The sequence below is a fragment of the Plectropomus leopardus genome, chromosome 2 (genome assembly GCF_026936395.1).
Source record: "Plectropomus leopardus strain MGB_pleo_1.0 chromosome 2, ASM2693639v1, whole genome shotgun sequence".
NCBI classification, from domain to species: Eukaryota; Metazoa; Chordata; class Actinopteri; order Perciformes; family Serranidae; genus Plectropomus; species Plectropomus leopardus.
The window spans coordinates 11,247,120-11,535,477 of record NC_142177.1 but is presented as its reverse complement, the minus strand read 5'-3'; the positions used below and the strand labels follow the sequence as shown (position 1 = coordinate 11,535,477).

At 41.6% G+C, this 288,358-nt stretch overlaps 5 protein-coding genes across 11 annotated transcripts; 4 read left to right on the top strand and 1 right to left on the bottom strand.

Moving 5' to 3' along the window:
* Positions 1–139,856: 139,856 nt before the first annotated feature.
* Positions 139,857–145,949, bottom strand: LOC121961216 (protein FAM72A). Its single transcript, XM_042511123.2, has 4 exons — positions 144,335–145,949; positions 144,024–144,101; positions 143,220–143,344; positions 139,857–143,116 (listed from the first exon to the last, which is right to left on the bottom strand). The coding sequence occupies exons 1-4, from the start codon at positions 144,484–144,486 to the stop codon at positions 143,022–143,024; spliced, it is 450 nt and encodes a 149-aa protein (XP_042367057.1). The 5' UTR covers positions 144,487–145,949; the 3' UTR covers positions 139,857–143,021.
* A 257-nt stretch (positions 145,950–146,206) lies between these two features.
* On the top strand, positions 146,207–215,943 carry srgap2 (SLIT-ROBO Rho GTPase activating protein 2). 4 transcript variants are annotated; one of them, XM_088085115.1, is made up of 24 exons: positions 146,219–146,320; positions 146,589–146,751; positions 186,271–186,463; positions 192,332–192,494; positions 198,436–198,498; positions 201,099–201,314; positions 201,695–201,823; positions 202,061–202,282; positions 203,053–203,154; positions 203,250–203,447; positions 203,561–203,645; positions 204,313–204,340; positions 204,580–204,610; positions 205,307–205,367; positions 205,618–205,695; positions 205,817–205,951; positions 206,050–206,155; positions 208,433–208,657; positions 209,772–209,851; positions 210,252–210,450; positions 211,182–211,319; positions 212,138–212,372; positions 212,771–212,881; positions 212,976–215,943. In XM_088085115.1, exons 2-24 carry the CDS (start codon positions 146,685–146,687, stop codon positions 213,522–213,524), a joined length of 3,414 nt encoding a protein of 1,137 aa, XP_087941241.1. In that variant the 5' UTR covers positions 146,219–146,320; positions 146,589–146,684; the 3' UTR covers positions 213,525–215,943. The 4 variants fall into 4 exon arrangements, with proteins under 4 accessions (XP_087941244.1, XP_042356830.2, XP_087941241.1 ...); XM_088085118.1 differs by having other exon boundaries at positions 146,207–146,751; positions 210,270–210,450; XM_042500896.2 differs by having other exon boundaries at positions 146,207–146,751.
* A 3,017-nt stretch (positions 215,944–218,960) lies between these two features.
* Positions 218,961–231,754, top strand: ikbke (inhibitor of nuclear factor kappa B kinase subunit epsilon). Of its 2 annotated transcripts, XM_042500877.2 has the most exons (21): positions 218,966–219,399; positions 219,888–219,987; positions 220,268–220,405; positions 221,206–221,335; positions 221,440–221,621; positions 223,530–223,690; positions 224,037–224,147; positions 224,278–224,457; positions 225,693–225,889; positions 226,241–226,299; positions 226,428–226,519; positions 226,667–226,768; positions 227,109–227,166; positions 228,301–228,413; positions 228,501–228,577; positions 228,662–228,701; positions 228,790–228,891; positions 229,910–230,006; positions 230,218–230,309; positions 230,402–230,473; positions 230,574–231,754. In XM_042500877.2, the coding sequence occupies exons 2-21, from the start codon at positions 219,889–219,891 to the stop codon at positions 230,635–230,637; spliced, it is 2,166 nt and encodes a 721-aa protein (XP_042356811.1). In that variant the 5' UTR covers positions 218,966–219,399; position 219,888; the 3' UTR covers positions 230,638–231,754. The 2 variants fall into 2 exon arrangements, with proteins under 2 accessions (XP_042356803.1, XP_042356811.1); XM_042500869.2 differs by having other exon boundaries at positions 218,961–219,399; positions 228,501–228,701.
* Positions 231,755–233,176: 1,422 nt separating this feature from the next.
* Positions 233,177–270,085, top strand: rassf5 (Ras association domain family member 5). 2 transcript variants are annotated; one of them, XM_088085082.1, is made up of 6 exons: positions 233,177–234,121; positions 251,926–252,053; positions 264,720–264,830; positions 266,010–266,343; positions 266,433–266,548; positions 266,721–270,085. In XM_088085082.1, the coding sequence occupies exons 1-6, from the start codon at positions 233,284–233,286 to the stop codon at positions 266,862–266,864; spliced, it is 1,671 nt and encodes a 556-aa protein (XP_087941208.1). In that variant the 5' UTR covers positions 233,177–233,283; the 3' UTR covers positions 266,865–270,085. The 2 variants fall into 2 exon arrangements, with proteins under 2 accessions (XP_087941208.1, XP_042356790.2); XM_042500856.2 differs by having other exon boundaries at positions 233,179–234,121; positions 264,717–264,830.
* A 5,042-nt stretch (positions 270,086–275,127) lies between these two features.
* dyrk3 (dual specificity tyrosine phosphorylation regulated kinase 3) lies at positions 275,128–287,921 on the top strand. 2 transcript variants are annotated; one of them, XM_088085068.1, is made up of 6 exons: positions 275,128–275,246; positions 278,076–278,185; positions 282,619–282,824; positions 282,929–283,232; positions 283,937–284,353; positions 285,201–287,921. In XM_088085068.1, the coding sequence occupies exons 2-6, from the start codon at positions 278,108–278,110 to the stop codon at positions 285,930–285,932; spliced, it is 1,737 nt and encodes a 578-aa protein (XP_087941194.1). In that variant the 5' UTR covers positions 275,128–275,246; positions 278,076–278,107; the 3' UTR covers positions 285,933–287,921. The 2 variants fall into 2 exon arrangements, with proteins under 2 accessions (XP_087941194.1, XP_042356777.1); XM_042500843.2 differs by having other exon boundaries at positions 275,129–276,028.
* The last annotated feature ends 437 nt before the right edge of the window (positions 287,922–288,358 follow it).

Genomic DNA, 288,358 nt, shown 5'->3' with positions numbered 1-288,358 from the left:
TGTCAGACTCTGAGATATGACTAAATGACAACTAGTCTCCACTGCATCGCTGGATAGAGGCTTACAGGATTTACCCCCACAAGACCACAAACACATGCTTGTGAAACAAATCATGCAATACCTGAAAAAAATGTGTGAGTGTGTGTGTTCATAGTGGGGTACAAACAGATTCCAAAGGAAGTGTGTGCCATAGCAGGGTTGAGTAATCTGTCATATGCCAAGCCAGATAAGGCCCACCGTAGACGCTTTGTAACATAAGGTACAACAGTATGTAATGGATATTGTGGATTGTTTTTCGTGTGCATGTGTACATGCGTGAGTGCATGTGTCTGTGCATGTTTGGTGTTAGTGTGTGGGTGTGTACATCATTTTGGAGATAGGGTGAAAACCAAGCAGCAGCCTCTGGGGGCTGAAAAATTAAGGTAATGTAATGTGCCAAAATCCGCAGTTCCTCTACTGGCCACTTGAGGCTGGCTCTAGAAGTGAGTCAACCCCCACTGACACCCTTATGAAAATGCCAAACTTTTCAGAAATAAATACGTTTACAGCCCGGTACAAAAATGCTTTTTGTCTCTATAGCTAATTTTAACATTAATGATAACTGTAAGGGGGATGAATGTCTATATAGCACACCCCTTTAAATGTCATTATGCCTTCAAGTTATAATCAAGGTGCGGCCACTTTCAGTGACAGGTGGCTACCAACAAGTCGCTACCATGGCAACAAGGTTGGTTAGGCACTGAGTCATGGCATAATCCCCAATGACTTTATACAGTTTTTGGTTGTATTAAAGGGCCCTCAAAGGAGTTGGACGTTCAGTTTTTCAGCAAGTACACTTTGTTTTAATATACTTTTTCACTACTGCCAAAAAAAAAAAATTGGTATTATCACAGTAAATGTACTGCACTAACCAAGCTAGCAGCTAACATACTGATTAGCTTCACCCTCACATCCAAATATGGTCATTCAGGCTTCAAAGATGCAAGGTGGCAACAGTCAAAATGCCAAATTTGAGGCTTCAAACCAATGGTCAAATTGGCTACATCCATCTTTTTTTTTTTTTTTTTTACATTTCAGATGTAAACAAAAAGTGTGCCAGCAGAAGTAGATCATGCTAGGTGAAGAGAAATGAATCAGTTGAAGCTTGTCGTCTAGATCTCTGTAAGAACTGGTCTCATTTCACATCACACTCTCTTTCACTCACTGTATCCTCTCACCTCTCTATCCTCCCATAACAAAACCCCCCCTTTTATCCTCACTCACCCCCACCTCTCTTTCATCCCCAACTGTCTCCCTGTCCCTCCCTCCCTCTCTCTCTCTGCCTACTGCTGAGTGTGCCCCTTAAATCACACAGTCCCTAAACTGCCCCATAAAAGATGGCAGGTTCTCCCCTGCCTCCCCCCTCCTCTTCCCCTCTCCTCCCCCCTGTCTCCACACATTACTGCTTTAATTAAGGTAATTACTTTCAGAGTAGTACTAATCGGATCCTCTTCTCTCCTGGCGCACACGCACGCTCATGCACGCACACATACACACACTCACATAAGCAAGAACACAATTTACTCATACACACTTTACTCTCTTGGCGTCATATATACACTTCCATGGCCAGCGATGCCTGTGTAAACTGAACCCTGACCTCATTTTAAGTCTAAAGCTGAACCATAACTAATGACAAAAGTCTTCAAAGATGCATGTCTCAACACCTGTGCTAAGCAGAAACACACCAATCATAAAATGTTCCATTGTAGTTGAAAATTAAGCAAAAACAAGCCAACCTCAAGGTCTGCTGATCAACTGCACTCCTTAAATATTATGAATTATTAAACACCTATTAGCTCCTTCATACTGTACATCTAATTAAACTAGACCATTCCTTTCATATAATATTATTTGACTCGAATGCTCTCAGAGCTCTCCTTCCCTGCTTCATTTCTTTTAGCCGTCAGACACTGTCACTTCACCAGAAGTCTTGTAACATTTTTGTGTGTTGTGATTTGTGCAGCAGATTTTTGTTTAAATTGTCATTAACTTCAACAAGTGGAACCAGCTGAAATGTGGTAATGTAATCACGCAGAACAAAAACACTGAATCAAAACGCTACTCATTCTGACAAAAACACAACAGTCAAAGGGAAATTTGAGCAACAGTGATTGTGTCGCTTGTCAGTAGACCTTGGTTGATAACTAATGTTTTGACAGCTTCATAAAAGGGAGAAAAAAAAGAGGCTGGATTCTACAAACTGAACCAGTTGGAATATCTGTGTTTATTGCTGTGTCAACATCAGACGGGAAATATAATTTCTTGGGATCTTGAGGTGTCATTCATGATCCAGCTTCCACAATGTGAGCAGCGTTTTTCAAATGATTAAGAGGAACTGAGACGAATGCATTCCCAAATAACTGTAAGTTGAAGTAATTCTCATGCACCTGATCTTGGTCACATTTAAGTTGGGGTGACAGACTGATGGGAGAGGGAGGCCTCTCTACTATCAACCCCAGTACTCAACACGTACAGCTTCATAGATCCACATGTTTTGCTCCAGGCATCTTTTTTTCCCCAGTGGAAGAAGAAGCAGACACCAACTGGCTGCTAAGTTTAATTCAGTCAGATCTGTGGATGTACACCTGGCCTGTCACAGGAGACTTAGGAGTTCTCTCTTTCTGCCACCATCCCCCTCTCTTCTTCCCCCAAAGGCACCTTGACTGATAATGAGAGAGGAAATGCAGGTACGGCTCGGACTCAGGGGGGTTTCAATTAACGCCCTGCAGATTAATAAAGAGTAATAAGGTGTACTGCGTTTATGTGTGCGTGTGTGCAAGCATTTTTTTGCATGTGTTCATGTGTATGTGCGTCCATGTGTGGTGAAAAGACCGCTGTCGCTCAACGTGGTGGAGAGAAGGAAAAGGGAAAAGGGCTGTGAAAAAGCAGCGGCAGACTGTGGCGTGGAAGACCCTCAGAGCACGGCTCTGATTGGGTATCTGCCCAAGGATTTTTAATTGGTCATCTGCTTCGTGTCACCGTGGAATGATTAACAGCAGGTGATCTCAGGGTCATTTTAATTGTATGAACACAAAGACACAAACACAAATGCATGCCCATATCTAAAAAAGCGGCGGACTAAAATCTTAAGAAATAAAAAAAAAAATCAAAACCATGTTTTATTTTCAAAAAGTTATAATCCTTAGGATCAAAACCCAATTTTAGATACTATTTATGATAGACATTTTCTTGGTAATAGCAATTCAATGTATTTACATTCAATAATTACCTCTAGTTTTCATTGTTATTGGCGGGGTCCGCCATTCGCACTGGATTCAAATTGCCTACTTAAGCAAGAGGGAATGATGCATGCATGTAATCGAGCGTTGCTGTTTCTAATTCTTCCTTATTGATGTCAGCCTCGCTGTTTACTGTTCACTCTTCCATATCAGAGCCGTATTAAGTTACTGCTAATGCAAGCATTCAATTGGTAAAAACAGTGTGGGGTTTTTTTTTTTTTTAAGAAATACAATGCATTTGTCACAGATGTTAGAGCTGACTGTAATCATTTATCAAAAATGTGTCTACAAAACAAGAAAAAGGTCGTTATCGGATTTAATTTTTTTTCCAGTGCATTACTCAAAATATTGCACAAAATGAGATGAAACAGCAAGTTGCAGGTGACAGACTGTACACCCAAAACGAAGCAAGGTAACAACCACTGGACTGTTTGGCTGCTTTTAGTATTAAGATGTACTTGCTGTTACCACCAGTAACCATGAGAATTACGTCTCTGGACTTTTTATTCTCTTTTTGGATCTATATACTGAAAAATGCTCAAGTGTAAATCACATTGTTGAAGATGTGTACGTTTTCATAAATAAAAATATCTAGCTTTCTTCTGGTGGCTCACATGATAAATTACCAAAATCTCCACCTCAGCAATGTAAATATCCACAAACTTGAAGACAAAAAGTTGTTTCCATCAAGGTCTGGGGACTGTCCTCAGTAACAGACATTGTTTTTCAGAAGACACATTTTTGTTAACTTTTTCAAACTCTGCAGTGCTTTAAGCAAAGTCTGTCCGCCTCCCTTGCATTGGGTTGGGGTGGTAGACGTTATCTCAAAAACCTCTGCAAATAATAGCAAAACTCTCTGCATGGTTTAACACTATTACAGAAATATGTTTTTTTTAGGTAATTAGTGTGAACTGACCCTTTAAATCGAGAGGCCTTTCTGAGTGTTTGGTTATGATGTTTGTCTGGTGGCACTCCCTGTTGCATTTCCCATGGTGCCTCATAGAGCCTAAATAAACATCCACACAAACAAACCCACACACACCCTGGAGCCTGTCACTAAAAAACTATTTGTACTAAAGAGTTGATTCATCTGAGCTCAACCAGTTACACACCGGCCTCTGCTTGCCTTGTTCTATCTCCTCTCTTTCTCTTTGTCACCATGTCTCTGTACAGTGCAGTAAAGGAATGCACCTACAGCGTTCTCTGTCTGTATGAACCTCTGCATGTTGGATACATTACTGATTTACACAGGCTGAAAGTTAAGACACCCTGGCTTTTCAGCATTTTTCGCAATCCCTGATTGTATTTGTGGTGTTTGCAAAAGCAAAGTTGCAGGTTTCATTCATTCATTCATTGTTCACCTAGATAATATGCACCATCAAACCTGAAAGCTTTTGTCTCAACCACGTAGCATGCCCTGAATATCTCAAGCATGCAGGATAAATATTTACATTAGCGAGAACTGGATTTGAGGTATGTTGTTGTTCCTCCAATGAAGAGGTATTTGTTGTATTTACTGTATGCGGCTGGGTGTGAGCATTTCTGTGTGTGTGTGTGTGTGTGTGTAGTTCTCAGAAGCTATACTGTACACAGTATACAGGCCTGCAGATCTGAAGCACAGATAACAACTGACGTGTGGTGTGTGCGTGAGAAGGGCTTGTCTGTGTATGACTTTGGCGTGTTCTAACCTTGATTTATGGTGTAGTGTGTTTTCTGCTCTGCTGTGCGCCTGTGAGTGAGTGTTTAGGGGTGAAAAGGACGCTTTCAGGTACCCTGCGGCTTGTACATGTATGTGAAAACAAAGTCCTGGGCCCCTGAGACAAGCAGCTGCAGGAATGATTGAGTGACATATGGCTCCACCCTGATGCATTTCACACTGGCATATATAGGAATGAGGAATGTATTGAGGGCTGTTTAAATGTCAACAAATACTGTAAAGCATTTGATCAAGAAAAGCTGCGAGGGAGATTAAAATAATAAAGTGTGACGCTTGGTGAGGAGGTGTCTTTTATGTACAGCAAGTCGGTGCAGATGCATGCAAGAGGCAGCACCTGACAGACAGGAGGACAGTTGGAATCAGTCAGAGACCAGACGGCCCACACAGAGACCCAATGCAGCAGTATGAAATGCACCATTCAGCGGCTGTTTGTAACACAGCTGCTCACTACCATACTACAAAGAGCAAGAGAGAGCATACAAGGCAGGTGGTAGGGGAGGTGGATGGGTCAAACAAACTCAGGACTTTAACCCAGAAGCCTGCTTCGTTTCCAGTGTGAAACCTATAAAGTCAATAGAGTTATTTTAATAACAACGTAGTGTAGGGATGTTCTGATCAAGTTTTTTTGTCCCCAAGCCCGATCTGAGTCATTTGAAACTGAGTATCTGCCGATACCAAGACCTGATCTCATGGATAGTACAGCTGCACGATGCACACTTAAGGTACTTTAAAGTTAATCAAATAAACCCTGTGTATATGCTTGACAGTTTAATAGCTCTGCAATGCAAAAGAAAAAAGGTCTGCTTCCAAACAGTTCCTTAAGGGTTTTTTTTTATTTAATTTTCCCCCAAAAAATTCATTAATGAAGCATAATTCATTAATGAAGCATAATCCACCCAAAAGATGTGCAGATGACATAAATTAACACTCAACACAACACAGTTCATTCAGGCTACTGTGACACAGGCTACACCAAAGCAACAAACACTGGAGAATACTCTCCTAAAGGGACGTAGATATTCCCTTCCAGACAGTGACAAGGCCAAATAGATTCAGACTAATCAATGAAAAATCAAGGAACAGCTTGGATGCAGGTTTGTTTACACCTGTTTAAGCCTACTTTAAGTGTACACTGTGCAGCTGTATTATCTAGGAAAGTAGAAGTATCAGATCAGGCGTCTGTATCGGCAGATAATCAATATTAAATCACTCAGATCAGAAAAAAAATGTTATCAGGACATCCCTACTAAAAATGAAGTGTTTTAATGTGCATGCTGTCCCTGAATGCCTAAAACTGATGCAAAAAATGTCATAGCGCCATATGCTGATGTGTAGGTCTACTGAGAAAACTATGGCATTTGACTAATTCCGATGAGAACAGTTTGGACCAGATAACAGAGAGGATGGAACTTCGTGGTGATGTCTAAATCATCATACTCACAGCAATGTGGGATAGAAAGAAATAGAGACAGTCAAAGAGAGATGAAAAAAAAGTGGTGAAAAACAGAGGATGTGACAACGCGGCGGACGAAGCATGATAGGCCACAGCGTGGAGGAGAGCAAATCAATCAGTCTTCAAGGGCCTGTTGATTAGACATTCTACAGCCTTCTCCATCTTCGTTAGGCTTTAATTAATTCATAATACTGAAACAAATTACCTTTGCATGGATGAAAATTACACCTAAATGTGGCGTGGCAGTTTGGCATTTGGTGATTAAATTATCTCTGGAGATTGTGGGAGTTTGATAGAGCAGCGTTGTCTTGATGGAGTCGTGTAACATTATTAAGTTTGAAATAACAATCCTCTCATTTCCAATGTGGGGCCATTTGTAAGAGAGACGAGGAGAGGTATACTGAAGAGAGGAAAGGAGAGGAGTCTGGCCCTCCAAACAACACAGAGATTGTGTCTATTGAGTTTCTACAAAAAAAGTCTGTTTCATTTAAACTTGTTGGCTTTAGATAATAAAGGGAAACCCTTTATTTTACTTTTTAAAGACTTTATGGTATTTGGCCTTTATTCTGCTGTCTGCAATGCCTTGAGGCTGAATAGATTGTGGCACATACAGTCTTTTTTTTAAAATCCACTTTTTACTGAAAACTGACTTATCACACAGAAAGGGCAGATAGTGCCTCATCAAACTCAAAACGTGTGTCTTTATCAAACCCACCTCATTGGCTTTGTTCACCAGACCACCAGTGAGGGGAATTCTCCACAGACAATGAAATATAGTAATAGAAAAATACATACAATAAGAATACTTTCTCATGACAATACAATAAAACAGCCTTGGAACGAGAAAGAAAGCAGGAGAGCTCAGCTTTGAAGAATGATAACAGAGTTAAGGAATAGAATGGCCAGGAGACTTTTCTCCTCTTTTTATAGGTTATAGATTATGGTAAGCAGATAGCCGTGCAGCTTTATCTTTGTCTGAGCTACTCTGTTGCTACTCGAGTTGGAGGCTTAAGAGAAGAAACGCAACAGCTCCTGTATAGTTTCATCCTGCCTTTGTCCACACCTGGGTGCTGAGGAAATGATATTTATCATGTGTAGATGCAGCCCATGCAACCCGACGCCGTGTTCACAGGTTAGATTTTTTACATACATGATGATGCATCGAATATGAGACAGTGACTTCATTAGTGACAGCTTAAGAAGTGAATTTCTAAAATAAAAATGAAATTACTTCATATTTGGCCAGCTTTTTATAACCTCCTTTGCGGAGGTTTGGTTTGTTTGTTAGTCTGCTTGACTGTTGTTTGTTTGTTAGCAGTATTACGGAAAAACAACTAGTGTCATTTTCACGAAACCAAGGATGAACCTGTTAAATTATGAAGCACATCCGAGTCATGGGGTGGAAATAAGGGTTGGGTAAAAACTGATACAACATAGTATGGCAATATTTTGTGTGGCAATACTGTATTTAAACACAAACACCATGTATCAATATTTTATTATACAAACTATTAATATTGCAAACACAAATTAAACTTTTGGTAACCTAATAGAACATTAAATCAATTGCTTTTTCAGTCCACTAGATATATTTTGCTTTGAAAAAATGACTGAAGTGAGATGAACAGACGAAAAACTTTACGCGATTAGAGAAAAACAGATGTTGACAAAAAGTTTTTTTCTGAATTTGCAGTTCAAAAAAGCAATAAATGTTATCGCAGTATTCAGCATATAACAAAATAATCACAATATTATTGCATCTTGAACCAAGTATTGTGATAAAATTGTATCTGGGGGGCCTTTGGTGATTCCCATCCCTTGCGGATACACATACAGTATTTATCTTTCGTCAACATTGCGAGACAGGGCATTAGGCCTTGGTAGAGGTCATAATTGCCTGATAACCTTAAGAACTAAAAAGCGAAAAATTTCAAACCAAAGCGGGGGTTCTGGTGGACAAAAATTTGTTTCTGAGACTTTGTTTCTTGCACTCTGATAATTAAAAAAAAAGAAAAGAAAAGAACAAAATAATAAGTACGCTGCAACCACATTTTTAGGTTAAAACTTTAAATTTTACTTTAAATTCTAATTACAGAATACAGAAAAATCCAGCCCTCTGATATAAACTTGCATGAATCTCTGAGTTAAACTAAAATTCATCAGTTTTCTTTCATATATTCATTTATTCATTTATTTCAAGGTGAAACCTGCCTGCTCGATGGGGAAAACTGAAAAGGCAGTTTTACAAAATACATGCCCCTTTCCTTTAAAACTCTCCATAAGAAACAGGTATCCTTCTTACCAGGAAATCTGAAAATTTGCTTGAGTATTTCTTTCTCTTATTACTCTCTATTTCTCCCTGTGCTCTCACTCACTGAGGAGGACGTGAACATCTGTCATAAATTGGGGGAATTATGGGAGAACTGAGACTATGGGAGGCTGCCCTTCTGGCATTTTTATTGTTTTACATTGTTTATTATAAACTAATTTTAGCATATCATGTTCCGTTTCTTATCTTGCTCCCCTGCATTTGTTTTGTTCAACTTTGATGCTTTAAAACTGCAATTTTCCAGTACTTGGTCTAAAATCTATCATATATCATATATATATATATGATCAAGCAAAGGTAAAATAAAACTGGGCATCACTGAGCTCACTAGCTTGGATGTAAAGCATCAGTTTCATATATGAGGCCTCAGGCTTTAAGTTTAACAAACAGTGCGATCAAGTAAATCACACTGCAGCACACAAACAGAACAGTAAACTGTTTGTTCACATACTGCATGTGTGCATGCATGTACTGTACATGTGTTTGTGCACACGTGTGTGTGTGTGTGTGTGTGTGTGTGTGTGTGTTGGCGCGCAATATCTTGTTTGCTCTCTCACTAAAGGCATCGTAGAGAAAAAAAATCCTCCTCCGCAGGCAATGGGAGCCTCCGTGTCAATTATCCTGCCCTGAACCTGCGATCTCCTCTCTTTTCTCCCTCTCTCCTCCCTGCCTCCCATCATCCTCAGCTCCTCTAATAGGCCCTCTCTCAGGATGATGAGAGGACATGCTCTCCTCTGATGGCAGCGCAGCACAGCTCACAATGCTCTGTGTCAGGGCAAGATTAAGACAGGGCAGAGAGAAAAACATTCCCATCAGACGTGGAGGGCTGCGTGTGTGTGTGTGTGTACTGACAGGTATTAGACTATCAGGTATTGTTGCTTCCTCAAAGAGAACATGCCAAACACGGGGGTGAGATACTAATAAACACAGACATGAATACAAGCCTCTTTACTACAAAGTGAGCACGCACACACAGGAGGGATGAGCAGAGGAAGCGAGGGAACACTGGAGAGGGAGAGACATAGAAAAAGAGAGAGAAAGAGGGAGAGAGATGTATAAACTGTCAACACTGTCACGGAAAATGGCCCTCAAATTAAGCCGAGCGTGTGGTTCTACAAGGGACTCTGGGAAATTGCCTTTTATCGCTTCCCAAACAATGGGCCGTCTGACAGCGTTGCATACGATAAAACACACACACACACACACACACACACACACACACACACACACACACACACACACGCATGCATGCGCACACGTCTGACAGTGCTATGCCCGATAACTCAGCCAGCCGCTATTTACATTATTCCTCCAGCGAGCCTCCCCTCTCTCGCACCCTCCCTCTGTCTTCTTCAGCGACTTTTACTGTCCTCGGCAGCCGCACGCTTTCATGTGGTTAATATCATGCAAAATAACAGCTTCTTATTTTCCTGCAAGACCCCGCCCACCCACCCTCCGCATCCCATCTTTAATGGGGGCTAAGCGCTGTAAGCTGGCTGAGCGCGAGGGCCTCTTATACACACACTACTGTGGTTATCTCTCCTCTCTGTTTATCATTGTTATTATTATTAATGCTCTGCCGTAACCGCAGAGCCTGAGACGAGAGCGGAGGAGAGGAGAGAGGGATGAAGGGGAGGAAGAAGAGGAGACGGGGCGGCGGAGGGTGGAAGCGCTCTCTGTGATGTGATGCTTGTTAAATAAACTGCTATTTACCACCGTGACAGAGAGATTATTTACAAACACGCGCCATTACGCCGCCGCACCCCCCCTCCTCTCCTCTCCTCCTCGTCTCCCTGGCTCCCTCATCCTTCTCTCCTCTGTTTCAGAGTCATCTGTTTGATGCTCCATGAGGGCCACACTGGTCGGAGGATTATGACTGGTGACAGTGTAATGAAATGCTCTTCCGCTGTACTGTATAAGGATGATAGAGGCCTGCAACATGTTGTTATCTGAGGGGATTTGTAATGCACTGAAGTTAGGGATAATGAGGGAAGTGCTCATCAGAGCCAAAAAGCCACTGTAAACTGTAATCTCATACAAGCACTATTCCAATAAAGCAATTTCTTGACGCAGTCCTCTTGATTTCTCAATCACAACTGTGCTAGTGACATAGGCAGTGGGCCAGACACAAAGCCCACTGAAGCCTGATCAGCTTTTCACAGGATTCCTTTAATGACATATATAAACAGATTCCTTTTCTATAAAAATATAAATGAACCATTAAATAATCTTAGAGGGTTGACTGGTTAAATGAGCAGCTTGACACCGGCACAAAAGAGAGACAGGTTATCCCAGGTAGAGTGAATGTAAATGAAAGCGTACTGCTGAGTATAGCTTTTTCAGCTTCAAGCTGAAATTCAGTTTGAAGACCGCAAAAGCAAAGTACAGCAGCATAATGTTTCTACAGTGGCTCAAAATATCTGTCTTTTATAGGATTTTTTTTGTTGAGAATGTCCCTGTTGATACGGTGTTGAAATGTGCAAATTACCATAATGGAGTGTCTCTAATAATAGATCAGCCTAGAGTCAGGCTTGGGTGGTATCACGGTATTACGGTATACCAGGATATTTAGATATCCTGGAGGTACGTTTTTCAATATCATCATAAATACTGGCACTCTACGTTCTATTAAACTCATTGTATGTAGTGCACAGCACGCACCACCAAAGCTCAGTCTCAGGTCTCTAGTGGAACAAGCAGCTAAGCTAAAAGACATCCACCCAGTGGTGGAGGGATAAGTTACTGAACTGTAAACAGATGGCAGCTAGCAACGGCAGAGAGAGACTGTGAGGAATAACGTTTTTTACATCTAACTTGATGAAGACTTACTTTTCTTAAGATTTTGTGGGTTTCTGTTATGTATTTATTAGTCAGAAAAGCTGAAAGTAAGTGCACTCGTCGTCAGTGGGGTGGAGATGAGGTGGGGGGTGTTAACGGCGCACACTTGTACTGTCATGTACCGTATACCACAGTGAAATTGTGGTATACGTTATGGAAATATGGAAAGGTATGGAATATACATACTGCCAGAGCCTACCTAGAGTCGATTAAAATAAATGTATTTAAAGGAACTAAGCAGCCGCACATAAGTGCTGTTCTCAGGCACCTCCAAAACACAGCAAAATAAGGAGAAACTAAGAAAATCCAGGCAGAGGGCAGGGTCTCTGCAGAAAAATACACCACCACAGACTTGGAGTGGGTCATAAGTGATGACTGAGAGCGATAACCTCTTAAATGAGTCTATACATTGTTTTTTAGGAAAATCCTGCATAGTACAACTTTAACTTCGAAAATTCATTGACAGTGTACTTGAATGCAAGACTTGGACTTGTACGGTCCAGATGGTCACTGATGCAAGACCCTGCATTCTACCATGTGCTGTTGTTTTTTCTGAACATGGCCTTAGCAAGCTGGAATTATGTGATCTTCAGAAAAAAGCTTTTCTATATTTTTCTGTTTTCTGTAAGGACATGTCAATGGCAACACCTGCGCCATGTCATATGCTATATCAGAACACAAAATAAGCGATCAGCGAGCCAGAGGAGAAGCTGGTTTATGCAAGAAAACATTGTCAGATTTCTGAAAAGCCTGTGTGTCAAAAGAAGAAAGAAAAGAAAATCACTACAACTTATCAATAAGCTAAACAACTCTTTTCTTAATCACATGCTGTGTCCCAAGATATCTGACTCCTTTACAAACATTACAGCCCCAAAAGTTCACCATGAAAACAGTATTCATTGACTGAGTAATTTTACTTTACACTAAAAACACAGACACACGCACACAATTTCCAGTTTATAACACTGCATCTAAGCTGCTCCGTTTGCAAAAAAGGAAAACTCTCCAGGGACCACTGCAATGTGCAACAAGATGTTCCCCAGATAGAGAAAGTTTGCCAAGTACTACCAAGTTACAGTTTACACTTTTTCCTACCAAAATTAATATATATATGCAGTTTTGTGTGAAAACACACTAAAAACCAGCATAGTGGACTCCATTTCCATTGCCAGTAGACCAAACCTGTGTACACGGCTCTGCAGTAGACGAGTATGCCTTTCTGTGCCTTGCTGCATCACATTCGGCTTTAGAACATGCTAGAAAACAGGTTAGGAGAAAATGTGTGAATGGTTACTTCTTTTTCAGTCCATCATTCAAACTTGGTGCAGAGTAATTTTGAACAATGTTTTGAGCACAGCGTGGATAGAAATTAACAGAATTTATGGCATTGTGTCATTACATCAAAATGCAAAAAGGGCCAAAATTGGCAAGTTAAACCGGGCCCATTGTAAACTTTGCCATTCAAAGCCAAATGTTATGTGTGTAATGTTGTGTGTTTGTTTGTTTTGTTTGTTTGTTTTTTGGCCTGTGATATAGGGCCTTAATAAACCACCTCTAGCTTTTCAATGTTTAATTACATGATCACTAAAAATAAGCTCTGTTGATTGCAGAAATAACGTATATGTGCTGCACCTCGCTGGTTATCAAGCACTGCTCCAGCAAGGCATTTTAAACAGGTGGTCTAAGCTTTGATGGCAAGCACACATATTAAAAACTCTGATGAAAAAATGTTACCAAAAGAGTATTGTAGAATGAAAGTAACCTGAATAAATGCTCAAATAAATCAGTTTCATTCTAAACCTGATTAGGAGAGGGATTAAATTTTCATGAGCATAGATTAAATTCCGTATTTTGATGGGAGTAGCTACCTTAGCCTTTATTGGCCCCATATTGTTTCTGTTACATTCATAATCATTTCATAATCTTTTGAAAGTTTTGCACTGATATTACACCCAAAAATTACAGAAATAAAATATTGCTTTGTTAGACTGAATGAAGGTTAAAGACTGAGGAACATTTTTAAGATACATGCAGTTTGTTTCTGTCACTTTCATCTCATAAAAGTGAACATTTCCATTTTAAAAATGATTATATAAGAGTTCAAGTAGCATTGGGCTGCCTCCATCAGTCATGCAACCCTTGTCTCACATCTCACAGCGATCCCTCGGGTCTTCTGGGGAGGAGGAGAGGTGGGTGTCGGCCATTAGACCTTACTTAATATTCATCACCCCCTTCACTCACACCCATCCGCCCATTCAGAGGACGGTGAGAGGCTCCATTGAGATGTTCCTGTTTGAAAACTCCACCCCTAACAATATGCCTCCCATCCCTGCAAACTGCTCTGATGGTCTTATCCCTTTGGGGTCCTTTAGAGAGGATGTATATGTATGCGTACGTGTGTGTGTGTGTGTGTGTGTGTGTGTGTGTGTGTGTGTGTGTGTGTGTGTGTGTGCGTGTGTGTGCGTGTGTATTGCCTAGACAGAGAGAGCAATACAGCCTCAAGGGCCTTTTCTTGACACTGGAGGGGATGAAATGAAGAGAGAGAAAGAAAGAGAGTGCAAGGGAGTGAAGGGAGGGGGTAAAGGGCAATATGAAAAAAAATGGGTGATTGGATGATGCTGACAGTTTTATGTGACCTCCGGGGTTTTGTGGCACATATACACACTCACGCATACACACATATTATTACTATGATACGTGATAAAAGCATCAGATATAATCCAAAGCGCTTGCTGCTTGGAGAAGCCTTTTTTTTTTTCCAAAGGAATCAAAAGCGTGTGTGTTTGTGTGAGTGTGTGTGTGTTTGCAATAGAAATCCTTGGCTAACAGGACTATTCATATAGCCAGTGGCTTGTAACCTACACCTTGTGTGCAACCTGACCCTGAAGGGGTAAGGTGAAAGGCGAGAAGTCTGATCTCGAAATCACTACACCCAAACCTCTGCAAAAGGCACACACACACTCACACAAAGGCTCATTATCTTATGCGTGTGTCACCGTGGTTTTATGAGCTCCATAGAGGTCGGATTCAGAGTATTGACAGAAAAGCCTAAAGCAGACTGGTGTACAGTTCTTTACACTCCTTTGCGCCCCCCTCCCTCATCCTCCTCCCTCCTCCCTCCCCTGCTGAGTCCATTAAAGACCTGCAAGTTTATCAGACTTAATGTAGCGTTAGCATATACAGCTTTCGCCTGTACCACACTCTATTCTCCCTATCTCCACCACTCACTGTGCATAAACCTCACTAATACTATCTCTGCCATTCACAGCGGATGGGCCCCGCTAACGATGCTAATTAGCAAGCGAACACAATGCACGCTTCATCTCCCCTCCCACCTGTCAGAAGTACATGCGGCACAGCCTCAAAAACCAGAGAAAATAACTTCCCTCTCTTCTCTCCCCCCTCCTCCTCCCCCTCACCCTCCTCCTCCTCGCCACCCTCACTCTTTTACGTTAGTGCCGTTTTATGTTTTGTTTGGTTTTGCTGAGAAAACTCCAGGAGAAACTTTGCTACCTGTGTCTTTGTGTGTGTGTGCGTGTGTGCTCCCTTCAGTGCTATTGTGTTTGATAAGAAAATGGAGAGTAGGGGGGCGTAGAGGGTAGAGGAGAGAAACAAGAAGAGACCAAACAAACCAGGGACATGACAGACACAAGGAGAGAGGGAGACGGAGAATATGAAAAGATCCCCTACTGTTTACAGTTGTAACCTCTGTTCTCTGCCTCATGTGAGTCTTTGACAGAGGGCGGAAAGATTTACTGTAGAAGAGAGGGAAGAGAAATGGGGAGAGCGAGAAACACAACACCAAAGGTAGAGACCGTTGTCGCCCTAAACCCTACACCACACCCCTGGAACCATCTTTATCCCTCGGTCCACACCTTGAGGGCATTCCTCAGTTCACCTCTCAGATGAAAAGAGTGAATGTAGCCTTTCTGATGCTAAATAGAGTGGTGTGTTTCTGCTCCCCAGAGGATGCAGCGTCCCGTTCCATCAATTCAGCCAGCTGCCCACACACACAAGTGCTTGTTGAGTGTATGTACGTGGGCTAATGCGTGTGTGCGTGAGTGAGTGTGTGTATGAGCACAACGTATTGTGTAAGTGGTAGTTAGAATGCGACAGCAAAAGCTGCTCTCTAAAATGGTACTCATATTCTGAAGGGCCTACAGGGTTTCAGTGGCGCTTGCTAACGAGGCATTCATACTGATCCATTACAGAGTACCACGTGCACACGCACGTACGCACGTGCGTGCGCACACACACACACACACATATTAAACCCACCCATGAATGATGTCCTTACAGCCATACCAATGCAAGAACTCCATCTAATGTGCGCTAATTTCAAACATTGCCACAAGTTGTCAAAACAGTCACAGCCATTAATGGAAAGATCCAATTTAAGACTTCTAAACTTCTGTGGACTATAAAAAATTTCCAAAAATGTGTGACTTTTAGATGCAGAGCACATCATCTGTATAGAGTGTAAAAAGCCTCAAAATCCTTTATTTTTAGATCATTTATTCACTCACTCACAATCAGGCACTCTGCCCCTCGTGTCCAGCAGGAAGCTTCATGCCGGGTTCACACCGAACATGATGAAAATGTTTGCGTCACATTACTCGTACATATACGGCCACTGCAGTATTTTTGAGGCGTTTTGCAACCTGTGAAAACTTGTCCTCAACAGTTGTGGTTGTGCTAGCTGGGAGATGCAGCCAACAGCTAACGTGGTTTGCAGTGAAGCACAACAGATAGCTGGATGTAAACACGGAGTCTCAGAGCCCTGAAGCCGAGTGAACCAAGAAGGCAACACTCTTACTCTTGCACTCTTACACGCCCTCCGTTGTTTCCTTTGCAAAATAAAAGTCCATGGCGTTGCGTCCATCGTCCCCCCTGTAGGGAATTCACGTCTATTCACATCTTTGCATTGACTTTGTATGTAAATGTGCAGCATAAAATGCTTGCATCATGTTGGGTGTGAACACACCATTACAATGTCTGCAGACATCACAGTTAACCAGGAACACGTGCTTGCTTCTTCTCTGTAATATTGCTGAACTATGTTGGGTGTTTTACAACTTGTTTTTGTTTCAACAAAAAGAACAACCTTCAAGTCAGTCTCTGCAGCAAGTTCGGATGTCTTCTGGTGTGTTTGTCAACAATTTTCTCTCTCCAGTTATAGATATTATTCAGCCAGAATGAAAAGTGGATTATTAGAAGATCTTTCTGTAGACTCAACAAGTAAGAGCCAGAGATAGCGCTCTTTCACAATCTGCTGTAGTATTAGAGCTCTTTATGCCTCCCTCCTGCTCTAAACATAGATGTTTTCTTAACTGCATACAAACAAACAAATAAAAAACATTAAGAGGAGCAAAGTGCTACACATTAGATTGGAAAAAGCTTGTATGTGGCTGATCCAAAAAGATATTTTTCCCACTCAGTGAATTATAGCTATTATGGCATAAAAGCCATTGCATGAAGGCATCAGTTAACACTGGACAAAAAAACCCACCAACACCCACTAACATCTGACTTTTGTCATTAATGGAAAGGTTACGGCATTCATTTCCAGGACAAATGAATCTCTAGCAGTCACGGGTATTTATCAGCACACTACCTGGGTTGATGCACTCATTTTTGCACCTTTCCTGACATGATGCAATGAGGCAAGACTACAAATATTATGTCTCCGTCCAAGCAGCTTTCAAACATCATTCCAAATCAACCAGCACCGAATTTGAAAGAGAAACCAAATAAGTAACAAAACTGGTCTTGAGATTCATGATATTACCAGCTGTGCTCTGCCTATATATTCCATTCTAAGTGCACATATGTGCCGAAATAGTTCAGTTGGGAGAGCGTTAGACTGAAGATCTAAAGGTCCCTGGCTAATCCCAGGTTTCAGCAGCAAATGTGGGTCCTTTTGGGATGGCAGTAGCTCAGCCCATAGGGTCTTGGCTTAGGAACTGGAGGATGGCAGAGCTGTAGAGGTGCCAGTTCCTCTTGTGGGCCCTTGTGCTAAGCTCTGGATCCCAAACTGCGCAGGACACCAGACTATGCAGCAGTCCCATCATTCTGACATCCCTTAACAACATATAATCTATGTCTTTAGGACACGTGTGTGTGTTCCTGGCCCACTATATATGTATATTTAATGATTATTTAAAAATAAAACAAATAAAAATAGAGTGTAAAAACAGAAAAAGAATTTCCCAAAGAGGGATTGAAAAAGTACTCCCTCTTCTATCTTTTATAAACCTGGGTCTCATTCCTACATGACAGTGGAGATACAAACAGCTGTATTTATAACTGTACAGCTGATAATAGCAATTGTCTGCTTTTTACGTTTGATTTTAATGTCACTATCACTTCTGAAAGCATTTCTGGTCAGCAGCCGGCCAGGGTCACACTTCCACCGCATTACGCCAGCACTCAAACGCAACACACACAGGCATGCTGACATAAAGCCACCTACATTCCAGTATTTGTTTTTCCCCTTTGAGTTCAACTTTTTTCATGAGCACTAGGGGCCTGGCTTCTGGACACAGAGCCCGACCAGAATATGATATACTCTGTTCAGCTGGAAGAGCAGCTTGTTGATACAGAGGCATTTTCTAACATTCGTCCAATTACACTTTTTCTGTGATTTTTTTTTTTTTAATTAGGCACAAAACAAGTGAAGGACATTACAAAGATAATACTAAGTGGGAGAAAATATAAGGTCAAAAAGAACAATTGACACAACAGACAAACAATGTACGGTATATTGAGGGTGTTGTATGTGTGTGTGTGTGTCACTGTGTGTGTAAGTCAGTAAGGAAGGAAGTTGGAATGGATTACATCAAGTGGAGCGGACAAAAGGGAAAGAGTCAAGGGTATAAACAGATTTAATAAAATAAAATAAGGAAAAGAAAGAGAGAAAAATAAATAAATAAATAGAATTTTTCTCTACCTCCCTTCTTCCTCCTTTCTGCGATGTTTAATATTCTAAATTGATTGAAACTGTTGAAATATTTTTATGATGAGATTTTTTAAAAATTCAATAACAGTCGGACTATGAAAATGTATAGAATATACAGTAATATCTGTATTTTTTTTTTCATAGAATAGCTTATGGTTGTTTTTTTTCAATTGATGGTGAGCGTTTGGCAGCTGTTGTAGCGTTCTTTAGCCCTGAGAAAATATAAGCTAGCAGGAACAGTCCTTCAAAAATGTTTGTGAATCAGAGAGATTAAAGGATTCTTCAATGCCAGCTATTGTTTGCAGGTATCCAATGTTTTTCAGTATGTTCTTAACTTTCTATGCTCCTTAATTATGGATTGAGCATTGTATGATTATTGTGATGAAACCATCTATAAATTGTACATGTCTGCTTTTCATGATCATGTAAATGTGCAGAAATATGTAGTCCAAGTGTTGACTCAGTTTGAACAAAAAAAAAAAAAGACAAAAATGTATCCCACCCCTCCTACAGTAAACGCTAATCCTCTGATTGTAAGGAATGGTAGGTGTACTTCATTCACAGAAAATTAACATAATATGCAACTTAGGTTTGGTAAAATGGTCTAATAACCACCAGTAACTATGCACTAGATGTACAGGGGAGCTGCATTCACAACGAATCTAGCATTGCAGTAAAAACGCCTGTCCTGCCACTCATTTGAATGTGGGTAGTGCGTCTGGAGTGGTGGGCCGCAGCCGGGACCAGAAAAAAACAACAAAACAGCAGATTCAACCTTTAGAGAAACACAACCTCAATGTCACACTGCGGTGGCCAATCAGGTAACCTGTGATCAGACCAGAAAGACACCCGCAGCCCACAGGAACAAGTATTATAATACTCCCACAATAGATAACACTCGCTCTGTTTGCGTGTACATGCATGTGTGTCTTTGTGGCAAAAAAGATATGACAGTAATGATAACCAAAAGGATTTATACAGATCTTTAGAGCCAACATAAAAACAAAAAAAAAGCTTACCAAAGACAAATATGATGGGGATGGGGACACTGACTTTCTCTCCACCCTTGACTCCCTCACAAATGGGCCGTTTAAGTGACAACCCTCTGGCTAGTTGCTGCAACGCCAAATTTGGTGTGAATGAAGCCAAAAACATGCAAAACACACGGCAGAGTTCAAGCCTGCGCACACACACACATTCAAAAGTGCTGTTCATGAGAATATCTGAGTTTTGACCTACAATTTTGAGTTCGATATGGATAACCTAAAAAACAGTCCATTCCTAATACATTAATATCCATGTGTATCAGTGATGATATAAATCAAACAGACTGTGTTTTAGTTATGTGTTAGGAATCTGGACACGGTGCCAGAGGAGACAAAACAGACACTAAACCCTACAGATCAGTTGTATACTGCAGCTGTTGTCTTTACTGTTGCCAAAGGACAAATGAGCTTCTTTTTTTAAGTTTGGCAGAGACCTATCCTCCAACCCAGTGGATGTCATCATCCCATTCTCACTCCCTGACCGTACAATACTGATGTTTTGTCATGCCCCTCGGCATCTCATTGGGACACAGCGGGCACCCTACAGCGTATCTATGTGACACACAGTAGAAAGAGTCACGGTTTGGTTTAGGCAACAACACCTCTGGGAAATTTTTGGAAGAAAAATAAAAAAGATCAAGTCTTGGCTTAAACTATGTGCTTCATGTTACATTACATCACAGTTACATGTGAGTGATGTCAGCGCGGGAATATCATACGTAAAATGTGCAACTTGCATTAAAACAACACTGACTTTTAGTTTCAAATGGGATATGAACTGTAGTCTACTGGATGGAAGTCTGGTTTTGCTTGGCCCATCCACCTCCTGACCAACACAGACTTTCTCACTCTTTAAACTGTCAGTTGTTTTCAGCTTCAAGTATTGCTGCAACTAGGTTTACATTGGAGTTAGTTGAGAGCAAATATGTCTCATAAAGATGCCAAAGGGTGCCTTTTCTGTTGATATCACCCGCCAAGGGGTGTGACGAAACATTGCTGTTTGAGGACCTATGAGAAAGAACAGGCGAATAATGCTGTTATTTTCAGCGTCAAGTATTGCTGCTATTGGGCTTACATCGTGGTTAGTTGAAAGCCCAGTATAACCCATTAAGACGAAAAAGGATGCCTTTTGCGTCTATATCACACATTGAGGGGCGTGATGAAGAATTGCTATTTGATGACCTCAGAATGAGAACAGGCTTTTATAATGCAGCTTGTCGATTACAGTTACTTGGGGGGATTCATTTCCCTAGTTTGTACATTTTGTCTTCAACCAAACAAACAATATGCAAACATAATGCATTCCAAATGACTAATGACGTAATTAACTATTCGCCATCAGTTGCACTGTAGATTGCAAGGAAATCAAACACTGCGTGGGTGAACATTACTCAGCACTTCTGCCACAAACATGGACCTGACCAACCACAAGCACATGCAAAAGATTGTTTGGGCCAATCTTACTTGTACAGTATGGCACGCACATAAAAGATCCAGGACCCAGTTGCCCTATTAATGATCGCAAACAAGAAAAATATAAAAATGCTCACCAGCAGTTATTGTATTCTGGTAGCAATATACCTTAATTGTATGAAATATGCCGAGACTTTTACCATCAAAGCAATAACATCAGACCTTCCTGACCTGCCTCGCGCTGACGATTGCTAACAATCATCCCTCAAGGAGCTGATGCTGTTTCTGAGGCACAAAGTAGAACACAGAGCTAAAGCAGGCTAATATAACCACATAATTAAATTGCAGTAATTTTACATTATGTATACAGCTTGATCATTTAGAGAAAATGTTTCAAAGAAACTCAAGTCATAAACAACTTTCAGTGGGTGCAGTAAGACAAGCCCATTTTTTTGAGTCTCTAAATGCAGCACTGCAAAATTGTTCCACTCCTTTCATCACAAGGTCAAGTAGTTTGAGCGCAAACAATGGCTACAGCCTCACAGCAAACTCATAAAGTAGCGCTGCGCACAGATTCCCTCTCTTTGTACTTCGTTATAGCAGAGTGTGTGTGCGTGCTTGTGTGTCTGTGAGAGAGACTGTGCTCTTTGTGTCTGTATCTTTGTGTCTCTCTCTATCCTTTTAAGACATTGATTTCTCCTTACGAAGGACAGAAGGCGCTAAAAGGGGACAAAGATGGAGTGATGAATGGCTGCTGTCCTCAAGAGGGATGCTTGTTTTCTCATCTCTCTTTGATGAGGTCACAGACAAGACACCAGGTCACAGGTCATGGAGCTACATAGACTGACATCAAAAAAATCACACAAAAAAATCACTTTACTCTCTTCAATAGGTCTCCTGCTGCAATTACCTATAAATTGTTGCCACTAACCATGTCAACCCTCACATAAACTCCAATTTACTCACATATAAAGTCTAACACACATACAGTATAGACAGGCACACACTGTACGCATGCACATACAAAGCTTATCGGGAAAGATAAAGCTGGAATCGAGCATCATTCCACATCACAATGTACTGAGTGAATGTGCACACTGTTGTATACTGTATATCCTAGAAATCCCCACATATCAATGTGTCTGCATGTGTTTGTGTGTGTGCATCTCGGGGTCAGAGGTCGGTGAGTGAGGGGCTGGGGAATGCTCATGGAGCACAACCAAATTCCAGCCAAACAAAGCTCTATCTGTGTTTTCTACAACAAGGAGGCTTTGGGACACACTGAAAGGTGGAAACACTGGCCTCTGTCTGCATGACTGCATGTCAGATGCATGCTCTTCTCTCTTGTCTCTCGTTTTAACTTCCAAAGCACTGTCCTTTTCCTCATTGTTAAATCTGTGCCCACTTTTCTGCATCAACTTTTTAAAAATGTCCCTTCATCTCAGTCTAAGTGCCTGCCCCACTGCAAGCTTGTTAGGGCAGGAGGGTGTTTATGGGCTGGGACACTGTGTCTGTGTGTTCATGCATTTGCACATGCATGTGTGTGCAGTGTGTGAAGTGTTTGGGTGCGTGTGTGTGTGTGTGTGTGTGTGTGTGTGTGTGTGTGTGTGTGTGTGTGTGTGTGTGTGTGTGTGTGTGTGTGTGTGTGTGTGTGTGTGTGGCCCTGCTGTGGAACGCAGAGGTCAAGAGGAGCTGACCTCGCCTGAGGCCTAAATCTGGTGTGAAGGGGGAGGAGAGAGGTGAGACCGTTTGACATACAGACACAAACAAACACACATACACACAAGCATTATAAGATTTTTTTTCTACATACGGGTTATATTTTGTTGTTTTTAATTAGTTACTGACATTGCTCTCACCAGGATAAGTAGTGTAGATACAGAGTCACTGTATTTCTTTATGTTCACATTATTCTGATGAGGGCAGCAGTCGAGCTGATTTGGCATCTTTAAAGGTTCAGTATGTAACATTTGTAAGAATAAGTTATTGTCATATTTGCTGAAACTGTCACTATATCCTGACAGTAGTACATGAGACAGATAATCCGTGAAAAAAAAAATTGGTTCCTCATAGCGCTCATAATGGCATTTTTCGCGAATCCACCGTGCCTGTGTGAAACAACCAATCAGAGCCAGGAGAAGTCTCTCACACAGCTGTCAATCACTGTTGGTATGCACACTGCTCTGCACCCCTCCACTGTGCATCATCTCACTCAGTCAAGCTCAACATCTTCAGCGCGTGGCTTCAGGAGGAACTTTTACTGAGACACAACCACCAGTTATCAAAAGAACATCCCTTTCCTCATCAACCAACAACAGCGTACATAGCAAGGAGAACTATTAGAAGACCAATGACAGAGTCTGTCTTTTTCTAAGTTAATGGACATGGCATGAGAGACTTACAAATGCCATGAGGAGCACTGGGAGGAGCCAGAGGAACCCATACCTACACATGATGTTAAAAAAAGTCAGAAATTCTTTGTCAGTGCAACTAAAACTGGACTTAAAATACATGAAAACATGTTAGTCCAACTGAAATCGTACTAAGTTGAATTTCTTGAAGTCCTACATTATGTGGTTGGGGGTTAACTTACTCTTTTAGGGGTACGCTGATGAAAACAAAAGAAGGGTAACAAAGGTATCAACAAAAAGTAGTACAAAACAGCGCCAAAAAGTGATCTATGTTGTCGGCATTTGACATTGCAACCCTTTGCTGCTTGCTAACTTGTTCAATATGTGACGTAATACATTAACCCAAGGAAGGTCCAATAGCAATTAACTGAAAGCTGAACGGGAGCATATCCCCACCTACCGTGGCGGAATCGGACATATTTCTTTCAATAAATTGATTTGATTCTCCCCTGATGCTTGTATACTGGGAATAGACAGTAGATAATATAAATGGCCTGGTCGTGCTATAACCTTAGCTCGACTTAATTGTGCATATAAAAATACAGACAGATTACCTGTCTCATGTACACCTGTCAGGATATGGTGACAATTTCAACAAAAAAGTTACAAAAAGTTATTTAAAAATGCTCACTATTAACCCTTTGACCATAATGGGTTGTTTTTGTTTGTTTTTTTGTTTTTTTAAAAAACTTGCCTCATGAAATCATTAACCATATTTTTAGGATTTGATCATCTCTGCTAGTAACATCCAAATGAGTTTTTCTGGATAACAGTTATAAATGGGGGATTGTTTAAAGTCTGTCTGATTGTGCAACCTGTTGCTTGTCCTACAGTAAACACAGTTTTAAAGCTGTGTCCAGAGGCGGTCACTATATCTTCAGATTTTAGCAGTAAAATAGGAAATTAACATGATATCATAACTGATCAGGCTGATAGTCAGACTACAAAAAAAGACAAACACAACCCTTTAAACACATAGAGCCATGCAGCACTTAGGCATGTTATCCAGGCACACACACACACACACACACACACACATAAACTCACACCTGCTCTCCCCTTCTTCTCCCTGTTATTGAACTGCTTTTATTCTCTTGGTCTTACATTTTTTCTGGCCCCTCTGCTCCCCTACACTCTTGTCTTTCAGACTAAACAAATGTAACTTGGCTGGGAAACAGCTCTGAATCCAGATGCTGTCTCTCTCTCACTCCCTCATCCTTCACTACCCGTCCTGCTCACCCACCCGCCCCCTTTCCCCCCTTTGCTGACCTTTGCCCCGCCACCCTCCCACCCTCTCTGGCAGACTAGGAGTGCCGCAGCACCTCTCCCCTCTCTCATTCAACAACACTCATTCATCCCCCTCCCCACCATGAAAGTTGAGAGTTGCTCTTCTTCTTTGGTCAATACACTCTTCTCTTTTAGGGGCTGGCTATTGCTTAACCACTGCACAATTTTGATAACTCTGTTGTCCTAACTTTTACAAAAAACCCTGGAAAAGAAAGCAGGACAATGGATAAGGGAGTAACCTAAGCTAAGAGGGACCCTATCATTCTGTCTTTTATCATTTCAATGAAATACTTCACGTCACTTGAGGATTCAGAGAAGCTATTGTGTGTTTTTAAAATACAGATTATGACCCGAGTATATCATTTTGGATCCCATATCGACAAATCATGCTTGACAGAGTCCGTACATACATACTGTTCTGCACACGCATGCAGGATTAGTGATGACAGGGCCCACCATGAGGGTAGATGTGAGGGTGCATTTCTGACTGGGAAGTGTGGCTTTTCAAACAGGAGCAGGCCCACCACAGGACAGAGAAAGAGAGAGACACGCACACACACATACACACAGACAGACAGAAACTTTTTAAGCCCTGTGGTTATATTTCCCTGGAGCCTACCCCAGCTTTACAACTCCATTAACTGCTCTAGTGCAGATTTTAGCCCGCTTCGGCCCAGATTTGTTCTGAAATAAATCAGAAACGGAGGAAAGGAAAAGTCCAAAATGTGGGTCCCTGAGCACCTTTGGTATAATTCCTTCCACTGGCCAGGTTGCGGGAGCCAAATATTAGTACACGTCCCGCTCCCCACAGCCAAAGCAGGGCCACCCCAAGAGCGCAGGCCTGCCCGACTGACCTTCCCATTTAAGACCTTAACTTCTTCCTCTTTATCCACTCCTTGAATTTAGCACCAGCAGCTTGCGTGTATGGTTTTCCTCCACGTGTGTGTGTGTTCAGTGTGCGTAGGGGTCTCCAGTGATCCCCCGAACCCCGCAGCCAGTCTCTTTTCAGCGCTTTTCTAAACATCACCTCTCAAAGCTCATTCCCGAATAAAAGACAACATGGAAAGAAAAACAGGACAGCAGCAGAAAAAGGAGGAAATGTTATTTAAAAGGTACCAGACCGCAGCATTTTCCACTGATATTATATACTCCCTGCCCAATCCAAAATATATACGGGCTGCAGGCCAAGAATGTAAAAATAAAACACATAGACTCAACATCTGGAGCAAAGTGAACAAAACCCTCATTTAATCTGCCCTGAATACTGCATTCTACCATTCTACCTCTGGCCTGTCTCACTCACTGACACACACGCTCACTCATATCCACGCACATACACACACTCTGTGTCACATGTGCGCGCAGACTGTCCACAGGCCTGTAGACATGCATGAATATGGAGTTTTATGGATTTTATATGTACACACAAGACAAGCCACCCGCGGAACGTCTAACAGCTGATCATCTTTCATCACGGTTTTGTAAAAAAACACACTTTTCCATCATAATTCGCCTGAATATTTATAAGCATTTGGAGAGGAGAAAGTGAGAGAGAGGGAAAGTTTAAACCAACCTGTTTTTATGCAAAATGTGACTTTAAGTCTTGAACGAGTGCAGAAAAAAATACAGAAATATGCCAGAACTGTTTCTACACTTAGTTGAGGTGAAACAATAGTCAGTCCTAAAACAAAGGATGCAACAAATGCTGATGAAAACTGATTTATCAAGTAAACAACAATTTCTTACATAATTCCCAGGAATGGCATAAATGTATTGCTGCAAGTATGGGTGGAAGAAAAAAAATCAATACTGCATAGTATCATGATTTTTTGTGTTGCAATATTGTATTAATACACATACCATCAAGTGTCATTTTTATTATTATATAAATTATTAATACTGCAAATAAAATCAAACTAGAATAAAAAGATAATTACCTTTTTAGTCCAATAGATACAATTTACTGTAGTAAAAAAAAAAATAAATAAATAAAAAGTGAGAAACTTTATCTTTAAAATGTTAGATAAAACAGTTACTGGCAAAGCTTTCCATTGGGGACAAAATTTACAGCTGAAAAAAGGAATCAAATTGCAAAGTTCTGCAATAAATGTCATTGCAAAACTCATCAAAACACAAAGTGTTTAAATTGCAGTGATATTGTATTGTGAATAAAGTATCGTGATAATATCGTATCATGGGGCTCCTGCCGATTTCAATGCTAGCTGACGCTGGGGCTGGACCTAATGTTCGGCTATTTGAATATTCATTAACTGACTAGGTATTTGGTTTTCACTTTAGGGATTATGATATTCTGTTTTTATTGTTGTTTGTTTGTTTTGTTTTATTGCAGAGGATGAATGTAATTTCAATGTTTGTGCAACAAAATAAAAAATAAAAATAAATACATCTTAAATCTTTGAGATGTATTTGTTGGAGTTAATGTGCTCTGCTTCTGTTTCACAGGGCTTTGTCAGGTCATTATGAGTAATTTGTAGATCTACAATAATTTGTCCATGAAATAAAAATTGCCACAACCTGTGTAATGTCACAAAAAGTGCACAGAAAGGCCATTGAACCCAATACCTCAGGAGTTTGGAATGCTTTTAATCGGTCCCTCCAGGATTTCGCAATGTTGCAATAGCAACAGTTCATGCAAAATCAGGAAATCCCCTTGAATTCTGCATGGCCTTGCAATTTTGTCAAATCACTGAAACTTTACCGCAAGCTACCCAGCACTACCCTTTGCTCCAAGAGAAAGCTATGAAAAAAATGAATAAAAATAGTGGCACAAGGAACAAATTAATTCATAAAAACAACATAAATGCCATATTAGGTGGCAATGCCATTCCCGTCATTCCAGCAGTACAAAAGTGCTTGTGATGCTCTTTTAATTATGTGCCCTTGTTAGATCCTCTTGAGAATATTTAAACAGCACTAGTTGATAGATTTTTTGTGAATATGCTTAAAATTTGCAAAACATTTGGTTGGAAACATACCTAGAGAGAAGGAGAGGAAAAAAGCAAGACAGAGAAAAGAGAAACAGAGTGCACGCGTGTTCGCCTTTGCTTATTTTTCTCTGCTCCTAAGGATCAGATGTCCTCACGGTAATATTTGGCCACTCCTTATTAATTTGGGGTTTGGATTTCAGTTTAGTGTTAAGACAAAGATTAGTTTAGGGTTCGGTTTATGGAGTGAATGCAGTCAGTGAAGCCATTCGTAAGTGTGAACGTGTATTTATATGTGTGTGGGTCCGCATCCTCTCAGGAGTTCCGACTGCCGGCTGGGCTGGCAGTAGCTGACTGAGCTGAAGAGTGGGCTAAGAGCTGTGTAAGTTGTGGGTTTGATTCCTGCCCAGGCCAGGTGGAGGGTGCCAGGCACAGCAAACCACTGGGTACTGCACCTCTGCCAAGACCATGGCCCCCTCTCATAAAATGCATTAACCTCTTCAGCTCCTCGGGGTCTTTCCATCCAGTTTACAAATGCATCTTGTGCAGTCAAGCTTTAGCAAAAACCCACAGAGGCTCTTTTTATATTCTTTTCAAGCTTAAAAAGTTGCTGGAGATACTTGATAAGTCAAACACTGTCGGGGGTATAAAATGATGCAACAAGGAAAAGAACATTTCAATGCAGCTGCATTTAAAAAAAGAAAAAAAGTTTCACTACATAAATGTTCTTTAAATTCAATGGAGCCCTTACAGGATATACAAGTGGCAGCAGTGTCCACTGTGATAAAATATATTTCTAAACGTCAAATATGTATATGTCAATAAACCTTTGATTTTTTTTTTTTAGTTAGATGTTCGATCAGGGGAGAAAATTTAAAATGAAATTGGCGTCAGGTTTGACTTCCCGGCCGGGCCGAACACCAGAAAACAGCGTAGGAAACAACAGAAGCAGCACTGATCAGTCTCTCAAACTTGGTGCCAACTAGATTTTGCATGATGTCCAAGTGCTTCCTGGAGGGAGGTGGACAGTATTTTATGGCAGCCCATCACTGCATCCTGCGGGCAAAGGGGCTAAAATCATCGCATCTGCCCAGGTGTTGTAATTCCATCAATACCGATCAGAACTGATCAGAGCTGGAACCTTTAAATACTTGTGAGTACTGTAGAGTCATTTGTCCTGGGAGTGAATGCAGAATGTAACCTCACCATTAAATACCAAAGCCAGACGTTAGTGTTTTTTTTGTCCAGTGGGAAAGGAGCTTTTGATTACAAACCTGGAGCTCGACAACTCGATGGCTAATCTTTTTGTTACCTTAAACACTATCTGTTTAACCTAGTTGTCCCGACACAGGACAGCATGCGGAATAAGGCAGCACAATGAGTGGTAAAGACGACAGTGATCCTACCATTCATGTCAAACTTCACAAATGCACACGCAAACATTAAGGTACTCTGCAGGGAGAACAAGAGGGACGATAGTGAGAGAGCCCGGGAGTCTGCTCACACAGATAGAACTGTCAAGCTTGGTCAAGTTTACAAGCACAGAGACGTGTGTGCGTATGTGCATATGAACGTGTGTGTGTGTGTGTGTGTGTGTGTGTGTGTGTGTGTGTGTGTGTTTTGTTTCTGTGAGCATCCGATAACCTATAACCTGCAAACTCAATGGAGCTCTGCAGTGACAGCAGAACACAGCAGCACATCAAAACCAACCCTCAATGACAGCTGTTCTTATGCACCACGGGCCACACACACACACACACACACACACACACACACACACACACACACACACACACACACACACACACACACACACACACACAGGATTAGAGTGTGAATATCAATACCCTTAACCAGTGATCACACCACAAAGAACTACAGCTGCAGCTGATTCAACCCCGATTCACCAAACCTGAAACAATAAATTTCACTCCCGACTTCCTCTCTTCTAATCATTCCTCTTCGATGAGCAGAGCTCCATCTGTGAGTGGACAGCATGTACCGTATCACATTTTTCTGATCCATGCAAAACTCTGTCTCTTAGCAGCACACTATGCGCCTGCAGTCATCATCACATAAGGGATTCACAAATGTTTGATCATGACAATGAATGACGAATGTTTTGCATTGCTTTGTATGTTATCAATGTTAAGTAATGCTGTTTGTTTTATATGATATTTTTAAGTCCCGTGAAACCTCAATGAGAAATTAAGCAGCATAACATTTGCTCCGGGAATAAATGTCATAATCTGTTATGGAGGAGAAGCAAAGGTTGGCTGTACAGCTGCAATTCTGATTGACAATTCATATCTTTAATTAATTTGCCTGTTGCTTGTGTGTGAATTTTTTATACTGTTTGTTTTAACTTCTGCTGTTGTGTTTTTAGTTTGTTTGTTCTTTTATGTAAAAGGACTCCCTTGAAAAAGAGATCTTGAATCTCAATGGAACTATTTCTGATTACATCGATAAATAAAATATTTTATTGACAATGACATAAAAAATTACAAACACACACACTACACATTTACAAAACCAAGAATATATTCACTGCTACTCTAACACAGAGCAGGCAGGAGGAGTGGCTGATGGGTCTAACAAACTGGATCCTAACCCAAAGGGCTGCCGTTCATCTTTTAAGACAAACCATGATTTTTTACTAAACTACCAAATACTTTTGTTACCTAAATTTTATGACATAAACCTAAAAGCCAAGGTTTTTTTTCTTCATTGTAAGTTTATTTATAAAAGTGTCTTAATGCATGTAACAAGCAGAAAATATGTTTTCTTTTAATATGGAAGATTATTTTGAAAAAACACAATGCATGTAGAGAGCATAAATTGACACACTGACTGTCCATAAGGGTCCAAAACTTACTCCTTTTTGACGTACGGTGCCACTGACCAAGCAAAGGTACTTGACGAGATGGAAAATGCGTTGATGTATCATGTTTGTACCCAGTTTGATTAATTATGTTTTATCTTTTTTAATTCACAAGTAATTCACAATGGGCCGAGCTTATAACTAACACTGCTAAAAGACTCCCTGTCTTTCTGTTCCATACCCCACTGCTTTACCTCTTTCTCTTCCTACATATCTCATTCAAGTTGAATCTTCACCATCTCTCTCGCTCTCTCTCCTGTCCACCCCTCCTCCTCCGGCTTCAGCTAATTCATGAAGAGCATCATGATTGAATATTAATAATTCACATCAGCTCTCCCTGATGACTCATTACAACCCTTCAAATGGAAAGGGAGGGAGAGGGAGACGGGCATACACAGATGAAAATATCAAGGCCAGACACACACACACACACACACACACACACACACACACACACACACACACTAAAGGTATCATCAAAACTTTTATATTTATATTTTATATTTTTATATAAACTTTTTTATTCATTTATCTCACTAACTTTCATTTAAAAGTCTGATATTCGGACCCCAGACAACTATGTACACACACATACGTTTACACAAAATTCTTGCTTAATTGAACCAGCTAAGGTTGGGGTGTAGGTGTAAGGACCATGTCACAGTGAAACGGGGAGAAATACAAAACTGACTGGAGCACAATTATTAAAAGGAACGCATTATGCTTTCCTTTGTTTCTACCATATGCGCTATATACTGCAATGTTACTATGTGACATGTTTATGTTAATGTGGCTGAAGGTTAAAGTAATGAGGTAAATGTAGGAAAAGATCATATCTGTGAGCAAAAACTTCAGACTGTTCTGACTTCTCTGTTTCCCATGTTTGTTTGGGTTTTTGGGTTGTTTTTTTTTTTACTTTTGTGACAAGCTGATGTCAGCTCCTGAAGGATTTCTTTATATGTTCATCGACTCCTGCACACTAACATGAGTGTATCCATTACACAGCCTACACCGCTACTTTTCCTTAAAAAAAAAAAAGGACCATGGAAAACAGAAAAAAAACAAGAAAAAAAATCATTATAATTCTAACATAAGTATAAAAATGTAATTATGATCATTATTAATACAGTTTTGTTTTGTTTTTTCTCTAGACTTTTTTCAATTTGTGGAGCATTTTTTACTAAGTTGCTAACTGCCCTTCATTGCATTTTTCAAAGAAATTGTAGCAATTGCTCAGGATTGAAAGGTTTAATTACGTGTGAAAGTGATGTCGCTCCAGGTTTCAAAGAGTTATCTGGCTAACATACTCACTTTGCAACTTTGCCTAAGAAAATGTTAACATAGGCTCTTCCAGTCCGCGTGCCGTAAACTGTTTTGTCTGATTTCGCAGGGAACCGGACCCGGTGACAGGCACTAAGGATAACTTTGTAGAAATAACCAATTTTCATGCTGCTGGTCTCATTTGCCTATGTAGGTCATACGCACGTAGTGGCAACATTATTAAATTGCAACTGTTTTATAACCAGTTAAAAACTCCTTGTAGTTGCTTTAAAGGTCTTTAAAGTAATGCTTTGACAGTTTAACAAAAAGTGGAAGAGAAGTGCATAAAATGTAACCTTCCCCTTCAGAGTGAAAACAAAAAAAAATAAAAATCGACTTCATTGTATCTGCGTGTCTGTGGGAGTAGGTGCAGGCTTGTATGTGCAAGGACAATATTCACTTTAAATCAAGCGACCTCCAAGACCTTGCAAAATTGTCATAGCAGTGACAGTCTGAAGAGGACTCAACAGAAAAAAAATAAGAATTTTCATGTTCTCCTTGAGTGGAGGGGGAAATGACCGCTGCTGTGCGTGTGTTTGTGTAACACACTAACATACAATACCTGATGTAATGACAACAATCAAATCAATCAAATAATCCCTTTACTTAATAAAAACGTCATTTTTATCGTTCCCTAAAGGAAAACCATGCAGGGGAGGCCATGCTTCGAAACACACACACACTCACACACACTGTTGCACAACCATTTAGCCCCATTAGTGCAAAGCAGAGTTGAACACCTTGCAGACTGCGAGGTGTGTGTCGATCGATGGAGGTTAAACCCAGGGTTCAAATATAAACAGCAGGATAAGTCACAATCAATAGCTTCTATCCCCTGGCAACTGGTCAATACTTCCACACCCAGACCCAGTCAAAGAAGAGGAGACACACACACTGACTTTCTATGTGCCTGTTTAGCGATAAGGATGTTAATTAATATATATGCAGTCACACACACATACACACACACACTGCCCTGAGTTGATAACCTGTTAGCAGAGCTGTGGTAACTCAATAGACAGCCGCTCTGATGAAGAAAAAACACAACGGTTCCTATTGATTTTCCTGCCGTGCTGGAATACCTTATGCTGCTTACTCACTTTAACAAACGTCTATTCTCACCCACACTACAAGAGAATATGAGTCACACGCATGTATTGGCCTACGTCTAGGGTTATTCAATCGAGGCAATTCCTGCTTGTGATATGAATCCTTTCCATGTCACTGAAAGTATTTCTTCTTCTACACTCCTCATCTTTCTACCTTCAAGTTACTTTTTCTTTTCTTTTTTTTTTTGCACCATACCAAGCCAGAAACCACACCTCTACGGTAGCGGGCCCAAAGTGCAAGAAAAAGCATATTATTCCTTGTGTGAGCGTGCATGTGTTGACGCAGCGTGTGTGTTTCACTGCTAAGCCATAGAGGAGATGGACTCCATATGCAGAGTGTTTTCACAGCCCTGAAGGAAATCATGACCATAGCAGAAAACCCACCAGCTATTTCACTGAGGTCTCATTTGTCTGCGTCTTTGTGTGCGTGCATCATGTGCGAGGGCACGATGTGCGTGTGTGTGGGCGCATGTGCATTATTTGTGTAAGTCTGTGTGTGTTCCTTGTGTGATTTTTTTTTCCTGTATTTGCTCGCACAGTGTATCATGCCCACCTCTCTGCGACCAGCACAAGATACAAAATTATTATTATTATACTGTCCAAGGTTTAGGATGTGTGTGTGAGTATGTGTGTGTTGTGTATACGTTTGTGTCCACTCGAGAAAAATGCTAATAGGAGTTTTTGTGGGCTCAAATACAGCCACATACACACTTACAATTACTAAACTGTGTTTATATTTTTGTAAGGCTTAATTCAATGAGTTATAGTGATGTGAATTAGAGTTTAATCTAAATCTGATCCTAAGATGACATATTAAAGGAGCAGTGTGTAAGATTTCGGGGGATTTAGTGACATCTAGAGGTGAGGATTGCAGATTGTAACTACCTAAAACTTCTCCTGTTTAGAATTCCCTCAGTTCTGGAGATTTTTACTGGAAGCCAAATTATCCACAGAGGTTTTTTCCTCTGATTAAAACCAGTAAAAACAGTGAATAAAGCAGTCTCATGTTCAGTGTAGTTTCAAGAAATCAGTGTATGGTGTCCAGTAGCTCACCTGGTAGAGCAGGCATCCGATGTACAAAGGCTGCGTCCTTGCCACAGCAGCTGCACACAAAAACTAATCTTTAAAAAAAAAAATTATAAGGAATGGATACACCATTGGTGGTGGGGCCCTGTGCACTCCTGTGCCCTGTGCACTCCTTTAAAAGTTGCTTATTGAAGCCAAAATGGTTTAACTTACTATTTAACTATTTGAACAGTCAGGTGCTGCTTCCATGTGGCCCATAGAGCAGGCAGACTTCTGCCAGCTGAGCTGGCTTCTTCCAGTTTAGTGCACCACTAACTTAAATGTGGATAAATAATTAAATTGTGCCGCTCTTCTAGACTTTCCAAAGGTTATTGGACTGAATGGATTAAATCCCAATAGCAAATTCCACTGTTTGTCCACAACAAAAATTGGCTTTTTTAAAAAAAAAAAAACTTATCATATTCCATTTTTGCCGATATATCCCCCTAAATCCTCCATGCTGGACCTTTAAGTGTTATTGGGCTACTGAAACACTCATCAGAAAATGAATAAGATCACTTGTTTATGAGCTATTCTTTTACTTTGGACCTTTAGATAGCAGTTTCAGAGTCACACTCAGAGTTTCTCACCTACCTTTTATTCTTTGTACAACTTGCCCCAGCTATCAGAAGCAGGCATCGTGGGACAGCGTCCTCGTCTGGTTCTCAGTCTTGCCTCAGCGTTCTGCCATTCACTACCTAGACACACGACCAAAAGAGATTGGTTGATTGTTTCTAATGCAGGCTCAAGCGGGGCTTTATCACTGCAATAAAGTTGGGAGCCGGGAGTTATCAGTGATGGCAGACCAGCTAATACAGCTCAGCCTGAGCCGGGGCTAATCATTTACAGCAGCGGTCTAAGCAGGGCACACCGCTCTTTTAGCCCGCTAGCATCATAAGCCTGATTAGCGAGTACTTCCTCGTTTGTCGCCTGTCTGTCTGTTTGCTTGTCAGTCTATCTGTGAACAATGAAGCTTTGGGGAAGGAGGGTTCTGAGCGATGTATAGATGGGCAAGTATGAGAAAGAAGCCAAGAAAAGAGAGCGGCTGAAGTGCTGAGGATGAGATGCAAGAGGAGATGGGGCAGAGTGCCAGAGTTGGGCAAATTGGACAAGAATTTAAGGTGCAGGTCCGTTGGGGTGTGATGAGTGTAAGAAGTGTACAGATGTGGAGGACAGGTGTGAGATATGAACTTGTCGGAGTGCCAGAAGGGGGAAAAAAACAGGCATCAGTGATTACCTAAAGAGCCATAGACTCAAGAGACAGCCGGTCTTTATGATAGAATCAATAACCATTCATGGTCGGCTGCTCTGGCACCGGCAGTTTCTCCTCTAACGCACACAGATCAATACAGGTGATTATCAGAGTTAACCCTTCACTCTCTGACTCTGATCTTTAGTCTCCGGACAGAGAGACATTTAGCTCGATATCTTCAGATAACGAGCTGAAGATTCAAACACATACAGCCGGGGAAAGTATCGACATTACAGCCAAAAGATGTAGGTTACTGTACTCATAAAGTGTGGAATGGCAGAATCAAATTGAAAATACTTTTCCCACTGACACCAAGTGCCACAATGATTCTCACCAAAATTGATTTCAGCTCAGCTCAGCTGCGTTTTTATTTTCTTCTTTCTAAATGTAATAATAATGAATAATTCTTTGCCATTTTTGGGCCTGCCCTCCAACATTTGTGGGAGGTATTGTGTGTTTTGTATGACGATGCCCTTCTTGCCCTAGTACGACTCCATGTCTAAGGTCGACCCCTCTCTCTCATTAGTCCTGACCCTGCACAACCTCCTCTCATCTCCGGTGACACATGGGTCAAACCAAACACACTAATTATGGAGAATTGGAGGTGGAAAGCGTCAATGTTTATGGGCTGAAAAGAGGAAAACAATAATTAAAGCTGGGGTAAACAGTAAGCTGTGACACTGTCTCACAATTCAGCTTTTCTCACCTAATATTTACCATAAGGGGCTGTGTCCACTGAAGTGTTTTCCTTGGCCAGTGCAAATTTTTAATTCTTTGTAATTTAAGTGCCGCATATTTAGGCTACGTTACAAATACCAGCAGCATGATGCGGTGCTGATCGTCTATTCTGTGCTGAGCACTGCACATTTGGCTTTTTTTTCCCTAAGTGCTGGGAATTGAAGAGACTGTATATAAAGATGGAAGACATGACAGCTTTCAAAAAAATGAAGCCACCTATGAAAAAACCACTATGGGCCATAAGCCCCGCCCCCTCCATTTTGGTGAATGGGACAAGGACTGAACTAAAATTAGTACGTCAAATACATTTTCTGATAAGTTTGGTTTTTATTAATTATTTTGTGCTATTAAACGGGGGATTGACATCATGACTGACAGCTCTATGTGCCAGTGTGCTCATGATCAATGGCGCTGCACAAAAATGTTCAGAGAGGTGTACGGGCGGCAACTCCACACCACAGAGATCGCTACTGTGCAGACTTTGGCTCCAAATGACATCATCAGAGCAAGATGGCAGATATTTTGGCTTACTTTTGCGTAGTGGGACTCAGTGATGACGATGTCTTCCATCTTTATTTACAGTCTATGCTTTTTAGCCAGCAATTCAATCAAAGTCAATCATTTTTACTTCAGTGGATAGTCCGTATAATAGCAACCAGAAGCAACCAAATGTCTCAGTTGAAAAAATGTTCCAACTCCATTCGCTCTCAAATGCTCCCAGCTGGACGTTCTTCTGAGGAGACCTGACTTTATACTTGGGAAAACTATCATTTCCGTCTTGCGGTTGTATACCTCTGTGAACCAGTCAATTTGCAGTTACAGTTTACATCCATGTCTGTCCAGACTCATATGTTGCCATGACAGCTGATAATGCTTCAAATATGGATGTTGCTGCAAGGAAACTACAAATTCAAAAACATGGATGCTTCACATACATCTTCAACCCAACAGCACAGAAGCTCTTTACAATTCAGTAGCTGACCAAATGTCTCCCCCTCTGTTCTTGAGTTAATACTTTGACTGATGGCCAGAAAAATATTTTTGCTAAAAACTACTATGTCACGGCTGAGTTGACCTTTAACCTTTTGGATATAAAATGTCATCACTTCATTAAACCTTTAAGACATATGCGTAAAATGTTGTCATAATTAGCATATGAATTCTTGAGTTATGGCCAAATGTGTTGAAGAAACTCTGGATACTTTGGCTGGCTAACAACAGGTGGGAGGGGTGTGAAGCTTAGATTATCTTTATTGCTGCCAAATGCCCATGCATGCACACAAACAGACACTTGCAGACCTGCATGAACAAGCCGCTGCCCTGTCAAATATTTAATTCCCCGCACAAACTGTTTGCCTTGTGTTTGCCTTATGGACATTTATACGTCTCCACTGCCAGAAACACACACACAAAGTCCAACAGTGCACATCAGAAAACATCTGATTCTCTTTATCACCACTGCTTCTATTTCACACTGATCCAAAATAGACATACTTGGGAGAAACACAAACAGATACACACAAGCATGCACACACATCCACCTCTGATCCAAAATACCTCCAGAACAAACACAAAACAATTCCAAGCTTTTTTTTTCCTGTCAGCGAGAGCTCAGCCGCCAGCCAGGCAGAATGGGCTACATGGCAGAGTGGAGCGAAAGTAATAGCAATAGGCCTTACCTTATAATACAACCCCACAGAACACACACACAGTACATGTGTGTGCACAAATATGGACATTCATGCCTACTCAATAAGCCTCCTAAAGCCCTGATGGCATACTATTGAGTGACACGCGGAGAAAGCGAAATATGAGGGGAAAAATAATAGAGAATGACAGAAGTTTTTTTGCAATTCAAAGTCACTTAAAAACAATGTATATTCTGACACAGTATGGTGCCACTAAACAAAAGCGTATGGTTGGCGGCGGAAAGAGAAAAAAGAGGTGAGGAGGGAGAGGAAGACAGAGAGGGGCTAAGATAACGAACCATTAAACTTGGCACCGCTGTCCAAAATCCTGAGGAGAGAGAGATAGAGCATCTTTAAACACTGTCATTTGACTTTGAACAAAGTGACTTTTGAAGTGAAAGAAGCCGTTTCCCCCTTTTCCTTTTTTCTTTTTTTTCCCTTCCCTCCACATTTTAATGCTCCCTGCTCTATCATGTAAATCCCCATTCAAATTAGTTGGGCATTAGAGCCCTCAGCAGTAATGTCAGAGAGACTGAATGAGATGGGGGACTTAAGCACCTAACGAACAATGAAATTCCCAAGCCTTGGGACAGGACAATTAAGAAGCAGGCTTAGCCAATGATGAAAATTTATTGCTATCTAATACATATTTCTATTTTCTGAACACTAACCAATTTGAATGTGATTAAGGGGGGTGGGGCGCTTCATTAAAGAGACGCTGGCTCTCAGAGGTCGCTGGGAGAGGAGCCTTTTGATGTTAAATTACAAATACGGAGGAGAAAGGCACCGGCATTGTCTTTTTGGGGTCCAAGTATTGTTTTCTGTGGTTCCCCTTAAACGGGTTAGTTAACCCCTCGCTGTCCAGGAGAGATGCTAATACGACGGGCCTGGGGGAGCAAGAGGAGGGGGCGCAGGAATGGAGAGGGCTTTTTAGCGGGATAATAGACAAAATAAATGCCTTAGCGTTTATTCCTTTCATCAGAATGAAAGCATCCGTCCATTCATTGTTTCCTCTTTTTTCCTTGTGCGTCAGTCTGTTGGCCGTGCTCACAGTGGGTGTCTTTGGCTCCGTTAGAGCCGCTTGCACGGGAAGCGCGAGTGAAAGGAAAAGAACAGAAGGAGTAAAACTAACAAGCCCATTAGAAAACAATTCAATTCGTAGCAGATTCACAGTTATGCTGCCAATAAATTCTAAGTGTTATTCAAACTTGCCAAGATGTATTTTTATTTCACAGCCTCAGATGTGATACGGAGTGACAGATATTTTAGTTATTTTTGCCAGAATTCATCGTGTGAAGTCTAAATGACACATCAGTCAAGTTGAGTTTATGGGCTTGTAATTGTCGGTACTGTGCGTCGTTGGTTCTACAGACACCTGTCTGTTACAACAACCACATGATGTTTCACAGATAATAAAATACTCTGGCCCTCACTGCACACAGTGTTTTCTGTCCAAACCGGTGACAGGAGGGGTGCTGGTGGTCCACACACGGGCCAGCAGGAGTAAGAGGAGAACTCCAGGACAAAAACCTCAGAGCCGAGAGCCAAGGCATCAGCGTCACTTTGTTTTTAGCCAGATATCAAGCTCTGGGAATGGCTTACTCAGAACAGGGAGAACAACACATCTTTTGTTATTTAACTGTCCTGCTCAGAGAGGAGGACCATAATTCGGGTCATAGAGGAGAGCAGCAAACTGTGCATATATCTTCTCCCCTGCAACACGCACCAGGGCCAGATTAATTTGCGTTAATGGATGCGTTCTCAGGCCTAGTTTGGAGGGGATAAAGGACATTTTCATTAACTTTCTTTATATTTAATGTTCAATTAGTTGCGGGTATAACCGGACCATAATCAGATGGAAATATGGGCAGGAATTAATGCCCCGGCAGGAAGAAAGAAAGACCAAGGGATTGGTATGCACCCAATGCGAGCTGTGTGCGGATGTGTGTGTCTGTGTGAGGGTATGTGTGTGCGCTTGTCTTCATGAGGGGTGTAAAACCCGATGCTCAGCATGCATAGTATTACAGTACAAAGGTATTAAATCTCATAAATATATTTATAGAGATTAGTTGAGATATTTACATGAATACACAAATATGTGCTGTTGTGTCAGGAGTGATGCCGGCGGGGGAAAGAGGGAGAGAGAGAGAACGGAGGAGGTTTACAACAGCATAAAGAGAAAATGAATGACACGGAAAATAGAAAAATCAAACGCTTTATTGTGTGGGTGAGGCATGCTTTTATCATCCTGATAGGCAGTGTTTAGTGTCGTCTGTGTGTGTGTGTGTGTGTGTGTATCTGTGACTGATGCGGCGTGTTGTGTTGCATGTCACGCTGAATGATAGGATTACTCATTTTCCCCTTAGCAGAACACAAATCACTCTTTTATCCGCCATCATTGAATCTTTCCAGGGTTAAGTGTTTATGTTCACAGCTTCTCACCGCGCTGTGTGTGCATGTGTGTGTCTCTTTTGCGCATTTTGTTTGTGTGTTCAGCAGAATATTTTTCCAGCCTTCAACAGCAAAGTGAAATGGCAGAAACTAAATGACTGCTCAAAAATAAAACAGTGACGTCTTGTCTTGCTTGTCTGCAGAGCTGAGGTGTGTGTGGGTGCAGGTCTTTCGATCTCTCTCTCTCTCTCTCTCTCTCTCTCTCTCTCTCTCTCTCTCTCTCACACACACACACACACACACACCCACCCCAGAACGAAGCAGTTTACAGACTGAGATTTGGAAGAAAACAGAAAAGATGAAGAGGAAAAAAAGGAGTGCATACATTTGCGCGGGTGAGGGGGTGTGACTATTAGTGTGTGTGTTCAGAGGTTGTGGGGTGAGATATGAGGTCACTGTCTGGGGATTTATGGCCTGGAGTCCTGCATAACACACTATGACGACAACTTATTCTTCTCAAGAGAACATCACGCAAAGGATTTCAGTCTCATTGCTTCTCGCTGCACGCTGGTGGCCTGAATCGGCAAAATCTTGACATGCGGATTTTTTTTTTTCCACCTTGTGAACTTAAACACTCTAATTCCAGTGTAGAGGTGCTTTTAAGAAAAGGTTGCGACAGAGACATCCCTTTTTTCTGTCCACTGCTATCTGTCCCGATCCCCTTTGTTGCAGTCTCCCTCTCCTGCTCCCACAAACATGAATTTACTGAATATGACACACAATATAGTCAACAGCAAGCACGTCATTATTCTACCAGAAACTTTCAGCTCCAGTTTGCGGTTCGGAATTAACACATATGTGGGGCGAGACGGGGCGGGGCAAATTGGCTCTCATAACGAGCCAGGTTGGTGCTGCCTTTAAAAAAACCCTGATCCATACATCGCCAGTGCACTTCTACACGTCTATCCTCAGACATCCGTCCTCATCTCCTCCATCACCACCTATTACACTGTTGCCACTGTCAAGGACAACAGCAGACTGCAGCGTATCATACGCTCTGCTGAGAAGGCGACTGGCTGCAATATGCCATCCCTCCAGGACATGTACACCTCTAAGAGCCTGAGGCAGGCAGGAAAAATTGTGCTCAATTCCTCCCACCCCGGACACAAACTCTTGGAAACACTCCCCTCCAGCAGGGGGCTGCCACTTTAAAAACTGCAGTGGGCATTGTAAAAAACCAGCGACCCCACTGTCATGGAGTCTTAAAAGTACATTTTTAAAGTATCTCGTCCAATTTTTAGAGTAACTTCTCTATTTTATATTTATGTTCCTGAGTGTTACTGTACTTACTGTTATTCCTCTTAAAATGTTTAACTTATGTTTAATGTATGCACCAAAAACCAGAGCAAATTCTTTTTAAGTGGAAAACTACTTGGTAATATATTTCATAGATTCCAATTCTGATTGATTGTGAACTCACACAAATACATGTCAGACATAATGCGTAACCACAGAAAGCAAAGCAATTGTGAGACTCTGTACACAGTGAGAAAAGATGGAGAGAAAACAGTCTGCAGTCAGAGGGGTCACGAGGACATCACGGGATCATCTGTCAAGGTAATGCTTGATCGTGTTTTTTTTTTTTCCTGTCAGATCTGAGATGTACAAATGTTATTTCATGAATAATAACAGCCACAGTTGAGAATTATACTTTGTCTGCCACGTCCTCAGAATTTCATACTCAAAAATACACAGCTTCAAGACATCAACCACATTCTATTAATTTATTTTCTAAACCCATTCAGTGAGTGGAATACTTTCTAGTTTGACAAGGACAGCAGTGGGATGACTTATCTTCTAAAGAGAGAGAGAGAGAGAGAGAGAGAGAGAGATAGGGGAACACCAACAGGCTGCACCCACAAACTGCTTGAATGCAACGTGCTCCACTTTTGAATTAATTGAATCAACATATGAAAAAAAAATTCTGATAACGGTATGTGTATTTCATTAGTCCTTCATGTCTGTGCCACAGTAAACTAGTTATAGCTTCAAATAATCTTTAGTCATAGTCAATGAAATTTCTTGCTGTAGTGAATGAAAAGTGGATTTACAAATCCAATGTCCCCCCTCTGCTTGTATTGGCTTCAGTGTTTGTGCACTCCATCCGAGTGAATTCCTTTCCTACTTTCAAACAATTTCATGCTCCAATTCCAAAGCCTACTGCTTCAAAGATAACGAGGGGGAACATGGAGGAAATTCTGATCATTTGGCTAAGATTCCCTCTGAGTTCATTAGCCGCCCGCATTAATTAAAAACAAACAGGATAAATTGACCACAAATGGAATTTTGGGTGAAATCTTGTCAGCAATCCAATAATGGCATGAAAAAAAAATATCATTTCAATTACAGTGTAAGCTGTCTAAAGCTGGGGTCAGATCTGCCCCTCTCCATTGAACTTCAGGGCTTCCCAGGCTCTGTCTTGGTGAGAGCATCCAGGGACTTGAACACAGACGATTACTGAGGTAATTTGGCTGAAAGCCCACTTGAATTGGCCCAGACCCTCGATACTATCAGCTTCACAATTAACCAACAAAAACAGATAACCTCCAAATCTCTGCAAGCCTTTGCAGCTATAATAGCTCACCGGTCCTGTGCACAGGCACACGCGCACATAATGTACATATACAGATACTGTACAGAGGCGCACACTCATAAAGTTACACACAAATGCTCAAAACCCAAATACACTGCAGGGATTTCTGTCCAATTAACATGCATGCAAAGCAATTTAGAACCCAACAAGATGTTTTTGTCTGACTGCTCCGGGGTAATTTAGCACTTCTGTTTCCACACAAGCCTGCCATGAAGGGAGGGGAGCAAGAAGCGAAGAGGGGTTAGAAAAGTGGAATGGATTTCTTGATTAAAACTGGCCTTTTTCCCCCCTCTCTCTGCGTACAGAGGCACGAGGCTCTGGCTACACACACGCAGCAAACATGCAGCGAATCCATATGCCCTAATACAGAGGCAGCATCATTGTTAATTTCCTTTGTTAGCTGTCTGCTCCCATGGCCGATTTAATTTGTGGTGGTGTTTTAGCGAGCGGTGGGTCGGAATTGAATTAACAGACATTCGTCCGCTCGTACATCCCTCTGTCTCCGTCCCGATGTGTGTGTCAGTTTTACATATTGTTCAATAATTGGACTTAGATTACTGTTGATGCGAATGCATGATCACACTGATGCCTCTCTACAACAGCCAGCCGGAGAAGGTTGGCTGCATGACGTGGTCTCTAGCATTTATAGCTAAATTATTTCTCAGAAACATGCAGGGCACAAGAAATGTTTATGACAATAACAAGCGCCAGTGTTGAATGCTTTATCTTTCTTTTGGCCTCACTGTCACTTACTCAAACACCCCTGTCATCTCATACACACATCAGGCAGTTTTAGGGTAACTCACTTTCTTCTCTGAAAGGTAATTGCTAACAAACTAGATATATCACCACTCAGTTGTATGCCTGCACACCGGTCAAGCTGCACTTATCTTTTTAATTCATGTCTGTGAAGAAATGAATGCTTGAATGAACGCCGACAGCAAAGAAGATCTATATAATCAGCACAGTTTCAAGTGCAGAGTTTTGGACAAAATATAGATTTTGGTGGTTAAAGGCCATGGTCCCTGTGATCTTGCATCCATCTCATTTTCATAAATGCAATATCTGAAGATGGCCTTCAGGGAGTTTCCTCAAATTTGGCACAAACGTCCACTTGGACTCAAGAATGAACTGATTAGAATCTGGTGGTTGAAGGTCAAAGGTCAAGGTCCTCATAAAACTAATAAATTCATCCTTGAGTGTACTCAAATGTTTGTGCCAAATTTGAAAAAAAATCCCTCAATGTTTTCTTGAGATATTACATTCACAAAATGAGACAGACAAGGTCACTGGGAACTTGAGCTTTGACTACCAAAATCTTATCAGCTCATCGTTGAGTTCAATCAACGTTTGTGCCAAATTCGAAGAAATTTCTTCAAGGTGTTCCTGAGATATCACATTCAAAAGAATGACACTGATGAGGTCACAGTGACCTTTGACCACCAAAATCAAATGAGTTCATCCTCGAGTCCAAGTGAATGTTTCTGCCAAATTTGAAAAATTCCCTCATTGTTTTCTTGAGATATTTTGTTCACAAGAATGAGACAGACATGGTCACGGGAACCTTGACCTTTGAACTGTGACCACCAAAATATAATCAGCTCACTGTTGAGTCCAAGTGATTTTTTTGTGTCAAAATTTAAGAAATTTCCTTGAGGCCTTCTTGCAATATTGAGTTCACAAGAATGTGCCAGATGGAGGGTGAATAGACAGACGGACAAACCGAACACAAAATGCCTCTGGCCTCGGCTATCGCTGCCGGGAAGCATAAGAAGCAGTAAACACATGGAAGTAACAAGGCAAGATGTAAAGATCAGAATGAAGACACAATAAGGGTGAGAGAGAAAACATATAAGACAAATGCTGTGGAAAAAGAGCAACATATCAGGGCCTCCCACCTTCACAGCTCCCTCCCTCCTCACCCTTTCTTCACGTAATTAAACCTATAGTCACTTTCAATTAGCTAGCCTTTCTCCCCGTGCACGCCTTTATGCAAAAATTAATTAGTCAATTAGCCAATTAACATGTGAGCAGGTCTTTGTGTTAACGAGGCTTTTACAAGCTGTGGCAACCCTGCAGTAATGGCAGACAGGCAATAGACGCCATGGGACTAGTTTACACCACACAGATTCTACACGGCCCGACTGCTGGCTGGCACACGATCCTGAAGCACATGCACGCGCTTCAATTTACTCCGCTGCAAACCCTAAACTCCACACAGCAGATGGACTTGCTTGCTTATTTTACCCCAGTCCGGTGATGAGATGTCTTTCATTAGGTGAATCAAGTATGTTGGGACTGGACTGGAGTGAAGCCAGCAGTCCCTGTAGGCCCCTAACATTGCTGCACTGAGGCCCCACCGCTGCACACAGTTCCCTCTAAAACTGCTGGCCCTTCCTCTATTAGGCCCAGACCACAAATCACCGCAGTTTATTTTCACAGTGCATTGTACACAGACGCACATCTCCCTCCCCAGTCACATAATACGCATGCCCTTTCTTTCTTACTCTCAAGCGCACGGACAGAAACTCACAGTCCGGTTGCATCGGCGTGCGTCTGTTCTGTGTCTGTGTATAAATACGGTGCAGAGACAGCAGTAATGGCTCCCGCTTCAAATAAACAGAGAGCAGAGAAGCCTCCCATCCCTCCTTCCCTCTGACCTAAATCACGGCTGGACGGACACCCCACTTCCTCACACTGGACGTTCTCAAGGAGACCTGTGCTCCGCTACCAGATCTGTGTGCTCATGTGTGTGTTTGTGTGTGCGTGTGAGTAAGTGAGAGGGAGAGCAAGACAGAGACACAGCAAGGGTTTTGATATATTCCACATGTTGCTTGCAATTCCAGACACAACAACTCCTCTGCATATGGAGGAGTGTTATGAAAAAGAGAGGAGACGGAGAAAAGATTCTGCTGCTGAGGAGAGGGAGTTATGGTGGGTATGAAGTGGTGGGGGTGGGGTAGAAATAACATGCTTTTAGGAGAGAGACAGAAAAAAGAGGAAAAGTGTGAGCTGCTGAGAGTGTGCTGAGGTAGAGGGTAGATCAGGAGGGCACAGAAGAAAAAGAAGAAGAGGTCATGAAGGGTTCGTGTAAAAAGAGCCCTCTGATCACCAAAACAGCTCCCAAAAAAAGAACCTGTCATTTTAGGCTCAACTCACACAAATACACACCTACCCACCCGCACACACGCACACATTTTGTGCTGGTAGCGGAGATCTCTCCGTCAGTAAAGAGCGCCTGGCCTCCTTGAGAACGTTTATTTTCCCGTTCCGTCAATCTAAACAATCCCTTAAAAGGGATCGCAGATGTTTATAGGCCTTCACAGAACAAATGCTGCCTTTCTGACCTGCACATACACACACACAAGCATGCAAATATAAACACACTCACACAGACACACACACCCCAGCGGAAGAAACAGAGGCAAGTGCTTGTAATGAAGACACTCGCTATGAAGGAGAAAGGGGGGAGAGGATGGGACCAAAGTAAGCAGCAGTCACAGCTTAGTGTCACTGACATAACAAACACTCCACATGGCTCTGTCACATGTCCTATTTTGGGACACACAGTGTTTGTGTAACATACAGGTGATGATTCATGCTTACAGGCAAAAGATGTACAAATTACCACTTACTGAATTGCAACCTGATCACAGAAACCAGCAAACAGAGAAGACTTCACAGAGGAAAAAGAAGAAGAAAAAAGGAAGGCTGTGTGTGTCTGTTTGCCTGTTTTTTTAAAAGCTTGTTAAAAAGGCTGCCCGCTCTGCCTGGGCTCTAAAGCCACTCAGACAAGCAGTGTTTTAGTGTAAACACACACAGTGGTTTTCCCCTTACATGGCCATGTGCTGCCAAACTGTGTTTGTGTATGTGTATGTGTGTTGGGGATGGGTGATTATGGTCATTATTAACCTGCGAGATGTTCCCTTTGTGTGTGTGTGTGTGTGTGTGTGTGTGTGTGTACTGGACTGAGCTCATGTTCAAGAACAAAGTTGTTTATACAGTGCCAGGTATTTTATGTCACAGACACTGCACCAATCTACAGGGCATAATCTTTCTTCTCACACACACCACTGTGAGCTCTCTGTGGTTAAGGTTTTTTCGCAATTGAATTATCTATTTAGCAAAAGACGGAGAGACTGAAAGCTCAATCCATTTTTAAAAAATATTTTGTCCCTATGCCTCATTTTTGAGTGCCAACATGCCCCTTGGGGCACTGTAACAAGGGGTAGTGGTTGAAATCTTCCCGAAAGGAAAAGGAGCAACCCTTCAAGACCCTGATATTTCATCTTCATTGATGCTGGTGTTTACATGAACAGATGAAATGAGTGTTGCTAACCATGCAAATATGCTATCTTCAGCTGTGGTAATTTCTGTTGTGAGGGCTACAAGCATCCTTTAAAGGTTGTCAGGATTGCGAAATAACATGATTTTTATTCTAACATTTAAATTTTTATTAACAAAGAAAATACACTTGTGGGTTTTCGATTGTTGTTTGTGCAACCATCTTGCAGATGTTTTCAGTGCGCCTCTCTATGTAGGTCCATGTTGCCCTTACACTTCACCCTACTCCTCTATCCCCACAAGGATCAGGACACCGTACCCCTAAACATGAGCATGCAAAACGAAGGGCTAAGGGTTAAGTGGCAGGGACAAGGGGTGTATAAATGGTATGTTTTGAATGCAACAATTTTCAAGTGGCAGAGAAGCTTCGGCAACTTCTTCAGCTTGGTCTCTTTTGGCTCTCACACACTTTGCGCCAGTGGTCAAATCATTTCCAAATTGGCGACTTGAAAAAAAAAAGTTTATCCGGGATTCTTTGTGATTGCTCTGACACTTTCCCCGTTAGTTCATTAGTTCTATCTTGGGCCATATATGGCAAATAAATGAAGTTTGAGTGTTTTTATAGCCTTAAGACTAGTGCAGTCTCCTATCAGGGGATAATGTGTCTTTATGATAGTGACTATTATAACTTTGGGCAGTCAGGCAGGGACACAGGGGAGTGTGAGGGGTTGGGGTGGGAGGGGGGGTCCCTTAAGTCTTGGTAATGAAGCTCTATCCATCTCTCCTCCTTCACACACATGCACACACACACATATGCATATGCACACTCTCAAATTGGCCAACTCTAAAGGCTCTGAGGGCACCGAACACTGTGATTAGGACCGGCTGGCCATGAAAAATTAACAGGTTTATCTCTTTCTCTCTCTCCTCAGTGTCTCTCTGCCCCTCTCTTTATGGTAGTTACTCTTCGTACACCCCATCCCCCTGTTCTGTCCATCTCCACTCGTCTCTACCTCCAGCCCAGAGATACTTTTCCAATTTTCCTTCAGTGTCTCCCACTGAGCCCAGGGGAGGACTGGGGGAGAATAGAGCTGTGATTAAGTTGATACATTCTAGATAATAAAGGCAGAATGGCTATCACTCTCTCCTCTCTCTTGTACGCAAGAGCGCCTTAGCCCCTTCCACCACACCCCCCACGCCCCTTTTCTGTCTCTGCTCTGGGCAGTTTGGACACTGATAGACGAACCATACATAAGGACAATGGATAGGAGACGGAGTGAATCGCTGCAGATACATGCAGACGGTTCCCTTCTTGTCTCATTGCTTGATATCATGCATTACTGCAGCACCGTTCCACTTTGGCGGCGTCACACATGTTAGAGTCAGGAGATACGCTCAAGTTTTGCTATCAGCTGCAACTTCTGTCTGTTTTATTCTCTGCTTTGAGTCCTTGCTATGCTTCACAATCTCTGTCTGTCTGTGTCTGCACTGCAATATTCTGTGTATATGCATGTTTGTCATAAGTTCCCACATTGTTGACACTGTTAACCTGTCTAATGGCAGCAGTCAGTGGCGTTTATTCCAGCACCTCAGTGCGAATAAGTGCCTTGTTGACACCGTACTGACTGTGTGCTCAAACAGGCTTTTAAGGATGAAAAAAGTGTAAATTAGGACAATAACACTTGTAATGATGTTGCATGTTAAATTACAGAGCAAGTCTTGCACATTTCTGTCACTGTCTCACACCTTCCTGCTTTCAATAGCAGTAGAAATGTTTTTGATAGTTTTGGTGATGTGGAATCTACAGCCCCTTTCCTAAGGATGCAGAGTAATATCGGCACATCATCTGTATCAGCAGATGACTGCTTTAAAATTAAATATCAGCATCAGCCCAAAATTAACATTTCTGTCAATATGATAGGTGGGAAGATGAAACTTAGATTATGACTTTAATTAGTTAAAAAAAGGTCCCATTTTTCCCTGGTTTGGCTATTGTCAATAGGATGAATTAAAAAAAAATATGGCATGTTACATGTAAAGTAGTAGTAGGAGAGACTTAATGTTCTTTGCAATTAGGTGAATAAACATACGTGCATATATCGGTATTGTCATCAGGTCATAATGAGTTAGAAAATATCGGCATAAATGCAATATTGTGCATCCCTACGGGTCAAGTTTAAATAGGCATTCACTCCCGCATCAAGTAACTCTACTGTTGTCATGGGTATTAAGTGGCATCAGCTCCTATCTGCTTCCATCAGCAGTGATGGAAAGGCAACACCTTTGCAAGCACAATGCACTGACAGGCTGCCAGAAAATATTGTCCATTTCCACCCAAGTGGCACTTAACCAACAAACTTTCAAATTAGTCTGCTCCGAGTCTGCAAAAGAGACCGAAGTAAGTAACTAAAAAATCTAAAAAAAAAATATCTAAAAAAGAAGTAATCGCCATGGCATTTTCACTGGCCTCCATGCTGCTTTCAACTGTTAACTAACCTGTTTTTCAGCCTGTTTGTGACACTAATTGTGCCACACCTGTATAAAAAAAAAAAAAAGCCACACACACAGAAAAGCATGCTTGTCTACTGCAGAGCCATGTACAAGGCGTTTCTCTACTGGCAATGGGTAATCCATCACCTATTTTGAGCAGGTTATCCCATGTTTAAAAAAAAACCTGCTTACAAGCGCTAATTTTTGTGGTAAAATTGTGTCAGTAACAATGCAAAACACACAACTTATTTTAAAACCTTGTTTCTATTATGTTTTTCTCTACAAAACCTGTTTCTACAAAAGTCCTTATCAGTGTTTAAACACTGCTTAAAAAGCCTCAGTATTTACACCATTACATTTAGATGAACACTGTTTAAGTGTGCTTTTATATAATATATACAGACATCTAACACCAACAGAAAGCACGAGGACCTCTTCAATTTCACCCAGACTATCAACAAACCTCCAGAATATACAGTAAATATTTATATATATACACTGCACAAGCATGAAGGGTTTTTATTATATTTCTGTCTTTCTGGCACACACACACAAACACCTACCTTCACTCACAAATACTAAGGCCTACAATTACACCATGGTGAAAGAAAAACTGTATGTCACATTATAATCAGTCACTGACCTTGTCATTAATGGTGGTTTCAGTCTGCGGAGACAGAAACCATAGTGATATTTTTCTGTTAATACCTTCATTTCACTGTCAATGAGACGTAATATGGATGTACTCGTCTTACTGTCTGCAAAGGGAAAATCCCCAAAATATTAAGACTTTAATGGCACAAAACTGGCCTTGACGCTGCCACAGAACGCACATGCACTCACACACATATGAAAAGGTCCGGTAAAAACAGTCTGAGGGGAAACGGACAGTCGAGTGCTCTTCTGCCAACGGAACACTTTGTTCCTCCAGAACGTAAACATACTGATTTATCTCAACAGCTCTCTTCAAACACGGCCGCCTCTCTTCCTCTCCTCCTCTCTTTTGCAACCTCTCTTTCTCTCCAGCTCAACGCCCTGCTGCACCCTGCTGCCCTCTCTCACTTTGGGAACTTGTGATGTCTGTGTTAACGCTTACAAACACCGGCGGCCCTGATCGCCTCCCTCTCTCTCTCTCTCTTTCCCTTTTTCTCTCTCTTTCTCTCTCTCTCTCTCTCTGCACCTCACTTCAGTGCCGTTCCCATGCAAAAAAGGAGCTTGCCCTCTCACACACTCAAACCCATCACACCAGCCCCTGCACGGGGTGGAGAGATGCTGAGAGCAGCTTTGGAATAAAATAACAAATCAAGCCCTACAAACTAAGGATGACCAGCCTCTTTAGCTAGCGTGCTCTCGTGTTGCCCTTTTCCCTCCCCTTCGTTCCTTTTACAGTTTGGCAAAACGCACGCTACCTTCTTTCTCTGTTTTCTTTTTTCTCTTTCTTCTCTCTCTCTCAGGATAGAAGTTTGATGGCTTACACTGATTCCAACATCACAGCCAGACTGACAGTTGACATTCTCTCTTCTTTAAAAACCTGTCCTTCTCCTTTATTTCCCTCGCTCTGCTCAGATTGCCAGACTATTGTCAGAGGTATAGCACTGGGGGGGTGAGGGAGGGGATGGAGGGAGAGATAGCAGCTTTCATAGTCTTCTGATTGTGTGATTTCCGGGTGTTGGGGTGAGTGGAAGGGAGGGAGAGCAAAAGTGGAGCCGGAAAGTGTATGCAGTGAATAAAAGGGACAAGAAGTAAGCAAGAATAGAGATGGATAATAGGTGTCACTTGATCCAAGTCATCTTCCCATTCAGGGCCGCTACACTAACAAACGCAGGCACCAAACACTGGTGAAATAACAGCATGATCAGAAAAAATGATTAAGCAGAAAATCAGAGAACCAGAAATACTTTACAGCAGGGATGCTCCACTTGCTTTGCTTGAGTGCCACTTTTACAAAATGACAGGAGGCCAGGGGCTAGTCCCAGCAGCCCCATACACGATTCTAGGATTTGAGAACATTTCTTGGACTTTAGGACTTTAAAATATTATTAGGATTTTAGGATATGTGTAGGATTTTTGACATTTCTAGGATTTTAAGATGTTTCTAGGATTTTAGGAAGTCTCTCAGATTTTAGAACATGTCCTGGATGTTACTGACATTTCTAGGATTTCAGGATATTTCTAGGATTTTAAGATGTTTCTAGGATTAAAGGATGTCTCTATGATTTTATGACATTTCTAGGATTTCAGGATATTTTTAGGATTTGAGGCCAGTTTCCATATTTTAGAAATTTTTTAGGATTTTAGGATATTTCTAGGATTCTGGGAAGTTTCTCGGATTTTAGGACATTTCTGGGATTTCAGGACAATTTGATGAATTTAGGACATTTCTAGGATTTTAGGACATTAAAGGCTTAACTAGGACCTCTGTCTGGGGGTGTGGGGAGAGATCCTCCACTGGCACTTCTGTTAATAAAAAAGCTCTATTTCTATGCGGATTTAAGCACTCTGGCACCTCAAGTATAAAAACAATTCCCATTGCGAGTCACGTGACAGTAATACTAAAGCTAACCAATAAAGTAAATATTTTGAGATTTGACATTTTTTCCTCACCAACAGCTACCTTCTGTGTACATTGTTTACATCCCTGATCACTCCCTCTGCTCTTTATTTTTTTGTCTCCCACCTCTCACATGGAAAGACATGGCTCTTGTAATTGAGTTTGTCCATGTGGAAAAACAATACAAGCCAGAAAAATACTTAATGCCTGGTATTTTGTATACATGTCACATCGCATAAATGTAAGTTTAAATTGGGACCGTTTGTGCATTGTGTGTGAAAAAGAGGGAGAAGAGCTGAGGAGAGAGGAGGCAACGGAAAAAAAGAAGAGGCAGAGATGAAGGTTTTCTGGTCCATGTGTAGAGCATTTAAGCCGCTTCTTCAGTTTTATCTTCAGAAAGTGATACAGAAAGATGTGAGACTGTGTTAACACCAAACAGATGACAGACTATATGACTGTATTGGCTATATAATCTTATATGCAGTGCTTGAAAGCACATTTATTCAAGTACTTGAGTAGTTATTTCTTCTTTTTACGTCAAGACAACAACTTTTTAGATGACAGTTTTATTCTTTTTACTCTAATAATAATATTTGACAGCTCTACTTACTAGTTTTTTTTACAGATCAAGATTTTCCATTCCAACATATTAGTCTTAAAAAAATATGACACATCATTATGGGTTAAAATACCCAACAGCACAGATGGGTAAAAGGGACAGCACATCCCACAATCAAAAACACATGTTTTTCCTCTTACCTGTAGCAGTTATATGCAGGAGCTATACTTTCTTTCTACCAAACTACACCCAGCAACCACATCATGGATCAAAAGTAAGGGTGTTACTTAGTTGATGGTACACTTTAGGACTTCAAATTTGATTAATTGCAAATGTAACGAAATTGCATTTATTCTTACAACATACATTAAAACCAGATTTCAAACAATGAACATGGGGCGGTTGGGGTCTGCAGCATCAGGTCAGATGATCCCTTTGCCTAATTGGCAATCCAGCAGTGCCCAAAAGTATGAAATGTATATGAGCAGCGGCGAAGTGGAGGGTGCACACAGGTATATAGGGTATACCCATCCATTTTTCCGTCCGTTTACAGTATACCCTCCTATCAGCCAAAAAGTAATTAGATAATAAAAGAGAGTATACCCCCCCTCCTCCTACACAACCTATCCCTCTACCAACCACAAACATAAAGTAGGTTACTTTAAATTAGCTTGACTGCCTACGACATTAAAATCTTGCTCATATGTAAATGTATCAGTAGTAACTATCCAATAATATAATGCATTTAAAGCACTTTTAATTCATGTATATTTTGCATTTATGTACTTTAACATCAGTAGATTTTAGAATGCAGTCATTCTTTCCCCACTGTCTCCTTAATGTTTCATTTACCTGCTTCCTTAATGTCCGTGGATATAATGCAGAATTAATATCAACGTGGAAAAGATTTAATTCTTTTTGAGCTTCAGGAATCGGTTAATATGCTGTGTTATAATGTGTTTGTAGTTTTTGGTCATATATGTCAATGTTTAGATTCCCAGTGTAATTTGTAATATAATATTGCATAACTTCAATGTCATCCAAATCATGATAATTATCTTTTGAATTTCTTTTTTCTCTTTCATTGTCTTTTTATGTGTTTCATATGTTGTTCTCTTCTTAATGAGGTTTTTAAATTATTTTTGTTTTCTCTTTTTTGTGCTCATGTTATGGGATGGAGGGTGGTTGTGGAAAGTAGGGCTTTGGTAGGCAGAGAAATCTTGTCTATCCTTGTTAAACTAAATAAAACACCAAAAAAGACACACACAAAAAGATAATAGTAACTCATACAGTAACCCTTCACCACACATGAAGTAACTTATTTTATGCCTCTACTAAAAGCCCAATTTTAAATACATTAAATAAAACAATACATAAAATGTCCAAACATGTCACAATCATCAAGCAACAACTTGAAGCTCATAATGCTTTATGTAATAAAACAGGCAACATCAGTGTTTGAGACTAATAATGTAAAATGAGTGAAATTAATTCATAGTTATACAAATAAAGACCTGTCCACCACTTTTTTTTGTCATTTAGTTGCTAATCAAATTTAACCCTCAAAAGAGGACACTGTATGGTAAGTATCTGAGACAGTTGGAAAAGATGAGTATTATTTTTGCTGAATAAAAACAGGCACAGTGGAGGGTGAAGGTTCAAATCAATGGCAGCGGAAACCCTTTTTTTTTCTGAAGAGGCGTCTCCTCTCTCAAGCCCTCGCCTCCCCCCCTTTTCCTCTCTCTGCCACTCGTCCGTCTGTGTGATGTGTTTAAGCCAATCCCATAATAAAGGATGCGGCCATACATATTCATGATAGAAATCTAGTAATTAGTAAACCCCCCCATGCACACACATACACACACGCACACACACGGCCTTCATGCATATGTATGTCCTTGGCAAACAAAGGCAGTGGCAGCATGGGGCATTCTCTATTAACACACACATCCACGTGTGATGGCACAGATAGCAGCCCTGCCACTCACACGCACATGTGCAAAACACATCTATGTGCATGTACACAGGCATACATGCTCTTACTAACACATACACATACACACACACACACACACACAGAGAGAGAGAGACAGAGAGATTGCAAGAGGTTGAGAAGGGAGGGGTTTCCCTCTCTCATCAATGGAGAACCAATAATTTCCTCCAGCTTGAAAAATAGCCTTAAACACAGACTCAGATCTGCGCTGACTCCCAGCTACTCACTCATTCATTGTCTAATACACACACTCACACACACTGACAGCCCTGCATCACTATTGCATCACATTTAACAAAAGCAAGGGAGGCATATTTAAGAATCTGAACCCTAGTGGGATGCAGCCTCCTCAACTCCCATCTCTCTGCAAACACACACGCGCACAATCACCCGCTCCCTCAATGTTATCTCTCACCGAACAAAAACAGCTGAATGCAAGTGAGAATTGGAACAATCAATGCAAAATGATTGCGTCATGTGAAGTGCGTCTGTTGCTTTGAACCTAAAGGGGTTGGGGGGGTTTAGCTTTTGTGGAACGGGGGTTTTATGCCATCTGACATCCTGAGCCTTCCAGCAGAGAAGTTTCGATCCAGTTTTTGCTGAATTAGATGATACAAAGACGAGCGAGACAGGCGAGGTGAGGAATGAGTTATAGGTGACAACGAGCTCAGGGAGAGGATTTGACAAACTGACAGTGAGAGAGAGAAAGAGGGGTGGGGAGAGCGAAGTGATACTTAATGCAACATTTCTCCTTAACAAAACTCTTTTTTCTTAAACTATTTATTTCACTCACATACCAAGGTAACAGTTTGACTTCAAGTTATACTTGACGCTGTCAATAGACCCGCTCTAGTGCACTTCACTGTATGTATGTCTAACTCTCATCACCATACAAAACCAAGAGACATACGGAAAATACCAGCAAATTTTACTGATAATCAAAAAAAGGAAGGAATGGTTTGTCTCTGTTAGAAATTAAATCAGCAGCTTTCACAGAAAAATCATTAATCTAAAGTGAACATTTTTTTTTTAAATGTGTGTATTTTTTACTAGGCAAGATAGGGAATTATTATATTTATTTTATATATGTAATAATGTATCATGACATTCATTCATTAAGCTCACAAAAATAATATAATATTGCTGATCAAAAAAAAGCTTTGGGTCCTCGGTGTCATTCAAGTAGCACGTGTGATTGTGTGCACATAGCATGAGAGAGCGAAACGGTTATGACTTTAATGTTGCTGGTAAAGGTGAAGCTCATTTTACATACTTCATACACAGTTAGGTAGTTTGTAACAGTACTTGGGTTGCAGCAATAAAGCAGTTCTAGGGTATAAACTGGTACAAAAATTGACACTGATCACACTAACTACATGCGGTATTGAATAAAAAGCAACTGGATAAAGAATCTCACCTATATTTTAAGTTATTTTCAACAGGGAGACTTTTTACACATACTTTTATTTAAAGCATGTTTTCAATAATAGAAATAAAACATTTGTGCAACTACAAAAAGCCCTCTGTTTTCATTCCTTTATGGGTCATTGTAACTGATAGTAATAATAATTCTGTAACCAGAAAAATTTCAGAGACGGTTATTTTACATTGAAAATGTTATACCATTGCAACCCTAATAATGACACATAATCTTTCAGTTGATTATATTTTGTAAAGTAAAATTATTAAAATGGAGATACTGAAGTACAAGTACCTCAAACTCTCTAAATTTAATAACAGAGCACAACTACTAATATTTTTACCATCACAATTTATAATTAATCTGGCAAGTTAAGGGTGATTAAATGCTGGAATGCATGAAAAATCATCCAAATATAACTTGTTTGTAAAATCAAAAAAATTTAAATCTCCTCCTAAAGATGTCCAGGCTAGGCCCCCAAAGTCCTCAAATCCTAGACACACCCCTGGTTACCTGATCGACACAGTTTTTTTTTGTTTTGTTTTTTTTACGGTGGAAACGCATTCATGGCCACAGCTGAGGTAAATATAAACTCAAGTTAAATATACACAGTTTGATTCAGTTTCACCGAACTGGTGAAAGAGAGGCCACGGAGCAAAAACAATGCCAAACTTATTCCATCATCGCCTAAGAAAGAAGATGGCAGCAGGGAGCGGAAAAAGAAAAGGAAAGTAGGTCAGAAGGACTGCAGTGCTGCACACCAGAGACAAATGGATTATTTCTTCACTGTGTGGAGGAAAAAAAGCCAGGACAGTGATGAATGAATTACAGTAAATTAATTAAAACATCTGGCATGGACTCTTCTCTAAATTTTTTGAAATGTGACTTTTTTTTTCTCTGTAGGAGTACAAAGACGTTCCTGGCTCTCATTCTTTTTTTTTTCTTTTTTTTTTACTTTATGGAGCACTGCGTAGTATACGTGGAATTAATGCAGAGCAAGAACCTGAAAATACAAACTGATATCACCAAGAGAGTGTCTGTCACTCATAATGCTTATTTTATTCAGAGAAAAATGTGCCACGTATAATTTCTACATCTATAACTTTTTGCAATTTTAATTTCCTTACCCTGAAGGTCATAAAATCTGCTCTCCTCAGGAGGGACAAAGCTGTCACTAAGATTATAAAACATAAAAAGGCAAATTTTGCCGGGGCCACAGACAATAGAACTATCTGCGCTCAGGTAGCCACAGTCCAGTGAAACAGTTTGAACAGCACCACCAGCTGAGAGTACTCTCTGTCCTTATTATCACATCCTCAAACGTACACACACATGCACGCATACACACACAGAAAACGGCCTAACGCTTCCTGAGCAGGCTCATCTGAAGTTGTAATGGGTCAGGTATAAAGGGCTTTTTTGTGCGCGTGTCAATCAGAGAAGTATGAAAGCCTACGAGCATGCAGAGAAAATGAGAGGTTTGCCACAAAGAAACATTCAGCCGCCTAAAATAATACCGCTCAACAGCCATTCAGAGACTCTCTCACTTTAGCATATGAATCATAGTGAATAATCAAGTTTCTAGCAGGGGAAAGGCCTTTAAATTAGATGGAAGCAGCATTGAGAGGTACGAAAACAGAATAAATAAGTAGCGATAAAGATCTGATGTTGCCGTGTTCAGGTCTTTGCTGGGTTTTTATTATGTCCAATGTGCTTCACAAAATGTGAAAACACCTGCAGCACGTTCACCGCTGTGATTGATCCCAGACAAATTTAGAAGAAGTCTTGAATGTCTGATCCGTCTCTTTATATAAGTAGAGGTCAGAAAGCCCCACACCTGACACGATGGCACACCTGCGTTGGGCAAACTTTTGGGTTGGTGAGGTAAATAACGCCGGAAGAAGACAGAGCAGGAGAGAAAAAGATGTGAGAGAGGAAGAGGAGGAGGAGCAGGAAATGAACTAAACTCTGGTAAACTGCACCTGCAGGGATCTCCTCCTGTGTATAATGAGAGTGTTTAATGAGTGCACACTGCTTAACGCCTCCGTGTGTCAGCGTGCGCGCGTGTGTGTGCGTCTGCATGTGTGTGTGCGTGCGTGCGCCAGTGTGATAATTGAATAGAGACACAGTCTTCATTCCAGCCTCCAGCGCCCGCACGGGGAAAATAACTCATGAATACATTTTGTGTGTCCGTTGCACATTTTCTGTTGTTCGAGTTGCTCGCTCCTGTTCCTGGCGATGGGTGTATAGAGTGCCCATTGACAAACGGGGGGAATAATATTGCAGTTAAGTGGTCTAATAAAAACGAGAAATATGAATAATTAAAACATATTACTTAATCTGAATGCAGGTGGAGTATAGCTCTGTGGCACAGAGGCCTAAATAAGCCACTCAGGCTGAGTGAGAATAAGCTGGTACGTTCTGGGAGTATGACAGGGCTTCCTGTAGGCTTAAGCACACAACAATATGTGTGTGTGTGTGTGTGTGTGCATGCGTGCGTGCGTGCGTGCATGTGCAATGATGTAAACAAAACGTGCGCTGACAGATGATGCAAAACAGGAAAACACCAGACAATGAACAAATACAATTAATAGTGGGACAATGTAATGAGATGTTTATTGCAAAGAAGAGACCAGGACATGAAAAAAGGGGATGTGAGAGAGGGATATAAACGGTGAGGGGGGGAGACAGAAAGAGGGACGGGGGTGGGGGGCTGGAAGAGATGAGCAGCTCAATTTATCAAACCCCTTTGCTGGGGGAGACTAATTAATTTGTTTGTGTGATTGCTTTTCCACACAGTGCGCACACATACACACACACACACCACTGTCGCCTAACCAACCTGACAGACCTCAGCACACACACTGACCATCTCCACAGCTCTCTCTCTCTCTCTCTCTTTCTTTATCTTTCGCCATCTCTCTTTTAATATCTGGTTTCCCCTCACTATCTCCCTCTTCACTTCCTTGTCTTTTGTTTGGTTTTCCTCTTGTTAATACCCATGTTTCCACGCCGAATTAAGCCTTCAAATGGTCTTTCTCCCTGTACTCTCCCTCGCCGTGCTCCAAAAGTTTGTTGAGTAAACTGCACTGAGGTGATTTTTAGCGTGCCGATCAAAACGGAAACCTTGGACTCTTCCCTCATTAAAAAAAAAGCCAAGACAGAAGAGGCACAAGGGGGAAGACGAGTGAGTCTTTTGTTTGGTTTATTGCTGAACATGGTTTTCACAGAATTAAATGAATAAACTGAGTGACTGAATATTAAACACCTAAAAATCCCAGATAGAGATAGACATGACAATCAGTGACACCGGCCAGTTTTTACATGCACAAAAATAACCCAATTTCTGTGAATGACTAGAAATGCAATTATTATAGTTCACCTTTGGATTATCTATATATAATCTAATAACTGGAATAAGATGGCCTGTTCCCTACTCTTAACAAACATAGCACAAACAGTATGCGTGAAATTCCCAATTTTGTGGCCGCAGGCCTTCAAAGAGCAGTTTGCAGGGTGACGCATGTTCTCCTCAGCCATTTCAGCTGTATCAGATAGAATCCATTAGTTCTTTGCCTGCAGGGACACCTATCACGATTTACACACTAGCCTTATATTAAATACTTAAGCTAAGTGTAAAATCATTACAAACTCAAGTTTTTAAATAGGGGACTGTACCATTGGTGAATGCTCATGAAAACATATTCTAGCTTTACTTGCTGAAACAGCTCTTTAAGCTACCTTCTCACTGCAAACCAAATGCAACTCAGGACCTTTTAGCAAGCAATAAGCTAGACGCTAACATTGGCTTTTACCTCGCAAACATAATCTTTTAGCTAGCTTTAAGCTAGTGTTTTGAGCTTTACAAGCTTATTGTTGACATTTTTAAGCTACCAGTAGCTCAGCTAACTTTGAGCAATAATGTTACAACAATGTTTTCAATGTTTTTCAGTGCTGTTTTCTTGGTAACTGGTTTGCTTTTGAAGGAACAGTTTAGCCCCAACTCAAAGATTCATATTTTTCCACTTACCTGTAGTGCTGTTTATCAGTCTAGGTTATTTTGGAGTGAGCTTCAGAGTGTCGGCCATAGAGATGTCTGCCCTCACTCCAGTATAATGGAATCAGAAAGCACTCGGCTTGTGGTGCTCAAAGCACGATAAAATACATTTGAAAAACTCAACAGCAATGTCTCTTTCCAGAAATCATGACCCAGTTACTAAAGGTAGTCCACAGACCTTGTTGTGAGCTGTTTCAGGTAGGAACTATTTTCCTTCTACTAAATTAAACCCGCTAACTGTATTTCTGTGCATTAGGAAGCGTGCATCTACTGCTAGCTCACCTAGCATCACTGAGCTAGCTACAAGTCGCAATATAGTCAGAGGGTGTAGTTCAGTAGAAAGAAAACAGCTCCTACATAAAATTGCTCAAAACAAGGTCTGTGTATTATCTTTTGTAACTGGGTCACGGTTTCCAGATATAGACATTGCTGCTAATTTTTTCAAATGTATGTTTTTTGGTGATTTGACCACTACAAGCCCAGTGCCATCAAGTTCCATTATAATGGAGAGAAGGCAGAGTTTTCTTTAGTCAATATCTCTAACACTCTGCAACTCACACCAAAAATAATCTAGCCCGATAAATATCAATAAAGGTAAGAGCAAAAATATGTATTTTCAATTTTGGGGTGAACTGTCCCTTTAAGCTAATATTTCTTGACTTGCAAAAACTACTATTAAATATATGGCTGGGTCAGTCATATATGGATACTGACACTTTGACTGATACTTGGCTGACAAAATCATAATTTACTTACCAAGATTATCATTACTTCATTGAAGTAACATCCCGTTCGTGATGGTAATGGATAGCTTTGTGGGATGGCGTGTCCAATCAGGTTGTAGGCAGGCCATTTATCACTCTTCAGACCTGTCTGGAGGCACACAAACACAGGAATGTCATTAAAAGCAGTAACTTTGGAGGGGGCATAGAGGGGGCATTTGAAAGCACCTGTTCAGATCAGGATGTGCCTCATATGTGTTTATCTCATAGAGGGCACATATATGTAGTTCTTTATGGCATATATTTTCACTTGTCAGAGTAAAAAAGGCACAGGTGTTACTAATAACATAAATGATGGCTCTGTTCTATTCAAATGTCCCGTTAATTCATATTAGTGTGACAGTGAGCCAACATGCACAATACCAGGACAATGAAATTGAAGCACTTAAATTGAATTTAGCCATCATTTATTGTATTAACATATGTGCTTTTCCTAAGTTGCCATCACAAACTGTCCTCTGAAAAATGTGTGTAGAGAGCGCATTTAGGAACAAACAAATGGATTTCTACATGCAAATTCTTTTGTTTTTGAAGCACTGCATGGACTCACACCTTGTTATATCACTGAACTGCTCACCCCCATTCAGTTTACTTAATGACCTCTGTGACCTCTGTGTGGTAAACAAATGAAAGAAACCACATGATGTTGTATGTGTTCTATAGAAAATGTAATTTGAAACACCAAAATGTACTCTGATAATTACAAGCAAGAAACCTTAAGTCAGAATTGCAAAAAATGAAAGAAAAAAACAAGATTTGTCCTACTCAAAATAAATTTTTAGAGTGCATGTGAACCAACCTTTTCTATATCAAACTAAAGAATCCCTTTTTATTTCTGAGGTAGGATATAAATGCTAAACACAAACTATGCAATGAATGCATTTCTAAACATTCACATGTCCCCTGCTGTTAAAAAAAACAAAACCTTTCACTTGGGACGGAGGTGTCTGGTGTGGAACGGTATGCTTTTGCTAGAAGAGAAAGAGGGCAAGTTTGAAGAACTATGTTGGCCATTTATCACTTGTGGGTGATAAACTGGGCACTCTATTTGGCTCTTGTATTCATCTGGGCGAGTGGGGTTGCAAATGCGCTTGTGAGAGTGGTTTGGCGATGTAGTTGTCGTTAATGTGAGTAGGCGGGACTGACTGGAGCTCTTCACAATGATGCCAGCTCATATGCTGCATCATGTTAGTTGTACTCTTTATGTGGTTCAACACCCTCTTGCAATATTTACAGACTGTTTTTGTTTTTTCTGTTTTCTTCTCACCTTTATTATTTTCTGACTTAAGGAAGCTCAAGTGCCGCCACACTTCTGATTTGAAACTGGAGGTGCATCTTATATTTTAATAGCGCCTGTCGCAGAGCCTTTGGTTCGTCTTATTTGCGTTGGTGAGCTGTCTCTAAGTCTCGGACATGATGTAGGACGTTGAACAAGTAGGACGCTGATAACGCAGGACGTTGAACGCGTAGTGACGCGGCATATCGAGCAAGCAAAGATTACGCCCTCTGCTGTTCAAAAACAGTATTGCGATTCATTTTTCATCTCACCGATTTGAAACTCATTTATATTTTTTTTCATTTTTAACTGCCTTGCAATTGCATCGCTACATCCCTAGTGTCCTGGCTTCTTTTGCCAAAGTGAAGCATAGCTCTCTACCACATGAAGACCTAAAACCAACTAGTCTGACCGAGAGAGAGAGAGAGAGAGAGAGATTCACCAATATATCAGAGTCAGCCAGGCCATGGTTTCAATAGAGACTAACTATGAAGGTCGCTGAACACCCACCAGACTCTGAACCACCCGCCAAGCATGCACACACACACACACACACACACACACACACACACACACACACACAAACAACCATAACACACACAATAACCAGCTACCCTCCACCTCCACACCCCCTTAATCCTTTGCAGGTGACTGCTGTGTCTGCTGGTTAGGGAGGAAGAGCCATAGGGAGGAAGCTCATTTGAAACATGAGAGGGTGAGAAAGCGTTTTTAGGGAAAAATGTATGTGCAGACGCTGATCCGTAGATTTCAGTTTTTTAGTTTCTAAGAATGTTTTTAGATTCTGTTTCTCGGTGCTATGATAAAGATAAATAACGATCACCATGTGGTGACATACCAACATGGTGACACAGTATCATACCAATGAAAGGTACTGAGCGATTGTACTGACATGTGGTTTAATATTCTTGGTGTTTAAATATTTTTGTATGACTTGCAGCTGAGCAAGTGGGTGTTTGTGATGTGTGAAGAACTGAGTTGGCTGTGGGCAAACACTGTGAAGCTCCACCGTGGGTTCACTGTCAAGTTAGGTATAAAAACACTGTGCTTTGGCAGGTGTGCCAAATGTGTTGCTCATCGTGATAGGTGTTGGTGATTAAATCCATGACATGCACCAATAGTGAAATATTGGGCTGATACCAATACCAATGTTTAAAATAACAATTCACCCCATAATATATACAGATCTTTTTTTGTTGTTGTTTACTTTGGTTTACCCTTTTGTGCCCTTAATTACACTGTCTTTCTCTTTAGACTTGCCAACCCCCCATCCCCATTTTTTATTTCCTAGACATCAATCTATAATCACTTTATCCTTTTGTCTTTATTAAAGAATTCACTGCTTTTCAACACTTACACCCTTCCTTCCACGTGTAGCATCTTTGAGGACTTTAAAAATCCTACAAAAGTTTGAATGTGCTGTTTTTTGGTTGTTGTCTTAATTTGCACAAATTCAGTCATATAAAGGTATGACTTTTTCCTATTTCTATATTGTCGTACAGTATAGAAATAATAATATCTATCTAATTTGCTAAATGGCGGATGGCAGCCAACAGGGTGAGTATCAGCTGATACTGATGTTTGACTGATAAATTGGTATATCCCCAGTTTCCTTTTCCCTTACTCAATCAGGCCTTAATGTATTTAAATAAAGTGCTTGTTGTAGTAAAGGGCATACATACAACAGAAAGATGAGAATCCCTAAAGAGAGAGAAATTTTCCTGTGTACTCTAATGAAATACTGGGAATTTAAAGCAGTTAAAAACAGAGTTAGAAACAGTGTTGGTTGGTCTGAATCCATCTTTAACACTGTTACACGTGTTTGAGTGAAGATTGAGTGTTAAAACACACAAGCCTGGGCAACGTTGCAAAAAAGACGTAGAGGAAAGACACAAATATGCACATATGCTTGCACCTGTCTGAACAAACCTGGTGGGTTGATGTGCTTTGGCCTCTGGTCACAGTTTAATTAAACTGCACATCACTATGTTGCATGTACTGTGTAATATTTCAAAGACAAATTGTGTTTCTCTCTAGTTATTCGACTCTCTGTGTAACAAAGAAAACTTTTTTGTTCTTCTATGGATGTTGTCTTTCTCTGTCTCTCACACACACACACACACACACATGTATGGGAGTAAAATGCTAAATCATGCAACCTAAACTGCAAGGTGCAGAAGTTTCTCCTCTCTCTTCGGTGTTATTAGGATTTCCTGCAGAGCAGAGCAGTGTGTCTTCCACTGCTGGGTTGGAACTGCAGGGTCACACTGGAAAGCTAAAGCCCCCAGCCTGCCTCCACTTCACTTTACTCTTTAGATGGGCCACTTTTTATCCTGACCTTCAGGATGTTCAGCAAGGGATAGGTCACAGCTCACAGAGAGCTGAGAACTAGTCAGTGAGAAACAAGTCACTGTATGTATGTATTTACGATGCCAAAAAGGACAGTGCCAAGACTGCAGTGGCCATCAGATGTGTGAGAAGTGTGGTTTTATTGAAAGCAGAGGCTTTATCTCACATCATACAAACATACACCCACACAACTCGCTATCTTTTAACAGGTAGGACAAGGAAAAAGGTGTCTCGATCACTTGGCTCACAGCCACAAACAAACTGAGCGTTAACACACACAATCAACATCACACACCTCTGGCCAATGGTGCCTGGGTGAACCGGAGGGGCAATAATTGAAAGTTGGCTCGCTTCAAAGAGCATGACACAAAACCAAGAGGGGAACCAAGAGCATTTTCGCACTGTTTTTATGCGGGAGTTCGTAGGTACTTGGGATAGGTCAGAGGGGGTGTTTGGCCCTGCCCAGTGGCCGGGCTCAGGGGTGGGGTGAAGGCAGAGAGGGGGGCAGGGAGAGGGTTAAGTCCTGGCTGCCATGGCTAATGCCTCAATCTTCTTGCCCCCCTCGCTACAACAACACAGGATCAACAAAGACAGGATCAACAAAGCTCCAGCCAAAATCCTCCGACGCACTGACACAGAAAATTCCCAGTCCTCCCCAGGCCGCACAGGGAACAGCAAACACACACTTGCACACACACACACATACACATATCTCCGACTGCTTAGGGAACAACAAACAAAGGCGGTAAATACAGCTGCAGACGGCTGGGCAGATAACAGCCAATCCCTATCCCCAACTTGTTCCGTGGCTCAGTGGCTACTGACTGCCCTCTGCAGCTCGCTGCCTTGGCCATGCCTTCTACACAGCACAAACACCTGCTGCTTAATGCTTCAACTCACTCAATTACAGCATCCGTCGTCAAACAGCAAAGTTTCTCCTTTCCTGGTTGTGTGGAACTTTTCTCAATTTGTAGCTTTTTTTTTTAGTTTTGAGTGCAGTTTCCCATTTGTGTGCAGCTGTATCATTTCATATCATGTCACTGTCATGAATCCAGTTTGGAATAACATAATAATACATCACTGCTACAAATGTTCCTGTTAAATTACAGTAAACTGCTGGCAGCTACAGTTGCCAGCATGGTGCTTATTTGATATATTTTACGCCATTTTCTTTTTTTATGTTGACTGTGCTGTATGATGAGGTGGGAAGACCCTCAAATTATGTGTGTACTCAAGCAACAGAGTCAGAATTAAACTCAATACTGCCTCACTGATGTATGCCTACACGTACCTGTCAAGTTACAGCCTACATCCATGTTTGTGAAAACATGCTTATCAAACATCTTCCCTCCAGCAGAACTGAAAAGCTATACAATCAGGACAGTTTCAAGTTGGGCGCCCAAGTTTAGTGTCACCAATTCAGTATTTGAGTGTTTTTGCAGAACATTATGATGTCATTGTGGAGCTGACCTTTACCTGTTTGAATATAAAACATAATCACTTCATTTTATCCTTTGAGACATTGGCGTCAAATTATGTTATAGTTGGTGTAAGAGTTTTGTGAGGTCACAGTGACCTTTGACCACCAAATTGCAATAAGTTCATTCTTGAGTCCAGGTGGATGTTTGTGCTAATTTTCGGAAAATTACCTTGAGAAATCTCTTTTACTAAATGAAATGGACACAAGGTCACAGTGACCACTGACCAACAAAATCTAATCAGTTCCTCGTTGAGTTTGAGTAGATGTTTGTGCCAAATTTAAAGAAATGCACACAAGGCATTCTTGAGATATCACGTTCAAAAGAATAGGACAGACAGACAGACAGACTAAACTGACAGTCTGACGGTCAGATGGACAGATGGACAGACAGACAACCTGAAAACATAATGCTTCTGGCAGCAGCTATCGCTGGCGTGGGGGCATTGGAAGAAAAACACTGTATCATACTATAAGATCGTAGGCCTACATACTTTGCTTCTCAAAGGCCCCATCAACATTTGCAGTATTCAACTGTATTTACAATGAAATATAAACATTACTGTGGAAAGCTGTCTTTATTTTTACAAGTGCTGTCAAATGATTCCTTTTTTAAAATCGCCATTAATCAAAAAATGCAATAGTCAGAAGTGAATAATCACATTTTTTAATGACTTGTCGGCCAGCACTTTTTTTTTTACATAACGCATTACATATGGACTCAATTAATGTATGACAGCCCTAGTTTTTACAGCAATTTGTTACAGAGTAATTTAAAATTCATCTTTTTTGTTGACAGACAGCATAGACAAATACACATTTGCACTGAAAAATACATGAATTTACATTCAGTATAGTCAAACTGTTATACATTCACACCGACCTACACCTGAGCACAAAGGGAGCAGAAAAAGGCCATCCAGGCCTGTTTCAGTGAAGTAGACAGAGCACAAACACAGCAACGTCTGGGTGGAAAGATGGAGAGATAGACACCCTGCAAAGGAAGAGATAGCGAGAAAGAGAGAGGCCGAGAGTGATAGAGAGAGACCCAGACGGAGGAGGTGGGAGGTTCGGCAGCCCTGCATGCAGAGGGGTGTTTGATGTAATCCAGGAAGTTAGTTCAGTAACTCCATCCCTTCGTCCCTCCGTCTAAGTGAAGGACAGGAGAAGGAGGGATGAAGGAGGCCCTTGTCTGGAGAGCCAGGGGTTTTCCACATCTGTCCTCCGCATTGTAGCCAGCCTCTCTAAACAGCCCAGGAGTCTGTTATGGCTGGGGGAGGCGCACGCACACACACACACACACACACACACACACACACACACACACACACACACACACACACACACACACACACACACACACACACACAGCAGCTATGTCTGAGTGAGCCTTGTGGAACGCTTTAACACTGATTGCAGTTAAGCGTTAAATCATCCATACTAAAGTTACCAGTGAGAGAAAACACATCAGGACACAATTCATAGCTGGGCGATGTCTGTGTTTGGTGCATGTATGTGTGTGTGTTTATGAAACGCCAGTCACGCAACACTGCCCTGCCTGCTGAAGGGATCCTTGTCTTTCCTTTTTCTCCCTTTCCTCTTTTTTTCCTCTGGAATGCTCTCTAACACACACTCACTTTTTCTTTCTTCAGGATATATGACAGGTTGCCCCCCCAAAAACCAGATTCCACACCATAGCACCAGTAACCCACTACCTACCCACTCCCAAATCCTCAGCTGTGTAACCTGGCAACTCTTTCAAACTTTCAAAGAGTAGGTTCCACATAAACAGAGATGAAGACATCCTCCAGAATATATTATGCATTGCACTGGCAGAGCTCTACAGTCTGACCTGAGACATGAGCTGCAGGAAAGGAGGCCTCATTCATATCTGCTCATTTGTGCCTCCTGTGGTTAAAGAGGAGTAAGACTATAAATACTGTGAATTTAAATAGGATTAATTTGAGTCGAGATCTTCTCTGAATTCTCACCATTCAAAGTGTCTTTAAAAATGTCATGTGCATGTCACCACTGAAAAAAATGTATGAAACAAGGCTGAAAGAAAAAGGGCTGTGGCATTCACTTTTGCTTTAGAGTCAGGAAGCCTACAACTACCAGAATGCACTGCACCACACTGGACCAATAAACACTCTCCTTAGTGGGTGGTATAATGTAAACTCGTCTATTTGAAACAATGGCGGCCGGCTAGTAACAAACAATCTCATTTCACAGTTAAACGGTAAACTGAAACACGTTTCTGAAAACATTTGAAGCAAGAAACAGGCTAAGCAGTAACAGAATCTTGTCTTTTTTTCAGCCTCAATTTTTACTATGCAGGAAACAGTATAGCACCTACTTCATGTTCACAAGTTGTTGTATTACAACTAAACGAGAAACCAAAAATATGTTTCTGAAAACAATTTAGGCAAGCATCAGGCAGTGCAGGGACATAATCTTGGTATATATCAGGTCAGCACTGCCAAGTTTTACCATTTGCTCTCCGTTTTGGTCGCCTCCAATTTCACTGTGCAGGAAGCAGTATGGTATTCCTGTTCAAACATTCTTGTAGTACAGCTAAACAGAATACTAAAAATATGTCTCTGAAAACCTTTTTGGCAATAACTAGGTAGTGCAGTGACATTGCCTTGGTTTATAATCGACAAGCTTTAATGTTAGATCGCAGTCTGGTATGAATTTAAGACTGAGAGAGACAGAGAGACCTGCCTCTCTTTCTCTCTCTCAAACATGTCTATACTCGTTGTGTCCATGGTAGCAGCATAGATCGCGGGCAACATAAAAATTTGGAAGTACAACCTGTAGCTCAAGCAACAGCCCGAGAGCCAGTGATACTGTGCCAAATAATGCTAAACTAGAAAGATGGAGGGAAGTATACCACAGTGCATAGGCACACACTACCCACACTGTTATGACATAAAGGTGGTTCAAAATATGCAAAGTATTTCTTTAAAGAGACTAATGGGCAGTCAAAGAAAGTAATGAGAAAGCAGGTCCAACTTCTGCAATTTTAAAGTTACACATTACAAGTTACAAGTAAGCCTTATTTTAGGCTGTCAAAACCTAAAAAGGTTATTAAATGGTCAAGTACCTCGCATACCACAGGGTCTTTTTATTTCTTGCCGAGAATATCCTCCGAGTTGGTTTCTTAGCAAAGCGGTCACTCAATATTATTTCTTTCATTCTCTCCATTTCAACCATTTTATGCTCATCTCAGCAGGCTGACATGTCATTGTAGTGGGCGTTTGACAGTCAAACACATTTCAATGTAATTGCCACCTCATAACGTCATAATTACCATAGACGCTACAGCACTCACTTCTGAGAGGCTTGACAATAATGGGAAAGCTGTAATGATAGGTGTGTGTCATGGAGCACACACACACTCACGCGCAGGCCAAAACAGCATTGTTCCCACATGTCTACTGTGGCCCTGGCCCTTTTTTTTGTGCCATTTCTCTTCATGTAGATATCTCCCATTTAATTCAATTAAAACTTTTAAACAACCTAATTGGAAACAACTGCCTGGAAAAATTAAATTACATAAACAAAACTATTCTGACAGATTACGTCTAATATTAGGCATCTGGGCCTTATTAGGCTCCAGCAATAACAGCACCAGCACACGGGGAGGACAGGGGAGCAAGCCATTTTCTGCTGTATTAGCTTTGACTGGCTACGCAACCAGAAGGTGGGTTGTGTGTGTGTCTGTGCATGTGTGTGTCTATGGGAGCTCTGCACCCCACAACAGAGCAGTGTTTATTTATCCTCTATTAGAGCAGGAGCAGACTTTAAACCCAAACAGGCCCTGAGTAGTGCCACCCCCCCAGCCCCCCCCCACCCCTCCCCGTCAATTCTTTCTTCCCTCCCTCCGGCCCGATTAAGAACATATGGAAATGGGGCACGCTAAAGGTGAAAGAGAGGGGAGGAGAACTCTTGTGAAGAAGTGTCAGCGACTATGTATACGCCTTCCTTGAGGCTCTAAAGTAGAGCTTTGCAAAAAAAAATCTGCGTTTCTTCTCTCTCATAGCTGTCATGGAATGTATTCGCTAAAAGACTAATGCTCTTACACGGTGCACCTGTACATCATCAGTTTTGTCTGCAACCCTGCCATACAAGGTGTTCCTGTGTGCTGACTTTCAGTGAGCAATGGGTGGGCTGAGAGCTTTACAGTGGCAGGTAGTGACTTGTATGTTGGGCTGGAGACGCGGTCCAACACCGGCCCCACACTTTTAAGAGCTGCTGCTGCAGCTGTTGTCAAGGTCAACACTCTCTCTTAAACCCTCACTCTCAAACTTTCTCTCTGATCTCCGACTGACCCTCAAACTGCCTCTTGCTGTCTGTCTCTCTCCCTCTCTCACCCTCAGTCTCTCTCACTCCCCTGCTGTGGTTTCAGCCCATGTCATCACATCAGAGTCGACAGCTCTAATCACTGTGCAGAGCGGACGGGCTGTAAAACATGGCAGGGACTGACAGCAGGGCTCAACACACGCACCTTTCATCTTCCTCCAACAGCACACTCTCACATAGACATACACATATAACAAACACACACGTGCTTGTATACACAGCGCTCATTTTGCGCTGAGACGTGCACGCACAAACACACGCGGTGCGCAGATTCAAGGAGACCTTGTGTTTCAGCGGTCCCTCTCGGGTGTGTTGTAGTCATGGTTTCCCGCCTGTGTTCTTCCGTAACCCCAAACACAGCGTTGCTCGAGGAGGAGGCAGGAGGGGGAGGAGGAAAGAGGAGGATCTGTCAATCAATGTCTGATCCACCTAATCCTCAGGTAAGACGGGAGCTTTACGACGGAAGACTGTCGCAGGCCAGACAGAGAAAAAACACACACGAACATCTGACCCTAGGTGCCTCACATCTTCTTTACGATCTGAATTAATTTCATGTGTCACTGGCGAAGACAGGTATAGCTGTTTGGACTTATTCAAGGTCTTATCAGAGAGAAAATCTGAGGACCATAGCAGCCAAACTAAATGTAATATGACCACCTTAAATGAATGATAAAAGGTGCACAAACATGTACACACGCTAATAAAGACAAACAGGAAAAAACCTTTAACTCTGACTTTTTGTAGACATTTTGGATCTTCAAAAAGAGCAGATGTTAGGCTGTATGCATGCACACACACATCCACAGCGAGTCCTTTGTTATGTTGCACAATTGGTTCCTTCAAGAGGATGGTTTAAACAGCCTCAATTTGTGCCATAAAATAAGTCAAAGCTAAAATTCAGGAAAAAAAAAACCTTTTTTCAGTGTTTATCTTTAGAGACAAGGTTTAAAAGGAGTGCTATCGAAAATGTTTGGGTATTTATGAGTTGTTCCATTCAAAGCAAGCAAATTTCAGAGTTATATAGGTATTCAAATTATTTTTTAAGCTTGGGGGGAAGAGAAAGGACCTGTGCCTCTCAAGGTTGGTCTGATTGTAGTTGAAGTGGATTGGCGTCCTTGCACTGTCCAGTCCTTGTGTTCTCTTTAATGTTTGTGAAGCTGTATGCGAATGTGTGTGCACATGCCCATGCATGTGCTTGCATGGATTTACACATTATTATAAATAAATTTTTTTTTTTTTTTATTGACAGCTACTGTGGCCCCGATACAAAAGAAGTCTGAATTCAGAGTCTGCAATTCATTAAGGCCACTTTAGCATTCAGCAAAACAACAAGATCTTATACTGAATACAGGTTGAATGCTTGAAAGTTTAAACAGTTTTACTCAGCACCGTGCATATTAAAATGTTCAAGCTGACACAAATAGCTCCTCATTAAAAGAGGCTGTTATTATCTGGTCACAAGCACAAATAGTGACTGCATACAGATACTGAAAGATAACAGTTGACAAAAAATAGTTGGTTAAAGAAAAAACTTCCATTGTTTGTCCTTGAGCATTATTTGTGTACAGAATAACATCGATACATTCCCTCAAAAATATAGCCATGAGGACAAGATTGAGATCTTTAAACCACCTGAGCACCAAACAGAATTTCACCAGCCTTTTAGTCACTGAAAATACATCACAAACCTCTATTCAATGACTACAATGTTGACGGTGTGTTTGGTGCTCAGAGATGAGGAGCAAGGCTATGTTCCTCACTGTTTAAACGACATTAACTGACAGCAACAACATGTTTTACTTCACCGAGAGCGGCCATAATCCAATTTAAACCTATTGATTAAGAGGGAAAGAGAGGCAAGAGTGAGTTTTATACATCTAGAAAAAAAATTGAATATTACTCCAGTAAGTCAGAACCATAACATCTCTCCTGCAATACAGTGCACATAGGGGACAGTTTAAGTGATGCACGTATCCTTTTCAATGTCGCCCTAAGGGTTCAGTGGGTGAGAGGGAGTGAGAGGGTCGAGTCGTGTGCGTGTGCGTGTGTGTGTGTGTGCGCGTGTGTGTGTGTGTCAGGAAACAGGATGGCTTCAGAAGATTTATCACTGCTTGATCAGGTTGTGAGTGAGTTACTGCTGTCCCCCCCCCCCTCTTCTGCCCAGGGGCCAGGGTGGTATATCAGCCTCTATATGACATATGCACACACACATGCTCAATAACACGCACACATACACATGCATGTGAACACACATAGCGGGGCAGTATATCAGCTTGTCTGTGACAGGCTCTGTGTGTGTCTCTCCCATCATCTGGCCATTAGACAGTAATGGCTGGGAGAGGAGAGTAGGGTTTCCCTGTGGGCTCAATACAACAGCATTTATTACACACAACAGAAGCACCATCCTGGCCCTGCCACTCACTGAAGAGACAGAGGAGAAGGAGGGAGGGGGGAAAAAACAGGCAGCGATACAGGGGGGAGTGTAGGGGATAGGTAGTGTGACAGGAGTTCAGGGGAACTTTGTGAACTCGCTTGTTTAGGTGTTTATCCACATCTGGATGCTTCTTGTGTTAGTAAAGACTGTGTAGCTTTTTGGCTTTGAAGTGACTCAATAGCCAAACACAATACCTGTGCTCACTAGACTTCGGACTATCGGTACTCAAAAAATTTAAGATACTGCCCAAAATAACGAAAAAAAAAAAATTAGTTGTATGGTTTTGCTTGCTGCTAATCGCCAAAAGCATTCTCTGATTTAATTCAATACGGGGCCAATTAGTGCAACAGCTGTTGAAAAAAAAAAGAAATTAAAAAAAATGCAGTCTGGGTTTTGGTGAAATTGTATTTTTTGTATTTGATGGAGTTGGTAGTTCAGTGTCCCAAGATGCCACTAAAACATTTGGCTATATTAAACACCTATGACATTTTTCGCAACTGAGTGCTTTTATTCACATGATACTGTATCACAATGAGGAGAAGAAAAAAGGTATCGGTATCACTAAAAGGGTATTGGTATTTACAGCTGGGTATCATTTAAAAAATGACGATATCAGTACCAGTACCAAGTGATGTCAATACCAATAGGTTACTTAATTTGATACTTTTTTGCTTACTACTTTCTAAGGTTTTGGTGGCATCTCAGTACGCTAAACTGCCAACTATGTCCAATGCACCGCAGGCTGTATGGGCTGTAGCTGCAGCAGTAGCGGGCCAATCACACATGGCATTAAATAAAACTATGCCTGCAGTGGTTGGCTGCCAGCAAACCATACAAATAGCAATTTTTTTTCGGGACCTGGTTACAAAAAGGATCTCGTGAGTATTGTTATTGTTAGCCAAGCTTTACTTGCACCACTTTATATCCTATGTCCTTACATCTAGATTGTCTTTTGTTACAATTTGTGTGATTTTATTATAATTATTATTAGTAGTAGTAGTAGTAGTATTAGTAGTAGTAGTAGTAGTAGTAGTAGCAGTAGTAGTGGCAGTAGTAGTAGTACTTTTTTAGCTACAAATTTGAATTGCATTGTTTTTCAATGGCAATGATCCCTCTTGTCATTGTTCATTTGACACTAAATAATGCAGGACCTTGAACTTTTGCCTACAAAATGGAGGCAGGAAAAACAGCTAGCCTGGGTCTGTTTAAACTTCAAACACAGCTACTAATTACTATACAGGTATTTCATTTACACAGTGTATCATGGTATCCTGTCCCCTCTGTCAATATATTATTTGGTCAACTTTGGAGGTGTTGGTAATTATACTTTTTAGCCATTTCCTAGGCTAACATCATTCTGTCTGTGAATTTGTGTCTCCCATAATAGCAAAATCGTGACCCTCTCTACTCTCTCTGATTGGCTAGCACTGTTTGTCTTTGTTGGCTAGGTTGGTTAGGCTTAGGCAAAAGGAGTGCGATTGGTTGGGGTTCAGGCAAGAGTGTCAAGCGAATTGGAGGCTGAGTAAGGCAAAGTAGGACAGGTCATGCCGTCGCTATCCTAGGAATTCAAATTCATGTCCTGTCTCCAGTTTGATAACATTTCCCCAAAATGTTTAACTATTCAGTAAAAGCAAGTAGACTGAAGACATTCTGGGGAGATTAAGGAAAATTCAAAATGCCATTATGCTGCTGTGGCCACACTGGCCACTGCACAGAAAGGTTGCATAGTTCAGCAAGGGAAATGTGGGTGAGCACTGAAGATGAACAGGTACACAAAAGGAAAAAGCATGAAACTAAACTATTTGATATAATGGAACATGGCAAATTCAATGACAGATAATAAATGCCTTCCTGTGCTCTTGATACCGCTCAGGTTCCCTTGAGCGAGCCTCTTCTGTAACCCCCACAGCAGGATTAAGAGGCGTGAAAAAGAAGGGTTTCACATGCGGGACACAGGGATGTACATCATGTTAGCGTTGTACAAAACATGTGCGAATGGGCTGTAATTCCCCAGTTTAAGTCCCTTATTTCCATTTTGTCATGTCTGAGCGCCTGTCATGCTTTTGAACAAACATTGACATAATTAAAATGCAAATGCAGTTTGGTGGTGGAGGAGACAGAGAGAGAGAGAGAGATCTCTAAGCTGATATGCACACAGATACAGAAGCACAGAAGAAGAAACACACTTGCACGCAAACACACACAAACCCTTACAGACAACGCACACAAGCGGGAACTCTGCGTGACGATTGTAGCAAACGTTGATAAAGGTTTGGAACAAATTTGCTGTTTGAGCAGAAAACTATTGAAGACCGTGTAAGTGGGTTTTTGTGCTGATCCTCTGAGTGCATTGTTGTGTAAGTCTGTATGTGTATGTAACTGCACACACACACACACACACACACACACACACACACACACACACACACACACACACACACACAGGGCTCGTTGGGCTTCAGGCTCCCCAGCCCCTGGCCTTTATTAAGAGCAGTTGTTTGATGAGAAAAGGAGCCGGCCTTCACTCCAGGGCCTGGCTGAAGCCTGGGGAGTGGGTAAGTGGGTTAACCCAGAGGCCCAGACAAAGCCTGAGGAATGGATAAGTGGGTCGCCCGCCCTCAACTGAACACTCAAAGGATCCACTCTGACTCCTCTCTCTTTTATTATTAGAGCTGGTCTAATGTGTGAAGGGACCTCAGGAAGGAACACAGCACTCATCTCTGCATGAGCGACTGAGCTCGTGTGTATGGGTATGCGCATACATGTGTGTATGTGTTCTTGCAACTAAAGCACCGAAAACGCAGTGGTCATTGACAACACTGAGAAAATAGAAGTACAAAGTTCAAGGCTTCTACATGCGAACGTGGTGCTGCTATCGTGTGAACAACACAGGAGAAACTGATACAGAAGAAAAGTAGCATCTTGTGTGAAGGATCCTCATACCTTTGCTCCCCGTGGGGCAAGGCATGTTGAAAAAATGTGATGCAGAGAGCCCATTATGATGCTTTCATTCAGTTTCCAGACATCGCTGAAAAGCTTCTAATATTTGTTTGAGCAAAGTAATTCTTTAAGTCATTTTACAGTCTCCCAAAAATGTCATTTTTTTTATTAATTACATCAGGCTTTTTCCTTGAATAAGTCTCCTTGACCAAAACACTGTCATTTATGTGAGCTGTTTTTTGATTGAGATCAGTTTAACACATTTAATGGATCTCAGATACTCAGAGAGCCTCTGCAGTTCCTCAGGGAAACAGTTTCAAGCTCTTAATAAATGTGAAAAGTTGGCTTTTTGTGTTGATGTACTGAGCTGCAAATAAATACTGTTTATGTGGTTGCTGATACCTCTTATCTCAACTACTATGGTGTTGTGCATGAATAATTTCTGTTAGGCATCCTGGGGCCTGATGGTTGGGGTGACTGCCCGGGTTTAATTCTGACTAGTTACTTTTGTTGCATGTCTTTGTTGTCTCACTCTCTCCCAGTGTTTGCTACTGTATCTCTACAACCAGCTGTCAACAGAAACAAAAGATGCCAGATCAGTGAAACTAATAATATGTGTTAGAGCAAGGGAACTGTGTACAGATTTGATTGATCCCAAAAAGTTACAGATAAGGTTGAGAACGTAGGTCTGGAAAAATGATGGAGAAAATTATTCTGTACACTGTAATACTGTATACTGCTGTCCCTCCAGGATTTCAGGGGCTGTATTAGGGATTGTTGGGGACTGAAAGGCCTGATGTCACTGCAGCTTTTACAAAAATTTGCAATGCAAGTTGCAATGTTTGCAGGCAGTTTTTAGTTGCAAACTGCAAAAGTAGATGGGACTCTACCACAGATCCTGAGATTATTATTATCAGCATTCAGTGATTCCCACAAAACTAGAACCTAAAGTGTGTGTAGTGACTGGACAAAATCATAATGCCATGCAGAATTTACAGGGCTTGTCTGAATTTGCGTTAGTTGTTGCAATTGCAACACCCCAAACTCCTGGAGGGACAGACATTTTCTTAATGCCGAGTTTAGTTCAGTTAAGTTTAATTATACTGACCCATGTCAAAAATCACAACTTGCCTCATGGGGCCATGAACCCTCACAGCAGATGAGGAAAAACTTCAACCAAAACACACTTAAATGGGGAAAAAAAAGGATGAAACCATGCAACCTGATACATATAATGACTAGATTATAACGCCAGTTTTCTAATGAGAAATGCTGCCTTGTTTGGAAGGATTAAGTTGAGTTTAGTAATAAATCTAATTCGAAATTTATATTTATTTCAATTTGCGCTTTAAAACTAGAACAGCTATGGTAATAATTTGAATTTATCCCTCTTCTCTGAATTTTTTTTCCAGTCATAACTGTCCTCATGATGGGGCTGTGGCTCAGGAGGTGAAGTAGTTGTCGACTAATCCAAAGGTCAGTGGTTCTATCCCTGAAATGTCGAAGTGTCCCTGGGCAAAATACTGAATCGCCGTGCTGTTGGTGTGTGAGAATGTTCATGTGATGAGCAGGTGGCATCTTGTATGATAGCCTCGGCCACCTGCGTATGAATGTGTGTGTGTAAATGGTTGTGCTGAAAATCGCTTTGAGTGGCATAGAAAATAGAATCGAAAAGTGCAATATAAAGTCAGTCTGTTTCCCATAACTTTATGACAACAGTTGTTTTTTTTTATATTTTACTTTTTTTACGTACGAATATTTTGGGCAAAAGCTTCAAGATACAGTAATTTATCAAAAATGTACTGTCAGGATCTTACCCAATAGGTTTAAGCGCCACCTATGGGTGGCTCATGACCACTGCTGCTACTATCCGATTGCTCAGTGCCTTATCTCAAAAGCAGTGGACACCAGTGCCAGTATTGTGCTATGTTTAACACATCCAGGAAGTAAAGCTTAACTACTAACAGTGCAAAGACTTTACCACAACATGGTGTAGCATGGTGCACAATACACACACACATACATACATACACACACACACACACACACACACACACACTTACACTTCAGTGGGGAGATCAGCAGGAGGATCAAGTGTAAAGTCTCTTGTGTCATGGAAAGGCCTTTGATGAAGAAGAACACAAACAGAGAAACCACACCAATATAAAACACACACACACACACACACACACACACACATACACCAATTTACTAATTTCCTTCCAACTGTAATTATGTTCTCACCACAGTCTCAGTAAGATTTACTTTTATTCATCTGGTAGCATCTAGTTTCCTGTCATTTGTTAGGCGTTGCAAGATTAATGAACGACTTTTACTCCGCTAATTTTGAGTGACGTCCAACGTGCACACACGCACAGACATGGTTCCCACATAAACAAACAGAGTGGGTCTTTGTATTCCGCTGCACATCACCACAACACAGATCAACAGTCCCTGAGGTAACGGCCAAAATAAAGATCTCATTACTTTGCTCTCTCTCTCTCGCTCTCTCTCCATGGCTTGTCAGCTGCCAGACCCTGACGTCTCCTTTCATGTTGGCCAGGCCTCTGAGAGGAGCTGAGAGATGCTGAGAGGCGCAGAGAGCCTCCCAGGGCTTTGAGCAGCGTTTGATTCCTGCTAGATAATAGCTGGTTCACTGTCAGCCCCAGGATGATCAGTTAAATCCTTAATCACTGCCTGTCCACTTGCATGACAGTTATTTTAGGGCTCTTTTCTGGACCTTCTCTTCTCTCTTTCCAGCTCTCCACCTCTCCCTCCCTCCTGTGAAAAGTAATCCCACAACAGAAGCAACAGAAAACAGCATGCCGCGGACAGGTTTAGGGATGGAGTGTTGGGAGGACAGAGGGGGTTGGGGGCAGCTTCATTTCTGCAGGGAGTGTATAGGTGGTGCTCCTAGTATGTTGTGTGACTACAAATCATTCTTTCTGCACGAAGAGGGTAAAAGAAGAGCGGAGACAGGTGAAGGCAGACACGGTTGGCACCAAAGAGGGAAAAGGAGTAAAGACAAGTGCAGAGACCAAACTGAGAGGAACTTGTCTTTGACCTGTCAGCTTGAAGACAAAAAGAAGGAGGACCTGCTCTCCTTCCCCTCTGCTTTTCTGTACCTGCCTGTTTTTAAAGGACATTCAAAGCCAGGCAGAGAGACAGTTATGGCATTGTCTGTCAGCCTGTCCTGTAACGGTGTCACGGGCTGAGCGGTACAGAGAGACAAGCGTTCGATGTTCATGTCCAATCCAGGGCCTTGATCAAGGCTACTCCGCAGCCAGGTGCTGCCACTGCTGACAGCCTCACCTCCACCCCCACCCACCCCTCTGTCTGGAGGATGGAGGGCATTTCACTTTGACAAAGACAGAAGTTTGGGGGTCGGACTAGAGTTGGTGGGGGATACTTGAAGTGCAGTTTGACTACAGAGGAATCACAGAAAGTTTTGGACAGCCTGGACATTGACGCCGCTGAGTGCGTGCTAAAGTATCAGATCTCTGAAGTTCCCAAACCCTCAAAGGCGGAGCTTTGGGGTTACAGTTATGCTGCTCTGGAAGTTCAGAGGTGTAGGATGAAATGACGAGTCAAGAACAAAGTACATCATTTTATTTGTCAGTGATGACTGATTTATAAAGAGAATTGGTTCAGACAAATCCGCTAATCATTCAAATCCAAATTGGAAAATTAAAAAACAATTTTTTATTTCATTATTTGTTTATGAATTGGATAACAAAGGACAAATAATGGTTTGTTTTTCATAATATGGATTTTATGCTCAGATAAAAAATAGTAAATGAAAAAAAGAAAAACAGGCCACAGGCTGTTCTGATAATTAATTTGTCTGATTTGTTGTGACCCGTGAGTTGATTCTACGAGCAAGCTGCTAGGCTGCGGTTTCTCTCTGACTTGCTCCTGGCTTAATATGAGAAAACTTTTGCTGTGGACTTACTGTAGCAACTCAAATTCAGCCAGAGCTAACCCGCTAGCTGAGATTTGCGCTGGCTGTATTCAAGCTGCTGCTGCCGCTTACTGAAGGAACGTCTCCACAGCTGCTGTCTGCTCTCCTCCCATCTAACTCGCCTCGGTGAGACAGAGGGACCATGGGCTGCAGCACAGGAGACGGACCAGAGCAAAGCCTGGGTCGGTATGGCTTCACTATCAGCTGGCTCATAGGGGCAAAGATTTTAACATTTTAAGCAGATTCCTTTATTTTTTTTTAAAAAATTGGTGAATTCAAACCATAAAGTAGTTCCTGCACCATACAGAAATGTGTAAGAAATTTTGACTACTGTCAGATATTAAAATGCCACCCGTTCTGACTTGATACAAATGGTGTGGATTAGATTTGACCTTCACTTGGTGTTGCACATTTGATTCATCCTTGTGATCTGTGTAATTAACAGTAATTCCATTTTCTTACAACTGCAATCATTTTTATCACTTGTTATATTGCACTAGGGGTGGGCAGTATTGCCAAAATATTCTATCACAGCACATGCTATTTTATATCACAGTGACAGTACATATCAGAATACAGTAATTGTTTTGTAAATTTAGTTGACAATAGTTTAAAATAACCATAGCATATTTCATTACATTTTCTTCTTTTATTTGGAACTTCCATACAAACAAAAAACTGCTTCCTCTCAACACTTAAGATAAGCAAAAGAGTAAAACCGTAAAACTAAAACTCTTTTAAACTGGCGGCTTTAAAGTTCCTGAGAACAATAATTTCAAGTGTTGCAGGGTTCTGCATTTACAACTGAACTCTTTTCCTCCATGTCACCCAGATCACATTACCTTGTTAGCCAGCTGGATTCACGAAAAGCACAAGATTATGCAAAATTGAAGTCCTGATTTGCACCATAGCCTGCTTTAAATACTTCCCGCTGTAGAAATGATTCAAGAAAATTTCTACCAGAGGACACATTTTTCAAAAGAGAGGAAACGAAGACAAACTAAAACATTTTCTAAAACAAGACAGCAGGCTTCGTCCTATTTCACAGTTATTTCCTTGTCTCCTGTCTCATTGTGCAAAAAACTGCAGTCTAATACAACAGTTTCATGTTTTCTGTTTCCCTTAAATTCTCTCGTATATCACTCATTCTCCTTGTCTTTTTCTCATGTGCACCACTGTGTGTACAGAATGATGGTATTGTGGCTATATGCTGTAAAAGGCAAACCACACTCCATTGCCTCATTTCCACGAGTCTCGACCTTTGACCCCCTTGATTCTGACTGGCGGCACTTTGCTGTAAGTCACAGGGAGCCTTTCAGCCAATAGAATCAGAGCACAACTAAAGGTCGGAGGGTCACAGACGCACCATGTATGGAATTCCATAGAGCCAGAGAGGTCAGAGTTCAAGCTCAATCGCAGTCAACACAGAGCAACGAAGCAGGAGGCTTCTACTGCCACAACATGACAACAACAGACAGAAAGAGACATGGAGAAGAACAAATGAAACAGAGGGATGATGAGGATATTAATGATTCTGATTATTCAGAAATTTGAGTTGTGTTATTGTTGTTATGGGGACATTGATAAGGAGTAGTATCAGCCCAATGTATGTAGACATATGCTTCTGTGGGTGCAGGATATGATTCAAAATTTAAACGTCTAAATATTTTGTAAACACCAGTATACACCATTTTTCATGTGTATGTTGCTTGTGAATGCTACAATAGGGCCGAAAGCCAATGTCATCATCCATCGCAGATGGCTGTCTGTCACTGACCACTGAGCCTGACAACGTGATTTAAAAGTCCCTCCATATTCTGGTTTGCGGGTGGGACAACGACGATGGTAGCAAATTTTTCTTTTATTTTTCCTTTAAATACGTGTCAGTGCGTTCCTTTGTATCATTCTGTGTCTCCTCTCTAAATTCTGAGGTTTTTGTAAGTCCCTGAGCACAGCGTGTGTTCACCGCAAGTTCCTTTTTTCCTCAGCAGCAGTTTGTGACTCGCAGGGTGGATCTGTCGATCCGTTCACAGCTGATCAGATCAGTTATGTTTCACTTTCATTGAGTGGGAAACCCTGGTATTTGATATAAATGACCTTGTTTGCAGTTCTGTGTCGTGTCCTGTCAACAATTTACAAAAGTCTTATGCAATGGTGGTCTATGGAGAAAATCTCTTTTTGGGCTGCAATGGATTTTTTAGCTGAAATACTGTCAGTGGCCACTGAGAAAAATCGGAAGCACACACGGACTACATTGTCCATTGCATGTTTCCGTAGTTATCACCTAACCCTTTTCTAGGTAGTTAAAATAAAATGTTGCCAATATTTTAGCATATTATTATTTATGAGTTGTCACCACATCTTTTTTTTATATTTCCTTCTTTCACAATAATCTTTCTTATTACTACAAGACCTGTGGCTGAGCAAGTGGCCGTTTTTGCTCCACAGTGAAATAACCACAGTTAATGAGATCTTAGGCCCATTAACAGGTGTGCTCAACATTGCATTGTTTATAATGATTGCATCAAAGACTAGTATATGTTTCGCTGTGAGTTTGATGTGTTATGTAACTTTGTTTCTCACCACTGACCCATCAGGTTGGTACGAGTTGGTGTGTTTGTGTGTGTGTGTGTGTGTGTGTGTGTGTGTGTGTGTGTGTGTGTGTGTGTGTGTGTGTGTGTGTGTGTGTGTGTGTGTGTGGTGTCTAAGTCTGTGAAGGGTCCCAGAGGTGCCCTAGCTGCCTAAGCCACTTCTGCAGATCTGTTGAAAGATCATCAAGAGACTTTTTCTCAATCTATGGGTGTGAGAGTGTGTGTGTGTGTGTATGTGTGTGTTGTCTCTGTGGGAGCATGCTGGCTGCGTCTGCTGCTTAACACTCACTTTCATCACGCACACGCTCAGAAGTGACAGTCCCTGTCTCTACAAAGGGATTTAGAATATCACCAGGAGACCTGCCATCTCTTTCTCACTCATAGACGCACACACACAAACACATTCGCGCGCACACACACACACAAACATGTAGAAATACCAGCACAAAGCTTGCTACAAAGGGATTCATGATGTCACCCAGAGACGTAACTTAGTTCCACATAATTTCCCATTATTCCTCCTAATGAATCTTAAAACAAGATAGTGGCTGTTAAATTACTCTCTTTTTCCATCTTCTCCTCTCTCCTCACCTCTCCTCATCTTAACTTCCTGTCATCCCTGGCAAATCTCCCCTACATCCCACTCCCTACTGACACGTATCCCCAGAACGCACATGCAAACACCAGGCCCACAAAGGCCTAAGCGCCTAAGCTAACAACCGATACACAAAAACACAACAACAAAGCAGTTGTTGTCAGGTTGTTAAGTCCCTGCCACTGTTTCCAAGGGTCGGGGAGACGGCAAGCAGACAGAAAGAGGGAGAACAGGATGAGATGGGCTTTGGAGAATAAAAGACGGCTAATCCCTGCATTTGGATATGAGAAACGCAGGCCCACAGGAGAACGCATCAAAGCCAGCGCTAAATTAGCCTACATACAGAGACTGAGAGGAGGAGAGAAGAGACGGAGTGAGAGAGAGGCCGCTGATTTGAGACAGTGTGAGAGGAGCAGGGAGAGGTAGTCTCCTAGGGCCCAGATTAGCAACACACATTCATTATTCTCCAGCATTGCAGTTGCACACAAACACACATGCACACCCACAGCAATGCACACAGATTAGAAACATACACTCATTATTCTGTCTCAGTGGGACGCTAAACCCTAAAATCCAGCACGCTTGCTGGGAGCACTTGCACAGAGACTGGCTAACGGGAGTAACAGGGCCCAACGCTGCCTTTGTAGCTGTGCATCGTTAGCCACGCTGGGCGCTAGCACCTCACAGAGGTTGTGTGAGTGCACTGGGGGTTGTATAGATGTGTGTGTGAGAGTGTGTGTGTGTGTGTGTGTGTGTGTCAGGAAAGGACTGACGAAAGCAGGCAATTAGGACCAGAGGAGTGTGCTGGTTCATTCAGCTCCACAAGTGGAACCATCCAAAGCACATTAAATAAGGAAGTTAGGCAGAGAGACGGTGTAGGTTAAGACGCCTCTTTGTGTGTGTGTGTGTATGTGGGAGAGAGAGAGGGGTTGAGAGAAAGGGAGGGAGGGAGGGAGGGACAGAAAAGCTTGTCAGGAGCATAAAGAATGAGCACAGAGAAAGATGCAGAGAGCAAAAGGAGTAGAAAAATTTTGAGATCAATTATGCATGGACACAAACTTTCAAGTTCTTGATTAGGCTGATCAGCGATGGGAAGCTCTTCTCTATGTAAGGGGTTCAAAATAACATTCAACAGATACAGCTAACTAGAGAATATAGCAATATCTGAATGCACAAGTTCCAAGTTTTCCAACACATTTCTATTTTTGAAGATGGTACATTAATTCAGGGTACTTTGTTACATATATAGCTTTGTTATTCAGAGCACCACATTCCCAGAGTACAGAGCATACTGTGGGCACACACGGAGCAGCAGACCGCCAGGTGCAGTGAAAGTGAAACTCAATAGAACGCTGTATTTCTTAGAACAGCACTCTATTTTTCTACTCATTTATCAAACTACTTAACATAAAACTGCTGCGTTCCTATGGAAATCACACACCCTTTGGTCAAGCACTGGGTCTAAAAGTTTGCTCTCACTGGCCTCTGCGGCAGCTGCTCATCTATTGTATTCCACTGATTTGATCAGCTCAATATTATCTGCTCACTAAGTGATTGAACAAACTGAACAAACTGCTGCTGAGGGGAAATGAACTAAAGATAAGCTCTGCCTGCGTTGCATTCACAAACCCGCAAAAATTTCCAAATTCAGATATGGAACACCAAATGGCCACAAAAGGACAAACACACAGGAGAACTTTTTTTTGCTTATCTGTCACTCTCCCACCTCCTCTCATCTATCGATCTGATCAGCAGTAAACGTATCAACAGATCAATTATCCACCCCACGAGTGATTTTCTGCTGCAAAACGCACTCTTTGTGCGCCAAGTTTTGTCTTGTTTGTTTAGACATGTATTGTACATATGTTATAGCAATTTTCAACTATTTTCATATTTTCATTGTAAAGTTTCTTTTTCATATTTCTGTTCTTGACTGTTGCAGTATTTTGCCTTTTTTTAATTTTCCCTAATATGTTTATTACATGTTTAATGTATGCACCAAAGCAAAGTCCTCATAAGCGAACACCTATTTGTAATAAGTCTCATTCTGATTCTGCGTCTGATTCTATAGAGAAACATAATTATCAGGCGGAAAGAGCATGCACTGTCTAACTTCAAGCTCTCTCCTACAATGATATGCAACAGGGCTTAGAGGTCGTAACTGTGTGCACACAACAGCTGCTTCCATCAATACCCAATTACATCAGTCTCGAAAAGCTCTGTGCAGAAATTATTTTGCTGTAGAGTACAACTTGATGTAGCCGATTTCAATTTAATGAGCGAGCTAGCCTTGGGGTTTATTAGCATTAATGTGTGACTGGCAATAATGTTTTTGTCGTGATTACTTTTCTGTCTGAATTCTTATAGCTCCTCTCCAAGAGAAGCGGGATGCTCTTTTTACTTTTAACTAAGCATAAGAATGGAATGTACTTAATTAATTAGCAGTATGTGGTATCATTGTGCTGTGGCATGGCTCTGAAGGATGCCGTTCAGCAAAGTGTGACATGCTTAAAGCATCTGATCTATTTTTTTGAAATTTTAAGAGACATTTTTGATGCCATAGTTAAGCAGCTAACAAACATATTTAGCATTATTAGGTTTATACAACACTTGATGAATCTTTGCTTGTATCAGAGTACACTCAGTTTCCTCCAAAATATGCCCACGTAGGGCCTTTTAAAAGCAGGAGTTATCATACATACTTACATTTTATGTTAGAAAGCATTCTCTAGTGGCCAAAGTAATTATTATGCGAGCAGAGGAGGAAGTCCGGCAACATAGTATAAAGCACATTAAATTCTGCTGAAGTAGCTGGGTCAAACATACACCGTACACCTATGTCATGCAACATATGTCACATTAAGATATGCTATGTTACCTTAGTAACAAATGTACTTACTTTAGCCCCAAACATGATGCTTTCTCTGAAACTAACCACGTAGTTTTGCGATTGTGATGTTACCCTTGTCTTTAAAACTGTGCCTGTTGACTGTCATAAAAGCTATTCTGTCGTCCACCAGTAACAACTGCGGCCACAAATTGTTTAGCTGGGGTGTTCATTGGAAACATGATTGGATTACATCCTGTTTGGTTGTTCATTTCACCAAATTTTCAGAGTGCAGACTGTACTGTGGGCTCACAGAGGCAAACTCCTCAAACTACTGCTGCCTAAAAGAAAGAACTCATGATGAGTTTCACTTGTGTTGCATTCATTGACCTGCTAAAGCATCCGAATTTAGAGAAGGGACACAGAATGTTAAGAAAGGGAAACACACAGACACAGACACACACACACACACACACACACACACACACACACACACACACACACACACACACAAAGATTCGATAAAAACTGTGAGTTTGCCACTTGTGTGGCGATTAGGTTTTCAGGTGATTATAAACTAATGAAAACATAGCTATCTATGAATATCATATAGGCTATCATTTTTGCTAGTAGATGCCTCTAAATCCTACACACTGACTGGACCTTTAAAATGCCTATTGCCTTTTCTTAACTTATTTTTCATGGTTGAATCATAGCCCATTTGTTTGAATGCCTCAAATGTCAACTCACAGCTTCTAAAGTTACAAAGTGCTGGAGATTCAGTGAACGTATCTGCTGTGATATTCCAAAACATCTTGTTTATTTGAGAAAAGCATGGATTTCTCTTCAATCATAATTTACACACGTGAAAAATAAACTGTCAAGTGAGTTTTCATTGTTTATCATGAATTTCTGTGTAATTCTTGACCATGATAATTTTAATCCCCTGCTTTATCTTTCTCCTTCTCCTTCCTCATCTCTTTTATCTTCTTCTCCTCAGAGGGTAGTGGTCCATGCTGAAAGCTGCCATATTACCTAGCAGGTTGTTCAGCCTTTCTCTCTCCGTCAGCCATGTGGCATGCACACACACGCACACACACACACACACACAGTAGCAATTATGGCAATCAGCAAGCCGACCCAATTAGTGTTTCCTGCTTGTTAAGCCCTAGGGGTTGGCTGCCCGACCACCTCACTTTGCATAACTTAATCTGCAATGACAGGGTGTGACACCCAGACTTCTGACCCTACCAGCAGCTTGTGTGTGTGTGTGTGTGTGTGTGTGTGTGTGTGTGTGTGTGCGTGCGTGCGTGCGTGCGTGCGTGCGTGCGTGCGTGCGTGCGTGTGTGTGTGTATACGTGTGTGTGTTCATCCACGAGTGTATGTGTGAGACCCTACTAGATGTCCAACCCATGTGTGGTTACAATTTACATTCACCAAATTGCTCCCAGGCTGAACCAGCCTGAGCCTGGCCTGTGAGTTCTGGATCCAGGGGAGGAGCACTCTATCTGATTCTGGAGCTGCCTCCCTTCTCCTGTGGGTTTCTCCTCTGTCTGAGCTGGTTAAAGGCTGATGGACAACTCTGTTAATATGCAGCTTGTGAGGAGAGGCAAAACACAGTCTTTACTGAGGTCCATAATACACATCAGCTGTGCCTGCGTGCGCACACACACACACACATCGTACTCACATTCATCCATTAGGTGTAGGTAGAGGGTGAAAAAAACCAGAATTACCACCTTAGGGTTGTATGCTTCTGCCATCCAGTCATGTTGCAGTTTATATGTCGGCCCAGTCTTATTTGATATATGTAGTGAACACTTAAAAGGAATTAAATTAAAAGTATTAAAAGTATTTTTGGTCTAATGGAAGCTATCAAAATATTGGCATGTATGATTTCAGTGAACAATTTCCAATGAGAAACATGCTGTCTTCACTTATTTTTAAAAAGGGTTACAGGAGAGCTTTGTCACAGGGTTCAACAAAAACTTGACACTCAATATTAGCAAAACCAATGAGCTTGTAGTGGGCTAATCTCTATAAACAGACTCTGCTTACCGGCCAGTTTTGTCAAAATTAGCATTTGAATTCTTGCATCATGGCCAAAAACATGTTTTGTGAGGTGACCTTTGATCTTTGACCACCAAAATCTACTCAGTGTAGAGGTTTGTGCCAAATTTGAAGAAATTCTCGCAATTTGTTCTTGAGATATCACGTGCACAAGACTGCAATGAATGCATGACTGTTTTGGGTGTACAGATGTTTGGACGTACAGACAACCCCGAAAACATGATTTCTCCGGCCACAGCTGTTGCAGGCACAGAGGCATAAAAAAAACTAACTCCTACTGCTGTGTTCAAACTCAGCTCCTCTAAGCAAGTGCCACGATAGTAAAATTTGTTTCATGGTCAAACACTTGTGCTGTTATGAAGTGTACCAGAGGCCCTTCCCTTCTCAGTGAGTGGTTGCCCCGTGACACATGTTGCTAGGCATTAAACCTGACAGAAACCATGGTTACTGAACACAAAAGAACTATTGTGGAGGTGTGTTTGATCTCAGTTTGTGTGTGCGTGTGTATGTGTGTGTGTTTGAACTCAGTGTGAACTGCATGGAGTCTGCGGAAGCTTTCTGCGAGGGGAACAAAAGCACAGCGGAGTGTGCGAGTGTGGCCATCACCCTGATTGCCGAGAGAAGGAAGCAAAACAACAACTTATATCTCCTTCAGCTCTCCGAGTTTCTCTCCTCTCCCTCTTTTTTAATTCTCTGTTTTGCTTTCTTTCGTGCCTTGACTAATTGTTTTTTGTTGTTTTTTTTCTTCTTCTTCTTGAGTTCAAAACTGGCAGAAGCGGGGAAAGCGTAGCGGGGTGTGTTTTGTACGAGTATCTCTCTGGTGCCTATTCCATTAAAGGCAGACTGATAAACAGGCTAGGATAATTAAAGGGGAGTGATAAATAGTGCTGCCTTAATTAAAGGGGAGTGATGAGGACACGTGTCGAAATGTTTTGTTAGCGGGCCGACGGACAGATGAAGGAGGAGAGTAATTGCTTTGGATTAATTATTTGGATACGGGCGGCGAGAGGGTACACACATCTCTTGAGGGCTCTTTCAGGATGGAGGGATGGAGAGGAGGGGGAGATGAGGAAGAGTGGAGAGCAGAAGGCTGGTTTCAAGGAAAGATTCAGTGGCATCCATCTCTCTTCAAGCTAAGACCAGCACACACATGAACATAATCCATGAGGGAGAGCAAATAATCAGAATTTAAATCATGTTTGCTTTGGTGTTTTCATCTTAATTCAACTAGGTAAAGTTGTCTGACTGAGTCTTTTCCATCAACGCCATACTTTACATTTATAGAAGGTCACACTTTCACATTGGAAGCTGCCCAGTACAACCACATGCTTCAACTGGTGTCTACCAAGCAGCAGTCACAGATTCATTGCCTCATCAGAAGTTACTGATGGAGTTAGGGCATTATTCTTTTACTTTTCCCTTTCTATGTTTTCTCTGGATTTAGAAAACTCTCATAATTTATTATTATTATTATTATTATTATTATTATTATTATTATTATTATTAGTAGTAGTAGTAGTAGTAGTAGTAGTAGTAGTAGTAGTAGTAGTAGTAGTAGTAGTATTAAGTGAGTATATGTTATATTATTTGAGTTTAAAGTTATCCTAAGGATTTTCCTTCAAAACAATGTATGGACTCATACAAAAGCAATCCCTCTGAAGCATCACTTAAAACCCACTGAAAGTGTGTGCTGCAGAGACTTTGCCCTCTGCCTGTATTTTCATATTTGGGACGTTCTTGGCCACAGCACACAGGTAAGGTAAAAAGGAAAGCGGTTAGGTGCCCGACCAAGAGCAGAATGCATCCAAGGAGAAACTGCAGAAACTGCAGACACAGAACTGAAAAAATGCAAATACAGCAAGGCACAACACCAAATGGACAAAGATTGTTCCAAAATGAGGGTCAATCTGGGGTTGGCTTTGGTTTTTACTTTAGCTGCCGAGCACAGAAATAAAGCAGGACGTATGAAGAGTGGTGGCCTGTTTCCTGTTGGCCGTCTAGGTGCCAGTGGTAGGCTTATGCCTACCATATTTAAGAAGACTTTGAAAAGATTTTGAAAAGACAAAGTCCCAGACTAATGGTATATGGATGGACCTGCACTTTTATATATTTTACTAGTCATTCGACTGCTCAAGCACTTTTACACTACACTGTCAAATTCACCCAGTCACACACACATTCATACACTGGTGGCGGAGGATAGCGGACCAGCTGCCACCAGCTACTCAACATGCACACATACTCATACAATGATGGATGACATGCTCTACCTCCTGAGCCACAACCGCCACCGATAAGATTTTGCAAAGACTGGGGATCTTGCAGAGTCACTATTTGCAAGAGTACAACTAGATTCCTATTGAGAGTATCTCCCATCTTGCTTCTGGTATAGAAAACTCCCTTTAAGAATTTAGACATATCAACAATTCCTTACATTCCTATCAAAGATTAAAGGCATCAAATGTTACATGTTTGACAGTATGATTGTCAATTCTGCATCAATCTAATCTTTAAAGACAAACTGTATTTGCATACAAACATCTTGGATTTTGTCGCCTCAACTTGCTACCAGCCTCCTTTGGATAGCTGTGTTTTTTTTCCAGGGGCGCAGACTATGAGAAACAGAGGCAACCCATTTCAAAAATGAAGATTTCTCTCGAAAGATTTCTCTCGAAAATAATTGCTGGTTGGTGGATCATATACATACCAGAAACGAGATATGTTCACATTCACGCGTCCTCTTTATATTAACTGTCTACAGGGTTTGCTGCTTCCTGTCTGGTGCTGGAGTGATTGCAGCTTTTTGTTGTTGACAATGTTTACATATGACAACGTTTCCAGTGTTTGCATGAGCCAAGACTAAAACCGTATGACAGTATTAAACATGGAATATCTTTTATCTATCGAAACATTTTGATAAGGTTCACTTCCTTTTTGTCTAAAAATCAAGAGAAGTATTGAACATTTTAAAGTTGAAAAAAAAACTTGATTGTTTTAGAACATATCTTTGTTATTTCTGAATGTCAGTTTCACATTGTGTCACATTGTTAAATGTACATTACATACGAGATCCATCTCATTACCAGTATATGAATGTGCTTGTAAATGCAAAACATAGTGCTTTTGTACTTCTGTATTCTCTATGAGGTTCATAATTTATTTTATCTGTTATTAAATCTTTTATTACTGCAATATTTAATTTTATTATCTATAACTGGATAAAGAGATTATTATGTTAAATAATAGATAGATAGATAGATAGATAGATAGATAGATAGATAGATAGATAGATAGATAGATAGATAGATAGATAGATAGATAGATTAAAGTAAGTATGCTGGCATTATCTGTTCTTAGTTCCTATATGGATAAATCTTGACTGCATTTTATTTGCACCCTCTCTTAAAGTCATACTGTTTATATTTATCATAGCTGCAAAGTTTCAGAGGCAGGTATTACTATGGGGCAAACATCAGCAACTGCATTGATTAAGTGGCATCAGTTATTGCCCTCTTGGCCAGGTTTAAATCTCAATGAGTCTTTTTCCCGGTTTAATTAGGGATATATACTGAATAAGCAGCAATGATGACACAAACAATGATAAAGACGATGATGATAAAGATGATTCACGTTCAGACACATGGTCTGGTCTTGTTTTAAGCTTAGATCATAGTGGATGGAAATCAGAAATATTATCAGGAAACTTCTATTAAGGGAATTATCTTTGCCTCCTGTGATTACAATTTTGGGAACTTGAATCTGAATCTTCTCTAGTGAGCATGAGGAGTTCAGTTTGCCTCACTTTTACATCTGCCAGAAGATGCATCATATCTAAGTTTAATCATGAGGACCCTGTAGGATCACTGAGGTAAATGTATGTGTTCATTTGGATGACTTGCATAGAATCTATTTAATCCATATTTTTATTTATTTAGTTAGTTATTTATTTATTATCATTATTATTATTGTGCTGTTATTGTTATTGTTTTATTTATTTATTCATTCATTTATATTCCTACTTAAAACAGGAGAACCTCTTTCTGTGTGGAAGGAAAAATGAACTGAGAAACTGAGAAAAAAAGATGATGGAAGCGACAGTACTGCATTCCCTCATAATGATGGTGATGGTGGCAATATAATCCTCCATGCACAATATAGAACAACAAATTGGTCAGCTTTTCATGTCAGGAAATCTCAAGACAAACACTCAGATCTAAAGTAGTCACCTGTACATCATAAACTGTGACACCCCACTGACAAAGGCTTAACTGAAAACATATTTCTTCTTTCTTCTGCTTACAGATGACAATAAAGATATACATAAATTATTAAAATTTGCAGCAAATCATTCACACAGCAATATGAATGGTTTGGGGAAATTATGTTTAGGTCTAATGTTGTGACAAATAGGGAGGTATCTGTTAATATTCATTTCACGTACTGTTCTTAACATCCTTTTTCCTATGTTTTTTTCTCATTTTCTTTGGGAAGAAGATATACTCCATAAAACACAATCTCTGAAAGGTTATTTCTAAAATCTGGTGTTGTTTTTTCTGTGTCTAATTTGTCCATGTGCACACTCAAAGCTCTGGTTCTCCTAACCAAGCCCAGAAGTCAAGCATGCGTGACCCTTTCTCTCAGCAATGTGTGCGTGCATCCCATTGAAAGGCTTGACTTCACCATTTCCTTTTTAGCAGCGGCAGTAGGGGCACTAACGCCTAAAACGTACAGCACATACACACACACACACACACAGTTCAACGCACACATGCTCACACACAAAACTCCTCCCTCACCTCTCCACCTCCAGACTCTGTGTGTGTTTTGTGTGTGTAAAGCTAGTGTGTGAGCAGGTAGAACCATCTGTGGTGTAGATCACAGCCAGATGTCCTGGGCTCCGCCACCAGCCAGATCACCTTACATAAATACTTTACCATGTGAGGGAATCATTTAGCCATATTAATTGACGGTAAACTTGCCCTGGAAAGAAGGCCCCCAGACTCCTGCACACACACACACACACACACACACACACACACACACACACAAAAACACACAGTTCTGCATCACAGGTGGGTTCCTTCACTCACAGGAGCAGCGAGTGGGTAACCGGTGGTAACCGGACTCTGATCAAAAGGAAGATTGACATAAATAAAGAGCCTGCAGGAATGCATTGTGCAAACAAAATATGAGCTGGGCCCCAAAACATTCCCTGGAGGGGAGGGCTGAGGAGGAGGAGGAGGTCGGGGAAGAGAGGAAGGGGGGGCAGCTGAGAGGGTTTTTTTTTTATTTTTATTCCCTCTTGCACTCAACTCTCCTGTCTTTCATTCTGGTACATGTGTCTCAGGATTCAAAGACAGATTCAAAACAAGAGCAAGCCAAGTGAAAATCATTGGAAAAAATGAGAGAAGAAGATAGACAGGAGCATGCCCATCAAATTTAAACTAGAGAGATTAAGACCCGTGTACTTCAGGGCATAGCGGACTGGGTTTCGCCCCTCTAGTGACAGTCTTGTGTTTTGCCACCTATTGTTATCACTTCTAAACATGACCAAACCTCCTTTAGCGGGGGAGTGATATTTAATCCCTGTGCACTGAACCTTTGATATGATAGCCTTCACCCACGGGCCTCTAAGGTTTGTGTGTATACACACCCGCACACACACACACACACACACACACACACACACACACACACACACACACACACTTATATGCACACAAAACAAAAACCTGTCTGGGGAACTTCCATGTAGCTTCTAGTGTGTGTTTGTATCCATGTAAGGCTTTAAATCCGGAGGGGAAAACAAAGTGGCATAGCCCACGTAGACATACACACACAGTACTGTACACATGGCCGTAACACTACCATAAGAGGAGTTTACAGCGGGCACTGCGGGGTCACTTCAACCAGCACTGGGACATTTTTAGGTTTTCTTTCCAAAACAGAACCAGAGACTGTGTCACTAAAAAGAGTGTTGCTAAAATCAGCCGCCTACGCACACAAACAGAAACATACACACACACAGAGACATTACCGTTTTCTTTAAACAAAACTTTGTGCAAGTGTTCCCTCCTGGGTCACGAGATAATGAGTATTAAAATAAACTTTTTGGTTTACAATTGCTACTTGTATGGTTTGGTGAGCACTATAAGTGTGTGTGTGTGTTTTTGTGTGTGTGTGTGTGTGTGTGTGTGTGTGTGTGTGTGTGTGTGTGTGTGTGTGTGTGTGTTTTCACATTGCAAGCATCCGGAACCAGTTGACGAGGAGAGCAGAGACATAATGGAAGGGATAAAAGGCAAAACAACAATAGCAAGATCACAACATCTCCCCTGACAGTAGGTTGCAACCTCGGCTCTGTGGGGAAAACACACACTAACACACTCGCTTTCAACTGCGCTGCAGAGACACTGCACGCTCAGTAGGGACTGAGAGGGACCCATTGAATACCTGTTCAGCCTGAAATGTATCTCTGTGTTTGTGTTTGGGGGATTTGTGTGAGTGTGCGCCCCACAGCAAGGTATCCCATCCCTCCAGGTAGGGTGAGGGTGCTAAGGGGCAGGGAGGAGACAGTGGATCCCGCTGGCAATGCTCTGGGAGGAACCGCAGGGTGCTGCTGTTCTCATGGAAATCAAGGAGGCAGAGGGCAGGTGACAGAGTCAGAGGAGGAAAAAGGGGGAGGAAAATGAGGGATGAGATGTAAAGCAAAGAGAAGACGTGGAGCTGAGACCCTCTTCTCCTTCTTTACTTCACTCCTTCCCTCGGCGCAGGCCGCTCGTGGAAGAAAAACAACTTTGATGGAGAGAGAGAAAGCAAAGGGCAGGAAAGGGCCGAATGAAAGGAAAGAAAAACAAGGAAAGGTAAATCTAATTACAGAGGCCAGATATGGCAGCAACGTTAGTTAACACTGAGACAATAAACACCGCTCCCATGCAACCACACTGTGTCTGTGCGCGTATGTGTGCGTGTGTGTGTCTGTGTGCATGTGTGTGTGTGTTTTCATGTGAGTGATAGGGACCAGAGGAGGGCAACAGGGAAAGACGAGCCTATGTTTGTTTGTACATGGCTGTTTCTCAGGCCCTTGACACTGGCATTCCACAGCCACACATACACACACACACACATACACACACACTGACACACACTCTGACACACACACACATTGACTTTTCATAACCAGTGGAGGTCAGATCCCAGCACACACCCATGGCTAACTTAAGCCCCTGCACATAGGCCCCAAACAGACATATAAAAAAACACACCCACAGAAGCATTTCACACACAGTTTTCACACAACGTTATTTTTTGAATGACTTTTACCTGAAGGATTTGTAGCTTATAGTGACAGTGAGAAATCTCTGAGATGGCTCCTGCTGACATGCCGGCCTTGACATGCAGCATCAGTGGAGAAGGTCTGAAGGGTCTGAATTGAAGCGACACTTTGTAGGTTGGAATTACAGAGCTTAAGTGAGAAAAGGAGCAAATGCTGTCTTCATTTCTTTACCATTTGTAGCACACATTTCTCTATACGGAGTTCACTTTTTGAGACCTGTTCAGACAGTTCTCTTTACTAGCATGCAGCTCAGTAAGATGGTGAATACAATGTTCAATACGAATAAAAGAACCGATAGCACCGGAGCCCGTTTAATACAAGCGAGATTAACATGGTTAAAGCTTCAAGTCTGTAGGAAAAGGTCCAAATAGAAAGATCGATCTCAGATTTTATGAATCAATATTGGATCATTTAAATGAACATCATTTTGAATCGGACTGATTATTTCAACCAAGCCCTATGTCTCATGTTAGGTGGTTTGTTAGGTCAACAGTTCATTAACTTTGAAATATGTTGTCATTAAATGAATAATTCCACCGCAAGAAAACCATTCATATATCACATACCGTGTAATACAGTGAATTCATGAAGAAAACTTTGTTTTTCTCTCCTGCCTCTGCATTAAACAAAAAATCCAAAAAAGGCAAACGTTCTTAATGAATTGAAGTTGCCGGTGTCCACATTTAACAACAGTAAAACAATATCAAGACATCTGTTTACAAACTCTCAAACAACTTGTGCCTGTATAATTCAAGACTCATTCATCCAGTCCTATGTTCAGTACTTCCACAACACATACATTTTTATTAAAACATGATTTAAAACATGTCAGTCCAACAGTCTCATACACTGCTGAACAGCATGCCCAGGCACGCACGTGCATTTGAACTCTGCTCAAGGGGAGCTTATACGCATGTGTGCTCGTACTGTAACGTAACAAGACTTGAGAGTTTGTGAATTCATTTTTTCATTTAGTTTTGCTGTCTTTAAACTCAGCCCCTGTTTACTTCAATGCATGAAAAATGTTCTCAGGTTTTGGATTCTCCATTCACGGTAGAGAAACACAAATTCTTCAAAAATTCAACGTAACGCAGAGAGTAACTGACAACCTGATGGACACTTAGCAGGTGAAGTTATTTCAGATCAATGGAAAGTAATCCAGTCTGATGCACACTGACCTCTGTTGCGCTCACCGTGTGAAGTGAATTCAGTATTGATAAATGTGTGTTGCTAATTAAAGCATAAAACTGTAATTAACATTGCTTTGAAAAATGACATTTCACGTCTGCGCCCACTATGCCTGCACAATGCCATATGTCATCTGTTTCCCTCCTTGCTCACACTCGCTCCTCCCTTGAATGCTTGGATGTGTTAACAGCAGGTCTTACTCAATAACACCTGCCTGCTTTGTGAGTGTGCGTGCATGCATGCATGCATGTGTAAAGACATAGGGACCCCCGGTCTAACCTAAACACTTGTGAGAGGAGCTTTTTATACAGCCAGACATTCAAAACAAACCTCTGCCTCAGCCACTATCTGTCTATGTGGACGAGTGAGACATTTTAAAAAGGTGCTTTTACCGCACATCAGAAACTGAACGCTCCACAGACTCGGTGATCCAGTGTGCACACACACAAACACACACACACACACACACACACACACACACACACACACACACACACACACACACACACACACACACACACACACACACACAAACACACACACACACACACACACACACACACACACACATCGTCTACCAAACCATGGTACCCTATCCGGGAGGTCAGAATAAGGAGGGGGAGGTGGGTAACATACCGTTGTATTAGTGCACTTTTACCGTGGATGAGGAATGGCCATAAAAGGTAAAACCATCCTGCTCGGACCTGCTTACTGTAAACAAGCAGAGAGGAAAGTGGAGCGGGTGAGAGATGCCGTCTGGAGAGGTGCAGAAAATGAAAAAAGCAGCATGGAGAGGAGGAGAGGGAGAGGGAGGGTGAAGGGTGGCAGAGGACTGGGGAGGCCACAGTTTTCAGTTTTGTTTGCTTCCCATATTGTTTAAGTGGTTACTAAGGCCACATTTCCAGAATACACGAGGTTTTCACAAAATGTGCTAATTTTAGCAAACAATCAATTAACGTTACATTTTACATTGTATATGTATGCTATTTTCCACCACAAATCTTCAATCAGCCAATAAGCAGCAAAATGTAGCAAGCTCCATCCCTCCCATCTTTTCCTTGACTTTTATCTCCTATTACATACAATATACATGATTAATTTTAAACTATTACACAATGTGCCAAAAACATCGACATCTGGAGACACAAAAAAACAAGAAACAAATCAACCCAAAAGAAGAAAGGAAAGCATATACCATTTAACTCTCACAAGGCATACTATTATTTTTATTTAGACATGATTCAGGTCTTAATGTAAGACAAGATTCCCTGTATTACTGTAAATTAGATAAGTGGTTACTAATAGGCTCATGTGTACACTTTTTTTTTCATTTCCATCAGTTTGTCATTTTTTTTCTGTCTGGGCAACAATTTTATTCGTTTCTATTATTTTCCCAATTCAAGGCAGCTGTGGCTCAGGAGGTAGAGCAAGTCGTCAACTAATCGGAGGATTGGCATGTCGATCCCCAGTTTCTCCAGTCTGCATGCAAAAGTATCCTTGGGCAAGACACTGAACTACAAATGGCTTCCGATGGGGTGTAAGTGTGTGAGAATGATTACTGAGTAGCAGGTGGCACCTCGTATGGTAGCCTTGGCTACAATGTGTGTGTGAAGGTGTGTGTGAGTGGGTGAATGTGACATGTAGTGTAAAAGCGCTTTGAGCGGTTGAAAGACTAGAAAGGGGCTATACAAGTTCAAGTCCATCTATTTACCAAGGTATAAAGAGGCTTTGCTTGTGATACACACATATCAATAAAACTATTTTGCAACTTAGGTTGAAAACTTACAGAAAAGTTAAAAAATCAGGCAGAGTGTGATATTAATACATTTGTTTGACATTAGGTTGTCCGTGGTCCCCCGCACGGTTAAAAATGTTGCATACAGCATGTTTAGCTATGGTTATCAATTACTGTAATCTACCAATTTTTCTGTTGCAAATTTTCAACAAGGTCTGTGTCACCTCAGTGTGGGGAGTGTGTGCGGAAGAATGGTGGCAAGGCGCCCCCTTGCAGCCAAAATGTACTGGATGATGCAAAAGATGTCATCCATAATGGTAAAATGACACGTTTCATGTCCATCTACACACACCTTACACATCGCAGTGAAACAGACCTGGTTAAAAATTAAATGAAAAAAAATTATAACAAATTAAATAATTTAAAACCTGCCTCTCCCCAATCACACAGCTCACACAAAGTTTTTTCCTTCTCATTATTTCTGAATCTGCCAACCTCAGTGGCCAAAAAATACAATTTCTTAGCAGTGAAGTAGTCACAATACGGGAGTTTCTAACTTCAATACAATACCTTGAAAAATATCAAAACTAGATACCTTTTTTTTTATAAAAAAAAAAAAGGCCGTAAAATTACAATGCCACCTTTTCTTTTCTTGGTTAGCGGTAGAGAACAGCAGAATGAATACAGAAAGCATTTCAGAATCAATATCTATAAATATTTTTAAGTATTTTTGATAACAATACTGTGAAGTAAAGATCTTTGACTCCTAGATAAGCAAGATTTACATACATATTTGCTTTATATTTACTTTGAGACAGACTGACAGATTTTGTATTAAATAATATGTTTATGTAAAATTAACATTTCTCATCATTAACCTTTAGAAGTCCTACAAATTCTAATTTTAATGCCAGCAGTCTCTCTGGGAAAACATGACTTTGGTGTCTCAGTACTTTATGCACCAAAAGATCCTCTTCCAAACATTCCTCAAAATTGCTTATTTCTCTGCAGGTTGAGTGTGTCTGTGTGTGTGCATTTGAGTGTTGATTAAATGTGTCTGCCTTGCAGGGCGTTAGCTGCAGCTTCATGTTACTATAACAACATCTTTCAGTTACTGACCGGAGCACTTGGCCGAAGCCATGAAAAATAAAAACTAAAGATGTGTTCATCTTTAATTTAATCTTTTTCTCTTATAATATATATATATATATAACAAAATATTTGAATATCAGGGGACCTTTCTGACAGACACTCAGCATCATTCAGCAAAGCACTAATTCCTTTACATTTTGTGTTTGCCCCTGCATCTCCTTCTTACCTTTTTCCTAAAACCACACAGAAAAACGTTGTGACAAGAAGTCTATCAACGCCTGATAAAGATTCTTCCTCAAAATATGTTTTTACATCTGTAGAAAAACAGAGAGACAGGTTGACTCAGGGTGAGGTGGGTGTGTGGGGTGTAAATTTGTGCCTTTGTTCAGTCTCCCAATTCACTTCACAGGCACAATTTCACCAATTTCCCCTCTTTGAATACAAATGAATAGATAGAAAGATAAATAAATAACTCACCCTTCTAATAGTTAAATTGCATTGACCAAAAGCATTAGATTTTAGAGTAGTAATAGCTTTTAGGGTTTGTTTTTTTGCAGTTGAAAAGGCCTAGACAAGAAATTTGTATATACGCACACACACACACACACTCACATACACACACACAGGTTGGCCGGGGGCAACGTAACAATGCAAAGTGGAAAAACATGAGTCGGGCTGTTGAGTAAGAAAAAAAAGATGTCTTCAAATGAATAGAGTAAACCACAGCAAATGAAGAGATGCATCAAGGTGGAGGAGGATGAATGAGAGATGAATGGAAGCAAAAGGGCGAAACAGGGAGAGGCTGATTTGCGTAATCCCATCGTGGAAATTGACTTTTAAATGCAATATTCAATTTCCGCACTCCTAGAAGCGAGAGAGGGAGAGAGCCCTGGCTTTTTTGGTTAATAATAATAACAAAATAATGTACTTGAGACATAAAAGCAAATAGAGAAATGAGAATAGGTGAGCCATGGTGGGTAGAGACACATTTCTGCGGCACACAAACAAAGTGCGACAGCCTTTGCTAACAAGGCTGACAGAATTAGTTCCACCTTGGCCTTTCAGGTTTCAAAATCAGAGACAGAAAAACACTCTGAATTTCAAAAGGAGTACAACAGTCAGCACAGATATGCAGAATGGATGATGGTCTATGAATATAACCAATTCCTACATAGTTGTGTTTGGCTGGCCATCTCAAAGCTCTGCCAACATCAGCGAACAGGAAGCTGTGTGGAATAAATCTATTCAAGGTGGTATAAAAGGTTGGGTGAAAAAGTCTGAATGTCTCCGAGTTGACCAATAATTGTTTATAAAACATAATCAGCTACTGAAAGTTGAACATAATCAGTCTCAGATTACTAATGTACCTTTCTAAACATTTGGTGAGCACAGAACATTGTTTAAATTGTGTGTGTGTGTGTGTGTGTGTGTGTGTGTGTGTGTGTGTGTGTGTGTGTGTGTGTGTGTAGTACAGTATTCTCCCTGGTGTTGGACAGCCGTTATAGTTTAATAATTCAGTTTGTTAATGTTTATTTACACAATCTGTCATAGCTAAAGACCATAAAAATATCTTACTTAATGTAGTAATGATGGGATGTCTGTGGTGATGTCCACAGCTCACAGATCAGTAGAATTAAACTGAACAGATTGGAATGGAAGTAAATTCAACTCTACAAAATGCTATGAATTATAGAAAAGGTATGCACATACAAGGCACCCATTACACCTATGTAAAACTGACCTTGTCTGCTTAGTTTTTTTTTTAATCCAAATTCATGTAAACAGAGCAATGAAGAAATTCAATTGCATATTAAGTGGTTAATGGAGTTGAAGTATCCATCATCAGTATGCCTGCTGAGGACAAAAAGAAAAAAAATCTATATATTTATGGGGGCAAGGTAAAGGTAATGGGGTCAGAGATGCTAAAAGAGGTTAGCAAGCTATTGTCCCTTTAGGGCTCAATTCAGATGGAGGCACTTCACTGCTTCTCTAGTACATGACTTTTACTTATAATAATAATGAATTGAATTGAACTATTCCCACATAGTGTGAATAAATGTGCAGTTACAGAATAGTGATTCAATCTAAGGCCAGTCCATAAAAGCTTTAACAACGGTTATTAATATATGGTGTGGCATGAGTGGAAAAGTCTACCACACAGGTGATGACGTTTTATATTTCCAGCAGCAACAAAAGCAGTTTGTATGCAATTTACAGAATAACACCTGGGTTGGTTGTTTAGTTTGACAAGATCAGGAAAGACAAAAAATGCCTACAGAGACAGAAAAAGCAAACATGAAAGCCTCTGAAACTCACATCCACAAATAACCAAACCATACTGAAACATTTCTTTTTCTATCAAAAAGTGCAGTGCCAAAAAAAAAACGCCACAGCAAAGACTGCTTTGCAACAAAGATGTCATCAAAAGCAAACTAGCAAGGAGCTCTTTAGATGTGTTCAGACTGAACACGAACAAATTTTTGTCTTTTTTTTTTTAGTATTGAGCAACACGCCGAATATTTGCCCTTAACAGCTGTGCAAAAAGTTTTGCAAACAAACTTGGTTCGTGGTGAAGAAAAACAAATAGCTGGAGTCAAGTGTAAGCTCTTTTGTTGCGGAACACAGCATGAACCAAAACGGCAACCATTTTTTACATATTACACAGAAGTACATTAACCCCTTTCTCCTTCTGTTTTTTTTTTTTTATGTTTCACAAAACAGCTTAACCTAAATCACTCAGAGGTCTTTGCTTAAAGGCAACTCAATAGAATAGCCTGCACAAGTTAAAAAAAAAAAAACTAATGTTTTGTTCTGTCAGTGTGCAGTACTGACAATGAGTGGCAAACTCTGGGTGCCAACAGACAGCAACAATATGTTTGTCCTCCATTTAGGGCTAAGTAATACGGAGAAAATCAAAAAATATTTTTGACCAAAATACCTCAATATCAATATTGCAATGATAGGGTTGACTATTGGTGCTTTCACAAAATACTTATACATTTAGATTTGTCATAAATTGTCTCATCAGGAATATGAACATAATGATTAAGGGCTTAAAGGTAAACAGCAGAACAGTCATTTCTGGTAAATTTAGGTTATTACATCACTTTAATATAATGCCACCTTTAAAACTAGGATGAGACAGCACTTCTCCAAAATCTTAGACAATATCTAGCTTCTTATCATGATATAGTATAGTATATAGTATCAATATATTTCCCAGCCCCATATCCATTTATTATTCCTGGTGACATCAGAGGAATGTCAACAGTGTTTGGGTTTTGCTTCACAGCATCATGACATTTTTTTCGCTTACTGTAACTTGCGCTGATGTGCACTCACGAATATTTGCATTCTGCAGCACAAATTAAGTCTGCCTTTGGTCTGAATACACCTTTAAAGTACTACTTAAAACCGCAAGCACACACAATTTCAAAATGTCAACTACCCAAATGCAAAAGAGTAAATCTGTACAGTAAAAACATATAATAAACAATAAGCAATGACTGGCACATTAAAATCTAAACAGAAATGTGTTAAGGTAAGTGTCCTGGTGAAAGATTTGTGGAAAAAGTTCTGCCAGAAGTAGCTGAGGTGAAAAGATTAAACAAATATATAAAATAAATGTTTTGGGGTTTTTTTTAATACTTTTTTCATAACTTCTATGAGTAATTATACTGTTTATCATGCCTACATGCATATTTGCTTTTGTAAATATTTACTTATTACACTGACTAAGGCTTGACAAACACTTGTTCTGTGTTTACTGGTGTATCAGTGAACACAAAAATCAGGTTTCCCTACTTTTGGAAAGACTCTGCTTTGCCAATGAAATCACAGCAACACTAAGCTACTTTCAGCTGCTCCATTTTATTTCTGTGTAAAACACACACTGGTAACAACAAACACAACATGTGATTGCTGGGTCAGGGCACCTGTCCACTAGAGAGGAGATAATATTAACCTCTGCCTCTCTGCGCTTTAGGGGGGAAGGTAACTGACCGCTCTCAGGCTGTTAGCTTTACTGAGGCTAGCCAAAGGTTAAGAGCCTGCCCAGAATAACAGCATATTTAACTGTGGTACAAATATGAATTTGGCAATGACTAAATTTAGGAGACAAGGTATATTGCTTTATTGAATAGCATTGTTACCATCCAGTGAAATTCAGGTCTCTCCAAGTATGGTGATTCTTGTGTTTTCAATAAACTTGAAGGATTACATGCTCTTTTATGTCATCAGAAATTCCCCTACCACTAAGGCTCATAGAAATCCTTTCAAAACAAAATGGATTATCACAAAAAATGCCTTATTAAGTTTGAAACAAGCCTGTTTCCTTAGCTCCTAAAAAGTTGATGTGTGATATACAGGGTTACAGGGTTTTTTCGTACATACAAGGGCCTCGATCGCCGAGGCGTCCTTTATTTGCAACAATCATTTGCAATGTGCGGTCGACAGTGTCAAGAACCTTGGCAGCAAACATTCCTGCGGTTTGCCTTCATTATTTGATGAATTCATGTTAGTTGAAAGAATTTGCAAGCATGCACAGATTCACTTCAAAGGACAGAACATGTGACCATCAGAGTCTAAAGAAATATCATTTGAAAGGCGATTTGTATTTGATGCATCATGCAGGTATGGACGTACAGTATGTTCAGTGATGTTTTTTGTGATATGGCCCTACTTGTATGAACTGTAAGTTACTTGAGTGGGTCTGTGTTCCATAATTAATCATGTTAAGATAAAGTCCTCAGCACAGTATTTATTTTCTTAAAGCAGATATTTGATTCAATAGTTGTGATTCATTTGAAAGAAAGTTTCATTCCGGAGTTATCCAATAAACATCCCAAGGGCATGTTGTCAATTCAGTCTTGACAGTAATGGATATCAAAGGGTGGTGGGTGTATTTTATGCATTTCTCCAAGTTAATTAGACATTCTTGGAATTTAACTTGGAAAAAAAAGGTGTATCTCTGTACACAACCTGTTTAGAAAAAAATGAAATTTGAATAGATGGCCCGCTGAAAGATGTTGCTGTGGAGTGGAACACTTAAACACAGGTGCACATGAGACATCAGTCACACACACACACACACACACACACACACACACACACACACACACACACACACACACACAGGTCCCATAGCTCTAGCTGTAATCAGCGTGTTTATACAGAGTGTCAAGAAACCTAGGTTGCGCTGACAAAAAGCATTGGGTGAAAAGAGGAAAGCCAAGACAATGCACTAAATGGCGTGGACCTCATCATTCGTCTCTGAACTACGCGCGCTTGCAGTTGTCCGCCGCCGACTGCTGACGAGGACTGATAGAGTGAACGGAGACGGGGACAGAGGAGTCAAACAAAGGAGTGAAATATGAAGACAGGAGGAAACAGAGAGCCAAAATAAGAGAGGAGGAAGCAGAGGGATGGAGCACAGGATGAAGCTGACAGATATTAAAACAGCCAGGACACACCGAGAGAGCTTTCCCTTCCTGAGAGCTAATATACAGAGATTAGTGGGGGGTGGGGGAGCGAGAGACGGAGAGAGTGCCTTTCTTTAAACTTGAAAAAAAAAAAAATTAAAACTACAAAAAAGAAAAAAAAATCTTTAAACCTAAACCTGCCTTATCAGCCAGCCTTCCTCCTTCTCTCTTTCAAATTTTCAAAACGAATTCTGATATTAAAAACTTCTACCTTTTAAAGTGGCATTCAACAGTGAAGGCATATGATTTACTCACTGTTTTAGTACATTTTAGGATGATACTGCTCCTATAAAAATAGGCAAAAATATAAATCATTGCGCCGCCATTGCAGTAAAATCCCTTTTTAAGCTGCTGTGAAAATAAGGCCTCTTTCACCCTACCTCCAGCCAACAAATAAAGGTGTAATTGATGTGCAGTGAGTTGCCAGTTAGAGGTTGTTTTATGTCTCGGCGGGACGGTCATGGCAGTGGAATCTCACCGTCTATTTTTCGCCAGTTGTGTAAGCCTCGTGGGGGACTGGAGGTAAATTTGAGACAAGCTGAAAATGTATCTTTTTTCCACTGTCTAGCTCACTGCGCACTGTCACACACATGCACGGACACACACACTCAAGCGCAGGCCCCAAAAACACATACAAAACCCCGGCCTCCTCCACTATGTGTGGGTGGGGGGAAGGAAGGTGGGGGAAACTAATATTTCTCCTGAGAGAGATTGATGTGATCTGTTCAGCACTTCATTGTTTGAGGACGATTTGAGCGAACAGCCTGTTCTCAGCAGACCTGGCCGTCTGCGTGTGTGTGTGTGTGTGTGTGTGTGTGTGTGTGTGTGTGTGTGTGTGTGTGTGTACACTCAAGTGTCTGTGTGAGTCAACAGCAGACCATGAGCATTAAGGAAAGAAATTGCTCTATTATTTTAGCGACTGCAACAAATCAGTTGGTTCACCTTTGTCCCTCTCAATTGTTGGAGCGAACATGGACAAACTCAGGCAGCACACGCGGGACTGGCTGCTTGTTCGTGCACTGCATAAGCCCAGCCGAGTGAATAGACCCTTTCACATCCAAAGATAAAGGGATGAAGGGTAATAAAATGTGTATACTTTATTCGCTAATACACTTGAGCTGTCCTTTCATGCGATTCACCCGAGCCATCTCTAAGGGAAACAGCAACATGCTCACGCTCACAATGTCTTATCAGACTGACGGCCTAAATACAACAGAAAAACTTTACTCTTGAGTGTTGCTTGAAATGTTTACCTGAAGTGCTGCCATTATGTAATCATAACAGACATCCTTTGTCTAATCAGAATTGGCCATTCACCCAAGGTTTGAAAACATCAGATAGCTTTTTTTTTTGGCAACGTGAGATGGCAGCTGAAAACAAATTAGTAAAATGCAATGTCTAGAGATCTGGTGCACTAATGGTATAGTAGGTGCAAAAAAAAAAAGGTGCTTGAATTATGATGATTAACATGATTACTGAAGCTCAGGGTGCAGAGCCTGCTGTGGCAGATTGCTGTGTGCAGATGTTGTACTGCAAGGCTACAGTTGTACTGCAACAACACACAGATCAGTCAACACATGACATGAGAGAAGTCTTAAAGGAAAGGGAGCAAAATGCATAACACTAACAAAGCAGGTAGTTAGTAAAGAACCGATGATCGGTTCAGCAGTAAATGACACACTGAAAGCAAAGCTAGACTATGAGGCACAATGCAACACTGTTTGTAAGTAGGGCGATAAGATTCTAACAATAATTATCTCAATCTAATTTTCCTTGATAGTTTTATAATAAATGTTTGATAAATTCACCATATGATTAAAGCAGCCACACACCTGTAGAGGGGGCGGTAATGCATCTTAAACGCCAGTTACCACCCGCCATTAACCAGAAGAAGATGAAGCAGCAAACAGAATAAAAAGAAGACTGTGACAGACAGATGGACCAACCTAATAAAACTTTCATATATTAACACATCTGTAAACATGATTATTGCCTCAGTCATGTCATTGCTACTTCACAATGTCATCACACTCCTTCTTTTGTTATTATTTTGTTTAAGAAATGGCAGAAATGATAAATTGTGGTTTTAAAACTTGCACAGAAAGTACTGAAAACATCTGAGTTTTCTGTTTTGTCTATTTATTCTGTTTCCATTGTCACTAAAATACTTAAAAAATGGTTTAAGCCGTCTGTACTGAGCTTGACATGCTGCTGACCAGAATAAAAATTTCTGTTTATTATTATATTTCATATTATTTTGATTATAATTGTTTTACTGTACCTCAGATTTGTGAAATACTCTGCTGCTTGGCAAATGTTTGTCATGTTATATAAATAAATAAATAACAGTTTAAAGCACAATTAACCAAATGGTTTCTTCAACTTTCACTTGGGAGCAAAAAGCAGCCATTAGATCTAAAAGAAACAATGATTTGACTTCTTTGGTATATATTTATTGATAGTCCAATGTTATTTAAAAATGCATATCTTGATAAAAATTTTTAGCAATATCGCCCAGCCCTATTTGTATAAGTATTGATCTACGGACGTAAATAGGGAATGGGTTTAATATGCTGAGCTTTCGCTGCTACTGCAAGAGGAAGAGGTCTTCACCGAGGGCCCGCTGGCACTAATCGGCAGGTTCAGCTCTTAATTTCTTACAGAAAACTACGAAGCACCCTGGCTAATCACCTCGCTCCTGTGTCATTGAGGTGGCATTGTTCAAAAATGACAGCATCTTGATTAATAGGTATCATGGGAGTAGAGGCGAGAGCTGGAGAGGAGAGAGAGAGGGAGCACACATCCCTGGTGATACGGTGTACCTGTATTTGAGACGTCAATTTTTGCGCCATGACAAAGGCCAAAAAAGTGGCCTGCAAGATTAAGTAAGGCTTGTTTTTAGCCTAGCAGATTCCAGGAAATGCCTTTTGCTATGTGATTTTGTTTATCACTTGTGACCCCTACCAGCTGGTTCAAACAGCAGTCAATAAAAAAGACTTTTCAAAAATTGTGAATCACTGCAACCACGAGGGATTCTTGAGCATACATTTATAATTGTGCACAAATATTAGGCTGAAGGGTCCAGTTGTGCAAGATTAGCTGCGGACAAATACACACACACACATTATCAAATGCTTATATCCAGCAGAGATAACAAATGCTTCTTAATGAGTAACTTTGTGTTAGTATAGCATTGCACCATCCTCCTGTTTTATACAGGTTAAGACATCAGTGGTGAACTAGAAAATGCAGCATAAAAGCCCAGCAGTCTGATTTACAGTTTGGAGATCTTATTTAAAAAATCACAAGATTAATGATTTTATCTTTTAAAGTAAAAATAATGTATGCAGCTTCTTGCTGTATCACACAACACCTTGGCTAAATCCTTCAAAGACACTACATCTGTTTGGCTATGAACAAAGTTAGCTGGACTGAATTTGAATGAGACAGATGTTCAGGCAGAGTCGAACATGATTCTGGCTTTTGCAATCAAGTGTTTTGATGTTCAAAGATAAGTGGAGATAAAGTGTAAGGCCTTGCTTATGTGCACTGCATAATCCACTGATAGATTGGATGCAACTGCATGATGTTTACTGAGATATATTTTATAATAGCACCTTTTCCTGTTGATTTTATGTGCTAGTTTAAGAGATATTGTAAATTCTCCCAGTGGTATTCATGTGCAAGAAAAGACAGCACAAATGCAGGGTTTCACACGCAATGACTTATATGTGGTGGCCTGCCACAATTAAAACATCTGACGCCATGTATTGATTTTATATTTTTAGAGCTGGACTGTTCATTAGGTGAAGGGATGCAAGATAATATCAGCACATGAACGGAATCAGCTAACACACTGATTTCTGTCGATTTCACAAACCAACATTTTCTTATTATTATTAACAAAGTGAGAATGTAAAAAACATCAACTCTAAATTATCTAAATCTAAATTTAAACTAAAGTATTTTTCTTATTTTGTTCAGTTAATGAATATTACACACAAATTCCACAAACTGCTGCTGAGGAAACAAAGCTAATCACAAGTTCCCCATGCACTGCATTCACAGATGCTACACTGATAAAAAAAAAAAAGAAAAAGGGAACACACACATACAAGACCCCATCTCCCAACCCTGTTGCCAGCTACTGCCACATGTAGATTCTAATTCTCTGCTTACCATTGCAAATGCAAGAAGTAAATCAAAAAAATATAACAAACTTTACAGGAAAAAATACATAGATAAAACATAGTTAACGTCCCCAAGTTAAAAATGAGAACAGCTTTGCATAAGGAATGTATTTAGTTTGTTGTTTCTTTTGTCCCCTTTCATTTCTTCTCCTCATGTAACAATAGGATGTCTTTATCTTCGTCTTTTATTTTATCACTGCTCATTGTGTGTGATCACAGCGGCACAGCAGTCAAATCTTCTGCTGCAGTGCGTTCGGAACAAAAACCTGCTGGTTCTCGGGTCTCTGTGGCACAACAACCACTTGATGGGACAACAACATATCAGAGCTTTATTAATTAACAACAAAGAATACAACAGAGCACTGTGGTTTTTACAAATCAGTAAGCAAGATGTGTGAGCTGAATCAAAGAGTCATCTTCAAGGTGGTATGCAACGAAAAGAAGCAAGTCAAAGCTGTTGGGATGTGTCTGTGACCAATCAGATTGTGTTATAAAAGCAGTGGGTCCAATTCTGGCAAACAGCAGCACCAGCTTTTCCAATACTAGTCAAGATATTTCTCTATGAGGAGCAGAGGAGTAATTGTTTTTTCTCTTTGTTTTGACATTGAGACAAGTGGTTGGTGATTTATTTCTTCTTTAATACGTCTGTTGTCCAATACCACTTATAAATCAACAACGTACATTTTAACTGGTCTCTTTTGCTTTGATCTAAGTACCTGGTGACACTGTTTTGATAGTCAAATCTAAATGAAATGCATTATTCTGTCATTATCATTTCACTCTGCTTAAGTACTTTAACATCCCAAGAGCAAATTGCAACAGAAACGTCATTTATCTGCACTAAACAGAACTGACATCAGATTTGTTAGCACTTTGAAAGAATTTTAAAATGTGATGTGTCACTTTCTGTCAATGCCTTCACAGACTGTACTTACGACGCCTCACAATGCCTCATGAGCCGCACTTCAGGCGAAGTGTTGCTACTTTGTTCTTCTTTCAGACGCGTCACGATAATGAGAAGCGTCAGGTTCCATCAAGCAGAAGAGGACAGGTCCACATTACAGATGCATACATCACTGCTCTCATTTCAATGTAATAACACCTGTCGGGCCTGATGAGGGGGTAGCCATGATGGCTTAGTCTGAGTGCAGCGGACACACACTCACATACGTACATCGCCACACACATGTGTACGCACACACACAAAATAATCAAATCAACAAAACACATGTAACAAGCATTAGGAGCCACTGAACAGCAAACCTACATTTTCTGTTTAAGCTGTGCACCAGTGTACACACACACACACACACACACACACACACACACACACACACACATAAACACAAACTAGATCAGGTATGAGAAAATGAGCGTCGTCCATCTCCATTATGCTTGTGTGTGTGCAGTGTGTGGCGGTGTCAAGTCTGAGAAGACATGGATATTTAGTATGTGCTTCTCTTTTATCAGGAGGAAATGTACTCTCACGTCTCTCTCTCACGTTTTATTTTATCCTGCAACAACTAGCAGTTTCTCATATACAGCCAGGTAAAACTAATGCAGTTTAATGCAACAGCCGTTAACCCTCTGAAGCCCAGATCGACATCACTTTTCTTGTGCTGCATTCGGACACCTTTCACAAGTCTTTTAACCTCTGAATGTTGAGTAAATTTATTTGATTTCTTTCAAAAACATGACAAAAAAAGGCAATGAGCAATGGCAAGAAATGCCCTCAAATTGTATGAAATTAGTAGATTTATAATATTTTTTCAAAAGGCTAGGGGATTACACTTCTGATGATTATAATTACAAATCTAAAATTCTTTTACAGAATCATTTTAATTTTAGACTAGTTTGGATTTGTTTTTGTTTTTTTCAGATTTATTTTACAACTACTTTTTTTTCACTTTCCTGATTATTTGTTTGTTTGTTTATGGTTGTTTTTTGTTTAGGGGCAGGGGTGTTTTCTGGCTAATTTCCAGTTACCTTTCACTAATTTCTTGCTTATTTGAGGGTCATTCCTTTTTTAGTTGCTCTTGTCTACTCCCCATGTTTTTGAAAAAACACAAACCAATTTTCTCAGGTTCTAAAGTGCTTAATAAATCCATCCTTCATAAAAATTATAATATTCAGTTCTTACTGTTAAAGTGAGGTATTGGATCAGCTTTTGGGCCATTTTCGAAGCTGTTGTTTGGGATCCTTAGTGGATTGCATTGTAACACATAAAAGGTCACATCTCTCTGAAACAGGTGCAAACAAAAACCTGAAAATTATGACTTTCGGGGCAAGAAGTTTTACTGTAAGACTGTTGTATTGATAAAATTTGCTTTCTCTAAATGTACAAAATAAACCAAAAACTTTTTTTTAAAAAAACAATGCACATATCATAGATACGTGACTTACGCATGTTTCCTGCGTATTCTCTTTAAATAGGTAAATATATTATACAGGAAAAACGTGCAGGGCTCCACTTCCATTAAGACTGAAAAGTGAAAACAATCACCAAGGCCTACATCAACTGCATGTATTAGATACATGACTTGCACACTTTATCCATACTGATGACATATAAAAAAGAAAAGCCTGCGAGGCTTTCAGTATATTTACTTTCAGCTCACTGCTCAGTTTAGCCTACAGCACATCTTAAAACAAACAAGAAGGAAGAAGTTCTTACAAGCAACTTAGCTGACAGCAGTTTCTACAAAGCCTCATTAACAAATCATACACCATCAACAGGTAACTGAACAACCAATAAATGCAGCAAAACTGCCAGAAGACAATCCTGCAGGCTGTGTACACGACACACTTTAACACAACAGTTTCAGTGTCAAGGCAAACGATATAAAGTAGGCTACAGCGTGTCCTCTGGGTGTTTCCTTAAGAGTTAGACACACAGAAAGTCACGGAAAGGCACTTAAACAGCGAGCTGAGAGACAAACACACACGTAGTGTCCGAAATCTCGTTTGGTTATTCCCTATATAGTGCACTATTTAATACAGACTACATAGTGAATAGTTAGTGAGTGAATGAGGGGACGGTTTCAAACACAGCTACAGACAGACAGACAGACAGACGTGGGTGTGGGGTATATTTGACTCACGTTATTTGACGTCGAACTTTATAATCCTTTCTTTCATGGAGATGAATTATCCATAATGTCCCACTGCGCGTGTTAGCCTGTTGGAAATCCAGCGCTGCTAGCTAACACCGGTGCTAATGTCATTAGCAGCACTGCAGACAACTGCTAACTTTTCCGGTTGTTAACTTTGTTATAAGACCACAGACTTCACGGTTCACTTCAGTTTCTTTTCCAACGATGTGTCTCTTCACAGTTTCACGGTGACATGACGGTGACTGAATTTTCCTGTTAAATACTTCTGAACCAAAGGATGCCACTTAACCTTTCCGCCCTCAGAGCGACCTCACTATGACATCATATCCGACCTTTGACCTGACATTTACCTGGGACACGTTCAAGCTCAAAACGATGCGCACCGTTTTGCAACAGTTTCCAGGTCGAACGTGGTGTTTCTTTAAAACGGTGCGAAATGGCCTTAAAGTATGTTTTCTCCTGTTTGGTGGGTGTGTCTGAGGTGTACCAAAACAGTAGCGACGTTAATATAGGCTTAATCTTTTTTTTCTTTCATTCCACACTTGCTTTGTAGATAAAACTCTTGCCACAGCAATAAAGCCCCTCTGAGTTAAATTGAATAAACTATTTAAAAGCAGCGCGTCTGCATAACACAACAGAGTGCTCAACACATCACCCTTCCTGTTTAGAAATAAAGGTTTAGTTTAATAGTTTGTTGGGGCTGAACGCAGCCCTGCTGTGAAAACCGGAAGGGGCGCCGTTTCACTCACTTGATTAATCTATGAAAACTCGATTAAACTCGATGAAAAATAGTTACAACTGTCTAGATGAGGGTACTTTGAGTTAGGTTATTGCAGAGGGTAATTTTTTTTTTAACATTTAAACGAATTTGGACAACTTTTCACCACTTTCTTGGGCTACAATTGCAGATCTTTATATAGGCAATTTAGGACATGGAGGCCCTCTGGAATAATAGCAATAATTATTATTATTATCATTATTATTATTATCAGTGGTAGTAGTAATATTGTTGTTGATGATGATGTTGTCGATGTTGTTGTAAATAATTTTAGGGGGAAGGGGAAGCTTGCCTAGGGCGCTGAATGTGCTTGGTACACCACTGCTGGGCTACATACAGTCAAAGTATAGATGCTTCATTATATTTACGAGACTTAATAGACAGTGTTTCAATTAATTTTGGTGGCAACATTTTTTCACATAATCTGAAAATCAAAACTATATTTAATTCAAACTGTATTTCCAACTGCAGTGTTAACGTAAAAACATCAGTTTAAGCTGGAACACTTAGTCACAGCTGCATTTCAAAATGCAGCATAACAGACTGAATCACATTGTGAAAAGCAAATAAAAAGCAGTCCAGTCACCACCACTTATCCAGTGACTAATACTTTGGTTCCAGCACTGGATATTAAGTTTAATGTCTGTATTTTTTTTTTTTTTTTTTTTTCACAAATAAGGAAATGTGGTGAAATCAGACTCCAACAAGTTAATGGCAAGTTTAATAATGTGTGCACATTTACAGTGGCAGCAGCCGTCTCCGCCATGTATTTAAAAAATCATCAAAGTCAAAATCAATGGAACAAACTCCTACAAGAACATAACGCAAATACTTCATTATTAAGAGATCAGATCTTGCTGTGGTGAGTTGAAGTGAGGTAAATGGAGTATAACCGAGTTGGTTTGCTAATGGACTTCGCACTGAGGCACGTTGGTTCATATCAGTCAGTCACTGCTTGCTGCTGTGACAAGTTTGAAGCTTTTAACCAGGCTGTACTCACTGGGAAATAAAAAAAAACTCTTCAGAAACATCAGAAACCAGTAAAATGTGTGCAGTACTCTTTAGCAGTAATAAATGCACACTCCCAACTTACACACGTAAGCACACACACATACACAGTCATACAAAGCAGAAGCAGTCGAACAAGGCATTACCATAAATTCATTAGAGTGGTCGGGCAGTATTTATAAACATGTAGAGATGTTGTTTACAGTGTCTGACTGGATGGATTACACTCCTACACAGACAAGTGAAGGAAACACTCCCGATATACACACTGTTTACACTGGGAGAGAGAGACGACAGAGAGAGAGGGAGAGAGGGAGAAAGGGGTTTGAGTGCATCGCTCCACGAGGTCCCTGAGTGGCATGTTTTACAAAGCGAAATAAACATCCAATAAAATAAACACCACTCGGCTGTGCTCGGCTGAGCTCTCCTGCCATGTTCTGCACCAGGACAGCACAGAGAGACTTCTGTGAGTGTCCGCCAACACTACATGTGTACATGTGTCCACAGGTGTACGAAAGGAGAGAGGAGAGGGGAGGAGAGGAGAGGAGAGGAGAGGGGAGGAGAGGAGAGGAGAGGGGAGGAGAGGAGAGGGGAGGGGAGGGGAGGAGAGGAGAGGAGAGGAGAGAGGAGGAGAGGAGAGAGGAGGAGAGGAGAGGAGAGGAGATATTTAGAAATAGAGACATGCTCCAAAGATTGCTGTCATATAAAAACTACAGCAAAAGGGAAAAAAAGGCTATCGGAAACTTGACATCAATTGTCCTGCAAATTGCAAAAAAAGTATTAAAAGGTAAAAAGGAAATAAACTAAAACTAAAAAAAATGTTTCAAAAGAGTTTCATCAGAAAAATGATGAGGAGAAATATCAAGAAAGCTATATTATACAGTATATATAATAAGCATATTTTCGGAAACATTGTTCCATTGACTCGATGCAAAGAGACTTCATAGTGGTCCATCCATCCATCCATTTTTTTTTGTTTGTTTTTTTATGATTTTATTTATTGAGGTTCTGTTAGTAATTGTACATGTTCACATTCCCATGTGTGTACAGAACCATTTTTGTCATAGCTTTTAGATGACCTTAACCAAACATGAACAAAAGACAGCAGGAGTTATATCTCACACACACACCACGCATAAACGACAAACAAAACCTAACAAAATAAAATAAACAAAGAATATTTTAGAAAAAAAAAAAAAACAACACACAAATACCACCACATTGGAACGGTTGCATTCACATTGTTAGAATATGCCGTGGTCAGTTCTCATTTGAGTCAAGCCAAGTCCATTCCAGTGGGGTCCACCATGATCAAAACTAGCCCCCATATTTTAATGAAATCTTCAAAATTGCCCCGAACAGTAGAGGTTAGCCTTTCCAGGGGAAGTACTCTCAAAAGTTCCTTGTACCAATCAATCAGTGCTGGTGTGTCCTTGGAGATCCAGAACTTGAGAATAGTCTTTCTTGCTACATGCAAGAATATTCCAATCAACTTTCCATTGTGGATGTTCCTTGCACTGACCCATCCAACCGTTTTTATCTGCTTATCCAGGGCCAGGTTGTGGGGGCAGCTTCTCCTGGGGACTCTGAGGTGTTCCCAAGCCAGATGAGATCCATAATCACTCCAGCACATTTTGGATCTGACCTCCAACCAGTTGGACATGCCTAGAACATTTCTAACGATAGGCATCAATCCGAGGCATCCTGATCAGATGCCCAAACTACCTCAACTGATCACTTTCAACACAAGCTCCCTCCGGATGTCTTAGCTCCTCTCCCTATCTCTAATACTGAGTCCAGACACCCTCTGTATGAAAATCATTTCAGTAGCTTGTGTCCATGATCTCATTCTTTTGGTCACTATGCAAAGCTCATGAGCATACAGGTGAGGACTGGGATGTAGATGGACCAGCAAATCGAAAGCTTCAGCTTCCGGCTCGGCTCCCTCTTCACCATGACAGTCCAGTACAAAGTCCACATCACTGCAGATGTCACACCAAACCGCCTGCCTATATAAAGTTCCATTCTACCTTCACTTGTGAACAAGACCCAGAGATACTTGAACTCCCTCGCTTCAGGCAGTAACTCCATCCCCACCCAGAGGGGCCAATCCACTGTTTTCCAGCAAAGAACCATGGCCACAGACTTAGAGGTGTTGTCTCCTATCCCAACCACTTGACACTCGACAAAACACCACCCCAGTGCATGCTGGAGGTCACAGTGTGATGAAGCCAGCTCTTCCGAGAATCACCACCTTAACATGGTGGAGGGTTTTTTTTATGTCCTGTGATTGTGGGAGCTGTTTTGTCCGGGGTTATAGCTCCTGGTAGGGTCTCCCAAGGCAAAGTTGTCCTGGGTGAGGGACCAGACTAAGAGCAACTCAAGAAGACCCCATGAAACAGCACATTTGGAGACTGAGTACCTCGCCGGATAAAGGGACACCCTCCACCCACCACCCACAGGGATATGGGTCAGATGCATTGTATGCCAGACAGCAGGTAGAGGCAGGAACCCCAGCGTGCTGACACTCAGCATTTTTTATCACCCATCTGCATGTGCATGTGAGTGTGTTGGCATGTCTGTGTGCACCCCACCAACGGGCACAACTACATCTCGACTCAAACATTGATACAAAAAAAAAACAACACAGCAACATTTTGTTTAATCTGTTGTTAATCATCTCCCAGATGACTTTTCCCTGCTCCAGAAGCTGCTCCATTGTATATAATTTGATTTAGAATGCACAAAGAATACATCTGTATCCGAATCAGACTCATTAATAAAACAAAGACGTGGGAATTAAAACCGTGTGCAAGTATGTTAAATTGTGTTTTTCATGCAGGAGCTGGTGTTTGATGAGTTGTCAGGTGAGGCCTTCACACAAGTTCATATCAGTTAAAATATACAGAAAATGTGCAATAGGTTTAAGGCAAACAGTGTAGAAATATATGGAGGAAATAACTAAGAATGATGCATGCGGGAAATCATAAAAGCACATAAAGGCCAGGGTAACACAAGGACAAATTACAAAACCAGCACCATGAAAAGAAAAATGAAGAGAGGCCAAACACTTTAAACTGTGTGTGTGTGTGTGTGTGTATGTGTGTGTGTGTGCGTGCGCGCGTGCATGAGTGCGTGGCCACTGCAGGGACATCGGGCATATTCATTTGAGATGTGCCCGTGAAGAGACACCATCGGTAAATCACATGCACTTATTTATTGCACATACACACAATAACAGATTACAGCATCCTGAAGTCTTACTGTAAACACACACACATGTATGCACTCACACACACTCACACACACATAAATACACACTATTTAATAACACTGACACTGACCTGAAGCACGAGTTCATAGATCGAACATTTGTCTGATTTTACAGTGAATATAAAAGTCTAAAGGTTCTTTCTGGTTGTCATTGTAGCAGGGAAAATAAAAACCAATTTTATTAAATTCTGATTTAATTTTCATGGTTACCAGCAAAATTAAGGTTAAAAAAAGGTTAAAATGTAGCAGATTTAAGAATTTCACTCTCCCTTTCATGATGTTAAAATGTGTTTGAACTACTAACTTCTATGGACCTGCAGAACTTCATGTCTCGATAAAGACACTTAACAGCAGTGCTGTGATCATGGTAAAACGGGACCAACTGTGCACACACTCAGTCAAAAATGCTTATGTGCAGGGCAAAAAAGACAAAGGTGGTCTGTACACTGCTAGGCTCCAAATAAATAATAAGTGTATTTCCCAAAATTAATGTTGAAACATTCCTTTAAACTAATCACTTTTTGTATTCACCCTAATTATAAATTGTTATGACACTGTCTTTTTGATTTACAGCTTTTGTTTTTAACTTATTCATGATGATTGATGAATCTGAACAAGTCTACATTAATAGTATGCAGTTTCTGCAAAGGTTGGTATTTCCCTCATAAGCTACTGTGTTTTGCCAAATAAGACTAAAATACAGACGTTTTAGTGCAATAATTGGTGGTACTGGCCTCGACACAGGGTGTAATAAACCATACGAGTGCAAAGGGAGGCAGAAAGGATCAGCAGCAAAAGTGATAAGGGTGTTGATGGAGCAAAAAAGACAAAGAGATTTGGAGATTTGGAGAAGAGAGGATGAATTTATTGCTCTGTGGAGAGGCGTATATAGAGGAGATGTGAGGAGGAGGAAGGTTGGGGGGAGTTGGGGGGGTGGAGGAGAGGGAAATCAGACAGGTTGGACTATGAGAGCACACACAGACGCACTGTTTAATGTCTCGCTGACATTTCTGCTCTCCATCTCCTCCCTACCGACCCTCTCTCGCTGGAGACGAATGGGCAGAGGGGAAAAGCCAGGGGAGAAGGAGCGGAGAAAGAGCACAGACAAGAGTCTGAGGGAGGAGGCATGTAGCGCTCTGCCTGTACTTCACTCAAGGTCACAAGCCCCAGACAAAGTCAAGGGTCAGGGTTCACGGGAGGGCCAGCCAATCAGGGGGTGAGCAAGTCTGGGAGGGATCAGGTTTCACTGCCAAGGAGTCTCCCTGATGCTCCTGCTCTGCCCCAATGCAACTTTACCCCGCGTCCTCCTCATTGACCATCTTTTTTGTCTTTTCGATAATGCCGCCTCACACCCCCCCCACACACACACCACACACACACGCACGCACACACACATCTCTTTCATCCCGTCTCACCCTTGTTAAGAAGCTGTAGATGCGTCACAATATGAGAAAACTGAGCAGCGCTCTTGGAGTTTCTGCAGGGCAGTTTAGAGGCTACCTAACAGTTCACTCCCCGAGTCCTTGAGTAAATTCCTTCTGGATTCCGTCACTCCATTAACCCATGCAGTCAGGGCTGTGTGTATGTGTGTGTACGTGCATCATTGAGGCTTTCGTTCACTGTCACTGCTCTGTGTCTGGTGCTCATTTCATTGCTCTAAACCAAACCATCTGTGTATTCAATGGCTGGAATGTTCTCCACACACACACACACACACTCACACACACAGACACTGCTGCCTCCACACCTCTCATCCATTGACCCGGCCCTAAATGGTGGTGTCCATATCAACAGATGAAAGATGTTAGCTACCAGCTTTCCATGCTGACGCTCATATTTGTACATTACCTCAGTCAGCTACTTAGCCCTCTGCACTGCAGTAGATAGAAAGCTGGTGTTCAACAGGGCTCAGTTTAGGGATGTCATCTGTTTACCACTAAGAATATTTTTGACTGGTTACTGGGGTTGGATACTGATCAACTAATACCATCCAGACACATCCAGTAACACAGATTTCCAACTAATCCCAATTCAGAAATGTATGTAGCTGTAGTACTGAAACTGTTATTTTTTGTTAGGATTTATTTATGACATAAATGTGTCGTGTGAATTTGTTAACAGCATTTTTTATTTATTTATATTTATATATTTATACTTTAAAATGTTAACAGTTTATATATTGTAAAATATTAAGTTCATATTTGCTTTACAAAAAAAGTAATTCTTTCACATTGTTGACTTATTTTGTACTTTATTTGAAAAGAAGAAGTTGTGCTGTTCACTGGTGTTGATTTTAATAACCACCAGCATCTGAGAGGGTCACTGCTACGACTTGGTCGATTGTCTCGGACTCTCATTATTCCATCCATGTTGAGTTTCAGAAGCTTCCATCAGGGCAGATGTTTAGCCTTCCTAAACGCAGCACGAAGCAACACAGATCATCCTTTGTCCTGTTTGCTATTGCTTACCTTATAAAGCATCAACCCTCAATGATTAACCCCTGACCATGTGTGATTCTGGTTACTGTTTGTTTATGAATTTGTAATGTCTTTTTTGCTGTACTTATGACTGTCTGTATTTCAAATTGCTCCTTGAGGACATTAAAGTTTTACCTTATCTTATCTTTAAAAAGTATTGGTTCTGGTACAATTTGGGCATGGGTACCGCTTTAAAAGTATCAGTTTCAGCAATGTATTGGAAAAAACCCAAACAATACCCAAATCTACGGGGTACACATATCAGTCTGTTTGTTAATTTTGCTGCTTTTCAAATGCACTTCGCACCACCCAGGTCTCGTGGGAGCGGCACCATTGATATGGCTTCTGCTAGTAACGCTGTCCCAATCCAACAGTGTTGTGTGGAAACATTGCACTCACCCTCTGGTTTCCCCCAAGGTTGCTCCGGTGAGTAATTGGCTCAGTTTTGACCCCTTTAGCATGGTTAACTATGTTTTTACTGTTTGCTCTGTTAGCACCATTAACAGTGTCAGCATGACTAGCATTGCCAAAGTAGTTAACAATGCTAAAGGCGTTTTGGGATTTAAAATTAGGAGCTTACTCACCGGGGCTACCTGGAGGGAGACCAGAGAGTGGTCATCATACAGGAGTTTCATTCAGCGATACCTTCCCACAACAGGGAAGGCGCCACCAGCAGTAATCACAAATGAGCGGTGCCACTACCTAAATCCTACCTGACCCAGACTGCATGCAGAGGTTAACACATGGACCAGAGGTTGGGTGAAATGTTGCCAGCAGTCAGCAAACCCAACATAAAATAGATGAACATTATAAAACCTTGAAATGAATTAGCATTTCAGCACCTCTGGTTCCCTTGTCTCAAAGTCAATGGGTTTACTGAATGGGTTTTAGGTTAGAAGCCTTATATGGTCTGTGGATAACACCAGTCAAAAAGACTTGTACGTTTTGTTATATGACCTAAAATATGTCAGTAAATATTCCACTTGCAAACTTTTATGTGTCTTAAAAAAGGCAGTTGCTTACAAGTGGCCAGACACGGTTTTACAGCTTCATAGTGGAGGCAATACGACCATCGGGTAGCTCATTTATAGCCTAACAATAGCTTTTTACTTCTACCAATTAAATTTAAGCTCTAAAATCATGGAAGTGGTGTTCATTTGTGAAGATTATCTTTGTGAACAAAACATGTATCATAAATATTTGTTTAGCACAGAGCTTATTTTCTGTAATTATCCAAAATCCAGTAGAAAAATCCCATAGGCTTTTTGACGAGTGAACCAGGGCAACATTACATTACAGGTTAGCCTACAGAATAACATCATCCCTGGGGCACTCTATTAACTTGTTAGTTGCCAGTTAATGGGTTGTAGGCTAACAAGAGCAGAATTAACAGAAATGGACTTCCTAAGCCCAGTCCTACACCAAATATCCACGATGAAACAGCAACTGACAAAAGTAATTACTCCTGCCCTTTATTGTCCCTTGACTGGTGACAGAGCATTTCTCCCACTCGCTGTACTGCTGTTTAGACATTCCCGGAGCGGTCTGACCGGGCCAGTTGGCTGGAGCCGTACAGTGCGGCGAGCTACAGGGACAACAGGCAGCAGTGTGTAGACTCCTGGCCAGGCCTGAGAACACTTCACTAACCTGATCAGCACCAAGACAAATAGAGGGGTGATTGCTTCCCCGTGGCCCATCTGGCTTCTCTTAAAGCGGCGGGAGGGGAGAAATAGGGGTGGGCGTATGTGTGTGTGTGTGCTTTTAAAGGCTGCCACTTTACATAGGGTAGTTCAAACACACCACTGACTTGCCGACCAATTACAGCCAATCGGTGCTGTCGGCCCGGCTGCTTTCGCCCGTCAATAAAAACATTTTGGTTGGGAGTCGCTCAGGCCTCTCTGGACCGCAGCCCGGCCCAAACAAACGGCTCACTTGGAGTTCTGACATTCCAAAACGGAAGCGGCAGAATTCCAGCACAGGGGAATAAAGATCTCTGTAATTTTAGAGCGGAAACAGAGGGGCGAGTTTAGTCCTGGAGAAGGTGAAGAGGGAAACAAGCTGGCCACGTAGGTGTGAGTGGGTGTGTGTGGTCACAGGTGGGAATGGTTTCCATACAGTAGGTGTGTGGCTCCCTTATGTCCTCAAAGTTATTTTAAGTGTTGGGCTGCAGAGTGAAAACCCGTGGCAGCCACCTCAAACCTAAAACTGAACCGCTCAGGACCACCTCCATTCAAGTGGGACAGACTGAAACTGAAGTGATGCTTCAACGTCAGGGCCATTGTTGGGTCAAAGTTGAAGCAGTGATGTTCCACTCCATGACTGACTGCTGCCCACACCCCCACCTGCTGGCCACCCAAAAAAACAACAGCCAAATAAACATGAATATCCCAGATAGTTCCAGGCCATTAACTAAAACACATGTTTATTCTTATATCAGTCGATTTTTGTATCCGCTCAGAGATACCGCTTGCCCTCACACTCTCTCTGCTTTCTGTCTCCCTCTTTCTGTTTCTCTTTCTTTCAGCTAATAGTAAACAGAGATGCTGCTGCGGGCTGGGAGCTGTCCAAACAGCAGGACAATAATAACTGTTTGTTGTCACCACGGATACACACTTTCATCACTGCCAACACACACTGGAGCATCTGGCTCCTGTTAACTGTATCCAAGCATCTCACAAACTTATATAAATAATAATAAATGTGTGAGTGTGTGTGTTTAGTGTAGACATTTGTCCACAAATCAAATAGATTGTTGGCTCTCCACCTCGCACACACACACACACACACACACACATACACACACCAGGTTTATACATGGAAGTAAACGGACACATACCCAATAGGAGAGAGAGAGGCAGACTTTCACACTTTTACCACCTGCAAATTACAACACAGCACTTAAAGAGTTAAGATTGTGTTCTTCAGTTCTGTCTGTTTGTGTGTGTGTGTATGTGTGTGTGTGTGCACGTGCGCACTCGTGTGCTCATGTGAGAGTGTGTGTGTGTGTGTGAGAGAGAAAGAGTAAGTGAGTTTGTGTATGCACACGCGTGTGCATGGGCTGAGGAATGCCCTTCCCAGTTAGGGAGCAGGGGCCCAGGCTAGGGGCTTTAGAGAGGGGCCCAGTGCGTGTGTGTGTGTGTGCGTGCGTGCACGTGTGAGTGAGCCAGTGGGAGCTTAGCAAGGGGCCCTGTGTTTTGTTCTGTTCCACATCAATGGGACGTCAAGCCGGGTTTGGGCCTGACAGCACCCGGATTAAAGGTTTTCTACCAGACTCTCTCTACCCCTCCCCCCAACACACACACACATGCTCACACACACACACACATTCACAAACACACAAACACACACAATGGGCTGAAAGAACACAGTCTTAACTCTTGGAGTACTAAATTGTAATTTGCAGGTGGCTACAGGCAGTAGGACTGGCCCTCCCAATAATGAAAAAAGGGGTTAAGAAAAGCGTGTCTGCGTGTGCACAAGTGTGTGTGAGCGTGCATGTGTCTGTGTGTGTGTGTGTACCACAACAAACAAGCACAACTAAATCTTACAAGACATTGCTACACTATTAAAAAGAAAACACAGCAACATTTTGTTTAAACTGTTGTTAATCATCTCCCAGATGATTTTTCCCTGCTCCGGAAGCTGCTCCATCATACATAATGTGATTTAGGATGCACAAAGAATACATCTGTATCTGAATCAGACTCATTAATAAAACAAAGACGAGGGAATTAAATCAGATAAACAGGGTTGAGAAGAGAAACAAGCAACAGCATGTGTGCAAATATGTTTAATCATATTTTTCATGGAGGAGTTGGTGTTTGATGGCTGACAGGTGAGGCCTTCACACAAGTTAAAAGATATTGAAAATGTGCGAGGGGAGGAGGAAGGAGACGCGGGGTACAAGGAAGGCAAACAGTGTAGAAATAAAGAGGAATTATCTAAGAATGATGCATGCAGGAAATATAAAAGCACATAAAGGCCAGGCTAACACAAGGACAAATTACAAAACTAGCACCATGAAAAGAAAAGTGAAGAGAGGCCAAACACTCTGAACCGTGTGTGTGTGTGTGTGTGTGTGTGTGTGTGTGTGTGGTCAGTGACATGACATTGCGTTTTCATTTCAGTGTACCAATGCAAAGACACACACAAAGACACACGCACAGCATCCTTAAGTCTTTCAGTACACACAATTTCACTATTTCATTTGATGGAATAAAAAACGATACTTAAGCAGTGACTATTCAGAGCTTTTTTGATCATGAAATGTGAAACATCCTCATCTTCAGTATAGTTATTAATATCAGTTCTATTAAACCGTCATTGATTTGAATTTGAAAAATAGACATGACAAGCTGACACTGACCTGAAACACAAGTTCATAGACAACATGTCTGATTTTACGGTGCATATAAAAGTCTAAAGGTGCTTCCTGGTTGTCATTGTGGCAGGAAAATGAAAACCAATTATATTGAATTCTGATTTAGTTTTCATGGTTACCAGCGAAATTATGGTTAAGTCAAAGGTTCAAACACAGCAGACTTTAGAATTTCATTTTCTCCTTTTTTTTGTAATTTTAACGTGTTGAAATTTGGTATGAACCTGCAGTGATTCATCTCTTGATTAAGACACTTTACAGCCCTGAACATGGGAATATATAAAAAGTGAGAGAAGTGTGAGCACATTCACTGCTGCTCACAAAGGAGACGAGGCATATTGTTCATCTCCAAATAAATTGTGTTTTTCTCTTTTTTATTTGCAAAGCAATATTTCCATCCACAAGATCTCCCTCCCAATTTTAAAAACGAGACATTTTCTACTTTGATACATGGTCGGTGGCTGTTTGCTCCAGACAAAGATGGCATTTGGTGTGACTTTCTAAGCTCTGCTAGGGGCAGTGAGATGGAGGGAAGAAAAAAAAAAGGAGCCTATCAGTACGCAGGCTAAGAAGCTGCAGCTTTTGCTTTTTTTCCCCAGGTGGCTTTGTAGATCCAGCAGTTCATGCCTCAACCGGACATTCAGCTGACAATAAACACGTTTGATGCTGACTGCTGTTGGGCTGTAAAGTTCCCACTAAACCCCCCATGGTCGGGGCGTTGGGGAACACATCCATGCCGACCGCCTCGGATCCCCCCATGACTTAATTAGTGCTCTCTGATTCCCCGCATTAGTTTACTGTATGGGAACAACTTTTATCCTTTACTGTAATCAGCTTGCCCAGAAGAATAGAACACAATAAGAAGCCTGTTTGAAGTTTTCTTTGTGTTATCTCGAGCACTTCAACAAAAGCCCATTGCAGCTCGCCTCAGAGTATAATGCCGGGCCAGTAGGCAGCCCAGTTGTTGAAAACCTGCACTGTTGCGTATATGACACCTGCAGTTCTGTTTCCCCCAGACTAAGCATGGAAAAGCAATTGTTTTTATTATCCCTTAATTATAACGCTTAATGTTCTCGAGCTTCTGGGCTCATTAGCTCCTAAAGGATCTGTTGTTTTTTTGTGGTTAAGTGATCATATTACATGTGAGACTGATTTAGCAGAATTATTTAAGAATTCAAGCAGCCTGACCGACCAGTCTCATGAAAGTTCCCTCCTCTGATTAAAGGGATTATTCTGAAAGTGAATAAATTCAGCCATTTATTACCGTTTGCCCTCCTCACCCACTGAAAAAAGATTTTTGTGATGAATTCTTGAGGTGTCATTAATATGCATAATCAGGCAAAGCTGGACATTAGTCTAGCCTTTTAGGTCTATTATCAGGAGATGACCATGACAGACTGCCGAGCTTTTATGAACCTCCTTATATTTCTTATAAGATATTCTGTTCCCTCTGATGATCAAGGTGACCGCTAATTTGATGGCAATCCTCTTCATCTGTTCTAGCAAGTATAATAATGACTTGGAGTATTTAAATGCAAAATTATTTATGGGAAAAGGGAAGTAGCTCAATCAAAAAAAATAAATCAATCAAAGAAAAAAGAAAAAAAGACTGGTCCTTCTCTTAAAAGAAAAGCTGGATGTTTTTTTAAATTTCTTTTCTTTTTTTGTGTGTTGAGTGAAATCTAAAAAACTCAACACAACACAACTACACTATTCAAATCCAGATGCTTTTGTTTTGTAAATTTTAGTCACGAATAAGAAAGAAATGTGTCCTTTTGGGCTTCTGTCATTCAAAAGAAATGAAGTACTACTAATATTGACACAGCAAATATAAATATGACTTTCTTCCATTGTAAATTACTTGTCTTTATTCCGACATGTTTCTCTGAGACTGAGGTGTTGTATCTAAATGAATCTGCTCAGACTGTCTACTGGAAGCCTCCATAAATGGTATAACTGCACCATCTAGTGTCAGGTAGACAAAATAATTTTGGCTGTGCATCGTCCCTGAGCTCTAAGATATTTTTTATGAAAACACAATTAGCAGCATTTTTCAAGGGAAACCAGCTGTTTTCATTATGCGGAACTCACAAACAGTTTACAATGAATTTGTTTGGGGACCAGAGTATTGCTGAATGTTGCTTAATGAGCCTGAAAAGTACAATCAATGGCCAAAGCACTGGCAAATGATTAATTGGGATTTTAATACAAGAAACAGCACCAAACAAATTCTAGAAACTAATATTATGTTATGCAAATGATGTATCTTTATCAACACCACAACAAAACTGGCAAATATTTTTTAATTATGATAAATTGGATAACACAAAATCTCTCAGCTATGTGTCAAATATGTATGTAAATAAATTTGCAATTCATGTGGTTCAAAGATTGGACTAATGAGGCAGCTCCGACAGAGTTACAGCTGTAAATCTGTATATATTTCCAGTCTATATTTGACAGATATTGGGTATCACATTGCAAAGCCATGGCCATAGCCCCCACTGCAAAAAACAGATACAATTTTTTTAAAATTGAAAATGTATTATTCATTATTATTACATTATGGTATTTGTCTTTATTATCCAATTATATTATTCATCATAAGCAAGTATAGATATACAGTATACTATACAAATGCAGTAAAAATGAAAATTTCTACTTACTACATAAATTACAAATTTAACAACAACACTCGTATTCTATGTACTCAAATTTTTGCATCTCAATACATTTAAAAGTAATTAGAGGGTCAACTTGGTGTTTGACATTGACTGTAGCCATCCACAGCACTGGAGCCACGGCTTCTGCTGTGACACAGCAGCACCTCTTGGACAAACAACACACACAGAACCAATACTATTAGTAATGGTAGTTTGTGTAGTTTATCATAATTGCATTTGATCAAGTTTATTTTACACAGCAGTGTGTTGTTTCCTGTTATAGCATAGCAAATTCTTAATTTGTGAAATGTTTCTTGATTTAAGAATATGGATCTTGTTTATTTAAGGCTGTTATATTTCGTTTGTTTGTTTGTGTGTGTGTGTGTGTGTCATGAGCAGTTTATGAGAGAATGGGACCCTGGGCACAGATATGCAAAAGGCCCCACCACCTCTTTTACATGGGACTAAGACACACAGACTTTGCAGTGATGTTGCCTCTTTTTGTTCTTTTTTTTTTTTTTTACTTTGCATCTCTCAGTGGTAGTTATTTTGAGGTTTTGTGTCTCTATAGCCCTGTTTATCTATTAACATCTCCTGGGTGACTTGATCACAGTTACAATGATTTTATTTTCGATATCACTCAAATGAAAAAATAACCAAGTAAAGGCTGTAAGGGTGCCAATAGCACAACAACCTTCACAACATATTTTGTCTTTGTAAACGTAAATGATTCATATGTTTTTGCATGTAGATTGGGTAAGTGAGATCTGATCACAAGTGGCCACTCGGGTCATATTCTAATACCAGGTGTCTTCAAAGTGAAGCTTTCCACACCTGATTACCCAAAATGTACGATAATACTAGATGTAAAGTCCATTTTGTATTCCTTTGGAGTCATTTTGTTTCTTTGTAGTCATGTTGTGTCTCTTTTTGGTGGTTTTGCATCTCCTTTTGGTCTTTCTATGTTTCTTTGTGTTCAGTTTAAGTCTCCAACTTGTCCTAGTTGGTATGTGTTCATTTAAGCAACATTTTGCGAGTGAGGCCTTCGTGGGACTCATGGAGGCCTCTTCCTGAGACAGATAGGCCCCTGAGTCTGTACCTATTAGCCCTGTTCAGTAATCTATCTATTCTCCTTGTTTATTTCAATATGAATCTAATTCTTGCTCTATAATTTACTCATAGAATATATATTGGTTGTAATCTCCTTGTCATTTTACATATATTTTCTTTCCCCAGAGGGACACCTTTTTATTCTAGTTTACATCTAGGATATTTATTTTTATTTTTATCAAGATGTAGATTCTTATATTTCTAATCATGAAGAAGTCCTTCATCCACCCTTGACTATCTTGAGCAAAGGATTAAGATGTTTGGGTTTATGTAACCATGACGACCATTGTTTCCATCATAATCACAGTTCCTGAATTACAGGAAAATGATTACAGGATATGATTTAATTCCTCTTTCTCCATCATAATTGTATCAGAACGCCATCTTTTTTTCCTGTAGAGATGAATGCAGTCGTGATGGAAACCCACAAAAGCTGAATGTGTGGTGTTTAAAACTGACTGTGTTTACAGGTTTCTCTCTTAATGAATTGTTCACACAAAAATATAAAACAAAAAAACAACACAATTTCTGCTGTAATGTAAAGGGAGACCAGTCTTTTCTAAGTATACGCATATTTGGAAAATAATAGATAGATATTCTTATTAATAGTGTCATTGCATGTCACATCCAACAGAGAGCACCAGAGTGCTCTCTCTGAGATTTACCACCAAAGAGCATCAGGGGTTATATTACAGGTTTGTCATTAACTACAGTAGATGTTTCGGTAAACTGAAGTTAAAGGTCCTGCATCAGATGCTTTTTATTTTCAGAAGATTAGACCTCTTTTCAGGACTGTGTGCACTTGCTTATTTTATGGTTGACAGATATCCTCCTCACTCTTAAGTGCGGGCAGGTCAACTTACACCTTTATTAGCTCTTGGAGTCTTGTGAACTAGCAGAATTTCAGCAAAGCTCCATCTGACCAGTCTGAGAAGAGGTCTGATCAGGCCGAAGTGAAAACACCTGTGGCAAATGTGCAGAGCCTTTAAAGCTACAGTTGGTGACTTTTATGAAAATAACTTTTTGCTGAAATTGCTACTCCATCCACATAGAATTAGGATACATGAGACAGAAAAAAATGTGAAAGATTTACTGACTGTATCCAATATTGCAGCCAAGTCACAAACTTATTTTACAGCTAAACAGTACACTAAAATATGTTTCTGAAAACATTTGAGGTGAGAAAAAGCCAATGCAGTCACAGAATCGTGATTCATGTTTAGTCAGTGCTGCCTTGTTTGGATGTTTTGACCACAGTTCATGAGCACTGATTTACATGACCTGCAGCTGCGTTAGCGAGTGCTCGGCTCTGATTGGTTGTTTTCGTTCAGACAGTGGGTGCGCTCCACTTCAATGCACCAGTGCACTGCTCACCATGTAGGAGGGCCAAGAAAGCTGTTTAGATGGAGTGACATCTGTCATTCAGCAGCAGCAGCAACCACAGTGCAGACAGCTGACAAAACAATAAAAATGTCCGTCGACACAGCAGAAGTTATGATAGTTTTCCTAATTTGAAAACTGATTGCCTGCATGGGCAGCCATGTTCACAATATGATTTGATTTAAGCTTGACCATATTTCAACAGTTTGCTGTTTTATCACTCTCAAGTCATTTGTATTGGACATGTGGTCATGGTAACGTATACACCGCTCTCTCATTAAATTTACCAGATTCAGTGCATCTCCCTGCTACAGTGACCATCAAATGGTGCAGAAACTCCGCCTACTTGCTGCACCGCAGGTGTATGCCATTGTGGAAATTGTGGCTTCTTGCAAATGCCATTAGAAGCATTAAGAGGAGGCACGGGATTATGTTTTTTGGCTTTTGTTTTTATAGATTATCTCTGTCATGTACCATGATGTGGTATTTATGACAGTAAATTTTTATTTTTTTTATTTTTTATAAAAGTTGCAACTAGGCTTGAAACTATAAGGATTTAAACAACAAAAAAAAAACACTTAAAAACCCCTTTTAAAAGTGACTGTCATTTGATTTAAAGCAGATCAGTTTGACGTGAATTTGATGATATTGTAACTCAGCATCTGACAAATTATTTTCAATGACCAAAAAAAGGTTATTTTTTATCTGGAAAGATTTTGCATTATATTTATTTAATTAAACATTTCTAAAGGCACGCACTGTTTGAGTGGTCGAGGCTTTTTTCACCTCAGTCATAGCAGCAAAAGCACAGGTGTAATGAATAACATTAATTGAGTTACATGCTGGCTCACTGGCATGGCTTTCAAGGACAGTTAAACAGAGCAGGGTCCTCATTAATGTTATTAGTTACACCTGTGCTTCCTGACAAGTCACAACACTGCCAGGAAAAAAGGGTCCATTTCCATGTTTACTGAAGATAATGAGTCTTTGCATTCAGTCATTAGAAAAAAATGACACTAAGTAGAGCCCTGCATTATTGTATCTGTTTCCAGCTGGAGGACGTGTTATCCTCACTCTGTCTCCTCACCTGGCAGCTGTTTATGTAAAGTAGCCCACCTGTCCCCTGAGCTACACACACCTGTTTACCATTTACATTCAGTTCACTTAAACAGCTGCCAATGCTGCTGTGTGAAAATTGAGCCTCAAAAAGCCCCCAAACAAGTTAGGAAACTTTCAAAAGTAGATTACGTCACTGATTCATTCTGCCAGATGACCCTGTGAGGGCTATATTGTCACAGGTTGCATTGTGTCTATGAATTGCAGATCAAGCAGTTTATCCAAAGTATGATGTCTTTGAATTAAATAGTTTTTAAAGCATGGAGAAAACTATTGGGTATTTTATGATGACAATAAAAAGAGTAAAGTCCAGAAAAACAATTATATTCTCCGGATAATAACAAATTTAGACTATTACAAGTGTCTGATAAATAAAAAGGCCCTGAGGTATCATTGCATTGATCATTCTCTGAAGTCGACTTTTACAAAATAAAAAAACTCTATAGTAATATTAAGCACGGTTACAGAGCCATGCCCCTCCCCCACCTTGGACAGTCAGACCATCTCTCCCTGCTGCTCACCCCGGCATAAACCCCCTACAGACGTAGATCCAGGCCCACCACAAAGACAATAACAACTTGGCCTGAGAATGCACTCAGCGAGCTCCAGGACTGTTTTGATCTGACGGACTGGGACCTATTTGAACACCAGGACCTGGAAGCATTCACAGGCTCAGTACTGGACTACCTCAAGTTCTGTGTGGAAACTGTGTCTGTGGTCAGAACCATCCGGGTTTTTCCAAACCAGAAACCCTGGATGAGCACCCAGGTCCGCTCTCTCCTCAGAAACCGCGACGCTGCCTTCAGGTCAGGTGACAGAGCTCTTTACAGCACAGCTCGAGCTGACCTGAAAAGAGGAATAAAAAACGCCAAAGCGGACTACAAGAGGAGGATAGAGTCCCACTTTGCCAGCAACAGACCACGGGAGGTGTGGCAGGGATTACAGAACATCACAAACTTCAGAGGCTGCGCTGCTACACCGGGTGATATGAGCATGTCGCTGGCAGAGGAGCTTAACTGCTTTTTTGCCCGTTTTGAATCACCACAGCAACACCCATCTGATCCAGCCCCACCCACACCTGGTCCCAGCACCCCCCCACTCACTGTAGAGGAGCACAAGGTGAGACGGGTGCTCCAGTCAGTAAACCCCCGGAAGGCCGCTGGCCCAGACGGAGTACCTGGCAAGGTCCTCAGAGCATGTGCCCACCAGCTGTCCCACATCTTCTGCAGGATCTTCAACCTCTCCCTGGCCCAAGCAGTCATCCCCACCTGCCTGAAATCTGCCACAATCATCCCTGTCCTTAAAAAGACGACACACATAACCAGCCTCAATGACTACCGCCCTGTTGCCCTCACACCCATAATCATGAAGTGCTTCGAGAGACTGGTCCTACAGCACATCAAGGACTGTCTTCCCCCCACACTGGACCCGCGCCAGTTCGCATACCGGGCGAACAGATCCACGGAGGACGCCATCGACATAGCTCTGCATGCAGCACTGTGTCACCTGGAACAGCAGCAGAGCTACGCCAGGATGCTCTTTGTGGATTATAGCTCGGCATTCAACACAATAATCCCGGACATTCTGACCACCAAACTGACCATCCTGGGCCTCCCTCCCCTCACATGCAGCTGGATCAAAGACTTTCTGACCGACAGACCCCAGACTGTGAGACTTGGCCCCCACCTCTCCTCCACCCGAACCCTGAGCACTGGTTCACCACAAGGCTGCGTGCTGAGCCCCCTCCTGTACTGTCTCTACACCTACGACTGCAGTCCGACCCACAGTACCAACATCATCGTAAAATTTGCCGATGATACCACTGTGGTCGGACTAATTTCACGGGAAGATGAGACAGCCTACAGAGAGGAGGTCCAGAAGCTGACGACCTGGTGCTCAGACAACAACCTGGCACTAAACACCACAAAAACAAAGGAGATCATTATGGACTTCAGGAGGAACAGAACCAACCCGCCCCCCCCTCTACATCAACGGTGAATGCGTGGAGAGGGTCCACACATTCAGGTTCCTGGGAGTCCAGATCTCCGACGACCTCTCCTGGGCCGACAACACCACAGCGGTCATCAAGAAGGCTCAGCAGCGACTACACTTCCTGAGAATCCTCAGGAAGAACAACCTGGACAGGAAGCTGCTGCTGGCGTTCTACCGCTCGTCCATCGAGAGCCTGCTGACTTACTGCATCTCCACCTGGCACGGGAGCTGCACTGAGGCAGACAGGGAGAGGCTATGGAGGACAGTCAGAACAGCCCAGAAGATCATTGGCTGTCCTCTCCCCTCCCTGGAGGACATATACACCACCCGGTGCCTCAGCAGAGCACATAACATGATCAAGGACAGCTCACACCCTGGCGCTCAGCTGTTTGACCTGTTGCCCTCAGGCAGGCGCTACAGGTGCATCAAGGCAAGGACAAACAGACTGAGAAACAGTTTCTTTCCGAGAGCCATCACCACCGTGAACTCTCACAAATAACCACCCCGGACATCACAACAGACAATAGACAATGTACATCACATCCCTACCTCAATCCACCTGGTGCACACCCTAATTATCTACCCATGTGCAATATATTTCCTGTGCAATATATTTCTATCTGTGCAATATACTTCACATACTGTGCAATATGTCGTGCAATACACCGAGTCGCTCTACTTATATTTATTATTTAACTTATACCTCCACACCCATGTACATAGCTGTATATAAGTCTATTTTTATTTTTATTTCTATTTTTTTATTCTTATTCCTATTGCTATTTTTTTTATACCTATTTTGTACTTAATTCTGTAAAAAGCTTTTGTACTTTTGCACTGAAGGAATGGAGAAGCTCTCCAATCTCGTTATACACTGTATAATGATAATAAAGAGCATTTTGATTCTGATTCTACTTGGGGTGAGTTTGTAGAGAGACTGGGGTGAGCTCACATTCACAGGTGATAGTTCAGAGTTCAAGTGGGGTAATTGTGAATGTGGAGCGGACTTGCAGGTGAATGTATTAGGTAGGTTGCAGAAACACTTACAGTAAGGAGCTTGTGGGAAAAGCGGGGACTCCAGAGAGGGACAGGCAGGGCTCGTGGTCAAGGAGGAAGCAGAGTTGGCATTAGGCAGGCAGGCAACGGAGCAGACACATCTAGTAGGAGCAGACAGCAGGATCAGCGAGGACAGGCGGGAAATCGTTATACCATCAGAATAATAAACACCAGAGGCACTCACACGGAGGAGATGTTTTGCTCGGCAGGAGGCTCGGCAGGAGGCTCTGAAGACAGCCGGAAGAATGATGATCTCTCTTGATGAAACTGAAGCAGTAGAACACCATACAGCCACAGGCAGACAAGAGCCAGGAGGTACACAGGCAAAACTCGTGGCCAGAGACAGAAGGTTGTTAGGTTTACCGGGGCAGAGACGAGGAGAGGTGGTCAGAGGCGAGCTGAGTCGAAACCAGGAAAACAGTCTCAGAATGAGTGCTGGAGGTTCAGGCATGGAAGCGAAGACAAAATGGACAAGAGAGTGGAATGAGGCTGCTTAAATATTGGCTTGATGGGTGATGAAGAGCGGTTGGGAGCACCAGGTGGAGGTGTTGAGGCTGATGAGGAGAAATGGCGGGCTGGAGAGCGAGGTGGCGGCAGAGTAAATGGAAAAAATCCCACAGCAGCAGGAGAGAGGCAGAGCAGACTGTTACAATATTAACTTCAAGACCAACTGGAGAGAGACGTTTGATCCCATCTTGATCACATATTTTCTGATTTCTGATATTGATTCAAGTTTTGTAACACTGATACATATTATGCATTGCGCATTATTCATTAGCATTTTTTTTTTACCATAAAAGATTATATATCTGCATGCTGTTTTATCTTTTTTTTTAACCCAGAGTTGATGTGACAGGATGGGATCTGTTAGACATGTATTAGCACGTTGCTCTATTAGCAGAGTCTCTGCCTGTTAAACCAGCTTGGCTGTCACTCAGGCAGAGAGGCAGTTTCCTGGATATTTACCAACCAGGACAACGTACGACGGCTGGAATGGCTTTTATTTTGTGTGTCTGGCAAACTGTGGTTCTGCTGACAACTTTTGATGGAGGTATTACCACAGGAGCTGTGGTAGTAACGGGGGAAAAGCCTCATAGACAGGTTGTTCATGTCCATGTAGCCGCAGTCATGGACATGAATAAACAGTTTATGAGGCTTTTCCTGGTTATGATCATATTCGGGATATGATGTTTACATGACCACAGAGAAATTAAGATATTTACATTTGGTGAATACACCCCAGTTTCTTTCAGATTACTCCAGCTAGCATTTTCAAGTTTCTCATAAACGGAATATGGTGTGTACATGCTCAAACACATACAGCAGAATCCTGCAAACACCTGATCATAATGCAGTGTTTATATGTGGACAGATTTTTGTCAATGCAATTGTGTTGCAACTGTGCAAGGCACAGCTACGGCATTTGACAGGTATGTAGTTGAGATCACAATGAAGGCTGAGTTTGAAAAAAGTTGTGGCCCAAGCAAGATGGCCAAGAGTAGAGGGGCAGAAATTAGGGAGGAGGCTACTGGCCCTCATTTTTACCCCCTGACCCACAAAACTTTGCTGAAATATCATTGTGATCAAAGTTAGGGCCAGATTTGGTCATGATGGGTTTGTTCTGAGCAAGGATTCTGCAAGTAGAAGGGAAGGGGCCATCATGTCCCCCTGCTTTACACCCCTGGCAGGCATTTGCTTTTGGTTGTGGATCGCTGTATCATGGCTGGTGTGATCCCAATACATAATGGGCTCTGGCTTTAGCTGCAACCTGTTGGTTGTTCAGTTGATTGGTCCTCAAAAATTTCTCCACTCTTTGGCAGCTGCAGTTTTTGCCATAGGAGCCTGGAATCTGGTGTGGAGGTTGTGAGTCTCCCTCTCTCTTTCTGTGTGTGTGTGTGTGTGTGTGTGTGTGTGTGTGTGTGTGTGTGTGTGTATGTTTTAAGGTGTGTGTTTGTGTTCATGCCAGTTGGTTCAAAGGGGGCACGGCAATGGGAGTGCCTTATTGCAAAAAGGCACTTCTCCTGGCACTAATTTCCAAACTGATTCCCAGACTTGCCCATGATTTTGTTGAAAGACTGGGCATGAGCCATAAGACAGCTGATGAACCATCATGCTAGTTGGCAATGCGTGGATGCATGCACATATGTGGTCACAGCTATTGCAAATTTGAGCTTTATCCTTTATTTGTTTAGGGAAGGCAGTCATGCACTGAGTGCTTTGCATACATTCTTTTATTCAGAAACACCCTGCTTCACATTCATTCAGTGTTTTTTGAAGTGCTTCTCTTCTAATTCCCTTTTATAGGATTAACCCATCTTGAAGCAGGGTGTGACTTTCAGTGAAAGAACATCCAAACCACGGTTTTTCCTGACCCTGACCTTTGGATCTCTGTGGGGAAGTCTGCAAGGAAGTCATTGAATTGCACAGAAAACAACAGTCCAACACAGCTCATGAGGCGGCGTAAGATAAAACCTCAAAGACAGAGCTGATGTTGTGTGGGCTTGATTTGTTATTTGGGCGGATACTATAAAAACATGTGAAAACAGGGCAAGCCACAACTATTTGTTTTATGATTTTTCTTGCCATCACTAGGTAAATTGCCCTGTACATGCCCCGACAGCAGCAGAGAATGCTGGAGAAGGAGGTATGCGCAAACAAATGATCAAACTTCAGTCGGTTCCTTCCAAAAACAGGACTAGTTTTCTACATGTGCAAACCAAAGGCTATATAAATAGGTGCAACCTCAGTAGGGAAAGAATGCACAATACAGAACTAAAGATCAGGTAACGTTTTTAAAAACACAGATTGCAGATGAAAGTCATTTTTCCCTCCCATGTCTGACTCTCTACATATATTTCAGGTTAAAGAATTTTTTTCAGTTAAGTCTTCAGTTCTGTTTATCGGCTCACCATCTCCTCAAGTCAAAGTTGGCCTCATGAATTTTCAGTGCGTCCACAGATATTCTTCCTTTACATAATGAACCTGTTCACCTCAAAAACATAGGCATGTTCCCAAACCTGTGTGTAAGTGTAGGAGGGCTCATAAATATTCAGATCAAATGTTTCCTCGGTGGAAAAGCTGATGATAAATATTATAAATCTCCAGTGCATGAGCAAAAAAGGCGGATTCTATCACACTGACTGTATGAACTATGCCAACTCTGCAGGTCAGAGATATCAGACCATTTGTGCCTATAGACTATATTTAGTATGGTAAGGAAAAATGCCATAAGATTTGTTTTGACTGGTCATAAACAGGGGTTTAAAACATATGGCCCACCTGTTAGAACTAGGCCACAAAAAGGTCCAATCCGGCCCACTTGATGATTTTGCAAACCTCATATTGATGGTCATGCGAAGGCTACAATATGCCAGGTCTCAGGAGTTAACTCTTTGAAACCTGGACTGACATCAGTTTTGTTACGCTGCGTCAAGACGCCTTTCACAAGCATTTAAACCTTTGAAACATGAGCACATTTTTTTAGTTTGATTTCTCTCAGAAAAATGGGAAAAGAAGCAATTAACAACTTGGCATGAACCTTCCCACAAATTGCAAAAAAATAGTAAAAGGTGACAAGCTTTTTAAAAGGGGGCTTGAGAGAGAATCATTAGACTAAACTGTCAAATAACTAGGGTAAAATATCAAGAAAATGTATAATTACTATGATTATATATTTAAATTAGGTTACAGGATTTTAAAAAAAAATATTCATCATTTTATTTTATTCTTTTACTTTTCTTTTTTGCTATTTTTCTTGTAATCTTTAACTAATTTCTTGTTAATTTTTGGCAAATTCCTTGTTAAGTTGCTCATTGCCTTTTTTCATGTTTTTGAAAGAAATCACGCCAATTTGCTCAGGTCTCAGTGAGTGGCTGACTTCATGTAAAATGCTGCTTCAGAGACTTTTCACCCTGACCAGAGTGCATTTCTTATTTCGATTACATCTCAAGATATTGAACATTGTGCATTGTGCAAAATATTGTCAATTAAAATCTTCAGTACAAAAGAACCTGTGTCATACTTCTGTCTCAAACCAATATTGTTGGAGCCCTACTGCTGAGGCACTGCCAAAACCTGTAATTTGTAAATGGTTTGTAAGGCAGCGGATAACTTAATCTGCTTCCTCAAAAGCTTTCACTTTAGTTTGATGTGGTGATGCCAACATTACTACACAGAAGTAGAGATGAATGAAAAATGTAATGACAGTTAGTAGTAAACTGACTGAATTTGAAAAAAATAATATATTGTTGAAATTCATGACAACTCAGGCTGTTCATCATCTGTTTTGTAAAAGGATGAACATTTTCAGTATTTACTCATATTTCTTTACTCTGACAGTAAGGGGAAATTTAAAGATATTCTTATTTATTATGCAATAGTTTCCTTGGTCCAGCACGTTTGAGCTCATATTGAGCTGTATGAGGCCCATGAACTAAAATATGTTTAATGTCCCTGGTGTAAAATGTTGAAATTTGATACAGACTGACATAGTTTCATAGTTTCAAGTATCTAACAGTACAACTTTGAAATTTTTGGATCACATGAAAAAATAACACTTTTATCAATAGTCAGAGTTGGGATTTAAAAGATGAGGGGAAATGTTAACATTGTGTTTAGTAGATGTTTTCCACAAAGATTTTTTTGCACTGCATACGTGTGCATATTTTTCATATTGAAGCTGTTAATTGGTGTTGTTAATCAGATGCAAAATACTTGATTGTTTTCCTTTTAGTTTCTGAGATACAAACACTTTGTTTTCATAATATATACATGTATTTAATCTTTGGTCATATGGAGATACTTTTTTTCTCCCTAAAAATATATTATAAAATATATAGAAAAAACATTAGTCCCATATGCCATAGCATGTAATATACAATCAGAAAAACTCAGTTTGACCAATTTTAGCTCCTTCTTTTTAAATCAGATATGTGCTTAGGCAAGCAAAGACAACACTTCTGCCAAAGAAGATTCAAAATCTCTGTTACGGGCACACATTGGTTTGCTGATATAAATGATGAACTTTGAGATTTTCAAATACCCACTCGTACTATTGATGGACACCGTCTGAGGGCTGGATGTGGCAGGTCATGACATCCAGTCAGCTCCCTCCTTTTTGTTGGTAACCTAGAACACAAAGTGATAAAGACTCAAAACATCATTTGCAGGAGGATCATCCCATTTCTTTGCAGCAGTTGTTTGTTGAACTCATCACTTGGTGTGCTGATCCTTTTGAATACATTTCAAGCAGCATAATGAGACTTGAGGAATAAAAATGTCTAAAAAAATGAGGATATTTATATATTTGCCAGGTTCAACTGCAACTAATCTGTTACACTTCACTTGTTTCTGCTTTAATTTACATGACATCTATGGCATGTCTATCCATGTCTATTGTGAAATAAAACTGACAAATGCAAAGGTTCATTACAGTTTGCTTGGATGGTTGATGTCATGATGCATTCACACTACAAAGACATCACCTTGGTCCAAACAGGTGAAGTTCAGCCATCATCTGTTCATGTTTGGGGGGCACAACACTTTTTTTACAGACAGACTTTAAACTTTAAAGTTTTTCCACTTTTTTTTCCCAATAACAAGATTCTGTTTTTCCTTAGAGTATAATATTAGAGGATGATGTATGTTGTGCAAATTGTGGAGCCCTCTGAGACAAACTTGTTATTTGTGGCTGTAAATAAATCTGACTATGACTATTTGATATATTCATTATCAGTCTTGGCAGGCTGCGCAGACTGAAATTAGAGAGCACGTCAGATACAGAAACATCATGTCTCGATGTATGATGTGGCAAACCAAGTACAAAACCTTGCAACAGCAGCGTTAAAGCATTTTGTGTTTTTTCTCTCATTCACTTAACAGGATCTTGTGCGTACCACACTGTGATGAGAAGTAACCAAAATTAGATAGAAGCATGCATGACTGGTGAGAACTTTTTCAAAATATTCTGTTGTGCAATTCATGTGTGTGGGTCATATAATAACAATTTAGTCCATCAGGGTTCCCACACAGTTCATGGACAACATTTGAAAACATGTCCATCACTTTTCAGAGACCCAAAATATTTTTTTTTTTCTTGTTCAACTTTCCCACCGTTTTTCAGATATATCAGATTAAAACTCATCAAACATAATTTTAGCATCTCATATGATGTGTTCAAGGACAGTCAGAAATTTGCAAAACAGTATTTATTGTTTTTTTTCCTTCATTTTCTGACTATAATGAATGGTGTCATTTTGGTTTTCTATATAAACTACCAAACAATTTTAAAGAAAAAAAACGGTGGCAAAATAAATACAAAATACAGCCATTTACAGTTGTATGCTGCTCCCTTCAAGACAAAAGTGACGCTGTCATGTCGACGCATAGTAGTTGCGTTACATCACCAGCTACAGGAAATACATTCACTGTGTTACTTTAATATCATTTAATTTATTACACAAAAATGTAATGATTTTTCCAAAGCTTTTAATGATTTTTACTAGCTCCATGACTTTTCCAGGTCTGGAAAATGTGACTATGAAATTCCATGACTTTTGCAGGTTTTTCATGACCATGGAAACCTGGTCCATAACAACTTTCCTGAGCCCAGGAATATCAGCACATATGGATCTAAGTTAGGGGGGAAAAAAAAACAACGGTGCAACTGAACATTTAAGATATTTTGAAAAAAAAAAAGTTTATTAATTTAACAAGCATACAAAACAACAAATCATTTTTTCAAACTACCAATGCAGTTTCAGTGCAATTCCAAAATATACATTTTTCAGCAGGGCATGTTAATCAAAGTTATTCACGTCAGAAACAGCCATTTAAATATTTCTCTTTTTTGATTATCATGACAATTGTCCTAGCCAGAGGAAGCTCGCGAGTGATACCTTCTTGAGGTAAAACTGTATACATCCGACCTGTAATGTACAAAACAAAGCACTACATCACAAATGAAATATTAAATACGTGAACAAAAAACATAAGTACTGTAGCACAATACAAACTGATTGCATTTGTAAACAAAGCTTGTAAACAAAAAGGAAGTATGTGGTTATAGATATTTGGTTTGTGGGTTTAATAAATACCTAGCTGATGAGCTGTATCCTAGCAGTTTAACCACATAGACAGTATTTGGTGTGCAAGTGTAGCAGACTGTCAGTTATAATTTAAAAGTGAAGGACGTGAAAATCTGGACAAAGTTTTCCTCCTCTATGTGAATTTTTTCCACAACTAAAGGCTATAGCATAGATAAACACAGAGGTCAATTAAAGTTTAAAAAAATACCTACTTCCTTTATCCTTCAGGTAAGAAGTGACATTCTATGTTTGCCAACGACGCAGGCAAAACTCATTCACTCACATTATTGACTGTTACTTTAAGACAGGATCATAGTATCAGCAGGGCACAGCAGTGAAACAATAACAAAAGCAGAAGGATGGCACTGCCAAAAAAGGACTGGCTTGAGTTTAGTCCCCTGTGACTGGAGGATACTGAAGCTTGTGTTGAGCACAACAAGCCGAGGAAAAGGCCTGGTCAGTTAGTGATGATGACCAACTAACATACAGCATCAACCTCCAATTCACAGCTTAACAAAAGGTTCATTGTCAGCAGTCACAGCATCATTAAGGCCAAAAGGATTGTGAGGGTTTTATAGTGAGCATCACTGACTTAAAGGTACAGTTCACCTCAAAATCAAAAATACACATTTTTTCCTCTTACCTATGGTGCAATTTATCAGTCTAGATTATTTTGGTGTGAGTTGCCCACTGTTGGAGATATCAGTCATAGAAATGTCTGCCCTCTCTTGAATTTAATGGAATCAGATGGCACTTGGCTTGTGGTGCTTAGAGCACCAAAGAAAATGCATTTGAGAAACGCAACAGCAATGTGTCTTTCAAGAAACCATGACTCACTTATTCAAGATGATCCATGGACCTCACTGTGAGCAGTTTCATATAGGAACTATTTTCCTTCTACCGGACTACACCTGCCAAGTGTATCACTGTGCAGAAGGAGGTGTGCATCTATTCATGGGTAAGAAGCTCATGCTTGGGACAGTGCGAGATGTAAACGCTGATGGCGTCCTCATCTGAGCTGTAAGGTTCGCTAGCTCAGTCATACCAGGTGAGCTAACAGCAGATGCATGCTTCCCTTTGCAAGTTGATACAGTTTGCAGGTGTAGTTTGGTAGAAAGAAAGTAGTTCCTACATAAACGACTGAGCGACTGATATTTTCAACACTCAGCAACTCACACCAAAACAATCTTGACTGATAAATAGCACTAAGGGTAAGAGGAAAAATATGTACTTTTGATTTTGGGATGAACTGTCCCTTTAAGATCAACTTTACTACAGATTACTTAAAAATGAAATGCTTTTCAATAAGCTGGCCTAAAATAACATAACTGTATTTTTTAGAGGGGTAGCCACTCCAAAAGTTCAATATTGATATGTTCCATGATTCTTTGGAGTTGTCTTCTCTTCAGTTGCTACAATTGTGCTGCTACATACAACTAAACAGTAATGTAACAAGAACAGAGCATGGACTCAGCAACCCATTTAGAACTAACGTTTTCATAATTTTGCTTAATGATCCACACTGATGAGTTTTGGAGTGTTGCAAAAGTACACCTTTGTCAGCTTCCATTCTAGCTTTCCTAAAACATCAATCTGGGAACATATTACTTGATTTAAGCTCTGACTAAGTACTAAACTTTAAACTCGGCTGCTCCACGCTTTTGTGGAAGCACACCCTATGCATAAGTTAGTATGTTAGTATCAGAAACTGCTACAGTCAGATTCACCTGGGTGTTAAGCATATACTGCTGCCGTCAAGTGTGTCACAAACACTGTGTTAGCATATCAAAACGTATCACTGATAGACCGTCAGATCGTAAGGTAACCTAAATCAAATACGCCCTTAAAAAGCAATAAACTCATATATGTCATTCAATCATTGTGCTATTTCTCCAGTATGTGGGATTCAAAAAGCACTCCAACTTTCAGTCAGCACCCAGCCACACAGAGAGAATATAAGCCTTTAAGACATAACTCTTATGGGAGTTTTTGCTTATTACAGCATATTCAATGTACAGATTATAACTGCCATTAAAATGAAAGTAGGCGACTGCAAGTGGTCACCTCATCATAAAACTGGACTGAACGTGAACAGCGTGAAAAAGCACGGCATTCGCTGATAAGTTCCACCGACTTATCAAACCACACCCCCACCTCTAATGGGGCCGATCCAAGACCATGAGCTCAGTGGAGACTCTGTGATGAAAAGTAGAATGCACTAGATTAAGGAGTCTAGTTGTCTGTTATTTTCAGTCTACTTCGGCCACATGTTTTTATAATAGCCCATGCAAATATATGAAAAAGAGAGTAAAGAATGTGTGTGACATTGTGTGCGTCTGTGCTTTTAACAGTGACAAGTGATGGGGAAAGGCATGGTCACAGGTTAAAGGGTAATTCAACACTAAATGATGTAGAGCCCAAAACTTTTGCTGCGCTGTTCTCTGTGGGTTTCAACTGTGATGCATGTTGTGTTTCTGGCCATTCAGTGATGTCTCAGCAGGTGTTTTATCTTTGACAGCTGATGGAGAACACCTGCTGTGACATCACTGATTGGGGTGTGGCCAGTTGGGCACCATGATTTCAGTTTTCAACCCAAGCACAGTAGTACAGCAGCACTGTTTTTGCCCTATTTGGTTTTATATTAAATTACCCTTTAAAATGTCTCTTTTCTCTCTTATCTCAAGCATGGTTTGTACATCTCTTCTAGCTCCACCTCAAATGTTGGCGTTCCACGTCTCGTTGCATTGTCCGTCTCCCTCTCTACCTAATACACTCCTCCTCTGATGGGCTTTCTGATTCATCATTCTCACTGTCATCCAACTCGGGAAGATCTCCCCACAGGAGCAGATTCAGACCTGCGGACACATTGGAGGGTGACAGAAGCTTATGAAACACATTCAGCAGAGCGAAACTGCAAAGAATCTCTTTTTTTTTTCTTTGAGGGGAGCTTGTACTGACCTGTCGCATCCAGTCTGTTAAGAGTAGATACAGCATCGCTGTTGAACATCCAGAAATGGCCGTTGTTACAGGAGAGCAGGCAGGGTTTACAGGGGGCGACAACATGATAGCCCACAACATTACCACTGGGAGAGAGAGAGGGAGAGAGAATAAAGAAGAAACGAATGTCAGCACTTTAGTGGGGGCACTCCTGAAAAGTGCTAACTCCACTAGCGAGTGTCTATTATCTAACAGATGTTTGTTTTTCTCTCTGTGTACAACAACAACAAAGGCCTGGGAATACAAAAGAGGCTCCATAAAGCCTCACTGTAGCACCAAATTCTCCTTTCGGGTCAATATCAGACACAAAAAGCAGAAATTTATTTTAACTACAGATGGAAAGAGCTCAGACAAATCAACACTTCTGTGTTCATTGACAGCAAATTACGTGATGACTATTTTGATAATCTATTAATTGTTTGAGACACCGCTCAAGTGAAAACAAAAAATGTTCTGCCTTACCAAGTTTAGATCTTTTTTGACAGTTGGCTAGATAAAAAAAAATATGTCACCCATGGCTCTGGGAAATCGCAACAGTTATTTATACCATTTATTTGTGTTTACTGGACCAAGTCATTAATTAAGACAATAATCACCATGTAAATAGTTGATGATAAAGAATCTTTAGTTGCAGCTTTACAAGTGAAAAAACAGCTACATGTGTAAGACCCACTTGTTTGCTGTGCAAACTGTGGAGGCTGTGCTTTTCATCAACATCTCACATAAGCAGATGGTCCCTGCAGGCTATAGAAGAGCTTTACGTACCACTTGAGACATGCAATGTCTCTCAGTTTGCATTTGCAGCTTTCAGTAGAGTAGCAGCTGGCCACAAAGTCAACAGTTCTTGGGGGAGGGCGCGTGTAATGAGAAACAAAGCCAAGAAAGGTTAAAACCCACACTCATTTTGCATTTACATGCAACAAACTCTATTAACCATTGTTTGGATGTTAATATTATGTCCCCATTTACACTAAATGATCACTTTGATATCAGTTTGTTTTGAGTGCACCTTACCCTGGCAACAGCAGCACACATAAACAAAGGCTAGCAGCATTGCTAACTAGCTTAGCACTTACCTATTTGGAGGAATATCAGTCGAAAAAAGCTCAACCTCGGTGTCTGCAAGGAGCACTGCTTTCATGCCTCTCGTGCAGAGCAGACTGTCACAAAATATGCAGTTCACCTGGGTCACACACTTGTTTTTGAAATTAGCGTTGGATGTAGACATTGTTGTCCTGCTAAAATGCACCAGCTCTCTCGCTCTTTCTGCCTCCAGACAGCAAATGCAGCAGAAAAACAAGAATCGGACACTGATGCTGCTCACTATCCCTTCAGTTGGGGATAATAATACTCAATTGGCCGATAACTTCGCAAGCGTTAACGCAAACGTCCTTGTGCAAACGTTAGCCTTTTCCTAACGACAAAACGGAAGGCAGCTAACGTCAGCTTGTTGAACAAACGCACGGAAAAATATCTGTTTCCGCGAGACGATCTCTAAATAGAAGGAAACAGTTAGATATTAACTGTTAAAAACACGATACCGACTAATAACTGGCCTATTTTACACGACTGGCTCAGCATCCATTCGGATGTAGTTAACAGCTAACCAAATAGCTGTCAGCTTTGTTTACAACTTCCTGGTATTTAACGGCACTTCCTGAAACTATCTTTAAAAGACCCTACATCTGACTCTGATTGGATACACTCCATAGTAACCGACGCCATTGGCCACCTTCCTTACAAAATCTGAACTTGATTGGTTCTAATTTAGAATTGAAACGCCCATGTTCAAAAATCCTGAAAGCTGATTGGTTTGCTTGTTTGTCATTCAAATTCCGATTTACCAATCGTGGTGTGGGAAGTTCAGATCTTGTCCTATGAAATTAGACGGGGCTGTCATTCAGTCGTTTGAAAAAAAAAAAAAAAGTTGATGCATATACATTTAGGAGGAGGGGGTGCCTTTAACCCTTTGAAACCTGAGCAAAATTGCTTTATGTCCTTTAAAAACATGGGAAGAAGGCATGGCAACGAAAGAGATTACCCAAAAATGAGCAAGAAAATTAGAAAACAAAGTACAAGAAAATAACCTGAAAATTTGTTGAATAAATAACCCACACACAAAAAGAGAAAAGTAAAAAACAGCAACATGACCTGGAAAGAATGCATAAAAATAATAACTTAATAGTGACCTAATTTTAAATATGTAATTATGATATCTATGAATATATGCCCCTCCTAATTTTTCTCTTTTTTATCGAGACATTTTCCAATGTTTTTCAAAGAAATAAGACCAATTTGCTCATGGTTCAAAGGGTTTAACTACTCGTGAAAGGCATCTGAAAGCAGCACGAGAGAAGCTATGTCCCAAGGGTTAAATAAACCAATTAAATGATACTATTTTATGTTTAAAAAATGTTGACGTCGAAATGCAAGGCAAGGTTAATGCATCCCCATTACGCTAAACAATACATTAAGCTGGTAGATAGCCAGAGTATTGCTAGCGAGCTTAAGTTAATGTTAGACCTTTAGGCTAATTTGAGGCTAACATTAGCTACGTTGCTAGCAACCGACAAATTGCTAAAAGATACTCTTGTCAAAATTCCCTTTACAACGATAATAACGTCAGGAAACGTGGCAATAAAACCCACTTTTGCTCACTTTTCCCACTTGGAGCAGGCTACATCTGCACCCATTGCAACTGTCATCCTCAATACCGCTTTTAAAAGTCTTTAAAGTTTACTCCTTGATGTAAACAAACAGTGATAGCAATACATGCTAATGAAACTTAAGGTTCACCTGGATGACACGACAGTGCGACTTGCAGTCAGTGACTTTCTTGCGACAAACGTGGTTTATGCACCCAAAAGAGTGCTATCTGTGTAGATGTAGATGTAGATGTAGATATCTGTCCTGCGCACTGGAGCTGCCCCTCCATCTCCCCTCTGGTTCCTCCTCTCTCTCACTTCAGGAGGGGGAAGAGGACGCGAGCAGTGTAGTTTAGACAGGCGGACTGGCAGCTGTGAGACCGCTTAGGCCAAATATATGGAAGAAAAAAAACTTTTGTAAGTGCTGACTGACAAGCTATCACTGTTTGTTTTCTAAGAAGGGAATGAATCTCCTCTCACTTGAAGTTGTTTGCACCAGAACCGGTTTTGAGGAGGCGGTGAGGCGCGGCGGCGGATGGGAACATACAGCAGCAGCAGCAGCAGCGCCAAACTCACAATGCGCCCGGAGTGAACAGAGGCAGCGAGACAATACAGGTCCGCGGGCACACTGAGGAGCTGCAATCTCTCATCTGGGCTCTCTTTTTCTTCTCTAAACCTGTTCCAGAGTGGCGTTTCCCTCCGTCTACGGCTTATTCTTTGACTGATTGAGGCTAAATTGACTTCGCTGCGAGGGCAAGTGGTTTGATCTCCAAACTCAGCCATGACGTCTCCGGCGAAATTCCGAAAGGACAAGGAGATAGTGGCCGAATATGAGACTCAAGTTAAAGGTAAAACTTTTTTTTTTTTTTTTTTTTTAAAAAGGCTTCTCACATGTTTATACTTTGAGAAACGTGCGCTTGAATCAGTGCTTATGTGGTGTGCTTTCCTTGACTTGAATGCATGCGTTTTTGTAGCCTTGCCTCTCCTATCAGGCGTAAACGGTGCTCGTGCCTTTTGTGTTTAACCAGTCATTTATGAAGGTTAATCGTCAGACGAGGTTAGATCAATAATATATCAATAATTGCAACACTAACTAGAACATCAACGTGTCTTCGGGCGTGAAGTCGTCTTTAACGCGGCACACAGATGGCCAACAAAGACGGAGAAAAAAACAGAAATCAGTGTTGATGTCCAGATGTGATCTCTATATGGTCTCCAAAGAAAAGCATATGTGAAGGTGGTGTGTGTGTGTTTGTGTAGACTGTAGAGGGCTGGGGTTTCGACATGGAACAAGGCAGGGCGTTTTCTCTCCCTCTCTGTCTCCTGCGTGTCTGAGCTGCTGGTGTGCGCTGCCGACTGCTCATGCTGCAAATGTGTGTGTGTGTGTGTGTGTGTGTGTGTGTGTGTGTGTGTGTGTGAATGGCTTTTATGCAGATTGCCATTAAATGATCCATTTGTGCTAAGCATTGTTCATTGATCACAGTTCATTGATGTCGCCCCTGCCCACGATCAAGGGCATGAGAAGCAGCAGGGGTGGGCGAGCAGATTGTGGTGGTTAGAAAGGGGCGTTCAGATGTTAACTGTTTACTGGCTGATTGATGTGTGTGTGTGTGTGTGTGTGTGTGTGTGGATGTTTCTGTCGTCAGGCAGGCACCCTGTAATCAGCTGGGCAGTGTCTGTCAGAGCTATTGCTAATCAGATCTATTGGTTTTAGGTTAGTGGCATGCAGGCAGGGGAGGAGAGGGAGAGCACAGAGGTGGCAGGAAGAGGGGAGAGGGATGTGCAAGAGAGAGGACAGGATATTGCTTCCCTCATGAACAGCGTGTTTCCACTGCTGCTGCACTGCAAGATCACCAGATACAATGGGCTTGCACCCTCGTCATGACATCCTCTCAAGAACAAGCGTCCTCTTCCCAGCCTTGTCTCCAAAATGTGTCACCTCGTAGCACTCTCATTCTCCTGCAGAGCTGATGCCATCTGCAACTTTGCAGGAAAGAGCAGCAAGTCAGACACAAACAAAGCGGCTGTGGAGAGCTTTATCACAAAAAGCTGATGTACAGACGGGTGACAAATTAAAGAAAATACTACCATAAAGTGTGAGAGCTGCCAAAGTGGCTTCAATGCCCATTGGCTTAGATTCAACAAGTTTCTGTGACTCTACTGGAAGGATGGACACCATTCTTCCACAAGATATCGAAGAGTGTTGAGATCTGATGACTGCAAAAGCCACATCATATGATTAAGATCAATTTCATACCTATCAAACTAGAGATGCGGTATTATATCGGCATGTCATCAGTATTGGCTGATATTTGCTTTAAAATGAAATATTGGAATCGGCCAACATGCTTGATTTTTGATGATATAACAAAGAAATATTTTTTATTTATTCTAAATAGAAAAAGTGAGCATGTACAAAACATCAGCCCTAAGTTGAAGTATTCTAATTATTTTGGATAATGAATGAATATCACATACATTGAAAAAAAAAAAATTCTGTCTTCATCTGCTGATGGGCCACCACAATAAGATAAGAAGAGATGTATAAAATATTATGTATGATATGATGTTAACCATTTCAAACCTGAGCGACCTGGCTTGATTTCTTTCCAAAACATTGGGACAATGCAACAAGCAACTTAACAATACATTACATGAAATTAGCAAGAAATGTGTTAAAAAAAAAAAGAAAGAAAGAAATAGATTAAAAGGAAAATTAGCAAAATAAAAAAATAAACAAAACAAAAAGAAAGTCACCTAAAAATCTGCATTTTTTAAAATCAAGTTTTTATAAGAATCCCAACAAATGTTTTCATATTCAAAAGTTTTAAGGCTTGTGAGAGGGTCTGAACCTAAGCCCAAGAAAACTGATGTCGAGGCAGGCCTCAAAGTGTTAATTCTGCTCGAGAAGAGACTTGATGATCACTAAAACTGGATATATATAAAAGGCATATTGGCATATTGGATCGGCATATATTGTGCATCCCTTTATCAAATCTTTCAGTGACCCCGTTGTTCTCAGTGTGGAAGCATCTGAATTTATGTTTCATCACTCCATCCAACTTTATACTTTAATATGTTCTTTGTTTGCACTACTACACAAAATGTAACCAAACAGGTAGTTAAACTAAAGAACAGATAAATACTTGACTCGGCTCACTGTTTGCCTCCTCATAGTAGCCACTTCCTCTTGTTTACCTGCCTATCTGCGGACTTCTTTAGCTGTCACCACAGTGACATTAGCGCTGTTGTCTCAATGTCCCGGTCGGCTGCCGTTTATGCTCGGCAGCCTGTGTAAAGCCTCTGCGTCCATGCTGCATTGTGAGGGCTGTCTGCTGTGTTTGTCAGCTTGTGGACTTAATGTTTGTCCATTGACCCTCTGCATCGATTCCTGCTGTCAGTTACTTCAGCACTCCCTGCTGAACAGCTGTGCTGAGCTATCTCACTCCGTCCACGCTCTGTTTTTCCACATACCGTCTTCCCTATCTAGAATGAGCAGATGAAAGGATAAGCTTGTGCATCCTCATTACTGTTTGTGGTGTGTGTGTGTGTTTTTCCATCTGTGAAGAGGCGTCTTCTGGTGCTGCGTGTCTGCTGTGACATTCTCAGCAGTCTGACTTCTCTGGGAGACTCAGACAGTCTGTCATTACCCTGCACGCTGCTGTTAAATATTCTCTGATTGATGGTATAAAGCCAGCAATACATGAAGCACCTACACGTCACATCTCTGTCTACTTGTATTTGCTAACACGTGTCTGTCTTGTTTCCCAAATCTTTGATTGGTACGCTATTGCAGTCCAGTTTACAGGGTTCCCGCAGATCCTTAAAAAGTCTTAAAAGGCATTGAATCCCATAATCTAAATATAAGGCCTTAATTGGCATTAAAATTTCTCAAATCAGTCTTTCAAAAGTCTTAAAAATGCTCAGATATAGGAGGTACTGGAATTGTTTTTTCCTTACATTGCAATGCAAAAGCTCAATATAATGGGTTACTTAAAAAAACATCACAAAAAAGTAATGCTTTATGTGTCAATATATATTTTTAGAATAAAATCAAATTCTTCCTAACCATAAGTAGTTGATGTGAGTTTGAGTTTTTTTCCCTTCAGTATTGGCTACTGTACAATTAGTCTTAAATTTAAATCCAAGTGGCATTAAAAAAGTCTTTAAAAGTCTTAAATCCTACTTTCCCTAAGCAGTAGGAACTTCGAGTATAACCTGTATGTGTGTGCTTGAATCAGGCGACAGTAACAGTCTTTTCACGCTGCAGCCATACACTGCAGCATCATGGGGGAAATAAATGTAAATCCTCTCATGACTTACATTCATACATTTCTGCAGCAGGGGAGGAAGATGCATGATGCACATGCAAACAGACACATAGGGCATGACAAAATAACTCAAGCACTTGGCCAATGCATTAGTCCTGATTATTTTCAAGACCCTTCTTGAGATACTAACTAACATAATTTTGCATTTTCTTTGGCTGATTTGCCTCCAGTTTGGCGATTGATGAAACACTGGTACAGCGCTATTGTATTGCACCATTGTACTACATTCAAACAATATGACATCCATGCTACGCACACTGAGGAATGATTTGTTAGATTCCTCAGATAATTTGGCCTCCAATAATGGAATTCTGCTGCCTCACATTGCTTTATGTTTCTGAAGCTTGATGACACGCATATCAAGTGCTGAAAAATACTGCTATTTGATTATTACCCTAATAAAGTGCTCCAAGGATGACGTTTTTTTCTGTTGGCTAACTTGGAAGCTAATGTTGCCTTGGTCCCCTTGTCAAAAAGCTTATAGGATTTTTCCATTGGATTTTGGATCATTGCAGAGAATAAGCTTTGTGGTAAACAAACATTTATGATACTTACATGTTTTGTTCAGCACGATAATGTTAACAAATGAACACCACTTTCAGGACTTTTGAAGCCTAAAAGCAATCACCAAAAAGCTAATGTTATGCTATAAACGAGCTACACTATGATTGTGTTGCCACCGCTGTGAGGCTATAAAGCTGTGTTCAGTGCGGCTTGATGTGATGATGTTCTGTAGTCTCATTTAGCGACTAGTCAGCAACCACCTTTTTTAAGACACATAAAAGCTTCAGAGTTCACAGTGGGGTATTTACTGACATATTTTATGTCATAGAGCAGCATGTGAAAGTGTTCAGCTTGTGTTAATCACAGACCTTATTTCAGGTTTCTGGCTAAAACCCATACAAAAAACCCACTGACTTCAAGATGAGGGAGACAGAGATGCTGAAATGCTAACTCATTTCCAGGTCTCAGGACTCATTCCTGTGTTTCCTGATATGAATTGTAATTTTTCATGATGCATGGAGTTGTTGTGAAGTTATTACTAAAAGTAGGTATTTGGATGTCATGGACACTGTCATCACACCTGTTGACATGTGAGCTGCAGAATATTGCTTTTCTAAATGCACACACATGCACATCAGTGCTCCACCATCCTTTTCTCAGGCGCCTCACACAGTCAGAGTGCTGATACTCGAATATGGGATTCTGGCTGATGCAAGGAATGTTCCTACTGCTCAGGAAGAGGGTGTGTGTGAGAGAGTGTGTAGTCTGAGACGCAAAGTGAGAACGAAAAGTAGAAGTATAGCAAGAGAAAGCGAGTGAGGCACATTTAAAGAGGGATAGGAATGTTCTAACACAGATGTAAATGGTTATACACAGCGGTGAAATGGAGTTAAGGAATGAGCTTATCACCTAGCACTCGGAGTTCACTGAGCACTTACATAGAATTGGATCCAGAAAGCTTCTTTCCTTTTAGAAAGACTTTGAATTACTCTGAGGTTTGTCACCATTGCGGCCTCCATTGCATTTATCCAGTCGATGCACATCGACTGTAGCAGCTATCACCATCCATAGTTTACCAGTCAGCAAGCTCCAATGGAAAGCTTTAATTCAGGCAATGGGAAACATTTTAGTGGAAAATTAGGGAGTGCTGAGTCTTTGAAAACATTTGACAGATGTTTCATTTTTCAAGTACATTTTGGCTCGGCGCTTCGGCATCTGTCAGAGTTTCACACATCTGGGAATGTTAATAAGTGGCTGCCTTTGCAAATAACTGCTGCTGCTGACAAAACGTATTGATTGTGGTGGAGAAACACAGAGAGGTATGCACAGAACGGCCAGCTAATCTGATGATGTGCCGAATAATTTTAACCCTTTGAAACCTGGAGCAATGTCACTTTTCTTGTGTTGCATTCAGACGCCTTTCACAAGTATTTAAAGTTTGATATAAGAATGCACGATAATATTGGCATCTGTATTGGCTGATATTGGCTTTGAAATTAAATATCGTAATAGACCAACATGCTGAGATTCGCCAATATCACAAGCTAATAAATGCCTATTATGGAGAAAGTGAACATGTACAATACATTAACCCTACGTTAAAGCATATTTCTTATTTTGCACAATGAAAGAATATTACATACACTGAAAATCATTTTATGTCTCCATCCAATAAGAGTATGCATAATATGATGTTAATTCCAATACCTGATAATCACTAAACTTTGGTGGGGAAAAAGTGGATGTATTGATACCGTTTTGGTTATCAGTCAAATGAGTTTGGCACATCAGATATCAGCAAAAAAAAATCCCATTTTATACATCCCTACTTGAACCTTGAGCATATTGGTTTGATTTCTTTCAGAAACAGTTGATAAGAAATGTTTCAAGAAATTAGTAGAAGTGTGTGTGTTTGAAAATTATTTTTAAAAAGCTAGAAAAAAATATCTAGGGAACAAGAAAAAAATGCATATTTAAAATCATGTTTCAAAATTATTCAGGTCCTTTCCTCTTTTTTAAAAAAAACTTTTTTCTTTTTTTTCCCAATAATTTTGGTAATTTTCTTTTTATTGTATTTTCTTCTTTCATTGCTCATTGCTTTCTTCCCATGTCTTTGAAAGAAATCAAACCAATATACTCAGGTTTCAAAGGGTTAAGTGGTCGTACACAAGCAGGTATGGGTAGGCTTTATCTCTTTAACAGACGTAGCTTACTATAATTTTTCCAGACTGGCTGATAAACTAATTCTCTGCAGATATGATGTTGATGTGACTCCACTGAAGACAGATGCGCGCCTGCGGCCAATAACTGAAGCGGTGTGTCTGCCTACGTGTAAGCTGCCTGTTTACGAGGCAGCCAGAGAAACATATGATTTAGGATAAATGGCTGCTTTCACTAGCACACAATAGGAAAGGTGGTGACACAGCAAGAGGTTTGTCTGCGAGCGGGGATTGTGGGTCTGTGCGCGTATGTGAGGCTCCCTGCCTGGGCAGAATATTTCTGTCTTTGTGTGTGCGTTGTGGTCGATTGATGTATATTTGATCAGGCGGAGCGGGGATACTGCAGAGGGGTCCTCTGACAGCGAGGTTCTGTTTCTCATTTGAGAGGCAGCAGGAATAGAGAGACAGAGGGATGCATGGTTGGTATTGTAACACTGACCCGTTTGCTGCAGTTGCCTTCACCTCAGCAAACATCACATGCGGGTGAATAATGTGAGACGACATCTCTAAGCTAATCAATTAGTGGTCGTTTTAGGGCTTTGTGTGTTTGTATGTTCTTCTTAACAACCTCTTGTCAATTAGGGCTGCACTGTATTGAGTGAATCCAGTGCTGCACTCACCAACCACAAGTCAATCACACAATTCTGAACGAGTGTGTGATTGACTTGTGTTTTGATGTCTGTCAGAGTGTGGTTGTGAAATGGAAAAGGGGCAGGATGGTCTTGGAATGTGTGTGCTATTGTGAGCCGAATTAAAAATGCTAACGGAGCTTAAAATAATCAGCAAAGGAAGGATGTATGTGTGTGTGAGGTTCTGGAGTCGGACTCGAACACACAGAGGGAGAGGGAGTGTGTGTGATGCTTCCTGTTTGGGCCCACGGCTTTGTGTCTGGGCAAGGGATTCAACTGCCTTTCATATAACACGCACACACACGCACGCACACACACACACACAATCCTACTGTGCCCGGTGTGCGAGGATTTTTGGCTCTGTAGTCAGCACATTTGCTTCTCAGAATAGAAGGGAACTGAGAAATAAAGGTGTTTTTTTTCACAAGTGAAAATCCTCTATTCCCTTTGATAACTCACAATAGAACAATGTGTTCCATACCGGGTGTCCCACCGTCGTTTCGATTTGTGTGCGCACACGGTAGTGTTCGCCTTGTGCTGCGTCAGCACCAGACACGACGCGGCTGAAAACACTCATTGATTTTCTGTTCCTTCTGCCTATCTTCCTCCTCATTCTTCAGCTTTCCATATGACATTTTACTACAGGTCTGCAGCGAAACCTGTGAGAAAACACACAGCGTAAAAATTTACCAACACTGAAGTGCTGAGTTGGCCTCCTTCAGTGCACACATACACATAAAGTGCAGCATGTGTTATTGTGATTTGGATTGAGATATCCATCTTATCGCTGCCTCCTGTGCACTCTGGATACAGGCGACAGCTGAGAGATAAAAGAGGAATGTCTGGTAACACCATGGTATGCAGATGAACCTGTACAGGTGTAAAAAAACACCAACAGCTCATTAATGCTAGTGACAGAGACATGAAGGAATAGACTGAAGGCTGGAGAATGAATGAAAAGTACGCAGTCAGTGAAGCCAAGTGGCTGAGGTCAGAGTTCAGCTGCTGTTCATTGGTGCCAGATGTTCCAGATGCTCTGATTGGGCAACAGATGCTCCGTCTGCCATGGTTGGCTAATCCTGCAGCTATGGCTGCCACCCCTTCGCTAGGCTTTGAGCTCTGAGGCATGTTAGGATTGGTTGAAATTTCTCCTCCTTCTTTTCAGGTGTGTGTGTGGATGTACATCCATGGGAGCCCAATGTGTAGACCAAGTCAGTGGGTTTGCCTCTTGCACTGACATTTTGCAACAAAATGAAGCTGATGTCATATTTATTTATGCAAAACGCGCACACACCTCCAGCCAGGCAGACTTTGTTGTTATCTACTGAGGTTTTTTTGCATAATGTCAACTGTAGCATTCCACTCAGATAGTTGTTTCTGTGACATGATGAGGCTGAGCAGCATAGTGGTGGAGCTGGTTTTACTACTCAACCATGTTTGTGTCTGTTTGTGTATGTGCAATTTGGATAAAATGTTTTATGAGGCTATGGTGTGTGTGACTTTATCTTGTGATATAGTGCATTTTTTAAAAATCCATTTGAGAAGTCTTTCTATAGATGAAATAACCCAGACTCAGACTGTTTATCTTTGGATTACACAGTGAATTGAACACTGTGACCTGAATCAATGTACTTCATTAAAGTGATGTGAAAATCCTTTAAATCCAGCATACATAACCAGAGATATTAAAGGCATATTCATCTTTGGCCCCTTTCACGCATGAACTGCAAACCTGAAATATACCTGCAGGAGTTGTATGTGAGAACGCAAATGTCCAAATCAGTTAGATCAGACATTAGACGAACCTCAACCCGCCAGCTTCCTGTTGCAGAGTCTGTGTAATGTGCAATTGAACCCAAGTATGAATAGAGCAGGTAAATGTACGGGGAATTAACAGCGAGTGCTTTGACATGTTGATGACATTTCTATCATGAGGCTGGAATAAACATTGGAAGAAAACTAACATCTATATGAGAAAACGGCCTTTGAAAAAAATGTCATTGTCTCACAGAATATTACGGTTGCAACTAATGTTTATTTCCATCATCCATTCATTCACTGATTATTTTCTTGATTATGTGAGTAATCATTCAGTCTATTAAATGTTAGAACACGTTCCCAGAGCTCAAGTTGACACATTTAAAAAAAAAAAACACAAAAAAAAACAGACATTTCTCTTTTTATCTAGGGCTGGGCAATACATTTATATCATATCGATATAATAACGTGAGACTAGATATCATTGTATATTTTGAATTTAATAATGTCATAAGTATTGTCTTTTGCTGGTTTTAAAGGCTACATTACATTTGTGATGTCTGAACTTACCAGACTCTTCTAGCTGTTCTATTTTTACCCACATCATCATTATATCTACAGTCATGGAAAAAATTATTAGACCACCCTTGTTTTCTTCAATTTCTTGTTCATTCTAATATCTGGTACCACTAAACGTATAATACAATGAACACAACAAAAAATGCAGCTGGTCACATAATACTTTATGTCCTATTTGACATTCTTAAGCTTAATTGATTCCCAGGGTATATAAGAGGCCATTTCATGTCACAAGCAGCACTGCACATGCAAAGGCCTAGAGTGGTTTCCTGCTTACATTCAAGCCGTAGCACAACTCAGAAGTTGTCAGCTCTCACATAATGCCTAAAACAAAAGAATTATGTGAAGCCACAAAGGCAGCCATCTTGGCACTGCTGGAAATTGGCAAATTGGAGAGACAGGTAGCGAAAAAACTGAAGATCTCCAAGACAGCCGTTCATTACAACAAAAAAAAACAAGCTGAACATGGCACTACCAAATTGCTACCTGGCCGTGGCAGGAAACGTCTTTCTACCCCACGAGATGACCGTGCACTCATCCGTTCCTGTGTCAGGAATCGTCGTCAGACCTCCAGGGACCTTAAAAATGAGTGGGCACTGTCGAGAAATGTGACTTGTTCGGCAAGGACAGTTCGAAACCGACTTGTTGAAGCTGGTTTGAAGTCACACAGAGCACGCAAGAAGCCCTTCATCAATGAAAGGCAGAGGAAGGCCCGGTTACTCTTTGCTCGAGACCACAAGGATTGGACTGTTGATGATTGGGCTAAGGTTCTCTTCAGTGATGAATCCAATTTTGAATTGATGCCCACTCCAGCCAACTTACTGGTTAGGAGGAAGCCTGGAGAAGCTTACAACCCAGACTGTCTTGCCCCTACAGTAAAACATGGGGGTGGATCAGTCATGATCTGGGGTTGTTTCAGTCTGAGTGGAACAGGGCAAATGCAATTGTGTGAAGGCCGAATGAACCAAGTCATGTACAGGACTACCCTTGAAAACAGTCTTCTTCCATCAGCTGGAAAACTCTTTCCTGCCTCGAATGACTGGATTTTCCAACAAGACAATGCCCCTTGCCACACGGCAAGGTCAGTTAAAGCCTGGATGGAGAACCACAACATTCGCACCATGCCTTGGCCTGCTCAATCACCAGATCTTAATCCAATTGAAAACCTGTGGAAAATCATCAAACTCAAAATGGAGAACCACAAGCCCAAAAACAAAGAAAATTTGTTTGAATTTGTCCAACAGGAATGGGCTGCTGTGACAGCAGAACAATGTCAGAAGCTGGTGGAGAGCATGCCAAGACGCATGGCTGCAGTCATCAAAAACAATGGTTATGCAATCAAGTATTAACTCTTGTGTGTATCATGTGTTTAAAGCAAACAGAAAAGAAAACATGGAATGCTTAAAAGTAGTGTTTTTGGCGGTACAATGCCATAGCTATTGATGTAAGAATTTAAGTAATTTTGGTTATTATCAAGAAAACCATGGAAAATGTATAGTTCTTAGTTCTTAAATTAAACTCTCATGTGCTATTTTTGTTGTTATCATTATAATTGTCCAAACAAATGTACCTTTAGTTGAGCCAGGCATTAAAATTAACAAGAAATTGAAGAAAACAAGGGTGGTCTAATAATTTTTTCCATGACTGTACATCACTGAATTATTTGAACTATTCATCACAAAATCTCATAGTGAAAATATTTTGTAAAAGCACTGACTAATCCCACAGTATTGTTGCAATATCAGTATTGGGGCATTTGGTCAAAAAATATTGTGATATTTGATTTTCCCTTATAACACCCACCCTGATTTTATCTGCTGGAACGTGCATATTTGGGACATTTTTGCATAAAAGATTAACACTTAATCAAAACTGTTGCAGTTTAGTTTTCTAATGATTTCAGCTCTAACGTATATATATGGTCACATTGCCTATGCTTGTGTGTGAATGTGTGTGTGACCTGAACCTATAGTTGATATAGGGGCCTTGACCCCTGTTAGGGTGCCTCATTCAAATTTCACTTTCTTTATCTCACACACACACACACACACACACACTCGGCAACAGCAGAGCAACCAGTGAGAGCGTGTAAAAATGTAAAAAGCAGAGCACTACTCTGGCCTACCCCCTCACACACACACACACACACACACACACACACACACACACACACACACACACACACACACACACACACACACTCTGTCTGTCAATCCCAAACTCCCTCTCCCTCTTTCTCAATCTTTTTCTTTCTGTCAGCCTACATCCAATGAACAATCAGACCATTGTGAAAAGAACCGCTAGTCTTCAACTCAAACTCTCTGTTTTTCTCACTCCTTCTCCTTCCCTCTCCATTTCTGTCTCACTCTTTTCCTCTCTCATGATATCTGTCAGTTGCGATGAAATGTGACACACACACGTTTTCGACACGCCTCCCATGGCAGCTTAAACCAATAATCATCACTTTATGATTCCAGCATATGTGACGCATGCATATTGTGTTCTCCACACCGGACACTGACTCACAACCAGCTGAGAGAGGATGTTTGTCTGTGTGTGTTGGTGAGAACACGTTGAAGAACAGACGGATCTATATAAAGCCGAGTGGGCCAGAGACAAAGCCCGCTCATATCCTCTGTAAAACAATCAATAGGAGAACAGACATCCAGCTGTAAATAAATAGCAGGGAGGCCGAACGAAGGGAAGGGGAGAAAACACAACAGTAGAAAGGTTGGATAATGCTCCCTTGGGACGCCAGAGGAAACAGGTTGTGTTTGAACAGCCCTCATACGTGGCCAGAGAGCAGGAGAAGAAAAAGCAAGGAGTCTGACCAAGGAGGGGAAAGAGAGGAAAGGGGGAAGAAGGAGGAAAGGAGGAGGAGGAGGGATCTGGGAAATGTGTAAGAGGAGGCCTGAATAGAGGAGAATCTTTGAGACGTCTAAAGAAGGGAATAAACCCCGCTTCTACTAGTCTGTACCATCCATCTGCTCAATTCAATATGTGTGTGAGTACAGTATGCACTTGTATTAGCCTTTTCACTCCCCATCTCCGTCTCCCCCCCACCATCAGCAGCTCCTCTCTGCACGTAGGCAGAGTTGGTTGCTAGGGTTACTGAATTGCCCCCATTTTTCTGGGTTTGTGAGGAGCAGAGGGAAAATGAGAAAGAATAATGTAGATTTGTCTCCCCTGTAGGGTCTGGCTAATCAGGTTACACACACACAGACACACACACACACACACACACTTCGATTAAATTTTGAACCCTGGTATTTTTAGTTTTTTTGCTTTCTTGCTTTTGCATTTCTGTTCTCCTTATTCACTCTTCTCCGCCTCCCTTATTCCTTCTTTTCATCGTTTTTTTTCCATGGTGTCACTGCTGTTTCCTCATCTCCCTCAGGCTTTGGGGTGGTATTGCTCTGTGTGTGTGTGTGTGTGTGTGTGTGTGTGTGTGTGTGTGTGTGTGTGTGTGTGTGTGTGTGTGTGTGTGTGTGTGTGTGTGTGTGTGTGTGTGTGTGTGTGATGAAGGGAAGTGCGGCTTGATTTGAAGAGATTCAGAACTGTTGTTGTTGTTTCCTGAAAATAATTTGGCTCGTCACTGATGTTTTGTGAAAGCCCGAGGTCGCATTTTAAACTTGCATCAACATCAAAAACTCTTAACTACTAAGTGCCAAGAGGTGGGGTGAGTTGGTATCAAAGAGAGAATTTCAGCATTGTGACAAGTTTATGCGTGTGTGTTGGAGCTGGGCAATCGTTACTTGCTGGCACTCGCCATTCGGGTTCACACCTCTGCTAATGCCGTTTTAATGAAGCCATTCATCACCTCTTCTCAGCTGAATCTGCATCACTTACACACACACACACACACACACACGCGCAGCCTCTCACTCTCTCGACTCTTTTCTTCTATATGCATGTGAGTGAGGACACGGTGTTCTTCCCCCTGGTTGCTATGTGGATGCACCAGTTCTATTTTAGTTGTTCCCAGCATCAAAGCTGCTCTGGTGGAGATCTCCCGTTTTCTCCCAGTTTTTGTTGCAGCACATACGCAGGCTTATAGAGAGGCTTGTTTAAAGTGCTGAGTCCTACTTTTACTCTAAACCTACTTTAAATGTAGGAATACTATATACACTCACTCTCTCTCTCACACACACACACACACAGACACACACAGTCTTGTATGGAGGCTAGATAGATGGATTGGAGCATCATCTGCTCTCTGATCCTGAGAACAGGGAGAGTCAGCTCTTCTTTCCCCGCCTCAGGCCCCCTCACTTCACACTCAAACCAGATGCCTTCACACACACAACCACACACATCACTTAAACAGCATGTCGGCTCTGCGGACAACATTTGGGTGTGTGCACTGCTAACACAATGACCTTAGCTGGAGGTTACACAGAGGTCACTGTCAGCCAGTTACATAGCAGCAGGAAGTAAATGTAAAGATCAGACTTCCTCCTGTCGTCTTCCTCTTCACTCATCCACGTGGGACAACTCGTGATAGGAAGCCCCCGCTGTGTACAAACAAGGAAATGGTGCTGCACGTGTGCAGACTCATGCAGCTCAGAAGCAAGAAAGGCTGAAATGTCACACATGCTACCTGACACAGTTGCTCTGTTATGACACTTATTATTATACACTTATCATGCACTTTCATGTATTGCACTGTGTACATGATGTAGTTATTTGCATAGAGTGTGAACTGTGACAGTGTTGAACACGGCTGTCGTGCACTCACCAGAAATGACGATTGCATGTTTCACCTTTTTAATGGCAAATTAGATGGCAAAACATAGCATTAAGACTAGACACATCAAACTGACATTAAAGAGCAAGTGACGGCCGGGGTCAACTGTTGTGCTGCCTCATCTTGTATGTGTCTCAACCAGAAAGTTGAAGTGGAACACAACACAAAGACTACAACCAATAGCGAACCAGCATGTATGTTTTGCACCTGCTACAAGGAAATAACTTCATAGCAGCAGTTGGTGGTAGTCTGTATTTGTTCAAAGAGGGAAACCAGAAGACCAACAGGATGGATTTAAGGTGCTAGTTAGCCAAGTTAGCTCAGACGCTGAGTCAACGTGCCAAATCGGCCAAAATACAGCTGAGGAGGGCCAATTCGTTTCAACGGCGAAGGCTTACATTAAACCGACAGAAGATCACAGACTGCTTATCATTGAACAACGGATGACCACCTGCGGTTGTCGCCCACCTTAATATCTGTCAGCTTGTTGCAACTGCAAATGCTGCAGCTCTCTTGACCACTTTGTGTACAAGTTTGATGGTCCCTCACCTTCCGCCAAGTTGCCAAAATGGCAACCAGTGAGGATGAGAACTGTCTAGTGTTCGATGTTTGTTACTCGAAACAATCCAGGTGCTCATACTGCACTGTGTTTTGCCATATTTTTTAGTGTGAACACATTTACCCAAATAGCAAGTGTTAGTACGGATCAATGCAAATTGAGGCACAGCAGAGTTAAACCTGCATCGGTGGTTGAACTGAACAGGATTTGGACCGTCTCTCAGGATTATGAGTCCGGTACAGTCTGGGTTTGGTAAACAAGTGAATCTGAAAATTATGCTAATTTTATCTATGTTTTCTGACATTCAAACAACGTCTTCTCTAAACAGAGTGAGGGAAGAAATAGACAGAAAAACCGAGGCCGTGCACAGAGCGTGGGAGTTTGCGGAGAGAACCGAAACTGTCTTTATTGGGTACTATTTAAAAACTGATATGAGTTACTGTGAGCGGTCGCCAGAAGTCAGCCAGCGACAGCAGTTTCTCATGAATGTGGTCAACTATGAGTAAGAGGACGTGCATCATGTATACACTCATCTCTCACTCATGGGGCGGCTGTGGCTCAGAGGAAGAGCGGGTCATCCTCTAATTGGATGGTTGGTGGTTCGATCCCTGGCTCCTCCTGTCAACATGCTGACGTATCCTCCGGCAAGATTCTTAACCCCAAATTGCTCCTGATGCTGTGCTATCGGTGTGTGAGTGCTTGTGAATGATTACTGAGTAGCAGGTGGCACCATGTATGGTAACCTCGGCCACCAGTGTGTGAATGTGTGAATGTGACATGTAGTTCTAAAGCGCTTTGAGTGGTCGCAAGATTAGAAAAGCGCTACGCAAGTGCAGTCCTGTTATCTCCAGGCTGATATCAGTACATGTTGGAGGGTGTGGTTGTATGAGTTTAATTGCTCGCCTTCCTGAATGCATTTATGTAATTGTGTGCGTTGGACTGACATGTCAGTGCTGCCTGGTGCGGGAGAATCCACCCCGAAAATGTGATGTACCTGCAGCAGCACATACCTCAGGCCTGATATGTATCTCGCTGGTTTTCAGGCGCCTGTTAAGCAGACTCTTTCTCTTGTTCTGCCTCTCGCCGAGTGTGGCCAGGGGGCAACGGTGTGTGTGAGAAACATGCTGATATGTGCTCTTCACTCATGCATGTTTAAGCGTGTCCTGAGGCTGTGGAATATGCACTGTTGAGAGCCTCTGAACCTGTCATGTACAAACACAACCGATATAGAGTGTTTGGATCTTTGTTGTGCCACTGCATGATACGATTTACCCCCCCCCATCCATTGAGCCTGAGTGGTACTTGGGTGTGCTTTCATCAGGAAAGTTGTCGTCCTTAGAAAGAAACATTGAAATGCTGGAAGGACTTAACTTTGGAACAACAGTAAATGCAGTATGGGGTTTATACATGTGGTTTTAGGGAGAAATTCCAGCACTGGTGATATACTAACTATTTTAATTCATGAACATACACAATTTGTTGGGATGAGGGAGATAATTCTGATTTTTTTTTCCAGGGTTCATGGTATTTTTAATTCAGGTCCATGTCCATATGGGAGTTGAGGCTGATGCAGTGGTCATTTTTTCTGGTGGTGTTGGAATGTGGGTGGATTTAAAAAGAAGCAGACATCATAGCACATATCTAGATCAGATGTCAGACACTGACATCAGCACATCCTCAGATTGCAATGTGTCAGATTTTGAGAGGCGTGTGTAGAAACTGCAGTGATGCAATTGTAAATTATTAGCTGGTATTGGAGTGCTTGTTCAAAACGTACCTTCTGGTACTGCTGAATGTGTCTTTCTTGAGAACCACTCATCCATACTTAACACTCAACACTGCTCTTTTGTTCTACTGCGCAATATGCTTATTATGGCATAGTTGCATCCTTGGAGTATACATAAGATTTGCTAACAGCTTGCTATTTGGGACCAGGCTATTTGCTTGAAATGTTTGGGTTTGCCACAATCTAACATCTCCAGTCTCTCTGTCCTTATCTGTTGATAAATGTAGCCTACTGTAGCGAGTGACAGAGCGCGAGCTGTACCCAGCATGCTGTTCGGTGGTGTAACAATTAATATTGGTCCCTTCTCAATACACTTAACTACACTACACTGGTAGTAAAGCACTACTGATAAATACATCCTGTATTTCAAGAGCTTGCACTTGACACCACTTTTGTTGGGTCCTCAGCACAACATCATCTGCCAAGTGTGAAGTCGATCAGATGAACGGTTGTTGAGAAAATCCAAGGACAGACATACAAACAGAGACTCCTTCCATGTTATTGGGATGTGAGCCAGTAACCAGAGTCTGATGGTGTTAGCAAGAGTCCTTCATTACAAAACTGAGTGGTAAAATAGACATTGTCAAAGTATTTTAATTTAGCAAGGTTTACAGAGCACTAAATAAATCACAATCCCGCAACGTTCAGTCGTCACTGGCAAAATATTTCAGTAATGTGTGCTGAGACATTTTTTGAATAACTGGTAAATAACTGGACTAGACACAACAGTAATATTTTCACACAGTGCTGCAGCATATGGAATTTAGATTTACAACCGAGAATATATTGTAGGATTAAACTTAGTCAAAGAGAAATGTGCATTGTTAAAGTTGCATGCAGAAATTGAACATTTGATTTTTTTTCAACATCTGAAGAACTGAAGCGCACTGTCGGGCGTTGTTTTTGTCATCAAAGGAGCATCAGTGGGTGCATTTCGACACCTACTATGTCCTATAACGTTCCCCTCTTCAGGCCTGTTATTGAAAGGGAAATCTTTTCTGTCAGTGTCCCTCTCCCTGTGCGCTGGGCCCACAGTAGAGTGTATAGACCATGTGCTGCCTTGCGCTGTGGGATACCCCTCTCAGATTACTGCCTTGGCCTCTCCCCTCACCCTCCCCCTGCCTCCCCTCCTCCCCTTCACATTCCGACTCAGTCCATGTGCTTCAAACAGAGTGGAAATGGGAACATCCCTCTCCATACATGCATACACACATTCTCATTCCTGTTGTGCAGTGGCCCATGTAAGACAGGGGTGGTGTGGACCTTGATGCTTTCTTTATAGAAAATACACAACACGCTTCACCCTTTTAAATTAGGAAGCAGAGCTCTGCTCAGACCTGTGCTGAGCTGAAAGTTGGGCAACATCGAGTGGTTTTACTCAGAAAGAGAGATGATCACTGAGCGCTGGAGATGGAGAAGTTGACAAAGATGAAAGGGTAAAGAGGGGGATACCCTTTAGCACAAAGTACCCTCTCATCAATCACTTCATCACATTTGTGGCATAGTTGTCTGACACAAGCATGTTCTGGTGCCCCCCATCACTCTTTTTTTCTCCAAATCTTGCCTCTCCCACTGCCTTTCTCTCTGTGATTTCTTTCTGTCTGAGGGCAGCGGTGCGTGTTAAAGGTTGCTGTCCATGACACATATGCACGTACACACAGGCATTCTCTGTGTGCAAAGGTTGCAGTGGGAGGCAGCAGGCTAAGTGGCTGAGTGTGAGTGGGGCTCTTGTCATGTGCTGATGGTATTCCCTCAGAGGAATGTGGAGGAGAGAGTTTCCCAGTCTGGAGTCTGGATGTGAGCATGATTGTAAATCCTTTGAGAATCATTGTGGTCCCATTTGTTTTGTAACATTAGTTGTATACAAATGATAAAAATGTCAGTTTAAGTTAAAAAAGTAAGTCAAAATTAGGGCTGAGTATGAAATAACCCAGTACCAAGTAGCATCAAAACCTATACATTCAAACGTTACCTGCATTAGACAGCCAATCAACTCAAGCTTTCTCCGGTTTATTGCGACACGTGATTGGCCTACTGCCGCAGCAGCTACAACCCACATGGCCTGTGTTTTGTCAAGAGTAGTGTGTTTGACACAGTTGGCATTTCAGCATGACGAGAGATGGCACCAAAACGTATGGCTGTATACCTGTGGTATCTGGTGGCACTTTTCGCAACAAAATGCTCCCCTTCACATGATGGGTACGTGATGACGTTCAAAAAAAAGGTATAGCAAAGAGGGTATTTTTTATAGGTAGCCTACTGGTATCATAATGTTTTAAATGATATGAGATGATGATACCCAGCTGTAGTCAGTTTTTTTTTTTACAAAAACTGTTTTGAAAACAGCTTGAGGTGGTTCTAATCCTTAAGATTTCCTCCCTGTTGGATTTTGAAGTACCTGTTGTTACTGGTCACTTGGGGCAGCAAACGCACCTTGAGCTTTTGCTGTGAACAGACACACCAACATTGGACTAAGAGGGTTCATAATTTCACATTGTTTTCATAAAGAAAGCTAAAGAAGACAGTTAACAATGATGTCCATTGCGGTAATTTCGTCATCATGTGTTGTCTTTTACATTACATAAGATGAGCACATGCACTGGGTTTTGTCTTCCACATCAGGTCATGTGCAAACTTTGTTAACTGTGAATCGCTTGCGCATTGGTATGCAGTTATGCAAATATTAGACAGTTTTGCCAGTAACAATAAACTTCTCACAATGACAGAATGCTGTTACAATGACACCCATGAAGGGCATTAAAAGAGTATTTGAGCAAAGGAATTGTGGTTGGGGGCGCACCAGATCAGCAAACTTTCTGTTACTGCGTTTGCACAGGTTGAATTGGAAAGCAAGTGGTTTCAGCGAAGTGGTTTTTATGAATGTTCCCAATGTGTTCGGTGTGTGGGTGTGTGTGTGAGAGAGAGAGAACTCCAGAAATAGAAAATCAATATGTGGCAGCAAATGTTGATATCGTGGCAGGCTGCCACAAATGAATGTGTGAAAAACCATGTTTACTTCGGATGATTGTTGAAGGTAATGTTAAATATACACAAACTGTAATTAATGGACTTGCAAAATTCACACTCAATTCCAGTAAAACAACGAAAAACAAACTTTCAGCAATGTTTTTGGCATAACCGTTCGTATTAAAGCCGCTATTGTATCTCCTCGCAACACATTGACACTTAATGCCCATTGTTTCCAGCTTCTTTGTTACCGATAACGGCCAGGAAGGCTTACAGTATGTGTGAGTCAGGTTCCTGGCTGTATCCCTCTCCATTGTGTCCCCGCTCTTGCTGGGGATGACAATGATGGCCACTGTCCTCTCGAGTGAAATACATCGCTGTCATAGCTCACATTCTACATGGTCCATATGCGCGCAGCACAGCTGGCCTCGGCGCGGCTTCGACAGCATCGAGGCCATTTTGAATTCATGAATTATTTTGTTGTCTTTTGGTACAACGGGGAGAATGTGTCTGATTTCTGGCGAAGAGGGGAGGGAGAATGAGTGTCTGTGATTTTCTTTTTTAGGAGCATAGAAGGAAAAAGTGGGAGCTCTCTGCTGTAGTGAGAGAAAGAGAGAAAGAGAGAGAGACAGAGGAGTGTATGCCCGATGTCTGGGAGCTGAAGAGCCGGAACAGCAGGACTCCGCTAGATCAAACAGGCTTCCTTTGCGGATAAGAAAGAGAGCCAGCCAGAGAGAGAGAGAAAAACACAGGCAGGGACGGGATAAAGGAAAGAAGAAGAGAGCTCTTTGTAGTCTTTCAAACTAGAGAGAATCGTTAAACAATAAGTGGCATTAATGACTCTCTCGATTCACCTTGTCTCCGGCTCTGTCCATGTGAGTCCACTGAGGCAAGTTTGGGACAGGTGTGAGCCACATGTCTTCCTCTGGTCTGCCGTGACCTTTGACCTCTTCTCTCCTCTGTCAGCCGCAGACACTCGGCCCTGCCGTCGACGGGGATAATCGTTGCACATATATCTGCCGCGGCTCGACAGCTCCGCGTATGTGAGCGTGCATGTTTGCGATGCAGAGATTACACTGTGTGAAAGTGCTCCCTCTTCTCGCCCTTCAACACCGAGGCAGCATCAATAATTCAGCGACACATTGCAGAACACAATGCTACACACAGCACTGCTTTCGCTCTCTTTCCCTCCCTCTAGATCCCTCAGTATCCCTCAGTATTTATCCGTCTCCCGTTAGACTGTTTTTATGCCCCCATTTTGTTTCTCTCGCCCCCCTCCCCCCAGTCCGCTCAGTTCTACCCACTATGTCTCTCTCCGTCTCTCTGTCATGTTTCCACGACTAGAGCTGAGAATCTGTCAAACCTCTCACTTTTTCATGCATTCATTAGTGTCTATTTTTTTCCTCCCTCCTGTTTTCCTTTCTCTTGTACTCCTGATTTGTTTTTTTACATAGCGGGGATTTCATTCCTCTGCGTCCACTCCCCTCTCCTCCTCTGTCTCTTTTCTTTTTAAATCTCATCGAGGCACTTTGGAAGGGCCGGAGGGGAGGCAGTGGAGGGGAGCTGGGAGGAAAGGGTGTGGCCGCCCACACTGCAGCACTCTATTGTGTTGGGCTGTCCCCTCTTTGACACACACATCACATCACACGCAAAATAGGACACACACGCTGTGAGGAGTCATCGACCCCGTGTTCGCCCTCGTCTCTGTGGAGGGGCGTATTCTCTTGGTATCAGGGCTGTCCGTTCCTGAGCACAGATAGCTTTGTTTTTCATCATGTGTCCGGAGCTTTCGAGACGCCAGGCTCCCGTGGTGTCAAAGGGCAGGAAGAGTGACAGAGAAAGATTTCAGCAGTAGGAGCTGGGACATAAGAGTCTGATACCTCCAGAAGTTTGTTTTTTATGTCACCGGTCATCAGCAGTGAAGATAGACCTAAGAAAACTCCAAATTGCTCAAAATAGAGCCACTAGATAAGCTCTTTATTCTTCAATGTGCACAGATGTTTCTCAGATGCAGTCTCTCATGGCTTCCTGTAGAGAAAAGGTTGCAATACAGTCTTATAAACTTTTCAGCAATGTCTTAAATAGTAAGAAACCTCAGTATTTAATTGATCAATCGGTGTGCATCAGTTAACATGATTATCAGACAAGATAAACTGAGGTTCACAGCAACAGCCCCAAAAAAAACTGTTTTAAATATCCTTGCTGAAATGCCTTGCTGGCCAGCTTTTATTGTGAAGCACTGTTGTGAGCTACATTTATTGAAAGGTGCAATATAGATAAAGTTTATTATTATTACTATCATAATAATAATTATATTTATTAGTAGTAGTAGTAGTACTAAAATAAATACTAGAGCCACTTATATGAAAACATTAAAAAAGTATTTAATGCAATTAACTGTATGACTTAACTGTATTTTTTTCCCCTTTTAGTTTTAGTATGTACTTTGATTTTTAAATGTGTATATAATGTACATAACTATTCTTAATATTATATGATTTATGTGTCAGACCACAGGTTAGCTAAACTAAACTAATGATTGACCCTCCTCCTCAGGGAGGTCAAAGCTCAGGGTGAGCTACAGAGCAGCCACCTCTGTTCAGCATCTTGCTCATGCACATTGCGATAGACGCTTGCTTGCCGTCATTAAAGAGTGAAGACAGGCTTTCTGAGTTAACAACATCACCTCAATCATTTAGACTGCTCAAACTGACATCAGCACTGCATCTAATAAAGAGGCTGTGTTGGCATGAGCGTGTTGTTGCGGACACCGATGAGAAGATGAAATATGAACTAGGAAGTCCAGTTTGAGGAATGCATCCATGAATTTGGAGGCTTATCAGATGTCAAAAAAAACAACTTCTCAGCAGGTTGTACTTCTTTTTGCGTCAGGGTTTTATGGCTAGAGATCAATCATCGCAGCAACTATTTCGTTCTGTCTCTGTGCGTAGGAGCTAAATGGCAGAATTGGCGCGATACCACAAGGTATTATAAGTGGACTGCAGAGAGTGGTGCCTGGATGACGTGCTTCAACAAAATTTGAGCCAGAATCATCAGCAAAGGATGACTTTGCTTTTTTTTGTTTGATGGAGCCCTGTGTGGCGGCGCTCTCTGACATAGTGGTGTCAATCAATACATAACATGACCAGTTCTTAGCGTTGACGCATCAGGCTGCAGCCGGGAGCAGAGACTGCGGTGATCATCAGACTGTGAAGATGCTTGTTACGACCCATGAGATGGTGATATTTGAGCTGTGGGGAAAATCATGTGGGTGGCATTCAGTGCTTGCTAAGTAGACAGTTTGTGTGTGAGAAAGCAAAACAATAGCGTGTATGTGTTGTTTGTGTGTCTTGAACAGCACAGAGGCTGCGTTCATTGCGTCAGGGCGTCCTCAGGATGACCTCAGGTGAGCGTTCCTCACTCCGCTGTGGTTTACAAACTCATCCTCTGAGCATCCTCTCAGTCTGATTTCAGCTGTGAGGATTGTGGGAGGATAATCAATTCAACTTTCTGACTTTACTGCTGTTGTTCTAGTTTTTTTCTGGGAAAAAAATAGTACTGGGAAGATTTGCTTAAGGCTTACTTGAGTCTCCTGCACTGCAGAATCATGCAGCCTTTAATGCTCAGGTGTATAAAGACGGAGTTTTAATTGGGCTGTGAGCTCAAACTGACTCTAAATTCCCCTTGCTGCAAGGAGATTCATATAGTTTAATGCACTCCAACCACTATATGAGTGTACACCAAAGGTCTGCACAGGTATACCGTAACATAAGAACCCTAAATCCTACCTGAAGCATTATTTGGGATCACGTCTTACCGTGGTTATTGGTCCGGGTTGGGTCCCTTTCTATTACAGCAGGTCCTGGGTCTGTTTATCATTTTTGTAAAACCTAAGTGGATCCAAGAGACCCATGATCAGCACTGATTGCGACAGAAACGCAAAAGCACTGTGCGTATAACTTGATTTGATGATTAGGCTGACTTTGGAACAGATTACATTAGGGAAAAGTGAAAACAGTGAAATAAAAAATAGACATCTAGAAAATTATTAAACATTACGTAAGTCAGTTGGGTAAGAAAAGTATGTTGATCCAACATGATAAATGTTTTTAGCAGTAAAACATTTGTAGCAGTGACTGTAATTATTTTTAGAAGCACTTTTAATAACCAGGTTTGTCTGGTTTATAAAATAGATCTGTCTGACATGGGTTGGGGTCTGTAACATCTTGGGGAAAAAACAGGTCAGGTGTATGTATATATTTCTTTTTTTTTTTATTATTTTTTATTATTGGGTTCAACCAGATCTGTGAATGAATTTTACGGGTTTGTAGGTGTTCAGACCCATCATTTTGGACCCATGAAGACCTCTAGTGCACACCAAATCACACACCTGTCTTCCAGGAGGCCCTGTTGCTCTGTATGCATTGATCTGCTTCAGCTGCATATTTTATATGTAAATAAAATATTTATGTATATATGTCATGCTAAAGCAGCTCTAACTCTGAAAAAGCAAAAGTCAAAGCCAGTCCCCTCGCCTGGTTTTGTACTTTTTTACTGACATTTTACCGGCTCCAGGCTGTTAGAGTTCTCTCACCTTGGTGTTCTGTAGCAGTGCCGTGTTTTTATGCTGCAGGACGGGACTTTATGTAAGTTCCAAGTTTTCTTTTGAGGATGATGTCAGACTTCTCAGTGGAGGGCCAATCTTTGTCTGATACAATCTCATAAAGTTTAATAGAGTGTCTCTCTGCTGCAGCTCATCCTGTTAGTGGAATTAGAAAACACCGTAGTGCTGTAATTCTAAACCCTGCTTCCCTCAGCCAGCTGCTGCATTAGCATGATTGTGCGTCCTTGAATGCTGGAAACGTCTGCCTCATTTGAAATAATTCTGTTATAGTTACATTATTAACTAAGGAGTTTGTTTTATGCAGGACTGCATTATTTAATCTCAGAACAAAACACGCAAGTATGCATTGAGTTTGTCCGACTAGCATGCAGACAGTGATTAGTATAATCTGTTTCACTCTTGTATTAAGCCCGCTGAAATGAAAGACCTGTCTTATGCTTTTTCTATAAGCTCATTTTCCTACTTTGTCTCAAAACCCAACATATTCATTAAAGGGCTAATCTCTAATGAGAAATGTCTGAATAGAAAGTGGGCTTTAGCCTAGTGGCAGTGTGGTGAACTGAACAATGACCTGAGCTCTCAGCCAGACCCCTTTAACACCAAATATCTCACGTGGACCTGATGACACATGATATACCTGTCTCACTAGGCACAGCATGTGGATCAGTGTGTGTACTTACTGTGTATTAGCGACCGTTACATACAGCTGCACCAACAGGCTACGACACTTCCTCAAGTAATTACTTTGGTCTGAGGATTACTGTGATTTCATTCTCGGTGGCTAAATGTGATCTTCACAGCTTAAGACCCCTCTCACTGTTAAAATAAAGGACCGAGTGTCGGTTTTTTCGAAATGAAAGATAGAACGGGACTGAAACAGCAGCCCACGGTATTAAATTACCCACAAAGTTAACCAGTAGAACAAATGCATTTTATTTGCCGCCTGTAGGAACTCTCTTTTGTCAGCATCTCATTATGCCTCAACATGGAAAAAATAAAACAATCTAAAATGAGTTTAACCTTTTTATTCATAGTTTTATTGTTCTTTATTTGATATACTACAGATAAATTCATTAAATAGTCCCATTTGAAAGTAAAATACGGTAAGAGAGACAGTTTTCCCAGGATTTCTTTCCGTTCTGGTGGGTCTGGAAGGAAAACTATGGTCACGTTTTGTTTTTTGACCAGTGGAGATCAGTAATATGCTCCATCTTCATCATTTAGAGAAACTTACCATGACCTGAACGTGGGTCATGACCAGGGGACAAACCTTTTACACTCTTGCTTTGTGTTCCAGGCAGTGCTAAACGAATATACTCTAAGATTCTGTTAATATATTGCCTATTTGTCGCCAGAAATGTGTTCATAAGACACATTTTATTGCACTGTTAATATGAGTATGCAAGTAGGAAGTAGGCACAAAACTTTTTCCTGTATTGTGGATATGGAGCTCAAAATGGTAAAACTAAGCACCCACCAGTGGGAGCATTTATTGGTCTGTTGCAGAGCGTGCTGGTAGTTGTAGATTTTCTACTTCTTGAGCAAAAAGGGAACACCATAGCCCTTTTCCTCTGTTTTCTCTGGTCATGTAGAACCAATTTCAAAAGTATATCCATCTCTATACTGCTGTGAAAAACGTATTTCAGTCACAAACTTAATGAATAGTTAAAAAAAAAAAAAAAACAGGAATGAAAAAAACATTTTTGATTAGGCTAGGGTTGCAATGAATAGATCTGCCTCATTGTCATCAATAACCGATCTAGCTATTTGAGTCAGGCCCAAATCATTATCCAATACCACGGTTCCAATACCGTTTCATCCCTGACGTAAAAGACACTACAAGAAAGAAAAGAATGATGCCAAGTAAGACGTTGTTCGTCTTTGCTTGCAGCTCTTGTTGGTCTGCCTCGAGAGAACAGGGCTGTCTTGTTATCATGAAAGAAACTATATGTAAAACAGATAAAGACTGAACAATGCTGCAGAGAAAAGAATAAGGGAAGCTTTTTTTTCTCAGCCTCAGTCCCCTGTGCTGCTCTTGTGCCGTTCAACAAAAATTCTGTTGCGGTGGATTGTTGTGCCGAGGTGTTGAGTTGTCCTCCACCCTGGGAGCTTCTTCATGCAGACTGGCCCACTTTATCTCTCTGTCTCTCTCTCTACCCCCTCACGTCTCTGCAGCACTTAGACAAATGCCTGGGTGGGCATTAGAGCTGGTGGGAATGCAAGTTGTAGAAGAATTTAGCTTGCTGGCTGAATGTGATCTTTTATGTGGAAAAAAAATCAATAAATAAACTGAAATAATACTCATGGCTCTATAAGCAGTTTTTCAGTGATGGTATATACCGCAATGCTACAATCTCCGTTGGGTGAGGCGTAGGTAGGGTGGGGCTTTCATCTTCTCACATGCACATCGTAGCTGTTCCCAGGCTTGGTTATCTGCAAGGGTTCTTGTGACAGTGTGCCGCCCAGCTGAAATGGTGTCCATATTTCATCGGCTAGCCTGTCACTGGCGGCAACCCCGGCTCTGTGAGCTGTTGCCTCTGCAGGAGTCATTACACAGCAAGGCCACTTCTCCACAGTGCACAGACACACACACATACATGATGCACATGTACACACATTAGCAGGTGTATGAATGAATTATACCTCTGGAGCAGCGTGTTGGAGAGAAGGGTGATATGGATGCAGGAAAGCGGATAGAGACGGGGGGGGGGTTGTAGTTGCTGCATAGGCCGATCCTGATTCAGCTTTTTCTGCCTCCAGTGATGACAGGATAAGAGCCAAACACTGAACCTCTATGACTCACATGCTGCTCCCTGAATATGATCTACTGCCTTTACCTCCATATAACCTTAGCTTTCACAGCTTAACTGTGCAACTTATTCTTTGTTAGCACATACAGGCAGGTTTTACAGATCACTTTGGATAGGTGTGTTCTGCAAGTGCTCTTAGCGATACTGTTTAGGGCTGCAACCAACAGCCCTTTTTGCCCAAGAGATCCTGGTTTAGGGTCGCTACGAAGTCACTTCTTTACTCCTCCTTTGCATTTTTACACAGAACCAAAGGACAGTGTCATTGTCATGCTCCAGTGTTTGATTTTAAATCGCATGCCGGCTGAAACAAAAGAGGTGTGATGGGTTTGACATAAAACATATGCGTCAACAGCATTTTTTAAACAACAACAATAGCATAACATGACACAATCATTTACAATTTACAATACCTGTTATATGGCGGCTGAGCTCATCCTCTACTTTGAGGGTATAAGGAGCTCCTGAATCTTATTGTTTCCCCAATTTGTGGACATTTAAAGCGGCTGTTGTTCTTCCCTCAGTTAGCCACTTTACTTTAATTAATTTTACTTTATGCTTTTCATTGTCTGTAAGTATTACTTTTTTGTGTCTGTCTGCTTGGTTGTATGATCATTTCGCTTTATTCTCTTTTTCATATGTTTTAATTAAATTCACAAATAAAATTAAACCATTTTTGGACTGTTACTATCAAGTCTTTCCCCAGGCAGTGCAAACGGGCAGTGTAAAAAGGGCTAATGATTAGCTTACCTAGCCATTAATCTCACTCTATTTTATTTAATTAATCAATTATTTAGTCTAAAAAGGTCAAAGATGAAGCTAAAGTCTTTGATTGCTCAGTTTGTCTGAGAAACTGCCAAATTGCATAACACAGAAAGGAAGCCCAGCCTCACAACTGAGTAGCTGGGACCATTGAGAGTTTGACATTTTTCTTAATGAACAACTTCAGCAAATAATCAAGTATCAAAATTATTTCCTGTTGAATAACAAACAAGTTATTTGCTCAAGTGTTTTAGCAGAAATTGAATAATGCTACAATTATCCCTAATCTCCTACAAGTGGCTGCAGTTGTTAATGAGAAACACAAAGTTGTGTGATGATAAGAAAGAACAAAATTCATCAGGATAAAAAAAAAAACATATGGACTGTATATTAAAGCGGGCCACATCTGCATGAGCCTGCATCCCTTTATCTTGCGCCCGATAAAACCTCTTCCCAGCCCCCCCCTCCTCTGTCTGGAGAAGAGGCTTGTAGCTGGAGACAGCGACGATGTGACCTCAAGGTGGATGCGGTGATAGTATCTCATGTTATCAACTGCTGTTCTCGGTATCATCCTTTGTCTGATGGAACGTATTCCCCTTGCTCTTTTCCCCCCGGCCTTCCACTGGCACTCAGATAAGGATCGGCAGCCATCAGCAGATACGGCCTTTAACTCGCGGTGCCGCTGCCCGCTCTCTCCTATCAACTCTCACTATTATCCTCTATCTCCATCTCTTTTCTGCCGCCGTTTTCGACGTGCCGTTGATGATGTCTCATGGAATGCAGTGATAAGAGTTTGCTGCATACATACTGTACCAGCCACGTACACATGCTTAGTATCATGCATCTTTTTCCCCACTGGGGTTTATGTGTGTTTGCTGTGTGACAGAGGCTGTCATGCAGGACTATTAGACGACAGAGGGAGGCTATTACACACTGTGTTAGGCTTCAAAGCGCTGATGCTTCCCCCAGGGGCGCCTTTACATGCATGTGCGCATGCACACAAAGCCTCAAGGTCCCTATGAGTCATTGGTGCTGACCGGACTAAATCTGACAGAGGCGTGAGAGGAAGACTGAAAAGGGAAGCCGGGAACGATTGATGAGTGTTGAATCTAGGAGTAGGAAGTCATTAGACACCGTCACTCAGTCACTGGAATTATGACAAGTGTTAACCTGCTAATAAAAACGAACCTTTACCCACCCGACGATGTGTCTGCACATGAAAGAACACCCACGCCCATCCGTCTTGTGTCTCAGATGGTTCCTGTAATGCTGGATGCTTCGAGAGAGAGAGCGCTGTCCAAGATTGTCGAGGTTGATTTAACTTACTTCACACAGTCTGTCAGACGGACCACTCACGCAGACAGACACACACTCAGTGGGCTCCCTGCCATGCTTGTGTTGTGGATTAGTCAAATCCCCCGACTGGCTGCTAAGCTGATTAAGGGGGGGGTTCTGCACTGGTCATTTGGAAACACTGGAAAGACACTAAAACACACACACACACACACACACACACACACACACACACACACACACACACACACACGGTGAGACAGCTCAGCTTTAATATTGTCTCTCCTGCTGGTCCAGGATGGTATAATATGTGCGTGTTTTGTCTGATACCTATCCATACCTTTGCAGACAGATGGCGTAGGTCACTATACTGTCATGGTTTTCATCCCTATGGCGAAGCATGTGTGTGTGAGCGAGAGAGCGAGTGCCATGTTGAGAGGGAGACAGAGAGATGAAGGCTGTTGGAACAGACTGAGGCCCAGATGGCTGTGTCCGGCAGAGACAGGAAATAGAGGTGACACCAGGTGGATGGTACCCTTGAGGACAAACTACACACTCGCACACATGCGCAAGACTAGTGGCCCGTCTTAAATCATGTGAATTGATAAATTCCAAGATGGTGTGCGACCTAATTTAGTCCTGGTACAATTACATTTAATCAACAACAATTTTGATTATCCATTAGTTAAGTCATTTGTCTAGCAAAAAGGCAAAGTTTCCAACTTCTGTGAAAATTTGCGGCTTCGCTTTTTTATATCATTGCAAATTCAATAGTTCTCAGACACAACAAGCTTTTGAAGTTTTGATGAGCTTTCACTATAATTTTTTTTTTAAAATGAGGGGTGCAACACATAATTTTCATTATTATTTTCTTGATGTATTGATAATCTGTTTCGGCCAATAAATGTCAGTCGTCAGTTGGTTGCATGTTGTCAGTTTTGATCTAAAGTCATCAAAGATGTAACTTGAGTCCAAACCAAAAAGTCCAAGTTATATGACTCGAGTCGAGACTAGAGAAAATTGAGAAAGTGGCAGTTGTCATATCCTAAAACCCATATTGTGATGTCCTTTAATATCTTGTGTTGTCTGACCAACAGCTTAAACCCCAAAGATTTTCAGGTCCCCATCACATAATACAAAGCAGTTTGTTACACCTAACTAGAAACAGGGAATGCTTGACATTTTTGCTTGAGTATTGACTTAAATGAGCAACCCTCTATCAAAATATCGTTTTAGCTTTAGAGTAAACCACAAAGCGGTTATTTGAAACAAAGTTGAAAATGAATCATGAAAATAATTATTGGTTGAAGCCTGAAACTCATTTGAAGTCCCTTCATCTCTCCTAAGTGTGTGTGAGACGTACCCCCTCCCCCAACACACAGTCAGCTCCTTTGCCAGACTGGGTTAGTAGAGCAGGCATGGGCTGTAAATGGGTAAGGAGCTAGTTAACTTTTGATAAGCAGCCTTTTTCATTATGCATAGAGACCCCAGCCCCCCAATCTCCAACTGTGCAACCCCTCTGCCACCACAGGAGAGGAATCAGAGCATGAGATGGCTGGAAAGGGCTGCTGGTGTCAGGAGGGGTAACGATAGAGACGTAGAATATTCTCCTGGAAAGACTGATCACATTATGCCCCAAAAAAGTTTAAAGGAGTCGATTTAGACAGCAGAATTCATTAAAACTACTTCAGTTAGAGGTAAAATTGATAGTTTTATTGTAGGTGTTTTCCACCAGTTGGTTGACGTGGGAGACTGACTCCCTCCAGTAGCTTTGCAACCCCTGACCCCTGACCTGTGCTCCCGGCTCACAGAGGGCAAGGAACCCTGACGAGAGCCCACATGGCTCAGACTGTGGGGCTACAGATCCATTAACAGACACACACTTCTTATCTTCCACGAGCAGTCCTCTCTCTTTCCTGTGTCTGTTTCTCAAGCTGGAGATGAAGCATCTCGCTAGCTAGTAAAGGGTTAATGACTTCCTGATCGGAGTAGTAGCGCAGAGGAATTTACCCCCGCTGAGTCCTGCCCCCCACAATAACTCCCCCTCTCCCTCCCTGTCACCTTCCCTCCTCTCACCGAGCCTCCTCCGTCTTAACCTCTTAACCGCATTGAGGGGGCAGAAATGACACATAATGGTGGTTTCTACACGCCGATACATCAACGCCACTCTCATATTTATCATAGCAGGACTCCAGGAAGTCAAAGCGCCAGCCAAGAAATATTCCAGCAAACCACCCCCTTGTAAAACCACAAATTGACGTTTAATAAAACATGTTAATTAGCGAGGTTTACGGGGTGTTGGTAGACAAATTTTGTTAAATGGTTTGGACATATCCACGCAAGCCTCGCTCCCAGTTTCATCTAAAAAAAATCCAACTTGTCCTTTAACCCACTGAAACTTGAAGAAATTGTCTTGATTTCTTCAAAAACATGGGAAAAAGGCAATGAGCAATGAAAAAAGAAATGACCCGATAATGATCAAGAAATGGGTAAAAAAAGAAGTACAAGCAAATTACCAGACAATTTGTAAAATGAAATAAAATAAAATAAAAATAAATTTAAAAAAGGGAAAAAAAAACATGGAAAACAACTTATAAATGCTTATAAATGTTTAAAACATTATTTAACATAATTTTCATTATGTAATTATTATAATTATATATCCCTAGCTTTTTTAACCTAATCATTTTTCCATATCTTTAAAAAAAAAAAATTTGCTAAATCTACTAATTTCTTGCAACTTTTTTTTTAAAGATTTTTTTTGGCCTTTGCCTTTATTCTGATAGGACAGCTCAGGTGTGAGAGGGAGGGGTGGGGCGGGCATGCAGCAAACGGCCAAGGCTGGAAATGACCACTGCAACAGGGACTTAGCCTCTGCACATAGGGTGCTAGCTACCCCCAACTGAGCTACTGGCTGCCCCAATTTCTTGCAATTTATAGAACATTTCTTACCAAGTTGCTCATTACCTTATTTCCCCATGGTTTAGAAAGAAGTCGCACCAATTTGCGAAGGGTCCAAAGGTTTAAATACTTGCAAAGGGTGTCTGAAAGCAGCACAAGAAAATGAATGTCCCACCGGGATTCAAAGGGTTAATCAGGCTCGCCTCCTTACACTTTGCTCATTCATTGTCAACAAGATGTTTACAAACTGCTGATGGGAAATATTCCCCAAAAGCTAATATTGTGGCCTTGTATGTCAGTGAGCCCTACTTTCATAATCCCCTTTATTTCCTGTGTCATCAGTGGATCATATGGTGCATGCAGAGTTTGTTTTTGTGTGTGCGTGCATAAAAAACTAAAAGCCGAGAGGTCAAAAGGTTGTTTCCTCGCCTGGCTGAAAGCATCCTGCAGTACTTTGTGCTCCTTTATAAAGTTAAGCCAGAAGTGAAGTTTACCAAAGGGACACCAACAACTTTTACCCTCTGAAATCTCCTGTTCTTTACTTATTCATGCACAAGCAAAGCACAGAGTAGCTCTTTTATCTCTCATCTCCTCTGCTGTCTGTCCGCCTGCCCGTCTCTCTCTCTCTGCTCTCCGCTGCCACACAGAGCAGGTCTGCAGCGGTTTGGCTGCAGCACCATTTTCCATGTCTAAAAGTCACTAAGCTCGTTAACTTGCCTCCTTAAGACGACACTGCTTTTCCTAAAGGTTTCAAGCTCTGGGTGAGAGAGGAAATGCCTATATAAGTTTTAGTGTGTCCGTGTGTGAGTGTGTGTTTGTTTTCAGAGGAAAGTCCAGACCCAAGGAAAAGACATTGGCTGGAATCAGTCCATTGCCGCGATGGTTTTCCCTCCAACACTTACAGTACTGTAATTCTATCTTTTCCTCTACTCCCCTCCTCACCAGCTCGTGCATGTGTGTGTGCGTACGTGTGTATGTATGTGTGTGTGTGTGTGTGCGCGCGTGTATACAGTGAAGCAGTATTAGGCAGGCATGTCTGGAACTAATAGATTCCACCCTGCTGAAGAATCTTATTAGGAAATACTACCTGCAACCTGAGGCTTCAGACTACCCTCTCATTCAACTGCCTGAAAATCACGTCCCGCTGTCCACGCACACACTCGTGCACACACACACTTGCCCCCCCCTTCAACCTGCAAACCCCTGGCCCAGTTTCTCTCCGTCAGTCTCTCTCCCCTCTTTTCCTGCCTGGTTTCAGGTTCGGAGGTTTATATTGGTGAACTCCACAGCTGCCTGTTTTTCTTCAGGCCCTTTCATTTGAAGGAACACACACACACACACACACACACACACACACACACACACACACACACACACACACACACACGCACACACCTTGGTCCAACCCCCCATCCTGCTGCTCACACATACATATGCTTCCTGTAGTTGTTTTAGTATGACCCTCCCCTCCCGTGTGCTCCCTACTGGCAATGAACTGGTCCTACTGACTTCCTGTCTCTCTGTCCTCTCTTCCTGTGTGTACAGGGATGAATGGACATATTATTCACAGTGACGCAGTGCCTCCTCCTCGCCTCTCCTCCTTACTCACCCTTTACACTGCTTTCTGTTCTTTCTCCTTTTCTTTCTGCTTCTTTCATTCTTCTGAGGACAATAGTATGAGCTCACAGTGGTACAACTCTAAACCATTACCAGCGCCCTCCCCCTCTTCTGCTCCCCCCTCCTCTTCTCCACCGCTCTGTGCTGCAGTATCAGCCCCCGGAGCAACAAAGACCAGGCCTTACTGCGTAAACACAGTGTGGACGCGTGCTCACATGCACACAAAAACACAAACAGGGTGGGTGAAATTCTACCTCGCCAATGGCCAGGTCTCCTGGTTGGATGTCTTGGATTTCCAAGAACTAGTTTGCAGTTGTGTATGTCCGTGTGTGTGTTCCCGCAGTGTTCACTGATTACCTGGCACAGGTTTGTGGGCACTCAACCCCAATGCTGGCATACAGGCTTGCATTTAAAGGATTATCTCGGTTTATACAATTTGGGTCACATTTCCCTGCTTTTGACCTTCGTTTTTGTCGATTATAACAACACTGGAGGAACCAAAGTAACAGCTGAGATCTTGGAACATGGCACATTTGATGTTCTTGCCATTAGTTACATTTGTTAAGTCATAGTGGCTGTTTGACTTAGTTTATAGTACTGTAGTATTAAATTATGGTTTGTCAGGAGAGAAGAAGTTGGATCAGTGCATTTCTAATCTGTCCAGTTAATTTTGTCATTGGCAAAACCTGCAACAATAAAACTCGGGTCACAATAAACAAGAATTTCCCTTTTCAGTTACCAGACAATCTGTCTGTGTGTGTTTGTGGTTTCTTTGTTGATTTTAAGCTCTCGCCCTGCCTCTCCAGCCAGTTCAAGCCTCGTCTCAAACACTCATCACGTCTACTTGTTAAACAGTTGCCGTGTGTGTAAGTGTGTGCATGCAGGTGACATAGACTCACCCATCAGCTTGTAGACTCCCGCTTTGAAGCGTCATGTTCGGCATTTTGGCTGTCGCAGTCTTTTTTTTTTTGGTGCCAGTAGCGACCATATTTAGAGAACACTGTTAAGCTAGGCAATAAATCAATATTATATCATTATTGTGATGAGACTAGATATTGTCTTAGATTTTGAATGTAGTAATACTGTAATTGCTGTCTTTTCATTTCTTTTCTGATTTTAATGGCAGCTTTTCAGTACAGTGATGTAATTTTCTGGACTTACCAGACTGCTCTTGCTGTTTATTATTTGCCTTTACCCTCTTAGTCATTATATCCATATTACTGATAATTATTTATCAAAGATCTCTTTGTGAAAGCACCAATGGTCATTGCTACAATGTTGTGGCAATATTAGCATCAAGGTATATGGTCATAAATATATAGATATTTGATTTTCTCCTCATCAGCCTGTCTACAAGATGGTAAAGCAGGGGAGGAGTGAGGGAGGTTGAGTGACTTGAACAAGCTGAGCGACACCTAGCAGATAGCCCGGCACTTGCAGCAGCCATGCCCTTAATTATGCATAACTTAAAGCCTTAATAGAGTTTAGAAAGGTGAGTTATATAAAAACTATTAAGTTGTCATGTGTGGGGCAATTAGTGATTGAGATTAAAACTGTTTTTTTTGTACCAGGCTGTAAACACTCTATGGGGATAAACTCCCTTTTGAAGGCAACCCCAAGTGGCCATTAGAGAAACTGCAGTTCTTGGCACTACATTGGCTTCATTTTTCAACCTCAGAGGTTGGCGCTTGGCAAGTGCGTGTGTGTGTGTGTGTCTCTACAACCCGGTCCAGTAATAGAGGAGGACAGATCTGGGGTGGGGCTTCCAAGAGCAGGCTGGAGAGCTGCTGTCAGAACAGCTCAGAGTGACAGCTTGGACCCACAGTGTCACATCCCTGTCAGTGTGTGTGTGTGTGTGTGTGTGTGTGTGTGTGTGTGTGTGTGTGTGTGTGTGTGTGTGTGTGTGTGTGTGTCATGCCCATAGCCCAGGGTGTTTTCAGGTATAATGAATGCTAGCAGCAGTATGTGTGGCTCCTGTATCTAGGCCAACTCAAAACAGCATCACTTGTGTCAGCTTGCAACCAAACTGCCTAAAGCGAGTGGTACATTTGCTACAAAAGCTAACTTCAGCTATAGAAGGTAATGTTGCAGGGAAAACATGACTTTTCAGGCTCCACATTGCACTTGCCAAAATGTGACTTTGTGTCTGCTTGGGTTGCCTTTTGGCAACATCTTTATGTCTCTTTCTAGTTGTATTTCCCCCAGTGTATCCATCCACACATTTGTATGCAGAGGCATGTCTGCCCGCTGCAAAATTAACAGCAGGCATTGACCACGATGGTAATGTCATTCCAGTGTGGTTACGCTGTCTCCATCCATCATCTCTCTCTGTTTTCATCTTCCTTTTTCGGGGTCGGCATAAACAAGCTGATCAATAATGGATGATGAGGAGGGGCCGGTTTGGGTGAAATGGTTTGAGGGAGATTTCTGCCTTTTCATGCTCATGTTGTTGCTACATGGAAAGCCAGACATATGGGGAATGTACTTTCACATGCTTAATCACACAATAGCACCCCCTCACCTACACGGAGTGCCAAAACACAACAACAAGTGGTCTCTGTGACTGGGTTGCAGGAAAACAAACAAGGATCTTGAAATCGGTGATCCATACGATGTGCACAACACGTGTAAATCAGTATGTATAGAGGTTGTTAGCGTCACAGGTTAGCCACCATCACCTTTTGCAGAGTAGTTATGAGTTTAGTCATGGTGTTGCTGAGCAAAGTGTATGGACGAGGCTCGTGCAGACAGAGCCAGACAGCCCTAAGCACTACAGACAGACGAGGAGGAGGAGGAGGTGGCGGAGGTGAAGGAAGGAAAAAAGAGAAAGGAGAGCATCAGTAAAGTAGAATCCCAGAGCCCGATTACAAGACCTGCTCTCATCTGCCTGGAAAATGTGACAGGGCTGTCTGGAGGGGGGCGGAGGCATCACATTCCAGTTCACATCCCACTTCTTACTGGCTTAGGGGATGATGACCGTTCCAGGAGGCCGAAAGGAAGAGCCCGCATCGATCTTTTCTGACGGCACCTCTCCTCTTTGCTGTACCAGGCTTCCCGTCTCTCATCTAACACTCCTCTCCTGTTGGGTGATAACAGCGTCTAGATGGATAAAGGTTTTTTTTAGATCCCTCAGGGAAATTCAGTTTTAACAGCCAGTATCAACAGGGTATAGTGTTGAGAGCTCGGGGTTAGCTGTCAGCATCACTGGGGTTCTAGGGCACATTGCATGGCCTCTTTGTTTAATTCATTTCACCCTCATTAAAGAGTACTAACTAAAATCTCAAAATAGGCAGGGCTAGGAGGGCGGCTAAAACACACCCAGTCACTTAACCGTGCCGCCTCTCGATCCACAGCACCTCCCCGCCCCCCCACAAACACAGAAAGTAGGTATGCTAGTTCTTTTGCATACCAGTTACTTCACGTACTGTAAATTAGGCTTTACAGGTCATATTAAGAACTAGTATTTTGTACCTGAATTCTGGACTGAACAGTATAATAGTTCATCACAATAATATACACAATTAATAGTCTTGGCCTGATATATTTTCACTACCTCTGGTGTACTGCTTTTTCAGTGTTTTGGATTTGTTTGTGACCTTTTTCTCGGTACATATAATGCCTATTTTTCCTGATTCGACATTAGTTTTCTTGTGTTGCATTCAGACGCTTCTCACAAGCTTTGTTACCCTTTGAAACCTGAGCTAATTAGCTTGATTTCTTTCTAAAACATGGGGGAAATCCAATGACCAACTTGGCAAGAAATGACCCACAAATTTCAAGAAATTAGTGAAAGGTGATGAAGAAAATTACCTTAAAATTAGTTTTAGAAGGGGAGAATTATTAGAGGATTATTGATTGTCAAGAATTGGGGAAAAGGTCCAGAAAACTACTTTTATAATCATTATGATTATATATTTTAAATGTTGTTACAGAAAACAATTAATATATATATATTTCTGCATTTTTGGGGTCATTTTCATGTGCATTTTTTTTCTTTTCCTTTTCTTTCTCATCTTTTCTTTTATTGTTTATTGTTTTTTATTTTCAGTAAATTTTCTTTTTAAAATTTAAAATTTACTTTTAACTATTTTTTTGGATTTTTTTTTAGGTAATGTGTTAAATTGCTCATTGCCTTCTCCCCTTGTTTTTTAAAGAAATAGATTCAATTTGGTCATACACACTACATTGTTCTTCACCATCTTGGTCATCTGTCGCTCAATTTCCTTCTTTCCACAGATGGTTAGAAGCTCAGTATCTCGAAGTATTGCCACATCTTGTGTTCCAATTCTGTCGCTGAAAACATTTCTGCTGCCATTGCGCTGTTTGTTTATGGGCTGCAGCAGAGAACTGCAGTAATGGCATCAGGACTGTGCACTCCCATTTGCAACCCATGATGTAATTTTGCCCTGTCAATAGTGATGGTGGTGGTGTACCACTCACATTGAAATTAACTCTTGTCCAACCCACGTCTGGACCAGGGCCACAAAGGTGGGTTTGTAAACGTGGGTCAACCCTGTCAAACACAAAATCAACCCTGGTTCAACCCAGTATAGCCCTCGGTGTGCATGGGGTGTCAACATTTGGGTCACATGGGACTGATGCTATTTTTTTTTTTTTTTATGTATCCTCCATCCCTAATGCTGCCACCCCTGCTGTCCAACTTATGCTCTCTTTCACCGTTTGTATTCTTATGCAAACGGTGAAAGAGAGCTGTTTTCGGTTGTGGTGCGTTGTTGTGTTGGCTCGGCTAATTACAAGGCCGCCATCTCGAGGTTGTGTGTCGCAGCCTTGAAAGGCGGGACACTGACTCATTCCCCATCATTGACAGGGCTGTGCGATGAGGAAATTGCACACAAACATGCACTCACACACACCACAAGACAATAACACATGTTGTCAAAGCAAATATTCACACCAGGTCATTAGCGGAGACGCAGACTGCATGCGTGCATTTATTTGTTGCGAGTGTTTGTGCCGTAGTGTCATAATGCCACAAACCTCCTCTGTTCTGGCCTTTTAATCAGTACAGAATGACTGCAAGTGGATGCAGCCGCTGGCTAGTGGCACAATGTTTAGGTCTGTGTTTATGAGCGAGAGGGAGGGAGAAGTGGGGAGGCGGAGGGGGGAGGAGGAGGAGGAGGAGGAGCGGGGTGGTCACAGACACATTTAGATATCCCACTTCTCTTTGTGGTAATGACAAACTGCACTCTCAGCTGTTAAACACAAAGGCAGCATCAACAGTCGCTGTCGGCCGGACGGACGGCTGACTGTCTGCCTGCCTGTGAGTGTGTGTGTTTGACTCAGTGTGTATGTGAGGGGAGTCTATCATGCACTGAACCCAGGATGGAAGCCAAAACCGTTCGCTTTCTGTACAGCCAGCGCTGTAAAGGTAGGACAGCTTTGGTAGACTAGCCATGACACAGAAGTGTGTGATTGGAGAAGTGTGTTGATTCTTAACTCTTTAAAAGGATGCTTGTGCAGCCCACTCAGCATTGGCAGGCAGCGATGAGAGCATAGCATTAATCTGTCAGCTGTCAGCACTGATCCAGCTTATCACAATCATAGTGTGTGTGTCCTCGGTTGTGCATGTGTTGCTGCGGGTGCTTTGTACGTCCCGGTCTATAACTGCAGTGGGCAGGACTCTCCAGAGGACTTTTTTGCAGCCAGTGATTGAATATGGTTACTGAGTGTGTCTGCACTGAGTGCACTCTATTAATTTGAGGCCAGACTGGAGAGCAGCATGGAGGAGGGAGAGGGGAAGGAGGCTGGAGGAAAATGAAAAGTGATAAGCCGGGATAAATGACTGCCTCTGGAGATCTCTGTGCGTGGAAGAGGATAGCTGATCCTAGCACACACAAATGCGTGTGACTGTGATGAAGTGCACACATGCACAGCAGTCTGTGCATTACGGACTGGTGGGAGGGGAATGGATTTCAGCCAAGACTCCAGGCTGATGTGTCAGGGCCCCGCCAGGTGTTTCACTGGATCCGGGCTCCATCCACATCAGCTGTGAAGACTTAAACATCTTGCACATTGTTGTGGCAATTATCATAATGATAGCACTGCAGTGTCAACAGTAATGTATGCAGCTTACTCCCTCCAGCTGTATGGATAATTACATATAGTTCACATTATTTAGAGAAAAGGGGCCTCTGATTTTAGAGCAAACATTCTCTGTAGGCTGTCCTTTGTGGGTTCAGTGTTTTGATTACACCTGGATGGTGACTGGCATAATGAAGTTAACAGAGACATTAAACCCATCTGTCTTTTTTTCACCCCGGCAGAGATCCGTGCCCAGCTGGTGGAGCAGCTCAAGTGTCTGGACCAGCAGTATGAGCTAAGGGTGCAGCTGCTGCAGGACCTGCAGGACTTCTTTAGAAAGAAGGCGGAGATCGAGGTGGACTACAGCCGCAACCTGGAGAAGCTGGCTGAGAGGTTCCTCACCAAGACCCGCAGCACCAAGGACCATCTACTCAAGTATGGGACACTCTCACACATATAGCACCACCACACTGGGCAGCAGGTTATTATGACGATATGTGTATGAATTAGGGATGCACGATAATGTCAGCACGTCATCGGCCAGTATCAACTCTAAAATTAACTATTGGAATCAGCCAACGTGCTTTTTCTTATTTTGCACAATGAATGAATATTAAATACACCGAACAACATTGTATTTCATGTCTCCATCTGCAGGTAGGCCATCACGATACGGGTTTGCATAATATGTCAATTCCACTACAGAAGAGACAAGATAATCACTGAAATTAGGTGTGGAAAAAGTGGATCAATCAGTATCTGCTAAAAGATTTGTTAAATATTGCCAAATTCCGTGCATCCCTAGTTTAAGATCACAGGTACGCTAAAAAGACTAAAAAAAACTCTTTATGTAGCACTTAAAAGAGTGCAGACCACTTTCAAGATTAGAGGCTTCCTTTCTGAGAAAAGAGAAGTAGAGTCGGGCAAAAAATGAAACAGAAAGCTGACCAATAGGAATGGAGAGGAAGGCCATATTGATGTGCACCAGTGTGGAAAATACTGACTTGCATCACTTATTGCTCCCCAGTTTGATCAAAGGAAACACCAACTGATTCATACTTTGTACATTTCATTAGGATGCTCCCTTCTGTTATATGCAAGGTCCTGTGAGTGTGTGTGTGTGTGTGTGTGTGTGTGTGTGTGTGTGTGTGTGTGTGTGTGTGTGTGTGTGTGTGTGTCTGCCTGTCTATGTGTATGTGTACATGCATGCATGCGTGTGTATGTGTAACTGCCAGAAATGGCCAGGTGGTGATTTTTTGCTCTGACTATTTTTCAGTGTCTTGCTGTGTGTGTAACCTTGCCCAAACAGGGATTCTCTCCCACCAAAGGTCAATCTCTTTCTCTCTCTCTCTCTCATTTACACTCACTTTCTCATTTTTACATAAGATGCATACAAAAGCAGACTGGAGCTCATCAGCTTTAGCAGCGTGATATGTTCTTTATCTGGTGTTTTTTGCTGGGAGGGGCCGGTCTGTTTCCCAGTGGGGAGGGATTCACTGAACTGCTTGCTAATCATAAACTATACAGAAATTCGGTACCACAGATAAATAGAAGTAGCCAGTAGGCCAGCCATTAGCAATTAAGGACAAATGAGGCTCCTTATCCACACCCATGCCTGCACAAACACCACCTGCTTTAACTCTAATATCAACAAATAGTCCCAGTACCATGGTTTGGCTACTGTCGGCACTTGCGTCATCACAAATGAATACAATTGGCGTCACTGAATCAACAAAAGTCTTAGGGGTTTTTTTCAGTTGTACCAAATTCATGCAATTCCAAGACTGTTTGACCTCTGTTTACAGAAATATTTAAATACACTGTTTTGAACAATGGCAATGCCCTTTTTCCCCTGTTCTCTACAAAAATTGGCCTCACTTTCAAGCATAGTCCCATCCCTAAAAGATATCATGACATGGTTGGTACTGACTGATGCCTTAGGACGTCTAGTTTCATCTGATACCAGTGTTTTTACTCTAGCTTTACATCTGAGCCCACTGCAGCATCTTTAATTTGCCAGCCTGCGTAGCTCCTCACCTTTGCCACATTCAGCTGTGCTTGCCACACCTGCTGCTTCATCACACTTCTCTGCTCACATGCCTTTCTGCTCCTTTCATTTTTTTTGTTCTTCCTGTACCCTGGTTTTCTTTTTCGAGCCACTACTTTTTGTGGGCCTAATCCTTAAACTCATTTTCAGAGATAAGTCAACAGATAAGAAGTTGAAATGTGTTTAAATGATCACAACAAATTCAGTTACTGTGAAAATAAATGGAGCTTGTATTGACAGTGATAAATCAGTAAGTTCCTTTTTTTTCGTATTTTATTAGTCAAAAGCAGAATGTATCACATAAAGTTAGGCTTTTAACTCATATCTAAGTAGCAATAAATAAATGTAATTCAGGCTGTTATTTTTTTGTGTTTGCCACTCAGGTAAATAACAACTACTAAGGACACCAAGGAGACACAATTTTTCTTCCGTTAACGCTTTGATATGTATCATTGGACTTGACTTGAGCAGTATGAGAGGTATTTTTAGAAGCCCTTTGCTGCTTTTTCTGCTTGTCATCCTGTTAACCATGACCTCCTGTGCAGCCACCTTCCTCTTTTTTCCTTGCACTCTTCTTCTTCTCTTTTTTTTGCATCATGCACTTTTCCAGAAACATTTATTTCTCCGCTGGGGGCAAGCCCCTATCCATGCTCTCTCTTACACACACACACACACACACACACACACACACACACACACACACACACACACACACACACACACACACCACACACACACACACACACACACACACACACACACACATACACATACAGGCACAGACTAAAATGGATCGATAGGTCCTCTAAACGAAACCCAATTCCAACCAAGAGGACATACCCCCAACTCACACACACTCATTTACAACACACACACACACACACACACACACACACACACACACACACACACACACACCCTCCAGCTCAGATCAATACTGAGACAGTTGCAGAGTGTGTGTTTCCCTGTGTTGCATGTGGGGGGAGGGAGGAAGAGCAGAGGAGAAGGGAGGGCAAAGGACAGAGAATAAAATATGTAGTTGAGCAGGTCAGCCGCAGCTTCAGCACGCCTGTGCACGTCAGGATCCATCAAGATGTCAAAAGACAATAAAAAAATACAATTCACTGACTGACAAGTGTTAAGTCTTGACTTTTCGTGTGTCTTTCTGCTCCTCTTCCACTCTCTTTTCGCTTTCCACTTCTTCCAACATCTGTGTATTTAACAGTCTCCCTGCATCTGCTGCTGCTCAGTCCGGGTGCCACACTGGAATTTCAGCTATTTTCCGGTTATGCGTGTGTGTATTTTTGTGTGTGTGAATGTAGGTGTGTGTGTGTGTGTGTGTGCGTGTGTGTGCCTGTGGCTGTGGCTGTTACTCCATACAGCCGGGCGTTGATGGTGCTCCAAGCAATGTGGGGTGTGAGGGTTGTGTGTGTGTTGATCCCGTGGAGACCCCTGGTATTCCTGCTATTTGGCAGACTGCATACAGCATTGGTGGGGGGTTACACAGTTTAACCGTATTGTGTGTGTATCTTTGTGTGTGTCTGCGTGTGTGTGTGTGTGTGTGTGTGTGTGTGTGTGTGTGTGTGTGCGCGCCCTGAGGCTGACAGGCTGATTGGTCACATGGAGAAGCCCTCACAAGTTGCACACTGATTCAAAGCCTATCCTTATGCTAAATATTAGGCCAGCTTCACTGTTAATAAGCTGCAGCCACATACACAACCCACGGCTACAGCAACATATTATTTCAATGTGGGTTTCGGGTTCTGACTCTAAAGATCACATGGTCGTATGATCACACGTGAACTGGAAATTGCTGTTGTGCATGTGTTGTGTAAAGAAGTTCAGTGCAAATATAACACAGCATTTCCTTCAGCAGAGTGCAAGAATACAACCTTCTGGATGCCCCCAGTCGTAGTTATAATACCCCAGAATTAAATCATGCTAGGTTTACCAACCACAAACTTTTTTCTCCTTTTACTGAAAAAAGTCTCAGGAAATACCCCATCTTGATCTACAAACCGTCGTTCATGGCACCCTAAACCAAGTGAAAGGTTTCTTCCACATACTCTGGTTTCTTTTGTTATTAAAATACAGTGCCAAGAATTAAGGTTGCACAATGTATAGTTTTTTTTATTGTCATCATGATATCAAAGTATGCTATGAACACATGATATGTGACCGTAAAATGCCAAAAACATACCAAGCAGCGGCAAAGTGCATCTTGGCGCAGCAGTGAAATTTTTCTGTGTCCAGGAGTGTTTATGTGTTTTTAGGAGGGAAGACATTCTTTGTAACATTGTTCAACATGTCACAGACCGTGACAAAAAACAAACATGTATGCACAAAATGGTAGATGTGCGTGTATTTTGTGCAGTCAGACTTGTTCCTTCGTGCATCCTCACGTCAATCAAATTCTAAAAGTCTTGGTCAAACAGCAAGTCTTTCTGCAGCCTGTCGCCTTGCTAGAGCAGTTGGACCTAATCTTTCACTCACTCTGCCCATTTAACTGTTCAATTTGTGTCAGTCGTAAAAAACAACCAGTAGCAACGCCTTGTTTAATGCTCTGCCTTTTGATCCTGAATGTAAATGAACATTTAGCATTTTCCCTCCAACGTGAGTCAGTAGCAGCACCTGACCCGAGGACTGACTCTGTTCCCAGCGTGCACCATGTGACCTTCAGAGGGCCAGTGACATTTCACTGTTTACCCTGTGATAGCTGAGGGTCACAGAGAGGAAGGTGATATTTCACCCAGTGCTGCTGTGCCATTACCATAGCGATCACTGGTGGGCTGAAGCTGACATGTCACATGGAGGCTGAGAGGCCGGGGCGGTTGAGTAAATAGAGGAACTGTGGATCTGTTTTTGGTGGAGAAAAAAAGTTGTGCAACCGGTGAAGACAGACACTCAGGAAAAGACACAGACAGCAGAGAGAAATCGAAGCAGAAGGTGATACAAACTGTATCCACGTGTGTCCACATGACAAGTTTAGCATATGACACATGGAGAGTTTCAGTGTTTGGATTTCCAAATATACGTGTGCGTTGGTGGATTCTCTTTTTTCTCTTTGTCTTGAAATAATTATTGTTATTATTATACTGTTAGTCATCTGAACAGTGACAGCCAGTACCAGCATATCACATCACTGTCTATGACTCATCTCATCAGCCCCTACTTTCCCACACACACACACACACACACACACACACTTCCCCACGGACACCAGCCCCCCCCTACTCTGTACCCCTCGGTCAAAGACTTTCTCTGTCTGTCTGACCTTGTGGATGCTTGGGTCACTGCTCTACTTTTCCTGACCCCATCTGTGTGTGTGTGTGTCTGCGAGTGTGTGTGTGTGTGATGTAAATGCCTTGCAGCTCTTTGCTGTCTCTATCCAGTTAAAGCTGTTCTTAACGACACAAAGACCTTCTTTCATCCACTTACACTCACTCATAATCCATTTTACCCACAAGATCATCCATGGATCATCCATAACACATGCTGTACACGCACACACACACACACACATACACACACACACACACACACACAAACACACATATTGTGTGCAGACACTCTGAAAAGGGTTGTGTTGTGGTGTAAGCAGGGCATTGACAGTATTGCATTTGTGTAATGGCTTTATGGGCACTTGAAGCAAAGACAATGAAACAGTATTGAGCCGTTAACTGCTCATGAAACCATTACAGTCCTTAAATCTGTCTTTCTCTGTCTTTTTCGTGCCGCTCTCTTCTTCTCTCTTTCTGCGACAGCTGTGCTTGTGGGGGAGTCTTACCTCTCCCTGCTGGGTTTTGTACCCTGGCTGAATCCCCTGTTTGGGCTGGCTCATCATCCCTGTGTGTGTGTGTGTGTGTGTGTGTGTGTGTGTGTGTGTGTGTGTGTGTGTGTGTGTGTGTGTGTGTGTGTGTGTGTGTGTGTGTGTGTGTGTGTGTGCGTGTGCGTGCGTGCATAAATCTGTCTGCGCTTTCTCTCCCACCCTTATTTTTTATTCCAGTGCCTGGTCTCATCTTGGTGAAAACTGTGTGTTTTTTTACAGTATGCTTGTCTCTACATTTCATATGAGATAGGCCTGTGTGTGTATATATATGTGTGTGTGTGTGTGTATGAGTGTGTGTGTGTGTGCATCTATCAGCAGGATGAAAGGGGAAATTAAAAGATGAAAGAGACTTAATGCTCGTCATTTATCTAAAAAGATGCTTGGAGGTCCTTGAATATATTTTAAAACCGTCTGTTTCTTTATGCAGGAAGGAGCACAGCATTTTATCCCCGGTGAACTGCTGGAACCTGCTGCTGCTTCAGGTGAAGAGGGAGAGCCGTGACCACGCCACACTGTCCGACCTCTACCTCAACAATATCATCCCCCGCTTCGCGCAGATCAGCGAGGACTCAGGACGCCTCTTCAAGAAGGTAACGCAGTGGCTGCGCTTGCTATGGGTGATATAGGTGCGGCTTAGAGCGGCGCCATTATGAAGGGGGTGCACAGAGTCGGCGGGAAAGGAGGAGATTGCATTGAGTTACACTCTAATGCATTCAAGCTGTAATCAGTAAAAATGAGCTTTAGGTGAAGGTAAATAACAACATTTTCATGATGTGTTCAATGTGATCTTGTTAAATGTAGCTTTTGGTGAAAAAATTAAACTGAAGGAAACATTTTTTGATGTTTTCAGAGCAATGTATAAAAGATAATAGAGTGACATTTGTAATATGTTATTTATAGTAAAAATGCTTTTGCCCATTTTGGAAAAAAAAATCCAAGTGAAAGAATGAATTTTAAATGTTATTTCATAAATGTGTATCATCTAATTTGTGCTCATTCAGTTGTAATGATGTGTAATGGAGGGTATAATCACTTTAAAATAGTTGTTATTTTTCATAGTGTAGATTTCTTTATTTCAGTGGCAGAATAAAGAAGAAGAAGAAGAAATAAAAAAAAACAAAATAACATAAACAACAATGTAGAAATTTCGGCTATTGGCCAAATTGTTATTTTAAACACTGGTATCCGTATCAGCTCAGAATTTCAGAATCAGCTAATCAGCACATAGCTAGTTCAATTAGAAAGTGAATTTGCCATTTTACAGTCTTCTTCAATTCTGTAATTTTACAGCGTAAACCATTTTTCCATTTTTAAAAACTTTTAAAGCAACATAATAACAAACTAAGAAAGAAAAAAGTAGAACATGGGGTGTTAAGAATTTGAGATAAATGAATAGAAATAATAATAGAGGGTTAAATAATATTCAAACAAAAGAAGGGTGTTACGGGAAAATATACATTTTCCACTTCTTCCAAATGTATTCATATTGAAAAAGTAATTCTTTCCATTACAAAAACTTCATAAATTATAGCAGACCAGTTCTCAACTGATGGGGCATCTGGCTGGAGCCACTTCCTCATAATTGCATCAAGGTAGCTTGTAATTCTTCTTTTTTAAGATGATTTATTAAGTATTTATTGATTGATTATAACACGTGCACAACATGTTACTACTGCTCAAAGCAAATTAGCACATATTCTTATCTTGTTTTTTGTTGTTAGCTAGGTTTTTTTATTTGCATTTTCTTTGGGGTGGGGGGAGGGGCTTGCCTAGGGCACCAGATGTGCTAGAGCCATCACTGAGGTAAAAGATGCAGACACAGACACAGCAGGAGTCAAGTCTGATATGCTGAATCCGTGTCATGTTTTTGCCCCGTCCGTCCGTCTCTCCAGCATCTGTCTCATGTCTTGTCTGATTTATTGACTGACGGCAAGTCAGCTGAACATCAGGCAGGAGAGTTTATGTTGTCTGTGTTTCGTACAGTAGCCTCTTTCTTGTCTCCTCTGATGTCTGCCTTGCTGTGTCAGAGAGAGAACAGAGACGAGGAAGAGTGACGGTGAGAAAGAGGAGAGATATGAAGGAAGAACAGAAAAAAAGGGAGGACTGGGGGAATTGAAATATATTTATAGAGAGGGGGCAACATGAGGACAAGAGAGAGAAAAGAGAGAGTGGATGAAGAGATTTCTCTGGAGATCAGAGCTTACTGTGACCTTGCAGAGAAAATACTGAGGCTCGTTCATCTTCAGGCTGGACAAATACACAAGAGGGATGCAGGCAGGAATTCAATGTTTGTGTGTTTGTTCTTTTCATCTCTAAACTACTGTCGTTCTAACGGCGGGGTTTCCTTAATATGTAAAGATATCTTTTTTGGTGCAACCCTTTATTTTCCGTGTTTTGATTTACATGGATCTAGGGATGTTTTTGATAACGCAACACCCTTTAACTGGTAGCTACTGGGTAATTTTAAAACAAAAAATTGCAAAATTACATGAAATACCAGAAGCCTATCATTTTTCACCACTGCTTTGTTGATTCAGTGAGCTTTAGCATTGCATTTCAAAGCACTATCCATTTAAAGGTGGTGATGTTTTAATCAGGGTTCCCACACATTTTCATGGACACAATTTCAAAACTTTTCCATGACTTTTCAAGGACCCACAATCTGTTTTGTTCTTTCAAGCTGGAAAATGAATAAACGTGTGCGATGGTGTCAGACGCAGCAACATGACATCAACAGCTACTGAAATCAAATATGCCATTATGTTGAGTTATGTGTGCAATATTGACGGAAAATTACTGTAACAATGCCATTACACTCAGCAAAATTCCATGACTTTTCCAAAGCTTACAGGGTTCTTACTCATTCCATGACTTTTCCAGGTCTGGAAAATTGTGTTTCTGAAATTCCATGACTTTTCTGGAATCCTGTTTTAAATGTCTTGCCTTTTATTTTATTTTCTATCGGCTCAGCTGACAGACAGCCAGCTAACTTAAACCATGTTAGCACCATTAGCTGGGCTGACACTGCTAACAGAGCTAACAGTGTTAACAATATGAATAATGCTAAAGGGGCTCAAAATTGAGCATCTTACTCACGAGGGAGATCAGGCCCCTGGAAATGTAGCTCTGCCTTACTTCCAATTTTTCCCGGTGGTCACTTGCAGTATTGCAGGGAAGAAGTTCCCAAAAAACATCTGTAAAACTGTTGACAGGTCAAAAGGCCAATTATGACTCCTTCTGTTTTAAATATTTGATTCCTAGAGGTTATTTGATATTTGTGAAACTTTCCTCTAGCAGAGAAAAGTGATTTAATAATTTGCGGCGTCATCATAATATAAAGTCCGTGAGTTGAGTGGGAGCTTCCGCATACTGCAAAAGTAAATCCAGAAACCAGAAACTTTTTTTTTGGCATATGCACTAGGTAAGCAGTTCCATTGGACTGAATAGGTGCCATCTTTAGGGTCCAGTATCAAGTTATTATACATCTTAGGGGGAGACTGGAGGGTGGGAGCAATGTTTCTGTTGGGACGGGATGGCGTAACAAATGGTAGTCGCTGAGTGAGTGGTGCTGCTAGCTAGCTCCCACTTGATCCAGGTGGTTAACCGTGCTGTCAGCTGAAGAGTAGGCCGACTCATGTAAATGGTCAAGAATATTCTCAGTGGTTAACTATTGACATCCCTACATTACTTTCAGAGCGATGAAAGGATGAGTGCATATTGCGTCAAATATGCAACCTAAACTGGGTTTAGGTTAAAATATGAAGTATTAAGTTTAAGGCATGGGTCAAAGCGAGCTGGGCTAAGGATAGGTTGTGAGGAATGTAATCAGTGGAAAGCACCTCACAAGTACAGAGAGATAAGTTGTGTGTGTGTGGAAGGCAAAGTGAAACAGTCTGTGCCTGGAATGTCATGGCAGAGGCTGCTGATTTCCAACCCGATAGGTTGTCTTTGAACTATTTTACAATTACATTTACAGTCTGATCGCAGGCGATGAGAACACACACACACAGACCTCCACCCTCCTCTGATACACCAGTACAAAAAAAAAAAAACACACTTCCTCTCCTTTTTCCTCACTCTGTGTTGAGTCATGGACGCTGATTTATATTTTTATAGCACTGCTTGTTCTTTGGCACGAGAGTTTCTTCCATCATGTCGGGGTCACAAACAGGCTGCGCAGATACACACAGAGAAAGCTCCCAAGGCTAATTACGATGATAATTAGTTCATTTATAACATTTCCAGTCAGTGGCATGAATACCAGCATTGCCCGGGGCCATGACACACACAGCACACACACACACACACACACATACACAAGTCAAAGAGACGAACATTCACGACCCGTATTATAGAAGTCGTCACGTTTTAAACAGTGCAGAGTGACACTGTCAAGCGCAGCGAGAGTGTTTGTGAGATCTTGTCACTGAAAGAGAGCGAGCACTAATGAGTCTAACTATATTAATGAGTACACAGTCTCAACCTGGACCGCGGACATCGGGGGCTAATGACGCGTGCTAGGAAGTAGTTTCTGTTGTGGTTCTTGCCGAGCCAGACAGACGACCAAGGGCAAGACGAGGAGCCCAGAGGTCAAGATCCACTGATGATAAATAGGAGGGTTCAGCCAGGGATGAGTGCTTTTTGATTGGCTGTAGTTTATCTGGTTGTCACATAACACGAGCTTCCTGCATCTCATTAAAGGGACAGTTCACCCCAAAATAAAAAAATATATATATTTCCCTTGTACTTTGTAAACTTTTTTGGTGTGAGTGTTAGAGATGTTAGCCCTAGAGATGTTTACGCTCTCTAGATGGCACTGGGCTTGTGGTGCTTAAAGCTATAAAAAAAAAAAAATAGATTTAAAAAAACTCAACAGTATTGTCTTTTCCCATAAATCATGGTCTGACTACTCGAGATAATCCACAGACCTTGTTGTGAGCAGTTTCATATAGGAACTATTGTCTTTCTACCAAACCCGCAGGAGGAAGTGTGATCTACTGCTAGCTCTCGTAGCACCACTGAGCTAGCTAATGTTAGAGCACAGCTAAGGAGGACGCCGTTTATGTTTACATCTCACACTGTCACGAGCACGAGCCTCTCGTCTGTGAGTAGAAATAAAGTAGTTCCTACATGAAACTGCTCATAATAAGGTCTGTGAATTATCTTGAGTTAACAGGTCTTGATTTTAGAAAAGAGACATTGCTGTTGAGTTTCTCTAATGTTTTTTTCATGCCAAAACAATTTCTAATGATAAATAGCACTACACATAAGAGGAAAAATATATATTTTTGATTTAGGGGGGGAAACTGTCCCTTTTAAAGAGCGAGGGCAGGACAACCTCAGTTAACCAGTTACCTCTTTCATCTGCTGTGCTACCTTAAGTTTCTTCCCTTTCTCACTTCCTGCTCTCTGTAACTCTCCAAAATAGAATAATGATTATGATTTCTGCTTCCTTTTTTTCCCCAAACCCACCCTCTTCTCTCGTCAGTTCACATACATCTTCTTTTTCCTCCCATTTCTCCACCTTTTTTTTCACAAGACAACTTCCACCTCACCACCTTTCACTTTTTCCCCCCAGTTCACCTCTGAACTCCCACTGCGGCCCATCCCCCATCTGTGCCCTCTCCCAGGAGAAGACAGATGCTCAACATGCTCTGGAGAAATCTGTTCTTACTTTCACTCTGCATTCCTAAGCCATTTTTTTTGGATTGTCTTTGTTGTTTTCTCTATCTTTTCCTTTATTTTGCCCCACGCTTTTCCCCTGCTTTCTCATACCTGTCTGCTTTCAAGTCAACTCTGTTTGTGTGAATCTGTGTGCGCACATGTGGTTTCCTTGTAGCTAGTTCATGTGTCCCCTTGCGTCATTAGTAAAACCCAGTCTGAATGGCATCCTTTTTAATGTATAAGAGAAGCTGTGAATGCTGTCACGTGTTTGTGTATATACACTGTGTGTGTGTGTGTGTGTGTGTGTGTGCGTGCGTGCGTGTGTGTGTGTGTGTGTGTGTGTGTGTGTGTGTGTGTGCGTGCGTGCGTGTGTGTGTGTTGCGTCTTCTGATCTGTGGGTTGCTGTGAAGTCATCAGTCACTGGTGGCTCCCGGGCAGTTACGTCTGGAGAATGGTAGTGCCTGTTTTACTCCCTGTCCTCCCTCTTTTGTCTCGTTTTTATCTTTTTCAACTTCGTCATCTCGCCCTCAGTCTCTGGCTCTGTTGTCCTCTCGCTCTTTCTGTCTTGCTCTTTTTTCCTCTCAGTCAACACATTAAGATCAGTATCTGTGATTCCCCCTTAAAGTGAACAATCCATCAAGTCCATTACCACCTTGCTCATTTATCTGGACCAGCAACTCCTCCACTTCCATTTAGCCAGATAATCTAGTCCTGACTGATGAGGGGGCAGATGGTTGACCACATGACTGAGGGTGTGTGGGTGTCATTAGATGGCAGAGCTGTGAGCAGGTAGATGGACAGTCAGTAGAAGCTGCTAGTAATGATGCTGACTTGCATTAATCTGTCTGTTTCTCTCTGTCTCCTCAGAGCAAAGAGATCGGCATACAGCTGCAAGAGGACCTGATGAAAGTTCTTAATGAGCTGTACACGGTAAGAGAACCCACTCACATTGCAATCGCAATATGTGGATCTGTAATTATGTGCTGTGAGCTCTTGCATCTCAATGCGCCAAAGGTAAGTGGGGATAGCGGTCTTTTCCTCACAGTTGCTATTGGATGCTAAAATGTCTTTTAAAAAGTGCTTTTTAACGCTCTTTAACAGCACATTTCTAAATCAGATGTACAAAGTATATTACTTAAAGGAGTGCCTGCAAATTAACATTCTTATACAAATTATGGCTGCAACTAATAACTGTTTTCATTGTCAATTTATCGCTTATTTTCTTAATTAATCTATTAGTTGTTTGGTCTAAAAAATTTCAGAAAAATGTAAAAAAGAAAAAAAAAAAAAAAAAGTGGATTAGTTTTTCCCAAAGTCCAAGATCACATCCTTAAATGTTTTGTTTTGTCCACAGTCCAAAGATATTCAGTTTACTGCCAAAGAGGAACAAAGAAACCAGAAAAAAATTATCAGTAAAATAAAGAAAATATTCACATTTAGGAACTTGAATCAGAGAACTTTGACCTTTTCTCTAACAAAAATACTCAATTGGGAATTGGATCATTAAATTAGTTGATTTATTTAACAGTTGACAAGTTAACGATTAATCTATTGCAGCCCAAATACAATTATATAGCTGTAACATAAGCACATAAACACAAAGCTTATGGACAACACAAAAACATGACTTGAAGATTAATCAGGCAGTTTGGCTACAATCAGCTAAAGATTAAGGATTTCTAGCCACACCAGCAGCTTTGCTCCAGGAAAAGCTGCTGTTCAGTCTGTCCACGTCTTTGGTCCAAACTGAAATATCTCAAAAAATCATTCTTGGAAAGATCAACATGGGATTCTACACATTGATGCATTTGTTGTTTCCAGAGGATGAAGCTTTGACTTTGGTGATTAGCCCACCCAGCAGTTTGACATTTATAGTTTTAGTAAAATTCCTCACAACGTTTGGATGAATTGACATTTAATTTAGTGAACATATTCAAGGTCCCCTTGAAATTAACTGTAACACTCTGGTGATCCCTTATGCTGTGTTACCATCACTGGTGACAAAGCAACAATATTGCCATCTATATTGTCGCTGAGTCGCCGTTGACATGTTGCTCAAGCACTTGTTGACATAGTTATGTCGTCCTGGGCTTGTGTGTCTGCCACTTGCAACAAAGCACCTCACTTGAACATCACCTAATTTTGTGTTCGGCCAAAAAAATATATATCTATGCTTTTGATGAACGTATGAGCCCGATTTCAACTTCAAATTTTGCTGCCCCAGTCCATCCCAGCAATCCACAGAAAGCTAGCATAGCATCAGCTAACATAGCTAAATAAACCAGCACCACAACCAAAAAACCAAAACGTATGATTGATGCTTCACTGCATCACTGGAGTGCTGAATAAAGTTTCTCAACATACATTTTTTAGGGCATCACACCCATCATGTAGCAATAAAGTGTCACCTGTCTTCATTGGAAATGACTTGTCACCTGTTGCTTTGTTGCTCGTAGTACGAACACAGCATTAGTGCCATCATCAGATCAGTAATTCATTTGTCCAACACTTTAAAAACCTGTAAAGCTAGTGGCAGTCCCATCAGCCTCCGCTGTGCTATTTGTTTAGGGCTTACCAGCAAACGTTAGCATGCCAAGACACAAACGTTAATTATAGTAAACATTATGCCTGGTAAACCACAGCATGTTAGCATTGTCATTGTGAGACTGTCCGCGTGCAGGCTGACGTTAGCGTTTAGCTCAAAGCTCCACTTTGCCTGAGTACGGCCTGACGGAGCCGTCTATCACGGCTGTATACTGTTCTTGCTATTAGTTTTAGAAAGACACAAAATATTCTGTAAACTGTACACTCGTGCTTCAGTATGGCACTGTTGTAAGTAACTGGAGAGTCAAAATTGATTGTTGATACTTTGAGATCATCATCACTGTCTGTTTTTTTGGTCTTCTCACGCTGTCAGGGGCTTCATAGCGTCTGGTTACACATGTCCACGGTACTGCCAAAAGGACTGAGGCAATCAGCGTGTTTCACTGTCTGAGTGTGTGGGCAAAATTTCCTCCCACAGCACGGCTCTGAGAGGCAAGCGACTGTATCGCTGCAGCACAGCTAGGCTCATAAAAGCAGGTCTTATGCTGTAATTATAGTATATAGTAAGAGATAGAAATAGATCTGGTTTGAGTGACGCGCACATGCTCACATGCATACTCATAGATGGAGCGGTGCTTCTGTCTGCAGTGTTGTAGAAAGGGTTGAGCAGTTTAATGATTGCTGTGGTGGTGGTCACTGGAATAAGGCTGACACTGCACACACGCACTCGTTTCATGTGTTTAAGTCTTAATGTCAAGCCCATACCACCATGTCGCAACGCTGTAATGTTGTACAGTAAAGGAGGCTGGTTGTGGGACTTAGTCTCTGCAAAAGTTCGTAATGCCAGCGCCAAAAAATCTCCCTGTGTATGTTGGTGCTGTTTGTTAAGCTGAAATCCCACTTTTGATCCAGAGCCAAAAACTGAAGTAAGAGACACACTGGGGAAAAGCGCACACTTATGTTTACCTGCAACCCTTTGTTCCCAGGTGATGAAGACGTACCACATGTACAACACCGACAGCATCAATGCCGAGTCCAAGCTGAAGGAGGCGGAGAAGCAGGAGGAGAAGCAGATGGGACGCTCCGGTCGACAAGACGACCGGCAGACGCCACGCTCCCCCGACACCTTGGCCAGCATCAAGACTGATGAGAAGCCTGTCCGACGCTCCAGTGTCAAGAAAATTGAGAAGATGAAGGAGAAGGTGAGCGGGGCTGGACCTGCGGCGGGGGGAGGGTGAAGTGAAGGGCAATGGGGAGAGCGAGGAAAGCTGTTTCAGAGTGCTTCCACCTGTTGTCACACTGACTTACGATGTGCGGCCCATGAATGATTTATGAGTGCAAGACTGGCTTATTGCTAACCTTGTCCGCCACAGCTGGGGCCTGTCACAGCGACATGGTTCTCCACTTTTTATTATCCATAATCAATACCGAGGCGTTTCACTCTAACGCCTATTATCCCTCTCCCTTCCTTCCCTCTCTCTACCTGTCATTACCTTTCTTCTCATTTCTTTTCTCCTCTCCTTTCATCTGATTTCTTTTCTTCTGTCCTTTACAATGTATCTCTCTGTCTCTCTTTTATCAGAGACAAGCCAAGTACACAGAGAACAAGCTGAAGGCCATCAAGGCCAGGAATGAGTACCTGCTAGCTCTCGAGGCTACCAACAGCTGTGTCTTCAAATATTACATCCACGACCTCTCCGACATCATTGACGTGAGTATAAACACACCATGTTACTGTGTGTGTGTGTGTGTGTCCCTGTGCTGTAGCCAGTAGTGGCCTCTCTGTCAGTCTATTCACATTAGCTTCAGGGCTCCTAATGAAGGCAGCAAACCGGTCACCTCTCTCTGCATGTTTTCTCTTCTTTGTCCACTGACATGATTTCTCTTTTAGCAGTGTTTGCGTGCCACGCCATATGTGTTAATGTATTTTTTTGTGTGCATGTGACAGTGCTGTGATCTTGGCTACCACGCTAGCCTGCACCGTGCCCTGAGGACCTACCTATCTGCAGAACAGAACGTAGAGACGTCCAAACACTCCGGCCTGGAGACACTGGAGGGAGCTGCAGAGAGCCTGGAGGCCAACGGGGACAAACAAAAACTGATGGAGACCTACAACAACGTCTTCTGTCCCCCAGCTCGCTTTGACTTCCAGTCCCACATGGGAGACACGGTACAGTTGTAGAGCTCAAGTCATTCTTTACAGGCGTGTCTTTTCTTCGGTGATAATATCTTTTATTGCAGTTTAAAGGGGTAGTTCGGATCTTTTGAAGAAGGGCTGTAAGAGGTGCTGATCCACAATCAGTGTATTATATACAGTAGATGGTGGTTAGCATGCCTTTGTTTGGAGAAGCAGGCAGGAGTACCAACATGGAAGCTAAGCAATGTACTGCTGTGAAATGGCGCAGCAGCAAACATGTTTTTGCCACCTTAAAAAAAGCCTCACCTAAAAAAATCAATATCAGTTTAAGAGTACGCTATATAGAGAGTTTTTTTCACTGCTGTACCTTGCCAGAAACCTAGACAATGATTTCTGACGGAGACCTGAAGCCATTACATTGCTTTTTCCAAGCCAGGCTCCATTGACAAAAATAGTAAATGTAGCTTTCTGAACAGGAGAGTTGCTGGTCAACCGCTGCCTCCATCAGTTAGTTTATTTGAGTTATCGACTTTGATGTTTTAAAGGCTTAATTTAGATTTACAACAAACACACAATAACACAACAAAGTAACTGATTGAGGCAGCTGTGGACCAGCAACTCTCCTGTTCAGAAAATTAAAATGAGTCTGGAAGTTATGGCGAGCGCGTTGAAGGAGAACTGAAGCCGAAGCAGAAGATCCGAACTATCACTTTGAGTCTGCACACTGGGAAGGTTGTTTTTGTGATGCTGTTGTCTCAAATTGTGAACTCTCACTTTCCTCTGTTCGGTGTGTGTGGGTGAAGATGGGAGTGGTGTGCGCACAGCAGCCGCTGGAAGGCGACCTGCTCCAGAGGTGTCAGCAGCTGCAATCCCGCCTCTCCACACTCAAGATCGAGAATGAAGAGGTCAGACATGTCTCTGCTTCCTCTTATGTCATTAACCCATCTATTAACCTCTCGCAGCTGTCTTGATTATATCATATCTCGTCTGTCTTACTCAGGTGAAGAAAACCATGGAGGCCACCCTATCCACCATCCAAGACATGGTGACAGTGGAGGACTACGACGTGTCTGAGTGCTTCCACCACAGCAACAGCATGGAGTCGGTCAAGTCCACTTTCAGCGAGTCCTATCTCAGCAAGCCCAGCCTCGCCAAACGACGGGCCAATCAGCAGGAGACGGAGCAGTTTTACTTCACGGTCGGTGCTAGTTACTGTCATCAGTGATTTGTTAGGAGCATTAGTGTAGTTATGTATGAGAATGATCTGCACACATTGTGTGACCCCAGTATGTGTGTGTGTGTGTGTTGTAGAAGCTGAAGGAGTTCCTGGAAGGCAGGAACCTGATCACCAAGCTGGAGGCCAAGCATGACCTCATCGACAAGACCCTGGGAGAGAGTGAGTGGGCCGTCAGAGTGTCCTTCATACCTTTCAGACATCATCCCTGTGTCCTGTGCGTGCGCATTTGTGTGTGTGTGTGTGTGTGTGTGTGTGTGTGTGTGTGTGTGTGTGTGTGTGTGTGTGTGTGTGTGTGTGTGTGTGTGTGTGTGTGTGTGTGTGTGTGTGTAGTGGAAGCCTCCCCAGTAGGAGGGAGATGGATTCAGGAAAATGCCAGAGGTGGAACAAGCAGCAGATCAGAGGGATGAGTGGTTTAGTGGGACACATCAGGACACATGCAGGGAAGCAGAGTGGCTTTAATATATCTTATAATCACAAGCAGTGTGTGAGTGAGTGGAGGTCTAGGTCACAGTGACAGTGACCATATGTGGATGCAGCTGTGAGTTTAAGTGTGAGAGGGGGGTGTTCCTCAGGGCCAAATATGTGTCTTCCACAACTTTACAGGAACACCTGTGTGTGTATGTGTGTGTGTGTGTGTGTGTGTGTGTGTGTGTGTGTGTGTGTGTGTGTTGTGTGTGTATGTGTGTGTGTGTGTACAGCTTCAGCGGGAAGTTTGTTTCCCTGTTTCTGTCCAGCTCAAGCTGTTTCCTCATGTGTCCTGCTTTTACTATAACTGTCTGTCTCTCTCTCTGTCCCCGCCCCTTTTTCCTGTTTCTCTCCCCTTTAGGTCAGAAGACTGACTGTTGCCTTGCCAGGTAGGTGTGGTGAAGTGAGGAAATATCCTCACACACATATTCACATATACCCCAGCAGCTTGATTTCTTGGCAGCTGGGGGTATTATTTTCACCCCGTCACTGTTTATAGATATTTTCAACACATGTACATGTGTGTCTGTGTGTACAAATAGAGCGTTACCAGAGTTGTGTGAGTATAAATAGACTTTCTCCGGAGACATAATGACAGAGCGCTGTTTCTCTCTCTCCCTCTGTGTAGTGGACGGAGAAACTCGGCGGTACGGAAGCAGGTAATTATCTGTCATAAGTGTGTGTGTCTTTGTTTTCAGACTGGCTGTCAGCTTCTCACTTTGAGCCACTGCAGCTGTATTTTTAACTCGAGCCGCATGTTTTCTCATGGTGTTCCCCGCCTACAGGGTGTACGGGCATCTAGAGGTTGACAGCACTTTGGTTATTCTCACATAAGACAAACATTTGCATTTATATCTACAGCTGAATCTGTACTGAGATGCAATTTGAAACAACACTTTCATGATCAAAAGCAACTGCTTCATCAGGGAATCTCATGTTTGTGGCTCCCCCTTGTGGGAAGCTTGTATTTTGGCCACCAGCTCTCACTTAACAGAGGAATCAATTTATTGTTGATTTCAAATGAGTCAGATTTTAAACACATTAAAACCACAGTGGGATTCACAAAACAATGGGCACATATATCAGCCAAAATACCTTCCACAACAGTACCTCCCAGAGGTTTCTGGAAACCCCAAACTAACAAAGGAAAAGGGAAAAAGCGCCGTCTCCTAGCAACAGCTGGGTACTGCGCCCTCCCTCTTCCCCCCAAACACACACATAAACGTGTGCACCGATGCATGTGCGTGTGCAGACTTGTGTACGGAAATCCTCCTGACAAGAAGTGTTTGATTTCCTCACCGGCCTCCTGTCTTGTGTTCCTCTGTCAGGAGTTAATTCCTCTCCCCTTATTTTAGGAGTCTGGTGAGGCCATTCCTCTGATGGTCGAGAGCTGCATCCGCTTCATCAGTCGCCATGGTGAGTGAAATCCGCCAGTGAAGTGATAGGTTTAGCATCAGCTTTTCCGGTGCGCTGATTGGTCGCATTGTTGAGTCAAAGTGCGATTGGTTCTGGATAAACTTAAACTGGGAATGATACCAGAACTGCATAGTGTGAAACAGCAAAACACGCAAAATCCCCAGAATGGTTTTCATTTTAACACCTGTGTGTGTGTGTGTGTGTGTGTGTGTGTGTGTGTGTGTGTGTGTGTGTGTGTGTGTGTGTGTAGGTCTGCAGCATGAGGGCATCTTCAGAGTGTCAGGCTCTCAGGTGGAGGTCAATGACATCAAGAATGCTTTTGAGAGAGGTGAGACTATCATTCAGCAGGAAACCTGAGCATTTTAAACAAACTGAGTCTGTCCACTGCTTTATTATCTCTCTCTCTGTCTCTCTCTCCCTCTTCTCTCTGTCTCGTTGTCCTGGTATAGGTGAGGACCCGCTGGCAGGGGACGAGAATGACCACGACATGGATTCCATCGCTGGCGTCCTAAAGCTCTATTTTAGAGGACTGGACCACGCCCTCTTCCCGAAGGAAGTCTTCCATGACCTCATATCCTGCGTCTGTGAGTCTCTCATCCGTTTTTCTGTTTTTGTAAGTGTTTATTTATGTGCTCGATTGTGTGAGTAATCTCCTGGGTGTCGTGGTGGTGTTATTTTCCAGCGATGGAGAGCCTTCAAGAGCGGGCAGTCCACATTAAAAAAGTTCTGCAGTCTCTGCCGAACAAAACCCTCATCATTATGAGATATCTGTTCGCCTTCCTCAACCAGTGAGTAGCAGGGCAGACACACACACACACACACAAGCACACGCACGCACACACACACACACACACACACACACACACACACCAAGAAACTAAAGTAAACAATGGGAGAAGTAAACAAATTGTATAAAATGGTTAAAGATAGTTAGTGGAATAAGACAGTTTTTTTTCTTGGTTAGTTGCTATGACTGCATTGTAAGTTATGTGTTGTTTTTTAAAAAGCAGAGAAGTAATTCACATTTATGAAAGCAACTACACACCGTGCAGAGTAAAACAGGAGTGACAATCACCACATCATGTTTTTGAGTTTCAGTATATCCTCAGCCCTGAGGCGTAATGTTCAAAGGAGGCCAGATGTTTTGTTGCTGTTGTAGTTTCCGAGTTAACAGATGAAGCTCACAGACGAGGCACGTGGAAGTAACATGATAGCAGCTAAACATCAAAAGCTGTGGTCTCAAGAACAATCACTGAAATAAGTCAACATGAGGAAACAAGCCATGAAATTAACTTTAACAAAAGTCATTTTTCGCACGATGAGAGGCTTCTTCAAAAGGTCATGTTGATAAAATCACATGCAGTTGTATGAGCAACGCATTTTGCCTCAATCTTCATCAGGTTTGCTTTCCAGTGTTGTAACAAGATAAATACAAACAGCTGAGCATACATCAACATCTGTTACCGCTTTATATTGCAGGGCTTCACAACATATTGTTTTTCTTTTTTTTAAAAAAAATCATCGCGATATCAACTTTTGCTATAAACTGGCCACAAATGACTTCAATATCACACTGATTTAGATTTTTAGATAATTGAAGAAAACTTCACTTTAAAATGTACCTATAATTATTTTTTTATTGGTGCCTTTTGTGTTCAGTTCAATGGACAAAATGTTCAATAAAATGTTGGAAATGATCTTTTTTTTTCATTCAACAAGCAATGTGTTGTATTTTAGAAGTATACTGAAATTAGCAGAAAGGTTTGTTTCTTTATTGCAATTAATATCCTTATCATGATACTGAACATTATCCTATGTTTTCCTAATAAGATGCAACCCTAGTATACTATAAACATGTCATAGGCTGAAAAAGAATGTAGGCAGTACTTTACAGCCATACTTCTAAGCCTTTCAAATAAATACTAATATGTGTCATAAGATACCAACCTTTAAAGTCAGTCACTTTCAAATATCCATAAAAGGAAGAAAAAGATCTTTCAGTTTTCAATCACCATGAACTTTGAATAAAAACAATGATCACTTGTGTCGCTCTTATAAAAGAGCCTTTCAAACAGTTTAAGGAGCATCCGTATGCTTTCGCAATCCACTAACATTTTCTAGTGCACACTTGATAGTTTCATAAACCACAATGTGGTTAAAAGGCCTTGATTTGGCCTTCTCTCACACCAAATCTAAACATCCTTTAACCTTCTGTGGGAAGTCAAGTACAGATCCTAATTAAAAGTCAAAGTGCAAAGAATATTTCCGCATCATTACTCCAAGAACTTCCCTCCTTGAGGAATGAGGCAGTTTTTCGACTTTAGGTCAAGTTTATTTGTATGGATATCACATGCAGATTCTGAATGGGATTAGAACAGCCACAAACCTGAGCTCTGTGAAAAGATGAGGACAGCCTTGACCAAAAAGCACAGCTCAATACAAGAGAATCTGAAGAAGCTTTAGTAAAGATGACTTAAAAAAGTGAGTTGTGGGTTCCAATAGCTGTTATAGGAGGTAGTTTACCTCAGAGCAATCTCACAAAATAATCTGTGCATGCACACTTTGTTTAGTGCAAGCTTGATTTTATACACACACATGTCGAGACACACATTCCACACCATCCAGTCCATCCCTAAAAAACCTTGACGGAGCCTTCCAGTGAGGGGAGGTTAGAAGAGGGGAGTGAAAGACAAAGAAAAGGGATGTGGGAGACCTGAAATGTGAGACTCCTAAGTAAACCAAGAGGAGACAGAAGGAGAGCTTCTTCTTTTCCTTTAGTGATTTACGGTCACTCCCGGTGCTCCTGCTTCTTCTCACTCACCGAAGCACACCACCTGAGCTCCATCTCCACAGGGCACAAATGAAGCGATGCAGGCTTGGTTTACTGGTGGACCTCATGCAGTCCGACATACAGATATACACCCACAGCTTATTCACTTGTAGAGCTTGGAGGCTTGCTATAAATGACATGTCATGGTTGTTTGTTTGCACAGTCAGTTTTTTTTACGTTAGGAATAAGGATTAGGTAATGCCCTATGAACAACTCTGCTTTCCCTTCCACCCAGCCTGTCCCAGTACAGCGAGGAGAACATGATGGACCCTTACAACCTGGCCATCTGCTTCGGCCCCACCCTGATGTCTGTCCCCGAGGGCCACGATCAAGTCTCCTGCCAGGCTCACGTCAATGAGCTCATTAAAACCATCATCATCCACCATGACACCATCTTCCCTGGACCTCAGGACCTGCCAGGCCCCATCTACACCATCCCTGGAGCTGGAGATGACTTCTGGTGAGAGTGTGAGAGTGTTAATGCGAGGGGAGGGGAGTTTGATATAAGTCATGTAGAAAAGGAATTGCTAAGGCTGGTGGGACAGCAGGGGATGTCTCGTTTAGTTGGTATCTAACTCGAGGGATTTGGAGATGATGAGGAGGCCCAGAAAGGGGGGGGCAGATGGTTGATTTAGGGGTTGCCGTGGAGTGTTGGGGGGACTCAGCTTGTCTGCTCTGCTCAGGGCCAGGGGGCCACGAGGATCAGCTTACCCTCCATCACACAGGAGATTAAAGTACCGCCTGACCACATCAGCCTGGGAGAGCACAGCATGCACGCGCACGCACACACACACACACACACACACACACACACACACACACACACACACACACACACACACACACCACAACACACACAGGGCCCAACTTTCAATTTCACTGTAATGACAAGCCTCGGCACCAGTTATTATGATTACTGCCAGTCGGTGCAGTTGTTTAGACTCTAAGTCAGGCTGGAGGAGCCGTGTAGAGAGGAAATATTATCACACTGGCATGCCTGGGCTTTGTTGCACCTCAACAGCCATTAATGTCATGTGATCAATTCTGGGAATTCGGAAGTAAAACAAATATATAACGGGTATTTAAATTATTGTTTTCAAACTAAATGTCAGTGTTGCAGTACTTGACAACTTCTAAGTATACCAAATGAATAAATTAACGAATAAAGCATTTACCAGGTATCAATACACTCAAAAAATATTAGAAACACTTCATTATTTGTGTTGATAGTTCTACATTTCATGCAGTTAGGCATGTCACAATAACAGAAATTTGGTCAATACCAGTCCCAGAGAAACTCTAAAAAAAAAAAAAAAAACCTCACTCACTTTCAAAGTGTCTAAAATCTGAGCAGAGACAGGCAGCACATTTTGAACAAAATTGTTATTTCAAGGAGTGTAGAGGTTTGCATCAGGGTTATAATCTAATGACACTAAGTAGTGGCGTGGTGCATACAGTATGAGCTTATGCGATTTAAAAAAGAAATATGAAGTCAGGCTGTGAGTCATTAACACATGTGAGACTTCTGCTCTTGTATCCTCTAACCTCATCTGCTCTCTGCCTGTGCGCCTCAGTGACAGTCCACACTGTGAGCCCCCCCTAGTGGAGGAGCCTGCGCCTGACACCGTCTCCGTCATCAACAACAGTGAAGATGGTGCGTATTACACACACGCACACACACACACACACACACACACACAAATGAGTACACACAGTACATATACTTGATATTCTGTATTTAATGAAGCCAGTTTCCTCTTGTCACGAGTTTATGAATTCTCATCTTGCTTCTCTCACCAGTTACCATGGCTCTAACCATTTAAACCAGCCCATCCTTCTCCCAGTAACCTGTTTATTATGCTGCTTTGTTAATGCTCAGCATTTTTAACATTTGTGCAGTCACCAAACACAGCAGCAGCACTAACCTGCTATGCACTAATCTTGCTTCCCTTCTCCTCCACCTCTTTTTTTCTCTCTCTCTCATTCTCATTCGTCGCTGTCCCCCTGCTTCTCTGTCCACGTCCTGTGTCTGTCCACCATCCTCTGAATCTCAGGCTCCTTGGCTGTTTCAGAGTCCGACCCATTCGAAGCCATCGCTCGGTTCGACTACTCCGGCCGCACTAGTCGGGAGCTGTCGTTCAAGAAGGGCGCGTCTCTGCTTCTGTACCAGCGAGCCTCTGATGACTGGTGGGAGGGACGACATAACGGAGTGGATGGACTGGTGCCACACCAGTACATCGTGGTCCAAGACACGTAAGATGTGTTCCAGTTGCTCATCTCAATCAAATATCTGCATAAGGAACAGAATTGCAAAATGAGGAATTACAGTATTTCTCATGTTTTTGTGTGTTGTGAGTACCGATCACGATATCTTACTCATAGCTGCAGTTGTAGAGTTTTGGGAAATGCAGACTCTGACCGTCTGCCCAAAACATCATCAAGAGAAAACATGGAAAGTAGTCAAATGGAAATCCCCATCTCTAAGGAAGTTGATCTATGTAGGAAACTCCATATCATAGCAGATCCGCTTCCTTGGTAACTTTTAGTGCTTTTTTTACACATCTGTGGTGATGGATTTAGAAGGAAACGTTTGCACTCTGCATGAAAAGCAACAAAATGTGTGAAGCTCACACTTACTGCACCAACAATGGGTATTTCAGACGTGGTGAGTAAAAAGTTGTTTAGAAAATGAGCAGTCATAGAATAATACCCAAGTTGTGAAAATAATGGATTTTAGTAGTAGCTATCCCTTTTGTTTTGGGTAAAACACATTTTTGAAAATACTTACTAGTGTTTATTATTCATTTAGTTTTCACCACTAGTGTTGAGTCAGCAGTAGTAGCTCATTGGAGGCAAAGTGATACTAAAGATGGCTTTGTTTTTCAGAAATTACCTATTGGTGATGGAGCCACTTCCTCCTTTGCTAGTTTTGGGCAAGATGGAGGAACAGCAATGATTTATGAGCTTCTGCTTGATTGTTTCAGGTCTGATGGGGGCAGGGCAAGTCCAAAGCCTGATGTGGACAGCAGGGACCTGCTGGAGGAGAGAGTGTCTACTCGAGGCAGCGCTGCCTCTCCTACTGGAGCTCATGTGGCAGACATCTACCTTGCCAACCTGAACAAGTGTGTCTCTTTTGCAGATACAGACTATTTACAGCATTTTGTAGATTTTCATTTGCAGCTTTAGCTCCTTCATTACTTTTTTGTTGTTGTTTTTAGACTTTTTTTTGCCCTGAGTCGGTTTACCTCTTGAACCAAATCCCAACAACACAGTAAATAATAGAAAGTGATTCAGACAAAATAACTACTTTTTTGCACAAAACAAGCACTAAAAGCAGAGCCAGTTTTACTTTATGGCCAACATGTTGAAACTGGACTTCCAGATGAGTCTCTTTGAAATTACTGATTGCATTCTCAAGAAATGTTCTCACAGTGACTCTATTATAATAGGAAACTTAGTGAAAGCCCTTGACCACAACTCTTGACAGAAAAGATAAAGAAAAATAAAAAAAGCGAGGAGCATGCTGGCTGATAGCTCTTATTGTCTCCGCAGCCTCCACAGTGCCTCTCTTTCATGAGGAACTATTAGTCCCTCTAACAACTAAAAATGTATTTACAAATTCCTTCATCCCAGGTGCCTAGTGGCTCAACTGGTAAAGCATGCACCCCACGTACAAAGGCTATGTCCTCTCCGCCCTTTCACTCTAACAGGCCTTTCCTATCCAATAAAGCTGAAAAGTCTAAAAAATAATCTATAAAAGTCCTTTATCTCAAGTGCAGTCAGTCCTTTAACAAGTTTTAATGATTTTGTCAAAATGCATGTTTTACTAACTGCTCATTTGCTTTTCCTGTTATTATTTCTTGTGTTTGACGATCAAAAAAACAATTTTCCACTCGGTTGGACAATAAAGATATTGTTTTCTATTATTTGTCTCATTCAGGCTGAGGAAACGTCCAGAGTCCGGGAGCATCAGAAGAACGTTCAGGAGCTCAGAGAGCGACAGCACGAGTCCAGGAGCCAGTGGGGGAGGAGGTGGGGGAGGAGTAGGAGGAGGGGTGAGAACAGCTTCTCTTCCTGTTGGTGGAGCACTGGTGAAAGAAACTGGAGACAAACGACCCGTCAGCGCTCACAGCATCCTCAACTCAGTCACCCGCCACTCCTCTCTCAAGACCAAGGTAACATCTTCAACAAATAAGTGTACATTTTAAAATCTGACAAGTTGATTTAAAAAAACTGAAAAAGGAAACTGAAAAATATAACTATCAGTCTTACTTTATGTTTACATTATATCTAAAATCTAGTTACATTCACTTAATTTTATGAAGTTTTTGCACCTTAAAAATTTGTTTTAATTCAATCAGTTGAAATTTTAGCAGCTTCAGTAAACTAAGAATATTGTGCTATAAATCTGTATTCTGTTGGTTGTCAACATAAATTCATATTTATAGTTATATTGACTTTTTCAATGCAATTGGTTTCCCAGAAGATCAACTTGTCAGATTTTACAGTAACGTGAATGAATTATTTTGTTTAATTTGATGAGTATTTAATAGAGGGCATTATGAATATTTAGGTGGAGAGTCCACAGTTACGCAAGACAACCACAGCAGGGCGCTCTAAGAGCTTCAGCAACCACAGACCACTGGACCCTGAGGTCATCGGCCAGGTGGAGCACAGCTCGCAGGTATGACTCCACGTTGGATCACTTACATCCCCATCTGATATTTGGATATTTGTACACACGTGATAATATTTTCTGTCTGCCTCTCGTGCTGCAGGACATTGAGGCTGCGATGAGTGAGCTCAGTAAGTTGGAGAGACAGGGCACTTCCAAACATACACACACCCCGGACGTGGTTCTGGACACACTGGAGCAGCTGAAAGGCGTGAGCGGCGGCGGCGGCGGAGGAGGAGCCTCGGAGCCCTCCAGTCCACTCCACTCCCGTCTGTTACGGGACAACGAGGGCGGCTCCTCACACGCCCACCCACTTCAGCGCAGCGCCTCCTCCGCCAGCGACGTGCCCTCCTCCTTCCGCCCGGCCAAGACCCAGCCGCGGAGCCCTCTGCCCTCCGCCACGTCCCCCTCTCTCTCCTCTTCCTCCCTCTCCTCATCTGTACCTTCCTTCAGAGAGCTGCGTCCCCCGGCGACACGGCCCAAGCCGGTGGTGTTCCCAAAGAGCGGAGCTGGCAGTCCGGCCATGGGTTCCCCGACCTCTACTGTGCCCCCGACGCCTCCTCCTCCACTTTCAGGCCACACACACTCTCTCCCTCACACCCCTCCACCTCCACCTCCACCCCAGTCTAACGACAAATCCTGCCCGGCTTAGGACTTCTCACTCTGACCCACCGTACTCTCACAAACTCTCACAGCTCTTCTACCAGGTGCAGAAGGCACCTCGTTTGTAACCCTAACCCACTACTCATGTGTAGCATTCACTTCTCGGTATCCAGGCGAGTTCTTAAGACGCCATGTTCCTTTTAGAGTGTCAGAAGCCCTCTCCTGGCAGCTTTGCTTTCGACAGGTCAACTATCAGAGGGCGCCGTAGATTAGTGAACACCATAGAAAGACTTTTGCCACCACAGAGATCCCAGGCATCACTGGATTTTATTTTATTTTTACAAGGGAACAGGACTCCTACTGACCTACAGCTTACATACACTAGTTTGTGATGTTTGAAATTGTGTTTGAGTGGGCGTGCAGGAGTGTTACTTGCCTTTACACACAGATCTAAGTGAGGAACAAAAAAAAAAAAAGCACTGTTTGATTTTGTAAAGTAGACATGACAGTTTTTTTTTCTTCTTCTTTTTTTAATGACCCACGACTAGCGGACTGGAAGGGAGCATTTGATTCCTGAGAATAGACTGTGAAATACTAAGCTCTCACTCGGCGTAGAAAACACACACTGACTCGCTGCTTCAGAAGACCGGAGTTAAAGGTGGACTTTTTAGACGATGAAAGGACAGAAAACTGGGCCAAATATCAGTGTAAGTCATGTGATCGAGAGCTTTATTCTATCTCTTCCTCCAGTGTTTGATATGTTGGTGATTTTTTTTTTCAATTACTGTTCAGTACTAGTACCACAACCGGAGCATAGCAGGAGCAGTTTACTCCAAAAAATCACGGCCAACAGTAATTCTAAATAGCAATACGGATAATGACAGCTGGTAGTTTGAGGCATTATGCTGCTTCCCTCCTGCAGCTCTGTTTTGTGTGTAGGGGACCACTGAAACCCAGCATTTTTATAGGTAATGTTGGACACACAAACACACACATTCTCTCCAAATGTGTGTGTGGTGGTGTTTTGTGGCAGCTAATCGCCTTTCAGGTTTTCCTTGCATGCTGGGGCCATAGACAGCAGCCACTATGGCGAGCTGGTTTATATATATCGCAGTACCAGCCACAGGACGTCTTCAAAGTTACAGCTTGCTCCTTTAACTATATACTTCAGACTTAACAGTAAAAAAAAGGGTTATATTATTCTAATGGTGTGTATGTATGTTTAATAATCATGATAACTGGAAGCATGGAGCTGAGGCGTGTGTTTAGATAGAAGCACAACCAACCACCTCATCCGATGCGTTCTTAAGCAAAGTTTGCTTTTGTTATTTTGTTCCCAGTTGTTTATTAATGCTCAGTAATGGTAAAATGTTGAACTGTGTAGCTGTCTGGGTGTGTGTGCGCCTGTGTGAGCATGCGTGGATGTCTAGTATGTATGCTCCTCACCCTCTGGACCCATCATAAAGGGACGCCACCTTAACAGCGACTGTACCAGCAGCCTTAGTGCTGATTAAATATGCACTGTGTACATGTGACCAGATAAAAAGCCTGCAGGGATACATGAAATGTCTTCAGTCGCTGCTGTAACAAGCCCAACGGCGGACCAGCTTTACGTGACAAGAGGACGAGAAAATCCCAAACTTTTTATATATATATATATATACAATATTTGCTAAAATGTACCTAAAATTAGATCTGATGAGGAATATGTGAATAATATGTGAACACTGACTTCTAAAGTAGACACATACCATTCAGGGTAAACTGAATAATACAGTATTGAACTAATTTTACTTTGGTCTCCTAATATTCCCTTCTATCAGCCCTTCTCCCAAAAATACAGCACATACTGCATTCCTGTATGCTCTCTACCAGGTAATGAATTATACTTGTTTATTTTTTATCTCTGTATACTGTTCGTGTATTACCTGGTGTATTTGTGTTGCTCTTACCTCATCATGACAACTGGAGGGACTGTGACCGTGTGTGCGGTGAGAAAATGAACTTATCAACGCACACACTCACACATACAGACATGCATGTGGTTGGTTGGTGTGTTTTTGTCCCGGCTGTGCCGTTTTAAGGGGAGCTGGGACCCTCTTTGATCTCAAATCAATCATCGTGCACTTGAACAACTTGGCTTGCGTGTGGACTAACTGTGTGGGGATGATTTGTCGGAATTGAATATTGTTGAATATGCATTTTTGTGACCATTTGAAAACAGCAGAACTAAAAAAAAAAGAAGGACTGTAATGTCAAATCTATTTATAGTTGTCTCTGTATTACTGGAGAATCCTGTGTTCAGATGTACTTTGTATATACAATGTTGTACATTACAGAGGTACACTCTTTTTTGGTACAATATTGTACAGTAATAGCAATAGTAGTTTAATCAAATAGGCCTTATATAATTCTATGTGTAGTTCTTGTAGTAGATCTGTTTTTTAATAAACATTGCTTGCTATAAAGAGTCTTGAACTTGTTGACATTTCTAGTGATTAAAAAATATAATTTAATTTCAGAAAACAGCCATGACAATATTTTTTAAAAATAATGATAGAATACATTACAAATCTGTGTCAGCTCCAGATATTTACAGTAATTATGAAGCATGATGTAAGAGACTAAAAATAAACCACTGAAGCACAAACTGAAGGGTTTCGATGGCATAAAAGGCAAAAAATGTTTCCATGGCTCATTGGAAACAAATCTTGTTTAAGCTGTGTAGACAAGAAACGCCTCAAACCAAACTGAGGTTAAAGGGGTACTCCACCGGTTAAGTATTACACTCCATAAATTTGGGAGACTCACCATAGACTGATTTAAAAAAAAAAAAAAAAAAACAACTGCAGCAGCCGAAGCAATGATTATCCAACTTTTTTTTCCCCAAATAATGCTGCATTCGCGTGCTCCTCGGACTATCGCATTTCTAGAGATGGACAGTTCTTGTTGGCACTTCATTGTGTTTGTGAGCTTTTGAGTTGTAGTGTGGACAGAAGGTGGATGCTATAAAGAAGGTGTGTTGTATTTTATTGTTGAGAGATTTAAAAAAAAACCAAACAAACACTGATAACAGCTCAAAGCTTTATTTTATTGATTTTGTCCCAGATGTGCTTCTGCACCAGTACATTTCCCAAAACACAAAAATATTGCTTTACTAAACTTGTTTTCAAAAGTAATGCCAATAAATAACGCTTCTAATTAATCTAGGTCACTCTACCCAGACAGCAGCTAAAGGTTACAACCTAAAAACATATTACCAAGTGCATGTCAAGCCCCCATAGCAATCGATCCTACATTTCCCATGATGCAACTCTAGTATCTTTCAGTAGACTCTACTTGCCTTTTAATTACTCATTTCTTTGTAACCGCACACCTCCAGCTTATAATGTGTTGGGTTTTTTTTGTTAAAAATGTTACGTCTTAAATCCAGTCTGGGACTTTAAAAAAAGACAACCCTGAAGACCTGAATTATTATTTTTTTTAAAAAGCGCCCACTATTATACTCTACCCATTAGGTTGAGTAACATGAATTGTTTTGACTGAACTGGTTGTAGGTCCCATTTACTTGTACATGCGGAGCCTGTCAGGCAAGAAAGCTGTGACACGCAGACTAACAGGTAGACACAAACTAAACACAGTGTCTGCAGTGCAGTTATTCATATACTAAACCATATGAATAATAAATAATATTAATCTACATTATCATATTACCCATTGTAATTCAGAAAATGAAATTCTTGTATTGCCCCAGTGACTCTTAAATATGCCTGCAAGATTCCAAAGTGCTGCACACAGTGAGGTATGCAGATTTTAAATCTGTATCTTTAAAAAAAACATCAAATCACAGACACTTTGAGGTAGTGGATAAATTTGACTGATAATAATTAGAGTACTCTGAAAGAAACTGGGGTGTACACACAGAATGTGAATACCCAATTTCTCCATGCTCATGAAAACACCATGTCCAAAATATGATTAGAACAAGGATAAGCCTCATAAATAGGTTATTCGTGTCTATGTAACCACATTCATTCTGGTTAAATATCTCTAACATGTGGGCACTTGGATTAACTGAATTCCCAAAGGTCAGGACCTGATGCCCTCACATGTATCTTCCGAGGAAGAATTTGCTGACTGTCATTACAATGGCAATTCTGCTGTACTTTCCTTTTAACATGGAGCGCAGTTACGTGCAGACCTACAAGCATAACCTGTTTTGGTGGCTTTTTCCAGTTATGATCATACTCCATTATGTTTACATGATGACAGAGAAATCAGGTTATTTACATTCCATGCATACATCCTGGTCTCTGCTACACTGTAAAATCTGATGAAATTGATCTCACTTAAATTATTGGGTCTTGAATCATCCCTGAAAAAGAAAAAGTAACTACAAATCTTAGTTTATGTTTACTTTATATCATAGTATTAAGTTTACTTGAAATGTAGCTGCATTAACTTGTTTTTGTGAAGTTGTTGCAACCTAAAAAGTGAAATTACCTTACCTTCTTTCTAAGTGTTAGTCTGACTTAATTTGATCATGAAAAGGTGGATTTTGACAGTGATTAAGTTAGGAGATCTGCAAGTTCTGTTTTGTTAACATGCTTAAGAAAATACAAAAATGAGTGATTGGTATTCAAACAGTAAATGTGGTCTTTTGACATTGCTAAAATTTAGACAGATTAAATTAATTAAACTTGTCATTTTTATGTTGCAACAACTTAACAAAATTAAGAATGAATGAATGAATGAATATAGAATGAATAAATAATAATACATAATATAATAATATTAACAAACTAGTATTTATAATATTAGTAATATAATATAAAATAATTTAATAATAATCCAATAATTAAATGAAATAAAAAAGAATCAATGAATTTACAAATATGATTGACTGGTATTCAACCAACAGAATACAGATATATAGTACAGTATACTTAGTTAACTTTAGTCCCTAAAACTTTTCAAAATTCCTAAAACTTTACAAAACTAAGTAAATATAACTAGATTTAAGTAAACGTAACAATTGTACATAAAGTAAACAGAAATTAAGATTTACATTTTTATTTACTTAATTTTTTTCATGGCACTTGGTTTCCTAGATTTTTATAAGCAAAATCAACTGGTCAAATTTTACAGTGTAACATATTTAGGTTTCTCATAGATGGATTGTGGCGCTTACATGCTCAGACACATCAATGAAATGCTCAAAAAACCCAATCATAAATGACTCATGTCCATGTTCATGCACTGATGGAGACAGCCAACATGGGTCTGTGGACCCTCAAGGGCCCTGCATGTGGCTCTGCTTCCTCGGGCTCCTCTTTTCCGAGCTAAAACTTCTCTCCAGTCAGAACTAGAGACAGAAAAATATTCCCTGACTTTTTCCCTCGCTTCGTAGTTTGATGTAGGACCGTGAGATGTGCCATCCTGCTCAGTGTGCTCTCTCAGTTACTGTAACACAGGCGGAAGTTCAGACAGAGACAAAAACTGTCAAGTTTGCACTTCGCTGTCATTTCCGCAATCATTTCTAACTATTCCGCCAGCCGTGTGAAGTCCACACTTCCTAAATCTGTTACCGCAATCCACTGCTGCAAGCTGCCGCCATAAGGAAACTGTTTTTCTGCTCATTATCAGCAGGTTTCCCCTGTAAGTTACCTCCTCAGAAAGTATGCAGCTGTTTCTCACTACGGAAGAGGTTTCACACGTAGGCGTATTATGCTTTCAAGCAAGTCGGGTTTACTGTAAAGCTACGGAAAAGTCTGGGCGGTAACTGACAAGATTGACGTTTATTTTGACCACGTTTTTTTCACGAGAAATACAGCTGTGTCGCTGTATCCTGCAGACCTGCTGGAGGCACAGCTGTCAGGAGTTTAATCCACCGAGCTCAGATTAAGCTAGCTGCAGCAGTACAGGTAAGCTAACACGAAAACTACTACAGCTACTTTAATGGACTCGCCAAATAACTTAATGAGCTCGTTAGCTGGTAACCATCATAAAAACCAGTTAAAAAGTTACTAGCGAATTGTTGTGTCATTTAAGTGCACAGTCAACGAGCTGACTGACAGGTAAATTTACGCTAAGTTAATGCTAAATAAAAGTCACCAGAACATACGCAGCTAATCAACCACGTGGATGAAGTCAGACATATATAAGTACGTATGTATATATGTCTGTGGGAACACCTAGGCCTATATAACGCAAGGGATTTAATAGTAATGTGTTTGTACTGTAGTTACATGTATTGTTATAATACCCCATTTATATTACAGCTATTAAGCGGCTGCTTTGTTCTGTGTATTCTGTTAAATTTGACAAGACTAAGGGCTTTTGTCTATCCCCGGTCTCTGTTAACGTTTCTCTATTTCTCTGTCCAATTATTGTCTCTGTCTCTTCCCTCCAGCATGTCAGGGATTACTGCCAGTACAACAAACTACCTGTGGTCTTTACAAGATGTCCTCGGTCAAGGGGCTACTGCTAGTGTCTATAAGGCACGCAACAAGGTAGCCACAGTGTGGATGAATCCTGTCATCATAATAGCACACTTTCAGGTTTTTCTTTTTTCCCCTTAGCATCTTATTCACACCACTGGTGTCATTATGTCACGTTACAGCCTACTTACTGGCTTAAAAGCGACACCAGGAAGTGTGATAAGAAAAGGTTGTGGTTGCAATATAGCTGTAGGCCATCTTTGAAATTCAGTTCTTTCATGACACTGTCATGATCTGCTGATTTAAATATGTGTGTGTGTGTGTGTGTGTTTCCATGTGTGTTTCTGTGCAGAGGTTGGGTGAGCTAGTAGCTGTCAAGGTATTTAACATGCTGAGCTACAACCGTCCTCATGAGGTCCAGATGAGAGAGTTTGAGATGCTGAGGAAGCTCAACCACAGCAATATTGTCAGGCTGTACGCTGTGGAAGAGGTAAGGCGATGGTGAGAGGAGGAAAGATGAGGACAAGGGAAAACAGCCGTAATCCATATTAATTTTGGACATGGTCAGGAGAGCATTTGCACACCTTGTTTTACATTGTTAGACATTGGGACAACATAGTTTTAAAGGTCCCATATTTTGCAAATTTTCTGGTTCATACTTTTATTTTGGGTTCCTATTAGAACATGTTGACATGCTTTCATGTTCAAAAATCACTTTATTTTTCTGTTATTGTCTGCCTCAATAGATCTCTATTCATCATCTTTCTGCAACGGTCTATTTTAGCACCTGTCTTTTTAAGAAGCCCACTCTTGACTGGTCCTGCTCCTGCTCTGACTGGTCTCTGTTTTCTGGTCTTCCACATCTGTGCTCTTGGCATCTTTGCATCATCATTGCAGCTGATGGATGAATGCAATGGCGCTGTAGCAGCAGCTTCCACCTCTATATATCATATGTGTGACATCACAACTTCACAGTAAACCTGACGGATTGTTTAAAGTAACAGTTTCTGAATACACACTGTGCGTTTCCCTGTAGACTGAGCATTTTGATACTTAGTATTTATATAGCACATTTAAGTACTTTATAATAAAAAAAATGACAATCTGATTTAGTACAATACGGGACCCTTAGTACATATATACTCATACCTTCAGTCACTTACCTTTCTAAGGTATATTAGCAGCTCTCTAGTATTTATTATGGTATTTTTGAGACAGTTTTCAGAATATATATTTTTATGTTTACGATGTTGAAGGAGTTGCAGCTCACCTCCTAATGTCTCTCCTTAGCTGCCGTCTAAACAGAAGGTGCTGGTGATGGAGTATTGCTCAGGAGGAAGTCTGCTCAGCGTCCTGGAGGAGCCAGAAAACGCCTTTGGCCTGCCTGAAACTGAGTTCCTCACAGTCTTGCAGTGTGTAGGTGGGTATATATATATATATATATATATATATATATATATATCTTGGTATTTCCCAATAATTTCATAAACCTAAACTGAAGTATTCCCTCTTTCCTCTCTTCAGTGCAGGGGATGAACCACCTGCGGGAAAATGGAGTGGTACACCGGGACATAAAGCCAGGCAACATCATGCGGCAGGTTGGGGAGGACGGCAGGTCTGTTTATAAGCTGACAGACTTTGGAGCAGCGAGAGAGCTTGAGGATGATGAGAAGTTTGTGTCCATCTATGGAACTGAAGAGTATCTGGTAAGATAACAGTCCCACGAATAAACTTAAGCCTGTGTTTTGTTGCTGTTACCTAGGCTGCACAATCCCCTAAACACATTTTTTTCTGAGTCATCCAAACATAACAAATATAATATCTACAGAATGTAGTAAAGATTGATTTCAGTTTATTAGATAAACAGGGAAAAATGGAAATGCATGAAAATCTCTGGAGGCGGAAATTGGCCGGCCTGTATGTTTCAGATCAAGAAATACAGGAAATTTAGAATATTTACTTTTCTCAAAATTTTGTTGAAATTTGACAGTATTTCTTAATACATTCTACAAGCCAAACAAGAAATGGGTCTCAAAACATAATCCACCTTGTCAAGTAGTAAACAACATAAGAGATACCCACAGGAAACTGTGGTGGAAATGACATTTTCACAAACGTCTTTGTTGTTGTCAGCAGTTGTCTCTTGGAGATTTGTCTCCACCATGTGGTGTGCACAGTGTTCTCATTCATCATTTTTATTACAGGTTAGCTTGGAGGCACTCTTAACATAACCTTTCACATTTATTTTCCTTTACTGCTACCTTAACAGAACACAAGGTGACATTATGAACAGAAAATGGTTTTACTGCCTCACTTAATGGGGATATTGCTAAGAAAGTGCATCAGTGCTCACCTAATGCCCTGGATAAATAAAGTAAAGACATCAGATAAAAGAAAGTGTTAAAATAATATTGCATCAATAAAATGTATGCTCAATGCATCCCATAGATGGACAGTGATACGATTATTGCACATTTGGTAACATTGTCTATCAGGTCAGCTTTCCTCCAGGTAAAGTTCTCAAGCAGAAACAGCATTGCATTTCACGGCTGTAATATTTGCTTGTTCTTGAGAAAAGAACACCTCTGTACTAATATATGTAATACATTTCTTTAAAGTACTCATTTTTACAGTCAATGGTGCAATCAATATAGTGTATATTATAGTGTATATAGTATATCCTGATAATTCAGTTGCTTTCTTTTATGCTGCAGTTATTGCTTACAGTCTATAACCAGTGTTTTTCCACATTAAATCATATTATGTTTACTGCTATAAAAGCCCAATTTCCCCATAAGAATAGCTTCCTCTCTAAACTGTGTTTTGAAATTCTATGTGCTCTATGTAATTTCTGGTTTGATTTTATGTCATTCTACTTCAAGCTTAAGTGAAAATCATCGTGTGTTACTAGTGTTAGTGATCGTGTTGAAATGACTGTGAGACAGGTCCTAAGGAGTAGGGCTGCAGCACACTAATTCGGTCATATACCGTATAGCAGGGAAAATGTCAGGAAGGTATTAAGGTGTGAAAAATAGATACAGCCCAAGCCTAGGCACCAATAAAAAAGAGAATAAGAGCTACATTTTAAAGTGAAATTTTCTAATGATAGTCTTTCTACTAACTCAAAAAATGAGTGCAATATTGCCATTTTTGCAAGATGTTTATTACATAAGATTTCATTGAGCTGACCATTTTTAAAAAAGATATATTGTGCTGCCCACCTGTGCGACCTAAATGTTGATATCTTGAGGCAACTTGTGTTATCAAGACTGCGTGGCCCTCTAGTGGACAGATGGGGTGCTGGACTATTCATCAAAGCAACTTCACTGTTACATTCTTGCATGCCACTGAGTCTCATGATCTTTTCTGAGAAAAAGACAGACTTCTGTGGAAAGAAAACATGTTAGGGCAAAACACTGATTTCACTAGATACTTAGACAGTACTCAAGATTAGATGATAATCTCAACTGCTGTCAGCGTTTGAAGGTGCGATGACTGTATATCACCCCTGCAGACTTGTTTGTGTCCTCATTTCTCACTGTGAGCATGTCTATATATATATGTGTGTGTGTGTGTGTGTGTGTGTGTGTGTGTGTGTGTGTGTGTGTGTGTAGCACCCAGACATGTATGAGCGTGCTGTGCTGCGTAAGCCTCATCAAAAATCCTATGGCGTGAGTGTAGACCTGTGGAGTATTGGTGTGACATTTTACCATGCTGCCACCGGGAGTCTTCCCTTCACACCGTACGGGGGACCCCGCAGGAACAAGCTCACCATGTAAGTTAAAGCATCAGGTGTGAGAAAGTAGATCACAGCCCACACTTTTCTGATGTCAACATTGAGTTTCACACGCCGTAAACCATAGATGATTAAGTAATTATACCAGTTTCAATATTTTTTTAAAACATATTTACAGTATACAAAATGATGTTAAGTTGGGTCTCAAATTCTTTGTCTTAAGCTCGATCCCTACTAGCCATTTTCCTTGTTTAAAAGCGTATTTAATGCAGCTAAGGAGAAATGTTTTTCTGCATGTAATTTCTTCAGAAATCTGGGAGTGTCTGGCAGAAAATGAACACCCATCAATGATCCATCAGCCTGACTTGTGTGTTTTATTGTGTAGGTACAAAATAACAACGGAGAAGCCCATGGGGGCAATAGCTGGGATACAGCGAGTGGAGGACGGGCCTATAGAGTGGAGCTACCACCTCCCTCACAACTGCCAACTTTCACAGTATGTCACCTGATGAAGATAATTTGAACATGCACCTCTGTGACTCTTTGATTAGAACATGTGACGTGATGCTGAGTTTTTCTTGAATATCTCCACCTGTTCTCTCCCATTCTGCCCTCTCTGTCTGAAGGGGTCTGATGGTGCAGCTGGTTCCAGTACTAGCAGGTATACTGGAGGCTGACCAGGAGAGGTGTTGGGGTTTTGACCAGTTCTTCACAGCCACCACAGACATACTGCAGAGGCAGCCAGTTCACCTCTTCTCTCTGCAGCAGGCCATGGCACATTGCATCTACATTCACCACTACAACACGTAAGTCTGCAAAGGCATATTTTCCACACACATTATTCTGATCAAACACAAATAAAGCAGACTACAAATTACAGGGCTGTTTAAACAGATTGAAATAAAAAGCATTTATTGCTAATTGTCAGACTAGATTTCTATTCTGTCCTGCAGATGTGACAGACCTTAAGAGTCAGTAAAATCCAAAGGAAAGATGGCAAGGATCCCACAAGTTGCTCATGCCATGTTATTTTTTTTTCTAAAAGTAGTCTAAAAGAGTTTTAACCTGCTAAATGTTATCCATATTTGTCTCAACTTGGATTTTTAATAGTAATGGTGTAATTGGTGCCAGAAGAAGTTACTACACAAGTTGTATTTTCCTGACCTTTGAATGTACTCTCCCTTTTCATTTGGGGTTTTTGTTTACATTATGCATATCACAAGAGAAGTGGTGGGGTTTTAGAAAAAAGTGAATCCGTGTAAAGGAGGTAGTGCCAATGGGATGTTGTTATTTGATCAAACGTTATCGTAGTAATTGATAACATGACTCATCGGTTGATGATTCCATCAACAAGCCGAAGATTATGGGTACAACACTCGAAAAAACACAAGCATATGATGTGATGTGCACAGATTCATGGCTGTTTCTAATTGTGATTTAGGAATTAGTTTTGTATGGGTAAAGAAATAACAATTCTACAACTTATTTCGGATTGTAAACAGGATTGTGTCTAATTGTTTATGCAGCCTTGTGAAAACTTAAACAGACTTCACTGCAACCTTAAAGGGATACTTTGCAGATTTTCAACCAGCTTTGTGTCATAACAGTGTGTGTTAATAACCTGTGTTAAACTACCCTACCGTGTTTTGCCTGCGCCTAGATCTCCCAGGTCATCTCCTCAAATCTGGAAGGATTTTCGCTGGCTTTATGGCTGTTGCTCAAACTACAGATTGTACAGATGCGATCTGTAATTTTGTAACTAATTACCAATGGTTACTGGGTTTTTCCCATGCATTGCTGCACAATGAAAATGTGTACACACTTTCAATTTCTCCATAAACATTAATGCAAACAACAAGCCACATCTGTACAGGGCATAATGGACGCTTCAGTAAACTTGTGCAGTATTACAGCTAAAGCAGTGACCAAGAGCACTAAACTTTATCTAAAAATGTAATCAAGATGCAGAATCAGACCTGAAATTTAAAAAAAAGGTGTCTAGCAGCCAAACATGCTCTGTCTCTTCCCTCAATCCTCTCAGGGTGTCAGTGTTCTTTGAGGAGGTGGCGTCTCAGACTGGTATGGCAGTTCAGCTGCAACATCTTCTGTACCTGGGTCACGACCTCCCTTTGGAGGGCAACATGAAGGTGGTCAACCTCCCGCGTACTTCACCTACCCGGCCCCTCATTCTGCTCAGCTTCGAGCCTGAAGCAAATACCAGCCTGCCCTATAGAGAACGTAAGACAATCAAAGACACGCTCATGTTTGATATGTTTCTGTGAAGTCTAAAGCTTTCCTCTTCTTTATTCTGTCATATTTTCCCCTGGGGAGATATGAATGAGTTTTGATGTTGGTGTATTCCAGCATCACACCTACTCAAACAACACGAGTATCTTTGTGAATGAACTGTTTTTTTTACCAATTCTGTTTAAGAATATTTACGTGAATTCTAATCCCAGATCTGGTACAATGATATACAAAAAATAATGTGTCATTACAATTAATAATGCACAGGTGCACACACATATGTACATGCTGCTTCCATAAACCATGTATGTTTGGGATGTGTGTTTTTTCTCTCCTTTGTAGCAGAGACTCCTGTCATCCCATCCAGGTTCGATGTTATGGCAGACTACAACTTCTCCAAGGTACTGCTGCTCAGCTGATTTTCTTTGCCACCCATGCCTGATGTTATGTTCATTTTTGATTTGAATTTAATGTCTTCTAAGCACCCAGCCCATATTTATTATCTCCTGTAACCCCCTATTGTCTGCAGGTCATGGTGGGAGTGGTCCACCAGTATGTGAGGATAGTACAGTTGCTGCACACACACCGAGAGCTGCTGTTGCAAGGATACTACAGCTACATGTGAGACACACACATACTCAAACAAAGCTTATTTCTTTTGCTTGACTGAGTGATCTACCGCCAAGGTTATTTACTGACTTAAGCTAACGATCGTTTTCAAACTCGTGCATTTTTTTTCTCCTCTCTCACACCGTTATTGTTTCTCAGGATGAAGCTGCGCAGGGAGTGCGAAGAAGCGATGCACAATATCACGATGATCACCATTAGACTGCAGTCTTGCCTCAACTTAGAACACAGGACTCACACACTGTGAGTTTTATCTGCACACAATTTGAACATAATAAAGGAATTCTGTGATCTCAAACTTGAGATGCTAAAATGTGCAAATATGTCTGTATGTATTATCATACATAGCAGTATGGCAAGTGGAGCTGCACTTGCTTTTTTAGGTTGAATTTGCTATTGTTGGTGTGCTGTAGGTTTGGATTGCTCACTGTATGATCTTAGCTGCTATCAGTGTATGTTATGGATTCTGAAAGATGTAATTTGTTGATGAATGTTGACCAAATGCAGCTTTTACATCATCATAATTTAACCTACAACATCTTCCTCCATCTTCCTCCATCTGTTGCATCTTTATTTTTCTTAGAGGCCTTTATGCTTCGGAAAACCAAGTTTCAGCTGATAGCAGACAGAAGCTGCATCTGGTGAGTGGTGTTAGGAAGAAGTATCACAGTCTGACTGATGAGGCTGGTGGAAATTGTGTAGGGAATGTGGCTTTTTTCCCCATATTTTTATGCCAATATTCCTTCAATAATACAAAGAAGTGTGATGAAAGAAGGGATGGCATGAAAAGGCGTTTCAAACTTTGGCAACCTGTTTTGATGGCCGTCTATCGGCAGGTATCAACTCTGCTGAAATCTGATAAATTACCTTACTATTGAAAGTAGGACTGGGTCTTTTTTTGTAGTACCCATACAAAAATGTTACTTCTATGAATGCCTTACTTTGAAAAATATAAACTTTTTTTCTGCCTAACCCCTATTCCCGAACTAAGCCAAACTTGTAGGATGTGAGATGTTGAAACATAAACTGGTATAAAATTTTGCCCCCAAAAAGTCTAGCCAGCTTTTATAACTAACACATTTTAGTCTGTCCTAAAAAGTAAGGTTTGACAATAACAATACGCAGGATTCAAACCCACCACATCGCAAAATATTATATTTTACGCAACCAGGCTGCTCTAGGAGTTCTGTCTTTTCTGTATTTTTAGTTGAAGTTTTCAGTCTTCAAACAGATCTCTGTTTCGCTCTCTTTGCTGGCACCTATGGTGATAAGTGGTAATTGCAGTGTGTTTATTGGCAAACTTGCACCTCCTCCTCTTAAATGGACGCAAACAAGCAGTCAAGCACACAATAGATTGTTTCCATTTTTCCCAGTGAAAATGTCCTAACCTGCTGCATTTCAGTGAACAGGCTAAGCCACTTGTCACTTGTTTGAAAAACTGCTAGCCGTGTCTTATTTGGCGATGCTTTTCACACCTCCCTGAATGTTGTTGTTACTCATAGTGTCTCTGATCAGTTTTTTTTTTGCATCATCCCTCAGAGTTTGCTCGCTTGCTAAATGTTAGGAAGAGGTGTAAGGCTGAAAACCAGGCTGGTTAATTTCTCTATATCAGCTTGTTTTACCTGCCCTGCAGCTGGCGACATGAAAGGGTTATGTCAGCATAGACACTAGAATAGACAAAAGTGCAACATTATGGACTGTGAGCCACTCATTTTTGTGTCAGATTTATGATTTTTTGATTCAGGTATCAGAGTCTGTGGCTGCTGTCTCTGCAGGTCCGTGAGCATCTGCCCATATACGCTGCAGGAATCCGGGAGTTTCAGAACCGACTGGAACATCTGCAGATTGAACAGGCCAAGCTAGCGGAGACGCTGGCCAATGACAAGAGGTACTCCAGGCAGGCAGGGATTATTCCAAGCTTCAGGGTGGCCTCGTGGGTCTGTGGTGTTTGAACTCTGATCTTTTGCCTCCACAGCTGTCAGAAGATGGAGATGCTGCTGCAGAAGATTACGGCAATCCATCAGCATTATCGTAAAGATAGACTAACTGGCAGTATGTATGTTTTGTTGTTTGTATATACTGGATTTTTACTACTCTTTTTGAAATCACCTTCCTCTTATCTTACTTCCACCACAGAGTTGGCATACAATGACGAGCAAATCCACAAGTTTGAGAAGTGAGTATGTGTCCACACAGATGCTGTTCCGCCCTCACAGCCTGTTTCTGAGCTCTCCTGTAAGCTGCCTGTCGCTCTTCGTTCCCAGAATCCACCTGTCGTCCCACATTAAGCGAGTGAAATCTCTTCTTAGAGAGGACTGCTTGCAGAGATACAAAGAGCTGCTGGCCTCAACGCGGACTTGGAGCAGGTCAGAGAATGCTCTCAAGTCACTTTTTTTTTAAAACTCCAAACATACAGCAGAGTCACTTCAGCTGTGTGATCCTAAACACTATGACTGTTTACAAGAAGATCATTTTGGGTTGACAGCCACGCACACAGATGAGATGATGGAAGCTTACATTAGGAAGATTAAAACAAAGGACAGTAGGACATTGCTATTCAGCGGTCTCTCTCAAACAGATTAAATTAGTAGTCTGCACTAGTTATCTTCATGTTACACTTGTTTAGCAAGTAATGTTGAGATAATCAATTTGTATTACACTTCAGATTTGGAATTTTAATTTTGCATAGTGATATGGTTGGTGCCACCTGATGTAAATTGAAAAAGGAAGGGATATTTATTTTGTTGGCTTTTCTGAGATTTCCAAATGGGTTGTAATCAACTCTTCTAAACACTTTCTTTACTCCAGTGTTTATGTATTTGTAGAAGCTATTTGACTGATTTATTTAACTGATTTACATGGAAAGAAAGTCTCCTTTTAAAATCTAATGAGAACAGTTTTGCAGGACAGTTTTCAGGTTTGAATGTGTGTAGTGACAAGGAAACAAATGGTTCTAACTCGAAAGTTTTTATGTTCCGTTCCCACCAAATGTCCAAGGCAGCTGTGTGAACTTGGTATCTGAAGCCTTGATTATTATGATGAACATGTGAACTTCAAAAGTTTGGTCAAGGTTCAAGCATTGTTTTGGTTTTAAAAGGTTGAATATAAAATTATCATCATTATCAACACATTTTACTAACTTAAAATTGACCATAGCAGATTTCAATCTTAAAATAGAAGAACTTCCCACATGGCCCTCAGGTCTTTGAAAGTTGTGAAATTGAAATTCATCATCATGAAGTTATCTTCAGTACAAATGTCACCATGTGCGTGTCACCATTAGATCAGACTGAATAATGGTGAGAGTTCGGGGGCGTTTGGAAACTCTGAGTAACGTTTTAATTTAACCTTTTTTTTTTCTCCATTGCCTCTGTGTGTTCGCAGTGTTTTACTGGAGATGCAAACCCGCCTGCAGGACTTCAGCTCTTTCTCCACAGGCTTGTTGGCAGACCTGGAGATGAGTGAGCAGCAACAAAATAAGGTCAGCATTTCACTTTTTCTGCGCTGAAGTTCTGTGTCTGCAGCAGATCAAATTAAGAAAACAGTGTGCACAAAGACATGCTCACTGATGAAAAAGTAATGTGATTATTTATTTATTTAGTTATAGATTTGGAAATCTTATTTCCTTGGTCCTTTTAGGGTTTCACTAATGTAGCATCTCAGTGACCTAAAGTCTCATCTGCCCTCCTCAGGCTCTGGACACAATCCTTTTCAATTTGCAGTCCAAGCAAACCGAACAACCGCCCGGAATCACACCCAGGGACAAGGACCAGATGGTCTCTAGGTGTGTGTCTTTGTTTTTGTGTGTACGTGTGTGCATGCAAGATAGAGAAGGTTGTCCTGTTGCCCTGATAACACATCTTCCTCTCGTTGTAGGATGCATCATTTGAAGGAGGAAATGGAGATGTTGGTGAGAGAACTACAGTGTAACAACACCATCATTGAGAGGTTAGTTGAGACCAGCTTCCTTCCTCTGTCGAAACTCACGTCTCCACACACGAACATGAAACACATGATGATGACTGTTTGTATTTGTTTTATCCTGTAGTTTGGGAGCAGTGAATCCTGCAGCAGCTCTGGATCCCAGGTTGGCCAGACCCTCTACACTGTGACAAAAGTGCATCATCTTAAATCACAAATCCCACACACTCTTTCTGTCAAGCACCTAATTTTAGCTGCCACTCACGAACAGTTCTGGACAACGTACCGGATCTTTTTTCAAGGACCAGCTGCAGCCCATGCTGTGTGAAGAGGAAGCAGCTGAAGACAATCAATAAAATGTGAATCTCAATTTAGAGATAAGATGCACAGATAGAAGATGGAGGAAATGCCACTGATGGATTTTTACTCAGTGTGAGTGTGAGTGTGTGTGTGTGTGTGTGTGTGTGTGTGTGTGTTTTTTTTTTTTTGCTGGCGACAGAGTACAGCAGCTCAATACAAACCTCATTAATGCCCTTAGTGTTATTGTATTTCTAATAGGCTGCCACAGTGATGGGCCATCAGGATAAAGTCAAATGAATGCCAAGTCAGCTGCTAGAGTGTTTTTCTAAGTACGTCTTTGTCCCACAGAAAATGTTCCGCAGAATATCAAGAACCATAAATGATTCATTTAACCAGACTGACACTATATCTGTCCATCTGTGTATGTCTGTGTTTCTTATGTCTGTGTTGAAGGCTCGAGACATCTGCTGTCTTTTTCCAACATTGGTTGATCATTCAGAGGGTTTCATGTGACTTGATTTCTAGGTTTACTTTGAGTATATTCATTCAGTGATTGATGACATTATTGATTGTCAGCTTCTCTCGGCACACAGCACTGTTATTTTGAGGTGACATTTGTCTCTTCTGTTGATGTTTAACTTGAATGATAAGTTATTTCTTTGTACTTTATCGTAGGTTTAACTGTAAAAGAGAAGAAACAAAATCAGGGAAACTCTGCGCTCACCACGCCGTCTCCTTTCAAACAAAGGTATACAGTCCAGTGACAGTACAGCAACTGAACAGTATGAAATGACATTTAGTCACGAGGGTTCACATGGTGGGGAAATCCCAGGGTTTATTTGTTTATTATGGGGTCACAGGTGATGCGCAGTGTTAGAGGAAACTGTAAAATATACTTTTAACATACCTTAAAACGTACCTTGTCACATTTTTAATCTTGTTTGGTTTTGTTTTGCGAAATTATATCACTGTCGATGAGGTAATACAGGCTGAAAAGTGAAAGTAAAACTCGTTTCATGCCCCCTCTTGTAAGTTTACAACATTGAATTACAATGGATGAAAAGTCACTCGGGAAACAGATAACAGACAACAGCACACTCTCATATTCAGTCTGTACTCAAATTACTTCAGCATTAAGGTTGATGTGGGTAGGTGTTAACGTGGATCTGATGATGTAAGGTTTCAAACAAAACAGAAAACAAGTGAGCTGTTGTGACACTGCAAAGCACGGAGAATAAAACAGAAAGTTTTTAACTTGGTCTGCATGAGAGTGCTGTGGGTGTCCTCGGGGGCTTTCTCGGTTTAGTAAGGGGGACGAGTTCAACTGCTTCTGTGGTTTTGTGCTGCTCATATGACGTGCTCTTGGCTAAGTGGAAAATTTGATAACTTTCCTGTTCTTAGCCTACACATACAAGTGTGATATTGTGTTTTTATCACTAGACTTTGAATTTCAGTACATATGGTCCAGTTTTAAGTCTTGCTGTGCTGTCAGTCCTGTTTTATACCTACACATCAATTGAATTAGTTAATGTGCTGTTTGTTGTGTAGTTTCAACACTGAGACAAAATCTTTCAAACAGTCTACATAGAGTGCCCCAGGGAAGATGTTTTTCTGTAGGCCAACCCGGGAGCTAACGTCACCCTGGCTTCCTTGTCAAAAAGCCTATGGGATTTTTCCATTGGATTTTGGATCACTGCAGAAAATGAGCTCTGCAGTAAACAGACGTTTCTGATACTTAGACGCTTTGTTCAGCAAGATAATCCTCATGAATGAACACCACTTTAAGGATTTTTGAAGCCTAAATGTAACTGTCAGATGTAAAGAGCTAATGTTAGACAATGACAAAGCACATTCTGGTTGCGTAGCTACTGCTACAAGGCTGTAAAGAGCGGCTCAATGTGATGATGATGCTTCAAGGGACAATGTAGATTTACTAAGCATTTTGATACCTTCACAGTATTTATGTAGCACCTATTCCTGCTTTATTTTTTAGTAACAACAAGGAAATTTTCCTTTTCACAATCTGGGATCTTTAATATTTTTACATGCCATATCTTTTTGAAAATCTTGGCATAGTATAAATATTTCATCTGGGAAACTGTCTCTCCACAAATTCATCATTTGAGATTGTGGTCAATAGTTCATGCCGGTCTACCTTTTGTAGTCTGCCTTCAAGTGGTTTCACAAGATAATCACCAAATTCAGAGTGTGCTTAAAGCCAAGTAGCATTAGTGATAAAAGAACTCAAAAAATACAATGAGTAATCAGGAAGCTAAGTGTCGTTATCCATTGAATTAGTGGTTAATAATTCATCGAGTAATGCCATATAGAGCCTACAGTATGAGAGATTAGTGCGCGCGCGCCTGTCGCTTTAAAGGGAGCGCGCTCGTGGCATTTAAGCTGTCAGATCCCTTGCGTCACTACTACACGCTTGTCGCGGGCGTGAGTTGAGTTTACATTCAGGGCACGGAGTGAAAACACGCACTAGTACACACTCCAAACAGCCAAACACACACACATTACAAGGGAGCGGGATAATGGCGTCTGTGAGTGTGGTGGGGCAGCACCCGAGTCCGCACAGGCTGGACTCGGAACCGCTGCTCTACAGACTGGCCGGCGGCGGCGGCGGGAAGAAAATCACCCTGCTGAGGAAGTCGTCTTGGGAGAAGATGTTCAAGAGGAGTTCGGTTAGCGGCGGGGACTGCGGGTCGGTCACCACGGAGGGGGAGGCAGGAATTCACCCCTTGTCTCCGGGACCAGCGGGAGAAGCGGCGACAAGAGGAGGAGTGATGCCCGGAGAAGGATGCGGAGCTCCTGCCGCCCCTGCTGCGCCACGTAGCCCGGACAGAGAGGAGGGCAGCACGGACTGCGACAGACGCTCCGCAGGCTCAGAAAGTGAACCCGGGCTCAGTGACTGCAACAGCAACATCGACTGTGACTCAAACCGGAACACAGGTGGTCGCAAGGGGACTTCGCACAAGAGGTCGGGCACCAATGTCATGCACAGCGGAGCGGTGGCAAATGGACACAAAGGAGCGCACCGGCACCGAGACGCGCCGCATGGGAGACGGAGCTCCCGGAGCGGAGACAGCGGACAACAAAACATCTCCTCCTCCTCCTCCTCCTCGGTGCCAGCACAAGGAGACAGCGGTGGTCTCCAGCTGGAGCGGCTCACACAGGGCAGGACTGGAGTCGTCAAGCTGGCCCGCACTGACCCTCCCCGCAGGGAGGCCTGGTCCATCTTTCCCCGGGGGCTGGACCCTCGGGTGAGGACCGAGAGGGGAGAGGGGCACCGGTTTGAGTCCAGTCCTTGCACGCGGGACTGGTGCGATTCCTGCAGCCGCCAGATCACTGCACAGACGCTCAAGTGTCAAAGTAAGTAGAGTCCTCCAAGTCATGTTTTCATCTGTCTCAGGAGTGTTTTTGTGTATGCCCAGTAGAAATAAGTTATATTAGTAACTCTTTGGCACTGTTTAACCCATTGAAACCTGAGCGGATTTCTTCCAAAAATAGCCTACAAGGCAATGAGCTACAACAATGAGCAATGGCAAGAAATGGCCCAAAAATAGCATAAAACGTTAAACATTTTTACACAAAAATAAACAAAATAAATAAATGATAACAATAAGTTTAAAAAATGAAACAAGAAAACATTGAAAATAAAATAAAACTTTTATTTTGAGTAGCATAGTTTTAAATATATATTTATAAGAATTGTGGATGTAGGTTTTTTTTCTAAAATCGAATAATCTTCCCTTTAGCCATATTAAGTCAATGTCTTGTCCCCTTTACTACTTTTTTTTTTTTTTTTTTTGCAATTTGTGGGAAATTTCTCACCAAACTGCTCATTACCTTTTCCCCATGTTTTCAAAGAAACCAAACCAATTTTCTCCAGTCCCAGAGGTTTAAATGCTTTTGAGAGGCAACAACAAAGGTGTGGTTCTAAGGAGTTAATATTACATGAATCCAAGACATGCACTTTATTAATTCACACTTATTTTTGCTGTGTGATTCATTATATTTATTTGCCCTTTCCAGATGATACAGAATAGGCTTTGTAGGTGAATACAGGCTTTGACTTGATGGCCTGTATCTTGTTCCTGGTACAATATTTTTATGAAGGGCACAAGTAGCACGGTGGTTAACTCTTCCATACTGGTGGCTCTGTGCTTGTACACACAAAGTGTGCATGTGCCTTTGTGACTAAGCCAGAATGACAGGGAAGGACATATCCAAGCATTTTGCTCCATAGACACAGCCAAAAAACATGCATGGAAAGCCCATTATCTTGTCCTTCCAGCTTTGCCTCCATGAGTTTTCACTCTGGGATTTGCAGCCTCGGCTTGTGAGAGATAGTAGAATTAATAGTGGTGCATTGGTGAAATCCAGAAACAAAGCTTGCAATTAACTGTGAGTGTGTATGTAAAATGTAGATTTAATGGTAATTTTTAAAAACAAGTTTAAAAAAATGCAATACTCATGTACATTGTGTTGAGAACAACGTGTTTGTTCCAGGAGACATTCAGATGTAACAGGGACACTGGAAGCAGGATGACTGCATATTTGACTGCCTATTTGAAACTTTTTGCATTCATTGTTCCTGATTTCTCTGGACTCACATACCTGACTGTACTGACTGCATATACTGTACTGCCCAGAGAGACTCAGGCTGTGATGACATCACTCCCACCTGCACAGCTCGGGGACACAGACATTTTGGGCCAAGCCAATTTGACCTGGCAGTGTGTGGATACGTGTTTAATCTGGCATGAGTATCTACGCACAGAGACACACAGCCTGAAGTCGTATGTGTATTGGGTGGCTTTTCCGTGCACATACTGTACATGCATGCACGCTGTGTACGCGTGTGCTAATGTGTGTGAGTGCATGCGGCTGCTGACTTGGCATTGTGTCAGCAGCACTCTGTCACAGGAAGGCTACGGCTGCAGAACAGCGTGAGATAAAGCAATTGAAGAGAGGATTGAAAGAGAGAGAAGAAAGGGACGGATAAAGGACAGAGCGGCTGAAATAGAGGAACAGAGGCGAGGAGAAATGGAACAAAAAAAGAGAAATAATCAGAGGTGGTTAGAAATGGGGATTGCGGAAATAGTGAAGAGTCAGAGGAGAGGTGGAGCGAGGCGGGGTGATAGGAATAAGGAGAGACAGAGAGCTAGAACAAGAGCGATGGGAAGGAAAGAGAGCCAATGCGAATGAGAGATAGGGGAAAAGAGCGAGAGTTTGTCCAGCACTGCAGAGCTGTCTGATTTAGTGTGCTATCAGCAAGAGCTCAGTGGAGCGAGAGCAGAGATTACTGGAGCACTATTCACACACATACCCAGAGAAACACACACAGTCATGAGTTTCTTTACAACCCAAGAACTTTTTTGTTTCCGCTAGTCTCTTTATGGCTGGAGCTAATTAGCTCCAGTTCTCTGCTGCCAGCAGCTGCCCTCTAGATCAAACTGTCCTTTCCGCTCCCTTTTCCCAGAACACATCAGAGGTGAGTGTGGTATACTGCGCAGTCACGGGGGGGTCACCGGGACATTTATGACAAGCAACACAAATTTAGGCATTTCAGGGTATTTTTGTGGCGAGAAGCGCAGCCAAAACTGCCAAAATAGAAACAGCACACACACGCACACTCATGCGCCCGTGCTCTTCCTTCAACTACACCCAGCAAATGACAGGGAGTGAGAGACGGAGGCCTTGCAACCATAAACAACCATCATTCTGTCTCTTTGTCTCGCTGTGTGCCTCGCTCCCTCTGTCTGTCTTTAATTTGTCACCCTCCCTGTATCTGCGCCGGCTTTGTTGCATATGAATCTTATAGAAACAGCTATGCAGCTCTTTCTCCCTTGGGACGGTGGAGTGCTCGCAGGGGCTGTTGTGATGTGGCCTTGCCCTTCAGTGGAATCTGTCAATCTAGCCAGAGCTCCCAGTCTCATAGTCTGCTGCTCTCTGTTGTTGTGTGATGCTCCAAATTTATTCCTACTGCTGGCTTTCATCCGATCCTTTTTAAAAAAAATCTTTATTGCTCCTCATGGGAGTCAGATGGGAGTTTGATTTGCGGTATGGCCGTGCTATAAAGCAACCCCCCACCACTATATATACATAAATACACTACACACATAAAGATGAGATCCACATGTGCCATCAGACCTTAATGGGGCATAAAATAATGAAGCATATGCCCAACATGTCAGATAAGTGACAGTCTAGACACCTATGAGCTCTATATATCTGCTCTACTGACACTAATCTGATCCATTTAGGGACATAACTCCACTGTCCACCACACCTCTCTGATGTTTGCATTTAAAAGACAAATGCTTTGTCATGACATGCACAGGAAAACACACAGATACAGTGTGATGCACACACAAAAAGAATGAGGAATAATACAAAAACTGTACCGAAAAGTCCAGCATGTAACAGCTTTATAAATCTGTACAGTAGATTTGGGTTGTACTCTGTCTGTGGCTGTTGTTTATCAGTGTTCTCGTGATTTGATTTGTCATGTCGCGACGTTGGTCAGGGCAGGCAGGGAGGAGGCAGGGAGTCAGGGAGGCCAGTGGCAGCCTCCTTAATCCCAGCTCTGGGTGTCTCCTGCCTGGGATTATGTCTCAGGGATGAAGATGAAGAGGTTGGGATTACAGACTGGCAGACAGAATCAGACGTCAGATTAATATTTAATTAAAGCTTTCAGGGAACCATGCTGTTGTGGTACCAGTGTGATAACACACTGAGTTTATTCCTCTACTCTCCTCAGCCTCTTTCAAGCAATAAAACATGCACCTGACCTGCACACGATTTCAGCATATATAGTTGCCATTTAAACCTCATTGGGGTAACACAAGCAGCACATGACCAACATGAAGTAGTTGTCAGCAAATTTAAGGACATTTTAAGTGTTAATAAATGTAAAATAACATCTGTGAACACTTTTAAACCCCACCTGAATGATTTATACATGTACACAAACAGTCAGACACCTTTATAACACAGTGAGGATTTGTTTATTTGTAGATGAACATCATTAAATAAAAATGGAGCCACATTATAGGCCTACTGTGCTGTCAAGTTGACTGTTTATAAGCAAGTCATGAATGTTTCATAGCATTTATAGGATTTCTAATTGTTAACAACACATAAACACCTAAAAGATGTCCTCATATCTGCTTACAACTACACGAACCATTAACTATGTGTTTATATACTCCCTATAAATGCTAAATAAGCATTTAAAATGATGTGTCAGCCAGAAAATTAATCTGGAGAACCCCTTCCACATGCAGTTTTAAGTAGGTCTACAATTGATGATTGTTTTCATTACTGAATAATCTTTTTTTGCTATAAATATATTAATTGTTCAAGCTATAAAATGTCAGAAATAAGTGAAAATACCAATCGTAATTTTGGCATCTTGTAGTTGTTCATGTAGTCTGACCAAACCCCCTAAATTTGCATTTAAAGTGAAATTTGAAGGGGAACATTTCAGAAGCTGCAATCAGAGAATCTTTGGCATTTTTCTTATTGAATCACTCAAACGATTATCAAAATACTGTAGTTGTTGGTTCATTTTCTGTTGCTATAGTAAACAAATAATCAACTAATCATTTAGTAATAAAGACATTTAGCAACTAGGTACTCTGGTGATTGTTTGAAGTGGCCATGTTTGCATGGATTTGCACCAGCTGTGTGGACTGGAGTCACATGCCCTGGATAAGAGTTAGACTCAACTTTAGACTCGACTTTTCAGAATAATAACAGGCTTGCAACTCTGTTTGGACTTTAGCACTAATGACTTGTGTTTTAACTCAGACTAAAGCCGTTTGACACGAAAATACTTGCTAACTTCCCCCAAGTCAAAAGATCAAAAGATTAAAAAGTATCTTAGAATCAATTCAATGCCCTAATTTCCTGAACCAGCTAACACGCTGTTCATTCCCTGCAAGTTGACACAGATCCATTGTGTTTGAATCAATCTGACAGCGTCCAGTCAAAGTGCAGGAGACAACCCTGAAGAACAACAGTATGTCACTGAGTGCCTGTTGATGAGAAATGATGCAGAGGAAATCTTTTGTTCGCATTAAAAAAAAAACACGTGTGTTGAAAATGAATGATGGAGGCACAACAACTTCTGACTTTTTTTGACATTTCGAGAGCACAGCGAACAGTAACTCAGGCTAATAGTAACAGAGAGAGCTAGCTGTTGTAGCGGTTAATATTGCTAAATGCTATCAAAGTGAAATGTCAGCCCTTTTTTATGATTAATTTCGGTTACACTTGTTTAGGGTTAGAGTTAGGGGGTATTATGGGGGTTGGGGTTTAGGTAATATAGTATTACTCTGATGTAAAAATTTTATTTTATTTTTTGGTTAAGAGCGCATTAAGACTTGTTCAGGACTAGGAACTCAAAGTTTAGACCTGAGACCTATGTGTGACGTGCAAAACAATGACTTGGTCCGACCTCTGATTTGTCCTCTCACCCCCACTGTGTACTTTGGTTTGTTTCCTGCAAGTTAGCCTGTATATCTCTGCTCCTTGTGTCAGAGCACTGTACGACGAGGTGAATGCTCCCGAGATCAGAGCTCCTCCAAACATGATTTCACCATAGGAAAAAGCATTTGAGAAACATTTGTGCTTAAATGTTTGCAAGCAGAGTGGATGTCGTTGTTGTTCCAGTGCATCCACAGCAGCAGATGTGGGGTCACGTGCTGGCCACTTCAGAGACAGGGAGGGATATTCACTCTGACACATGGCTGCCCAGGAGCCTCCACATGCACGCACACCCAAACACATATGCCACAGACCTTCACAGTAACCCTCCCAGTGTGTTCTTTATGCCCCGTGGCATTCGTCTCTCCGGAGGATGTACCTTTCCCTTACACTCTGTTTCTTCCTTGTTTTACCTCTTCCCCTGGTCTGCACAATACAGACCTTGTCTCAGGAACCTTTTCAGCTGTTTCACATCGGCTCTCTCAAAGCTCCATTCACAGTTGAAGAAGAAAACATAGGAGGAAGGTTGTGTTAAATGGCTCATAACCCTCTTGTCCCGGCATACCACCGCTGCCGCTTTGCCAGACATGCGATGAATTTAGTTTTAACTAGACTTCAGCCAAAACATTCCTTCAGGGCTTCACAAACAGAATCTGAATAGAAGTCTGCATTCAGTACTGAAGGGAGATATTCAACACATGTTCATCAAACACTTCTGTTAGGCTGCATTTGTTTTCAGTATCAGCTAAGGGACTGTTCTTTATTTATCAGAAGAGGGGGTGGCTAGAATGTGACTTTCTTTGTTCTTGTTGTTTATCCTCCTGGAAGTTACATATATTTACCTAACCCTGGGGAAATGCATGATCATCCCTCCATCATTAATTAGTTGGCAGATTTTAAAAACTTCCCTGCTACCACTTGTACACACTCCATTCATTGAAAGGATCTGAAAGTGAAAAGTTAAAAGATTAAAAAAGCCTACATTTTTGTGTTGGTTAGTTAGTACAAACAGTTTATTTTTGGTTTTTAAATGAGATGGAGAATTAAGTAATTTTGATTAAATATCACCATTTCGAGCTCAGAATTGGTTGTTTGTTTGTTTGTTTTTTTTTCTGGTGGAAGTGTTTGTTGCACATGATGTGTCCGTCAAAATTTAAGATTCCAACTAATTTTTTTCAGGAATAGCTTAATTTAAAAAAAAAAAGTGTTATTTTGGCAATGAAATAAATACAACATACAACCAGTTAAAGTTGTATGGCCCCCTCCTAAACCACAGCAAAAAACAGAAGTTCCTCCACAGTGCTTAAAAAATTATTTGATATGCTTCAATAGTCCCTAAGATTTTTTTTCAGTTTTTTATGAACACACTGTGTACATGTAAAAAGTCTTTGCCCATTTGCTCTCTGTTTATTGACCTTGAGACAGTAGAATAAGTGACAAGATAGGGCATGCAGATGGGGTTTTTGGAGAACGACCTGCATGGTGTTTGTGCTCTCCTCTTTGTGTATTGCTCCTCAGCTGTATGTATGGCAGAACAGTGGGGATTTTCAACCAGGCTATATTTAGGTCGCCCTTGGTGGATAGTGATAGGACGACTGCAGAGGAAGAGGTGGTCAGGGCACACAGGGCAGGACAAAGACATTCTTAAGCACACGATTGTTAAACGTAATATGGGGATTTTTTTATTTTTAAAAACACATAACGTCATTCTGCTTGCTGCAGCGAAACAAGGTTACATCAGAGCATAACCTTCTTGTGGCATTGCTCGTGATTATGTCATATGCCTGCGAGTGAAACTGGGGAGCACATCCTTTCCTCCAAACTCTTCAATTTGAGAAGTAGGGCAGGAGAACTCCCAGTAGCTCTCACTGTCTGTTTTTTTTCTCTCACAGTGCATATTAATAACCGACGGACTGCGCATCAACTCAACCCACACATACAAGCACCCCTACACTTTCGATTGAGGTGATGCACGTCTTTCTCGTTGACAAGATACATTGTGGGGCTAGACAGGATGGCTGACTCACTTCCCTTCAACCAGGCTGGAGGGTTTCACGCTAGGGCAACAGAAAAGGGGGAGAGGAGAGTAAGCAGTGCTGGTAACCACCTCTGCAGTGGTCTGTTGTGACGTTTCTGCTCTATTGTACGGAGAGCACACTACTGAATGAAGTGTCAACCACTGAGGGAACGCAAAGGGCTCCTGTTGCTGGAAAGAGAGGAGAGAGGGGACGCAGGATTGTGAGGGGGTCTCTGTCTCTTTAAGCTGGCTGTTTGTTACTGCGGAGTGTGTGGGTGCTGCAGTAGAGACAGAAAGAGAGGGAGAGAGAAACGGGGAGAGAGGATGAGAGAGCATTGATAACAGAGAGACGTTAGAGAGGAACAAGTAGTACGGCAGAGATTCAGGGCTCATGTGTGCACGCTGAGGTGTGAGGGAGACCAGGCAGGTGCAGACCAGAGCAGAAAAGTGGGAGGCAAGTAAGAGAGGTGAGAGCATTAGGGAGTGTGTGAGGAGTACAGGTGGAGGGGTGGCAGAGCGAGTGGAGAGGGGGCTGTTTATTCGGAGCGTGGCACCGGTGGCAGAGTGGCTGCGCTGGGATGGCAGAGGGGGGAACTGGGGGGGCTGGCGCTGGGGCAGTCCTCAGAGGAGCAGCCGGGGACAGGACAGGAGGGCCAGCGAGGGCTACGCGCACAGCACAGTGCCTGCCGGATGGTGCCACCATGCTCCGTCCATGGCACAGATAGCACCTCTCGTCCCGGGGCAGGAAGACACAAAGGTGAGGGAGGGGGTCGGGTCAGGGGGAGTTGAAGGCGTCAGGGTGGGCAGGACGTTGCTCGGCCAGGTGTCTCTGCATCTGGAGGAGGTGAGGGGGGATTCGGAAGGGGAGGCCGGCAGCGCCTGCTTTGGACAGGTGTCACGGCGACTGGGTCGGCTGCTGAAGAGGCTGCCCAAATCTCGCTCCTGGAGCGACAGCCTGCGGATCCTCCGACGATCATCCTCTAATGGATCTCTGCTCACCAACTCAGGTATGGAGAGAAGAGTGGAGTGTGTACAAGTGGTAAAAACTGGGAATTGAGGTTTAGAAGTTGTACACTTAATCAGGATCAGTTAGGGTTGTGATAGGGGTCAGTGTTTTGGGAGAAAAGGAAAGATGATGAGTAGACAGGTTGAGCTCGGTTGGCCTCAAAGGCCGGCTGTGGGCCAAAATATTTGGGTATTGTGTGCATCAGTCTGTCTATCTGTGAACTGCAATGCCCTCAAGCCCTGTTACTCTTTGTCTATACTCCCCCTCTCTATCGGCTGATCTATCCCCCTCTCTTTTGTGTAAGAGCACATAATGTCCGTGTGTGTGTAAGATCAGGTTTTAACAGGCTGCACATCGCTTGTAAACGGCAGAACAGTCCAGTAAACAGGTCAGATGAAAGCAGTAGGATCAGTTTATTGTTGCTACACACACACACACACACACACACACACACACAGAGAGAGAGAGAAAACCTACACAGTTTCAATCTGTCGAGAAAATTCTACATAAATGGATTAACATATTGACTTTTATATTTGTAGCAGGAATTTGAGATAAGGGTGAGCCTGCTAGAGGCTGCAAGGTATCGATTTTTCCCCATGTTTTCTCCAAATACAGGACTGGCTAATGCAGTTTTTTTGGGGATGATGAATACGTAATGTAACATTAGCACAAAGTGTGGCTGGGGTAAAAAAAAAGTGTCAGGGAGTGAAAAGGCTGGGTGCTGCAGAATTATTGATTCATTCACAGCAAGAGACTGACAGCTGAAGAAAAAAAGATGTTATTCAGCTCTTTTTTTGTGTGTGTGTGTGTGTGTGTGTATGTGTGTGCATGCCCTCCTGTGTAAGCCTGATAAGACCCTGACCAAACATGACTCAGGGAGCTGCTCATCAGGAGCTCACCACTCCACCTGAGTGACGTCATGCTGCAGCCTCAGAAGCTTCAGAAACAGCATCAACAGCCGGAGCTACCGCAGACAGATAATGGATATTTTTAGATGGTGTTCCCTGTGAGGAAACCTAGTTAATCCTTAACTGGCCCAAATCAGATTCCTCAGTTTCTCTTTTACTGCTTCTTCTATTGATTATCATGGTCTGTCAAAGTCAGTATCTTTCATGATGCTCTCTGGAAATTCACAAATTCTCTAGATTGCTGAAAATACAGTGGAGGGTGAGGTGTTTTAGGGCAGTACTGTTAAAAGGTTGGGTGTGTTCAGGGCTAAGGTTAAACTGTTGTTATTATGTACATACATACATACATTTATACTGCTTTCATTCAGAGGAAGCTTTTGACATTTCTTGCCATTATGGCCGAACAGTAGTTGTGTTACTGTTCAACACAAAACAAATTCAAGGGGCACAACATAATGTCAGTTTCCTTGTCGTGAAGAGTTCTCATCCTGTGGAAACAGTTGTGTAATGTCTTCTTTGGCTCTGTGGGAGGTTTCTGAAGTCTGAGAAAATAACCCTGGTGATGTGATTATCTCAGCTTGGGCTTGAAGACTTAAAACAATGTGTTGGAAACTTGAGCCATGGAGTTTGAAAGATAGATATTTACCAAGCATAGTTGGTCAAATTGATTGACGCTATCAAAGGATCTAGTGGCTTTTTTGGCGACCGAAAGTCAGGATAGCTCAGCCTCTGCATCACTGAACAAGCTCAATCTGTCTGTTACGGGTCCCCCAACTTCATGGGAGTGGAATCCTTTTTTTGCTCGAGTGCCCCTTTAATTCAAGCAAACTGTAATTAAAAACTAAATGTGTTATTAAGGTTTCTGTTGTACACATTTGAAAAGTGTTTCAACACTTGAAACACGTTTTACTGTACCAAAGGTAATTGTGATTGAGCTTAAATGTCCATTCTTTACCTTGGAAATAGTACTTTGTCAATAATACATTCCTAACTCAGCATCTACTTATTTGATTCCTTCTGGTGCTTTCAACCACATGTTGTTTGCTCAGTTGTTGAGATGGTTCAGGTGTCATTGTGTGACCTACATATGGAACTAAGTATGAACTTTTTAAATCTCACAAGTGAGCAAATTACATCCTCTGATGAAGGCTATACCTGAAAGCTCTGGAAGAAATCCACTAAATGGCTTTTGAATTAAGATGGTTTGTTAAATCAGTGCCTACATTTGCTATGTAATTATTAGGAGCATTACAACACAACAACCAGGATCAGTATATTGATTCATTGATCCAGTATTATTGATGCAATTTAAAAACATTGATACATGTAGTCATCTTCGACATACGCCTTTATTTTTAAAATTCCCCTGGCACGTCTGAGTCACCATTTCCGTACCAGCGTACCACCTTCATAAACATTCAAACACTGAAAGAGGCTTTGCATCAAGCGAACAATGGCAGCCAAGAAAAAGACGACGAGAATACTTACTGATATCATCTCATAACAATTTCAGATCCCTGAAATTAATCAAATCGAAATCGTACTGTGGTTTACATAGTGTCATATTGTGAAGAAACTTGTGATTTACACAGTTAATCATTTTATTTGTGCATCAGCATCAGAAGTCTGTCATATGTGAGGTTGTTACATACTGCTGTTCATAGAGTTAAATGTTCTCCAAAGCCAAAACAAGCCAACGTGTTTTTATTTTACATACTTACGTTATTAATCTTGAAAGTTTTATGTCCAACTCTGTCAACCATCAGAAGAGCATTTATCTGGAATTATGACATAAAAATTCCAAAACTCATAAAAGCTGCGAGCAGTGATGAACGGGTCCTCGCACCGCCACGCAAGTCAGAGCTACTGGCAGGACACCGACTGATGCAGCTGTGTCTTTCTGTGAAAGGAGAACACTGCACGCAGCAGTGAATTAGTGTTTCCTCCATGTGGTACTGGAGCTGGAGATATGTGAAGTTGATTTTGGAGGGATGTGTGTGTGTGTCTGTGTGTGTGTTTGTTTGTTTGTGTGTTTGACAGTAGAGCTGCAGCAGTAAGAGGTGTCAAAAAGAGGAGGAGCCCGCCTGTGTGATTCTGGCTGGGCTGTTTGGTGGGACTTTGTATTGCAAGTTTGTCCTCTGATCAGAGTATGCTTCTTGGCCGGATACATACTAGAGCCTGATCGATATGAGGTTTTTCAGACCGATATAGATTCTATAGTGGAAAAGTTCACAGAAGACCAATATGGCAACTGATATAGTGAATTTTTGAGCTGGAATGAAAATAGATCATTTCTATGTGGATTGTGCACTGATTTACAAAAACATACAAGCTCAGTCATGATAAGATCTTCAGCCTTAGAATTATTATCAAGAAGCAAAAATACGCCCTTAAGCATTTGGCTGCATATGCAGCTTGGAGGCCTTTAAAACAAAAAAGAAAGCCTGGTTCTTCTCTTTGTTTGTTTGGTTAATTCAGAGGGCATCTGTAGCTTGACAGATGGAGGAATTGAAGGAGGTAGAATATAGAGATGCTGCAGCGATGGAGATAAAGAACGTCAGTATTAAATATCAAATTATTGTTAGTGCGTAAATACACACAGATGTCAAGAGGAACTGGGGCAGATTTTATTTAGGTTAGGAGAGATTTGTTTGCTCCTGTCCGGTCAGGGGTCAGCATATGGAGCGAGCATCCTGGGAGCTCATTGAGTTAAAATGTGTTTGAGAGAGAATGCAAGAGAAGAAAAGCATATTATTTTTATTTATAATGAACAACATTAGTATGAGTATCATGGTGTGTGTGAGCCACGCAGTAGGAGAAAATGGATAACTGCTCCAAATGAGCTATGATGGGATCAGACTGGCTAAAGCCCCCCAAAGCTGCTCTTAATTCCATGGTAAGACCCTCAGAGCTCCCTTTAGCTTCATTAGTGACCGTGTTAATATCTTCACCCCTATGTTAGAGCTAACTTGCCCCCATTTATCCCCTCCCAACCCACGCATATGAGGAGTAAATACAATATGTCCCTCTCAATGTCTCTATCTGTTGCCGGACAGACATCCTCCATGACCTGAGAAACACTGCTAATCTTTACCCTCCCCTGTCTGTCCCACACCCACTGTCTCCCAGAAAAACAAAACAACCACCCACATCCCCTATCTTCCAGGAGGTTACAGGAGATGATGCAGTGCAGGGGAAGAATGATGGGAGTGTAAAGACAACAAAAGATTTTACCTCAGCAGCCTCTAAGACAATCTTAACGTCCTCTTTTTTAGAGCAGAATTGTCATTTAACACGCTGCAGTCGAAACTCCTCCCTTCCTGTCTTCCCTCGCAGTTATCGACCCAAGTGCAGCAGTGGAAGTTAACACAGCCACCACATATAGATCTTTACTGTACATCCTCCATCTCTCTCCACTGCACTGATGGAGCATAGCACTCTCTCTTTCTCCATCTCTCTGCATTATCGTCCAGCTCTGTCTGGAGGCGGTGCTGTTTAAAAAGCAGTCAGACTGGAATGATGGAACAAGAGACAAAGAGGGAGTCTGTGCACGCATCTCAGTCTACCATGGCGACACATAACACCCCAGCCCTTCCTCTTGTTGAGACAACACACACAGACTCTAGACTCCGTGGCTCTGTGCAGGAGGAACTGATGCTGATGAGTGTTTATAGCTCAGCTTCATTACAGTCATCTCTCGGTGTTCTGTCCCTGCATGCAGGTGTGCATGCATATCCATATGCGTTCACTGTCATCCAAGTGTCTACATTTTATAATAGCTCCATTTAAACCAGGAAATACCCCATTAAGTTTAAGTATTTTTCTACTGGTGTATTCTAGCAAAGTTTCAATTCATATAATTCAGAGATATGACAAAATATGTAGTGATAAAATGGAAGTTGACAGACAAGGAATCTTAAACAACCAGAGTGATATAAAACCAACGCTGACAGCTAGATTAGCTTTTTTTAAAATCGTGAATACTTTTAAAGGAATCCATTCAGACAGGTTTTTGAAGTTGCATATGTGACTGAAGCAATTTACAGAGTTCAGTAAGAATCAAAAGCAAATAGAGAGAGAATTAACTCTTTAAAACCTGGACACATTGGCCTGTGTTGATTCTTTCGAAAACATGTTAGGAAGGCAATGAGCAACTTAAGAAGAAATGAGCCATACATTAGTATAGAAAAACTAACAAATGGAAAGTGGAGGAAAAAACACAGTGAAAGGATCCAAAGAAACTGCTTAAGAATGTTTAAATGATTCTGTAAAACTGCAAAATAATTTCAAATGTATACTTATGATGATTAGAAGTGTAGTTCTTTTTCCTAGTTATTTGAAAAATAATTTTCTAAATCTTCTCATTTTGTGCCAAGGTGCTCAATGTCTTTTCCCCCAAGTTTTCTGAAGAAATCCAACCTTTCCCTTTTCTTGTTTGCGGCACAAGAAAAGGGATGTCCATCCAGGTTTCAAAGGGTTAAAGGTAATTTCCAGTCTAATTTGGAGTGATAAATATGGAAGTATGATGGTTACATGACCAGAATCCAGTGACGTGGGGTTCTTCCAGCAAATCCTATTGTGGCATTCACATAAGTGGACCTGAACAAAACTTCTCCTAAAAAATCCAGCTGAGGGGAATCAGCCACAATGTCTTTAATTTTAAGTGACTTCCTCATTTGATAGTCTGTGAAACCATGTACTTTCCACAGAAGAGCGAAAAGGGAAACCCCTACAGGTCCTAACATGGAGTCCAGTGGGGTTTTTGTCTGAACCACCATGCAAAAAAAGTCACACAAGAAAAATGTCTCTTTTTGCTGACTCCCCCCTTCTCTCTTGCTTTCTCTTTCATTCTCCTCGCTCACAATTTTCTCTGATTGTGCCTGTGTCAGCATGCCTGCATAACCTTCAGAGTCCTGTTGGGTCACTGGATCACTGCTGCAGTTTCTCAGCCAGCTCATTAGCACTCACATAGGCATAGTACAGCATCTCAAGGAGGCACACTGCGGACACATTCCACCTATAAAGAAAAGTCTCAATCATTTGAGCTTTAAATTTAATCCAGAGCCTTGTACTTTTACTGTTACACCTGTTATTAACTAAACATCATTCTAAGACTAAACTTGACTCCAAACTCTAGAGTTTGTTGAAGGTGTGAAGCAAGGTGTCAAATACGTTTCACAAGGACGTCAGCAAAAATGCCCACCACCCTTGTGGTCATACAATCATCACAAAAAAAATGGTGTGTACGTCTGTCTTTTTAGAATAAAGCAGCATTCAGTCCAAAATGCCGAAATTCTAATTTCCTTGCGTGTACATACAGTACGACAGTATATGCAATATGTGTGTGAGTGAGAGAGAGTGTGTCTTATCAGTGTGGGAATGATCTGGATCCGAGGTGAGGCGTGACTTGCTGACAGCGGTGTATCTCATTGTAGGTGTGGACCAGGGAAACATTTCTGAGCGTTCCTCCCATTTTTCCTTGCAGTTGGCCCAGCAGTAATTTCGGTTGTCTAAATCAATTATCATGAGAAATACAGAGGGCAGTGTCTTCTCTACACTTCCACCACCCAACACAAACACTGATTTCAGTGTTGAGAATGACAACAGAGGGCATTTAAAGGCCTCATGTGGAGTTTTTGACCACTAGTAGCGCTGTAGAGCTGTTTTTGTGAGTAGATTTCATTTTTTCTTTGTTTCATGTGTGTACATGAGGATACACTTGCATGCAAATGATGCAAAAAATACACAAAGAGTTTTAGTGAGTTGAATGTAAACATGTAATGTAAACATAACTGTTAACATGAAATTCAGTGCACGACTTGTTTGCACAGTTTGCAACGTGGAGTCTGTTGCAAGCAGTTAATGGTGCTAACTCCATAAACAGTGCTGAATAACAACGTCAGAGCTAACAGTGTTAACCAGAGGGGAAGTGAAGGGTGGGCGCCATGCTTCTGTGCTGCTGCCGTCCTGAAATTGGTGGTAACTGCCGTATGAGCGCAGTGAAAAGCAGCAATGAGATAGCTAGAGGGATACACACAGGTGCACAAACCACAGAGAAGCTTGGATATTACCACAAACATGATTTCATTCTCTGCTCAAGATATCATTCCTACACTTTTTTTTGTATAGTAAATATTGGCATGCTGTTATTTTAATGTTCTGAATATTGCATAGAGTAACTTTATCATTTTGGAAAATATACTTATTCATTTTCTTGCCGAGAGTTAGCTGAGAGGATTGATACCAATCTCATGCCTGTACGCTAAATATGAAGCTACTGCCAGCAAGCGGTTTACTAGCTAAAGGAGGGAAAAGCTAGTTTGACTCTGTCCAAATAAAATATGTTTTAATAAATAAAGTTGGTGGTAATTAGTGAGCTGTAGAGGCGCTGAAAAGATGATTTTGTTATATATGAGCCCAACTAGCTGTTTCCACCTGGTGCCAGTCTTAATGCCAAGCTAAGCTAACTGTCATCTTCTTTGGACTGAGTTGGACCAGCTGTTTCCTGTCTCAGTGTTCAGATAAATTAACCTAACCTTCACAAGAAATGAGAGTGATATTGATCTTCTCATCTAACACTCCACAAGAAAGCAAACAAACACATTTCCCAAAATGTCAGATTATTCTTCGCATGGCCAATAGTTGTTTGCTGCTACATGTTACATACAGAACCTTTAAGGAAAAGCTGGAAATACAGCAAATATATAGCTTTGGCCAGCATCTGGCTATCTTAATTTAGCACTGAGAAAGGCAACAGCTTGCATGGGTCTGTCCAAAGGCAGCAAAGTCAACATACAAGCACAGCATTAGCTTTCCCGTATACTTGGACTAGGCTAGGCTTGCTCTTTCCACTGTTTTCGGTATTTACGCTAAGCTAAGTTAGCTGGCTGCTGGTGGCAGTTTCATACTGTACAGACATAAAAGCGAAAAAGTATTTTTCCTGAATAATATCTTTTAAATGTAGTTGATCATAGAAGTTGGATGGGAAGCAGGACAGGAAAGGAGTTTCTCTCTTCCACTCCCCTGCGTGCTTCCTTTCTCTCTCTCTTTCTGCAGTGACCTCTAAACTGTCATGAGCAGAGGATCCCTTATCTGAACTCTCCTCTTTCCTCAACACATCCCTCCTGTCAGCGAGGCATTGCAGCCCTTCCCTCTTACTCTCTTTCTGCCAGCCTGTCTCTGTCACATACTTACGTCCATCTCCCTCTCTTAATGCACTGACCTCTAAACTGTCATGAGCTAAGTATACTCCATCTGAACTCTCCTCTTTGCAACACACAACCCTCCTGTCAGTAAACCCTGTCCGCCCTCCCTCTACTCTCACCTCTTTGTCTCTGCTTCAATATTCAGGCCTGTAAATGCCGAAATACACGATGCATTTACAGTTAATTAATAACATAAAAATCCCTCCATGTGCACCCTTCTGTTGGTGACCTCCTCTCTCTCTACAGTGGTCATCGAGAAGCTTGTTGCCATGGTAACGGTGCTGATGCTGAGTGTGAGACACACAGTGGTGTCCCTATCTTAGCAGGATACAGACTCAGCTACTAATATCAGTCGACAGAAAAACATCCAAACTGGGCTCATTGATTCATCACTGACTGCAGCAACAAAGTGGTGTGCCAGAAAAAAACCAATGTTTTGAGGCAAATATTATAATATTAAAGCATCGGCTTCTGAACAGAACATTGAGGAAATAGTTTTATGTTTTCATTCAATCCGGCCCATGGCGTGTAGCCTACCGTTTAGTGTTTTATTTAAGGAGCGTTCCTGCTTAAGGACCACAAAAAGGATCTGACTCACAGTTTCCCCCCAAACTGCAGTCCTCTCGCTGCTCATGCGGTTTTAAAAATCTCTCTTTTCTGTAGCATGGATTATCTCACCAGCAGAGGAGAAGTTAGATGTATGCGTCTCAGAGGAAAAGCCTCTGGCCACAATAAAGTCTGCGAGACACAAACAAGCCCAGGCTGTCATATGTGAGACCAACTAAAAATCAAAGAACAGTGGACTATTTTGGGAGAGTTTTTGGGGAAGTACCTAAATCTATTCCTTTCTCTCCGGGCAATAAGATGGGAGTGTACTGTACAAGGGCTGCAATACTGGTACAGTTTGTTGGCTTTTAATGTGTTTAAGGAGCCCATCCATTATGATACAGTATGTCTGTATTACATTATGTATTTGTTTCCCTTATATTTGCTTTGCTGGACCCTGTACCTTATGTCCATTACAAATTGTGTATTGTGTCTGCAGCCAAAGACAGTTGTACTTAGCAAAGTGTTTCCTGCCATCTGATGGTCAAAGGAGATGTATGGAGGTGGATCTTAAAGGTGTAATTAGTGGGTTAAGTTGTGAGATGTCAACTGGTTATTGTTGGACTAATTTCACATTGTTTGAAATTACTAATACATCCATTTACAAACATGTAGTGTCAGGTATGTATTGTTAATGAATGCTTATGCTGCTGTTACCTTGCAGATGTGTGTCTGGCATTAACCACTAGATGGAGCAAATTCTCTATGTAAAGGGTAGTGTTTGTATGACTGCACCTGTTTGATTCTTCATTTTAAACTCACGCAGTCACAGGTGACTGGCCAGCATAACGCTCTGTCGTGACATACCACTGCTCACTGCTCATTGTTGTGTCAGAATAATATTTTATGGTGTTTAATACACTGCTTGTTAAGGTTTGGTGCTGTCCTACTCTGGGTGCCTTTGTCTCTGATTGGTGTGTTTTTTTGTTCATCAGACTGTAGCTACACCTGTCACCTGGAGTGCCAGAGCCAGGTCCAGCTGGACTGCAACCAGAAGGACAGACAGCCCCAAGAAACTCCATCTCCCAGAAGACGCTGCTCCTCCGCAGCACCTCAGCGCAGGGTGAGCATTTCAGATACAAAAATACTACTTAGTGGAATATAAGGGAACTATGCCTATTTTCATACATGTTAGTCCTGTGGTCTAAGACAGTCCAAAAATATTAGTATAGATGAACAACTCTCCCAAATCTTAAAACTATAGTGCTAAAACCAAAATTTGTGATGTCATAGGGTATCAAGTCTATAGCTGCTTCATAGATAATGAATAGCAAAATATGTTATAGAAGAGAGTGAGAGCAGCCAGGGGAATGTTTTGAGTATATGGATAAACATTCTGTTTAGAAATAAGAACACTACAATACAATAAAGCTGATTATGGGTATAGAAAAGAAAACAAACATTTTGTGAGTCACAGTCATTGTCTGTGATGCAGCTCCACACTTTATACTTGATGAATCACATGTATGACTTACTTCTCTGGTTTGTGGCTTTTAGAGAGAGTAGTTCATGTTCACAAATATTAATTAAACTTTGGTCATGGAAATAACATATTGGAATTCTCAATTTAGGTGGTGTTCCCCTTTAAGAGTGAAGCCAAAGCTGTGGAGACCCATTTCAGGCATTTTTAGGGTCACTATAGAACACATTCATCTGACATGTAGTGCACTGAACTCTTGATGTGTGTGCTTGGTGCAGAGGTGTACATGAGTCACGATTGGGTAATGGCAGGGTTCATTTTGCAGCATCTCTCCAGGCCTACACTCTTACATAACCATCCTCCTCTTTCACAACAGGCTGTCCCTCCTCCTCCAAGTCGGTTGTCTGCTTATAAATTTATGTATGCGCTCATTTGCTTTTTTTGGTCACAGAATGTTCCCAGGACGGAATATGCTCCGTCACTAAGCATCCGAGGTTCCTCCCTCTCTCCCTCACCTGCTCTGTTGCTCTCAGGGCTGTCGTCATCCTTCTCTTTGAGTCTCTCTGGCGTCTCTCCTATCCTGTAGTACATAATGTGTCTAATTTATTCAATTCTGATGTACAAAAAAACAACACTGTGAGCCGGGGCTGGAGTCAAATACAGATCTCTATGAGCAACATCGAAAACTACCACAGTTTACTCTGGGTTTATGACTTTGTCACACATGCACAAAGTCCTTTAAAAGCCTTAAGATCAGAATTTTCTCACATTTGGGCAGGCCCAAAATGAATGAATATAGGTGCTGGATTTTGGTTGCACTTTTGCCAGGTTGGGTCAAATTCTAGAAAAAAATATTTTAAATTGGATCAAACTATGCCTGATACATAAGATGGTTGTATGGATCATTGTAATGGACAATTTCCAGATTTAGTCCAAGATCCTCTCACCGAAGTTGTCCTCCCATTTTGATTCAAGATGCTCAAAGGAGCATGAGGCCACCGACAGTAACACATCATACATTTGAAATTAAGAGTTGTGCTCAGTAGGGCCTTCATGTAAACTGTCCTTCAACTAGTTGGTAGGTGTTTGAGAAGGGAATGTAGTGGAGTTTTTTTTTTTTAAAACAAATTCTCTGAGTTGGAGGTACTTAAAAAAGTGACATTGTGGAATAGACTTGCACGGCATCATGGTACCAGGGTATTTAGAAATTCTGAAGATATGTTTTTCAATACCGTCATAAATACAGGCTCTCCTCTTTCTGTAGAACTTACTGTATGTAGTGCACACCATCCACTAGAGCTCAGTCTCTGGTCTCTACTGTTGGAGCAGGCAGCTGAGCTGAAAGATACAGCGACATGTAGTGGTGGAAGGATAAGTTGCAGGACTGTAATCAGCCGGCGGCCAGCAACAGTAGAGATAAACTGTGATTATTGGAACAGTGGACTTACTAACTAGAGTCATTAGTAACTACAGCAACCAAGTTAAATTTCAGGAAGGCATGAAGGTATGAATTATTACATAATGCCTAAGTGTATTGTGGAATTGTTTATCTTACATGAATGCAAACTAATAAGGTTTAACACTGTTCTTTGTAGGGACCTCTATTATGGCATGGTTAACATATTCTTAGATGTTATGTGTGCTAGTGGAGTATATTCAGTTATCCACTATTTAATCTCAAAATCATCATTCGATCAATTCAACTGTCATACTCTTATACTGTACGAGCCACAGGATACAGTAATTATGCCAAACTCATTCCTCAAAATAGCACTTCGCCCACTCTTTGTGTAAGCACATGTGTGTGTGGAGGAACCTGAGAGCGTAGGAGCCTACATGCTGCTCTTGGCATCCCAGCTTCGGTCACCCACGCAGTGTGGTCCAAACACACACGCATTATCCTGCACGAGAGAAAGCTGGATAACCCCAGCCGAATGTTGGCAGCTACTCTATGCCTGCGGGGCAGATAATGCAAAATTAGACCCCTGGTAGTGTGCCAGGTAGTACATCACTTCTGCAGAGCGTGAACAAATACACACAATCATTCCACCCTGAAACACGTTGATGGGAATGGCGAGAATTGGAGCAAGCAAGCAGGGTGATAAATTTTACCAAATGCTGTTTTACTAGCAGCAAAATACAGTCCAGGCTAAAGCAACAAAATGATGGCATATGGTTTTTTTGTAGTCATTTTTAGCTTAACCACCGCTACTTCTTCTTTCTGAGTGTAATGACTGCGTAGTTAAAGATAATGAGCCGAGAGTCAGAATTAAGCGAGTGCTGATGTCTGTCTTGGAGGTATGTGAACTCTGTGACTAAGGCCTGTCTCTCCCCACTCTCTTGTTTGGTTCATAGAGTGCACGAGTACTGCAGACAAGACGAGATATGACAGTTCATTTCCTGCAGTCCGCTTTCTCCCCTTTTGCTCTATTTTATAGCTTCTGCAGCTATGTGTTTCTGTGTGTGTGTGTGAGCGAGAGTGTGTGATTGTGTTTTCTCTTCCTTCTTTCTTTACCGCCCCTTATTGTGTGTGCCTCAGCAGAAATTGATCTGCCTTTTTACCCCACATACACTACTGCAGTCACACATGCATGCAGCACACTATGTTTCATCGACTTGAAGCCAGCAGTATGTGTGTGTGTGTGTGTGTGTGTGTGTGTGTGTGTGTGTGTGTGTGTGTGTGTGTGTGTGTGTGTGTGTGTGTGTGTCTGTGTCTGTGTCTGTGTGTCTGTGTGTGTGTAACATCCCACCCCCTGCACGCTGCCTTCTCCCTTAGTGATTACACTGATGGAAGCGAGGAGCAGAGCCGCAGGTAATCAGTCTTCGGCTGACTCGAACCTGACAGAAAGACACCCGATGAAAGGGTGACACACTGTCCCTGCATGCCGCAGCCCTCCAGTGCCATATAGGTTTACCTATAATCGTGTTTGAGTAGATTTTAAAATCATACCACACACACAGAAACAGCACGTGCGGACAGATGCACATATGCACCATCAATCTCAGCAGTCACAGGGGCATTAGCTGCTTTTTGACAAGCGGGGGTAACTGCCAGAGTCAGAGGGCAGACTGCAGGTTCGGTGTAAGGTTAGAGGTCACTGTAATCTCCATTCTGGGGGCAATCACTCATTATTTCTTAATCTCACTTTAAGCACTGTGAGCCCTCCTCCCCGATCAGCGGTGGTGGTGCAGCTGTGGAGGTTTTATTTCTGTTCCCTGAATGGTTTAGGTGTTGAAACATTTACCCTAATCATCACCTAATCGTAAAAATGTACATGTTAACAAAGGTTGCCATGGCTTCTGAGAAACCGTTGCATCCTGCAGCAGAATCTAAAAAAGCAGCCATCTTCCCCAGCCTCTCTGCTGCCTCCTGTCACTGCCGCTCTTACGTATGTAAAACAGGAGCTGCGAGGCTTCATATCTCTCACTCATCAGCCTTTCTCGCTGCACTCACCCATGCCTCTCTCTCTCTCTGTAAGAGGAAGTGGCCATTGCTCTGCAGGGTGCAGTCGCTTGCAGGAAGAGAGAGAGAGAGTGGATGGAGAAGGGGGAGGGAGCTTGCAGGCTGATAACACACTCAACCACAGATGGTTGAGCAAGGCTGCAAGAGAGTGAGGAAGCAAAGCGGGTGCAAAGACAGGCAGAAAGAGAGGAAGGAGAGGAGAGGAAGAGAGAGAGGAAGAAAGAGAGAGGCTGAGTGGGAGGCATTTGCTCTCTGGTAGTATTGCCAAAGCAACGGCGACAAGAGGAGAGAGGAGGTAGCACTGGGGGTCTGCAAATGTCTTTCGGCCAAAAGATCTCCCGCTGCTGTTTACGCTGGACTCCAGAGATGGATGGATGCTCACACACATAATGCCGGACTTGAAGTGAAATCGTTCTTTGTTTCTGCGCGGAGACACAGGAAAGCAGGATGTGGTATTGCATGCATGCCTTTATGAGTGTAGGTTTGCAGGTGTAACAGGCTCTCAGGTGAGCCGGGTTAACTTGAAACCAACTTGTAAACTGACTCCATGACACCAGCGTGTGCCTATATGTGTTGTGTGTGTGAGATGGTTACATGCTATGTATGAGTGTGTTTAGCTGCAGACGACCAGGTGCATATATTGTATGGTGTGTTTGTGACGCCGGCGTCCGAGCACACACTCACGTCAGGAGGAAGTGACACGTCTGTGTTTGCTCTCGGATTTCCTGGTCCCCTCTTTGGTGGCACGCAAAGCGCCGAATCTGAGCCGGGTTCACCTGTCTCGCCCTCACAGGCGGGACTTAAAACTTATCTGGATGCACCTACAGAGGAGCGCTGACTTCTTCTGGATGAGTAAAGGACAGCTGGAAGCTTGTGAACTCTGATTGTGACTGGGTGTCACATCTGCCTTTTATTCGAGACAAACTTCCTCAAGCTGTCAACGTGCTGCTCTAGTGTTGCGCCAGGGGCCATCTCTGGACCTCTCCATGACTGTCAATACGGTGCTTACCCCCTCCATGACCAGCAGTAACAGCATGAGCAGCGGGTACTGCAGCCTGGATGAGGAGGACTTCACTTTCTTCACAGCCAAGACCTCGTTCTTCCGCAAACCCAAGCATGCAGCTAAGGTACAGAATCAGGCTCACTCTGAGAGATGAAACAGTTACAGTAAGATAAACTCAGATGGGTGTTTCAGTTGGGCTGGGAACCAAACTGCCATTTATATCAGAAACACGCTACCCAAAAGCAGAAGTATGGAGAGGAAGTGGTGGTGTTTGTGCATTCTTAAGTAGGCCTCTAGGTGTGTGAGAGTGCAGGAAGAGGTTACTGTCATACATCTGTTGTGTTACATCGGTCTGTCAGCCTTGTTCACCAACCTTGATACCTTCTGGCAGCTCATTTATCATGTGAGCGGCTAGCGTAGATTTAGCATCCTAGTCTGAGAGCAACGTTTGAAGAGTGCAGACTTGTGCTTGCTGCTTTTCAGCAGAAATACTGAGGTAATGATGTTAACCTACAGATACCATAGAGGCTTCTTCTCTACAGTGCGTGGGAGAGGTTTCCGTAGAAACAAAGCTGATACTTTTGCACTAGAACAAGTGTGTGTGTGTGTGTGTGTGTGTGTGTGTGTGTAGGGCAACTACTTGACTGTAGCAAACCATTTTCTCAGTTACCATAGCAACTTGGGTTTTTGTTGGCACACATTTCACATACTTCACACTCACACACACACACACACACACACACACACACTGTACATTCATTACTTTACACATAATTGTGTCAGAGACTTAACTCCAGTGTACAGTATTACTCGCGCTGCAGGGTGTTAGGAGCTGCATGTTTGTTGCTGGGGCTGGTCCCAAGATGCACAGCAGGCTGTTGACTGATTTTCTATAACAAAAGAAGGGGAGGGGAGTGCAGGAGATAGAAAAGAAGAAAGTGTGGCCAAGTCCTCATGGGCACAGGTATTTTTTAAAATGAGTTTTTTCCCCTTCTTCATTCTCAAAAAAAAAACTGAAAAGAAAAACACAAAACACAATTGTAGCACTCTTCATAGCTTGCAAAACCACAACAGGAGACTATAACTCCAACCATACACCTTCGAAAGAAGAGGAGGATGATGTTGGCCATCAGGAGCATGAATTAAGTTATAGAGTGTTCCAGGGATGGCGTTTTTCTGTAGACTGACGTAGAAGTAAAATTGCTGTGGTTCCCTCGTCAAACAGCCAATGGGATTTTCCCATTGAATTGTGGATTATAGCAGAAAATAAGCTCTGTGGAAAACAAACATTTATGATTGTTATATGTCTTGTTCAGCAAGATAATCATCTCAAATGAACACCACTTTTAGGAATGCAATCACCAGAAATAAAAAGCTAACATTAGGTGATAAACAAAATAAACTATGGTTGCATGACCTAACGTGGCCACCATAACAAGGCTGACGTAAGAAAATTACTCTCAAACTTTTTTGATTACGATCAAATAATTCTATTAGTCCTTTTTCAAGTAAAAATGTCAAACATTTGCTGGTTATTGCTTTTTGTAAGTAAAAGTGTGAAAATTTGCTGCTTTTCTTTTTCATTTATGATGTTAGATTATGTATGATGTATGATATGTATGATAGTCTTTGGGTTTTAGCATGTTAGTTGGACAAAAGTAGCAATTTAAAGACATTACATTTAACTAAAACCCTGTATAGACTGTACAGGCCCAGTACATTTATGTGTTAACATATAAAAAGTCCTATTAGCAAGGTTACAATCAACACTTTTTTGGTCATGCCTACAATTGCACGCAATGTTGTCTCCTTTGTGACACATAACAAAGGAGATAACGGTGCACACCAAGCCAAAACCTCAGTTTTCCCTGACTATATGTCAACACTGAAAACAGAACTTCTGAAAATCTTCACGCCGGAAAATCTTTTATTTAAGTGACCTAAAACACAATTCACATGTGGATAAAAGCCCGCAACACATAAAAAAACTATGTTTTCAAAAACACCTATGTATGTGTGCACAAGGCCTGTTTCTGGTTGCACAAAAAACCTAGAGATGGAATTATTGAAACTACACCCAGACATTTGCATTCATGTAAAACACACTCAGCCCTCCTCTTGCTGTCCTTGTCCTGGCAGTGTCTTTGGTGTCTGACTTGGAGAAGGTATAATCTCTGAATAATTGACCAGCTGTGCTGTCAGTGTGTGGAGTTAGGGTTGCCGCCGTGCTGCTGAGATAGACGGGTATTGGGGTTAGCTTGTCTGGGCTGCCAGCACAGAAACTGCCAGCTGATGGTGCCTGATTTCTCTGCCACCATGCAGCCAAAGAAAAATGATTTGACATACAGTGTAGCAGCACAGTCAGCTATAGCACGTAGGCAGGAGTTGTCCTTGAATTGCGTCCTCTGGTAGAGCATTTAAAGTAGCCATGCAGTGAAAGTGTCCTGTTTTTTCCTGTGTTTGAATATGAAAATGAGATGCAAAGATCTGTGGCATCCTTTGAACTAATATATTATCATATATATTGTGTATAAAGATTTGAATATGTGTTATCGTATTAAATCTTTATCCATGCATGTGTGCATTTATGTACACAGACACACAGGGAGATACTTACATTCATCAAAACAGTGGAAAATGAGTTCAGATCCTCTTTTCTTTATGAATTATTTCCAGAGCTGAGCCTTTTGCTCCAGATTAGCCAGCCAGCTTTAATGTGTTTTGTGTGTGTGTGTGTCCCACTGTGATGAGCAGGGCTCTGTTCAGTTTGTCCTGGTCTGCTTTTTAACGCAGTGAAAATGAATGTGTTGCAACGCTGTTCTGTAAAAAGCATTTTAACATACATATTTACAGTAGTAACCTCCGCAGTATCTCAAACACTGCGGGGAACTAATTGTGTAGAGGTGGACTTAATACTGTGGTTATTATAGAACTGTACTGTATGAAGTACAGGTTTAGTACTGCTACATCATGAGGATTTCTATTACTACACCTAATACATTTCAGATGGGAAAATTTGATGTTTTTTTTCTCCAGGGACCAGTTATTTATGTCACAGATAGAGACTGTATGTACAAAACATCACATAGAATAAACTAACTGTACTGTAAATTTAAAATATGATGCATAGCTTCACATTACAACACTATAACAAAGGGGTTAGATCAGCACCACGTGGACCAGATACAAGATCAAAATTCTTTTCTTGTAATCTTGCATTTGTGCAGTTCCGCTACTTTGGGGTGTGTGTGTGTGTGTGTGTGTGTATGTGTGTGTATGTGTGTGTGTGTGTGTGTGTGTGTGTGTGTGTGTGTACTGCTAGCTGTGCTGGTACACAGCGGTCTCTGAGCTGTGAAATAGAATCAGCGTGTGTTCACCATCCTCGACACTTGACCCAGTCAGGGTGTTGTGCTAACACTTGCTGTTATCAATGTAGGTTTATATGTTTACTTGTACTTGCTACATAGTGAGGACCGAAATATGTTTTTATCAGATTGAGGACATTATTGAATGGTGAGAACATTTTGGCCAGTCATCACTTCTTCTGGGATTTTTTTTGAGGGTTAAGACTTGGCTTTCAGGTTCAGGATAGAATTATGTCAGGGGTCAGGGTTGGGGTTAGACATTTAGTTGTGATGGTTAAGGTTAGGGTAAGGGTCTAAGGAATACATTACATCAGTGATGGTCCTCACAGAGATAGAATTATGAGGATGTGTGTGTTCCTGTTCATGAGTTGTTTTTGTATTTTGTCCACATGTATTGTTTAGGCATTGTTAGTGCTGACAGCACACTCTTTGTCCTCAATCTTGCCTGGTTGTAACGGATCCTAGAGTCTTGTGTTACCTGAAGATCACAATGTCAATCTCCCACACACACATGCACACACACACTCAAGTCAGGAGTGCATTCAAGTTAACAAAAGGTGGTCAGGTTCGACACACAGCCAAGTTTGACACATGGCTTCATGCCGACAATTTGGAGCAACATTTCAAGCAGTCACATGACCTCACTTGTCTGATCTCATCAGAGTGAGAGCATCAACACTTACTCATGTCATCCTGAGGGGAGTGTGCGTGTCTGCATGGCATGTGTAAATATGTGTGCGTGAACCTTATGTAACAGTCGCAGATATCTTACACACTTTAAGCTGCTTTACATCTCTCTAAATGACACCATAAAGCTGGATTGACTGGCCTGGACCTGTCACCTGTAATATTGTTATCATCAGACAGACAGTGACTAATCATTCAGTACGTAATCACTTATTGCCAGAGGCTAGTGTTTTCGAGGTAAAACTGGTCTTTAGTTGTGGTATTCTTCAAGTGAAGAGGACATATTTGTACTTCAGCTTGTTTCATCGGGTACATTGTCCGGATGCTCAGTGCCTAGCACTGAGTATGTTAAGTAAAATTTAACAACCTAGGACCTGTTATAAATCTGCTCTGGAACCAAGGATTACTTTGGGAATGTAAATGATTTTCATGTCATATTTCTCATCATGTTGACTAAAGGTGTTATTGCCGCATAACAGTGCAGACAGCACAAATCTTTCAGTGTTCATCATCTCATCTGTTTCTCTGTCTTGCTGGTCATTTGCTCCGTCGTGACCTGGTCCAAGCAGGACAGTGTCCCAGGACTTTCTGGAACTCCCAGGGGCGGAAACTGCTCTATTGTCCTGCTCTATTGTCCCCTGACCACTCTCACTGGTATGCAGAAAGGGAGGGCAGGGCACTGCCTCCGATACATTTAGAAACTTGCATACAAACGCAGGAATTCCTGCGAGGTTCTTTTCACTTTGTTGCCTTAGACTGGGGAGGAATTTTGGAGTCAACTCCTCTGTATCCCTCAGATTCTTTTCTCAGCCCTGGATTTTTTCATACATGCTTAATGAGTTTTGTTAAATGCAAGGGTTTTTATTTTATTATATATTTATGAGTCCATGGGGACACCGAGCCAGGGGCCTTATTACAGAAACTTCATAAGTCTAAACTCCTCTCTTTGAATTTACAATGAAATTTAGGGTTTTTGGTATGACAGAGACATTTTTTTCTGGGAGAGAAAAAATCTTATTTTAGGACAGAAATTTAGCCATTACAGACCTTTTCTAATATAGGGATTTTCAAAGTTAGGTATGCCAAGTTAGGACAGATTTAATCCAAAATAAATGCCAAAAATGGTAGCGGCAGGGTTTTAAGTCTGCATTGCAATTGTGTAAATCACAAATTTCATAACCATACAACATTATATAGATTCTTTGGACAATGATACAATATTTGCTGATATCACAAAGTCTGCCACAATACAGATTTGATTCGATTTCATTCAGGTGCCTATGCAAAATATGAGATGATATCAGTAAATATATTGTTTTTGTCTTGGCTGCTTGCCATTACTTGTGATACAGATGTGTCATGAGAAATGTACAATAAAGGTGTATCTTAAACTTGGTGGTATGCATCAACGTTTTCCCTTTGTACCAAGGATACCGGATAGTTGATCATTGAATCTATATATCGAGTCGGATCATTGAATCGTTACATCCCTGATTGCAATGACAGTAAAAGTGAGGGACAACGTGAACAGAATTTGATTGTTGTGCTATGATTAGCTCTGGAGAGGCCTACAAGGAGGCATGGGCCTCTGCTTTGTTTTTCTAGGCTGAGGTAGAGATTATATACGAGTCAAAACATTGATATTAACATTTGTCTTCTTGAGTAATGCTAACCAAAGGATGAATGCCGAATGAAGAATCAAATTTACAGTTATAGTAAGGATACCTTAAGTTAAGATAAGACAGGATGTCTGATAAGGGATAGGATTCAACCATAAGTTTAGGAGTGGCTTCTGTAATAGGAAGGTAGTTTTCTTTATTTTTGAAACTTAAATTAAAGGTCCAATTTGTTGAATTTAGGGGGATATATAGTTATAGGTTTCCTTTAGTGTATAATCACCTGAAAAAAGTATCCATCATGTTTTTGTTACCTTACAATGAGCTGCTATATCAGCGCAGGGAGCAGGTCCTCATGTGCGGAGATCGTCATGTTGCGCCACCATGTTTCTTGTAGACCCAGAATGGACAAATCAAACACTGGCTCTAGATAAGGCCATTTATGTTTTCACATTGGCCACCTCACTTAGCAGCCCCTCTGCGACACGAGCATCAGAAAAACATCAATTTTAAAGGTAAAACTGCTTTAGTCAGTGTTTTAGCCGGTTTTAATCACTGGGTCCATTTGTTTTGGAGAGGAAGAGACCTATGCGGATAATTTGGCTCCTGGTAAAAACCTCCTGAACAATGAACACTAATGGAAATCTAACCAGAATTTTTAATTGGTTGCAATCTGCAGGTTTCATCACAAGATGCCACTAAATCCCTCTAAAACTTATAAACTGTTTCTTAAAGATAGGACAAGCAGTTAGAATATATTTCTGTGACAAGGCCCCAAGACTGTAAACATTTTAATATAATAGTGTTTGCATCTGAATTAAAAGGGATTTCAATTACTGGATTTGTGACATGCTGTGAACATATTATCATCAGTGCTTTCATTGCTTTTTCACTGAAACATGGACAGTCACCATGATAGGAGGTCCATAATTGCACAGTGGAGATGCTGATGATAAGTGTGGAAGAGATAAAAGCAGCAAAAAAAATTAAATATGTGGTAGGAAAAGTCAGAAGTTCCCCTGTTCTCGTTGTTCCTAGTCAAACATAGAGACACACACTCTCTCTCTCTCACACACACACACACACACACACACACACACACAGTCCTCTCCTGGCATCTATGTGTAAGCATCAGCCTTGAAATTTAAATGCTACAATGTTATCACCTCCCTTTGCTAAATGTCAGCCAGGATGAGCTAAGCTACACTCCTGCGGTGTGTGTGTGTGTGTGTGTGTGTGTGTGTGTGTTGTTTATTCCCCTCAGTCTATATATGTGCACACACAGAGACACTCTCATGCACTTGCACACTGCATCTGTGTTGAATGAAACCGTGACTTCATCGCACAACCCGAGGACTCCCCCACAGAAACGATTCCTGCCCTGCATTCTCTCTCTCTCTCTCTCTGCCCCAGAAAATGCAAACGAACAGGAGAAAGGAAGAAAAAAAATGCTATTGTGAGATAGAGAGGATGCATCCCACTGTACTATAAATAACCCAGTCAAACTCTGTGTTGCTAAGGCTGGCTCAGCAGCCGCTCTTTCATCATTCCTCACCCCTTACTCGCCTCTTTCTCTGCCTTCCTCCTCCTGCCTCCTCCCTCCTTTCATCACTTCCTTCCTCCCTCACTCCCCTTCTCTCTTCTCTATCCATATAGTCACAGAAGGAAATGAGTAAGAGTGAGAGGGAGGCCGTGCTGTCAATATTCTCATGCTGTGATGCTGAATACTCGATTTTCCCCATTGACAACATTTCCTGTCCCCATGTATGGCTATGGAGTTGTGTAATCCCACTGAGGAGGAAGAGATGGTGTCTTTAAAAATCCCCTCCATCAGCTTCAGTTAGAGAAAGATGGAGGATAGGAGAGGGTAGTGTTGTCACAAGAAGTGCAGGAACCAGCCTCGATCCTCTTGTTTCCAACCAAATATGACACCTGATGTGCACATGAGTCAGTCAGTCCACTTATCTTTTTTAAACATTTGCAGGGTTTGAAGGGTTTGTCTCAGTTCTGGTGTATTTAGATACCTATTCATAAACTTGAGCAAAGCAACACAAAGCTTTTTCTCAGGACTTGGGTGGAGGAAGCAGCAGCATCTGCTGGTTAAAATAAAACACTGCTACTATCAGATATTTTCTTTCCTCTGATATTTTCTCTTCTCTCTTTGCCTCACAGCAGAAAGAAGCAAAAGAAGAAGAAGAGAAAAGAACAAAGGACCTGTCAGATGAAGAGGTGCGGACAAGGATAGAAGAGTATAACGCTCAAATCTCTGAAATTGGCATGAATCTGGTAAGTTTTGAACACTTGTTGTAGCTGCAGAATATACTGTACTGTAAAATGACAATCTGACAATGAAAGCCGGTTTTTAGAACTTCCTGGTTTTCATTTGATGAAGTAAAAGAGGAAATTTAGCTGAAGCACAATGTTAAAAAATATATATAAAAGAAGAAACAAAAGTAGGTTATCAGAGGGGTGTGGTATTGTTTGGATATTGGTAGTATTGATTATAAGTCCCTATTTACTATGCATTAAAATAAACTATTATAACCATGAATGGATGCAAAAAAGGCACAAGTTGGTGCAATTAATTTCATCAGTATTCCGGAAATGCAGTGTTTAATGCTCAAAATTTTCTGTCGGACTCCCAAACCTCTCATATCATGTGTGTTCCCCACTCCCCACCACAATGTTGAAGTGAAAGCTGCACCCTATTGGTATGAACCATGTTATCTATCTTCTCGACAAAAAGCTAATAACCCCAGGTAGCCAAAATGACCTGGCCCTTCATCAGCCTGATGCTGGAAGAATTAAGTTGGGCCGCATCCAGTCTCCAACGCGGCTGAGACTCAGGATCAATGGCACTCAAGAAATGTTTCAGATAAACTGGTACCCCATTCTAGCTACCACACTGCCATCAGTGGGCCGTCATCAAAAGTGACCTGGCCCAACATCGGCCCATACTCAACATGCTGGAAGAAATCATTCGGGCTGCATCCAGTTGCCTGACATAGGAGACTTGGGATGAATGATGCCCTAGAATCTGCCCAGATATACTTACCCAATGCTATAACTGGACAGTTTTCATAAATGACCTGGCCCAGCATCTGCCTAAACTCGGCAAGCTGAAAAAAATAAGTTGGGCTCTGTCTGGTTGCTAAATCGGATGAGACTTAGGGTGAACGATACCCGAACAGGCCAAAAAAATTGGCCTTACTGCGGCTGCAGACGCTACCATCACTGGGCTGTTATGAAAAATGATCTGGCCCGGCATTGCCCCAAACTCAACATACCAGAAGAAATAAGTCAGGCGACTTGGGATGAATGACACCGCAGAATCGGGCCAAATGTACTGGCCCGACAGAAAAAAGAGGCGAATAAACCCTCCTGCCAAAGTGCTCATATAAATACTAAAATGTTCCTTCATTCTCTTACTCTCTCCGTCTTGCATCTCCTCTCTGTGCATTCCAGGCTTCAGACGGATCCTACACAGGCTTCATTAAGGTCCACCTGAGGCTCAGTCGACCAGTGACAGTCCCCGCCGTGAAGGCGTCGTGCACAGATGGAGCTTCGAGGCAGGCTGGCGGCCACCCTCAAACACTGTCAGAGTGCCAGGAAGGGACGGACTGTGGGCAGAGCGAAAAGAGAACATCCTTCTATCTACCACGCGACTGTGTGAAGCAAATCCACATCAGCTCTCTGACCACCACCAGAGAGGTCATCCAGGGCTTGCTGCAGAAGTTCATGGTGTTGGACAATCCCCGCAAGTTTGCATTGTACAGGCAGACGCACCGCGACGGACAGGGTGAGGAAACTGGTCACGTGGTGACAAGCTCATTTGCAGAAAATGTGTGTATCGGACAACACTAAATGATGTTTTTCTTGCTTGTCCAGATCTGTTCCAGAAGCTTCCTCTGTGTGAGCATCCACTTCTTCTGAGGTTGATAGCAGGGCCTGACCCAGAGCAGCTCAGCTTTGTCCTCAAGGAAAATGAGACCGGAGAGGTGGAGGTGAGAAAACACACATACACACACTCTTTTACATGCTTTATTTGGCCTGAAAGGGGGGATTATACAGGCTGCTGAAGCAATATTTCTTTTTGAAAGATATTCATAGATGCCTGGTTGCAAAAACAAACTTTCTGCAGCCGTATAATAATCTGTGTCTCTCATCCTCCAACAGTGGCACGCATTCTCTGTCCCTGAGCTACAAAACTTTCTGGTAATCCTGGAGAAAGAGGAGGCGGAGCGCGTGCGGGCAGTGGAGCAAAAATACGCCGTATACCGACGGAAACTACAACAAGCCCTCCAACAACATGACCCTTGACCCGTTCACCTGTTACCTTATGACCTCAACCCAGGGAGAGACTGACCCTTTGAACGTTGACCCCCCGGCCCCCTTCAACAAGCGCGATCTATTCAGAGACTGGAGCCGGAGCTGAACTTGTCTCCACCCTCCACATGTACACCCAAACATACAGGTCATTAACATACAGACGCATACCCTTTCTCAGGACGCATACAAGCCCCCCTACCACCCACACATCCACTCTCTGAGGAGAGAATCTGAGAGATGTGAAAAGCTACAGGGTGTGTGGTCTGTAAGCTGATTGGATAAGCAGTTTCCATATGCCAAGGACACACACAGAAAGATCACAGTGACACAAGATCTGAAACTCCGACTTGAGATCTCATTTGGGACTGATATGAATCATTAGTGTTTTTAAAGATTCCCTCTTCTTCTGCTACTGCTGCTGCTGCTGCTACTGCAAGTGTTACTTATGCATGAGTCTCTCTCAGCTCATCCCCCTGCACATAGAGTTTAGAAGTACAACAGAAGGCATGATTACTTTTTGATGGGAGGACAATCATACCGAGTGTTCCTTTTCTCTTAAACTAATGTATGGGGTTATCACCAGATGTGTTATTTTTGTGCCAGAATATAAGATGTGTGGATTTGAGAGGGAGGTTTTTGGGGTTGGGGCTGGAGGTAGAAAGCTGCGTTTTGCTTTGGATGCTGGAACAAGACCGAATGGAAAGATAAGAAAGCGAGATCCATTCTCTGATTCTTCTCAGGGAGCATGCGTCAGGCAAAGAGAACACTTAAAGAAGGAGACAAACCGCAATCTACCCCTCAACACCCCATTTTAGCCCACTTTGCCCAAAATCTAATCCTATTTTAAATTTGTTTCCATTATTTTATTTTCACGTTAACCTTAAAACAATAAGATGCTGTCAGGTGCTTCACCGACAGGAAGATCTTAAAGTGTAACTTCAGTATTTTTCGACCTGGACACTATTTTCCGATTTGTGTGTGTGTGTGTGTGTGAGTGACTAATGGAGACAACATATTATGGAAATGATCCAGTATTGAGTGAGAGCGCTGCAGCTAGCAGCAGCTTAACAGGCTGTAATATAACCACTTCGGGCATTTGTGCACCATCACTTTATGTCCATTTAAAGTGTTTGTTTTTGCCACCGACAGGCTCCAATTATTATAAATGTCTGACAACCTATTGAAGCTTCTTTACAGAGATAGACGTTTTTGTTGAAGTGTAATATCAGTTTTGTTTAACCAGAAACAGCCCCGAAATTACTATCACCAAACCCAGCAGACTCCATTTAAATAAACAGTCATTTAAGCACAGGCAGTGTATTTTTACATCTAATTGGGTTGATTATGGGATTATTTAACCAAAACAGAGCTGGTGGTTGTTGGACAAGTGAAAAGCCAAACAAGACTGCTTTTTTGAGTTTTATCTTGTTTCTGTCAACTTTAAATGGATTTGGATTTGGATTTGTTTTAAGATGATCAAATTACTGTTTATTCATATGGAGTCTGGTGGTTTAATACAGATTTCAGGGCGCTGTCCGGTAAAATAAAAGGATCTTACCTTTTAATAAAAAGGTTGAACTTCTTTCCATAATGTTGTCAGACACATAAAAAAAACAATCTGAGACTGTCGGTGCAAAAATAAGCAATTAAAAAATAAATAAATAAATGTATGGAGCACAGCCCTTTAATGTTAAGTTGCAACCTGTTTTTCCACTGCTGGCTGCAGCACTCTGTTGTTCCCACTAGTCACACAGACACAAAAACATGGGAAACAAACTTTTAGGTTGAAATTACAGAGGCAACCCTCCAACTGATTTCATTTTCCCTCCCTAAATCCAGATCCAATTAACCTTGCATGAAATGCTGAGCGAGGCAATCCACATACCTTTACAGATTTGACACTTTATTGTAAAAGTGGTTTTGACACTGTTATTATATGGGTTGCATTTGAATGTGATGGGATTTTCACACCAAAGCTTAGAGGGACAGATCAATTGAGAGGATTTTAAAGGGATGAGACATTTGGAAGTTTATCTGATTAAAGGTGGTGTATGTAAAAAAAAAAAAAAATCAAATCAAATTATACCAGCTTCTGTTTTTGCACATAAAAATGCAGGTCACTGAAGGGCCCACATTTCCAGGACTGGGCATGCATTTCTGCTTCTTGTTTCTTTTTATTATCTCCCCACCTTCCACCTAAAAAAAAAAAAGAAACAAAAACATATATAGAGTTCATGATAATGGCTATGATGTACCAATGATGTGTTTGCAATGCATATGTATTATGTAGACACTGGAAAAAGAGTGACAAGGTTTAACTTTGTTGTTATTACAATGAATATTAATATTCTTTTGGTATCATTCCTACTGGTAGGTGTGTGTGTGTGTGTGTGTGTGTGTGTGTGTGTGTGTGTGCGTGTGCTCATCTAGGGCAGGGAGGATAATGTGAATTGTGTTTTATAATGAGTGTGAGTCATCAACGCTCCTTTATTGGGCCTCATTCATCAAAATTTATAGCAAGCATTGAGTGTGCATGTAATAAAACACATTACGACTGCAAATTAAGTTGTTTTGGGAAATACATTTGACATGCATGTATCATAAAATGAATGCATTTAACCAAAAATTTACTATCAACATTTCCTACACATGCTTATTTTTTCATCCTTTATTTAATGCAACAGAAATACTGATGAATGAGGCCCGTCGTCCATAAGCACATGCTTCTCAGTAAACCCAAATCTGTCCTTTTTTTTAAAAAATTTTTTTTAACGCCACCACCCAAAGCCCAAGCTGTTCCTGCTGGCAGTGCCTTTTGTTTTATGTGCCCCTGTGGATCTATGTCAGGTGTGTCTCAGCACACAGGTGCCTGCGTGGATGTGTGGGTGCTTTTGCATGTGTGCAAATCTGTGTTTCTTGGGTGGTGTTGTACATGTATTTTTTCTTTTTTTCCCCTACCCATAACACATTTGTCTTTCCAACAAACCCTCTGTGTGGGTGTGTGTGTGTGTGTGTGTGTGTGTGTGTGTGTGTGTGTGCGTGTTATTTATTTCATGGTCCACCTCATCCGTATGATGTAATCTCAAGGATGTTGAGACTTGATGCTTTTTTTGGCAATTTATTTTGTTTAATTTGAAGAACTGTGTATAAATATAGCAGTAGAGCTGTACAGAATATCACAATGAAATAAAAAGGACATCCCTTTGTTGAAATGATCTCATATTCTTATGTCTCTCGCTACGATGCGGTTTCACTGAAGGCTGTACAAAGTATAAAGCATTACTTGAGGTTACGTCAGTGAGGCCTCTTCTGCATTTTTCCCATATTTCAGTGTGTCTACTTCATCAGGCACAAAGTGGTTCCCTGTATATAGCTTTTCAACCCTAATCACATCATGTAAGCCTTTATCACATCACATAGAATATTTTATCACACAAAAAATCTGCCTTTCTCAGAATTATAAACCAAAAAAGATACATCTAACAAGAAACCCAGCAGAGATGCGTCTCACTTACCTTGACTGACAGGGCATTTTTCTCAGTTCTTTAGTGCAGGGTTGGGCTACAAAAAAGAGAACCTACAATAGTTTCACTTCTCTTTGTTCTGTTCAGCAAAAGTTTCTTTGAGCTAGACACTAAATTCTAACTAACCAATGAGGTGAGAATTGTGGCAAAGGAATCATTCCTTTGCTGTTGTTACTGCTATTATCATCAGAGCCCACTTCATTAAATACACCTGTTCAACTGCTCATTAATGCAAATATTTATTCAGCCTGTCAACATGGCAGCAACGGTCAAGATGATCTGCTGAAGTTAAAACCAAATATCCAAATGGAGAAGAAAGGTGACGTAAACGTGGCATGGTTATTAGTGCCAGGTGGGCTTGTTTGTGTATATGAGAAATTGTTGATCTGCTGTGATACTAGTTCCTCTAATGATCACTGGCTGACTTCAAATGTGAGTAGACCCACATGTTTAAATGCCTAACTTTACAAAGCAATAAACAGCCCGTTACAAAAAAATTGTTTTGGTGTTTACAGCTAATTTACCCCTTTATGACAACTATACAGGGGATGGTTTTTTGTAAAACTCAAATGTTATTTCATCCAAACATAGTCACCTCTGGCTCCAAAAATCCAAAATGGCAAAGGCCAGAATTCCAAACACCAGGCTTTAAAATGAGAGTCTACAGGCCAATAGGTGATGTCACAGTGGCTACATCCATGATTTTTATATAGTCTATGGGATTCTGATGCACAACCATCTCTGAGGTTTACAGAGAATAGTCAGAAAAAGAGGAAATATCCAGTGAATGGCAGTTTTGTGAGAGAAACACCTTGTTGATGGCAGAGGTCAGAAGAGAAAGGCCAAACTGGTTTGATCTGATAGATCGGCACAGTAACTCAGTAACAGGAAACTAACTGGCAGAGGCTCACCAAAATTGGACAAAAGGAAGTTGAAAAAAGCATTACTTGGTCTAATGAGTTGATTTCTGCTGCGTCATTTAAATGATAGGGTCAAAATTTGGTGCAAAAAATGTTGAAACGTGTGTCCATCTTGCCTTGTTTTAACAGTTCAGACTGGTGGTGATGGTGTAATGGTTGGGGATATTTTCTTGGCACAGTTTGGGCCCCTCAGTACCAACTGAGAATTGTTTAGACCCCACAGCGTACCTGAGAAATGATCCTGACATGTCCATCCCTTTACCACCACAGTACCTTCTAATGGCTTCTTCCAGCGGGATAATGCGGTTTGTCACAAAGCTCAAATCATCTCCAACTAGTTCAGTGGTTTACTTGGATCAAATGGTCTCCACAGTCACCAGATCTCAATCCAGTAGACCATTTTTTGTGGATGTGGTGAGCAGGAGTGCCATGGATGTGCAGCCAACAATTCTGCATCAACTGCGTGATGCTACTATGTGAATATGGACCAAAATCTCAGTGTTTGTATTTCCAGTCCTTGCTGATTCTATGACATTCTATAAGGCAGTGCTGAAGACAAAAGGGGGTCTAACACAGTACTAGCAAGGTGTGCCTAATAAAGTGGCCCGTGAGTTGAGCTAAACACTGAATTCCAACAACCAGTGGAGTCAGAATTGCTGCAAAGGAATCAAAAATGTGCCATTGTTAGTGCAGATATGTGCACAACATATTGTAAACAGCAAATTCGAGTTTTTAGTGCCTGCAGATTAGATGAATTTAACTGTTCATATCTCTTAAGCGAGACCCTAAAAACACTGTTTAGTGTTTCCATGATTTAAGCAGAAAGTTGTCCAGACATGCCCCCAGCAGAAAATGCTGAGCTTTTCAACTCATGTTTTCGTCACCAAAAGTCACCTTGTATTGCTTTCAAATCACCAGCAGGTGGCAGTACCTCACCTAAACTACAAGTCAAACGTGCAGACTGTAACCTGTATGTGTGTATATGTGCAGATGCACGTGTGTGATTTTGTTTGCACATATTCTGTCATTCTTGATATGATAACAACATATACATTTTGCAGCATCTCTCACAAGTTTTCCACAATACTTTTGCTGATATTTCAAAGGGCATTTAAAATGAGGTGGACGACCAGTAAACCCACAGGTGTCAGTGTCTGTCACAGCCTCTCAGACCAAATACAGCCACAGCCCCTGCAAGGACCTATAGGTAGCTCTGCACCTGGTCCCATCTCTTGCTGTGGTTGTAAATTCACTGGCTGTGATTAGAGCGCTGCGCCGTCCACACTCTTACACCTTGAACCCTTTTGAGAGGTAAGTGCAATAAGCAGATCAGTTTATAGGCATTGTCGCCCTACTCTCTCTAAACACCACCATCTAAGAATAATCAGCATGGCCAAGCTGGCTTTAAGGGCTGGCTGCAGCCCAGAAGGGCACCTAAAACTGTGTCAGTATGCTTATTTATGGCAGCAAATATAGACAGGCCCCTCTTCTCACCTCTGAGAAAGAGCTAAGATTAGCATCACCCTCTGCCCAGCATGTATCACTGGCTGAATTTAGCCCGTTCCCCTTCTCATGCCTGCCTGGTCTCACTCCGTCTGTCCTCTGCCCTGCCCCTAACTATATCTAGCCCTGTATGGATCTCCATACCCTCTCCAGTTTCAGTCCACGGTTCAGCTTTCCTGACAGAGTAGGCAAAGTGAAAGACCAACAGCACTGTGCGGACCTGAGCAGAGGTCTTTATAGCTCTTGGTTGTTTATTTTTATTATCAATTAATCTGCTCATTATTTATTATTTATTAATATTTTCTCTCTAAATAGTAAAAAAAAAAAAAAAAAAAACAACACCAAAAAACCTCCATCACAATCTCCAAAAGGCTGATTTTACAATTGCCTGTTTCATGTGACTGACACACCAAAAAGAACCAAGAAAACTGACTACTTCCCCGAAACCAGAACAAGTGATTTTTGGCACTTCTACTTAAAAAAATGACTTACCTGAAACTTATGTGTCTGTTGATCAAATATTGCTAATCTAATTGTTTCAGTTCTACTTAGCCCCTCAGGTCTCGAACATGAGTATGTAAAATCACTGACATGTGTAAAAATAGTTGGATTTCAAAAAAATTGTACCACTGCATAGATAAGGTGGAGCAAATGGATTTAGTAAGGGTTGATACATAAACTACTAATACTTTACAGAAGAGCCATAAGCCATTAATAAGAGCAACTATTTTGACTTAATTTGTCTTTTGAGCTTTTCAACTGAGTTTGGGAAAGTGATGCAGAGCTTGGATTAAAATTATTACATTAACAGAGGTGGATTGGAGTCACATGATTTTAGTCAATTTAATATATTCTGTTGTTAAAATGACATTACAATAGATGAGGAGCGCATTATGACCTGTTTATGACTTCATTTTCAAAGTTTAGGACTTGGGACGGGTCAGTTTTGACTTGGGACTTGATTCAAGACTTGGCTGTCTTGACTTTGACTTGACTCAGGACTTGTCACTTTTGACTTGGGACTTGGGACTCGAGTGCAGAGACTTTAGACTTACTTATGACTTGCATAACAATGACTTGGTCCCACCTGTTATCATTTTCAAACTCTTACAATGTTGCAATTTTTCGTTTGTTAATGATTTGCAACTACAGATTAGGTATTTATAACAATTTATTAATGCTTATTAACATACATAAATGAAGATATGATAATTTATTACTTTTTCTAAATGATTAAATTTCAGTGGTGTGATGTCACAAAGTATTCTTACTTTGTTACGGTACTTAAGTATTTTTGAGTCTTTATGTTTCTGTCAACTTTGACTTTTACTCCAAAACACATTCTTAATAAAATGTTTACTTTTACTCCACTACATTTCCCCTACGCATTTTAGTCACTTACAAAAATTAGGAAGAAAGAGACGGATGGACAAATGAAGGAATGGGAAGAGAGGAAAAAGTGGATTTTGTCCTTTAAATCCCTAAAGTTGTGAAAAAAGAAAGAAAAAAAATCTTCAAGAGTAATATATGCTATATTTTTTTAAATGGTGTATGGTTCGTAAAAATAAATGTATTAATCATCAGAATTCTGATCACTTGCTTTTTTTATTACCAGCTTTTCCTTGTACTGAAATGTACTTAAGTACATTTAATATCAATAAATTACTTTTGATACTTAAGTACAGTATCATCACACACTTTTAACACCTTTCCTTTAGTAATGTTGTAATAGGTTAAGTGACTATAACACTTTTCCCTTTAAATAATGTGAAAACATTTTGTCGGACCAATTAAATTTTGTTTGAGTTACCAATTAAAAAACGTGTGTCCGTAATTATGATAACAGTAGGCTACACAACTCTTTAAAATTCCCATGAAATGATGTAGAAAAACTTCATCTGTTTGAGGAATCAACTTAAAAATGTGTGTTCATAAATACGGAAATTAAATATTAATTACCATAATTACGAACACGTGTTTTTAAGTTAATAACTCGTGCAAATTAATTTGTTCCGACAATTCTTTCCACATTATTTAAAATGAATTTTTATTAACTGTTATCTGAATCATTTTTCGGTGAGAAAACGACTTAATTGTGGCTTTGTGGTACTTGAAAGAGCCAACAGCCAGAAAACCTGGTGTATAATTCACACTTTATACCACATGAAGTGTTATAATGGAGCAGATGTACGGTATATTGGTTGGCTCGGGTGCAGAGCTCCAGGTGGACGCTGCGGGGCGCCCTGCTGCTGGCTGCCCGGCTGGCCGCTTAGCACCGCCCCGCTCCCTCCCTCCCTGTATCTGCCTGCTGACTCCGGGCTCACTGAAGACGCCCTTAGCAACAACACACAGCTGCGGCGAATAAGATACTCCTACCACAGAGAAGACGGATTAAACACTGCCGCTTTATTGCACCGAGAGTACAGGTGAAGCTTTTCTGCCGAGGCGATGCTCCGGTTGTTTCTGCAGCTAAGATGTGGCTCGAGCACAGCTAGCGAGCTAGCCTGTTTTGGCTAGCCGTCCCCCCCGAAGACCAGCGAAGCGGCCCCCAAGCTGTCCCGAAGGAGGACATTATCGTGGGGGTTCAGCGAGTGGTAGCATCGCTGCTTGCTAACTACAAAGTCAGCTAACTGGGAATAAGCACGGGAATGGTGCTCTGGATCGACTCACTACACCGACAGAGAAAGGCGCGGGGCACACGGGTCAGACCACCAAGCTGTAACATTTGGACTCAAACTATTTTTAACAGAGGGAGCGGCTCTCCGGCGGACGAGTGTTTTTGTGGCTGTGCGAGCGAGCTGGCTAGCTAGCTGAGGGAGACGACCCCCACCGCCTGCTCAGGTTTTTCAAACTGCTGCCAAGGCTAATGTTAGCCAGCACGCTCCACACACAACTTTTGTGGTTTTAATAAAACGAGGATAAATGACAATTAAAGCTAGGAAGAAGGCTAGCTAACCCCAAGGAGGAAAAAAGAAAACTTGAGTTTGTTGAAACTTCAACTCAAGTGCTCCTGGACTTCACGTACTAGCTGATCCTCGGCAAACTCATGTATGCTGTTTGTTAAGTTTGCTACGTGACTTTAGTGTGATTTTTTTTGTTTTCCACTTTTTTACTCGGGATTTTTTTCTTCATTTCGGATGCTGGCATCACATATTAATTGCAATCATGATGATAATAAGCAGAAAACCAGAGGGCCCAATAGCAACAGGTAACCACAACAAAGTGTTTGTCGGTGACTTTGTTTCCTTAATGTTGCCTTTGTTCAAAGCTAATTCGTTGTCAAAGTAAAAGGCAGCCTGCGTGGCGATAGTTTCGACCTCAGTCAACTCTGGTTGGCATTTACAGAAATACCTTTGTGCCAAAAATGGCTTTTCTTGGCTCCTGGTTTAAATGTCACGTCGTGTCACTGTGTGTGCAGAGAATGGGCAGATGTTAGTTTCCATGGGCATTTCACAAGGTTGTAAACATGTTTTCTTTGCAACTCAATCACGAGACTTGTGTCTGTGCACGGTTTGGACGACAGCCCAGGAAGACCTACGTTGTTTATGCGTCTTGCTCGTAAGCATTTAATTGTCTTATCAACCTGTGATAAGCCCGGACAAATGTGGGCTACTTTCTTAATAGCTGTTTTGGACTTTGTGCCATGACTTTCATTGTTTCTGACCTCATCTTTATGTTGTGTGTTGTGTGTTGTTGTGTGTGTGAGGAGGGAGCCATTTTTAATGTGTATAAGAGAAAATGTGCCTCTGTCTGTCACATGTACCATATGCTGTACATTGGACGTATTGTCTACACAGAGGCACTTTGTCCAGAATACCAGGAAGAGCAGGACAAAACCCAGTGACTTTACTCTACCACCACACGTTTCATGACACATGATCTACTGTATGTGTTTGCTTGAACCTTGTGCTCTAGCCTTAACTGTGCATAGAGAGAGGGAGAGGGATTTTCACAGAGCTGAGCGCCAGCTGGACATAGTATGCTGGATGTTTGGTTACATAGAAGTTTGGGCTCTTTGATTTTTTTTCTTATCCGAGAAAGTTTGCTTGGACAACAAAGTCTAATGCTGAAGCCCCACTGAGTAATTAGGAGTTTGCGGAGGGCTAATGAGGCCTGTGCTTGCCTAATATTGTGTGTGGAGCCCTAATGCCTCTGTTTGCTGTGCTGTGCAGATCTAATGCATCTGTATCCAGGCAGCAGGTCTAATCTGTCCCAGAGCTGGTCTGTTGACGAGCTGACGCGAGGGACATGGGCCTCTGACGCACCTGCACATGGTTACAGCGCTCTCAGGGGCCAGTCAGAGAGAACACCAACCTGCCACAGTTTGGGGCTTTTGCTAATGAGCTAACCCAACACAATAGCTCTGTAAATGGCTTATGCTAACAGGCTGCTCAGCCTTATTTCCAGCCACCAGAGATGAATACTTGCATTGAAGTGGCAACTTGTGGGCTAAATGACTGTCGAGGGGAACAGCCGGCTGATGGAGGTTTGTCATTTGAGTAACTGGCTTCCTCCTACAGTCCCGAACAGCCCCTCGTCCATCTACTCTGTGTCATCTCTCACTGGCGCAGTGCCACAGAGGTGAGCACGCACACACAGCAATATTGAATGACAAGCACCCACATCCTTCCATATGGGCTCTATTTCTGAGCACACCTGGTGTGTGTGTGCACTACATGACTCGGCCTGAATGGACAGATGGGCAGACGGAAAGATGCTGTCGTCACAGAGGCATCTGTTACCCCCATTAGGCCAATAATACCACTTGCAGCGCTAGCGATCTGGGACCCTAAGCCCTATCTAAGCTGGTCAGGTCGGCGCTCTGGCCTTGGCTACAATGTATTGGACACAATGGATACAATGGATGTATCTGCGAATGATGGCCTTTTCACAGTAAATGAGAGTTAGGATGTTGTGGCAGACAATGTGCATCCCCGCCAGTCTACAGAGACCAGCGTTGTGGGGCAGTCCTGCTGCGGTTAGCTCTGGGGATTTGTTGGGCTGCACCAAACCATTTGTTATAGTCTCAAGGTTCTCCCTGGAGCTGATAGGATGATTGATGAAATAATCAATGGGACTTTGCCTGGTTTGAACAAACAAGGCAAATCTCCATAGAGGCACACAGTGCCTCTATGGAGATTAGATTGCATTCTGTAGACGTTGCCTCAGCCTTTCATCCCTGAGTGCGTCTGTGTTACTGATTTGATGATTCCACATAATCACACTGATTTATTTGTCCACCTCTGTTCCTTCAGCGCGCCATGGTGACGGTCTGTATGACTCGTACATGAGGACAGACCACATCCTTAAGGACGAAGCGGATACGAACAGTCCGTCTGGGCTGCCCCCTATGCCCAAGCACACAGTAAGTACGCACACAAACACACGCATGCACAAAGCCAGCAAAGCCCTATTTCCTGTGCCGGAGCACGCTCTGTCTCCAGACATCCTGTTCCTCAGAGAGACATTCCCTCCTCAGTTCCCATTCACCTCATACACACCCCTCCTCCGTCTTTCAGTCTTGATTTGCAGGCTCATCTCTTATTTCTTATCTCCAACCTGCATAATTCAGTCAACTGTTTATGTCCTTCATTGAGAATAGCGTGATCATGTGAGTTATATTGATTGACTGCCCAAGGGGAGAGAACATGTGCTGCAAAGGGCAATTCTCCATGACAGTGTCAGATTAGCTGGAGTGAAGTAGCCATTTTGTCTCTCCAGCTGAAGTAAATGCAGAGATCAAACAGCAATTTTCAACCTTTTCGACTAAGAATGTAGTTTGAATGTGCAAAACAGTCCACACTTCACAATGCAGATTTACCAAAGCTCACTACATTGACTAACTGTTAGATCATGACTGCATCTGCTCGGACAAACGGCCCGCCAGAAGAACCAATCTCAGTTTTTGATTTGGGGTTACTCGTAACTCATTGATCAGATGCTGAATAGACCTTAGTCGATTTTCAGGTTTCCTATCTTTGAATGCCATTTGCACTGTAGGCAGACAGGAAATTTAGGCCATCACTTTATGATCTGAAAAAAAAAGTCCTAGTGGGGTACCTTTCCGCTATGTTTGCCTTTCTGAAAAGCCCCTTTGGCAGTAAATGCTCACGCACAGACAACGATACTTCACCACCTCCCGCACCAGCAGAAGAGAAAAAAAGGCTGGTTTGATATATTGTTGAGATTTATTGGGCTTGAAAATGTGACCCACAAACAAAATCACCAATCAACATTCCCCCCCCTCCTCCTCCTCTTCTTCTATCTTGTGTAATCCGCTCATCAGCGTTGCTTGCGCAGAGGTTAGGCCTAGTTTTCTATTCTAGCCGTGTCCTTTGTATTTTCTGTCACGCTCGCAGAGGTAATATCCTCTGCTGAATGACTGACAGCGGCCCGCCCCAGTTCACTGCAGTTCCTGCTTGCTCTATTAAAGTAATACACTGATGTCATCCCTGTTCTTTGTGAAGGGACAAACTAATAAAATTAATAGCCGCGCTTAGCTCCTGCTCGTAATACAGCATTAATGAGACCTCGGTTTTGTTATGTCTTTGCTGTGATTTGCTGATGTGTGTCTACTTGTGTTGAGTTGTGCAACTTTGTGAGCCTGAAGGAGAAAAGCATACTTAGGTGTTTCTCTGACAGCAAAGAGATTAGCTCTTCTCCATCTGTTGCACCACGCAGATTTGCACACACAGTCTCACTCACCAGTATCACTCAGTGGCAGTAAAGAAGAATCACGCTCTCACTGTTTTTTTTTTTTTTCATTTCTATCATCGGTCACTTTTCAAAATGTTTTTTTCTAATTGCGCCTCCCGCCCCGGTCAATCAATAATCCATCACAGTTGATGCTCCACATGCAGAAAGCTTTGATTTTCAGGCCAGCGTTTGTGTCTGGGTGAAGGGGCTCAATCAATGACATTCACTGTGTTTGTAGTACAGCTTCAGGGACAGCAGCTGCATGAGACCCTGGGTCAGCAGCAGGGCTGTTGTCATAAGTTAAGACTATATGGTTACATGCATGGAAACCCGTCCTGCATTCCAGCTCTATTTTAGGATGCCCAACTTACAACACAAACACACTGTGAGCTGAGTCCTCTTTCGTTTGAACGTGTCAACACCTACTTTTAATGTATGTTTCCGTGTTGTCTTTATCAGCTGACACGGTTTCAGTCTCAGACCTGCTCAGCTGTGTGTACAAGCCAAAGCCCGGAGCTCCACGGGGCGGCTTAGCAATCTAAAGGGAGAAAAAGAAAATGTTTGGTCCAAAATCTTCTGTCCCGCAGACGGGGGAAACCACACCGCCATTATAATAAGAAGAACTCATGTCAACTCGAGACAGTGAGACAGGCCGGTAAATACGTCTCTCCAGTGTGTCTCTATATAGGAAAGCCAAGCCGAGTTTATGTTAGGGTGTCTTATTAACAGCCACACTGCTTCTACAGTTTAAGAGTATAATCTAACTTTAATGACTGTCATTTCTCTTGAGCTCCGTAATCTTGTGGAAGGTTCTTTCCGCTGGTAAGAGAGAGGGAGAGGAGAGGGAGAGACGGAGAGCGAGGAGGAATGAATTCCTGGGGTTGCTGAAATGAAGCAGTTAAACTGGCAGGCGAGAGCAAGAGTCTAGAGCTTTCCTGAAACTCCTCCAAGCGAAGGCGGCTCTGTCACGTTTTAAAAGTTTGTCTGCAAATATTCTCAAAAACTATGGACAAATGCCAATATTTTTAAGCATCGGCTGGCCCCACTGGCCACCAAGCCCCTAAATTTGGTGGCCAAAGTACATTTTTGATGCCACGATGTAAGCTTAAATGTAAACAATAGCCTACAGAAGAGGCAATTTAATGTACTTTAATACGGCCCTCCTTAATTGTGACATAGTAATTCATGAAAACACAAACAGAATGAAAATATCTTTGTAAATACGTGGTTTATTCTCTTACAATTGTTTCTTTACTTTGTTTTAATGATCTAGTTGTCAGTGACATACTAACATCAAAATGTTGAGTAAGTTTATTTTAGGAGCCCTATATAAAGAGTCCTGCTGAAACATACAGAACTGATTTCAAAATAATCCAGAGTGTATCTAAGTTTAACTTCTGATTCTTATTGTTTTGTATAGTGTTTATGTAAAGCATGTTGTAATCATGCATGTTATAGCTATAGCTACATTCACTTATTGTAATCCAAGTACAATTACTTAAGCAGTGTACTTTAGTACAGAATGGTGTAAATATATGTGGATACTTACTTTAATCTCGGACAGAAGTTTGGTGAAATGTAAACACTGATGGAAAGAATCAGTAACTTCAAACTCAAACTTAAATTTTACCTTCAAACTGTAGTCAGCTGGATTTATTCAGTAACGTTACGTTTATGTATTGAAACTTGTTAGGTTGTCACATGGAATTGCAGTTCACTATTGAAGTTTCATATACCCCTGAACAAGCTCCATTAGCTGTTAGCTATATTAAGCTGTTAGCTGCAGTAGCTATTTGCTCTGTTAGCTGTTAGCTCCGTTAGCTAAACACACCGCAGAACTCTCATGCCCACAGGCTGCTAACAGCTAACTAGCTCTCCTCTTAGTGACAACAATACGAAAACACACTCTGCCAGTGCCTCAATTCAGTTTGTAATTTCAGAAGCAACGGTTATACATAAATTCAAAACCTATTCTGTCCCAGAGGTGTCCCAGGGAAGATCTCTGTCCGTCCCCAAAGCATTTTTGCGTCGTTGGTCTTGAGTCTGAAGCCCTGGCTAGCTGGTGAGGAGTGCTGTTCCCTGTTTTCGTAGAATGTTGAACTAAAAGGAGCTAATGAATATGGGGATTTTAATTTATTTAACTTTCATTTAGATAATAATAATAATAATGGTAATCTTCCTGAGACATGCACTCTAATTTAAAATAGACTTGACAAAACGTAGTGCCCCTAGGGGGCCACCTACCAGCAATAACTGGTGGCCACAGAGTGACTTCGCCCCGGGTCATTGGGCCTGGTTAATGTCAAACCCTGAAAAAGGATTCCAGATGTACAGTGATTGTTGAGTCCATACGCAAATACAATCCCTGTTGCTCCAGTGGAATTTAACTGCTCGATCGAAATATGCAAATCTTTTGAGGTTAAACATAAACTTAACAAACTGAAAGATGATTGCAATGATTTGCATATGCTTTCTACCTAATGGCTTTCGGCATTCCAACAAACCAATAAGGTGACATGTAGGTCCAGTTTGTTTTTGAGTCATGGTTTGAGCAGGGTATGTTTACCCTTTTAAATTTCCTGCCACACTCGATCTAGATCCAGTTGTGCTGGTTCACCTGCTGCGTGCTGCATCTCTGATAATGGCTCAGTGCCCTCATCTCTGGAGATAGCTGATATTTAGGCCCGTATCAAACAATACATGACCCAGATCTGTCTACAAGCAGGTTCTACTTTTGTGTCTCTGTTCGTCACTCTTTTCCGCTTGTTAAATGAGCCCGAAACAATCATCATCCCTTTCTTTGTATTATTATATGTGAAATATTGACATGAAACAAAGACGCATTTTGTGCATGACTCAGTTGAGGTCTTGCAGGCTACAAGTAGCCCCTTTTGGGCACAGTGTGTCACTCCTCTGTAGATGGACACACAGAGAGGTCCTCTCTTCACTCTGTTGAATACATTCATACAATATAATAAACTACATGTCTTCTAAACAAAGAAGCATAATGTGCACTTCCTGTTTATAAACTGACTAAGTCAAATGTGTTTTCTAATGGCTTTCTTTCTGTGATTGTCCATCTCTCTTTTCTTTCTTTAATAGGTCGTCAGTAACAAGGCAGTGATGAGGGATCAGGTAACTGTGCGAGGTAGCCAGCTGAAGGTCAAGTACCTGTATGAAGACTCCACCAACAACCGGAAGATCAATGCCATAACCACAGCAACCACTCAGAACAGCGGGACCACTGGTCAGACGCCCAGTAAAACTGCCCCGGTCTCCTGCCTGTCAAAGGATCACAGTGTAGACAGGTGAGAAAGATGAAGACACCAAAAAGAACCTGAAAAACACTGTGCTATGTGGCCACCACTTAAGTCATTCAACACCTTGTTATTGTCATGCTTTTTTGGTGCAGCACTGAATCCAGTAAAGGCTCCAGCGAATCCTCCGGCCCTCACGGAGTTGTGAATGGAGGGAACAGTGGGAAGCTGTGCGGCCCTCTCACCCCCGACCAGGCTCTGAGACTGTACCGATCTCAGCTGACCACCCTGGAGCAGACGGAGATCCACTCCTACCCAGACATCTTCTTCGTGGGACCCAACGCCAAGAAGAGGCCTGCCGTCGCAGGAGGCAACAACAACTGTGGCTATGATGATGAGCAGGGAGGATACATTCATGTCGCCCATGACCACCTGGCTTACCGCTACGAGTTCCTCAAGGTCAGACACATTTTTTTGACATTTTCAATATGTTTTTTTTATTTTATTTTATTTTCTTTATCCCACAAAATGGGGTACAAAACATGTATATTTGTCTTTCAACCATTCATCCCCCAACCATTCCCTCCCTACCACCCTGTCTACCCACCCTTGGGATTACAGGTTACAAAATACATTCAGGTGGAGGAGGGAAAACAGCATAAGTTGATCAAATAATTGTTTAAATTACTCAAATAAAAGTAGAAAGAAGGGTTGTGGTTGTTTTTTGCTGTTGTTGGTTGTTTGTGCATTTGTTGGTGGTCTTTTTTTCATTGTATTGTTATACTGCTCTATAAAATCAATAAATAGATGTTAAGAAAAGTAGAAGGGGGGCAGAGGAAGAGAAAAAATATATAAAATTTCAAATAAAAATAATAATTAAATACTTCTTGTAGCGAATAAAAAAAAATCCAAAAAGGGTCTCCGTATCTTGATAAAGGTTTCAGAGGACCTTTTGAGTGTGTGTTTGATTTTTTTTTCCAGCTTTAAGAAATAAATAACATTGAGAAAAAGGATGGAAGAGCACATTGTTTTCCAATTTAGGAAGATCAACAATATTGTGAAGTGTCTGTAGGCTTTCACAATCATTGTCAAGTGTCTGTAAAACTATGATATTGTCACTCTGATGTGTAGCTTACTCAGTTTTTCTTTCTTGCCCTCTTCAGATCATCGGTAAAGGTAGCTTTGGCCAAGTAGCTAAAGTGTACGACCACAAACTGCAGCAGCACCTAGCTCTGAAAATGGTGCGCAACGAGAAGCGTTTCCACCGGCAGGCGCAGGAGGAGATTCGCATCCTGGAGCACCTGCGCAAGCAGGATCGTAATGGCTGTATGAATGTCGTGCACATGCTTGAAAACTTCACCTTCCGCAACCACATCTGCATGACCTTTGAGCTGCTGAGCATGAACTTGTATGAGCTCATCAAGCGCAACAAGTTCCAGGGCTTCAGCCTGCCGCTGGTCAGGAAGTTTGCACACTCCATTCTGCAGTGCCTGGAGGCTCTGAGCAGGCACAGAATCATCCACTGTGACCTCAAGCCAGAGAATATTCTGCTCAAACAGCAGGGACGCAGCGGCATCAAGGTAAGACACATTCATGGGTGATCAGTGGGGCTGTACCTGACTCAGAATTCTGCCGGTCGAATCAGATCAGGCAGTTAAATACGAATATTCGATGATTTGTTTTATTTTTGATGCAAAGTTTTAAAGTCTGAATGGGCTCAGCGGGACGGTCAGTGTGGCAGTGGCGTTCACGTCGTATAGTAAACAAGCTAACGGCGGCTAACAACAGATGGCAGATACACAACATCTTTTGCACAGTAGATACCAACGAAAGCCAGAGACTTTCATATTAACTTGCTGTGAGCTGTAAATTCACCAACTCTTCACCGTACAGTGCCTTCTCTCTCTCCCCCTCTGTGCTGCTGCAGCATGTTTGCAGCTGCAAAGAGTAATGTGAAAGTCAAGAGCACTCATTCCACTGCAAAATCTGAGGACTAGGAAGTACACTGCACAGAAGAAAAATGACTGCTTGATTTGAAGCAATCTCTGTTGGCCGAGAGTCTCCAACAGATGATTCGAGTCTCCAACTTTTAAGAGGCAGCCCTAGTCATTGGAAACAAAACAAAACTCACAAAAGCAATCTTGGTTTATCTTTCCACTATTTCAACAATCAACAATGTAAGACTAGCGTGAAAGCCAAGAGCGTTCACTCTGCAGCAAAATCTGGGGACCAAAACGTCCCCAGAAGTACACTGTACAAAAAGAACCCAAAACTGCTCAACTTGAAGCAATCTCAGTCGACTTAGGGTCTTCCACTGATAATTCAGGACTCCGACTTTCAAGGGGCAGCCCTCATAATTTGTAAAATTGTGTTCAAGACCTTAAACAGGTTTTCTACATTGATTTTTTCCTCTCTTTTGCCTGCCAGGTGATAGACTTTGGCTCCAGCTGTTTTGAACACCAGCGGGTGTACACCTACATCCAGTCTCGTTTCTACCGAGCTCCTGAAGTGATCCTCGGTTCACGTTACGGCCTTCCTATCGACATGTGGAGCTTCGGCTGCATACTGGCTGAGCTGCTGACCGGATACCCTCTGTTCCCTGGCGAGGATGAGGGCGACCAGCTGGCATGCGTCATGGAGCTGCTGGGCATGCCTCCACAGAAGGTCCTGGAACAGGCCAAAAGGGCAAAGAACTTCATCAACTCCAAGGGCCACCCCCGCTACTGCGGAGCCAACACCCTGCCCACGGGGGCCACAGTGCTGACAGGGTCTCGCTCTCGCCGTGGAAAGATGAGAGGTCCGCCAGGTAGCAAGGAGTGGAGCGCTGCGCTCAAAGGCTGCGAGGACCCCACCTTTACTGACTTCATAAAGAAGTGTTTGGACTGGGACCCCTCGTCTCGTCTCACCCCCAGCCAGGCCCTCAGACACCCTTGGCTGTATCGGCGCCTACCCAAGCCCCTACCCGGGACCGAGAAGAGCCAAGGGGCCACGGTGAAACGGCTCCCCGAACATCACAGCACCTCCTTCCCTTCGATTTTGGCCAAAGGGGGGCCTGGTTTAGGCACCACGGCTGCCAACAACAAACTGAGGAGCAACATGATGGGAGACTCAGGGGAGGCCATACCTCTTCGCACGGTCCTACCCAAACTTGTCTCATAGAGAGAGAGTCCTGCGATCTCCTCTCTTCTTCCACTTCTTTGTCCTCTGCACTCCTCAGGAGGAGTCAGAGCGCAGGAGAAAGTGGAGGCTAGGTTTTCAAACTTGTTTGGTTGTTCTTTTATTTGTTTTCTACTGAGAGGTGTCGACACCCCAGTTCCTGGTTTTTAATATTAGCTGAACAGAGAGAGAGAGAGATAAAAGAAACTAAAAAAAAAAAAAGTTTTTATACAGAGGATTTCCTTGAGCGGCTGTGGAATTTCTGTATACAGCCACTAATGAGGTTTGATTTAGATAATGCTTTTTAAAAACTTCCTCGTATGTGTGGACAGCTTCGTAACTGAGCAGATGTTTTTAACCTGTGTGTGTTCTCACGTGAGCGTTGTGTGTTTTTACACACTCAAGCACACACCTGCACTGTCACTTGCCTCACTTCACACTCTTTCTTAACGCTCAGAGGACGCCACCCTTTCTGGGGAAGCGTAGACACGAGTGAAACTTGAAAAAGGGCTACGGAGATTACTCTTATCACGTTAGAGTTAGCAAGCAAACATTTGTTCAGCCAATTTGAATAGATCAACAGAATCATGCGCAAGCGTTTGGGGCCCTTCACACACTGACACCCTCATGTACGCGACATAAAGGCCTTCACGCAGGTAACGAGGGATAGGCATTATGAAGTGAAGAATAAGGAAAACCCTTTTTTTTTTAGCAATAAGTCTTCACTTCTTTTCTAATGTCACTCTTTTTCTACTGTTCCTGATCCCTGGTGCTTGCATGTCAGCTCAATATGTGACGATGGTATGTGTGTGTGCTTTAGCTTTGTGGTGCTACTGTGGGAGAGAGGACATGGGACAACCTATTTACAGCCCCCACCCCCGACTCCCCCATTTGAGTGAAACAAGGAGGTGGGGGAACAGTAGCTCCACTCAAACTGTCACAAAGGTGTCACCGTCACACTCGGTACTTCACAAACTGAGCCTGCCGTGTGAGATAGACTCACATAAACTGATAAATATAGAGAAGGAGAGCTGCAAGTCATTGCACATACACACCTGCAGGGTGGAAAGTTGGCTGTGGGAAGTTAAAAGTTTGACTGAATGTCACCACGCCCCCTAATTTGCCTGCAGCAATTGTTGGCAGCGGTGCATTAATCCTACTGGAACAATAGCGCAAGGTGAGACAGATCATGGGATTAAATGAAGAGCGGTATGTTTTAATATGAGCCAAGATGTTTTATATTTCAGGGGGAGGTGTAGAAGAGTTGACAGGACAGGCCAGTGACAAACGGAGGGTTTTTATGGTACTGAAGAAGTGTTTCTCAGGGAGACATACTTGATACATCCCTTAATCTTATATTAACTGTGTTCCATTTCTGTCCCGACTATGGATGAACATGCATGCAGTTCTGTCCACTGAGAGCGAGAGAATGTATCTGCAAAGGGGGTCTGCATGCTCCACAATCTGACCTAGATTCTCTCTCCTCCCCCCACCATCTCTTTTCTCTCTCGTTTTTTTTTCTCTCACTCTCATGTAGGGCAGGGAACCTCTTAAACTCACACATATATAGTGAAATATGGTGCTGTCCAAAAACACACAGACACACAGACACACAGGTCAGGTGCACGTTGTATGGACCACACCGCTCAAAGAGTTCTTTCTCTTGTCCCTCGTTTCCTAAGTGAATCTGTCAGGGATTTCTACTCTGTCTCCGTTTTTTTTCTTTTTTTTTTTTTTATAGAAGTGATTTCTATTTGCTATTCAGTCCAGAATATCAGAGGATGTAAAACGCAAAAGCGGAAAAAGAGAACGCTGTATACTGTCATGTTGTACCTAGTGGTGTGCGTTAGTAGGAGGGTGTTTGGTGTTTCAGCATGAAATCACAACCTGTTATCAGACTGAGTGACTATGAGAAGAGAAACTGTACAGTAACCAAATGAAGTTGTGATAGTTTCTTTTTCTAAAGAAAATAAAAATGATTGTTAACTGAAATTTGCTGCTCTGGGATGATTTCTGGTTTGAAACACACTTATTTTGATATTAATAAACCTGCTTTGGTCACATTGTAGAACCAAAAGTGAATTCTATCTGTTAAAGATGCAGGGTGTTGAAAATATTTCTTCTTTTAAGTCAAGATTAGCCAAATCCAGTATTTGCTGTTAACAGAGAGTCAGATGAGTTTTGCCCTTAAACACTAATGTTTCTAAACTTGATTTTAAAGGAACTGTTCACCTCAAAATCAAAAATACATATTTTTATCTCTTACCTGTAGTGCTGTTTATCAAATTAAATTGTTTTCTTGTGAGTTGCCGAGTGTTGGATATTGGCTGTAGAGATTCCTGCCTTCTCTCCAATATAATGGAAATAGTTGGCACTCGGTTTTTGGTCTCAAAGCATCAAGAGTACATCTGAAAAACTTTACACCGGCC

Coding starts and splice junctions, on each gene's coding strand:
- LOC121961216 (XM_042511123.2), bottom strand. CDS start 144,486: ATGTCTACATCCAACGCTAATTTCAAAAACAAGTGTGTGACCCAGGTG. Junction 143,345..144,023: donor GACATTGCATGTCTCAAGTG/GTACGTAAAGCT, acceptor TCTCTCTCCCAG/TGGTAATGTTGTGGGCTATC. Junction 143,117..143,219: donor TAACAGACTGGATGCGACAG/GTCAGTACAAGC, acceptor ATGTGTCCGCAG/GTCTGAATCTGCTCCTGTGG.
- srgap2 (XM_042500896.2), top strand. CDS start 146,685: ATGACGTCTCCGGCGAAATTCCGAAAGGACAAGGAGATAGTGGCCGAA. Junction 146,752..186,270: donor ATATGAGACTCAAGTTAAAG/GTAAAACTTTTT, acceptor TCACCCCGGCAG/AGATCCGTGCCCAGCTGGTG. Junction 192,495..198,435: donor CAGGACGCCTCTTCAAGAAG/GTAACGCAGTGG, acceptor CTGTCTCCTCAG/AGCAAAGAGATCGGCATACA.
- ikbke (XM_042500869.2), top strand. CDS start 219,889: ATGTCAGGGATTACTGCCAGTACAACAAACTACCTGTGGTCTTTACAA. Junction 221,336..221,439: donor CACAGTCTTGCAGTGTGTAG/GTGGGTATATAT, acceptor TCCTCTCTTCAG/TGCAGGGGATGAACCACCTG. Junction 221,622..223,529: donor ATGGAACTGAAGAGTATCTG/GTAAGATAACAG, acceptor GTGTGTGTGTAG/CACCCAGACATGTATGAGCG.
- rassf5 (XM_042500856.2), top strand. CDS start 233,284: ATGGCGTCTGTGAGTGTGGTGGGGCAGCACCCGAGTCCGCACAGGCTG. Junction 252,054..264,716: donor CCGCAGCACCTCAGCGCAGG/GTGAGCATTTCA, acceptor TTTGCCTCACAG/CAGAAAGAAGCAAAAGAAGA. Junction 266,344..266,432: donor GACGCACCGCGACGGACAGG/GTGAGGAAACTG, acceptor TTGCTTGTCCAG/ATCTGTTCCAGAAGCTTCCT.
- dyrk3 (XM_042500843.2), top strand. CDS start 275,986: ATGATGATAATAAGCAGAAAACCAGAGGGCCCAATAGCAACAG. Junction 278,186..282,618: donor CCCCTATGCCCAAGCACACA/GTAAGTACGCAC, acceptor TTTCTTTAATAG/GTCGTCAGTAACAAGGCAGT. Junction 282,825..282,928: donor AAGGATCACAGTGTAGACAG/GTGAGAAAGATG, acceptor TTTTTGGTGCAG/CACTGAATCCAGTAAAGGCT.